At 43.1% G+C, this 277607-nt stretch overlaps 1 protein-coding gene across 4 annotated transcripts; it reads left to right on the top strand.

The window, feature by feature from the left end:
- Positions 1 to 89260: 89260 nt before the first annotated feature.
- PPP2R5C (protein phosphatase 2 regulatory subunit B'gamma) lies at positions 89261 to 277122 on the top strand. 4 transcript variants are annotated; one of them, XM_014571983.3, is made up of 16 exons: positions 89261 to 89437; positions 91962 to 92027; positions 133035 to 133194; positions 195573 to 195772; positions 210360 to 210470; positions 211200 to 211292; positions 211384 to 211514; positions 219736 to 219795; positions 224789 to 224897; positions 231444 to 231497; positions 250172 to 250342; positions 255280 to 255407; positions 259170 to 259271; positions 261922 to 261994; positions 265722 to 265838; positions 274241 to 277122. In XM_014571983.3, the coding sequence occupies exons 1-16, from the start codon at positions 89411 to 89413 to the stop codon at positions 274370 to 274372; spliced, it is 1734 nt and encodes a 577-aa protein (XP_014427469.1). In that variant the 5' UTR covers positions 89261 to 89410; the 3' UTR covers positions 274373 to 277122. The 4 variants fall into 4 exon arrangements, with proteins under 4 accessions (XP_014427469.1, XP_075782673.1, XP_006120054.1 ...); XM_075926558.1 differs by lacking the exon at positions 265722 to 265838 and having other exon boundaries at positions 89262 to 89437; XM_006119992.4 differs by lacking the exons at positions 89261 to 89437; positions 91962 to 92027; positions 133035 to 133194 and adding an exon at positions 157442 to 157618.
- Positions 277123 to 277607: the final 485 nt, after the last annotated feature.

Below are 277607 nucleotides of genomic sequence, written 5' to 3'. Positions count from 1 at the left end.
AAATAACAAGTTTTCCTGTGAGTATGATGTGAAGCTCATCTCACAGATAGCTGGTGGTTTTGCAGATTTCCATTGCATGACAGGACACCTTTAAGCCTCTACGGGCTTTATCCAAAGCACACTGACGTAGACAGGAGCCTTTCCAATGACTTCAGCAGGCTTTGGCTCTAGCTTTCTAGCATGTAAATGTTAAAAATTTGGTGCTTGCTCCAGCACCTGGGTACTTCTTTGAAAAAGAGTAGGGTGTAGCAAACAAATAAGCCTCAGGGAGATTAATCTTTAACCTGAAACTGGAAGAGAGAGTTTGGGACAGGTCCATGTTCTGTCAACAAGGCTAGGCTGACACTGCACATCTCTTGAGGCAGCATGTAGGGTGTGCTACAGTGAAAAAGCAGGTGGCATCCACACTGAGGTGTGTATTTCCATGTAAGTCAAAGGCTCTGGTGGGGGTAAAGGAGAGGCAGTGGTAAAAGGCTCAACAACAGGGAGCTGCTAGAACTTTCCTCACTGTTTCTCCTGCCAGAACCTTTCACTGCTTTGTTTCTCTGATCTTCAGTGCCACATTTGTGAGGTTTAAAGACCAAAGAAATCACCTTTGGCACCAGTGTCCTCTGTGAACTGTGCAATTGGGCAGCCACTCAGGAGAGATTCAGGTGCCATCCAACTGATTAACAGAGCACCCACTGCTTCTACAGCAGGCGTCATGTGTTTCTATTGGTGGTGCACATCTGCACATGCCTTCAGGCACATAACACAAATTATTCTGCACATGAATGGAAAAAAATAGAGGGAACATTGTAATAAATTCCAGTATATAAGGGATGTCACAGGTTGGTTGATCCTTAAGGGTTCAGTCTGTGACAGCTCACTCCCCCACCCCCATGCACAAAGGGCTAATTGCAATCAGCTGGCAATCTAGTTGCTCAAATTAGTTATCAGACCTCTGAAGAAGAGTTGGGGATTTTCATCTGGAGTTGGGTGATGCCAGTTAGAGAGGAGAGAAGGTGGCAAGTACTATCTCTCTATGAAATACTCTAAGAAAAAGGCTAAGTAGGAAGAGGAAAACAAGCAGGCAGACTTCTTGAAGGGTTAACAGGATGCCTGTCTGGAGGCAGGATCTCTGCTGAGCTGCAGCCTGCCTGAACTCCTAATGGGGAGCAGAGTATGTCAGTCAGGCCCACCCTATGCAGAGGTGTGCATGAAAAGGACAGTTGCCCCAGGGCCCAGCAATTCAAAGAGGCCTGGGGCTCCTGGACAATGACACTGCTACTGTAGTAGTAGTGGCGGCCAAAGCTCTGCACCTTTTAAATTGCTGCCAAAGCACTGCATCTTGCTTTCTGGTCAGCTCTGAGGCTGGGGCAGGCACATCGCAGTTTGGGCAGCGCTGAAGGTTGGCTGTCCCTGGCCCTGCCCCTCCCACCCAAGGCCCTGTTCCTTCTGGGAGCACAGCATTGGCCATCCCCAAGCACGTACACACATCTTGCCCGGGGGTCCACACACCTTGCCCCTGGGACTGTGGTACACATAGAACTCTGTGTAGGGAAAGCCTATCACAACTGAGGTGTGGTCTGTGAGGAAAAGGTGGTCTGCTGGGCTAATAGTCTGGCAGTGGTTACATTTTTTGTTAGACATTGATAGAAGCTTTGGTGTGACTGGAAGGCCAAGACACTCCTATTGCCAAAGTACACCAAAAGAAGATGAAGGAAACTCAGCTAATGGTACTGTAATGCTCGGGTGGGTGTGTTTGGACAGCAGTTTTGCTACAAGGGGTTATAAGTAGAATACAAATTTCCTGCTCAGTATATGGGTAATGTGGGTAGAACTATACAATAAAAAGGGGATGCTCATTTATAGGAGGTCATGTAAGAGGAAGTGTATGTATTCTTCCCTCACAGCTTGCTGGAAACTGGAAAAATACATCTGTTGAGTGTTGCCGTGTGTTCGCTGTCATTTTGATCCTGTTTTAGAGTCTTCTTTATCTTAATAAAAGCCAGTCCTGAGGAAAGGGACTTAAAATAAACTCTCCTGCAGTTCTTCTTCTGAACTGGTGTATCTGCCTACTGACCTGGAAGCAATTTCTACTCATTTATTTTAATTCCGTATGTTAAAATTCAAAAACAGGCATTAAATCTGGATACATCTTTTTATAATATTTACTATTGTATCCATCCTGTTGACTGTACCATCACTAGTAAATATAACAACTATGATTTTGGAAAATAAGTCTATGCTCAGACCAGGCTTTTGAGAAAATCAAGAGACAGCTAAGGATACCATTGGGGTCTGCACTTATCTTTTTAATATAGCAAAAATAAACATTACTGGAAGGGACTAGCTGCTGCTTTGATACAGGCAATCAAGGATGACTGCTGATGGTTGTAAATTCACCATGAAGAACACCACTCTGAATTACTTAAAGTATTTTTGTTTTGGTTTGGGTTTTTTGTGTTTGTTTTGGAAGTACGGTATTTAAATCTCATGTAGGACAATAGAGAAGTGCAATATTAACCAATGAGTATTTGGATGGAGCTGTATATCCATAACTGGCTATCCCAGTAAAATGTTTCCAAACTTTGACTTAAACTTACCTGCTACACTGTCCAAGAATGCAAATTATCTTGCTATATTTTAATGACTGATGAAATGTGATATTTGCAATAATTCATTTTCATGGTATGGGGTTTTTTTTTTTTTCAACCTGTCTACAATCTTACCTGTTGATCGGGGAATCTTATATAACCTTGAGTTGCAGATTTTTGACACCAAGTTTGAGTCTGCAAGTGGCCAAATATATGCAGTATGGTTTTTTAAAAAAATCCTACTCTGAGATTCAAAGCAGGATTGGTAATATTAAACTGAATAATTTATGTTAATCACTTACTAAATGCCTCATTTATTATCTACTGACTTGAGTTGGTGCTCAAGATATCTAACAGAATTATTTGTTTAGTCTTTTTTCTGTTCATGTGTCATCCTTGAATTGATATATTTTAAATGTACTCATAACTCTTCACTGACTAACATGTGAACAAACTACAACTTAGCACTTGTAAGTAAATTGTTTCAACTATCTGCTTATTTATGGGATATGATAGGTAATCTCACATCCTATTCTTTTTGTTCTCCCATTAGTTGCCCAAAACTTCTTTAAAAGGAAAATAACAAATAGCTAATGACATTTATTTGGTATGAATAATCATTAATCAAACACTTAAGATTTATGAATATCCAATCGACATTTGGATACTAAAGAACACTTGAAGATAGGATGTAAACATATTTTAGCTTATTCATCTTCTTTTGTAGTATTCATTTAGGTTCCATTCTCAGTACATTGCAGGATAGGGACCAAAACTGCTTTACAAGAGGATACAACATAAAACTTTGTTTCATTATTCTTGCAGAACTCGAAATAGTTAGGTCCCTTTTGTCTGTCTTTTACTGCATCCATGACATTGCATAACAATTTATTGTACAGTCAGAGCTGTAAACAACATTCTAAAAAAAACACATTTACAAAATTGCAGAAATAATATGTGGCAGCTGATAGTTCAAATTGGTCTCTAAAAGGTTGAGAATTATTTTAAATAGTTCTTGTAAGCACTGGGGAATTTTTCAAAAATGTCATCTACAACTAGCTTTTACACTTAGGTTATGTCTACACTATGAGCCTCTTGCAGAAGAACAAATGCAAATGGAGCGCTCATTTGCATAGGTCATTCTCTCATTTTCATTTCCTCTTCCTTTCCCTTTTGTGCAAGAGACTTTTTGGCAAAAAAGTGCTGTGTAGACAGTGCCCTTTTGTGCAAAAAAACCCTTTTGCGCAAGAGCCGTTCTTCCTCTCAAAGGAGGACACCAGGGCCACAAGGAAAGCACATCAAGGGGCAGTGCTCATCCAGGAAACTTTGAGGGAGAGTTTCATCCAGGGCTAGCTATGAGACTCTCCCCTGGGCCTTTCTATAAGGGGTCCCTGCATTGCCCCTGTGTGCCTTTCCTCCCCCACACTTCCCTTCCCACCTTCCCCTGCAATACAAAAGCCTTTTTTTAAAAAAACAAACAAGTCTCTTTATTTAGTGGATATAAAAAAGGGAAGGGACTGGGAAAAGAACCTGGAATGATGGAGCATGCAAGAGAGGGAGGGGGGATCAGGGCTGGGGCTGGGAGTGGCACCCACCTTGGTCAGCTCTGGAGGTTTCAGCTCCCCTGAGGTCCCACCACCCCATGTTCAGAGGACCCTGGGGGGCTAGGAGGGGAAGCCCCAGAGGCAGGGGCAAAGGCAGGGGGTACATGAGGCCAGGCACTCCATCACCAAGATGAGGGAGGAGCACATGGCCTCTCCAGCAGGTGCCAGGCAGCTTTCTATTGCTCCCAGTCAGCCCAATGCTCCTGGTCAATGGCCTGCTCCTGGCATTCATCTCTGAGTCTCTGGTCGAGGGACTGGAGGCAGGCCATCTGCTCCCACAGCAGGTCTTCCCAGGTGTGTTTCCTCCAGAAGATCCCATGGAGTCTGGAGGACAGCGTGGGAGGTGATGGATGAGCCTCGCTCACAGATGGCCCAGCTGTGAAGAAAAGTGACAAGGGCAGTTATCCCAGGAGACACCAGGCACGAAGCCCAGCCCTAATCTCTGAGCTAACACTGAAGGTCTCAGTTCAGATGATGGTGATGTGCTTCAAGCAAGGCTATATGTTGCCTAGAATTTCCTGCAAGGACACAGAAGTCCCAGGGAAGCATCATTACACCCATGGCCCAGGGACAAGCAGGCATGGGAAGGTGCCAGCCAGGCCAGGAGCCTGCAGGTGGGAGGGCAGGGAAGGGGTGGCTCAGTCTCTTCCTTTGTCCTTCACACACTGGGTCCAGCACTGGCGGCATCCCACAGAGAGAGAACTTCTATCTCTGTCTGGGGGGGAGGGTGCTAGAGGAATGTGTGTGAGTGGCAGAGGCCGCTTGCTGGAGAGAGTGCTAATTGGATCCCCTCTTCTTCCTCCCACCAGCAGGCTCTCATGCAGGGTTTCGGTCTCCTCCACATCACCATGCTTGATTGGGAGGAGATGCTGCCCAAGTGCAGGCATGATCCTGTGCCATGTGCGGCACTGCTGTGTGTTTCCATGACCCCAGCCTCCTTAGTGGTGGCTTGTTGTGGGAAGGTGTCTTACCATGGAGGCCAGAATAAGGCAACCCTCTCCAGGAACCTTGTGAGAAGGACCAAGTGATTCCTGTGTGAGAGCATCATGGAACTGAGAGCTCCGGACTGGAGTAAGCCCAGCAAAGAGCTCCCAGCCCTTCGCAGCCCACTGCCTGCCCCCGCGTAAATATAGGGAAAGTTATAAAACTCATCTGAAGTGCCTTCCCCGGGTTTGTCTGTTGCCTGGGAGACATCTTGGGAGGGCGAGACTAGCTCCAGGGTGAGAAGTAGCTCCTGGATAGTGGGCATGGTCACCTGGCTGGCCTGCTCCTCCTCCTTGTCCTCCCCAACCCCACCCTTGTGAAGGCTGAAGTTGGGTGTGTCCTGGCTGGACTCGATGAGGGGGGGAAGGTGACTAGCCCCCCCCCCCCCAGCATGGCATCGAGCTGGTGCTAGTACTGGCACATGTGCGGTGCTGCCCCAGAGCATTGACTCTGCTCCCTAGCCTTACTGTAGACCTGCTGAAGCTCCTTGATTTTCATGTGGACCTGGTTAAGGATCTGCATATATGCCCCTTCTCAGCCAGGCTGGCAGCAGTGTTGTGCTTAGTGGTGCGGAGATCCTGGAGGTTGGTCTCCTCACCCCAGACCCTCAATGAGGTCCAGGATCTCTGCGCCAGACCAGGCTGGTGCTCACTTGTGTCCCTGGCCACTTTCAGCCAAGGGTGCTGCAGAAGTGCTGGCAGCTGTCGGGGGCTCAGAGGGAACACTGGAGTCGGTCATGGCTCTTGGGATTTTGCCTTGTGGCACAGGGCTGGCTAGGCTGACCTTGTGCTACAAGCCCTTTTCCTGTAGCCTGCTGCTTTAAAAGCTCTGCAGGATAAGGGAGCAATGGAGCTGGCAGGTGTGGCCAGAGCGGCCACCAGTGCAGCTGTGAGAACCCTCTGGAGGCCAATTATTTTGAAATAGCAGCAGCTGAGCATCCACACGAATGCTATTTATTTCAAAATAAGCGTTATTCCCCAAGGAAAGCAGGAGTACAGATTTCAAAATCAGCAGCCCATTGTTTCAAAATAACAGGCGGGGTAATGTGGACACTCCAGTTGTTATTTTGAAATGAGGGGAGTTATTTTGAAATAATGGCTTAGTGTATTCTGGGGCTCAGTCTTTAAAAAATTCCATCTATGACCAGAAATTCCTTCCAGAATCAGAGAAACCATATTAATTAATTAAGAAGCTTTGTGGGGTAGCCAAGTTAGTCTGTACAGGTAAACTGAAAAAAACAACAAATAGTCTGGTAGCACTTTATAGACTAACAAAACATGTAGATGGTATCATGAGCTTTTATGGGCTTTATCAAACCAATGCATTCCACATAAAATTTTGGTGTTGATTGACCGGAATTTTTTGAATAAACATTTTTCCTCAAAGTGTTCCTCAGCGGTGGTGGAGTCATTCACTCAGTGATGCAGAGTTAAATTCAGTATATGATGGGCCAACATGCTCATGCATGGCTTCTGCTGAAAAAATGGCAAAGCAGTGGCCAGCATACCTACCTATACAACCACATTCTCAAAAGCGATGAATCTGCCCTCACCAGTGGAATCACATGTCCTCAGTATGAACAATAATCTATACTGTCTGGCCACTTCTCCCAATTTTCTGTGTCTCTTTCTTCCTTTCCAGATATGTTCTTTCTCCATCACCACCACATTCTTGTGTTTTTATTCTGCTGCTCTCCAGGCTACATTCTGGCATTACAGTGAAACTTCCAAGAATTCCCTTCTTTGAAGTGTTATGAATCACTCTGTAGTCTTCAACAATATTTTTAAAGTCACAAAGTTTTTTTCATCACTCCTGAGACCCACAAAATAAGTAAGGATATTATCTTTCTAACTTACAGCCTTGGGATTTTTTTTTTCTTTTGCCACCCACACACACTCATCTCTCTCCAGATGCTCTGCTCTCTTAGTTGAGCAGGCATATGTATGGTACTCAAGCATGCCAGCATCTGACTTCACATTTCAGTTATTTAATTCCTGTAAAAAGCAGAGAGGAATGTTAGGCCTAAGACCATGTGGATAGCGGAGAATAGCTTTTTGGGGGTCTATAACTTTTTAAAAATAAAATCATAATAAATCATGTTGGATATCCCACTTCCAGCAGCGGACTGTGTCTGATGTTTCAGAGGTAGGCCAAAGTGTACTGGTGCTATCGCGTGCACAAAGAGAACGAAATTCCTGCCTGACTCTTGCAGGGATCAGATAAACCCTGAAGCAGATGAGTTATTCTTAATTTAGTAGCATCTATATTTCTAAATTAAAATAATCACAAAACTATATAGCTTTGTCGAGCTGTTTGAAGGCCCTTCCATTTTAAGGAGACAGAGGAGAACCATTCTTAATTTTGGTAAGTTATGGTATATTAATCAGTTACTTCTCATTTTATATTCAGTATCGTCACCTTCCTGTTGGGTTTTAAGGGTACGTCTGCGTGTATTACAGGGGGCTTACCTGCAATTTGTCTGAGATAAAGGTTCCATACATCACTGTTGCAGTTTGCATTACAGCTGCTCATGCAACATACTAAATGGATAAGTCTCAGAGTAAGCATACTTATTTCATGTTTATGAACAGTAAAGTTACAGAGGTCCCTTAAGACAATAGTTATCTGAACAGACCATGATATTTATAAAGAGAGAACTTTGTGCTTGATGCACTCAAGGGTGGTTGAAAGGCCAGGTAAAGTGCCTAGTAAACACTGCAGTGGGATTAGGTAGGATACAAGGATGAGGCTTAGACTCAAAGTAGTTTAACCGTTTGGAAAAACCACACACTTTGTTCTCCAAAAATGACAAAGTCAAATGCAAAATGATTAGTGAACATCCCATGAGTGAGTAACATTGAGGAGGGAGAGAAGAACATTGTTATGATAATGGAGCTTGTCAAGCCAATATGCAGCAACCTCAACAGCAAAATGCAAAGTCCTCAGACCACCATCAAGTGTGGTCAGAGGGCAGTCAGCAGTGAGGTGTGACATTGTCTGTCTGCATGTGGAATCTTCTCATTGGCCCCCAGGGCTAGTAGCAGGACAGGGTGTTGATGGACTCTCACTTCACAGTAATCAGCCTCACGGATCTCATTGACAGTGTCATGGAGATGGTAAGCTATTCTCCTCCGCAGGCTCCATGGCAGAGCTGTTGTATTCACTGTTTCATTACAGGTAATATTCTCATACCACTGTGCCATAGGAGGGGACCATTTCTGCACACAGATAAGCCATGTAAGGGCCAAGATGGAAGCCACAGTCCTGTAGAATCATAGACTACTAGATCTGGAAGGGACCTCAAGAGGTCATCGAGTACAGTCCCCTGCCCTCATGGCAGGACCCAGTACCATCTAGACCATCCCTGATAGATGTCTATCTAACCTGCTCTTAAATATCTCCAGAGATGGAGATTCCACAACCTCCGTAGGCAACTTATTCCAGTGTTTGACTACCCTGACAGTTAGGAACTTTTTCCTAATGTCCAATCTAAACTTCTCTTGCTGCAGTTTAAGCCCATTACTTCTTGTCCAATCCTCAGAGGCTAAGGAGACATTTTTTTCTCCCTCCTCCTTGTGACACCCTTTTAGATAACTGAAAACCACTATCATGTCCCCTCTCAGTCTTCTTTCCAAACTAAACAAACCCAGTTCTTTCAGTCTTCCTTCATAGGTCATGTTCGAGACCTTTAATCATTCTTGTTGATCTTCTCTGGGCCATCTCTAATTTCTCCACATCTTTCTTGAAATGTGGTGCCCAGAACTGGACATAGTGCTCCAACTGAGGCCTAATCAGCGCCGGGTAGAGCGGAAGAATGACTTCTCGTGTCTTGCAACACTCCTGTTAATGCATCCCAGAATCGTGTTTGCTTTTTTTTTTTTTTTCGCAACAGCGTCACACCGTTGACTCATTTAGCTTGTGGTCCACTACGGCCCTTAGATCCCTTTCTGCAGTACTCCTTCCTAGACAGTTGCTTCCCATTCTGCATGTATGAGACTGATTGCTCCTTCCTAAGTGGAGTACTTTGCATTTGTCCTTATTAAACTTCACCCTATTTAACTCATACCATTTGTCCAGATGATTTTGAATTATGACCCTATCCTCAAAAGCAGTTGCAACCCCTCCCAGCTTGGTATCACCTGCAAACTTAAATAAGCGTACTCTCTATGCCAATATCTAAATAGTTGATGAAGATATTGAACAGAACCAGTCCCAAAACAGACCCCTGTGAAACCCTACTTGTTATGCCTTTCCTGCAGGATTGTGAACCATTAATAACTACTCTGAGAACGGTTATCCAGGCAGTGTGCCTCAGTGGTCCAGCTTTGAGTGAAGCTTTTACCTGCCCTTCACAAATGTTATAGAGGATACAGTATGCAGCTATAAACATAGGGATGTTGTCATTGACCAAGTTCAGCTTCCTCTGCAAACATCAGTAACTGGCTTTTAAACAGCCAAAAGCACACTCTATGGTCATTCTGCAACTGCTCAATGCATTGTTGAACTGCTCCTCATTGCTGTCAAGGCTTCTAGTGTATGGCTTCATAAGCCATAGCACTAAAGGGTAGGCAGAGTCTTCTAGGATCACAATGGGCGTTTTGACTTTCCCCATGGTGATTTTCTGGTCTGGGAAGAAAGTCCCCATTTACACCTCCCTGAACAGGCCAGTATTCTAAAAGGTTTGTGTGTCATGCACCTTTCTGGACCAGCCTGTGTTAATATCTCAACATTCCAGGCTTGCATAACAATGTGATCCTACCACTCAGTGTTTGTTTCCCGGGCCTAAAAGTGGCGTTCCCCTGTGGTCAGGACCTCAGTGAATGCAACAAGAAATCTCCTGATGCCTCATCATCACTTTGTAGCTTAAAGAATATCTTGACTGCCATTGGTGATGTGTTAGCCACAAGTGTAGTAGTCATATTACTACACTGGCAGCTGACAGTGGAGACACACAACAGCAGTTTCACTGCTGCACTCTGTGAGCAGCCCTGTAAATGACAGAGCTTTGCATCTGCCAGCATAGACAAAGCCAGAGTTTCTTAAATATCAGCCTTATTTAAGTGACAAGTACCCACAAGTCCAGTGAACATAACCTCAGCTCAAGAACTCATCTCTCATCATGAGTTTTTATAATTAAAGGTCTTGACATAGATTTAAGAGTTTAATGTTAAGCATCCAGGTTTAAACATTCTGGTTTAAGTTTGTGACATAAGAACAGCCATACTGGGTCAGACCAAAGGTCCATCTATCCCTGTAACCTGTCTTCTGACAGTAGACAATGCCAGGTGCTCCAGAGGGAGTGAATAGAACAGGTAATCATCAATAGAGCCATCCCTTGTTGTCCATTTTCAGCTTCTGACAAACAGGCTAGGGCCCTGTCATGGGGTGTCCTGGTGCCCAGGACCCCTCTTGTTGTTCCCCGCAAAATACATCCCCAAATGTCAGGGCTAGTTCAGCCTCTCAAAGGCTTAGTTCCAAATCTGGTTCACCCACTATTAGGGTCAATACAGCCCCTCGGACCTAGTCACAAATCTAATCCCCACCCCTATTAGGGTAAATACAGCCTCTTCGGCTTAGTCACAGACATAGCTCCCCTCCCTCAGGATACAGATGCCCTTGCAGGCCTCACTTGCAGGTAGGCCTCCCGACGAGCCTGGGAGCTGGGTTGCCATGAGGTGGGGCGGAAGGGGGACCTGTGCCCTCCCACTGCACCAGGTCCCAACCCAGAGCCCTGTTGGCAGCGATAGCTTATGCTGCCTGCTCAGCGGGGATTCCACCCGAAGTGTGCTCAGCTCCCGGAGGCCAATCCCCCACCCTGGGCTCCTTCTTACCATCCCTGGGTGTTGTTCCAGTCTTCAGGTGTGGTTCAGCGAGCTGGGGCTGTCTGAGGCGGCTGCAGGGTCTACTGCTCCCAGGGCGGCACCTGCTGCTATGGTGGCTGCTGCAGGGTCTGCTGTTGTGGCTGCGGCTGCGGTTGCTGCAAGGTCGGCTGCTCCTGCAGCTGCTGCAGGGTCAGCTGCTCCTGTGGCGGTAGCTTACCAAGAACTCCTAACCAAGTTCCTTCCCCTCTAGCAGTCCACTCTAACTGCCCCATGTAGCCCTCTTTTATCCCAGCACAGCTGGAGCATGCCCAGTAAGCTACAGAGGTGTGGCCTCCCCTACCCTCAGGGTTAAGTTAATCCTTTCCAGTCTAGTGTGGGAGAGACTCACCTCATCGCAGGTCCCCATCCACAGGGCCGGCTTTAGGAAGCGCGGGGCTCAATTCAAACCGTTTTGGTGGGGCCTCACCACCCAGGATTTTTTGTTGAGCAAAAAAAAAAAAAAACCACCCACGCCCCCACAACGACACACAAATATAACCACCCACACCCTCACAACCACACACAAATATCACATCAGAAGTAGATCTGATCAAAATGTATATCAATATAGTTGAACATTTTCAAAAAAGATGCCATCCTTTATTATGCAAAATTTTACACAAAATTAAATCAGTTGCCTTAAGTGCAGGTCAAATATTTTCAATTTCAAACTATCCAATCTTTTCCATAAAGTTTAAAGTTTGATTTTTAAAAAGTTACCAGAGAGCATTGCAGTTTTCTGTTACATTGATTTACTTTTTAAATAGCAAAAATGGAGTCTTTGTTAAGAAAGTGTCAGTTCTGTGGACAAATTCCAGTCCTTAGTGATTTCAGCACCAATGATTACACTAGGTAATATGGTACCTCACCACCATTGCCTCCTTTGCACTGCCCTTCAACACCTGCATGTTGAGTCCAAGGTCAGTCTACACAAGACTTTATCAATGATTTTTGCTCAAGCGATCACTGAGACAAGACAAGGACTCTCAATTGATTCTAGTCAGCTCTGCCTTTAAACACTGGATGTAAAGTGTCAGATATATTTGAGGACTCCCAAATAGACTCTACACCACCAGAAATAAAATCTGTTTCCATCTTCTGTGACTTTCAGTTAGATGTGACTCACTGTCCTCTGCTTAGTGTTCAAGTTATGGTAGACCCCAGGCCATATTAAGTTAAAGTCTTTTACCTTTTAATCATACAGTATGGATAACAACATTTCATTCTCCCAGCTTCGAGTCTTAAGTGAATTTCAACCCAAAAGAGCCAGAACTGATCACCTTGACACAGCAAGTGTGTCTACTGATCTCTGTGGCAAAGTAGGTATGTCTATATAAATAAGGCCTGCTTCTGAAGCCTTTTCCTACAGTTGATTAACAGATGGCAGTAGATAGCTCATTCAGACCATTGGCTGATAATAGTTAGTCACCCTGACCAGTCACTAACCATAGTCATGGACTCACCCTACTCTCCATTGTCTCTATGATTCTTAGATGACCTGTGACAAAAAAGGAGGGTAGAAAGGGAAACTGAAGGGAGAGACCTCTCTAAATTCACCAATCAAAGAGCAGGATGGCCAACCCAAAAATCACAAGGAACACCTACACAAAGTTATGAGAATGGTCTACAAATCATAAGATTTTTTAAAAATAAAATGTTGGATTTTTATTGGCCTTTTGTTTCTTGAGTACTGTATTTAGGGTTCATGTTTTAAAGCTTTCCTCCTTAACTGTAATACCCAGAAGTAAAGAGAAATTTTTCTAAATGAAAGCTGAGATTCCTACATAATCAATTGACTCCAGGCCTTTAGAAAAACATCAAATGTTTTGAGACTCATGGTAAAACAATGGAGGAATTCTTGTGAGCCCATGATTTGCCCACAGTATACATAAAAAAAACCCAATATCTTCTCCACTAAACATCTTAATGAGATACTGCAAATGGTGAACTGAATTCAACAGCTCCTGATATGAATAGGTATCATCCTAGTTTTTCATATCTGAGATGGGTTACCAGGAATCATACATGACAATATGAAATCTTTCCACTCTCAAGTCAGCATATTCACAAAGCACCTATAATTTTGATCCATGCATTTATTGGATAGTGAAAGAGAAAGGAGGGGAATTAGTGTAGATAAATGTTAAAATTAAAAAAAAAAGCCTGAAGGAATTAGGACTGGGCTCCTACATCTCACCTTCAGAACGGGGTAGGACATTTATGACCAGATTTTCAAAGTTGTGTAAAGATCAGATAGATATCTTTGAACATCCGAGTTGGCAACTGTCTCTTTAGGAGCTTAATTACCTTTGAAAATCTGAGCTTAGATTTCCAAGACCAATTTTCAAAAGTGACTTTAGTCACTCAAGTGCTTTTCAAAATTTTAACTGGGGACCTAAAGAGACAAAAATAGACAAAAGGCAGGAGATATGGTATTCCTTTTTAAAATGTGTGACATCTATTTTTAACTAAATTTTATATTATTTTTCTCTCAGGAGCAACTGACCCCCCCCCCCCCCCGATCTATCATCTTATGCATGTGCAAGATCTGTGAGAGCCATCCCATGAATCTGCAGTTAGTGTCTGTGGCACCTGCTTCTGGGTGGTGTCTCAATGCTTCCACATTCACCTCCAAAGAGGGGGCTTCCCAAAGCAGGCCCTTGCTGCTGACCCCCAAGGCATCCACAGGTCCAAACTCCTTTCAATGGGCCCACTTCCCAGGGCTCATTGATCTTGGATCTGGCTTCCATCCCCTTTCCAACCTTTGCAACTGCCCAGAGGTGCTCACCTTCTGCCTTATCCATTCCCACCTCACCTTCCGCCTTATCCATTCCCACCTCATTCACTCCACAGGGACAGTCTCTGCCTCATTTGTCCTAGGGACTATTCTACAAAGATGTAATACAAAGTTTCCATGTAAAAGGACTCAATACAAAGCTAAAAGCTTCAATGAGAGAATGATTAATACAGAGATGTGTCTACATCTGCTGCAGGGAGACACCTCTGCCTGTCTCCACCCCTCTCCCCCGGAGTCTACAGCCCCATTGCAAAGCAGGGGAGGGGAAGAAAAGAGGCTGAGACCCGTCCAATGGGACTGAAGCAGTCATGAGCAAGCCATGCCCGGGAGCCATTCTCCTGTCCATTGCTGGTGCTGTGTTGCTTCAGGTACACTGAAATGCAGTCACCTCTAGGGTGGGCTGGACAGCTGTTTAGCACCTGCACAAGGTTTCAGGCAGGGGGCAGTGCGGGCTGCCTTCCTGCAGAGCCCCCATCAGAACTACCATGCCCTCCTGACTTAGAAAAAGAATAAACAGGAGGATTGGAAATTAACCTGCCCAGTCTCACGTCCCCTAGACAATGAGCCATCTACATTAGACCCCAGCTGGAGTATCATGTCCAGTTCTGGGCGCCACATTTCAGGAAACATGGAGAAACTGGAGAAAGTTCAGAGAAGATCAACACAAATGATGGAAGGTCTAGAGAACATGAGGTAAGACTGAAGGAATTGGCCTTGTTTACCTTGGAAAAGAGAAGACCGAAAAGGGACCGAAAGCTGAGAGCAGCTTTCAAGTATCTAAAAGAGTATCATAAGGAGGAGGAAGAAAAATTGTTCTCCTTGGCCTCTGAGGTTAGGATGAGAAGCAATGGGCTTAAATTGCAGCAAGGGAGGTTTAGGTTGGACATTAGGAAAAACTTCCTGCCTGTCAGGGTGGTTAAACACTAGAATAAATTGCTTAGGGAGATTGCAGAATCTCCTTATTGGAGATATTTAAGACCAGGTTAGACAGACACCTGTCAGGGATGAGCTAGGGTAACTCAACTTTGGAAGCCCCAGGGACCACACTGATACTTACAGAACATGCTGAGGGCTCAACTTAAGTGTGGTTGCATATGCAAGCAAATATATACAAATAGCTTCTCTTACACTGACAGGCATGAATACAAAGATTAAGGCAAGACTACACAACACACAGGTCCCATTTAAGTCAGTTCTGCTGATATTAATAAAATGCAATATCTACCCAATTTCTACCCAAGTGACAGCACTTTTCATGAGCAATGACAGTCCAAGAATTTAACTACTAAAACACATATCAAAAGAAGATCATTACACTGACTATTTTTTTGTTTTGGCTCCCGTTCGCCGGCCATGTATTGATCCCCACATAAACCCAAACTGCACCGTGGGGCGCAAACAAACTGGCCGTGGGCAGCATACCAAGTTATTAATACATATTTTTAAACCTTTACCTTCTCTCTCTGCTGCCATGTCTCCTCTCCTTGCTCCATCATCTCCCCAGTGCCTGCTGCCCCCCAACTCCTCACCCTCCTCTGCCGTCCTGACTCCTGCCCTTCTCACTGCCCTCAGCCCTCCTGTGACCTGCCCCCCTCCACCAGCCCTTCTCTCCCTCCTGTGCCCCACCTTTCTCATGCCCACCCCTTCTTTCAAGCCTTCTCCCAGCACCTCCCCCACCCCCTCTAGCTCCCAATGCCCTCCCCCTCTCCCAGCATCACCCTGTTCCCCCTCCCACTGACACCTCCCCTCCTGCCCTTTCCCTCATTGTCTGCACTTGGCCCCCCACCATTTGTCTCTTGGTGCCTTCCCCTTTCTTCCCCTCCTCCACTGCACAAGCCCTTCCCCTCCCCCTCCCCTGTTGCACAAGCCCCTTCCCCTTCCCTTTCTCCTTCCCCTTCCCCTCTCCCACTGCACAAGCCCTTTCCCATCCCCCGCTGCACAAGCCCCTTCCCTACCTTCTGCCTTCCACGTTGCAGGGCCGGAGTCTGCACTCAGGCCCCGAAGTCTGAACCCGGAGGCAGCCACGCAGAGTGCCTCCGAGGAGTTTTAAAATCCCGGGTGTGATGTCACACCCGGGTCCCGCCCACCTGCAACAGCGCACACGGCAGCAGCAGGCGGCAAGGGGGAGCCGCGCACAGTAGGGACGGTCCAGGGCTGAGGGGGACGCTCTGGGGGTGGGGTGGGAGAACACGCATGGGAACTGGCAGGGGGGGCCCGGGTCCTGCTCCAGGCAGAGCCAGGGGAGAGACCCAGGTCCACATATTGGTGGAGCAGGGCCCCTGACTCTGAACTGTAACGCTGGATGGCACTTCTGAGTTCAGGGGCGTGGGTCCCCCTTAGGCGCGGGGCCCGATTTGACCGAATCGGTCGAATAGGCCTAAGGCCGGCCCTGCCCATCCATGCCCATCTTTGCTAATAGCCATTGATGGACCTATCCTCCGTGAATTTATCTTGCTCTTTTTTGAACCCTGTTACAGTGCTGGCCTTCTCAACATCCTCTGGCAAGGAATTCCACAGCTTAACTGCACATTGTGAGGAAAAAGTACATCCTTTAATGTGTTTTACACAAACCTGCTGCCTATTAATTTCATTTGGTGTTCCCTAGTTCTTGTGTTCTGGGAAGGAGTAAATAACTCTTTTTTATTCACTTTCTCTACACCACTCATGATTTTATAGACCCCTACCATATCCCCTATTAGTTATGTTTTCCAAACTGAAAAGTCCCAGGCTTATTAATCTCTTCTCATATGGCAGCCATTCCATAGCCCTAAAAATTTTTATTGCCCTTTTCTGAACAGTTTCTAGTGCCAAAATATCTTTTTTGAGATGAGGTGACCACATACACACATTATTCAATAATTTATCTAGAGGTAATAAGATATTCTCTGTCTTATTCTCTATTCTTTTCTTAATGATTCCCAACATTCTGTTTAGGGTTGCTTTTTGGTTTGGTTGGTTGGATTTTTATTTTTGTTTGTTTTTGTTTTTGGAATGCTGCCACACATTGAGTGGATATTTTCAGGAAACTATCCACAGTTACTTCAATATTTCTCTCATGAGTAATAACAGCTATAGTTGGGATTATGTTTTTCAGAATGAATTACTTTGCCTTTATCAACATTTAACTTCAATATTTATCAACACTGAATTTCATCTGCCATTTTGGGGGAGGTTTCAGATCTTTGGTAGTTGGTGTCTGTTACTGGCTCAAAGGATTTTCATTTCTTATTACAGATAGAACCTCTCTAGTCCAGTACTCTTGAGTCCCCAACATCCATTGTCTGGCATGATTTTAGCTAGCTGGATGTCCACTTATCATGTGAGACGAAGTTTCCCACGATCCCATAAAATTTGTTTACAACCACCAGTCCTGTCTCTCAGTGTTCTGTGTTATGTAGCTCTAATTTACCCCAAATGTCTTCTAAGTGCGGAGTAAGCAATGAAAGTGTCGGTAATGCTTCTAGACAATATTGACCTGCCATGGTTTGGCAAATTCTCTGGTTAAGCACTGGTCAGGTCCTGAGGGTACCAGACTAGAGAGGTTCAGCCTGTAGTTGCTTTGACTGAAGGAATATCCAGTTAGATTCAAGAAAAAGATTTCTTCATGGCAGCTATGTGTTCCTTATGCAATGCTGCTTTACACCAAGAAGGACATGTGATGCACCTTCCAATGAGCAGGACTAAAATTCACAAACATCAGCTAGTAATGTCTTTCAGCATTCCTTACTTCTGTAACTTATTTCTGCCATCATACCAACAACAGTGCAAGAAGATTCAATCCTGTTATCATGACCCATACAGAGCTTATATTTGATGCCTCCAGCAGGACAGGGATATTAATACTTCAGTGTAGAGAAAGAACTTTGGTCTGAGCAGAGTACCTCAGGCACAGAGAAAGAAATTAAAATTATTGATAATGAATAACCAAAACTTCTGACTCTTTGTAACTGCTTTCCTGACAGGGCTTCCTCCAACTTCTACATAATAATTAAAAGCAGGTTTTGATGGCACCATTTCAGGGAGTTTAAAGCAAGCAGGAATTTATGCAAGTGAGCTATTGCACTTTTTTAACAGCAAGAAGTGAGAACAGAAGGAGCATTTTTTAATCTCCTGATTTAAAACACACAAGAAAAGAAGAAAATGGAAACAATGACAGAATCAAGCAAGTTAAGATTAATGTAAACTGTGGAAAGAGGTTATTAAGGTGGGGGTCCAATTCAGTCTGTTGCCTGATGTTCATCTCGGCTAGCCTTTCAACTCCATAGCTTAGACTTCTAGCCCCTTTGAATGTACAGCCAAACAAAAATGGTTCACGTTCTCCAGAAGCCACATATACACATTTGGAAAAGAAAGCATATAATGTGATATGAGGGATCATGAATGGACATAAAGGAAACACACACCTTTATTTAGTGAACTAAACAAACACTTATTTCCTGAACCTGAAAAACATCCAAGCGACTTTCCTTTTCTTGCACAAAATTTAGTTCTATATAGCAGCAACTTCTGTGAATTCAAATTTCTGCAGTCACAAACATAAGTGAAATGTATTATTTTATTCCTTCTTTCTGCACGCTATAAAATGCCACTCCAACAGCAATATAATTTTTTATAAATGTTAGCAAACTAATAAAAAAAAATCCAAAACCCCAAAGTGACTTAGATGCCTAAGTTTCATTGAAAGTCAGTGGGACTTAGACTCAATGGCTCTTGAGAATGGACCTTAGCTGCTTTTGAAAATTCTCCTTTTCAAAGTGCTTTATAAATATTGACTAACTCACAGAACACCTTATGAGGTCAGTTACCAGTATATTCTGATCTTCCACGGGCAAAACTGAAGAAGAGTCATCTGTTGACTTGCCCATTAGCTGGTATGAGAAGATCTCAGGAATTCCTAACATCCACTTCTGTATTTTGACCACATCTGTCTAGTAACAAGATGCAAGTGTTGTTCTTTGCTTTAAGTGGATGAAATTTATTTGTATGAAAATAGTTGTAAACAACTCCACAATGTCTAAAACCTGTATAGGGGCTGCATAAGAGACTTGCTGGTCAGGCAGCCATATAGGGGTGTCTTTACTCTATGGAAGAGCCTGTGCACATGTCCTGCCTCAGTAGAGCTAGAAGGCTACACTGAGAGCTGGATCAGGGCAAACTCAAATCAAATATAAACACTTATGCAATACAGTGTCAGCAGCATCCCGCACACCCATCAGAAAACAGCTGTGACCATTATCCCAGCCCTAACTCTGATTTTAGATGGTAGATTTCATCTCCACAATCATTGCATACTCCACTTACATAGAGCTTAGCTGGGATTTTTGCAGGTGGAATAGATATCACTCTGAGGAACTAGCCCTTTTTCTAATGCTTCTCCTTAAGGCCCAGCTCTCTATGTTCTAAATTGATTCTGACTCTGCCTTATATTTCAGTTGTGCATCTGAGCATTCTAGTGGTTGGGTAAGAATTAAAGGGAGAAAGGGCAGAGTAGGAGAATTCTTTGCCCCTCATAGCAGAAGGCAAAGACACACCACAGGGAGTTGATTGATTAATAAAGAAGAGAGACACCTGTGGCATAACTACAAGCCTGCTTTTTTTAAAATGTGTTTAACAAGAAAACTAAAGAAAAGTGGTCTAAGCAACTAGAGAGCTATGGAAATGTTGGTAATATAGCTGTTTATAAATAGCAGGTAAGAAAATACCTAGAGACACTGAATAAATGTCAATCAACAGCTTTGGATGGAAGATGCAAGGAACTTCACTCTTTAACTTTATGAAAAACTGGCAGTTATTTTTGGTATGACAGTGAAAGGCAGGAATTAAGAGTTTGGAAAATAATTGATTTTTCAGTTCTATGATCTTATTCATAGAATCATGAAACGATAGGATTGGAAGGGATCTTGAGAGATCATCTAGTTCTTCCCCATATGCTGAGACAGGACCAAGAATAATTTACACCTTTCAAAGACGGTGTTTGTCCAACCTGTCCTTAAAAACCTCCACTGAGGGGGATTCCGCAGCTTCCCTTGGAAACCTATTCCAGATCTTAATTACTTTTATAGTTTAAAAGATTTTCCTAATCTCTAATCTAAATATCCCTTGCTTCAAATTAATCCCATTACTATTTGTCCTGCTTTGTGCGGGACATGGAGAACAAGTGATCAGTCCTCTTTATAACAGTCCTTAACATATCTGACAATTATCAGGTCCCACCTCAGTCTTAAGACTAAACATGTCCAGGTTTTTTAAAAACTTTTCCTCATAGGTCAGGTTCTCTAAACATTTTATCAATTTAGTTGCTTTCCTCTGGATGCTCTTCAATCTGTCTATGACTTTCTTAAACAATACTCCAGGGCTACGTCTACACTGGCCCCTTTTCCGGAAGGGGCGTGTTAATTTCAGCTATCGTAGTAGGGAAATCCGCGGGGGATTTAAATATCCCCCGCGGCATTTAAATAAAAATGTCCGCCGCTTTTTTCCGGCTTTTAGAAAAGCCGGAAAAGAGCGTCTACACTGGCCCCGATCCTCCGGAAAAAGCGCCCTTTTCCAGAGGCTCTTATTCCTACTTTGAAGTAGGAATAAGAGCCTCCGGAAAAGGGCACTTTTTCCGGAGGATCGGGGCCAGTGTAGACGCTCTTTTCCGGCTTTTCTAAAAGCCGGAAAAAAGCGGCGGACATTTTTATTTAAATGCCGCGGGGGATATTTAAATCCCCCGCGGATTTCCCTACTACGATAGCTGAAATTAACACGCCCCTTCCGGAAAAGGGGCCAGTGTAGACGAGCCCCAGATGAATGTATCAATACCAAGCAGAGTAGGACAACTACCACCTGTGTCTTATTCCAACACTCCTGTTTAATTCACCCCAGAATGATATTAGCCTTTTCTGCAACTGTATCCCATTATGGACTCATATTCAATTTGTGATCCACTATGGTCCTCAGATTGTTGACAGCAGTGGTGGCCCGTCAATACAGGCAAACTAGGCAGTCGCCTAGGGTGCCAAGATAAATGGCCGTTGAGGGCTTTGGAGGCGGGGGTGCCGATTGCGCACCAATTGCGCTCTTTGCCTAGGGCACCAGTTGCCGGTGGCAGCTCATCTAGTGCCGCTCCTGGTTGACAGCAGTATTGCTATCTAATCAGTTATTCCCCCTTTTGTACTGGTGCATTTAATTATTTTTCCTTCCTCAGAGTAATATTTTGTTCTTGTCTTTACTGAATTTATCTTGTTGATTTCAGTCCAATTCTCCATTGTGTCAAGATCACTTTGAATTCTAATCCTGTCTTCCAAAATGCTTGCAACCTCTCTCAGCTTAGTGAAATCTGCAGATTTCATAAGCATGCTCTCTAACTATTGTCTAGTCAATAATGAAAACATTAACTAGTATCATACCCATGACAGACCCCTCCAGGACCCCACTAGATATGTCCTCCCCTATCCTTGAGACTATATTTCCCTAATTTATTTTTGAGCATGTCATGAGGAACTTGTAAAAAATCTTACTAAAAGCAAGATTATGAGATCTGTAGCTTCCACCTTATCCACTTGGTCAGTAACCCAGTCAAAAAAGAAAATTAGGTTGGTTTGTTTGGCGATGATACCTCTAACTTTCCTAAATATCCTTGTGACAGAATTTATCCCTATAGTCGTACATACTATTATAATAATCTCTGTACAAAATATTGATGAGCAGTGTTCCTTGTAAGCTGAGCACTTGGGCAGCCATGTAGGAGAGAATCAAATGCTGCTCAGCTGATTAGCAGAGCGCCTACAGCCAGCAGCATGTGTTTCTAAAGGTGGTACACATTTGCACATGCCTCAGTATACATAACAAAATGTATTCCATACTTAAGTGGAAACAACTATAGGGAACACTGCTTGTAAGGTTTCATTTAAAAACTTATAATTTGCTGGTCATTAAATTTGCTGGTAAAGTATGTGTGGCAATGTTGTATGTAAAGTAATAGAATCTCACTAACACGTTTCAAATGGATGCTGGGAAACAGGCCTTTCTTAAACAAAGGGATGTTTGCTTGGCTTAATTTGCATTTAAGCAATAAATAGTGTCATCAAGCAAGAAGGGGAAACAAAGGAAACTCAAACAGGTGAGGAAAAAGCAGCAGGGAATAGCCTTTCCCACTGGCTTTTTGTCTCTTGATACCTAGTGTGACAGGGTCAGTCCCACTCCTGAGTCCCAGACCTCTGTTCAGTCTAGGTATTGGAGCACAGGTTTTGCTTACCCCTTTCAGCATTTTGTCAGGGGCTGTCAGGACAGATGCTTCTGGTCAGCCTAGGCTAGGTTATCAGTCCTCCCTAGCTACCAGTGGGACTCTGGTTGCTTGGGGGAAGGGAGCCCAAACACTCCCTGTTGGAGCTCCTCATCTTCCCCCTCCTTTGGAAATGCTGCCGTTCTCTTTATCAGTGTCTCTGATTTTAACCTTATCAGTTGTAACTCCTCTCTATCTCACTCAAAGCTTCTCTTCCACTCTCCTCCTGCACAGGGATCAGACAAACCGGGGATCTTTTTTGAGCTGAGGTGACCACATACACACAGTATTCAAGATGTGGGTGTACCATGAACTTATCTAGAGGTAATAAGATATTCTCTGTCTTATTCTCCATCCTTTTCTTAATGATTCCCAACATTCTGTTTAGGGTTGTTTCTAGCCAGGACTGCATTGGGTCTCTGCAGGGGTTCTCCATCTCCCCGGAGGAGGGAGGGCAGGGCCTGACGTGTCTGCGCATGCGAGTCCATATCCTCTGCCTCCAAGCCCTGCAGAGGCTCCTACATGATGCAGGTAATCCATTGTGGAGCACTCTGGCACACACTTTCCGTTGCCACTTCCGAGGGCTCCGGTATGACTGGCAAATCCTTTATTTGAGAGGTCTTCCGTGAGACCTCTCTGAGCTGCCAGCCTTCTACCAGGACCTCCTCCAGACCTGGAAGCTGCTTTCAGCGACCAGGTCCTTGGGAGCCACTGTGGGGGCAGACCTCCTTGCCGAGCCCCTGCTACTCAATCCCCATCTATGTGTGCAGGTGGCGGAGTCCCCCTCAGTGCGCCAGAGGCTGGTCCTGGCAGAAGTCACCAGAATCGGAGACCTCCTGGACTATAACCGGGGAGACTGGGTGGATCCTCGGTTGCTCACCCAGCGCATGGGGCTCTCCACCCTATGTACTCCCCGGCACATGCTTCAGGAGGTGAAAGACGCTTTGACGCCCAATGCTCGGGTTTACCTCGACAAGGTCCTGTGAGAGGGTGCACCCTGCTCACCCCTAGCCCCCGATCTCTCTATTGGCCCCAAGCCCTTCCCAGCCGCCTCCCCCTCATCACCTGAGCCGCACCAAAGAGTCATCTGTACACGCTGGTGCTTCACATGCTCCACTTCCCCAGCCTCATGTCCAGACACCAAGTGATGGGACCTCCTCCCACCAGTAGAGAGTGAGGAGCCCCAGTAGCCCAGTCTCTATTCCACCTTTTTTCTACAGCCCACCGGGGACATCAGCTGGAGACTCCTGCCATGGCACTGTGAGCATGGGTATGGACTTGGCACAGTTCACCCCTGTTCCTGACACTTGCTCCTTCTGTGGCAAGAGGGAAACCCTGGCTCATGTCTACCTCAAGTGCATCAGGTTACACCCCTCTTTCGGCTTCTCCAGAACCTCTTGTTGAGGTTCTGGCTGAACTTCTCCCCTCACCTACTAATCTATGTACACTCCATCCATGGCCCCACAAATTCACGGGACTTCCTGGTCAATCTCTTCCTGGCTATCGCCTAGATGGTAATTTACAAAAGCTGTGTGGTATCATGGGCATGGAAGCAATGTTTATGAACAAACAGTTTTGCTGGATTGGTCATGTTATGAGGATGGATGATACACAGATACCAAAGATGGTCTTCTATGGCCATCTTGCTCATGGAAAGCGCTCTATCGGTGGTCAATGTAAGCGCTATAAAGACATCTTAAAGGCCAATAAGAAGTCATGCAGTGCATCTTCCAGTGATCTGGAAACTCTAGTTCAGGACAGATTGTCCTGGCAACAAACCATTATACAGGCTCTTAATTGCTTTGAGAGTCAGTGTATCCAGGCATTGCAGGAAAAGCGGAGGATCCGAAAAGAACATACAGCGCCTGCAGCTGGCGGCTTTTTATGTGATATCTGTAATCAGCTCTGCCAATCAAGGATTGGTTTAGTTGCTCATCAAAGGCGTCATAGAAGATGAGATCTGTCGATTGACAGCTCCGTCCAAGAAGAATAATTTATAAAACCAGGGAGCAGAGATTGGCCGGGGGAGGGGCCTGCAACTATGGGGCCTATTTCCAATCCTGCATCCACTCTTGCATCTGGGCAGAGTTCCACTGGGCAGTGCCTGCTGGCTCTCTCAAGACCTTCAGGGAGCAATGGGCGCTGTCTGGGGTTCTCTGCGCAGTGTCCCTATCCGGTTCTCTTGTTTTTAGCCCTTTGACCCTCAGACCCGTCCCTGTTTTATCTTTATTTGTCCCAAGTAATTATTTGGTTTTCTGGGCTCTGTGGACCCTGCCCGTAGGCTGGGGGGAGGTCCTTTAGATGTGGACAATAGGCACACTAGCTGCAAATATTTTTAAAGAGCTGAACTGAAAATATAAATGGGAGGGACAAACATCTCAAGGCACACTTCTCCCTGCCTATGACATTCACACACCTGAAGTGAAAAAGGAAGAATTAGCTGGATTCTGGGAGAAGGGGTCTTAATCTAAAAATTTGGACAATAAGATTGCTAAAAGTAAGTGCTGAGAAAACTTTGCTTTGAATTTAACATAGTTTAAGTTAGACACCAGTTGCATTTTATCTTTTTCTTCTAGTTATGATTTTTATGCTATTTATACTTATTTAAAATCTTTTAAAAAATGAATAAACTTGTTAAATGAATAATTCAGTGTGTTTGTTTCAAAGGGTACGTCTACATATCAGGGATAAAATCAAAATAAGCTACGCAACTTCAGCTACATCAAAACTTCAGCTGAAGTCGAAATAGCTTAATTCGGCTTTTGGCACTGTCTACACAGCAGGAAGTCAAAGGAAGAACACTCTTCCTTTGACTTTCCTTACTCCTCATGAAATGAGAGTTATCATGAGTTGCAGTAAGAAGACCTCCAGCTTCACATTATTTCAATATAAAAGCTTGTAGTGTAGATGCGCCTTATGGTACTTCGGAATAATGTCAGTTATTCTGAAATAATGCAGCTGTAGATGTACCCTAAGTGTCTGGCAAACTCCATTTGTAGTGGCAAGTTGTGTGCATAGTATATCTATTAAAGAAATAAAGGAGCTAATATAACACATCTAGGAGATGAATGTGAAGTACAATACATACATTTCTGGGTGGGGGAATCTAAAACTGGCAGTGTGTTGTGGCCTCTCTACAGTATAACGAAGACTCGTGAGAATCAGCATGTAATCCAAGTGTGGCTGCCAGGCTGCAGTTGCATACAAATATTCAGGTGTGGCTTTCATGCTAAAAGTCTGTTTGTGAGCACAGCAGATGGGGCCTCCTTCAGCAAGACATGATAAGGTGCCCAAGATTGTATAGCGTGGGTGGCACAGCAGCTCATTAATCTAGATTTTTCTCAGGTATATCACAGTTCTTTAACTTGTTCTTTCCATTTTCTAATTTGTGTTCCTTCCCCCTTGCTGTCAATATTAATAGTGTTAAGGAACTGATCACACTTATTTTTTTTTTTTTAGCAAAGATTGAAGCATTACACACCTTGACCTTTTTGGTGTTGTCTGTTATCAGCTCTCCTTCCCTGATAAGTAGTGGGATTACATTTTCCTTCATCTTTATCTGACTTCTAACATATTTAAAGAACCTCTTCTTACTGCCTTTTTACACAATTAACTAATTTTGTGCCTGAGCCTTTTTGATTTTTCCTTACATTTTTCTGTTATTCTGCTGTGTTCATCTTAGCAGTTCATCCACGTGTCCATTTTTTGTAGGTCTCATTTTCAGGTCATTAAAGAGCTTCTGATGTGGCCATGTTGGCCCCTTATCATTCTTCCTGTTTTTTCTCATCAGAATAATTTGATGTTCTGCCTTTAATATTGTGTCTGTCAGGGGATTCACACCCCCAGTGCACCTCAATGCCCCCTGACTGTCCTCATATAGCCCCTCTCAGGGCAAGTTACAGTCTGTATGGGTTGCTCATCATAGGCATAGGGGTTGTCTCAACTTACCTGGGCTGTATTAAGGTCCACCTCCAAACCAGGGCTTTGCCTCCAGCCCCTAGCCAGGGGAGTCTTGGTTGGCCCTCTTCCAGTTATAGCTGGCTATCCCCAACTTGTCTCCCTCCAAGGAGCTCCTGCCTCCTCTGCAGTCAGCTCTCCACTGGCTCCGCCCTGCCCTACCCCCCCCCCCCCCCAGCAAACTGTGCTTCTCTCTTTGTAGCTGACAGCTGGGCTCACCTAGCCACCTAGGCTTCCCTGGATCTGACAGCTGGGGTCTCATTAGCCTAACCGCTTCAGCTGGGTTCTTCCAGCCACCCTAAGGCTCAAGGCCTGAGCCTTGGGCTTAAAGGCCCAGTGCAGGGCAGGCGCCCTGTCACACTCTCCCAAACTCTTTTTTCCCTTATATTTTTTTCCTAGAGGACCTTATCTACCAGTTGTCTGAATCTGTTAAATCTTGCTGTTTTGAAGTCCATTGTCCTTAGTCTGCTACTCTCAGTCATTCTTTTTCTTAAAATTGTAAAGCTTATAATTTCACAATCACTTTCATCCAAGTTGTCTTCCACCTTTGTTACCAGATTTGCCCAATACTCTGGGGTATGCTCATTTATCAGGGTTACCCTTATGGGACTGGAGGAAGATTAACAATTCTATCAGTGCGCTGTTGGTGATACTTGTGCTCTCATAGGGAGCTGAATTCTCCCTGCTGCCAATTCCCCCTCCCACTGGAGCTCTCCTGCAGGAACTGGGTTCCTCAGGATGGGATTCTTACCACCTTGGCAACACACACAGACACTCACCCACACTAATCAGAGCACGTCTGAGAGGACTGGGTACTCAGCACTCACAAGCTGATCCCCTCATATGTCCCTGGACTCAGCTGGCTGGGTTTCACAGCAATGCCACACTGCACCCTCATGTGCCTTTGGACTCCATGGGCTGGATTAAACAGCACTTTAAGCTGCCATCCTCATAAGCCCCCACCCCCTATCCCCATTTTCACACCACAGTCATTCACTGGTAAACCACACGATGAGCAAACCCCACAGGATTTTGGGCACTACAGGGATCTTTTGCTTGGGTACAAGAAGCGTTGTTGCAGAGCGAATGGGGAAGCCAAAACAACACTCCTTAAGGAAGAAAGAGCAAAGGAGAAAGAAAGAGAGAGAAGCAACCAGCTCAACAATAAAAGTGATTTATTTCTGAGTAGTGAATAGATATCAAAAAGTTACAATATTAAATCTAACAATTACAATATTAAATCTAAATTGAAACTGATTACAAATGTTAGGTAACCATATAACAGTTTACATAGGGCAGGGTCAGGAGGCTATGCTTAGAGAGATAGTTGATGAGACAGAGAGAGAGAGAGAGGGCAGAGGGCAGGAGACAAGCAGAACAGAGCCCCCAGCACGATCAGACAGGAGATGAAGAAGTCTCAATGGAACTGATGCAGTTTAAGTCCAGGTATCAAAACAGTTTTTCTTGGGGCAAAGATAGGCGTTTTTATAGGGATAGTTCAAAGAGAAAGAGGTGAGACAATAGAGACTGATCACCCCTGGTTATGGGTGATGTTCCTTGAATGGGCTCACAATGCAACTAGGCAGTTTCAGTATTTTAGGTGTCAATAGGATCGTTACTAGAATTGGTCTGATAATGACTAATTTGGGTGTGAGCAGGCCTAGGTTCATTAGCATCTGGAGCAGAGATTTCCCATCAGGCAGTGCTTCTCTGCTGTCGGTGTCCCATAGTTCACTGTGGTTCTTGCCTTGGAAGAGCTGCTCTCCATTCTGTATGCTAATGAGATGCCCCTCTGGTCCATCTTTAATGCAAATGAGGCTGGGGTGTTTCCTTAATTCTATCACCCTTGTCTGAAGCAGTTTAGGTGTGTCTTCCCCGGCCTTTTCATTGCTTTGTCTGATTCCAGCAAAGGCTAAGGGGGGGGGGGGGATGGTTTTCCATTAATGTCACTCCCTGGCTCCCAAAAGCACAGGGCTGGTAGGTAACACCTTCATTTTGGCAATATATTCCTCCCTATTAGTCAGAATTGAGTCTAAAATGGCTACCTCCTGATTGCTTCCTCCACCTTTTGAAAAAAGAAATTGTCCTCAACACATTCCAAGAAGGCATTTTGTGTTTTTCCACATTATTTTTCTAACAGATGTCTGGATATTTAAAGTTCCTTATTACTACTAGGTCTTGCATTTTAGATATTACTGGATTTTGTTCTAGAAATGCCGCTGCTGTCTCCACTGATTTGTTGGTCTGTAGTAGACCCCTTCTATGATGCCATCACTGGTCTTTACCCATAGTCATTCTTTTTATCTTTACCCAGAGACTTCAACTGGTCTTCTTCTGGTGAAATAATTATTGGAGATGTGATAAAGGGGCATTAACATGACAATCATATCAAATAATATTATTGCAATGAATTATTATTCTAGATACAGATTTGTAAAATAACCTTGGGAGAGAATACATTCCACTCAATTTAGGTAGGATTCACAGCAGCCTTATCTCACAGAGTCTCTGTCATTTACCTGCTCTATCTCTTCACAGTATTATGCACAAGAAGCTGTCATACCCAGCTTGTGGATAGGCAGCTGAATCAGGCCATTTGAATCATCACAGGAATTTTAAAATCAACATTGTTACCGTAGCTTTCCATAGAGATATATCCATGAGATCGAAATTGCAAATGAAGCCAAGATTTGGATTTCCCGTGCTCCATTTGCTTAATGGCAGGCACGCATTCTTTCAAAAACAGGTATTTCAAAAGCGAAACCACTGTCTAGATGCGGTTCTTTTGAAAAAAAAACCCCTCAAAGAATAAGGAGTACAGTATATTTCGAAAAAGGGGGGTGTTTTTTGAGAAAAAACTGTGTTTAGAAGCAGTTTCACTTTTGAAATACCGGTTTTCGAAAGAACATGCGGCTGCAAATGCAGCGCGGGAAATTCAAATCCCAGCTTCATTTGCAATTTTGATCTGTCTAATTTACATCCCTCTTTCGAAAGAGGGATGTAGTCTAGACCTAGCCATAACCTTCCAGATGGGAAGTTCCAGGTAGTCTTCAGCGCAGTTAAGCTCTCATGGCTATATCTCTATGGAAAGCTATGGTAACAATGTTGATTTTAAAATTCCTGTGGTGATTCAAATGGCCTGATTCAGCTGCCTATCCATAAGCTGAGTATGAAAGAGGGATGTAGTTTAGACATGCCCTGAGAACAAGATACCCCCTACAATGAATGAAAATGTGAAAACTATAGGGGATCACATGCAATGACCTCATATCTCTGGATCAGGCCAGAGAATGACAGTGTGTCTGGACTTCATCCACCATTCCAAACAAGCACACTATCATGGATCCAAAAAGTTGTCCTCCTGGTTTCAAACTGCCACACAGATAAGGACCACACTGAACCACATCTAAACAAACCGTAGAAGATACAGCTACTTGACACACAAAGTGGAAAATAAAGAATCCCTTTCATGCAGCTATGGTGAGGATCATCAAACCACTAAACACATCATACCACAGAGCCCCAGATATGGATTTGAAGAGAAAATGGATGATATGCACAATGTTACAAAGAAATGTTCCAGTGGCAGTCCAGTGGCAGATTAATTATAAAACCCTGAGTCATTCTGGGAAGTTGTAAGCAGACCCACTGACAAGAGAGGACAAAAAGGGCAATTGCCCCGGGCCCTTTAAATCACCTTGGAGTGACACATAGCCACTCCAGGTGGCTTTAAGACAGAGGTTCCCAACCTTTTTCAGTCCCTGTATCCCCTTGGCTTTTAGTAAACATTCCCGTACCCGCTATTCAATATGAAAGGAAATAAATTCTAGACTCTAGAATCCACAACTTTTTTCACTAACACTACTACTTTTGGAATATTTCAATTAGAATAATCTAGTTATTTACCAAATATTCCCCATACCCCCTTGACAAGCTTCTCGTACTCCCTGGGGGTACGCGTACCCCAGGTTGGGAAACCCTTGCTTTAAGGGCTGGGGGGCCACTGCAATCCAAGCGGTGCTGAGAGATGGCTGCCCTGGCCCTACCCCTTGCACCCTGAGAGCTGCCTCTTCTGGGTGCATGACGCTGGGGCCCACCTACTTTGCCCAGTAGCCCACCATGGCTGTTGGCTCCCCAGGTCATAAGTAAATTGTAGTTCAGGTGGAGATTTAAAAACTTCCTATGATTAGCATTAAAAACAAAAATCTGTACTTTTATTGGAATCTTGGATTGTGGCTGACCTTTCCTGGAAAATGTTGAAAATAATTTTATTTCAAAACACACAGATTTACACTTCATATGTTTTCTGGATCTTTTTTTCCCTTAAAAACTCATCTGTTGTTTCTGATAAATTATTCCCCTACATGACAATGTAATCTTCATAACAGGCCCAATTCTCTCAAGTGCTGAGCACCCAATTTCCATTGAGCTCAGCACCAAGCACAATTTGGCTCTTTGTGCCATAATAATAATTTAAAAGATACCAGTTATGATGTCACAAACTTAGAATAATCATTTCAGGTAGGTAATAAACAGGAGTATGTGGACTGATTAAGAAAGACATTTTCAAAGAAAATATCAATAACAGAAACAGGGAAAGGGAAATATGAATAATATGATTCAGGCAAATTGTTATTAAGTTGTATGCTTTTCGGATTTTTTTGTGAGGCTTCAGAAGCTCTCTTTAGAACGCAGGGCCTCTGCATTTTTCATACACATAGTCTCACTTGATTTTTATCATATGGGTATTGCAAAAATCAGATGTCTTGCCTGAAAGCTCAGGTTTCAATTAATAAGGATATTTTTTCAGATACACAAAAAGAGTGACAGGATTATAGATCCAAATTGTTGGTATTTTAAGAATCTGACAGGCTCAGCACCATGTGCCATTCTAGCCTCCCAGTGTATCCTCCGTGGTTAAAATTCTTAAGCACTTTAAATTCTTTTGGTCAGTATTTTTTTTCTTTCGGGGAAGACAAATAAAAGCACATTCCAATAACCATTTACAGTGTACAGAAAATTACAAGACACTAAAATCACCTCTTTGAAGGTGTTTCCAGTGTTTGGACAGCTAAAAAAAATTGTTCTTTAAAAAAACGGTTTAAATCTAGAATGTAATTATCTGTATTCCAACTTAAATGAAAGATAAATGTATTCCAGTCAGGGTCAGATCCTACAGTGGAAGTTTTGCCTGAGTAAGGATGGCAGGGTCAGGGCATAAATTAAGACAATTTAACATGCCATTCCAATAGAATAAAACATGAATTAATATATAGGAAGTTTATTTCCAGTTTTGCAGAGTAAATCTCTTTAGAATCACAATGGTCTCGATGCCTTACCCAAAAATAATTCAAATGACAATAATCTAAAATTACAATGGACAACTTGCAAATAGCCAGGATAATAAGACTCCCCCCCTCCAGTCTGACTTTGGTACCTGACTGAGATAGGAGACATGAGAGCAATCTGGAGAAGCAGGTCCCTTTCCCAAACCATATCAAATGCCTTGGAAGCTTCATTTCAACAAATTCTTCAGATAATAAATTTTCGGCTAAATCTGACTATCGCTATGTAAAAATCAGTTAAAAAATGGATGCATAAAACCTACAGCATAGCGTGGAAATGCCACAGAATGAATTTTCTGACTATTCATTTTGTTGTTCCATACTAGGAATAATCTGTTCTGAAAACAAATCTGTATTGTACCATTTGTGACCAATTGTATGGATTGTTTGCATTTTTCTTGGGATATGATATTCTTTTTACTGAATTTGCTATTAAGTCAGTTCAACCTCTCAGTTGCTGCTTTTGTCCTCCTTGAACGCTGATTATTATTCAAATTTCTTTTAAATACTAAGAATCCTAACTAATAACTCAGCCCCTTACCTGATTTATTCAGACGAGAGCTGGACCCTTATTTCATGCTACTGAGGGAAGGGAACAAACCTGAGAATAAAGAAATAGAACATTAAAGGGCCAAAATGCATACTAATACTCACATGCGGTTGGGTGCACCTACCTTTTTATTTAGAACATTTCTAAAAATTAGATTGAACAGCCCCTAGCACAATGGGACTCTGATCATGATAGGGGCTTGTAAATGCAACCATAAATAGTAATAATATACTGATTAGTATTAACAACTAACACTATATACAATTGGATACATTCTTCACAGTAACTGCATCAAAAACAAGCACCAAAAATACTTTAAAAATCATAATGTCCATGAACGTGCAAGACACTTCTGAGACACACAAAGAATGAAATCTGAGCTTATTAACAATAAATGAGAGCCTTGCATAATCAGGGGGCTCCAGACTGCTTAAACCCCCAGAGGGACTCAAAAAGAGTCCTTTGAGATATAAAGTTATAGAGTTATTAAGTAGGAAAAGTATATCTGTCTCTATCGGCTTCCCCATAGCATTGAACACAGGCTACAGCTACACTGCCATTTTTTTGCAGAAATGATTTTACTGCTATTTGGCTCCATGTAGACAGGGCCAAATGTCACAAAAAAAGCCCTTTTGCAAGACCCTTTATTCCTCGTAAATCGAGGTTTACAGGGTCTTGCAAAAGAGGGGTTTTTTTAGACATTTGGCCCCATCTACACTGGACCAAATAATGGCAAAACCTCTTCCACAAAAAGAATTGGAAAAAGATATGTAAATGTGAGTGCAATTTGCATATCTTCTTCCATAAAAAATGGCAGTGTAGCTGTAACCAGTCTCCTTCTCCAGAAGAAGAGCTTCCTTTGCTGATTTATGGGAGGCATCAAACCTCATGCTATACAATAAAGAGAAAGCAGCAATGAAATAGATGGCCAAAAAATAGCATAAGCACTAAAAAGTGTCTTTAAAAAAATCATGGTACTTGTTTTCAGCTTCTGGGGTATTGGCAAGATTTCAGGTCACTAGGCCCACTTTTGTGTGCACACTTGAATAATGGGCTTGATTTAACGACAATAATACCCTGAGTTTTTGCTATCCTAATCCACTGAAGTGGAAATGGATATGATGCCAAAATCAAAGAGTTATGCCCAGAGCCAATGGAAAACCACATACATAAAAACATTATGGAATCCTCAGTTTTTTAGATCTTTTGTAATTTTTGCTGCTACCCAACGCATCTGAGCTTCATAATGTAATCAGTGTCCCTCCTCAGCCTTGCCGGAAACTACCTCCTGCCCAACAGCAAAAATGTTGGGCTAAATCTTTCCATGGTGTTATTTCATTAATGTCCCTGGAATTACATAAAATAACCATTTGCTCTGTTAATTCTACCCACCATATACATCGGTTCAGTTATGAGGTATAAAAGGAAGAACACAGACACTGGCTCTGTGGTACGCTAAAGCTGGACTGCTGAGGGTCCCTCCCCCAAACAAAAACAAATATAAATAACGCTGTATGGAGAAGGACTAAGAACATAAGAACATAAGAATGGCCGTACTGGGTAAGACCAAAGGTCCATCTAGCCCAGTAGCTTGTCTGCTGACAGTGGCCAGCACCAGGTGCCCTGGAAAGGCTGGACCGAAGACAACTATCAAGCCATTTGTCTCCTGCTATCTTTCTCCAGCCTATGACAAACAGAGCCCAGGGACACCATTTCTATCCCCTAGCTAATAGCCTTTTATAGACCTAACCTCCAGGAAATTATCTAGCTTCTCTTTAAACTCTGTTATAGTCCTAGCCTTCACAGCCTCCTCTGGCAAGGAGTTCCACAGGTTGACTATGCGCTGTGTGAAGAAGAATTTTCTTTTATTAGTTTTAAACCAGCTACTCATTAACTTCATTTGGTGTCCTCTAGTTCTTCTATTATGGGAACTAATAAATAACTTTTCTTTATTCACTCTCGCCACACCACTCATGATTTTATATACCTCTATCATATCCCCCCTAACTCTCCTCTTTTCTAAACTGAAAAGTCCCAGTCGCTTTGACCTCTCTTCATATGGAACCCATTCCAGACCCCTAATCATTTTAGTTGCCCTTTTCTGAACGCTTTCTAAGGCCAAAATATCTTTTTGAGGTGAGGAGACCACATCTGTACACAGTATTCAAGATGTGGTTGTACTATAGTTTTATACAGGGGCAGTAAGATATTCTGTGTCTTATTTTCTATCCCTTTCTTAATAATTCCTAACATCTTATTTGCCTTTTTGACCGCCGCTGCACACGGTGTGGAAGTTTTCAGAGAACTATCCACGATAACTCCAAGATCTCTTTCCTGATTTGTCGTAGCCAAATTAGCCCCCATTATACTGTACATATAGTTGGGGTTATTTTTTCCAACGTGCATTACTTTACACTTATCCACATTTAAATTCATTTGCCATTTTGTTGCCCAGTCACTCAGTTTGGTGAGATCTTTTTGAAGTTCTTCACAATCTGCTTCTGTCTTGACTATCTTAAACAGTTTAGTATCATCCACAATCTTTACCGCCTTGCTGCTTACCCTGACTTCAGAGTCAGAAAAAAAGAGTTTCTATAAATGCGTTTCCTGTTTCTTGTGTTCTGCTCTCCCAACTGATTACTGTTTTCCAGTAAAGTCAAGGGGAATTGCAGGTGTTTAATACATGTCAGAATTGGTCCTTATATTCAGAAATCCTCCCATCCACCAGTGAAATGCAGCCACCTCTCGAGTGAAACTTATAAATGTTTAACAGAAGTAGGTATGATGGTATTACCAACGCTCACACATAGCCCTTGGTCAGAACCCGGTGGAGGAGGGGGTGGCTAGATTCCCCTCCCTCTCACAGACACACTAGTTGTGAAGTGTGGCTATCGAAGGCTTGCTCTGCCCAGCCCAGAGGCTACAGACTGTTCTGACCTACCCAGAGAGTTAGAACACCCAATGCTATTGCCTGCCCCAGCCAAGAAGCTCAAGGGCCATCAACAATTTTCTCTTTCTCACCCAAGAGTGGTGAACTGATTGTTTGCTTGGCTCCACCAGGGATCCAGAACCTTCCTTACTGTAATTGCCTCAGCCCACAGGCAGTCACCACAATTGCATGACAGGCTGTATCAACCTCACTGGACCTAGGGGGGCAGCTCCACTTGGCATGCAGGATCTCCCATGACAATAGGGCACAAAATAAAGCTGCAAGTAGGCAAATCTGACCAAGACACTGGGGTTAATGCTCCTGCTCTTATGAAAAGACTATACCATCTAGTAACCACGACTTTTATAATTCATCTGAAAGACCATGTAAAACACAAGGAAAATGTGTTGAAGAATGGGAGTCAGGGCTCCTGCTCATCCTAGGGATGCCCAATTCGGACTGGGAGGATTTTTTTCCAATGTGATGTAATGTCATTTTCTTAAAATATCCTATTAAAATTTCCCTGATTGCATGTAAAATAGTCCCTGGCAGATAGATGCTGATTTTGGGAGGCTCCAGGCCAATCCTAGCTCATCATGACTGCAAAGGACATCCTTCCTCCCCACATCTTCCACTACATGGGTCTACTCATTAGACCACATGGCTGGTTTTTTCATCCTCTCTCTCTCTTGGACAAAAGTATCAGGAAGAGAGGGAGATATCTTCAGTCTCTGACTACTCTTGACATTTTTTCCAGAAGACTGGTATTTGCATTGAGCCATCAGGGAGATTCAGTCTCCTCCTTATGTCACTCCCATGATCCATTACACATGGTGACCATGCAAAGATACTTCATAGCTTCTAGATAGGCTTTGCACTAGTTTCACTAGCACTAAATGATGCTGAATGCAGATTAAATAGGACAAATGGAACTTCACTAAACCCTGTGGACTGCTCTGTCCATGTAGCTGAGTTGCTTCCAGCCTAACTCTCCATGTTTACAAATGCCTAGTGTTCACTCTAATAATCCTGATTCAGTTCCACTGATAGTGCTCCCTTAATGGTATAAACAAAGTCTTTAGATTTACAACCTATGTGAGATGCCTATAGACCATTTGTGAGCCAACATTAGCAAAATCTCCTTTTCACTTGGAAAACATGTAAAATTCTCACAGAAACATGGTAAAAATCTCATAGAAAAATGTACCTATGGCAGTAATCTACAACTTTTTGTAATTGTTTGGGTTATTTCTGGTTTGCATTGCAGATGCTGGCATGTGTTGTTCTGTACTTTTTAGTTTTTGTTTTATCATCTTCATTAGGTAACTTTTCCATCTGCATTTCAGAGTGTTATGAAATTATGAGTCTTATGGGAGAGTTACACTTTTTAGTTTTAAAAATTTTGTGGTTGTTCTCATTCTGGTATTTGCTAACTTTTGCCCTTCACTTATTCTTTTGTATTTTCTTAAGGCAGCAAGCCATTTTTGTGGTGCTATGTGAGCTGTCTTGCCAGAAACATTCTTCTTGCATGTTATACTGTATTGAAATTATTTTCACCACCCATTCAGTATTTGTAAAAAGCTAAGCTGACTAGCATTTGTACACAGAGCTAAATTTTGCCCTCAGTTATACCAGTGAGACATCTATTTGTCTTCCCATTTTCCACTGAAAGAACTTAGTTCCGGCTACATAACATAGTAACCACTATAACAGTGAACATATGAAGTACCTACATATAGTACTACTGCTGTATTTACCGCGGTATAGTTTATTATTCAATACAGAGCAATGAGTTCTAACAATATGTTGTTATGTAAGTATATCAACATGTGATTCTCAATCACTGAAAAATGTTCCTGGTAAAGGGGCACAGTTAAGTGGAACCAGATGTTTTGGGTTTTTGGGGGGGGAGTGAGGGAGGGTGTCTTCCCATGATTGTTAAAGAAGTTTTCAAAATCTGATATAAATAGAAAATGTTTTCACACGTCTTTAAAATTTCAATCAAATCCATTCCTATGAAATGTAATCATTCTCCTGCAGTGCTGGAAATTAAAACCCAACAGCCCTGTGACAGAATTCAAGAACTAAAATGTGAAATGGTTTAGAAACAGAATGTGAAACTGACCAGTTTAGTTTAATTACTCAGCCTCAGAGGGGTGAAAAGAGAAATACCACACAACACAAATAGTGAAAAACAACAAGTATTTTAGTTCTAATAACCTTTTGTGGAACAGATACAAAACTCTGACATCAGTGGATAGCCTTCAATGGGCTTTAGATCAGGATCTCTCTCTATTAAACCTTAAACTATATATTTATATATTGAGTCTGTCAGTCTTAGCTACTTTTCAGGGCCTTTATTACCATATCTAAGCACCTTACAATCTTTTATGTATTTATCCTCTCAACATCCATGTGAAAGAGGTAAATATTAATATCCTCTATGTACATAAGGGTAAGTGAGACCCAGAGGATTCAGAGACACAAGGGACTCTAGATATATCTATGTGGCAATAAGGATTGCAGAACCTTATTAATTGATAAACTTAAAAAACAACAAATAGTCTGGTAGCACTTTATAGATTAACAAAACATGTAGATGGTATCATGAGCTTTCATGGGCACAGCCCACTTCTTCAGATGACCGAAAGCTCACGATACCATCTACGTGTTTTGTTAGTCTATAAAGTGCTACCAGACTATTGTTTTTTAAGTTTATCCTGTACAAACTAACTCAGCTACCCCCTGAAGCTTATTAATTGACTCAGGCTTGTGGGGCTTGGGTTGTGACACTAAAAATTGCTGTGCAGATGTTTGGGCTGGAGCCCAAGCTCTGAAACCCACCACCCCACACAGGGTTTCGGAGCCTGAATGTCTATGCTTTAATATTTAGTTCTGCTAGTTCAAGTCAGCTGATACAGACCAGCCCCTACTGTGCTGTGGGTCCTTTAGTGAAGTGTAGATGTATGTTCCTGAGGCGTTCCCATGCTGACAATCACAGTGACTAGAAAATCACAGAAAGAACCTGCAATCCACACAGCCTAAGTAAGGCACCTAGGTTCCTGTACAATAAATGTAGAGGGACAGGCATCTTAGACTGCAATCCACAAAGCCAGCATACACTGGCTGTATGCTAAGTCAATTCTCTCTCTAATATAGACACTTTGTCTCTGCTTGCTACCTCCTTTAAGGCATCCAGGTTCCTATATGGGGCAACAATGCACGTGTCTTGAGGCCTTCTGTGCCAAGCTAGCTTAGGCACCTACAGGATTAGTGACAGCCAGCAAGAGTTTTATGGGCACCACTGCAATCTACAAATGAGGCTGAGTTGCCTAAGTACCTTTATAGATTCCACCCAGAGAGACTAAGTGACTTTCCCAAGATGATTCAGGAAGCCTAGAGCATAGCAGAGCTAACGCAGGTTTCCCAGATAACAGGGTAGCATCCTAGCCTCTTGGTCATTTATCTCTATGCATTTCACCTATCGCCCTTTGGATGCACAGATTTTTTTTAAATCAATCAAATATGTCAATGACATGAGAAGCAGCTCCCCAAGAAATCCATCTGCCTCCACAACAAACTTCTTCCTGTTTTCCATATTATAGTCTCAATCAGTCCTTCCACCCTCCAGAAAACACTTTGAAAAACACATATTTCTTACGGCTGATGAAAGAGTAGTTGAGCCAAACCTAAGCAGTGATGCAATCCGTGAGCCAGATCGCAATGCCTGGAGTGGGGAACTGCATCCAGTCCTCTGAGGTAGGGGTCACCAATATGGAATAGGGCAGGCTTGTTTTCCACCTACGTTCCTGTCACTGCCCATGGCCTTGTACCAGGCCTGCAACTGACCTAGAACCTTCTTGTGTCTTACTAGTGAGTCCCAACCCATCCTTTAGGAAACACGGCACACAGGGATTTGTGTGATAATGAAGAGATGCTGCTGTCATTTAATTCAATGCAAGACAAATTCAAGGCATCCAAACACACAATGCTTTTCCTCCCCTTCTTTACAAGTCATACACATTCTATTTAATTTATTTGGCAAACCATCTCTGGAATCTTTGGTTCTTCCTCAGTATTATGCTTCTAAGACAGCTCTGTCTAGATACTTCATATCTAATGCATACTGACACCTGACTAAATCCTAGCTAAATACTCTGGACCATGTAGACAGTTGTGGTGTTGAACCCAGGAGTTCTCATAAAAGAGGATCAGCTCAGTCTGGAAAAATGCCTGAAAAGTCTTCAGACTAGTAAATGTCAGATTTGCATAAATCTTCCAATGGTGATGAAATTGAACATATCATCAATTGGGTGTGCTGGAACTGTGGCAGCTTAAATGGGGGGTCTTGGGTATAGTTCTTAGCACTACCATACAGCACAGAGAATTTAGAAATTTCACTGCTCTGAAATGATATTAATGTAGATGCATGCTCTGATTCAGCTAAGTGTTTTCTAAGGCTAAGGGTATGTCTACAATACAGCACTAATTCGAACTAACTTAATTCGAATTAGTTAATTCGAACTAAGCTAATTCGAACTAGTGCATCTAGACCTAAAAACTAGTTCGAATTAGCATTTTGCTAATTCAAACTAGCATGTCCACATTGAGTGGACCCTGAACCGAGGTTAAGGATGGCTGGAAGCAGTGCCGGCAGGGCATCAGATTAGGACTTAGAGCGTGGAGCTGCTGCCTCAGGCTAGCCGAGGGCTGTGCTTAAAGGGACCCGACCCCCACCCCGGACAGACAGTTCTCAGGGGTTCCCCACTCACTTGTCTACCTCGATGAGGGTCAGCAAAGCAGTCCTGGCTTGGAGTGCCCTGAATGCCCACACTCAGCACATCACAGCACTCGGCCATCAGCCCGGCTGCACTTGCCGCAGGCTGCCATCCGGGGGGGAGGTTAATCGAGGGGGCTGCAGGAGAGCTTCCACCCCAAGGAGCCCGCAGAGCCACCCCAGTCCTCCCCATCGGGGGTTCGTACCCCATTCCTCCCTCACCTCCTTCCACTTATCCCTCCCTAGCCCTCCTTCCTGATGTATAAAATAAAGGACACGTGTGTTCAAAAATAGCAACTCTCTTTAACAAAACTGGGGGGGGTTAACCTCTGGGGAGACTGGGAAAAGGAGGTGGGAGAGGGGAGAGAGAGGGTGGGAGAGGGGAAGGGGAAACCTGGGAGGAGGGAGCAGGAAGGGGGAAGCCAGGGGAAGAAGGAGGAGGGGAAGTATCAAACTATGGTATGCCATATCTTCAGTACTGTGTACAGATGTGGTCTCCTTACCCCAAAAAGATGTTTTGGCCTTGGAAAAGGTTCAGAAAAGGGCAACTAAAATGATCAGCGGTTTGGAACAGGTCCCATCTGAAGAGAGGCTAAAGAGACTGGGACTTTTCAGCTTAGAAAAGACAAGACTGAGGGGGGATATGATAGAGGTCTATAAAATCATGCAAAATGCAGGACAATGTAGCACTTTAAAGACTAACAAGATGGTTTATTAGATGATGAGCTTTCGTGGGCCAGACCCACTTCCTCAGATCAAATAGTGGAAGAAAATAGTCACAACCATATATACCAAAGGATACAATTAAAAAAATGAACAAATATGAAAAGGACAAATCACAACCCTGGTACCTTCCCTTGCAACAAACCCCGTTGCCAGCTTTGTCCACATATTCATTCTGCTGATACCATTATTGGACCTAACCAAGTGAGTTATAAGATCAAGAACACATATTCCTGCGCATCCAGAAATATAATCTATGCTATCATGTGCCGAAAGTGTCCGTCTGCTATGTACATTGGACAAACATCTCAGACACTTCGCCAAAGGATTAATGCCCACAAAACAGATATCAGACAAGATCACAAAGAGAAAACAGTTTCTTGCCACTTAACCAGAAAGGACACTCTCTAAATGACTTAGCCACCTGCATTCTGCTACAAAGACCTTTTACATCTGCACTTGAAAGGGAATCCTCTGAACTGTCATTCATGTTAAAATTCAACACTTGCCAACAAGGACTTAACAAGAATTTGAACTATCTCACCCATTACCAAGACAGTTTCCCCAATTATCACCTGTAATACCATTAACTCACAAACATCCCACTCTCCCTACCTTTAATATCATCAATTCACAGACACTTACCTTCCTTCCTCCCCCTCCCCCCCCCCGCATCCCCCTTCTGTTCTGCAATGTGATTTGTCCTTTTCATATTTGTTCATTTTTTTAATTTTATCCTTTGGTATATATGGTTGTGACTACTTTCTTCCACTATTTGATCTGAGGAAGTTGGTCTGGCCCACGAAAGCTCATCATCTAATAAACCATCTTGTTAGTCTTTAAAGTGCTACATTGTCCTGCATTTTGCTTCAACTACCCCAGACTAACACGGCTACATATCTATCACTATAAAATCATGAGTGGTGTGGAGAGGGTGCATAAAGAAAAGTTCTTCATTAGTTCCCATAATAGAAGGACTAGAGGACACCAAATGAAATGAATGGGTAGCAGGCTTCAAACTAATAACAGAAAGTTCTTCTTCACAAAGCAAATAGTCAACCTGTGTAACTCTTTGCTGCAGGAGGCTGTGAAGGCTAGAACTAGAACAGAGTTTAAAGAGAAGTTAGATAAAGTCATGGAGGTTGGGTCCATGCAGTGCTATTAGCCAGGGGATATCAATGGTGTCCCTGGCCTCTGTTTGTGGAAGGCTGGAGATGGATGGCACGAGACAAATGGCTTGGTTATTGTCTTTGGTCCATCCCCTCCAGGGTACCTAGTGTGGGCCGCTGTCAGCAGACAGGCTACTGGGCTAGATGAACCTTTGGTCTGACCCACTACGGCCGTTCTTATGTTTTTGTGTTCTAAGCTCAGGGCTCAGGGTCGGGGGTCTCACTGGACCACCTTGATTTTCATGCAAACTTGCTCCTGGGTGGCCAGGCTAGCAGCTATCCTGCCCTAGACGGCCACTTTCCTGTGCCTAGTGCGGAGGTCGTGGATGAGGTCCACGATGTCCACACTAGACCAGGCGGGCACCCGCCTCTTGCGGCCCCGGGCAGGCTCTTGGGAGCCGCCAGCCTGCTCCCGGGAAGAGGCAGAGGGCTGGGTGGCAGCAGGTGGCTGGCTCATGCCGTGCCAGGTGCAGGGTCTGCTGGCTGGGTGCTGGCAGGCTTGCACCTGGCACGGGCACCATAGCCAGACCGTGCCCCTTTAAGGGCTCCCGGGCCAGGAGGGGGGCAGACAAGTTTCCCTGGTGGTGCCCAGAGTGGCCACCAGGGTAAGCTGGGGAGGGCTAGCCTCCCACTAGTTCGAATTAAGTGGCTACACAGCCCTTAATTCGAACTACTTAATTCGAACTAGGCATTAGTCCTCGTAGAATGAGGTTTACCTAGTTCGAATTAAGCGCTCCGCTAGTTCGAATTAAGTTCGAACTAGCAGTTTGCCTGTGTAGCGCCTATTAAAGTTAATTCCAACTAACATCTGTTAGTTCGAATTAACTTTGTAGTGTAGACATACCCTTAGGGTCTAAGGCTTAGGGACTCTTCCTATGCTCTTATAAATGGCCAGTATTATCTAGCCAGCTCATTAATTGTATAGCTCTAAAAATGAAGAGTTTTTCTCTCCTTAAAGAGGGGTAGACTTCTTTTGTTGATTATATGAATTATTAGAAATATCTAATCCAGAGTAGCCATCTTTTAGATCATTTCAGTAGTCTTCTTTAGATGATAGTCCACATGGGAATTAAGTGATAAATCGGTCTGCATATTAGAATCCCATTTTTTGTTTCATGAGAAAGCTAATGCCAAAGAGCCAGTGCTATATTGATTGATAATTGTGGGGCTTTCCCACTATTTTCATTCCCATGCTCAAGAGATATCTCTCCCTCTTTAAGGAACAGTCTCAGATTTTTGTTAGACTCTAAGGCTGTGTATAGACTACATGCCTCTGTCGTCAGAGGCATGTAGATTAGACACATAGGCAAAGGCAAATGAAGCCGCGATTTAAATGATCGCGGCTTCATTTAAATTTACATGGCTGCCGCGCTGAGCCGACAAACAGCTGATCAGCTGTTTGTCCGCTCAGCGCGCTAGTCTGGACGCTCCCCTGTCAACATCAAAGCCCTTTGTCGGCAGCCCTGGTATTCCTCGTGGGATGAGGTTTACCGGGGCTGCCGACAAAGGGCATTGATGTCGACAGGGGAGCGTCCAGACTAGCGTGCTGAGCGGACAAACAGCTGATCAGCTGTTTGTCAGCTCAGCGCAGCAGCAATGTAAATTTAAATGAAGCCGCGATCATTTAAATCGCGGCTTCATTTGCCTTTGCCAAAACAACAAATCTACATGGCTCCGTCGACGGAGCCATGTAGTTTAGACGTACCCTAAGGTGCCACAGGACAACTCATTGTTTAAGGAACAGTCTTTAGAGCAGAATTAGGAAGATTTGGGGCCCTTCTGCCACTAAGCAACAGAAGCCTTTGCAAGAGGAGAGCAGTCATTGCTTACAGAGTATCTGTTTGATCCTCTTCCTACAGGCACCAGCATTCCTTGAGAAAAGAAAGGCAGTATTTAGGGGATGTTGTTTGGAAGTAACTATGTTAGAGAGCAAGTTCCTGGCCCTCTTTCTTGCAGGCCGCAGTGGCCTTTGGGGGAAGGTAAGCAGAACTGAACAGGCAGTATTTGGGGTTACCAGTAGTGAGGGCACAAGCTCATTGATCCAGATCCCAAAACAGATCCAGTTTGGGGGCAACAAGTAGCCTTCGATAGATGGTGATCAGAAATCATAGACACTCCAATCACACAATTATGGATGAAAGGAAGGCTAATGAACATTATTGCCTTCAGGAAGCAGGGCTGAGACATTGGAGCTGCCTCTTCTTCCCCAAGGAGAGCCTCAGTGCTGTTGTGACAGATTTTCTTTGCTGATGCCAGATTTCTCTGGCTGTTGGTACTGGTCTTTTTCCCACGGTGGAAGTTACTGATTATGCCCAACATACTATCACTGTCTGAACAGGTAACAATTGATTTTTTGGTCACATGACCCAGTATCAACCAGTAAGATTTGTTAATTTGTATCTCCATGTACATGCTTAATGTCAAAGTATGTTAAGAATTTTCCATCTGTGTTAAATGGATTATGGGATATTAGTCTCCAGTCTATGAAAAAGGATTTGCGCTAGGACACATCCATTCAACAACAACAACACAAGATTTGATTTTTACCTTTACATTAGCCATTACTATACCTGATCCTTGGTCACAATAAAAACAAAGCCAAAGCTCCCATTGACTTCAGTAGTGAAGAACTGAATCCCTAAATGTGCGGCTAGTATAAGAGGCTATTGTATATTCAATTGAAGGCCATTTGGTCAGTGACAGTACTTTTGCCAAATTATACCCTTAACATGGTTGGGAGGGGCCAGTTGAAAGGATTTCAAATGAAAACAATTTTTATCAGTTCTTCTCTCTTTCATCCCTACCCATCTCATCAGATCTCCTCATACAAACAGTAAATTACTGACACAGCTGCGGCTAGTACTGAGTGGGTTTGGAATAACCATGCCATTCCATGGCTCAGTCAGAAGCATGCTTTGGATGAAAAATTCAGAAGACGTCTCAAATTCCATACATGGAATTTTTTTCCAAAAATAAAACAAAAAACCCATCTCCCACCTTCGTGGAAAAAAAAAGAGCAACACACCAAAGTGGGAAATTAAACTGTTCTAGGGTTTAAGAAAGGGTTAGAAAATATGCACACTACGGCTCTGTGACATTTGACCTGGCCAAAACAGTGAAACGAATAACCCAGTGTCTGTGTGAAACTAGGGCTTGGATTAGGGCTCAGCTGGCTTTGAATTATTCCAAACAACATGAGAACATGTTGGTGGGACAGAGGAAAGTAGCCAGAAGAGTTGGAGGAATTTCTGTCTGTACTTCTGAGTGAAGGAATGTAACCTCCACTTGCAACACCAACATGCAATCTAGGTATGCGAAGCAGTGCACTACCTCTTGAAGTGAAAGACTAGAGCCTATGTCTGGGACAGTGTGGGGTGTAATCATAGCTCCATCCTATGGCTGGGCTATATAAACAGGAAGAGGAATGTTCTAGCTGAACAAGAGAGGAGAGTAGAATGCACACAGGCTACAGAGCGGGTGGTTTCCTCTCTGGCTCTTGGAGACTGGTCTAACTAGAGGGTTTTGGGGAAGCTGAACCAGAGACCTTATGAACTCTGTATTGTAATTTCTCCAGTCCTCAAACCTTATTAAAGATACACCTGCCATTTGTTAACATGAGCTGTTTTCTGCTTACCTTGGGTTGTTAAGTAGAAATAGGGTCACTTTAATTGGGAAAAATTAAGGTGTGTGCATATGCATAGCACCACATCTGGCCACAAGGGAGTCTACACGAATTGCCTGCACTGTTACACATGGTGCCCAAATGGGACTCCTGTCCCGTCCAGGAGGAATGAGAATTCAGCAAGGTGCTTACACAGAAGTTCCAGTCCTAGGCATGGCAAGGTGCACAGCAGCTGTAACAGTGACTGGGGAAGGCCAACATATCACAAATGCTAAAAGGGAAGGAGACCTGCAACTGGCTGTATGGTTTATCCCCAAGAAGGGTCTATCCCAGGGAACCATAGACTACATACACTGCTAGCTGACACTGGACACTGAGATGCTTGTAGAGTCTAGACCAATGATTTTCAAAGCTGGGTCACAGGCTTCCCGGATAAACTGCTAGCAGGCCTATGATACTTTGTTTATCTAAGTGTACATAGCCATGGAGCCTCACAGCTCCCATTGGCTGTGGTTCACCATTTCCAGCCAATGGGAACTTCCAGGGTCCATGGCTACGTACACTTAGATAAACAAAGCATCATGGGCCCGCCAGCAGTTTAGCCATGGAGCCTCACAGCTCCCATTGGCTTTGGTTCACCATTTCCAGCCAATGGGAACTTCCAGGGTCCATGGCTACGTATACTTAGATAAACGAAGCATCATGGGCCTGCCAGCAGTTTACCCAGGTGGGGCTGGGACTCAACTTGAAAAACACTGGTCTAAATTATAAAAAAATAGTAAGCCCTAGAGAGCAGGAACCCAGACAGCTGCGGAAGTTGGACAAAGAACAGAGAGACATCATCTTGAGCCAGGATGAGTGATGCCCCCTGGATAGCTTGTTTTATGTGCCAGGGAAAAGGGCATGTTAGAAGATGCTGCCCTAGAAGAACTTTAGACTGATGGGCTGTCTTACCAGGAAGTGAGAATTGTAGACACAGGAAAATCGGGGGTATCCCACAAGCAGATACTGGGGGCAGGGGGAAGCATCAGGGACCAAGGTAGGCCCTGAGTTTCAGACTTTTCCCCACTTGACTCTGTCCATAGCCTCCCAGCACGAAAGTGTGAGAAGCTTGAATACTCTTGACACAGGAGCCTTAAATAACCCAACTGCTGCTCCAAAAGGCTGCAGGTTTCCAGGACTGGGGGAACCAGGGCAAAAAAAGAGGAGATCAAAGGACTCTGGAGTCCAAGGAGATGGAGATGATAATGTCTCAGGGTATGTCTACACTACAAAGTTAGTTCGAACTAACTTAGTTCGAATTAGTTAATTCGAACTAAGCTAGTTCGAACTAACGCATCTAGAACTAAAAACTAGTTCGAACTAGCGTTTTGCTAGTTCGAACTAGTAAGTCCACATTGAGTGGACTCTGAACAGGGCTTAAGGATGGCCGGAAGCAGTGCTGGCAGGGCATAAAAGGAGGACTTAGAGCATGGAGATGCTGTCTCAGGCTAGCCGAGGGCTGCGCTTAAAGGGTCCCGACCCCCACCCCGGACACACAGTTCTAAGGGGTGCCCCGCTTGCAAAGAAGTTCTGGCTTGGAGTGCCCTGAGTGCCCACACTGGGCACATCACACCACTCGGCCATCAGCCCGGCTGCACTTGCCGCAGGCTGCCATCTGGGGAGAGGGAGTAATTGGGGGGCTGCAGGAGAGCTTCCACCCCCAGAAGCCCGCAGAGCCAGCCCAGTCCTCCCCATCGGGGGCTCGTACCCCATTCCTCCCTCACCTCCTTCCACTTACCCTTCCCTAGCCCCCCTTCTTATTGATGTACAAAATAAAGATAACGTTTCTTCCAACATTGACTCTGTCTTTATTGAACAAAACTGGGGGAGACTGGGAAAAGGAGGTGGGAGAGGGGAAGAGAAAGGCTGGAAGAGGGGAGGGCAACTAACATGATCAGGGGTTGGGAACAGGTCCCAGATGAAGAAAGGCTACAGAGACTGGGACTGTTCAGCTTAGAAAAGAGGAGACGGAGGGGGGACAGGATAGAGGTCTCTAAAAGCAGGGGTTGGGTGGAGAGGGTGCATTCATAAAAGTTCTTCATGAGTTCCCATAAAGAAGGACTAGAGGACACCAAAGGAAAGGAATGGGTAGCAGGCTTGAAACTAGTAAGAGAAAGTTGTTCTTCTTCACAAAGCAAATAGTTAACCTGTGGAACTCCTTGCTGCAGGACGCTGTGAAGGCTAGAACTAGAACAGAGTTTAAAGGGAAGTGAGATAAAGTGATGGAGGTTGGGTCAATGGAGTCCTATTAGCCAGAGGGTAGGAGTGGTGTCCCTGCCCAAAGTTTGTGGAAGGCTGGAGAGGGATGGCACGAGACAAATGGCTTGGTCATTGTCTTCGGTCCATCCCCTCCAGGGTCCCTAGGGTTGGCCGCTGTCGGCAGACAGGCTACTGGGCTAGATGGACCTTTGGTCTGACCCAGTACGGCCATTGTAAGCTCAGGGCTCAGTGTCGGGGGTCTCAGTGGACCCCCTTGATTTTCATGCACACCTGGTCCTGGGTGGCCAGGCTGGCAGCTCTCCTGCCCTAGACGGCCACTTTTCTGTGCCTAGTGCGGAGATCGTGGACGAGGTCCACGATGTCCGCACTAGCCCAGGAAGGTGCCCGCCTCTTGCGGTCCAGGGCAAGCTCCCGGGAGCCGCCAGCCTGGTCCCGGCAAGAGGGGGAGGGCTGGGGGGCATCGGGTGGGTGGCTCTGTGCCGTGCCAGGTGCAGGGTCTGCTAGCTGGGTGCTGGCAGGCTTGCACCTGGCACGGGCACCGTAGCCAGCCTGTGCCCCTTTAAGGGGTCCGGGGCTGGGAGGGGGGCATAGAGTTTCCCTGGTGTTGGCCAGAGTGGCCACCAGGGAAACCTGGGGAGGGCTAGCCTCCCACTAGTTCGAACTAAAGGGCTACACAGCCCTTAGTTCGAACTAGCTAGTTCGAACTAGGCGTTAGTCCTCGTAAAATGAGGTTTACCTAGTTCGAACTAAGCGCTCCGCTAGTTCGATTCAAATTCGAACTAGCGGAGCGCTAGTGTAGCACCTATTAAAGTTAGTTCGAACTAACGTCCGTTAGTTCGAACTAACTTTGTAGTGTAGACATACCCTCAGGGGTTATTGAACAGTGATGTAACTTGCAGATGCAGAGACACAATGAAACTGACTGAGCAAGAGGAACAAATTCAGCAGCTAGAAGATAAGCAGAAAGAGTTGGTTGCAGAAACAGAGAGAAGCTACTTGGTTGTGGCTAAGCTGAGAATGAGTAAAAGAGTCTGGTGCTCTTCAGAGGAAGATCCAGGTTAGCCTCAAAGAAGCTCCAGAACCTGCATGAGGCTGAGATGGTCCAAATGCAAGAGATACTTAAAGCTGTTTAATGTGGTAAGTATCAAGACCTACACAACTGGGATGGCCCAATGACCAGAACTGATAATTCTCAGGATCAAGGAGCACTGACAGAGAAGCAGCAATGGAGGAGGAATAGCAGCAATGACCTAGTGAACAACCAGTTCAAGAAAATAAATCCACTGGTCAGCTAAGTAACTATCGATTTGTTCTTTCCAACTTCTGCAGCTTGGCCTTCAATGTCATCCAAATACCAGTATTCTCTTGCAACCATAGAAACAAGGATAGCCCGACTGGAAAAGCCGACAGGATTTTGAGTCCAAGAAACATCAGGCTGCCTGCCACCAGGAAGCTGTGGTGGGAAAGCAGTTATACAAGGGAAAGTCTACCCAGGAGTTGGAACTGAAAACTGAACAAGCGCTACAGCTTGAGAGTGAGTGACTCTGGAATAAGTTGCAGGACACGAGTTGGTCAGTTAAAACACATCAAAAAGTGCATACTGAAACTTAACTGGTCAATTTAGAGGAAAAGTAACAAGAAATCCAAGCGTTCCCACATTCAGCTTTTGGAAAATTTAAGTCACTGGAAGGACTAAAGAGGATGAGGACAGAGATACACAACAAGGCTGTGTCTACACTGCACCCCTTTTCCGGAAAAGGGATGCAGATTAGACCAGTCGGAATTGCAAATCCGCAGGGGATTTAAATATCCCCCACGGCATTTGCATTTACATGGCTGCCGCTTTTTTCCGGCTTGGTGATAAGCCGGAGAAAAGCGCCAGTCTAGATGTGATTCTCCAGAAAATAAGCCCTTTTCCGGATGATTTCTTATTCCTACTTTCAAGTATGATCTCTTATGTTCAAGGCAGATTCTGCCACAATTATCCACACCAAGAGCAGATTGTTGTAATAAGCCCTACAGGGAGCAATCCCTTGGGGATCATTTGAAGTTAGTGCACAATGCTGTGACTCATTCAACTGGTGGAATTTCACACCAGGAACACATTATAACAAGGATCTGTGCTCTCTGCCAATAAGTGTCTCATTTCAATGTATAAGTGCACTTCAATGCATTGATTTCAAAAGTGAGCAACTCAAAACTAAATGGCCTGGGCCCACCATGCCTGAAACAGATCTTCTCTCCCCAGGCTACATTGACTCAATTGAGATCAGCAGAAGTGTTCAAGCTATATTTCCCTTAATATGAATCAGAAAGAACAGTTGTAAGGGCATCCCCTTGAGCAGGGGCAGGCAATAATTTTTGATGGGGGGGCACTTCAAGATTTTGGAAAGTGGTCAAGAGCCACACTCTTCCATTGTATTAATGGAGGCGTGGGGTCTGGGATGGAGGTTGGCGCAGAAGGGAGCTTGGGGTAAGTGATTTGGGTGCAGGAGGGCCTATGAGATCTGGGAGGGAGTTTGGTTGAAGGAGACAGTTGTGATCTGGGGTACACAATTGGGCTACGTCTACACTGGCATGATTTTCCAGAAATGCTTTTAACAGAAAAGTTTTCCGTTAAAAGCATTTTCAGAAAAGCGCGTCTAGATTGGCAGGACGCTTTTCCGCAAAAGCACTTTTTCCGGAAAAGCGTCCATGGCCAATCTAGACGTGCTTTTCCACAAAAAAGCCCCGATCGCCATTTTTGCGATCAGGGCTTTTTTGCGGAAAACAAATCTCTGCTGTCTACACTGGCCCTTTTGCGCAAAAGTTTTTTGGAAAAAGACTTTTGCCCGAACGGGAGCAGCATAGTATTTCCGCAAAAGCACTGACAATCTTACATGAGATCGTCAGTGCTTTTGCGGAAATTCAAGCGGCCAGTGTAGACAGCTGGCAAGTTTTTCCGCAAAAGCAGATGATTTTGCAGAAAAATTGCCAGTCTAGACATAGCTTTGGTGTGCAGGGGTTTGAGTTGACACCTAGGGAAGGAGGAGGTTTGGACCTAGGGCAAGGGACTGGGGTGCAGGGTCTGGGAGGGAGTATGGGCTCAGGAGAGGGGCAGAGGGTTTTGGTTACATGGGTATGGGGGCAGAGGGCTGGGGAGGAGAGAGGGGCTGGTGTGCCAAAGGCAGGCTCTGGCTGGGAGACTTATCAGTGAGATGATTCCTGGCAGGAGCCTGTCCTGCCCCCTCACAGACTGCAGGGCCATGTGCTCTGTTTATAAGAGCCTGAGGGGAGGGAGGATTGGTGCTTCAAATGCTGTCTCTGCTTGAAACAGGCAACTCCCATTGACCAGAAACCAGGCAATGAGATTGTGCTGGAGACAGGAGCAGCTCGTGAAGCACGATTTGCCCCTCCTACCTCCCTCCTGCTCACAGTTTGTGAAAAACAAATGACCCAGCAGCCACTTTTCTTAGTGGTGTGCGGGGGGTGAGACAAGCAGGGGAGTCAACTGGGGGGATCCCTGTTGTGTCTGCGGGCCAGAGTCAGTGGCTTGGAGGGCTGGATCCAGCCCATGGAGGGTGTTTTGCCCAGGCCTGCTCTATAATCACTCCCTATGCCTGAGTGTGATCAACTCAGCATGGTTTTACTATCTGCCAGATAAAGGGACCGGAATGTGAGACTGGAGAACCAAGAAGAGTTCATGGGGGGAACTCCAGCACTATATTGGAGATATGTGCAAGAGCAGCTTCAGAGCTCTTACAGCAGGGAAAGTGGAGTAAAATTGCATTGAGGGAGTGACATATTTGAACTCTTCATAGGAGTCTTTCTGTACTTTCTGCTGCCATATTCATTGAGAAATATTAATAGTGATGAGGGGGAAAGAGAGATCAAATAAGGATAAAGGGCCCGATCCTGCACAATGCTGAACATCTCCTGTGGGTTGCAAACCGCCCTCAAATCCTATTGACTTCAATTATGCCTATAATGGGAACAGATTGAAGAAATAAGAAGTTAGTGAGTATGTGTGTGACGAGAATCTAAGAACCTCATTTGAACCTGTTTTTGGGTTATGGTCAGATGCTTAGGGTCCAAGAAGTACTTAATACAAAAGAACGAATATAGCCACTTTAGTTTTGATCTTGTTCATGTGATAAGAGTTCTAAGAGCTTCCAATCCCTCTGGCAGGTCTACAGACTTTTCCTAATTATATTTATACAAATTTTGATTCATGTTTCATTATTATTAATGACGGCAAGATCTGAACTTATTAAAGTAAGAAACTGGTGGGATTACTTTGCTCTAGCTTTTATTTGCCATGTGAGCATTTTCCCAGCATTATTCTCTCTTCGTATGTTTTACCTTTGTGGATCAAAGCATACTCAGCTTTCTTTGTTTTATGTGAATCTTACTGACATAGAAGCTCAAAGCCTTTTTCTGCCAAAAAATGTAACTGGAGAAATCACGATTGAGTTCAGCTTGTTAAATCTGTTTACTCAATGTGCTTAAGTCTTTTTGGAATTTTTTAAAAAATAAAATATGGATAAGTTTGGGCAATAGGACATGACAAGCAGTACATTTCTGGGGAATTATTCCTGGGAAATAGTTGAGCTGTATAGGACAAGAAATAAGTCCTCAGAAATACATTGCATGAAATACTATTCTACTTTTATGTAATTAAAATGATGGAAAAATAAAATATTTACCAAAAACTTCAGAGATCGGTTGACCTTTGAGGTGAATTTTTGGTATTTCAAACTTGGATCATATAGTCATATGAACATGCGAAAATAGAAATTGTCATATTGTCTTATCCAGTATCCTGTCTCTGTCAGAAGATAATATCAGATTCTCCTCGGAAAATGTTAGAACCCCACAGCTGGCAGATATAGAATAATTTGCTCCCCACGTTAGCTCTCTTGCTGACATTCAATAGTTAGAAATTGGCTTAAACCTGAAGCACTGATATAATATCCCTTCCACAATGCGTTGAATTTTGATAGCTGTGGATATTCATGACATCCACATAAATATCAGAATCTTGTTAAATTCTTGGCTCCATGATTTCTTGTGGCAGTGAATTCCACAGCTGAATTACATCCGTGGTCACCAACCAGTAGATCAGGATCTACTGGTAGATCTTGTAGCATCTGGCAGGCTTAGCTGGAAGGCTATCAAGTGCCGGCATTTCAGTGGCCCCTCCCCGCACGGCGCTACTGCTCCTGCCCAGAGCCTCAGAGCTGCCCCCTGGGAGCCTCCTGCTTGTTATGCAGGGGGCGCTGATGTCGCTCTGTCCCTCTCCCCCGTACCCTATCTTCCCAGAGTGAGAAGGGCGGGGCCTCAGTGAAGAGGTGGGACAAGGGTATTTGGGTTTGAGGTAGATCCTGGACTGACTTAAATTCATGAAGTGAACTTGTGTTTTAAAAGGTTGGAGTCCACTGAATTACATGTTGTGTGAAAATGTTTCTTTTTATAAGTTTTGAATTGCCCATCTTTGAATTTCATGGACTAACCCCTTGATCTTATGTTATAAGACCAGGGCAATAGAAGCTCATGATCTGCCTGTTCTATATCATTAATTGTTTTATATATTTTTATCCTGTTCTCCTCACCTGTTCATCTCTCTTCTAAGATAAACAGTCCCAATGTTTCTTCATATGACAGTTTATCCATGTCCTTGATCATTCTTGTTCTTCTCTGAACCCTGTCCATTTTTTCAGTATCTTGTTTCAGAAAGCATGACCGATACTGCACACAATGTTCCAGAAGAGGTCACATTGTTGACTTTTATGAAGGTATTATAATGTTTTATATTATTCACCATCCCATTCCTTACGCAGTTTAACATCTAATTAGTTTTTTTGACCATAGCTGCAATATTAAACTGACTATAGTGACCCAACAGGTCCCTTCCTTGGTTTGAGACAGTTAATTTTAGAACCCTGTAAGACACCTACAGTTACAAGTCACTGACATAAACACAGTTTATTTTCCATTCAGTAAAAGTACAAGAAAGGAAATGGGACAACATATGGTGATTTAAGAAAATTAGAAATAAGGGGGCAGATGACAAAAAGAAAGGTAAAACAGTTTTAAAGTCATCCAGTAGTTTATGGAGTCTGTTGCTCCACTGAACTGAGCAAAAATTGTGACACATTTGATGATGAACATTTTGTAATTGAATCTACACATTTGAGGCTATTCAACATTTTTTAAAATGGCAATATTTAATTATTGCATTCATTGCAGGGTTCATATAAGCTCAGCTACTATATCAATATTATGTAAATAGCATTACAGTTACAGAGTAAAGCAAAACACTCCATATTATTTAGTCACTTATTATTTCTTTTGATTTATAAAGATCAGTCTTATTGATTAAAATACACAATACCCAGAACAATTTAAGGGACAGTTAATACAAAAATGCCTGCCAGATCCCTTCAACTCACAGCTTGCCTCTTCCTGGAATCTTGGGCGGGGGGAAGGAGGGGAGGAGGAAGATGGTCTTTGGAGGTCTTTTGCTGGAAGATTTATACATCTAGGCTTTAGTGTAGTGGTTTTCAAATGGGGTATGTGTCTGACAAGGGGTATGCATTTCATTTAGTAGGGCTAGTCATTTTAATCATAAGTATATTATGACCCTCTTTTGGATAGGGATATGTGTTAGATTTACATTATTTGGAAATCGGTACGCATCTTACAATTTTTGAAAACTGTTGTGTTCATGGATCAAAGACATTAGCAAGTATGAAAGCCAATAACTCTAAGGGCAGGCCTGGGCAAAACACCCTCTGTGGGCCACATCCGGCCTGCCAAGCCATCAGATCCTGCCCATGGTCGCAGTAGGGAGCCTCAGGACAACTCCCCTGCTTGCCCCCATCTCTACTTCCCTCTCCCCCCCTCCGCCCCGCCCCCCGCACATCACTCAGAAAAGCAGCTGTGGGGCCATTTGTTTTTCACAAACTGTGAGCAGGGAGGAGAAACGAGTGGTGCATCTCAAGCTGCTCCTGCCCCCAGCACAATCCCATTGGCCGGTTTCTGGCCAATGGGAGTTGCCTGTTTCAAAAGGAGGCAGCATGCAAAGCACCAAATCCCTCCTCCCCTCAGGCTCTTATTCACAGAGCACATGGCCCTGCAGCTTATGTGGGGACAAGTCAGACTCTTGCCTGAGAAATGAGTTGGGCTGCTGGCCAGGAGTATCACTGGAAAGTCTCCCAGCCAGAGCCTGCTTTTCGCACACCTATCCAGAGCCTCCCTCCCCCTTCAGCCTTCTGCTCCCTTGCCCCACATAACCGAAACCCTCATGAGCCCATACCCTCTCCCAGACCCTGTACACCTACCCTACCCAACCCTAGGTCATAATCCCCTTCTGCTATAGGTGACAACTCAAACCCCTGCACTCTAATCTCCTGCCCTGGATCACAACCCAAACCCCTGAACTGCCTCCTGCACCTCAGTCTCTTGCTTTAGGTCAAAACCCCCTTCTGCCCTAGGTCACAGCCCAAACCTTGCACCCTAATCCCCTGCCCTAAGTCACAACTCAAACTCCTAAACACCAATTGCGTGCCCCAGGTCACAACTGCCTCCTTCAACGAAACTTCCTCCCAGATCTCATAGGCCCTCCGGCATTTGAATCCTCTACCCCAAGTTTCCTTGTGCACCCAATCTCTATCTGAGACTCCGCACCTCCTCCATTATCTTGGAGTGGCCCCTATAAAAAATGATTGCCCACCCCTGCTATAGAGCATATTACACACCCAAAGTTACACAGCAAAACATTTACACATTACACTGTATTTGCTACACTTTTGGGATTGGCTTGGTTACTTTGTAGGAACCAATCCATTTATGCATGCATGCACAGTCAATGCATGTCTTACTTTTTAACTCATCTTTGTGTTCCTGACTTATCTGATCTGTTATTTTGTCCATTGTAAATGGTTACCTGAGTATTCCCCCTTATTTTGCTAATATAGACATTCTGTTTCCACCTTTCTGATTCATTTATCTCCCTAATCTTGTTTCCCAATAAATATCCAATTACAAATGTCAAGCTAGTCCTACATATAGCAGCAGCTTAATGTATCCTTTGGTCTCCTTTTTCTAAAGTATTCTATATTTTATATACTGAAGATTGGTGGTTATTTTAAAGCTTGTAAAAGGGACTGAAGGATGCTGGCTGGTAGTTTCACTACATCCAGAAAGAGTTTCTGGTAGATAAAGTAGGATTATGTATGGCCTTGTACAAATTTTCAAACCCGATGGCCTGATTTTTTTTTTTCGAAAGCACTGACCAACTGGAGCTTTCATTGGCTTCTCATTGACAAGATTTGGATCCTTGGGATTTTCTGATAACCAGGTCATGAGTGTCTGTAATTAGTAGAAGTGGCTGGATCTAAATAAGAGTCACTCAAGCTCAGCACCTCTAACAATGAGGTTACTTGTATTTAGCAGACTAAATATGGTTTTACAATCCTTATTTTAGGCATCCAGGTTTGAAAATATTGTCTTTAAGGTTTTGTGTTTCTTTTATAACATACATTAATTTGTATATTTTCTTTCTTCAAATTCCTGTTGAAAATTGAACTGATCAGTATATTGTTTCTGTAATTATACTGAGTCTTTTATTAAACTGGAGTCTGGACTATGAGAGTAACACTGCAGTAAGACTGCTCACTCCTGACTTTAATTATCCAAAATGTTCATAATTTCAAGCAGTCAGGTATAAGAGATAGAATCTCATTGTTTTTGATCTGGGGGTCTCGATTATCCTGATTTGAGAGGGAGGGAGAAAGAAAGTGTTCACTCTAAAATTATATAATTTATGCAGTCTTATGACAGTGGCCAATGCCAGGTGCTTCAGGAAGAATGAATAGAACAGGCAGCCATCAAGTGATCCATCCACTGTCATTCATTCCCAGATTCTGGCAAACAGAGGCTAGGAACATTTCAGATAAGAACAATTACTTTTGTAACCTTCATTTGTCAGGTAGGATCAGTAATTTTAAAAAGTCTGAGATGATATTGCATAATAGACACACTAAATAAGAGTAGAAATATTTTGCCATTTCTTGGGTTAATGTACATCAGCATTTTTATTATTCTGATTTTGAGATGGTAGAGGAACAGATAAGCGGAAGCAAGAATGCCAGGGAAAAGGAGAATTACAAAGCCACCCATGAAAGTGAGATGATGTGGCTTCATAACTGGAAAAATTAGCCTGGAAAATATCCCAAACTTCTTTTTGGAGGAGATTTTACACAGTGATTAAAGCGATTTTACCCTGGCACCCAATACAAAAAGCGAGAGTGGTACATTGAGAAATGATGCACAGTTTCGTTGAAAGAAAGAGGAGGACAAACATTGAGGCTACCCCTCTGAGACTTTTAAACACTGAGGATGTTCAACAGCTATCTTAAAGGGATGCAGAGGAGGAGTTGGATGTAACTGGGTGTCACAACAGAAGGCTGTTTGGGAAATTTTAATTACTCTTGTGTCCTCAGCACCTCGTTACACTGCAGTCTTCAATGCACAGGTCTAACCTACAGGATATGAACCATGCACTCACTGATAATTCAGATCCAGCAACAAGTGATATCTCCCTGACTAAATATAGGACTCAATTGGGCAGATCAATAGAGAAATCAGTATGGGTTGCAGACTACCTAGATTCCTAGGAATTACTGTTTTAAATTTTCATTCGGCTAGAGAGAGGAAAATCATAATGATTAGTACAGACAGCATCCTCCACCAATAGACAGTGTTGTATCTTTATCTTAGTGGTAAGTTCTTGTCTTACCACTGATCTGAGGGCTTAGCAGGAAGCTCAATACTGCCTGGGGTGGAATTGTATTCAATTTTTACGTAATTTAAGAGGGAGAGACCAGACAATCATTTAATTATAGAACATGTTGAGATTCAAAAAGTTAAAGCTTTATAACCGTAAAAGTACAAATTGTTCATCATTATGTCAAAATATACAAAGTAAATAACCTTAAGTCAAACTCATTTTTCTTATTTTGCTTATCTATACATATTGATCATTAATGGAAATATTTTCCATTTTTCCATTCCATTTCAGTTTGTGCATGCATGGTGAAATTGATATTTACTGATTAAAAGATATAATTCTTCCACACCTATCTATAAGCAACTATTAAAATAGCTATGCCAGCAAAAAACCTGTGCAGATACAGTTCTGCCAACAGAGTGTTGCTATCATTATATCTAATGTTATACAGAGAGGCAGTGTTACTCTGATGGCAGAAAAGCTCCTGTCAGCCAAATTCCTGTTAGCATATGCTGTGTCTACACTGGAGAGTTTTGTCCATATGACTATATTGCTATGGCTGTGTTGACAATGCCTGTGTAGTTTAGATTAGCCCTTAAATGGGTAAAGATTGCACTATTAGACTCCTCACCCCAAAATGGCCATAGTCAGCAATTAGAATAGTATTGTATTTTATCTGTCTAATCAAATCAATAGGAATTTTGCCCAAATAAAGGTTGTGTGATCTGGCTGACTATTATTTTTTGGTGGGTGCTCCATCCTGACTCTGTCCTGAGGCCCCACCCTTGCTCCACCTGTTTCCACCCCTAGTACCCGCTTTTTGCTCCCTTCCCTAATATCCCCCCTTTTCTACCACTGGCTCCTCTCTGCCCTGCCCCAAATGCCTCTCACCAATCACTGAATAAATGATTGGAAGCCAGCCTTGGACCACCCAGTAGCTATCTCTGGTGGGTGCTGAGCACCCCTTATTTTTTTCGGTGGGTACTTGAGCCTTGGAGCACCAAAGGAGTCAATGTTTATGATTGGCCTTAATTGGGAGTTTGGTAAAATTAACATGCTGTAACTAATGTTAAGGCCTCTTTATACAAGATTAGAGTCACATTCTCAAATCCTGAGGGGAATTTGGCTTAATGGATCACCCTCTTTGATGCTTTTTGGGATCAGAATGGAAAGTGCTAAAAAACACTTATTTGGCAGGAAAATGACCAGACGCACATCTGAGAGAATGAAAATTTCACCACACTTGGGATCAAACAGAAGAAATAAACTGAAAAGTTACAGAGAAGCTGAAGTGTTGTAACTAATCATATTGATGAGATTGGAGTCAAGTTCTCCAACCCCTATAAGAAATTTAACTCATAACACTTCCCTAGAAGATAATTCTCAAAGTCTCTACTCAAGTTAAATATTTTACAATATTTCTTTTGAATAGCAAAGTGGCAGGATAATGATATCAGCAATAAACACACTATGAATGGGGAAATTGCATTGTTTTTACTTTCAAAAAATCTGGTCAAAGAAACACTGGTGATCGGATGTTTTCTTTTGAGGCTAAGGAAAGCAACAAAAGCAACAATTTAATAGTACAGTAAAACTCCAATAGTCCGGCATCCAATAGTCCGGCACTCTTGATAGTCCAGCATCAAAATGGCAAGAGCCTAGTGAGTGAGCTTCGGCAAAAAAAGAGTCACAAGGTAACAGCGGCAGCAGCTGAACTGAGCAAAAAGGGTAAAAAAGGCTTTAAAAAACTAAAACATTACAGTATATTGTATACAGTATGTACAATAAAAAGGGTTAAGAACACTTTATATACAATATATAATGTATACAGGATATATATAACCTGCTTATAGTACCTCCTGATAGTCTGGCATATCTGATAATCCAGCACCACCTAAGTCCCATAGGTTCCGGATTATCAGAAGTCTACTGTATTGAGTAGTTAAATGTTTTGGAATATAAGCCACGTGACGGAAATGGCTTATGATATTGTACAAGAGGTTACAAAGTTGCATTTTCAAACTCTTGAGGTTGAACATTCATTTTAATGCCCGACTTTCAGGGTATGCCGACAAAGCAAGCAGACAGACACTCATGGCTGACCCATGATACCTGATTCAGACATTCAGGGCTCAGGCAGACCCACCAATGGGGGAAAACAAAGGGTTCAAATGCCCGGGGCCTGGTGATTCAAAAGAGCCTGGGGCTCTGGCTGCCACGGCTGCCGCCACTGTGGCAGTGGTGGCGGCCAGAGCCCAAGGCCCTTAAAATGACTGCTGGAGTGCTGCACAGCATGCTCTGAGTGACTCTGAGGGCTGCTGGGAAGGGGCACATTGCAGCATGCTCTGTGCAGCACTGAGGGCTAGCTCCTCCCAGTCCCTACCCCTTGCAACTGAGACCCCACCCTTTTGCTCAGGCACCTGACAAGTCTGTTAGACCCCCCCAGGTCTTGAGCTGCAGAACTGTATCTTTGCTGTGCAGACATATCGTACTGACATTGCTTGCTGGAGCCTGGGCTCTAGGACCTTGTGAGATGGGAAGAGACTCAGAACTCAGACACCAACCTGGGCCCAGAAGTCTACACAGCAAAGAAGCACCATGAGCCTGTGTCAGCTGGTATGGGCCAACTGCAGGTTTTCCTTAACTGTGTAGACATACCCACAAATACTTTCAATTAATACATCTGATGACAAGAAGGACTAGCATGCTAGTCAGAAAAATTAAGATTTAAAAAGAGATTTTATTATTCTAAAGATTATACAATGCAATTAGCTTTTAATGAATGTTTAAGTTATAGCCACAACATTTTGTAACAGTATCTTGCAGTTTAGGATGGCAGGTATACAGATAAGGGCATTTGCTGAAACGTCAGTTTTGGACAGCACCTAGAACATGCATCAATACTTTCTGTTTCAGGACATCTTGACAGCATCCATCCATTATGAACACATTTTAGCTTTTATAAATTCTAAGAAACATGATTTTGGCTTCATAGCTGCTTGGTCACTTACCAAAATTTTAAACAGCATTCTCGGTAAACAATAATTGCCATGCCAAATCAACCCACTGGTCTGTCCTCAGTTCTCTGTCCTGCTTCCAGCTGTGGCTAGAAACTGCTGCTTCAGAGGAAGACAATAAAAATAACATAATGCACCTGCCAAATGTGCAGTGTAGACAGGAGAGAGAATTCCTGCATGATCCCTGAAGTCTCAGCTTAAAGCATTAACTTTCCTTACAAATAGTTCTCAGGCTCAGATCAGGAGCTCCCTTCTGACACTGGTGAAGAATTATTCAACCAAAATTCATATATTCCAATGCCAGAAAGAACAACTGTGATAGTCTGACCTACTGCATAAGACAGACCATAGATCTGCCCCACAATAATCCCTTGTTGGAAAACGTTCTGTCTTGATTTTAATATTGTCAACGATGGAAATCCAACCAAACCCTTGGTAAATTATTCCAATGGTTAATTACTCCCCAGACTGAAGGACCCGTTATGAGATATTTATCCCCCATGTTGGTATTTATAGACTGTGATCCTCATGTCACTCCTTAACCTTCTCTGTGTTAAGCTAATTAGAGAGACACAAAAAGCTCAATCAGTATAAGGCACATTTTCTAATATAATCATTCTTGTGGGTCTTTTCTGAACCCTCTCCAATTTATCAACATTCTTCTTGAATTGTGGACATCAGAACTGGACACACTATTCTAACACATACAGAGGTAAAATAACTTGTCCTCTGACTCAAGATTCCCCTGTTTATGCATCCAAAGACTCCTTTTGATCACAGTGTCGCAGTGGGAGATCACCTTAAATTGATTATCCACCATCCCCCCAAGCCTTTTTCAGAGTCGCTGTTTCCCAGAAAGGAGTCCCCATTCTGTAAGCATGACCCACATTCTTTGTTCCTAGAGGTACACATTTTCATTTAGTTTTATTAAAATGCTTATTTGTCATGCGCAGCTTACCAAGCAATCAAGTGACCTGTCCTCTGTATCAGTGACCTGTCCTTTTCATCATTTACTATTCCCCAAATTTTTGTCACGTGTAAACTGTATTAGTGATGTTTGTTGTCTTCCAGGTGATTTTTAAAAATGTTAAATAGCATAGAGCCAAGAATGTATCCCTGCAGGATCCCACCGGAAACACCAGTTTGACGATGGGATAATAGTCCCATTGCACTGAATAGGACTATGTGGGCATGTGATTACTGAACAAGGTGAGTTAAAGGTGATCCTTTAGACCTTAGTTTGCATTGTTGCTAAACATACTGTCCAACAATTCCATCGTGTCCCATTCTTCTGATAATAAGTTGATCTTCTGTTCTGTTTTTGTTTTAAGTGAGGACTGACCTGTTTTCCTGATAATACTCATAAATCTGACTGCTTTGGTCAAGTTTTTCTTTAACTCTTATATCCTTCCAGACTTGGGACCTGATCCTGCATCATTATGGGTGCCTGTCTGGAATCTAAAAATTATCTAGCCTTTTTTCCAGTCCGAACCTTAATCCATCAGGAAGCACTATATTAGGAACCATCTCTTCAAAACAATGTGCATGAAATGACTGCATCATTTTAAACTTACTCTGATTTGAATTATTTTTAGTAAAAATCCCTTTGGTTATAGATAATACTTACATTTTCATTTTTACGGTTTAATTTAACCCTTAAAGACTTCTACAAATGTGCTGCATAAATGTTGGTGCTAAGTACTTGGGTACTGTTATTGTTTGTACAGTAAAACATCGCAATCAGGGCAAAGTCAATGAGCATATTTAGTTATGTAAAATGAACCTAAATGTTGATATTTGTATGTACATAACATAACTCTTACATTCTAGATGGTGCTGATGTGTGTACTGGGGTGATGTACCCAAAAATGTCAATAAATAAGTAAACTATGACTTTCCTCTATTTTTAGCATGATAAAATTGGGATGGGAACCAAAGGCAAAAGGAGGAAAACTGGGATTTCTCAGAACCCCACTAAAAATGCAATAAGAATGCAGTATAGTTATCAATGGGCCAAATTTATTTTTGTCATAATTCCACTGATATGTGGAGTTGCACCAGGGATGAATTTGGCCCAATATCGGCGAGGAGTCCTGTAGCACCTTATAGACTAACCGAAGTGTTGGAGCATAAACTTTCGTGGGCAAAGACCCACTTTGTCAGATGCATCCAACACTTCGGTTAGTCTATAAGGTGCCACAGGACTCCTCGCCGCTTTTGCAGATTCATACTAACACGGCTACCTCTCTGATACTTGGCCCAATATGTTTCTGCCCTGTGAAATGGCCCGTTGACTTCAAAAACAAATAACCCATTTACAGAAACATGGTTGTGGATGGCATGGAGGGAGGAAGAGAGTGACAAATAATTAGGAAAAAAATAGAACTTACTGAATAAACTAGTAACACGAATATTTGGGGAAAGATAAAACTAATAGGATGAAGTGATTTAAACTGATATTAATGTTTTAAAAAATAACATCAGGCCAGATACGTGGTAAGAATTTAAATTTCTGAATGAGAGATGCTCTATTAAAAATGATTTTCACAGGACTTGATTGTATGAGATTCGGCTTACACGTAATGAGAAAAGTAACTAACTCTGTGACATTTTTTCCTTCTAATGAATACTTTCTTCCCCTGAAAATACTGATTGGTTCTGTAGCTTCTGTGGTGCTCTTTACTATATTTTGATCATATGTGATCAAAATTGGTTAATTTGCAAATACAACTGGACAGTTTTGTAAAAATACAGCTTAATATGGAAGTGAAATTTAGTTATTAAATCCCCTCTACCAACTTTTCTTGTTAGAAATACGTTTTCATCCAGCTTTTTAGGAATCACAATATACTGAGGTTGAGCAGATAATCATGTCTGACTTGGTAGTGGATTCTGCCCTCTATAGTCCTAAATTATAAGGGTTCTGTTTTATGACTGATTTCATTTTTATCGTATTTTGCATGTGGCTTTTAAATATCCTTTTGTTTTAAATTTGCGTAACCTTTTTGTACAATTAGACTAATTTATGAGATAATACTAAATGATTCCCCAGACAGTAAATCAAGTGAGTCTGCACACAAAGATCCTGGTAACAGTTTATATTTGAATATAATGTATTAATTAATAATAGGCATTACAGATATTAAAAGTCCATCTTCTAAGGTTGCTGTGATATTGCTAGTTTCTAATAAAAATGAATGTGATAGTAACAGAAGTCCATGAACACAGCTTTTTAAGGTTCATTATAGTGGCTCTGCCATGTATTCCCTGTCTGCTTTCTATAACTTGAGATGCCAGAGCCTTTTCTTAAGAACTAATTATTTCCAGGTTTGAAGGTTGCTTTGGGCTGAAAGAAAGAGAAAGAATGCATGGTTGCCACTAGCCCAACTAACACTGAGTGAAAAATAGACTAAAAACTAACTTTTTTTAGTTTGGAAAAAAGAAGATTAAGGGGGGACATGATAGCGGTTTTCAAATATCTAAAAGGGTGTCACAAGGAGGAAGGAGAAAATGTGTTCCTCTTGGTTACTGAGGACAGGACAAGGAGTAATGGGCTTAAAGTGCAGCAGGGGAGGTTTAGATTGGACATTAGGAAAAAATTCCTGTCAGGGTGGTCAAATATTGGAATAAATTGCCAAGGGAGGTGGTGGAATCTCCCTCTCTGGAGATATTTAAGAACAGGTTAGATAGACATCTGTCAGGGATGGTGTAGACGGAGCTTGGTCCTGCCTTGAGGGCGGGGGGCTGGACTCGATGACCTCTCAAAGTCCCTTCCAGTCCTATTATTCTATGATTCTATGATTCTATAACAATCAAGGGACTTCTCAATGTATTTACTTAGTTATTAATTTTTTCCTTGATTATATAATTAATTTCTCTGTCTTTACATCTCATCTGTTTAGCCCCTTGGGATTTTTTAAATTTCCAACTGCAATATGTTGAGTAATACAAGCTGTCTGTTTGCTTGTTGCCTTACTCAGCTCCAGACTGAGATACTCTTACTCACAATGAATAGTATCTTACCCCTTTGACATACCTGGATAGAATCAGACTAATGAGTACCTGCATCACCACTGTCCAGTAAGCAGGAGACCCTTTACAGTTCCTTGCTACTGTGTCCTTCAGCCTGGACTGCTCGCGAACAGTCTCAAGCATGTAAGTCACTCACAGCTGTATCTGTGTAAGTGTTTGTGTATGAGCCAGCCAGCCACACCTTGGCTCTTCCCAGTCTTAGTAATGCTGTAGGGTGATCCCAACACACTATGAATTCTACATTTTCCCCTAGAAATGTATGCCTGTACTACCCAGCCTTCTCCCGGACAGTACTAATTTACTGAGTCAATTACTGCTTAAAGCAATAATATGCTCATAACTTGTTACCCTACATGGAGTTAGAAAGATACTTCAGCTTAACATAGTGTATGAGATAAACAGATTTATTAACTACAAAGAGAGATTTTAAGAATATGAAGAATGAGGCATAAAAGTCACAACTGGTTACAGGAAAAATAAATAAAACACAACTAATGCTTAACTTAATAAACTACATTAGAGTCAAAGCAGTTTTCTCACCACAAACTTTCAATAGTCTTAGGGTTCGTCTACACAGAAACATTATTTCAATATAACTAGCACTATTCCAAGGAGCTGATAGAGGAGGTATCTGAGCCTTTAGCTATCATCTTTGGAAAATCATGGAAGACAGGAGAGATTCCAGAAGACTGGAAAAGGGCAAATATAGTGCCCATCTATAAAAAGAGAAATAAGAACAACCCAGGAAACTATAGACCAGTCAGTTTAACTTCTGTGCCAGGAAAGATAATGGAGCAAGTAATTAAGGAAATCATCTGCAAAACACTTGGAAGACAATAAGGTGATAGGGAACAGCCAGTATGGATTTGTAAAGAACAAATCATGTCAAACTAATCTGATAGCTTTCTTTGATAGGATAATGAGTCTTGTGGATAATGGAGAAGCAGTGAACGTGGTATACCTAGACTTTAATAAGGTATTTGATACGGTCTTGCATGATATTCTTATCAATAAACTAGGCAAATACAACTTAGATGGGGCTACTATAAGGTGGGTGCATAACTGGCTGGATAACCATTCTCAGAGAGTAGTTATTAATGGTTCACAATCCCACTGGAAAGGCGTAACAGGTGGGGTTCTGCAGGGATCTGTTTTGGGATCGGTTCTGTTCAATATCTTCATCAACTATTTAAATATCGGCATAGACAGTATGCTTATTAAGTTTGCAGGTGATACCAAGCTGGGAGGGGTTGCAACTGCTTTGGAGGACAGGGTTATAATTCAAAATGATCTGGACAAATTGGAGAAATGGTCTGAGGTAAACAGGATGAAGTTTAATAAGGACAAATGCAAAGTGCTCCACTTAGGAAGGAACAATCAGTTTCACACATACAGAATGGGAAACGACTATCTAGGAAGGAGTACAGAAGAAAGGGATCTAGAGGTTGTAATGAACAACAAGCTGAATATGAGTCAACGCTGTTGTAAAAAAAGCAAACATGATTCTAGGATGCATTAACAGATGTGTTGTGAGCAAGACGCGAGAAGTCATTCTTCCGCTCTCCTCTATTAGGCCTCAATTGGAGTATTGTGTCCAGTTCTGGGCACCACATTTCAAGAAAGATGTGGAAAAATTGGAGAAAGTCCAGAGAAGAGCAACAAGAATGATTAAAGGTATAGAGAACATGACCTATGAATGAAGACTGAAAGAATTGTGCTTGTTTAGTTTGAAAAAGAGAAGACTGAGAGGGGACATGATAGCAGTTTTCAGGTATCTAAAAGGGTGTCACAAGGAGGAGGGAGAAAAATTGTTCTTCCTGGCCTCTGAAGATAGAGCAAGAAGCAATGGTCTTAAACTGCAGCAAGAGAGGTTTAGTTTGGACATTAGAAAAAAGTTCCTAACTGTCAGGGTAGTCAAACACTGGAATAAATTGGCCAGGGAGGTTGTGGAATCTCCATCTCTGGAGATATTTAAGAGTAGGTTAGACATTTATCTATCAGGGATGGTCTAGACCGGTGGTCACCAACCAGTAGATCGCGATCTACCGGTAGATCTCAGGGGCTCTAAGAGTAGCTCTTGAGCCCTCTCTGAACTGTGCACCTGCGCAGTACATTTACATTAGATTTCCTCATGTAATGTAGGCGGGGCTTCAAGGAAGGGGTGGGGCAGTAGATCTTCGCCTGTTCTGAGACTTAAAAAGTGATCTTGGGTGTAAAAAGGTTGGAGACCACTGGTCTAGACAGTACTGGGTCCTGTCATGAGGGTAGGGACTGGACTTGATGACCTCTTGAGATCCCTTCCAATCCTAGTATTCTATGATTCTATGATTCCAAAATAACTTAGTCCGCGTCTACACAGCAGGCAGTTATTTTGAAATAGTGTCAAAATACTGTCAAGCTGAAGGACTTCTTACTCCTATTCCTGTAACCCTCATTGTACAAGGAATAAGGAAAGTCGGAGGAAGAGTGCTCTATTTCAAAATAAGTGCTGTGTAGACGCTCTCTATTTCAAAATAAGATGCACAATTGACGTAGCTCAATTTGCATAGCTTGTTTCGAGTCAAGCCCTGCAGGTAGACACACCCTTATGGACCAAGCTTTGTAGGGCAGCTGATTCCTTTTTCTCTTCAGGTGTAGTGTATTCAGTGGGCAGGGAGAGTCAAAGGGTGCTTGTCCCTCCTTTTTTTACCATATAATGACTGCTTGGAGATTTTAGTCTACTGTATTTCCTGCAGAGAGGGGACTGTAACAAAACTATCACCATAACTGATGACCTCCAAAGGCTTAAATTAGCAAATAAAACAAACTGTCTTCCAGATGTGAGCTGAGGTAAGGACACTGGCTTTCATGGCTGAAACCTATGTGTGTATCTGTTCTGTACACATAAAAAAAATTTCATGTGGCAGAGCTGTCAATTAAGCATATTTCGCAATGATACGTTCTTTTGCATATGCCTATTTTGAGATCTTCTGCTTTTGGAAAAGCACTGTAAGAGCTAGGTTATATCACATATAAGTAATCTGTATTATCATTGGGGGGTCAACAGAATTGCCAGGTCCCTGGATAATGTGGGAGTGGAATTGGCTGGCTCTGCAACCTCAGGAGGGGCAGGGCCTTGGATGGAAGCAATAAGACTGGGGGCTAGACTCCTCCAGTCAGCCATCAGTGCCACCAAGGGCAAGCCGTGCAGGGCTCTGGAGGCAATTTAAAAGCCCTGGGACAGTTGCCCCTTTTGCCCTTACCCTGCCCCCATCCGCAGGCATCTCCAAGTCCTAGATATTGACCAAGATCCAATGGTATAAAACAAGAGGCAAAAAAAAGAAATAGATAGAGGAGTACCTGGTCAACAGTGAGACACTATTGGTCAGCATGATAGGCAATAGCTCTTCTAATAGCTCTACTACATTTCACCAAAACATGGAGAAAGAAATTATATAGCAGAGTTTCCACTGATGTCCTAACTCACAATCTATCACAGTGTTATGACTCATAATCAAAAGAACTTTACATTCCAGTATTTCAAATAATTTTTATACTCACAGGCTACGTCTACACTGGCATGATTTTCCGGAAATGCTTTTAACAGAAAAGTTTTCCATTAAAAGCATTTTCGGAAAAGCGTGTCTAGATTGGCAGGACGCTTTTCCGGAAAAGCACTTTTTCTGGAAAAGCGTCCATGGCCAATCTAGACGCGCTTTTCCGCAAAAAAGCCCCAATTGTCATTTTCGCGATCGGGGCTTTTTTGCGGAAAACACTACAGTGCAGTCTACACTGGCCCTTTTACAGAATAGTTTTCCGGAAAAAGACTTTTGCCCGAATGGGAGCAGCATAGTTTTTCCGGAAAAGCACTGATGATTTTACATTAGATCGTCAGTGCTTTTGCGGAAATTCAAGCGGCCAGTGTAGACAGCTGGCAAGTTTTTCCGGAAAAGCGGCTGATTTTCTGGAATAACTTGCCAGTGTAGACACAGCCACACAGTTTTATTTAAGACAATATTCTTACCTATGTAATATATAGCTTTGCACATATAAATAATTACCCAATATTTAATCAATTTTATAGTTTGCTATATGCAGCATTTAATCAATTAAAAGTTCAAAATCTACCCTTTCAAGACAAAAAAACCTTCAAGGTAAAGAAAACCACATACCTTTCAACCATTTTAAAACCACAAATAGCAGCACTTTCCGTTACCTTCAGTTAGGCACTGAATGAGGATGCATGTTTTCTTTTTTTGTAATGTGATACCAATTCACTTGTTTACATACAGATCACAAACACTAATAGCAACATTAAAACCCATCTTCTTTTCCCCGTCATTTTATCTTAGTTCTGGTTTATGCAGAGCTTAATGCTGAGTAACCTGGTTGTGCCCTAGGCAGATCAATATTGAAGATAGTTGGACAGATGTGAGTGGGAGTGAAAGGGAATTAGGCCTGCTCCAGGGATCAGTGGTGCATTGATGCTCAAGAGAACAGAGAGCGAGGACAGGTGCATTCTCTGCTTCGCTTCACCTGAACAGCCCAACCTGAGTCTTCACTTGTTCTCTAGGTTACAGGGGTTACTGAAGCCATAAAGGGCATGTCTACACTAGGCAATTATTTCAAAATAATTTATTCAAAATAATAACTCCCAAAATAACTATTTTGAAATAGCATGTTTATTCTACAGAGAAGCCTCAAGATTAGTCTGAGGCAGGTTCCCTTATGTGGATGTGCTACCATGACTTAGAGCCCTAGATAGCACTGGGGAGCAATTACTTTGAATGACTCTGGGGAGTAGTTTTTTTGAAATAGCAGCAGTGGAACATCCACACTACTGCTTTGTAAAGTAGTTTATTCGGCATAGTCAAAGAAGTGAGGATTTAAATAATGAAACGAAGTTTACTGGAGTGGTCGACAAAGGCTTCCCTTATCAACCGCACTGCGTCTAGACTGCTGCGCTGTGCCAAATCAGCGGATTGTCAGCACAGCACAGTGGCCATTTTTATTTTCATGAAGCGGGGATTATTTAAATCCCCGCTTCTTTGACTATGCCAAGTAAACTACTTTACATGGCTCCGTCGACAGAGCCATGTGGTCTAGATGCACCACTGGATAGTACCTGATGTCATTCTCCAATACCTTGACTAGCACAGTGAGGTATATATTTGGATAGTTACGCCCACTGAAACTACTGAGATGCAGCTTGGACCAAGGTATTATTGAAACGTAGGGCAGAACTCAAGAGGTCATCTAGTCCAGCCCTCTCCACTAAGGCAAGACAAATTCTACCCAATCCATGCCCGACAGGTGTTTGTCTTAACCTCTGCTGAATGAGAAACTTTTTTTTAAATTAAAGTTCTTTGCTTATCTATTGAACAGTAGAAGCAGCAGTGAACATTTTCACACTTCCTCAACTCTGGACTGAGAGACAATTCCTAGAGGTGTGAAGGGATAGTTCACACTCCATTTTCTGTTCAAATTTCGATTGCCAACAAAGCTACATTTAGAGGGTATCTACACTGCAGTCCAAGGTGTGATTGCAGCACAGGTAGATATACCTGCAACAATAGTGTTGATGTAGCAGCACAAGTTTCAGCGTGGGCTGTACAAGCATACCAGGGACCTGAAGTACATGCCCATATTGCTAGTCCACGCTGATGGTCATGCTGCCATACCTACACTGCTATTTTTACCTATGCTGGCATAAGTATGTTAACCCAGGCTGCAATCACACCTCAGATTGCTATACAGACATACTGTCCTCTGTAATAGTGAAGTTAGAAAGTTTCTGTTCACTGGGAACTGGACTAATTTCACCAAGTCAGGCCATATAGGCCATTAGATAGATCAAATAATGTTCAGTCACCTTCTACCTGAACTAGAATTAAACAGATAAACTAGAGCTAAGTGGCTCCACATCTTGTTACCAGTTTTTGAAACATCCAGTGAATCTTATATTTTAAAGTGCCAATGTCTCAACTTTTCATATAACATTGTCAAAGTTTTTAACACTGTACAATGTGAAAAGGATCATACTGGATCTTTTTGAGGACTAGTACTGGTCATAGATTCTTTACTGAAACCTTTAGAATACCACCCAGCCTTTCTAAAGGAAAGACATTTCTCAGCTAATTATTGCACCTTTAGCTTTGTTCATGATTTTTAATATTTGATATGATCACACTGGAAGTCATTACAGATAACATTGCTGCAGTAAAATACTGACTGATGAGATTTTGGAAGAAAGACGACAAGTTAATGAGCTCTGTGGTGGCTGCCCATTTAAAAAGCATGTTAGCAGCATATATCAAAAATCCTCTTTGTGCTGTGTGTTGACCTTTACAGGAAATTTTTAATGTCAACAATTCACAATATAATTTAATGATACAAAAATGAAAAACTCCCCTGTTTATACAAAAATTGGTTTTCTTTAACTTAGTTCATACCACAATGTAAGAACATAAGAATGGCCATATAAGAACAGACCAATGGTTCTTCTAGGTCAGAATCCTGGTTTCCAAGACCAGCCAATGCCAGATACTTAAGAGAAAATGAACAGAATCGCAATTATCAAGTGATCCATCCTCCAGTTCTCTAGTCCTAGCTTCTGACAGAACTTAGGGACAAGAAGAACATACAGTTGCATTCTAGATGATCTTGGCTAATAGCCATTGATGGACCTATCCTCCATTAACCTCTCATGCTTTTTTGAACCAATCTTACTTTCAGTCTTCATAACATCCCCTGGCTATAAGTTCCACAAATTGACTATGTTTTGTCAAGTATTTCCTTATGTTTATTTTAAAACTGCTGCCTATTAATTTTATTGGGTGACCCCTGGTTCCTGTGTTATGTGAAAGGGCAAATAACACTTTGTAATTCACTTTCCCTACATCCTTCATGATTTTATAGGCCTCTCTTATATCTCATTTTTCTAAACTAAATAGTGCCAGACTTTTTAATCTCTCCTCATATTCAAGCTGTTCCATACTTCTAATCATTTTAATCGCCATTATCTATATTTTTCCAGTTCTAACATGTCTTTTTTGAGATGGGCAACCAGAATTATGCTCAGTATTCAAGGTGTGGGCATCTGATGAGTTTATATAGTGGCATTATTAAAATTACTGTCTTATTATTTATCCACTTCTTAGGCTATGTCTACACTGCAGAATTTTTGCACAAAAACTCATGGAGCATCCACACCTTAAGTGTGTTTTTGCATGAGAAAATGTACAGTGAATCAACAGAACAGAGGAGGTTTTGCGCCATAAGTATTTCTCTTTCTACGAGGAATAACTCCTTTTTGCGCAAAAGCTCTTGTGCAAAAAGGTGTGTGTGGACAGGAAACGGGGGTTTTGTGCAAAAACAGCCTATCAAAAGAAGCACAGGTGCCCTGGTGGCCATTCTGTGAATGACAATCAGAGCTTTCTTGCAAGAGAGCATCCATGCAGTCTGGACACTCTCTTGCGCAAAAGTGCATCGCTTTTCTGATGCAATTTTTCAGGGTGAACGCACCCTTATGCAAGACGTTTTGGCGGAAGATCTCTTCCACAAAAAGCTTCTTGTGCAAGAAGCCTGCAGTGTAGACGTAGCCTTAGTGGTTCATAACATTCTGTTTCTTTTTTTGACTGCCAATGCACATTGATGTTTTCAGAGAACCAGCCATGATGCTCTCAAAATCTTTTTTGAGTGGTAACAGCTAATTTAAACACCATGTGATGTATAGACCCCACATGGATGAAGAAGCTATCAGAGAGGCCCTGTGTGGGGCTAGCCCTACTCTTCAGCCCTGTCAATCATCTATGGTAGAGATGAAGCCTTCGAAAAGGAGGAAACTCCAGGCAATAGGAGATAAGATCACTCAGAACAGAAAACTACTGAGGTGACACCTGAAGCCACAGGGTAATCTCCCAGTCAGGAGGTCTCCACCCTGACACTATAGAGAGTGCAGCAAATTCCCAGGGTAAGCCTGACAGGGCGAAGCCAATTCAATAGTACAGCCAGAATGACTCTTCAAAAATGACAGTACAGGTGGCCCGTAAACAATGAAGATACAGGTGGCCTTTTCCCCCTGTGAGAAAAGTCCCCTCTAATCTTTTCCATCCATGTGAAGAATACATTTTATGTGCACCACCCATAGAAACAAAACCTAGCTGTGGGTACTCTGCCAGGGGCAGCCCTAGACTAGCTGCCAGCAACTGGCGCCCGAGGCGAACCATGCAATCGGTGCCCCCACCTACAAACCCCTCAATGATATTGCACCACCATTTGGCGTCCCATTTAGCTTGGCGCCCTTGGCGACCGCCTAGCTTGCCTATATGGACGGGCCGCCCCTGTACTCTGCTAATCAACTGGGTGGCAGTAGAATCTCTCCTGAGCACCTACCCAACTTAAGGGAAACACTGCCTGGGAGTGACTCCAGGAAAAAGTTACTCTAGGGCACTTAACTTTCCTTTTGATCTCCCATCAGAAGAGACTTAAGGCTCACAATGGATGAAGTCCACCTTACAAGAATTAAGTAATGGGGGCCTGGGTATAAGCCACACAGTGTAATTATCTGGGCATGGCCAGGATCTTCTGCCTTCTGGTATCTGCCAATTTCACCCATTCACTCTTCAAACCCATTTCCAGATCATTTATAAGTATGTTGACCAGCACAGGCTCAATACAGGTCCTTGGGGGTAGGGACCTGTTATTTACCTCTCTTCATTATGAAAAATGAACATGAACCCCTACCTTTTCCGCCTATCTTTTAATCAGTTATGATCCATGAGTGGCCCTTCCCTCTTACCCTATGACTGCTTAGTTTGCTTAAGAGACTTCAGTGTGGGACCGTATTAAGATTTTCTGCAAGTCAGTACACTATTACAATATAATCATCCGTGTCCACATGCTTAGTGATGCCAAGAAAAGGATTAATAGAAAAATATTTCTAGCAAAGCACTTTTTGTCATTTTATCAGAGGAACTACTGGATTCAGTGAGCACAAATGCATTCAAAAAGCAATGAATATATAAGTAGAGATTAAATGGGTATTCCCTAATGTTAAAACATTTTTCATCATCAATATAATATTACTAAGAATTATTAGGACCATTATATATTCTGATAGATTAAGTGGTATTATACTAAAAATGTCCAGTCCCAGATCTTTATCTCACACAGATAAAGAGGGGAGATGAAGGAGTTTTTAAGCTACCTGTGCACTGCCAATTCTGAACTGGTTGTATTCAGGCTAGTCCCCAAGTATCAAATCAGAGTAGAATCAAGCCATCTCATGAGATTCCCTGCCTGTTCAATCTCCCTGATGCATGAGGAGCACACAAGCTACTAAGGAGTGCACTATAATCTCAACTGTATTGTTGGACAGTTCTACTGGCCAGTGTGATGGTGAGGCCAGTATCATGGTTTTTCCCACTTCCCTCTGTTTCCAACTCCCATTCTACCAACAGGGATGGAAGGCCCATAACTCTCTCCTCCTCAACACGCATCTATGAAATCTGTGAAAGGGTTAGGTAGATTTTAGCCCAAGAACATTCAGAATAGCAAAGATAGAACTTTAAATATGACCTATGTACTTTTTACATAGTTTTTTACATATAAAGACATAAAATTCTGTTCACCCAGCCACCTAGAGAGGTGTATTTTTACTGAGTGAGTAAAACCGTATTTAATTTTCAGGCTTTTCAATTTTTATAGCAAAGGGCAGGCAAGCAGACTAGGCTTCTTTGTTTAAAAAACAATTTTGTAAGACTGGTTCCAAACTTAACTGGGGGGGGGGGGAACGCCACTAGGACCCAGAGTGTAGAAAATTGTATCTGCTGCTGGTGCATATGTATTCTCTCTACTCTAGATGCACAGAGATGGTGGAGTGCTGTGCTGTGCTGTAGGAAGGGGGGCACAAGAGACACAACAGGCAGGCAGGAGAAAAGGTGGCATGGGGGCATCATTTGAGCTCCCTGCCTCAGGTGCCAAAATGTTGTGGGCCGGCCCTGGATCCTACCCCATATTGAAATGAAGTACATGGGAAAGAACTGCCATAGAAATTATCACTATGAAAGCCAAATGACCTGTACCTTGGATGCTTTATGCTGTTTGATAAAAATACAGGTAGAACTGATCATACAAGTGATTTAAGTGTATATTCTGATCAGGTTGTTTGTGTCATTAGGTGAACACAATTCCTATTACTGCCATTAACTGTTGAGACATTGCCAGTATGCTATGTAAAATATTCCCAGAATTCATATCACAAATATGAGTAATTTTCTTTTTTTTAAATATTTTATACCAATACAGAATAATGTAAATTAATTGATTTGTTGCTTTAAAAACAAGAATGGTCCGGTGGCACCTTAAATACTAACCTTAACAAAAATGTACCACTAGAGGGCACTATTGCCATATTACTTTTATCAGAGCAACTCTACATTAAATATGAGAAATTCAAGATACTTGAGTACTAAAATAAAAGAAGTGAGCATTTATATTTCAGATGCATAGCTTTCAGGCATGTCAAACACTGGAGCTTTCTTCTCATATAAGAACAGAAAAATCCCATTGCATAATTGCTCATGATTAATTTGCTATTTGGTAGCTATTCTATTATTCCCATGAAGTGAAATGACCATCTCACACTGGGACAGATATATGGGCTATGTGTTCCCATGAGATTTCTGAAGTGGTAATGAAATATGTGGTTAGCTATGTCAATTTTACTTTTGTTTTGATGCAGAAATGTGACTTCTTGAGATGCCCCTTCTTATTGGTATCAAGGAGTCTCTAAGGACTTGATCCTAAATGTGCTGAGCACAGTAATTATATGTAAATCAATGAAAATTAAAGTTGTTCAGCACCTTATTGGAAACATTTAAGGCCTTGCAAGATGAAGTCTTATAAGGGAGCTTGTTCTGACCAAAAAGTTTTTAGCCCATCAGACTAGGGACAGAAGCGACTAGTCAACTTCCCTTCCCTTGCTGTCTCTATCAAAGAGAGACAGCAAGAGGGGGAGCATGAGCTGGTGGTGTGGTGAGCCAGCTTAAAAGATCCCCCCAGCACCAAGTCCGTGGGGGACAGAGACTCAGCGGAGAAATGACATTGGTTCCGACTGCTGCGCTTCTGCTTTTGAAATGTACAAGACCCTCATGGGGCTCTTGTACATTTCAAAGGTTGAAGTGCTGCAGCAGGAATATGGGGTTAGTGGGGGACTGCTTGAGTCCCTCGCTAGCCCATGCTCCCTGCAGCACTTCTGCTTTTGAAATGTACAAGAGACCTACTGGACTCTTGTACATTTCAAAGGCTGAAGCGCTGCAGTGAGAACAGGGGGAGAGCAAGGGACTGTTTGAGTCTCTCGCTCAACCCATGCTCCCTTCCGCTTTTCAAAGGCTGAAGCCACAGTTCCGCTCTGTTCATCTGCCTTTTAAATATACTAAGAACTGCGGGGGGCTCTTGCTACCGGTACATTTAAAAGGCTGAGTCACGGCTCCCCCTTATCAATTAATCAAATAGTCGATGGAAATTCTATCGACTACTCGATTAGCTGATTAATCAAAATTTAACATCCCTACATCACACCACACATACTGCTTTTACTTTCTTTAATTGTGTGTTGAACACAAAGGCCATGTCTACAGGGAAGGTCCTCCCACTTCTTAGGTCAGTAGCAGGCAATAACCATTCCATGGGCTTTAAATGCAGTTCACCAGGGTTAACCTCTTTTGGGCCATCACCTATGTATTTACCTGCACATTCATTTTACTTACCATGATGCCAGCTACTCTTCTCATCCTGATGAAGTACCAGAGCACTTGGAATCAATTTATCACATCTAAGCAGACGTGATTAATCAATGTCCAGTGGATCAATCAGTGCAGTGTTCATCCCTGGATTAGTAGAGCCAAGCCTCAGATTGATTTACAGCCATCACATTAATTACTGAAGTAGCTGATATCTACACTACCCTCCTTCTGCACATGCTTGCCAGGAGTTGTTTCACCAACTGAAGAGGGGCAGTGTGGGGGACTGAAAGCCAGGGCTCTCAGCTCCATGAAGCTCCCCACCAAGAGCCCAGATATTCTTCAGGGCCTCCCACCTCTCTGCTCCCAGCTGGAAACAAGGGGAAGCTGCCTGAGGTTTCTAGCGAAGGGTGAGTAGATCCACACCCAGAGCCTGGTCAGCTGCTGTTCTCAGGGCTGGAAGATGTGAGCTAGCATACCAGGGGAATATCAGGGCTCCCAGCAGGTGGCAGGAAACCTTGGTGGTAGCACAGGCAAGGATCCTGCATAACAACTCAGCTAGGACTAGAAGTCCAGAAGCAGCCCAGCTGGCTGCTGGTTTTCTTGTCAATTTCACAGTTCCAGGGGGAACCATGAAATTGACAAGAATGACAGCCAAAAGCCAATATAAGGAACACATATGTACACAGACACTGTTGTCCTAACTACACCAACATAAGCCTTACACGTCTTATTGAGGTGATATTTTTATATCGCCATAACAGTGAAGGAGTATTTCAGTGTGTGTACCTCCACTGTTTTGTCTATTAAATTTGACTTTTGTTGACAAAACTATACGGTGTAGACAAGGCCTTAATCCATCCCCAACCATCAGGAGTTGTTTCAAACTGTTTCTATATTTTTAAAAATGCTTATTTTCAAACCATTCTCTACATTTCTTCTACATCATAATACTTTCTTTGTATTCATATCAGAGACGCACATTGTGGCTTTAGCTCTTACATAAGTATCAGCATGAAAAATAGTAGTATTTTGGAAAAGAGAAGCTGTAATATAATTACCCTAGGGCAGACATGTACCATAGCCATAGACAATAGATATCATTTATATATGTATGAATTTACACATACAATATACAAAAGAATAAACTGGAGCTTAGGCATGAGATAGGTGCCCAGACAGAGGTGGCTGTACATATCCTCATTGGTCGAAATCTGTGGGGCTTCAATGGTTGAAATTTACACCCTAGGGAATTGAGGGGCCTATAAGGTTATGTAGCCGTGGAACAAGACTTCTGGGATCTCAGAGGGGCCTAAGGCTACATATACACTACAACACTATTTCGAGATACAATTGCCAATTACAAATGCAGTTTTGGCTGTCAGTCAAATACAAAATGGATAATCATTTTGTTGCAAGCATTTGTCTAGATGACTTTTAGAGAGTTAAGATTATTCTCTAACCATAAACACATGGAAATATGTGTTTATAATATTCTTAAAAATAAATCTGAGAACAGCTTTCCTTTTGAGATGAAATTGTTCATGGTTTTAGTGCAAAGATGAATATTTTTGTGTGTATATGTGTCTGTTTAGTAAAACTGGACAATTCTGAGTTATATTTCACACACTTTATTAGCCATTAAATAACTGAAAAAAATTCTTTGGCCATAGCTTATAGTAAGGACAGGGCTTTTTCTTCTGTTGTATCTATTTTATAGCTTCATAGTTTACTTCATAGTATAGCTTCATGTCATCATAGTTGTCATGCTTTCTAATGAGATCCAGCAGCTCTCTCTCAGTGGGTCTTACAATATGCTGTGCTTTCCACTTTTGGCACCTTGTAGGTATCTTATTGGTGAGCACACTAGTATCAAGATGAATCAGAGGTTCTCAAACTTTTGTACTCATAACCCTTTTCACATAGCAAGCCTCAGAGCGTGACACCCTCTCTATATAAATTAAAAAGACTTTTAATTATTAAAAAAGTATTAAAAAGCATTTAATACCATTATAAATGCTAGAGGCAAAGTGGGGTTTTGAGTGAAGGTTCACAGCTTGTGATACCCCCTGCATGTAGTAACCTCACAACTCTCTTAAGGGGTCCTGACCTCCAGTTTGAGGTCCCTTAAAATAAAACCTTTCTTGTGAACAGAAATTATGTACAGAAATGAAGTAACAAAACTTCCTATTACTGTAACTCTATGCAGACAGAGGCTGCAATTGCCTGTCTCCGGCTTTTTCATTTCTGCCTCAACGGGAAATGTGTCACAGAAAACCAAAGACTGTGTTTTGAGTGTGCACAGGAAGTGTGGCACCTCTATACTACCTTAAAGACTTACTTAATAATACGGGGATAGAAGTAGAGGTGATTCCGATTTCTATTTTTCTTTTAGTACTATTTACTAGTTTAATTGCTTTACTTTTGGTTTTACTTCTGTGTCTTGTGTTTCAATGCTTCATATCTTCTCTTTGTTTCCTCCTGGTTTGATGATTGAAATTTTCTGTTGATATGTAGCAGTTGCCCTGTTTAATGATCAAGCATGTGCTTAGGGATGTCAGCGACTAGTTGACTATCTGATAAACATAAGTTTATCGGATAGCTGACTAGTCCTTCGACTAGTTGCTTCTCCTACCTTGCTGCCTCTATCAGAGGCAGCAAGTGGGGGGCAACAGGAGCCAGTCCTGGGGGGAGCAGGCTTAAAACCCAGCTCTTCTCCCCCCCCCCATCTCTGCAGGGGGTAGTGTGGACCAAGTGTGAGCCGGGAATCATCTGATTCCCAGGTCGCGCCTAGTCCCAGGATGCTGTGCCTCTCCTTTTTAAATATATTGAGAGCCTACTGGTTCTTAATACATTTAAAAGGCAGAGCTGCAGCAGGATTAGCTCCCAGGGCTAACTCCACTGTGGCTCCCCCACTTATCAATAATCGATTAGTCAATGGACACTCCATTGACTTGTCGATGGAAATTCCATAAACTAGTCAATTAGTTGATTAAATTTAACATCCCTATATGTGCCTGACAAAATAGTCACTTCTTACTGCATGCAAAATGTGGTCACTTTTGACACTATGTTTTGTTTTCTAAAGCATGAGAAAGCAGCCAAGACTGTCTTCCTTAAGAGTAGCAGGCTGCAGTCTCTGAATTTCAAGACCCTAGAATAAGGCTAGATACAAAATTTAAACCACAAATCTTTTTATTGGTTACATAACAAGATGGCACCTACAGATTCTGAACATGCAAACTCTGAGTATGCCTGTCTCACATAAGAGACCCCTCACAACTGGAGGAAACTAATTTTAAAGAGAAACTACTTTACTATGCTACAATTGTCCATAGGCGCTACTTTTGACATGTCACAGGAAATCTGGTTTAGTGTTTGTTTGAAAATCACATGCCATACCCACTTTTCAACAATGAACTATGGTTAACAGATCCAGATATGAACATGCATATAAAAGAAATAAAAGTACATGAAATTATTTCAGTTTATAGGAACATAGGAGAACATTTAAATGTATCAGTTCATCATGTTTACTTTGGTCTCATACCCTATAATCAGAAACTCAGTTGATATGTAAATCAGTATGTGTTATGATGTGAAAGATGTTTAATTTCAATTTCCAGTTTCATAAGCAAATAAACATTAGTGTCTTTTGTTTTCGGTTAGGTTTTTCAGTGGAAATGGATTTCATTAATCACACACATTTAAAATCAGATTTTAATTCTTTAAACATTAGGAAAAATACTTCAAGCAGAAAAAAGTTTTATTTAGCAGAAACTATCCCACCCCAAACCTCCAATGGGGAGATACAGATGGGATCATGGCTACTGCCTCCAGCTCTGATTGTAGCTCCAGGTTTCTGACATTCAGTTCCCAACATCTGCTCCTATCACTAGATTTGACACTGGCTCTAATCACTAGGCTAAACTGCCCATGTCCTCGTTGCCTGATGCTGGCAAAAGTAATCAGGGACTTTGGGCTGTTAGAAAGGAGCAGACTTGTATAGCCAGTATAATTGTGAGAAGTAGACACATCCTCAGAATAAGGAATAGCCTACACAGCTGTATAGTAAGCTTGAAGACTAGCAGCTGCAGAGACAAATTTTAGGCTGGAGAGAGAACACTTACAATTGTTCCAAAGTAGAATGAAAACATCTGTGGACTTTGGCTGCCTTAGCAATTTTTTGTCAGTCCTTAAAAAAATCTTTAATGTGCCAAAGAAGAAAATCTCAACACAGCATCAGCAGGAGGTACAATTAATTGGAACTCTTGATAATTCTGCGCTATGGAATAGCTGTGCACAAGTACCAATTTAAAGATGACAGAAAAGTCACAATTCTGGAATCTAACCACCTGTATGATTACCGGTTTGTATCATTTGACATAAAATTAAGCTTTCTTTTGACAGGGGAGGTGATGAAGGCAGTATATCAATACATTTATCTTGCTTGATACAGCAAAAAAACAGGAATTAAATAAAATATTGCAGAAAATCTCACAGAAACATATACTAGTAGTAAGAATATTCAAGTAGTAACAAAAAGCAAAATGAAATAACATGTTAAAAATAAAATCTGCCTTACACCCTCACACAGCTAGGCACATCAGGAGAATTTAAGAAAAAGAATTATTTTATTTAGATTTATTTAACTTCTGCTATCTCCTATCTTCAATATTTTGACTTATTATATTAATAAAAACACAAGCAATTATCAAAAATATATCTAACAAACATGAAAAAAACAGATTTCCTACAAACCATCTTTCCCTCAAAATGCACTCTCTTTCCCATATGCATAGTTTATGTTATGATTTACTTACACTAAATAATTCAGTCAAACTGCATGAAGGAAGGTCTTGTATTTGCCAAATTTTTCAGCTGTTTCATTGAGGCACAATGTCAACTGATGTACCTAAAGTACTACAAATATCCCTAGCTGCTTTATCCATTTGTTATTTGCATACTTCTGACATGTTCCTTCTTATTTATATCCTGTTTAAGGTAAACAACCCCAAACTTTTCAATCTCTTTTCATGGAAAAGTTTTCTCATGATCTTAATACACTTCTTCAAACTCCCTTTTGTTATACAATATCCTTTTTGTAATGGGGGTGACTGGTATTACATACAATATTCCACATAAGAACAAATGACTGATTTACTGGAGTCAGGAGAGGGTGGCTGAAGTTCCATTATAGAAGGCCATATAGGAGTCCAGAAACAAGTTTATTAATCGGCACAGGCAATAGGTAGCTGATAATAATATGATTCCTATACAAGAGAGCATTTAGATAGTACCTCGGATATTCCAATATTGTTCTCAAACAGGATACATGGTTATTACAGCAACATTCGGCACAAATGTGAACTATGATCTTATTTCCAGTTCTATGTTCATCACCACCTATGTGGACCTAGTTATTCAGGGATAGGTGAAAAGCTTAATAGCAAGGGTAAAATATTCCAATAGTTAGACATTCTCTTAAACATTCTGATTACATGAATAATTTACATCATAGTGCTGCAGGGCTTCAAAATACTGTTCAACATTTTCTGTGGGGAAAAAAAGGTACAGTTTTTCAATCTTAATTGAATTTTCATAGTTTAAAAAGGAGGGAGTAAAAGAAAGAAAAGTTTAAGATTGATAAAGACCAGGTCTGAACCACTTCCAAAGAAATCTATAGCATATCAGAAGGATAGTGTCAGTTATTTGTTTTTATATCAAAATTTTAATTTGTTTTAAAAGCTCCTATTTAAATTTTGCATATAAAAAGTAAAATTAGTAATACTTACACACCATTGTCATTGTTGACCAGTCAAAATTGCATTAAAAAAAAGGAGAAAAGATATGCAGTTACTCAATATACCAGGTTTGGCACTGTACCGGTTTTATTCATGATAGTTTGTCCCTATGTATGTGTGATGTATTGATATCATATGTTGATGAAATACTATCCATTCCAACAGTAACTGAGGATGATGTTTAGAGGTAGCTACTAAAGATCAGCATGGCTGGATAACTTACATCTGAGAGTGCGTTTACACTGCACCATTATTTCAAAATAACAATGTGTCTACCGAGCCATTTTGTTATTTTGAAATAATTTTGAAATAACTGACGGCTTATTCTGAAATATGTAAACCTCATTCTATGAGAAATAACACCTATTCCAAAATAGCTATTTTGAAATAAGGCATGTGTACACGCGCCACTATTGCTATTTCAAAATAACCCCTTACCAGGGCCAATCTAAGTTATTCCCCCCAGTGCCTCCTGGGGCTTTAAATCAAGATAGCACATCTACAATTAGGGAAGCCTCCCTCATACTAACTTGGAGGTATAGACATGCTATTTCAAAATAATCTATTTCAGAATAACTATTCCGGAATAGCTTATTTTGAAATAACCGTGCAATATAGATGTACACTGAGAGTTTTAAAGGAGCTGGCCAATAAGTTTTCTTGACTTCTAAGGTTGATTTTCAAGAAGTTTTTTATTACAAGGGAAGCTCCAGAATAATTGAAGAAAGGTAAGCAGAATTATCCAGTTGTGCCAATATTAAAAAGGTAAACAGAATGATCCAGATCATGATAGGCCTTTTAGTCTAACATCAATTCTGGGCAAGATATGAGAATAGCTGATAAGAAATTTGGTGAATACAAAATAAAAGGATGGTAATATAATTAAAGACAATCAGTGTGGACTTCAGAAAATTTGATCTTGTCACACTAACTTGATATCTTTTTTTAAAGAAATTACAACTTTGGCTGATAAAGTGAATAGTGTTAATAATAAGTGAATAGTGTTAATAATAATATACCTAGACTCCAGTGAGGCATTTAACTTGGTACTGCACAATTTCTTTATTAAAAACCTAGAAAAATATACAATTAACATGATACACACTAAATGGATTAAAAGCTAACTGACGGGTCTCAAAATGTAACTGCAAATAGAGAATCATCATCTAGCTCAGGGCTACTCAACATACGGCCCATGCGCAGCCCATCTGTTTGCGGCCTACAGTGTGGTCTGGGTTTATCTGGGGCTTAACAAAAAAGTAGTCAATATAACGGTCTTCTGTTGATATGCATTTTAGTTGTTAAATTCCTGGATTGTCATTGCTCATTAAAAGTGCTGTCATATGGGTGGAAATCGGGTAAATATTGCATTTTATTAATATCAGCAGAACTGACTTAAATGGGGCCTGTGTGTTGTGTAGTCTTGCCTTAATCTTCGTATTCATGCCTGTCAGTGTGAAAGAAGCTATTTGGATATATATTTGCATATATATGCAATCACACTTAAGTTGCGGCCCTCAGCATGTGCTGTGAGTATCATTGTGGCCCCCAGGGCTTCCAAAGTTGAGTAGTCCTGATCTAGCTGGTTTGCCCAACAGATCAGTTTTTGGTTCTATACTATTTAACATTTTTTATCCGCAAAGAAAACATAAAATTAGTTTGATGATGACATAAACACAGAAGCTACGTCTACACTGATGGTTTTGCCGGTGGTGAGTATGCAAATCAGGTGTGGATTAGCATATCAATGCACCTCATTTGCATAATTTAGGAAAGCTGTTTTTTCAGGAAAAAAGTAGTCTGGACAGGTTTTTTTGCACAGAAACCCCGTTTTGTGCAAGATCCTTATGCCCTTTGCGCAAAAATGGCTTGAATAAATTATGCTAATGAGACACTGCAATATGCTAATCCATGTCTCATTTGCATACTCACTGCCAGCAAAACCGGCAGTGTAGCTGAAGCCAGGAAGAATGGTAAATAATGAAGAGGATGGGTTACTGAAACAGAGCAGTCTGGATCACTTGGTAAGATGAGTGCATGCAAATAATATATATTTCAATTTGGCTATTTCTTATGCTAGAAGCCATACTTTCAGACTAGGAGGCTGTATCCTGGGAAACTTATCCTGAAAAAGACTTGGGATCATGGTTGAAAATCAGTTAAATATGAGTTGTTACTGCAATGTTGTGGTCAAGAGGGGTTTATGCAATCATTGGATGAATAAATAGGGGAATATTGAGTAGAAATAGGGAGGTGATGGCTATTGGGCCATTGTGATCATTTCTGGTATAAATACTTCAGAAAGGATGTTGGGTAAATTGGAGAGGGTTTAGAGAAGAGTCACTGGAAAGAAAAGAGGCTTGGAATACATGCCTTCCGTGAGAGACTTAAGGAGCTCAATTTATTTAGCTCATCTAAGAGAAGGTTAAGTAGTGACTGGATTACAATATCTATGTGTGAAATAGAAATTGGATAAGCAGACAAAGGTATAACAAGAACCAATTGCTAGATGTTAAAGCTAGACAATTCAGACTAGAAATAAGAGAAATGATAAAAACTGAGGGTAAATTAATCATTGGAACAACTTAACAAGGGTTGTGGTGAATTCTCCATCAGTAAAAAATTTAAAATCCAGATTAGATGTTTTGCAAAAAGATATACTGTAATTCAGGTCAAGTAGGCTACGTCTACGCAATGGAACTATTCCGAATCTTAAGAGCAAGCGTGTTATATTGAAATATAATGGTTTCGCTGTTTCAACGTCCCTGTAAACCTCATTGCACGAGGGATAAGGGATGTTTCAAAATAGTGCCTTATTTCAAAATTTGGCGCTGTGTAGACAGTGCCACATTTCAAAATAAGCTATTTTGAAATAACATCAAATTAAGCTACACGATCTGCGTAGTGCAAATTGCATAGCTTATTTCGAGGTAAGGGTGCTGTTTAGATGTACCCTATTGAACTTGAAGGAGGAATTAATACAGGGAACAAAATGATTGGGCAACAAAATGGCAAATGAAATTTAATGTGGATAAGTGTAAAGTAATGCACATTGGGAAAAATAACCCCAACTATATGTACAGTATGATGGGGGCTAATTTGGCTACGACAAATCAGGAAAGAGATCTTGGAGTTATCATGGACAGTTCTCTGAAAACTTCCACACAGTGTGCAGCGGCGGTCAAAAAGGCAAATAGGATGCTAGGAATTATTAAGAAAGGGATAGAAAATAAGACACAGAATTTCTTACTACCCTTGTATAAAACTATAGTATGCCCACATCTTGAATACTGTGTACAGACGTGGTCTCCTCACTTCAAAAAAGATATTTTGGCCTTGGAAAGGGTTCAGAAAAGGGCAACTAAAATTATTAGGGGTTTGGAACGGGTCCCATATGAGGAGAGGTTAAAGCGACTGGAACTTTTCAGTTTAGAAAAGAGGAGACTGAGGGGGGATACGATAGAGGTATATAAAATCATGAGTGGTGTGGAGAGGGCCGATAAAGAAAAGTTAATTATTAGTTCCCTAAATAGAAGAACTAGAAGACACCAAATAAAATTAATGGGTAGCAGGTTTAAAACTAATAAAAGAAAGTTCTTCTTCATACAGCGTATAGTCAACCTGTGGAACTCCTTGCCAGAGGAGGCTGTGAAGGCTAGGACTATAACAGAGTTTAAAGAGAAGCTAGATAATTTCCTGGAGGTTAGGTCCATAAAAGGCTATTAGCCAGGGGATAAAATGGTGTCCTTGGCCTCTGTTTGTCAGAGGCTGAAGAGGGATGGCAGGAGACAAATTGCTTGTTCATTGTCTTCGGCCCACCCTCTCTGGGGCACCTGGTGCTGGCCACTGTCGGCAGAGAGGATACTGGGCTAGATGGACCTTTGGTCTGACCCAGTACAGTCGTTCTTATGTTCTTATGAAGTTCTATGGTCTTTTTATGCAGGTGGTCACAATGGTTCCATCTGGTCTTAAAATCTATGAATCTATCTTATCATTTATAACAATCCAGTTGCACTGATATGTTTTATGATTAGTGCAGTTCTGAAATTAGGCTATTGTTGATTTCCTCTAGGAGAGTTTGATTTGTAGATAGCTCTGAATAAATTACTGTTTAACCTTTACAGCACAGCAGACCATGTCAGCAGGACAGAGCCTTACTAGAGAATGGCTATAAATAAGATTTATAAATAGGATTCAGTGGGTGTTGGTACCCAGACATTAATTTAAGGATACACCCGAAGAATTATTGACCTCTAATTTGTTTAAGGGTAGTAAATCCATGCTGTTTGAGATACCTTCCCAAAAGCGGGTCATCTTTTTGGCAAAGTAGGATGATAATTCTTTGTAGTGCATGGTGCTGGGTTTTATTATGGGCTCTAGATGCTCAGCATTGATAAAGTGGTTTAGCACTCTTGATCACTTTTTAGGGACAGGATATGGCAGCTTCAACTGAAGCATAAGTTTAGAGAAATTTTTTGTTCAAAGTATCTGTTTCAGCTTTATATTTTTGGTGATTGAGTTGATCCTTTCTTCATTTGGAACTGCACGATAGAAATCCAAGGAGATCTGAGTGCATGATGAGAGGGAATGGTCGGTTTGAGGTTCAATGTGTGCTAGCATGCAATGATAATTATTCACCAGAACCTCTAATCCTTGATGAGTGGGCGGATTGCTGCTATGATTTTGCATGCACTTACATCACATCTTTACTTAAATCTGTGAAGCTTCTGGGGATAGGCAAGTCCTAAGAAAAGGGATTTAAAAAAAATAATGGAATGCCCAGTAAAGATGGGCAGGACTAGATGAGCAAACTTGCTTCCTCGGTAGCATACTGAACATTCTAGTCCAATATCAACTCATTCTTAAATTTCAGTAATTTATAACAGCTAGATTTTGATGCATTATTTTGCAAGTTTAAACTATTTACTATGTATATTCTAATAAATGGTGTTGTTTGTACTGTTTAGGAAGCATTCAGAATGTGGATTGGAGGTGAAGGCACAAGAGTTAACTGCAGCAACTTGTAATTCAGTAATCCGTTGTGGCTTTCAGAAACATCTAGTTTATACTGGGCATGCTCAGACATTAACATAGCTATACTAGTGTAGTCATATATTAAAATTAAATAAACTTTTTTGCATAGTCACTCCCATACTGATAGCAAAATACTTGCTCTCATAGTGATTTATTAGTACAATTAGAAATAGTTTCATTTTAGATTTATTATTGGATCTGGACTTCTAATAATACTCCGGTCATCTGAAGTGAGCTGTGCTCATGAAAGCTCATGATACCATCTACATGTTTTGTTTGTTAGTCTTTAAGGTGCTAGTAGTCTATTTGTTGTTTTTTAAGTTTTTCATTTTAATGTTATGGTGAATATATAAATCAACTGTTTGGTCTCACAGTTCAGGAAGTCACTAGAACAAATAGAATTTATCTTTTATCAACCACCTCAGCCCACTGATTATTGCACACACACTATACTAGATCTGGAAAAATCGAGTCACTTAACTGTTACTAGTGAATGAGATGCTTTCTATAACAAGTAGAACAAGAGGGAAGATGAGACTTTCCACAAAATAAAGGTTTCTAGCCTGGTGGTCACAAAGACAACCTTCCAAATTTTAATGGATGCTCTGCCATCTTTTTGACTTTGCATGCTACAAAATGTGAAATTGCTATTAGGAATCCCAGCAACTAGAATTGAGGTCTGAGCTTCTGTTGCCTGTGGTACTCAGTCTTTGGGAGTGAGTAAAGGTCTTTAAACCTTTCATACTGCCTCTGGCTTCTAAGCATCTAGTACATTTTACTAACCCTTGATAGCAGTACTATAATGACAGATGAATAAGCACTGTCATTCCAGGTTTACAGACATGTTCTGACATTATTCTGTGGGTTAAACTTTCTTCTACTTTTTCTCAGCCAACAGAACATCTGACAAAATTCTAGTTGGATATTTTACAACACGTTCTTCCCATCCATTCATACAGCTGAAACTTGTTTACATTTTCCTCTTGCATCTTGGTTATTACAACGCTTGTCTCTCTGGCCTTGACTCATTTCCATTCAGTTTTATACTACAAAGACCCTTTTCTTAGCCTCACCCTTTTTTCTCTTAACACCTTAGTACTTTCTCCCATGCTTCTCCATAAATATCTGTAAAGTTACCACGATTCCCCCTCAAAATTGTCCTTCAAATTCTTTTTCTATAAAGCCAACAAAAAAATTTACAACAAGACTGATATGCTTTCTTGTACTCCTTATCTGTACCTGTTGTCTTTGTTTTATGCATTAATTGTAAGCTCATTGGAGAAGGAATCATCTTTTTGTTCTGTAGCTTTAACATATCTCACACAATTAAGTCCAGTCTTTGAGCAGAGCTCCTAAGCACTATGGTAATACAATAATTTTAAGATAAACAAGAAAAGATGTTCACTTGTTGAGGATTTGTATTAAAATTATTTGTTTCTATTTCGTTCGGATGGTTCTTTTATATTTCACTTGGATGGATCAAAAAGTAGTTCATTTTCAAACTATAATCTTTGCAGGGAGGTGGGGCTAACAGAATAATGCACGTTTCATCCAACATAAAAGCTCCACTGAAAGAGAAAAGATAATAAATTTAATAGCTTCAGAGGGGTAGCCAAGTTAGTCTGTAACAGGAAAAACTTAAAAAACAACAAATAGTCTAGTAGTACCTTAGAGATTAACAAAACATGTAGATGGTATCATGAGCTTTTGTGGGCACAACCTACTTTTTCAGGTTGTGCCCACAAAAGCTCATGATACCATCAACATGTTTTGTTAGTCTTTAAGGAGCTACTAGACAATTTGTTTTTTAAGATGTAATACATTTAATATAGGCTATCGCCCATGCAGCGTGCACCTTCTCCTCATGGGTTAACTGTGATCACATGCTGGGGTATCTAAGCCCGAGAGACGCTGAGCATCTTCAGCCTCTATGATGATCAATAGGGGAGCCGGTCTTAGGCCGCCTTCTGCTGAAGTCAATATCCAAGTCTGGAAAAACGGAGCCCACAGCAGCCCTCCCGTGAGCAACTGAATCCTCAGCCTATCTCCAGGCGTTGCGCGAAGCTGGGCGAGCGCGGGCTGTGCTTCTGGCCAAGGGCATTACGTGAGCCCCAAAGACAGGCCCATCGGGCGATGTCTGCGTCCCGGGGAAACGGCTCTGCCTGAGGCGCTGGCTACGGCTTTAGTCCGGGGCTCCCCCTCCTTCCGGGCTGGGCCGGAGAAGCGACTCTGCCCCGGGCCCTGCGAGGGGGGCTGCTCTGTCTGAGCCGCGGGAGCAGGAGAGATGCGGGAAGGCGCGAGGCTGGGGCGACCCCGCTAGGAGGCCGCTCCACAGGCACGACCAACTCCCCCAGCCGCCGCCGGGATAGAGACGACCCCGCCCCCTGGCTCACAGAGGGGAGGGGGGGACGTCGGCCCCACGTGACGGGGGACAGCCAATGCCGAGGCGGCGTCCCGGCTCGGCCGGGCGGAGCTAAGGCTGCTGCCGCCGCCGCCGCCGCTGGGAGCCTGAGAGGGGGAAGCGCCTGAGCGGGGCGGGGGAGTCGGAGCGAGGACCCCAGGAGGCTGCGCCGCTCCCGGCCCGGGCGCCCAACTGACCGGCCATGCCGAATAAAAACAAGAAGGAGAAGGCGAGTCAGCCCGGCTGGGGCGCGGAGGGCCCGGGGCCAGGCCCCTGCGGGAGAGGGGCCGTGGGGAGAGCCGCTGAGGGGCGGCGAGCGCCGGGAGAGCTGGGCAGGTCCTGGCCGCGGGGGAGACAGGCGGGCGCTCAGGCGGCGGGGCGGGCTGCCGAGGGACTCCGGGGTGCTCCCTGTGGGAGGCGGCGAGGAACGGGGAAACTCTCCCCGTGGGTGGGCGGTGGGCCTAGCCCAGCCGCTGCTGCCTCTTTTCGCCCAGTTCCTGGGGCCCGACTCACTCCTATTGGGGAGGGGAGAGACTGGGGTTCGTGGCGGAGAGGCAGAGGGGATTTATTGGGGGCGTGAAAGGGTAATGGCTTGGGGCGAGAGTAACGGGAGGTGGCTTTTATCGAGTGTACGTAGGAGTGAGAGGCGAGCTATTAATTTTGGGTCAAGGTGGGTATCTCTGCTTTGTGTGGGAAGGGGTATTTTTAAAGCGGGGCAGGTCTCTGGGGGAGGGGAGGTTATTCTTAAGGTTGGCATCAGTGCATTTTCCTGAGTCTCTTTACTCTGTTGCTTTAATTTCCATATCCCATTGCTTGAAACTGCATTCATAGATCCATCTCCTCCCCAGTGTGATAAAACTGGTCCCGTTTTACAAACAGGGCAACTGAGGCAAAGATGTAGTGACTTGCTTTACATGGCAAAGCAGCCCAACCAGAGCTTTTACCTCAAAAGGGGAGTTGTTCTCAAGAGTCCATGAAGTCCATTGGAGACTTCGTTGTTGCTGTTGATTTTACATGGAAGCTGCTTACATACTGAGATCAGGACAAGTGGGAGTAGAGGGATATAATAGTCAATTAACTAATAGGCAAAAGCTTATTGGTTAATGCTATCAACTACATGCATTTAAATGCAGAGCCGCAATGAGGGACCTACTCCCACTGCGACTCTGCAGTTTAAATGTAATAAGAGTGGGGTGGGCAAGCAGACAGCCTGGCTCTTAATACATTTAAACTGAAAAGCCATAGTGGGAGTAGGTCCCATACCTGGCGAGAGCAGGGGCTGGGCTGGGCTGTCTGCCCACCTGGCTCTTACTACATTTAAACTGCAGAGCCACAGCAGAAGTAGCTCCCATACCCAGCCTGAGCTGGGAGCTTTAACCTCCCTTATCCGTTAATTGTGTAGTTGATAAAAATTCAATCAACTGCATGATTAGTGAATTACCCGCTTCTGTTTGGTGTTAAAGCCAGGAGTGGAACTGAGCTCTTGACTCCCATTCTGTGCCTGTTCCACTACATAGCTCTCTCTACATCTTTGATTTCAGGCAAACCCTTTAAGCAATTTCACATCAGTTCAGTATCATTTGCTTGTGGATTTATCTGTCTTATGATGTTGTTGTTTTTTGTGCCTTAAAATACAAATGCTGCATTGATCCAAAAAATTGTAGACCATTAATGTTTGTATTCCTTTTATTTCCTTTATCATGTAGTGAGAGAAATAGGAGGTGTTAAATGTAGATAAAGCGTTGGATTAAAAACAACTTAAAGTGCAGTCACAGCAGTGTTTTAAATTGAAAGTGTGGCCATGGCATAAATGCTGGGAGAGCTCTTTTTTAGCGCTCTGTTAACCACCTCTGTGAGAAGAGTAAGCTAACAGTGCAGGGAGCACAGCTCCAGGTGCTGTATCACACTGGTGCATTACAGTGCTCTAACTTGCTGTGCTCAGAGGGGTGTGTGTGTGTGTGGTTTTTTTTTCCTCTCCCCCTCCCCACCTCTGAGACAGAAATTTATAGCACTGTAAAGTGCCAGTGTAGATTTGGTCTCATTCATATTGAGGAGAAACTCTTGGGTTACAGATAGGGATGTGAACAACTAGTTGCTTCTCCCCTCCCCCCATTGCTGCCTCTGTCAGAGTCCCCAGCTGACCCTGGGCTCCGTGCGGTGGTTCCACTTTGAAATGCTGCAGGGAACATGGGCCAGTGGGGGATGGCTAATCGCAATTTGCATCAAATATTCATCAATTATTCGATTTGCCAATTAATCAGAATTTTACATTCCTAGTAATAGACCCAGTTTTAACATTGGGTTTTTAGCTGCTGTTGCAGTTACGTAGATGGAAACATCTGTATAGGCATGGTACAGTGCTGTATACCATGGCTTGGTCTAGAACAGGTTACCCTGGATTCAGAGCTACACTAAAGGCTAAAAATAAAGGGTAGATCAAGGCTGATTTACTGTGCCTTTGTGCATACCGTTTGCACTCTGCCTTAGTTTTCTTAAGCAATTTTCATGAATTAATCTTATGGGTATGTTGTGAGGAATAACTACTGTTTTTAAAGTATTTTGAAGGTGTGAGAATTTGTACAATTTCTAAGACTGAAATTGTAATTGTATAATTACATTTCTAGGCTTTAATCTTCTGTAATGCATATTTTCATGCAGATCTCTGGTCAATCAGTTACTTGACTGAAAAAGTATTTGATTCTGTTTGAAATTAAGCTTGATGCTGGAAAAACTTACAAATGTTTAATTTTCAGGAACCTGCAAAATTGGGCAAAAGTGGAAAAAGTGGTAAAGATGGACAAGATAACCAAGAACATGAGGTAATTATTGTCATAGCATCTGGTCTACTCAACTATTCTCACAAAGAACACTTTTCAAGAGTATAATCTTTCCCACATTGATATAACTTAGATGGTAGCTGTTTGGTTTTTTGGAAACCACTAGGACGACTTTGACAGAGAAAAGATGTTTTAAAAAGGTGCATACAACTTTTGAAAAGTGCTTGCAATGAAATGAAGCCAACTATGGTTGGTCCTTGATGTAGGGATGTAAGTGACTAGTCAACTATCTTGTAAGCATGTGCTTATCCGATAGTCGACTCAACTAGTCGCACCACCAAAGGATGTTAAGGACTTGTTGATTTCCCCCTCCCTCCTCATCTTCTATCAAATGAAAGCAGTAAAGGGGGGAGAGAAGAGGTGGTACTTCTGCTGCGCATGTAGCCCAGGATCAATTAGGTCCCCAACCTTTAGAGGCTCCCGGGGGGCGGGGCCACTCACACGCCGGGCGCCCCGGGGGGCGGGCCTGCGCGTCTGGAGGTATACCAGGGGACGGGGATGCCCTTGCACCGGGCGCCGGCATGTGACCCGGGGCTGGGTCCGTCTGAGCGCCATGGGGCTGGCGCCGCCGCCCGAGCCATGCTCCTGGGGCCGGCACTGGCGCTGCTCGAGCGCTGTGCGCCCGAGCGCCCGCATGTGCCCCGGGGCTGGGGCTGCCCGAGCGCCGCGCACCCGGCGCTGGTGCGTGTTGTGTACCTGGGGCTGGCACCTCCCGTGGGGCGGGACCGGCCCAGGTTGTTGGCGGGGGCCCACAAATGCCCCAGCGGGCGCCATGGCACCCGCAGGCACTGCATTGGGGACCACTGAACTAGGGACTCCCCAGCTGATTCTCGGGTTCCAGTGCAGCATTTCTGCAGAATCTGGGATCAGCTGGGGAGTCTTCAGCTAACCCCAGGTTCTGGAGAAATGCCCTGCAAAACCCATGGTCAGCTGGGGAGTCTCCAGCTGATTCCGGGTTCTGAGAAAATGCTCTGTGCTGTGCTGCCACTTTGAAATGCCATGTTGAGCTGTGGTCAGCTGGGGACTCTTGTACATTTCAAAGTTGGCAAACTGTGTGCAGCCCAGAGTCAGCAGGACTTCCTGCTGGCCCCGGTTGCATGCGTAGTTCTGCATTCCTTCTTTGAAATGTACGAGAGCCCTATGGGGCTCTCGTACATTTCAAAGGAGGAATGTGGAAGTGCCTGTTGAGTAGTTGAGGGAAAGTCCATTGACTACTTGACTAGTAAAATAACTGTTACTTAACATCTTTAGCTCTGCCCCTTTGCTGATTCTATCAGAGAGAGGAAGACAGGGAAGGAGCAGAAACCGGTGCTGTGGGAAGCTTGCTTAAAAACCAACTCTTCCCAGCACCGTCTTGGGAAAGTGGGGAGAGGGAGTAGTGGGGAACTGGTGGCGCTTCTGTTTTCGAAATATAGCAAGAACATTTCAAAAGCAGGCGGGCCGCAGGGAGCAGGGGACTGAAGCAATCCCCTGCTGGCCCCGTGCTCCCTGTAGCGCTTCCACCTTTGAAATGTAGCAAGAGCTGACAGGGCTCCTACTATATTTCAAAAGTGGAGGTGCCCTTATCGACTAATTGAATGTTGCTTGCAAAGTTAAAGTCCCCCACAGATTTCCTTACTTGCCTACAGAAAAATTATTTTCTAATGTGGAAGTATAGGGAAGCACCCCTCCCCAATAGCACAGGCATGTCATTTTAGGCACCTAGAGGAGCCAGCAGAGAGAAATCACTACAGAGGAGGGGCATGGGATTCCCCACCTATGACTTCTACTCTGTGCTGGGCTCTGCTAATAGTCCAAGTTGGGCTGCTGGTGATGGGACTTGTCTTTCCTTTCAAAGAACAGCTGAGACTAGGTTAAACCTGCCTCCTGATAGCTCCTTGACTGCGGGAAGCTCCACGCACACCTACGTGTTGTTTCCTGCTTTCCCGTCCATTGAACCTCAACCCTGCCTTCTGCATCTGGAACTTCCATGCACCCAGACCATACCCTGAAAAACTGCTTCACTGTTCTATGCTTTTCTATGTCCTTGTTTGTAAATATCTTAGTTCAAATATTTGTTTCTTTGCTGTATAAAAAGAATATTTTGCTGACCTCCCATTCCCACCTAAGAACTGCAACACAAAGCAATAGTATGTATTTTTATTTTTACCTTGAAAAATGACTGTTAGATTTCTGGTGAGCTTCACTGAGTCTTCACTTTTGTTATGAACAGAGAGGTACTAAAGATACATATTATCATGGTCAGTTCATTTATAGCTAACCGCTGTGTAACCTAATCATAATGTACTGGTTGATGAATTCATGTTGAATTGTGTTTTGAAGTTTGACAAGGGAAAATAATACTCAGCGTCTATGGCTTCCTCAATATGAGATCAAATCTGTAGCGGATGATGTAAGTCCTATTAATAGTTTGAATTTCCCTTGTAAATTGGTTTGACCCCATATCTTTAACTTAATATGAAGTCATTGAAGAATTGTTACCTTTTGACTGGGGTTGGACTTTATTTATATAAGCAAACATAAAACCTATATCTGTCAATTATTATCTTTGTTGATTTTAGCTTAGTTCACAGGTTCCTAATGTAGGGGTTGGGAGCCCTAAGAGGGTAATGAGGTTAATATGTGGGGGAGGTTATGAGCAGTGTTCCCTCTATGATTTTCCATCCATGAGCAGAGTGAGTTTTGTCTTATGCACCAATATTGAGGTCAAGTGCACTTGTTCAGGTGTGTTCAGAAATAAATAAATGGTTCATCTAGTATGGTATCCTATCTCTGGCAGTGGCTAATTCCAAATGAGTAAGAAAAAGGTAAATTTTTTTCATCATACCTATGATTAAGGAAGGTCCCAATGTGCAAAGGGACCTCAGTATGATTGTGTGAGCATAGACATCTTTGCTAGCAGAATTGGAACTTAAGTATCCTGGCAACAGCCACTAGCCTGCCTGCCATGTGGCCCCAACCCCCGGAGGCAGCAACTCGCCCAACGTGCAGCCCCAGCCATGGTAGAACCATGCCACTCCCCTTCCAGGACCAGCAGGAAGGTGAGTACTGATGCGCAGCCCTATGAAGGAGGTGGCCGGGCTTAGAATTTTTTGTGTACGGCTGCGCAGGCATGCACCTTAGGGTGAACACTGGTCACGAGCTGTCAGCCTCCACCACAAATCCTACTTTGCATCTGGAATTTATTATGGTGTTTGATATTAAAAGGTGTTTAATTTATAAAGGAGGACACATTTAGAGGTTAGCTCTGTGAAAGGGGTCACCAGTACAAAAGTTTGAGAACCACTAGCTTAGTTATCCTTACTGTGGGGTTTCAAGACACTTCTAAGTGACAAATTTTGCTGAGAGTAAAGCTATTACACTGTGTCATTTTCTTATTTAGTACCTTTTACTATGGACAGACTGGATAAATATATGATTTGCTATTTAATTTGATCTGGGTTACTACTTTTACATTTAAAAAAAGTTCCCTGACGTGAATTTTTCAGAGCAAAAACATGCTGCCACTTTTTCAGAGCAAAAACATGCTGCCACTTTTATATGTGGCTCCTCGTGTTACCTATTATGAAGGAGCAATATAGTCACAATTCATTAGTTTGTTTGTTTGTTTGTTTGTTTGTTTGTTTGTTTGTTTGTTTGTTTGTTTGTGGTGGAAGAGGGAGAAAATAGGATGGGGAATGTACATTGACAAGAATTTGGACTGGACGAGAATGTGGCCTGCACATATGATGCACTTAGTATTTTCAGTCTCCAAGGTAAAGCTACAAGAAGAATCTTGGAAACCTGAACTCTTGGTTCTATCAATAAAGCTGTTTTAGTAGCTTGTGTTCTGAATTCTCCCCAAAAGTAGACATTCTGAAGGAGATTTTTCATGTAGGTAATCTAGAATTTAACATAAAAGGAGTGCTTGTTTGAAGTACAACCCTTATTTCAGTACCCATCTTTGGCTAATAGATGTTTCAGATAAAGAGATATTTACATCCTTCTCTATACCACCAACAGATTTAGAAATGTACTGGCATATGTTGTTTTTTCAAGTGAATTTAATGCATGTGAGAAATGCCAGATTGCAGGGACTAGAAACTAGTCCTCTATTCAAAGAACAGGGACAACACAAGCAGCAATGTCCCACAAATATTTTATTTATAGGCATTTCTGTAGCACTTATCTGAACACATGATTTGGACTTTTTATAGCATTTTTTTTCATCTGTGGGTCTCAGTGATTTATGAGTAAGCATTATTCCCATCTTCCAGTTTGTAAAACTGATGTATGGAGGACAAGAGAAGCAATTTTCCTAAGGTTGTGCAAAAATTTTCTATCTGAAGATCAGAATCTAGGTCTTTAGTCTATTAACTTTATGCCTAATCCACAACAACTGTGCCTCCTGAAATGTACTTCAACTTTGACATAGTGAGATGGTACTTGAGTATTCATGCTCATTCAATGCTTAGTCTTACTTTGATTACATGTTGAACTAACGTGCTTCACTTAGACCACCAAGATCATCTGATGGTTACTGTGCTCTTTCTGACAAGCAAAAATATAATCAGTGACACACAGATAAAGTTTTTTACTTTAGAAATACCAGAAATAATCTAGACTCTCTGGCTTTGTTGGTCACCTATGGTTTGACCTTGACTTGCTGTCAGCTACTTGACAGGCACTAACGCATTCCTCCTTTGAAATGTGACTTGGGGTAGGAGACTGAGGTGCAGAAGTTTGGGTTGTAACCTAGGGATTATAATCTGGGGCAGGAGATTAGGGTGCCAGATCTTGGGGGGGGGGTCTGGGTGCAGAAGGGGGGCAGAGGGTTGGGAAAGGGGGGGGGCTGGGGTGCCAGAGGTAGGCTCTGGTTACGAAACTTACCAGCCAGCAGCCCATACTGCCTGCCGAGCTAAATGCTTGTAAATCGTAAAAAGTTTCTCAGCCAGCCTTCCTGCCTGCCTTTTCTGTGTCTACACAAGCTGCACAGCCATGCACTTGTGTGAATAACTGAGCTGAAGGAGTGGGGGCATGGTGTTTTGTGTGCTGCCTGTTGTTCAGACAAGCAGCTCTCATTGGCCAGTTTCTGGCCAGAAGCAGACAAATGGGATTAGCTGGGAGTGGGAGTTACACCTGAAGTCTCCTCCTTCTTCGGGCTCTCAGTTTTTAAAGAGAAATGGCCCTGCAGCAGCTTTTCTGAGTGATGTGAGGGGCTGTAGGGCAAGCAGGGGAGCCTGCCTGGGGCTCTCTGCTGCGTCCACGGGCTGGATCCAGTGGCTTGGAGGTTCGGATGTGGCCCACAGGCCATATTTTGCCCAGGTCTGCTGTACGCTTTGCTTGCAATGCTATCTTTGGCTGATGGCTTTGTTTTAAAAAGGCCGTTCTGAGATTTATCTAGCTGTTAAATGGTAAGTGTGGTATGTTAGTTGGGATTTTTTTCTCACCTTGAACATCAGAGAAGAATGACTATTTTGTGTCAGGCCAATGGTCTATTTAGCTCAGTATCCTGTAGTACCTTAGAGTGCGTCAGTGCAGCAGTGTTATTTCAGAATAATTGACATCATTCTGAAATAACATAGTGCGTGTCTATACTACAAGTACCAAGGGATGGTACTTGGTCCTGCCAAGAGGGCAGGGGACTGGACGCAATGACCTCTCAAGGTCCATTCCAGTTCTATGAGATAGGTATATCTCCATTAAAAAACATACATTCAAAATAATGTTGTGCTGGAAGACTTCTTACTCTCACTCATGGTAACCCTCATTTCACGAGGAGTAAGGGAAGTGTTCTTTCTTCAACTTCCTGCTGTGTAGACAGCGCCAGCAGTCGAATTAAGCTATTTTGAGTTAAGCTACATAATTGATGTAGCTGAAGTTGCATAGCTTAATTAAACTTTAGCTCTGCTGTGTACATACATCCTTTAGAGACTAAAAATATATCTATCTTATCTAATCTATCTAGGATCACGAGCTTTTGTGGGCACTATTGAAGTGTGTTAGATACTGGCCAGCAATCTGTGACACTCGGTCTTGCATTGCCGCTATCTCGTTGATCACTTCTCAGTATATTTGCTATCACATAGAGTAAATTCAAATGCTGAAGTTGTAGGCCATGAAATTTACAGTTGCGGAAAGTTTTACTTTTAAAACTTTCAGGTTCCTGGATGGAGAAGAATAGTAGCACGTTTCTCTCAAGAATATTAGTCCAATTACAAAATTGTGCTTTATTCTCTTGAGGACCAATAAAATAAGACTTCTCCAACATACTAAAAGAACCAAGAAAAAGTTCCCTTCTCTCCCCCCCACCCCCACATATACACACAAAGTGATGAGAAAATACTAATGTTTTTATAGTTTCTGCCTTTTTTGTTTTTTGGCTATGAGCATTCAGTGGTCTTTTTTTTTTTTTTTTTTTTTTTTTAGTGAAAGCTTTAATTGCTATCCCAAAAATGTGGCATGTTTTGTAAATGCTGAAATCTTCATTAAGATTACTGACACAAACGTGTAATCAGACGTCTGTCTTTATTTGTGAGTGAATTTCTTAAAAGTGTATGTTTTTTTTTTTTCTAGTAGTGGAAATTAGTTTCTTACGTGAACTTTGTGGAAGGTAGTCTTTATTTTTAAGAAGACTTAGCAATGTGGACTGCACTGATAAATCATTAATTTTTTTCAGTGGATTTTTTTCATGAGCATACATATGGCAACTTCAGAGTTTTATGAAACATTTTTCTTTATATATAGAAAATGTCTTTAATTTTGAAAATACCTTTAATTCTGTTGCCTTTCAGTGATTTGTGTTTTTTTACCTTAATTGATATAATAGTAATAAGTAAGTCAAGAAATTTACAAGGGTAGGAACTGCTTTTGACTAGGTATATTAGAATAGTGTGTAATTGAATAGTCGCGTAACTGTATCAGATTTTAGCAGTGACGTGGCTATTCCATAGTCCCCAGGGGCAGGGGCATCAGCCATTGGCCCTGCTCCTGGGGAGCCCCCTGCCACCCTTTGCTGATACCTCTGATACAAAGGCAACAGCGTGGAGTGGCAGAGGGTCCAACAGGAGTGGGGCTAGCTGCTGCCCCCACCCTCGGAGTATTTTAGTAACCATGTAACCATTAAAATTTGTGCAGCTACATGATTACTAAAATAAACTTTAAAATCCCTACATGGGAGATTTTTGCCTTAGTGATATTGATAGTCGGCTCCTTTAGTGCCGTGCTAATATGCTGGTATATTAGGCGCTGCTGGCCCTGTGCCCTCTCTGTTCCTTCTTGGTGGTCAGTTGGCGTTCCTTTCCTTGCTTGTCAAGGACTTCAGGATTTTCCTTATCTTGAATTTGTGCCCTTAGGTTTGTACTTAGTTGTCCTTAGCATTAAATACCTGTTAATTGTAGTAGTCAGTGTTAGTTAGGTCCTGGTGGAGCATGCCCTGATCTCCAGTCGTTAAGCCCTGTGATTCCTGTTTAACAGCTCTATGCCTGGTAGCTACATCTAGTGCTTGAGAGAAGCACACATTAAAGAGGGGGCAGACTTATAAGAACTTTCTCTCCCTCTGCTTAAAGAGGCTGAGAGAAATCAGGCTCAAGCTCTCCTTTTGGAATTTTTCTACTTGGCATATTGAGCCAGTCCACCATGAATTGCTTAGCACCTCAGCGTCTACGCAAAGTTTGTTGCCACTACCTAAGAAGTGAGCAAAGAAATATTGCTCCCCAGCCTCAACAAGAAAAGGCCAGTTGACAATGAGCAAAGAGTCTGCCCAAAATTGCCTGACCCCACTGGAGCCCCACAATCAACCATTTCTAGCTAGGGATACAGCCTCCTGTGAGCAGGACTGGCCAGATCTTTCTGCTGACAGCACTGTTGGAGCAAGGCTTAATGTTCACTGAAAACTGTGGCACTGCAAACCGTGGCGCCATGGAAGCACGGGGCTCTGCCCACACTGACAGTGCAACCAGTGTTGCAGCCTTCTACTAAGGCTCCACAAGAGGGCAAGCCAGTCAATAAGGCTACCACTGATCCCTTGAGACAATGGCACAGACTATCCACCTCTGAACTGATGGATGCTGATACCATTGGATAGATTGACTGGGATTTACCATTGGTCTCTGGCTCTGTGGTCATGGTTACTATCCTCTGGATGTGGTTCACCAATGGGAACGTACTGGTCCCCTTATTATTAATGTTGATTGCAATCCCAGACATCTTTGCCTTGGCACTGTTCCTGGTCACCAGCACGTTGGCACTATTTTCTTCCTGCCTCCAATCTTCTTGCTGCCACACTATCAGTACCTGCCCCCTCATGTGGGGCACTTGTCTCTAGTGTCTGTGGTCTTGAGGCAAGCTCAGGCCTCGATAGTCCCTCCAGTCCCTGGAAGGTGGCACCTCTGAAACAAAGGGATGCTTTGGCCTGTTGCTTTGACTTCAGTGATGAGACTGGGCATCTGAGCCAATGGTGGCATCAGGGCAGTGGCCTTCTCAATGATCATGTTTGAACACTTGAAGTTCCAGTCATTGTGGTGTTACCCTTAGCTCACTAGTCAGCCGCCACTGTGGAACAGCACTATTGGCACCAGGCTCGGTATGGGAGCACTGTTGATGTTCAGTACTTAGGAGGTGGCACCTACGCCCAACTCATTCTCCTCCATGGAGAAGCAGCAGCAAGCACCATCAGTTCAGTCTTCCTCCTCATCCCCCATAAGTATGATGACCATGTTTTCTGAACCAAAATTAGGGACACATTAGCCACACCCCATGACCTCTGTTAACCACACTCCTGACCCCACTAACTACGCTCCTGACCCCCATTCGCCCCGTCTCTGCAGGTAACACTCTCGTGATCAAGATGGACACATGACCAGAGTTAAAAGGTGTCATGTGACAGCCCCCCCAAGAACTTTTCCCACCGTCCTCATACCAATAGGGATGCGTTTGGCCCCAACCCAACCCCCCTCATGCAACTATCCTGCAATTGCATTAACCCAATTTGTGTCTCATTACCTCGGGTGGGGGAAGTGTTCTCTCTAAGAGTTTCCTCCCATGCACGGAATGAATTCTGTGTTGTGCACCAGTACTGAGTTCAAGTGGCTTGTTTGGATGAGCCACTGTGGCACCCAAATTATTAATAAATACCTTATAAACCTCTACCTTTTCCCTTTGCTACCCTGTTTCCTCCATCAGCTCCCCTGGTGCCTACTGCCCCCCCACTCCTCATCCTCCTCCTGACTCCTGCCCTTCTCACTGCCCTCAGCTCTCATGGGACCTGCCCCCCCCCCCCCGCACCAGCCCTTCTCTCCCCCCTGTGCCCACTCCTCCTCTAGCTCCCCTCTGATCATGTGAGCGACCCTTCCTCATCCCTTCTCCTAACATCTCCCTTTACACACCTGCCATGCCTCTCTCCTTTGTTTCTAGTCTCCCCCCATACCCTTGCAGGTGTCTGCCTTTCTGCTTCACCCCCAGAATCCCCTGGCACCTGCACCTACCTTTACCCCAGCACTCTCCTGGTGCCTCCTCTTTCCCTCACTGCCCCTGCCCCCTTTGCCCTCTTTTTTCCTGATACCCATCCCCGCACCATCCTCTGCCCTAGTGCCCCCATGCACCTCTATGCCCTCACACATGACTTGCTCCATTCCCACCTCTCTTATGCCCACCCCTTCTTTCTACCATTCTCCCAGCACCACCTCTTGCCCCCAATGTCCCTCCCCTCCCCTCTTCTCTCCTCTCTCAGCATCACCCTGTCCCCTCCACCCTCACACCCCCACTGACACCTCTCCTCCCTCCTCCTGCCCTTTTCCTCATTGTCTGCACTTGGTCCCCTGGCATTTGTCTCTCCTCCACCCTGTCCCTTGGTGCCTTCCCCTTTCTTCTCCTGCCTTGCCCCCCTCCCCTCAGCACAAGCACTTTCCTCTCACAGCCCCCTTCCCCCTAGTTTTTCCCCTGTCCCTCTCCCACCCCCACCTTTTGCCTTCCAGTTTACAGGGCTGGAGTCTGTGATCAGGCCCCAGAAGTCCCCGCTGTCCCATCCCCAGCCCCAGCCACTTCTAGGACAGGGCTGCTTGCCGGGCCTGGAGCTGGGCTGCCCGCAGTGCTAATTTTACTGCAGTCCCTGCACCAGCTTTGGTTCACATTAGCAGGGGCACAGGGGGAAGCCCCCATTCCTCCAGACCCGGCTTGTGGAGCACAGCTGTACGAGCGGGTCTGTGCACTGCTGCTCCTCCAGAGGAGTGTGAAGGGGCGAGGTGAGAGGGCCGTGCACGGAGCACACTGGCAGAGCCCAAACGTACCCCACTCTGCAGCGCTCTGTGTGGTCTGTGCCGGGACTCTGCTGGCAGCTCGGAGGAGCAGCTCATCGGCTCCAACTAGCGCCCCTCCGCCTCAGTCAGCAGCAGCGGCTGCCTGTGGATAGAGGAGGCTGGGCTGGAAGCTGCACGTGGCAGAGGCAGTCCCACAGCAGCAGGGAAGAGACGGGAGGGCATGCCAGACAGCTGCAGGGGAGCTTGGCGTTCCGGACACTGTGTGCCACTGACAGCGGGCCTGGGTACCCATGCGAAGCAGCAAGGGAGCTGCTTATGTGCAAGGTGGAGGCGGGACATTGCTTCTGTGCTGTGTTAGCGCTGGGTGTCTACGAGGGTGTCCCAGAGAGGGGTGGAAATGATGGTGCTATTTGTAGTCGGATCCCACTGGCTTTTTTGGGACATTTGCTGCCTTTATCGGGACACAACCCTTAAGCCCAGGACTGTCCTGGGAAAAAAGGGATGTATGGTCATAAGCCCTCCAGTGCCAACACTCCTGAACACTTCAGTGAACACTAAGCCTTGCTCCGACAGTTGTCTAACAACCTGGGCCTGCAAGTGGAGGAGATGGTAGAGTAAAAGAATGCTCTGTTCAGCATCCTGCCAGCCTCTGCCCCTACATGTATTGTATTACCCATGCACATAGGGGTCCTAAATATTGCCAAGGTCATCTGGCAGACATTTTTCTCCATCCCTGCTATCTCAAAGTGGGGCAAGAAAAATTACTTTGTGCTTACCAGAAGCTTGGAATATCTCCCTACCATCCCTCCCCTCAGCTCATTGGTGGTCTCCACTGCCAATAAAAAGGAGACAGTTCCATCCTACAAAATCAGGAGGCCAAGAGATGCTACTTGTACAGAAGGGAAACTTATTCCACTGCAAGTCTACAATTTCAGTTAGAGGCCCTCCTCAGCCATTTTAACTCTGATTTATGGGACACTCTCCATCAAGGATCCCATGTGCCAACACTGGCCCAGGAGTTGGTCAGTGGTGCAGGAAGGCCCCTTGGCAGCCCACTGTGCCCATTAGATGTTATGGGATGTGGCAGGGTTGGCAATTAGGATGGTGGTATCTGGGATGGTTGTGAGGCACAACTCCTTGCTTCAGATTGCCGGTCTCTCTTTGGAGATGCAGATGTTTATTCAAGACCTTCTTTTTAATGGGAATGATCTGTTCTCGGAGCAAACTGATATGAGATTGCATGGGATGAAGGCCACCAAGGCCATCAACCATTCTCTGGATATCCCACATACTACAATCAGTGTATAAGCTGTTCTGGCTGCCCTTGCCATTGAGGCTGTGGCGGTCTCAGTTCAGACCAGGTTGCGGGGGGGGGGAGGAAGCCTCCTTCAGTCACTGCTACCCTTCTACCTCCTGCTTGCCTGCATAGGCTGGCCATGCCAAGAATTCTGAAGGGCAGGAATGCTTGTTTTGATGACACCTTTGAACGTTGCCTAACCAGTTCTTTGGATTAAGTGCCTTTTTCCCTGCTGCTTGGTCTGGTTGCAGGTTACATCAGGCTGATGGGACTTAGACATAACACTTCCCTGTCCCTTTTCAGGGACCCTTCTCACAAGCAACTCCTTGTTAAGGAGGTCGAGCACCTCCTGTGTCTGGTGGCTGTGGAGGAGATTGCCAGTGCTTCATAATCCCAAAAGATAGCCTTTGACCCATCCTGGGCATGTTCCATGTCAACAAATCTCTCATGAAGTTGAAGTTTCGCATGGTTTGCCTGGCCTCCATTATACCATCCCTGGATCTCTCACAACTTAAGGTTCTTAGTTCTAAATTTCTATATTCGTAAGCCACTGGCACTGCCTCCATTTTGTAGTGGAAAGATGCCATTTCTAGTTTACAACACGACTCTTTGACTCTAAAGCCGTTCACAAAGTGCGTGGCACCGGTGGCTGCTTACCTCAGACATTGCAGGGAGGGGTCCAGCCAGCTGTTTCCATATTTCAATGACTAGCTCATGAAGAGTGAGTCTCTGAATAAGGTGCAGAAGAGCCTCAACTTGGTGCGATGTACTAGCCACGCGTGGGCCTTTTGATAAATACAGAAAAGTCCACATTAAGGCCCATCTAACACAGAGTCATTCGGGGACATTCTTGACTCCACGCAGGCCAAAACTTGCCTTTCAGAAGCATGGCTTTAGGCTACGACAGACCAAATCTACCATTTGGGAAGGCATCTGCTCACTGCAGCCCACACCTGTCTATCTCTACATAACCTTGTCCGTGTTTGAGATCAGTCATGTGTGACTTCATCTTTGGCCACTGCAGGAATGGCTGGCCTTGGTCTATATGCCCAACAGACACTACCTGGACCTAGTGTTCATGGTACTGAGACACATCCTTTTGTGCCTGCGTTGATGACTGGAACCCAAATTGGTGCTCTAATGGGTTCACTTTATGGTCCCATCCCCATCGCTGACCTTGGATTCTGATGCCTCGAATCTGGTAAGGGAACCCACTCGGGCAAGCTCAGTACTCAATGCTGCTGGGAATGGGGCGACCTAGCCCTTCATGTTAATGTCAGGGAACTCAGAACAATTCACCTGGCCTGCCAGGCGTTCTTGTCCCACCTGAGAGGAAAGGTTTTGACAACCAGTACTGCCTTGATGTACTACATCAACAGCCAGGGAAGGTCAGATCCTCAGCCTTTTGTCAAGAGGTGCTCAGCCTGTGGGACTTGTGTGTGGTGCACACAGTTCATCTGATTGAGACCCATATCCCTTACTCCAGGAATGTCTGGGCAGATCACCTCAGCAGGACCTTCTCATTTTGTCACCTCCTTCAGAAGAAGGTAGAGAGTATTTTCTGAAGGTGGGGAACTACTTAGGTAGATAGAACAGGAAGTCCACCCAGGCTTCTCCATCCAGGGTATGGAGAGAGATTCCTTTTGAGACACCTTATGGATGGAGGCACACTCGTGTTTTCCTTTTTGTTGGTGTCATTGATAAATGTGGTCCCAGTGAAGGTCAAGTGGGAGTGTGCAAGAGTCATCCTCTTAGTACTGTCATCCTCTTAGTACTGGTTCATCATGCCATTGCAGTTATCAGCAAGCAGCTGCTCCCCTTCCGCTGCCTCTTACTGGATCTGTCACAGAACCACAGCAGCTTGCTCCATCTGAACCTGGAAGCACTGCACCTGACAGCTTGGCTGTTGAAAAGTTGTGTGGACAGAAGAGCATGCTCAGCCTTCATTCATCAAGTTTGACAGCAGGAAACCCAAGGCAATGTACCTAGCAAAGTGGAAAAGGTTCAAATACTGGGCCTTAGAGCCACACCTTCGGGCCAAGCGAGCCTTGATGGAGGATATCCTGGATTACTTGTTGCATCTGAAACTTCAAGGGTTGCCCTTTTTACTCTATCAAGGTCCTCCTGACTGTTATCTTGGCACTACATCCCCTGATCCAGGGCAGGCCCCTTTTCCAATTCCATGACCAGCGATCCCTCTAAAATGTTCCACCCTGAATGGAATAAATTATGTGCACCAATTTGTGACACATCACCTTCATATTGGTGCACACAACAAAATTCATGTGGTGGGGGGGAAAGAGGTTCTGAGTGTGGAAGGGGACTCAGGTTTGGGGCAGGGTGGAGGTTCAGGGGTGTGAGGGCTGGGGAATTGCAGGCTCTGGGGTGGGGTGGGGATAAGGGGTTCAGTGCACAGGCTGCCTGGGGAGGAGAGAACTCATCACAGCATCTTTCCATGGTTGCTGCAGCTCCAGTGGACAGCTGGTCAGAGTGCCTATCCTCCAGCTGGGGCATGTCCAGGTTAGGCTGCATGGGGGCCATGGAAGGTGCACCTGGTACGGGCACCTCCTCCCTCAGCCCGATCGTGGAGCTGCTGCAGACTGGGGAGGAGGGGTGCCTCCCTGCTAGCCCAGCCAAAGCTGTCACAGCAGCACCATGCTGCAGGCAGAAGTGGTGCTCTGTGCGCTTGCCCTGAGCCCTGCGTGGGGCTTATTGGATATCTGTGCAGCTTAGAGGGAACTGAGCTCATGATTGTGTGTTTTCTGAAAGGGCTGGAGCACTCCTACATGTGCAGGTAGGAGTCAGTCCCCCGCAGGATCCTGGGTCCTCCCTTCAAACCTTTGGCTGCCTGTTCCCTACTCCTGTCCTAGAACATTTCTGGTTGCTGTAATGCAGATCTGCTTCATGGCACAACTTACTCTAGCCTGAGGGGGGTCCAGTGGCTGTCCAGTGTTCCTTCCTGCAGTGCCCAGTCATGCACTACTTCTTGCCCCTCATTCTACGTATGCTGGTGAGGTAACCAGAGCAGGCAGCCATGCTGGGCAGTTAGGCAGCAGCAAAGCAAGCCTCAGAGCTCCTTTACTGCATGGGTGGCCACAATGGAGAGCCATGCTGGGTAGCAGCAGGGCAAGGCCCATTGCTGCTTCCTACAGCATCTAACCCCAGCCAGACAGGGGGGCAGGTAAGGAGGCGCAGGGGGATAGTTGCATGGCTCAGATGGGGAGGAATGGGCAGCCGGGCAACAGTGAGGCACCTCCGAGTCCCTTCCCTGCACAGGGAACCCAGTGGGCAAGGCACTGAGCCCATTCCCTACATTAGGTGCCGGGAACAGGGAGAAATGGGACACTGGTGGTAGCGGTGCAAACCCCAGAGCCTTTCCCTGTAAAGGACACCCGGAGCAGAGAAGAATAGATGACACCGGGGCAAGCCCCAAGCCGCTTTGTGCAGCCTTCAGCGCCAGCTGCATGCTGCTAGTATCCCCTACTCCTACAGACAGGAGAGGAGGTGCGTGGGGAGACTGGGGTGGCCAGGTCCCCTCTGCACCTCTCCCTTTGAAATGTACAAGAGCTGCAGGCAGGTCTTGTACATTTCAAAGGAAGAGAGGCAGTAGTCTGTCCACTTTGTATGTTTCAAAGGCAGCGGGATAGTGAGCGCCTCCCCCCCTTTGATTAAATAACTGATTGAATAGTTGATGGAATTTCCATCGATTACTCAATTGAAATTTAACATCCCCAGTGTGTGTGTGTGTGTGTGTGTGTTAAAAATCTTTTTGTTATAGCATATCGTAAAAATGCTGGCTTTCCTTATTGCAGATGTGTTGATGGTGCAGGCGGATGCTTGAAGATTGTTCCAATACTTTTCAAATTAAAAATGTCTTGTGCAAGTGGAAAAAAAGAAAAGTGACACAATGTCACGTGTCTAATGAAAAAGGAAAAATACCTTTTTTGTGGAGGTGAAATTCAGGCCCATTTGCTTCATTTGTGGAGAAGTAACTTTTGTCTTGGGAAAAAAAATCAAACCTAAGAAGATAAATGCAAAGGTTATCAAATATGAAGAATATCATAAACAGCTACGTGCAGATATAATTAAAGCATCTAAAAATGATTTGAATATGCAGCAAACAATCTTCACAGAAACACAAGGAGATAACTTGTTTCATAACACAGTCCATGTGGTGAGTGAAATTATTGCAGAAAGAATTTGGTTTCATTTAAGAAGGAGAGTTTGTGTGTGTGTGTGTAAAAAAAAAAAAAAAAAAAAAAAAAAAGTGCATTACAGCTGCAAATTTACTGGCACCAGAGAGACTTAAATTATTAGGAGTGTGAGCTTATCTTTCAGGACAGCATCAGCTAGAAGTCAGGATATGGCTCAGGATATTAAAATGTCTCTGAAAGATTCTGCAGCTGATTTGGCATTCTATTCTCTGGCTATTGATGAGACGAGACATTAACAGGTACAACCCAGCTGGCTCTTTTCCTGTGTGGAATCACACCAGGTTTTGAGATTTGAGAGCACTTATTTTCTTTAGTATCCAGGCATGACCTCACACAGGTGAAGACATTTTTGAGAAGATTATATCAGCAGCGCACAGGCTTCAGTTATCATTTGAAAAATTGAGCAGTCTTCTTATTGATGGTGCTTCATCTATGGTTGAACTTGGAAGGGATTAGTTGCCTTAAGAAAGAAAGGGATCGCCTTGGTCTTGATCCAAGTAAGTTGTCTGTTACTGCATCATTCATAAAGAGAATCTGTGTGTGCAGTCCACATTACTGAACAATGTAATGTCGATAGCAGTATCCAGCATTAACTTCATCAAGAGTGAAGGATTAAACAGCTGCCAGTTTAAAGAGCTGTTGAAAGACCTTGAAGTTGAGTGTCATGCGTTAGTTTATTGTGAAGTGTGATGGCTGAGACAAAGGAGTATGCTTATGAAGTTCTATGAATTGAGGAATAAAGTGAAATTTTTCATGGAGGTAAAGGGAAAACCTGTGGCTGAGCTGAGCACCCCCAAATGGCCTTGTGACCTTGCATTCAATATTGATGTTGTTCAGTGCTTGTCTGATCTTGATGTCAAATTGCAAGGGCATAACCAGCTTCTTTCTTCCCTTCTTTCAGAAGTCAGATAATTTGAATCTAAATTTACCAATCCTTCAGGGACAAAAAAGCTTGTATCAACAGTAGAGTATGCCAGGGTATGCACAAATTTACTTCAGAAATTTTGTGATCGATTTCAAGATCTAAGATCAAAGCAATTGGAATTAAATGTTTTTTTCCACATCATTCAATGTACAAGTACTTGTACTGGAAGCCTTTTAACACAAACTTATCAAAATGTAAAGCAACATTGAACTAACTTATGGCTAAATACAACAACCTACCTATGTTAGAATTCTAAAGACTCTTATGTAGGTGCTGATAAATTTCCAAACTCGAGGAAATGCTCTGAAAATTACATTACTTGACACTTCGTACTGCTGTGATCAGTTTTCTGAGACTCTCTTGCAAAGAACCGCCTGTGCACCAGATTATAAGATGCGAACCTGGAAAGCCAGTTGTAAGTATCAATATCTTGAGTTCCAACAGGCATAATGAGGCTCACCAAAGAAAAGCAACCTCAGTCATTTGACTGTAGGGTGCTGTAGACGCACCCTTAACTCAAAATAAGATACGCATTTTGTGCAGTGCAAACTGCATATCTTATCTCTAATCTTTCATATTTTAAATTTGGTGTGCCTACACAGCGCCAAGCTTCAAAATTACATTCTATTTCGAGTCATCCCTTATCCCTCGTGCAACAAGGTTTACCAGGATGGCGGAATAGCACACTCATCATTTCAAAAAATATTTTGAAATAATAGGTGGCTTGTGTTGACATAGGGTAGCTGTTCCAAAATATCTGGGCAATGTAGATGTACCCAAAAATACTACACTTTTTTAAAAAGCATTAAATTAAAAGGGTGGGGTTGGGTTTTTTTGGGGGGGTTGTTGTTTGTTTTTTGCTTCTCTCTTGTGTCTAGACCCAGTGATTCAATCCATGATTTTTCTGTGGCATCGTTGTTCCTCATCTCTGCTAGAACATTATTCCATAAGGTATTGAAGATCAGGGCACTAATTTCAGAAATGCTCTCTATGGTTGCCTTCAAGGAAAAAATTTGGTTGCTACCCAAAATTTTGTCTTAGTGTCATACTGGTGAATATCCTGAGCAGTCTTTTGCTCAAAACTCCATTCTTTTAGATGAAAAATGGAAGCTTTGCATCCTGAATGTCAGGCAGGCCCTGACTTTCTATATAGACAGCATGAAACCTTTCTGTAAGTCAGTGCAGCTGTTCATCGCATGGTATTTAGGATGAAAGGTTGCTCTGTATCTTTGAAGAGGATCTCATCCAGGATCATAGCCTGAATCCATTACTGTTACAAGGTGGCAAAGATACCTCCACCTGCAGTTGTAAGTGCTCACTTAACTAGAGCATAGGGATTGTTAGCAGCCTTCTTGGCACAAGTGCCAATCCCAGAAATCTTTTAAGCTGTGATCTGGTAGTTCTGTAGACAGAACCTTTAGACCAGTGGTCTCCAGCCTTTTTACACCAAGATCACTTTTTAAATCTCAGAACAGGCGAAGATCTACAGCCCCGCCCCTTCCTTGAAGCGCCGCCCTCTCTATTCTCCTCCTGTCCATCTTGCTATCCCCACCCCTTACTTACTCTGATAAACAGTTTATTTTTAAATTATGCGATATATAAAATTAAAATCATGTGTTTATAGTTATGAAATAAATGGTCTGTTTTTTATTCATTCTATTTACATCTAAAATGAAGCATTTATAATTCTACGTTTTGTGGGGACAGAGTTCTGCGGCTGGGGGCAGGGGAGAGGGAACAAGGGTACTGGGAGGGCAGAGGACAGGGTTCTGCAGCTGGGGACAGGGGAGTGGGGAGTGCTGACAGGGGGCGGGGTGCCAGTGGCAGCAGAGAGTATGCTGCATCTGCCTCCTCCCAGGATTCTCTCTCCCCTTCCTCCCTCTCCTCCCCGAGGGAAGCCAGCACATGTGACTCCCCCGGGCCCGACTCCTCCGCCCTCTTCTTCCCCCGCGGCACAGGGAAACCCCACGGGCACCTGCTCTGGGGCCAAACCCCCCTGCCGCCGCATGGACAAACCCCCGCGGGATCTTCCCCAGGCCAAACCCCGGGGCCGACCTCTGCTCCCGCAGCGCAGGGAAATCCCTGTGCTCAACTCACCCCTCCCAGGGAAGCCGCCGGACTCCTTTTCTGGAGCCGACGCCCCCTCCCCCAGCACATGACAGAGCTGTGGGAGGGGAGCAGCCGGCGCACTTCCGGAGCCCCGGGAAGTGATGTGAGCTTCACCCAGAACTTCCGTCCACCCCACGGGAAGCTGGCACTACACTAGAGGTAGGTAGTGGGGCTTCTTGGGGATGGGGAGAAAATAGAGGGTGGGGATGCTTGAATGCCTCGCGGTTGACTGGTCGTGGCCTCGTGATCGATGGGTTGGTGACCACAGCTTTAGACCAACTACCACAGCCTCTGACAGGTGATCCTCACTGGTTTGGCCAAGAGGCCACCAAGTGCCAGCACTTCAGTTACCCTTCCCCTCACTGCTGTGCACCTCCTGCCCTTTGTCTTGGAGCTGCCCCTCCCTCTGCAGAGCCTCCTTTCTGTCCAGGTCAGTGGAGGGAGGGAAGGGGTGCTGATGTCAAGGTGCCCCTTTCCACTCTGTGTCCTTTCTCTACAAAGCAGAGAGGGGGCACAACAGGACTTTGGATGGAGGGAGTTTGCTGCCCACTTTAGGGAGTGATCCAGCGCCAAGGCAGGGGTGAGCCTGCCTTAGCCCCACTGCACCACCAATCAGGAGCCACCTGAGGTAAGCAGTGCCCAGCTGGAGCCCACATCCCAAACTCCTCCTCTAGTCATGAACCCCCTTGTTCACCTCAGGCACCCCTGCATCAAAACACCCAATCCCCTCCTATATCCCTATTGCCCGCCCCAAAAGCAACTCAGAGCTCCCCCTCACACTCCAGATCCCTTAATCCAAGACCACAGCCTGCACCCCAACCCTCTGCCCCAGCAAGGTGAAAGTGAGGGAGGATGGAGTGAGCAGGGGGTGAGGCCTCGGGGAAGGGAAGGGAAGGAGGCGGGGGAAGGGTATTTATATTTGAGGTAGATCTTTGATTGCATTTAAATTCAAAGTGATCTCGTGTTTAAAAAGGTTGGAGACCACTGTGGTAGTCTATCTACAGCTGTGGTCACCAACCAGTCGATCGCGAGGCATTCTGGGCCCCCCATTTCCTCCCACCCCCAAGAAGCCCCACTACCTACCTCAAGCAACAATGGAGGTAGTAGCAGCTTCCTGAGGGGTGGATGGAAGTCCTACAGCTGTGCATCACTTACGGGGGTTCTGGAAACAGCGCTAGCTGTTTCCTTTCCCCAGCTGGGAACTTAGTGGGTAAGTCCCCAAGAGGCTTTCCCTTCTCTGCAGGAGGGGGCAGTCGGACCCGGAGGGAGCACATGTGTGGGCTTCCCTTCTCCGCGTGGGGGAGGGTCGGCCCCGAGAGGTCACATGCGCGGGCTTCTCTGCTCCGCATGGGGTGGAGAGGGTTGGCCCCGAGGGGTTGCGTGTGCTGGCTTCCTTGCTCCACGGGAGGGGGGAGTCAGGCCTGGCAGTGGCGTGCAACAGGGCTTCCTTCCCCCATGGGAGGGGGGGTCGGCCTCGGAGGGAGCGCGCAAAGGAAGCTTTCCTCTGAGGCTGGTATAGGGGACTCCCTGACCCTGTCCCTGCTGCCCGAACCTTGTCCCCCGCCGCAGAACCTTGTCCCCTGCTCCCCCACTGCAGAAACCTGTCCCCCCTGTCCCCCCTCTGCTTTTTTTAGTGGAAGAGAAAACATGCTCTTTTGGTCACCCCTATATTCCTCTTTCTACAAGGAATAAGGGGACTTCCAAAAGAAGGGAGTTTTCTGACATTTGGTCCAGTCTAGACCGGCCAAATGTTGGGGAAACCTCTTCCTATAGAAGAATTGGGGGGGGGGGGGGGAGAGAAAGCAGCAGTATAAGGATTGGGGATAGCAAGTGATGGAGAGGAGGAGAATAGAAAAGGGCAGGGCAGTGGATCTTGGCTTGGTCTGTCATTTAAAAAGTGATCTTGGGTGTAAAAAGGTTGGAGACCACTGATCTACAGGTTTGCATCACATCATGCACTGATCCAGCAAGCTCAAGACGATGCTGGCTTTGGCAGAGCAGTGCTACAATCTGCAAGGTTATGAACACTGAGCTCGCCTCCAAAAAGTCTGTGAGTCACCTCTAATGGAATTGATATGGGCAAGCACTCTAAGAAACAATGGTTATCCATCTTCCATAATTGTTCTTTGAGATGTTGCTAGTCTTCATTCTATCATCTACCTTCCTGTCACAATCATAGAACTGGAAGAGACCTCAGAAGGTCATCAAGTCCAGCCCCCTGCTCTAGGCAGGACCAATTCCAACTAAATCAACCAGACCAGGGCTTTGTCAAGCTGAGACTTAAACACCTCTAGGGATGGAGACTCCACTACTTCCCTAGGTAACCCATTCCAGTGCTTCACCACCCTCCTAGTGAAATAGTTTTTCCTAATATCCAACCTGGACCTCTCCCACCACAACTTGAGACCATTGCTCCTTGTTCTGCCATCTGTCACTACTAAGAACAGCCTCTCTCCATCATCTTTGGAACCTCTCTTCAGGAAGTTGAAGGCTATCAAATCCCCCCTCACTCTTTGCTTCTGCAGACTAAACAGACCCAAATCCCTCAGCCTCTCTTCATCAGTCATATGCTCCAGCCCCCTAATCATTTTGGTTGCCCTCCGCTGGACCCTCTCTAATGTGTCCACATCCTTTTTGTAGTTGGGGGCCCAGAACTGGACACAGTACTCCAGATGTGGCCTCACCAAAGCCGAATAAAGGGGAATAATGACATCTCTGGATCTGCTGGCAATGCTCCTCTTAATGCAACATAATATGCCATTAGCCTTCTTTGCTACAAGGGCACGCTGTTGACTCATATCTAGCTTCTCATCCACTGTAACCCCCAGGTCCCTTTCTGCAGAACTACTACTTAACTGGTTGGTCCCCAGCTTGTAACTATGCTTTGGATTCTTCCGTCCCAAGTGCAGGACTCTACACTTGTCCTTGTTGAACCTCGTCAGATTTCTTGTGGCCCAATCCTCCAATTTGTCTAAGTCACTCTGGACCCTATCTCTGCCCTTAAGCATATCTACCTCTCCCCAGCTTAGTGTCATCCGCAAACTTGCTGAGGGTGCAATCCATTCCCTCATCCAGGTCATTAATAAAGATATTGAACAAAACCGGTCCTAGAACCGAACTTTGGGGCACTCCGCTAGAAACCGTCTGCCATCCTGACATCGAGCCATTGATCACTACCCACTGGGCCCGGCCATCTAGTCATCTTTCTATCCATCTTACCGTCCAATTTATCCAATCCACATTCCCTTAACTTGCTGGCAAGAATATTGTGGGAGATTGTATCAAAAGCCTTGCTAAAGTCAAGGTACATAACATCCACTGACTTTCCCATGTTCACCGAGCCAGTTACCTCATCATAGAAGCTAATCAGATTGGTCAGGCACGACTTGCTCTTTGTGAATCCATGCTGACTAGTCCTAATCACTTTCCTCTCTTCCAAGTGCCTCAAAATGGATTCCTTAAGGATCCCTTCCATGATTTTTTCAGGTACTGAGGTAAGACTGACCAGCCTATAGTTCCCTGGCTCGTCCTTCTTCCCTTTTTTGAAGATGGGCACTACATTTGCCTTTTTCCAATCATCCAGGATTTCTCCCGATCTCCACGACTTTTCAAAGATAATAGCCAAAGGCTCCTCAGTGACATTTGCCAACTCCCTCAGTACCCTCGGATGCACTAAGTCCGGACCCATGGGTTTATGTACGTTTAGCTTTTCTAAATAGTTCCTAACATGTTCTTTACCCACCCCGGGCTGTCCATCTTCATCCCATCTTGCGTCACTTAGCGCAGAAGTCCAGTGACCTTGTCCGTGAATACAGAGGTAAAGAAAGCATTGAGTACTTCAGCTTTCCCCACATCATCTGTCACTAGGTTACCTCCTTCATCCATTAGGGGCCGCACACCCTCTCTGATCACCTTCTTCTTGTTAACATGCCTGTAGAAACCTTTCTTGTTATCCTTCACATCCTTAGCCAGTGGCAATTCCATTTGCGCTTTCGCCTTCCTGATAGCCCCCCGGCATTCTCGAGCTATACATTTAAACACTTCCCTGGTCATTTGTCCAAGTTTCCACTTTTTGTAAGCTTCCTTTTTGTGCTTAAGTTCACCAAGGATTTCCCCTGTAAGCCAATCCGGTCTCCTACCATGTTTGCCTCTCTTGCTACATGTCGGGATGGTTTCTTTCTGTGCCTTCAATAAGGCTTCTTTAAAATACTGCCAGCTGTCCTGGACTCCTTTCCCCTTCATGTTAGCATCCCAGGGGATTCTGTCCATCAGATCTCGGAGGGAGTCAAAATCTGCTTCTTTGAAGTCCAAGATGTGTATTTTACTACTCTTTTCTTCCTTTGGTCAGGATCCTGAAATCTACCATCTCATGATCGCTGCTTCCCAGGTTGTCACCCACCTCCACTTCCCCTATTAGTTCCTCACTGTTTGTGAGCAGAAGGTCAAGCTGCGCACGGCCCCTGGTCGGATCCTTCAGCACTTGTCAAGAAGTTATCCCCAATATTCTCCAAAAACTTCCTGGATTGCCTGTGTACTGCTGTATTGGTTTCCCAACAGATGTCAGGGTGATTCAAGTCCCCCACGAGAACCAGGGCCTGCGATCTGGAAGCTTCGCTCAGTTGTCCGAAGAAAGCCTCATCTACCTCATCCACCTGATTCGGTGACCTGTAGCAGACACCAACCACAGTATCACTGCTGTTTTGTTCCTTTAAAGTTAACCCATAGACTCTCAACAGGTTTTTCTCCCTCTTTATACTGGAGTTCAGAGCAATCGTAGTGCTCTCTTACATATAGTGCAACTCCTCCTTTTCTCCCCTGCTTGTTCTTCCTGAACAGTCTATACCCTTCCATGACAGCGCTCCAGTCATGCGAGTCATCCCACCAAGTCTCTGTTATCCCAATTAAATCATATTTCTTGGACTGGGCCAGGGCCTCCAGTTCTTCCTGTTTGTTGCCCAGGCTTCTCGCATTAGTGTACAAACACTTCAGGTAACCAGTTGATTGCCCTATCTTCTCCATTTGAAACAGGGGTCCTCCTTTCTTGCTCCTTCCTCTCTGCATTTCTTCCTGGTATCCGACTTTCCCACTCCCCTCTGGGTTTTGGTCACCATCCCCTGATGAACCTAGTTTAAAGTCTTCCTCACTAGGTTTGCAAGCCTGCCCGCGAAGATGCTCCTTCCTCTCTTCGTTAGGTGGATCCCATCTCTTCCTAACAATCCTTGTGCCCGGAACAGAGTCCCATGGTCGAAGAAACCAAAGCCGTCTCTGCGACACCACCTGTGCAACCATGCATTTACGTCCTCAATTCGACGATCCTTGTCCAGTCCTTTCCCTTCAACAGGGAGGATGGATGAGAACACCACTTGTGCTCTGAATTCTTGGATCCTTCTTCCCAGCGCTGCATAATCCACAGTAACCCGCTGAAGGTCATTCTTGGCCGTATCATTAGTTCCCACGTGGAGAAGCAGGAAGGGGTAGTGATCTGAAGGTTTGATCAGCTTGGTAAGCCTCTCAGTGACATCCTGAATGCGAGCTCCCAGTAAGCAGCACACCCCTCGAGATTCCAGGTCCGGACGGCAGAGGGATGGCTCAGTCCCTCTTAGGAGGGAGTCCCCGACTACCACCACCCGTTGTTTTCTTTTGGGGGTGGTGGCCGTGGAACCCCTATCCCTAGGACTACGCATCCCATGCCTTCCAGTAGATGGTGTTCCCTTCTGGTTTCTTCCTTGTGAGGTCCCTTCCAAAGCTTTCAGCACTGCAGAGCCTGTGGAGAGAGCTTGAAAGCGATTACTTACCTCTATAACATTGGGGGATTCCTGTGTTGGCCTTTTTCCCCTTCTAGAAGTTACATGCTGCCAGTTCTCTTCTTGGTCACGTACTGCCCTCTCTGGCTCCTCTGCCTGCTGTGCTTGAAGGATTAAACGCTGCCTTCTATCGGAAGTCTTCATCCTCACTGATCGAGTGTAGGGTCGACACTTGGGCCTCCAGTCCTCTAATTTTTTCTTTCAAAATGTTGACCAGCTTGCACTTTGTGCAGATGAAATACGTTCTTTCTTCCGGGAGGAAGACAAACATGGCACACGGGGTGCAGGTAACAGCAGCAGACCCATCACCATCCATCGCTGCTGTCCTGGAGAAGGGATTTAAAAAGAAAGGCAAGAGAACCTCACGCCCTTCCCAACTCCCTCTCTAAACTCCCTGTTAACACTCACCTGTTCACAAGCTCCTTGGTCGCTTGCCCACTACCTTATAAAGCCCTGGGAGTGCCTGAAAGTCCCTCCCCCTACCAAGGCTCAGCCAATCAGCAGAGGCTTCTAGAATTCAAACTTTAATTAGAAGCCAACAGTTTCCACCTGCCAATCACAGTACAAACTCCATCAAGGGGAGGGGGAGGGCAAAGGGGAAGTGGGGGGGCGGGAGTCTCACTCTCCTACACGGGGGGGGGGGAGAGAACAACAAAACACAACACACACCAACCCTCACTCACAAACACAAGCTCAGTACACAGCAAGAAAGCCCCAATAACCCCACACACTTCCCTCAAGAGTCCTGTATCTGCTTCTCCTCTACCTGGAGAACTCCCTCTCTAAGCTCTCTGTTAGCACTCATCTGTTCACAAGCTCCTTGGTCGAAGAAGAAACCAAAAGGTGCAGAAGAATAGCAGCACCTAATATAGCAATATGAGCGTGGTACTCAAAGGGGCAACACAATCGGCTATATCGATACTGCTGGTGCAGAAATCTCCAATTACACTAGTGCGGTGCGGATATGCAGCGAGAACAGGTTTTTTTATTCATTTAATTGAAAAAATCCAAATTAAAAGAGGAGCTATATTAAAAAAATCTAACTAATTAAAGAGTTTAGAAGGGGCCGATTTTGCTAATTTTTCTCTCTGTGCATTGGTGTACTTGGATAATTCTGAGCCTTTTTGGTAAAAATGTCTGCATCAAGTGCTATAATACAGAAAGAAATTAATTTCCTCTTTTTCTTCTTTCTTAATCTGTTGAGATTCCTTTGTCTTAAGAGTGGTGGTGGTGTTTTTAGTGTGCACAGGGTTACACTTCTGTGAATTGATCAATATGTGGAATGTCAGTTGACATAAAACAGATGCTAACATCTTGTCTCCTTTTTTTGTCAAAATGACTAATCTATGCCGCTAAATCTGTCCAAAATATTTTTAGCTGCCTTAATTTCTTGATCAGTAGTTTAAGGTATGAAAGATATTAGACTTTTATAAACCTTTTTTTCTAGTACTTGAAGTGCCTATGACAAATGAGGTGATTGGTATAGGTGACAGGTTGCTACTGCTTTTATTTAGCCAGTGTTTGAAATTAAGTTTGTATTTCACTGAACAAAGTTTAATTTAATAAGACCTCTGTACTGTATTACTAGTGTGATCAGGGAATTTCATTTAAACTATTAACTATCCGAAAGTTGTTTAGCTCTTCATCTTTTGGCTCCTTTCTGCCTGGCTCTCTGATGTTGATTTTCAGGGAAAGCTATCTGAGGTAGCTAACAGTTGGTCCTTTGGATTCTGAGCTCTGGAAATGTTAAATGGTTTTAAATGGACTATACTAGAACTTGGACTCAATGCTGTGAGGTTTGATTTTTTTTTTATTCATTTAATTGCAAAATCAGGGACTGCTAACAGGGAGTTTTGAGAGGGAGCTCTCCAGGAGGCATTTAATAACGTCTGAGGAATCTCTTCAAAGGAAGGCAGGTATGGATAGTGATAGGTCTGCTGTTACCTGCACAGAAAGTGCCATGTTTGTCTTCCTCCCAGACGAAAGAAGGGATTTCATCTGCACTGAGGGCAAGCTGATTGCCATGTTGGAAGAAAAAATTAGAGGACTTGAGGTCCAAGTATCAACCCTACATTTCATCAGAGAGGATGAAGACTTCAATAGAAAGCAGCATTTAATCCTGCAGGCACAGCAGGCTGAACAGCCAGTGAGGGCAGTACAGGTCAAAGAAGAAAACTGGCAGCATGTAACCTCTAGAAGAAAGCGACCAACTCAGATATTCCTCATTCCTGTAGAGATAAGTAACCGCTTTCAGGCTCTCTCCACAGGCACTGTGGTGGAGAATGATTTGACAGGGACCTCTCAGGGAACACCATCTATTGGAAGGCATGGGATGCGTAGTCCTAGGGATGGGGGTTCTATGACCATCACCCCCAAAAGAAGACTGGGTGGTGGTGGTCAGGGACACTCTCTCCCCCCAAGAGGGACTGAGTCATCCATCTGCCAACCAGACTTGGAATCTCAAGAAGTGTGCTTCTTACCAGGAGCTAGAATTCAAGATGTGACTGAGAGGCTTCCCAAACTGATAAAACCTTTGGATTGCTACCCCTTCCTGCTCCTCCACGTAGGAACTAATGATACGGCCAAGAATGACCTTGAGTGGGTCATAGAAGATTATGTAGCTCTGAGAAGAAGAATCAAGGAATTTGAAGCGCAAGTGGTGTTCTCATCCATCCTTCCTGTTGGTCCAGGTAGGGATCGTCGAATTGAGGAAGCAAATGCGTGGCTATTCAGGTGATGTCGGAGAGAGGGCTTTGGTTTCTTCTACCATGGGACTCTGTTCTGGGCACAAGGATTGTTAGGAAGAGATGGGATCCACCTAACCAAGAGAGGAAAGAGCATCTTCACGGGCAGGCTTGCAAACCTAGTGAGGAGGGCTTTTAAACTAGGTTTGTTGGGGGAATGATGACCAAAGCCCTGAGATCAGTGATGGAGTCGGATACCGGGAAGAAACACGAGGAACAAGCAACAAAGGAGGACCCCTGATTCGAATGGAGACGGTAAGGCCATCAACTGCTATCTACGGTGTTCGTACACAAATGTAAGACACCTGGGAAACAAACAGGAAGAATTAGAAGCCCTGGCCCAATGACTCGTAGCACTGTCATGGCAGGGTATAAACTGTTCAGGAAGAACAGGCAGGGGAGAAAAGGAGGAGTTGCATTATATGTAAGAGAGCAGTATGTTTGCTCAGAGCTCCGGTATATAGAGGGAGGAAAGTATGTTGAGAGTCTTTGGGTTAAGTTTAGAGATGGAAGCAACAGGAGTGATGTTGTGGCTGGTGTCTGCTATAGACCACTGAATCAGGTAGATGAGGCTTTCTTCAGACAACTGAGAAAAGCTTCTAGATCACAGGCCCTGGTTCTCATGGGGGACTTTAATCACCCTGACATCTGTTGGGAGACCAGTACAGCAGTACACAGACAATCCAGGAAGTTTTTGGAGAATCTTGGGTACAAGTGCTGAAGGAACTGACCAGGAGCCATGCACAGTTTGACCTGCTGCTCACAAACAGGGAGGAACAAGTAGGGGAAGTGGAGGTGGGTGACAACCTGGGAAGCAGTGATCATGAGATGGTAGATTTCAGGATCCTGACCAAAAGAAGAAAGGAGAGCAGCAAAATACACACCCTGGACTTAAGAAAAGCGGACTTTGACTCCCTCAGAGAACTGATGGGCAGGATTCCCTGGGATGCTTAAGTGAAGGGGAAAGGAGTCCAGGAGAGTTGGCAGTATTTTAAAGAAGCCTTATTAAAGGCACAGGAAGAAACCATCCGAATGCGCAGCAAGAAAAGCAAATATATGGTATCAAGTATCAGAGGGGTAGCCGTGTTAGTCTGAATCTGTAAAAGGGGCGAGGAGTCCTGTGGCACCTTATAGACTAACTGAAGTGCAGGAGCATAAGCTTTCGTGGGCAAAGCTTATGCTCCTGCGCTTCAGTTAGTCTATAAGGTGCCACAGGACTCCTCGCCGCTTTTGCAAATATATGGTAGGTGACTAGATTGGCTTACCAGGGAAATCCTTAGTGAGCTTAAACACAAAAAGGAGGCTTACAAGAAGTGAAAACTTGGACAGATGACTAGGGAGGAGTATAAATATATTGCTTGAGAATGTAGGGGAGTTATCAGGAAGGTGAAAACGCAATTAGAATTGCAACTAGCAAGGGATGTAAAAGGTAACAAGAAGTTTCTACAGGTGTGTTATCAATAAGAGGGTGATCAGAGAGAGTGTGTAGCCCTTACTGGATGAGGGAGATAACTGAGTGACAGATGATGTGGGAAAAGCTGAAGTACTTCTTTCCCTCTGTCTTCACGGACAAGGTCAGCTCTCAGACAAAAAATGCAAAAAATGAACTAGATAACACAGTAGGGGAAGGAGGGGGACAGCCCTTGGTGGGGAAAGAACAAGTTAGGAACTATTTAGAAAAGCTAGACATGCATTAAATCCGGATCCATGGATTTGTGTACCTGAGGGTAGTGAGGGAGTTGGCAAATGTCATTGCGGAGCCTTTGGCCATTATCTTTGAAAACTCGTGGAGATTGAGAGAGATCCTGGATGACTGGAAAAAGGCAAATGTAGTGCCCATCTTTAAAAAGGGAAGGAGGACAATCCAGGGAACTACAGACCAGTCAGTCTTACCTTAGTCCTCGGAAAAATCATGGAGGGGATCCTCAAGGAATCCATTTTGAGGCACTTGGAAGAGGGGAAAGTGATCAGGAATAGTCAACGTGGATTCAAAAAGGGCAAGTCATGCCTGACCAATCTTATTAGCTTTCATGATGAGGTAACTGGCTCTGTGGATGTGAATATACCTTGACTTCAGCAAAGCTTTTGATACGGTCTCCCACAATATTTTTGCCAACAAGTTAAGGGAGTATGGATTGGATAAATGGACTGTAAGATGGATAGAAAGGTGGCTAGACTGTCAGGCCCAACGAGTAGTGATCAAGGGCTCGATGTCAGGTTGGAGGTAGGTTTCTAGCGGAGTGCCCCAAGGATCTGTTCTAGACCTGTTTTGTTCAACATCTTTATTAGTGACCTAGATGAGGGGATGGATTGCAAGTTTGCGGATGACACTAAACTGGGGGAGAGGTAGATACGCTGGATGGCAGGGATAGGGTCCAGAGTGACCTTGACAGATTAGAGGATTAGAAGAAATCTGATGAGGTTCCACAAGGAGAAGTGTAGAGTCCTGCACTTGGGATGGAAGAATCCCAAGCATTGTTACAGGCTGGGGACCAACTGGCTGAGTAGCAGTTCTGCAGAAAAGGACCTAGGAATTACAGTGGATGAGAAGCTGGATATGCATCAACAGTGTGCCCTTATAGCTAAGAAGGCTAATGGCATATTAGGTTTCATTAGGAGGAGAATTGGCAGCAGATCTAGAAAAGTGATTATTCCCCTTTGTTTGGCTCTGGTGAGACCACATATGGAATATTGTCTAATTCTGGGCCTCCCACTATAGAAAGGATGTGGACACATTGGAGAGGGTCCAGTGGAGGGCAACCAAAATGTTTAGGGGGCTGGAGCACATGACCTATGAGGAAAGACTGAGGGATTTGGGTTTGTTTAGTCTGCAGAAGAGAAAAGGGAGGGGGGAATTTGATAGCAGCCTTCAACTTCCTCCAGGGAGGTTCCAAAGAGATTGGAGAAAGGCTGTTCTCAGTAGTGACGGATGGCAGAATGATGAACAATGGGCTCAAGTTACAGTGGGAAAGGTCTAGGTTGGGATATTAGGAAAAACTGTTTCACTAGGAGGATGGTGAAGCACTGGAATGGGTTACTTAGAGTGGTGGTGGAATCTCCATCCCTGGAGGTTTGTCTCGCCTTGAGAAAGCCCTGGCTGGGTTGATTTAGTTGGGATTGGTCCTGTCTTGGGCAGGGGACTGGACTTGATGACCTCGTGAGGTCTCTTCCAGCCCTATGATTCTATGATTCTCTAAACTGAGTACAGAATGATACTCATTTGAGGAAAAAACAAGTTTATAACTTAACTACATGAGGTGTCAGGGTGGATTGATTTAAATCATGTGTTCGTAATTGAAATCAGCAACAAGAAATTTTGTTTTAAATAAATTATTTCTATCTTGTTTTGCATTAATAGTTGTTTCCAATTTTTCTAGGTTGGTGTGTATGGATTTTTATGTGAAATAAAAGCTCGCTCACACCAGCTATATAATCTGCAGCTAAATGTTGCCTTTACACTAAATTTGATATTTTTGTATAAAGATACACTATAATTATACCCATTGAAATTGTGTAATTGAATAAACTTATGTTAAGCAATCTATTTTTATATTTTGTTAAATTATGAATGAAGTATTTTATTAATTACCAAGTGTTTTGTTTTTGCTCCTGATTTGCATAAGGCTATATTTGAATGGACATTTGGAATTCAGTGCACAAAAACAGCATTTTAATATTGTTTTAGTAAAATAATATCTTAAATGTTCTGGAGAAGGCACAAATGTAAGTTTATCAACTTTTTTTATTTAAAATTGACTTACTAATCAAAGGAAATATGTGCGCTTCAGTCAACTGTTTTTGATCATCATCATCTTCAAGATTTTTGCTCTAGTTCACCTTATGCTCTCACATCTTGTTTTTACTCAGAGATTGGGAGAGAAAAACAAGCTTTCTTGCTTTTTCAGCTCTTAATTGTTTTCTCCATTTTCAATTAAACTTAGTAGTCCAAATGAAGAAAATATTCTTTTTGCACCTGTAGTGAAATTGAAATCAAAAGCAGTTAATGAAAAAACATTTTGGTATAACTGAAAGTTCTTCCTTTTGTAATGTGAATATAGTATTTAGATCCATTATAGAGAATTAAAATAATATTGATACTTTCTGTAATACGTGGCATGGTTACACTTGTAATTCTAGTGCATAATATATTGAATTTGGGAAATACTTTAAATAGGGGCAATATGCTAAATGAGTGACAGTATATCTTGAGTGAACAATTTGGCTTTCATGATCAGATTTCTTTACAGCCTAATTTGCTTTTAAATGTAATTGCTTAAATTTACATTTGAATTTGCAAACATCTGTTTTAAGATCATTTAAATAAATTAGGGGAAAATGTTCAGTAGGTTAAGTTACCACCACTTTCCAAAGGTACCTGAGAACTTCAGCTTCAGCACAAATATTATGCATTGCAAAGGCCAAGATAGGGTTCATATATGAAATGTCTCCAGATATTTTGAAAAGTATTCAATCCCTAAGAATCCTGAATCCCAGGCCATTTAGCAATAACTTCTACTATTGTCTTGCCTGAGTTGACCTGGAGCCAATGTCACATTTATTTTCTGATGTCTTCCAAATAATCAATAGCCAAGACAACTTACAATGAGCAGCATCTCTGTGTTGGTGTTACATAGAGGCTGTAAGCTCCCATGATCTCCAAATAGTTTTATGTAGATGTTGAAGAGAAGATAATATGGACTTCTGTGGAACTCTGCAAGTGAGTGTGGGATAAAATCATGCGAAGAAAATACTATTGCAGTCATCAAATGCAGCTATTTAACAGTTTCTGGCAGTTCTGTAGTTCATCACTCTTTCAACTTTGATAACACACATCACAGTATAGATCTGTTAATATCGAGCAGTCAGACCCAGTGAGGTTGGTTAACGTGCTATAGTTTTAGAGTTAATGGATTAAGTCCTTTAAGAGCAAGCAGTTGGTCTTATTTTAGATTGTCTCATGTTAATCCCATCAGACATCCACATGTACTTCTGAAATAGTTTTACTCTTTCTGCATATTACTGTGGCTCACGTGACTACTGAGTCAGTGAACGTTTCAGCTTCTTTAGTAGTGAAAACTTTTAAGTAAAAATAAGGCTGTTAGGGTGCCTTGGAGTTGCTGGCATTTTCTACCTTGGAAGTAGCTGCATTTCAGAAACAGGTGATTAATCCCTAAAATTGCCAAAATAATTTAGGAGCTATCTTCAGGATGATAATTTGATATATTAGTTATATAATAAAAATCAGTATTGCTAAAGGAAATATCATTGTTTAAAGTTGTGTTTTAATTTAGTTCTGGAACTACAGTTTAAAGGTGACTGAAGTTGTCTGTCTTAATAGTATCTTTAGGAGTACTGTAGTCTTGCATTACTGTTTCAGAAATAGTAATTTAAATAAAAAAGGTCACTTACTCCCTTGAACAGGCAAAAACAGAACAAATTCAAGATGGAGAGAATGAACAAACTGCTTTTAGCTAAGTTTCAGGATCTCTAGGATGTTCCTTGTAGGTAAATGTAATTTAAATGAAATTTGACACTTACATTGAACTTTCCTCCAAGTTTATTTAAAGACAGCTGAAAACTGCAGTTTGTATATGTACGCACACCTTTGACAGAGGATAAAAAGCAGTTTTCCAATCAGATGACTACTGGTTCTAATGCCAATGTCAGAGCCAATGAATGCTACGTTTTTCAGGTTAGGAAGAATCTTGAAAACACTAGCTTAATTTTACTAGCACTGATCGAATATATCAATTCAAATAAGCTATTTTGTTGAAGTTCAGTGCATGCAGTTTACTGTGATGTAGTCATTAAGACAAGGAAGCGTTCTTTTGGTAAAAATATGACTACACATGTAATTTTAAGACTATAGCTACATATAAAGCACCAGTTTTTAAAAACAGAACATATATTTTTAAATATTAAAATAAACGTTGAAAATTTTTTCTATAAGAGTAACAGTAATACAAATATCTCATAGGGCCGTGACCAACATATTCTTTAATTGGATTTTCTTCTTCCACAGCCACAAATATTGAAACTGCTTATAATTTTTAAAGTAACAAAATTAATATCTATACTGCGTTTGGCCAAAGAAACACTGGCAATTTCCATTAAGAATTGTCTCACTTCATTTTTTACAGTTTTACATAAAAATAAAGAATCTGAATAATTTACTAACCCAAGCTATCACAATTGCCTAAATAATATCTGGTGGCTCTTTGAGTGATTGCTCATGCACATTCTAGTAGGTGTGTGTTCACGCATGATTGTTGGAATATTTTCCATTAGCAGTACCCATTGAGTTTTCTGTGCAGCCCCTGGAATGGCACCTTCATAGCACAGTACATAAGATGATGCCACCCAACCACCCTTCAATTCTGTCTTAGTATCAGTAATGGTCATTGAAGCTTCTCCATGCTCTTGCTTTGCTAGCGGTATTAGTGATATCTATGGTTAGTGGTACATAGTTTACATTCTATAGTTGTATTAGCCCACAAAAGCTCATGATACCGTCTACATGTTTTGTTAGTCTTTAAAGTGCGACCAGACTGGTTTTTAGTGAGTGTTAGCTTTGGGGAGGCAGGTGGTATCTTCCACGTCTTCCCCTGCTTTAGTTCCCCTGACCAGGGCATGATGTGGTTACAGGGATTTCAATCTTGTGAAAGATGCAGGAAGTCTATGCCCAAGACTTATCCCCACTATTCATGCCTCAGGTACCTCAGAGAAGGCCATCAAACTGATAAGTATCCTATTTGCAAGAGCTTCAGGTCTAGGACACAGAAAGAATGTGACTGCCTAAAGATCTTGATAATTGAGGCAGCATTTTGTCCCCAACAACTGTTGGAGACTGCACCGCTGGCAGTGGTGAGCAGTGCACCAGCCTCACTGTGGAACCCCCTTTATGCTACCAAGTGTCTGCAGAATCACTGTAATAAGGTACGCCCTAAGTGAGCACTTCCAAAGTTGGGACAGAAAATCCTGGTATCGACTCTGGCCTCACTCTGGAACTTGTGTGGTCAAGTGGAATAGCAACAAGCGAATCTGTGAAGATGATTATAAGTGCATTTCAAATAAGGTACCCACATAGCACCCTTATCCAGTGTTTGCTCTTAAACAACTACTCAATGTTCTGTCTAGAGGAAAAGCTTTTGGAAAATGACCTTTCCTACACATGTCACCAGCTGATTGTTGACACATGCTGCAGATGTGCAGACAATTATTACTCATTGAGGAGCATTTTGAGTCCAGTGTCTGAGAATTTTCCCAGCACTTCATGGAAACTCAGCTTTCTAGAATTCCAGATGGAAATCCTGCTACAAGACCAACAGAGTATAAACTTTCTTAGTAATTTCTTGAATCTTTCACTCATGTGAGAAATCAGGCTTTCAAATCAAGAAGGAAAAATGTGAAAGTGGAGTTACGAGTAGGGATGTTGCCGTATAGCCATTTTAAGCCTTGGCTTATTGGCTAATTATTTCAGTTAATCCAAATGACTACACGTACCCTCCTCGCCCCTTCCCCCCTTCTCCCCCCCAGTTGCCTGTGTATCAGAGGCAGCAAGGACAGGGGAGGCGGTGCCCATGGAGAGCCAGCGTTTAAGTTGGCTTCCCACAAGTATTGGTTACCACGGAGTCACCTCCCCTACCTGTTTTCTCCTGTAGAGGCAGCATTGCAGGGGGGTAGACGGGAGCTGGTCCTCATCGGGAGTCAATGCCCCATAAGCACTGAATCCCATGAAGCCGGGGAGGGGTGGATGGGAGAGTAGGCAGGAGCTGATAAAAGCCGGTTCCCTGTGAGTAAGCCAGGTCTCCGTGTGTGCTGGCTCTGCAGAGCCATTTCCCCTCTCCCCTGCTGCCTCCTACAGAGGCAGCGTGGGTGAGGGTTACATAGGAGTTAGTGTCCCCTCCCCCATTGCTGCTGTGTCTGTATCAGAGGCAGCAGTAGGGGAGGGGCAGGTGGGATGCCGGAGCAGCCTCTGTCTGTGGGGAGCTCAGGCCTCACCCTTGTCCCCCTCTCCTTCCCCCCGCCCCCCCCCCCCCCTCCCCCCCAAGGACAGAGGCAGCAGTACAGGATGGCAAGCGGGAGCTGATTTGCTTGTGGAGATGATTTTTAAACCTGCTTTTTCCTCATGAACCACCTCCACCTACCACCCTGTGCTGCTGCCACAGGGGACTGCAGGAGTGGGGTTGGGAGCCAGGATTGTACTCGGTGCCAGCCCCGCCCCCTGAGCAGTATTTTAGTAACCATGCAACCGCTTAAAAATTGTTGTAGCTATACAATTACTAAAATACATGGTATCTAACATTCCTAGTTAAGTGTCACCTTCTTGGACTGTCCCATGGATTTGCCTGGTATCCATCTGAGGGAAAACAAGGTGTGGGGAATCTGATGATCTGAATCCATTTCCAAACTGAAACATCAAGCATTTCTGGGGTTGCTTAACTTCTGCACGTTTTCTTCCCAAAAAAGCAATAGTTCCTGAATATCATCATCATGTTCTTGAAAGGAAATTGACTCACCAGCACACACAAACCTTCTAGAATATCAAGAAGTTAGTGATGGACGATTCTCTTCTTGTCCTCTATGATAAACAGAGGTGGTTGTTACTGGTGCTCGTGGGGAGCGGGTTCAAAACATAGCTGCTAGATATTGTGGTGTACTGTAAGAGAGAACTACTTTTACTTTTGACAAGTTCAAGGACTTTGCCAAAAGCAGTCTCCTTCAAGCTGTTGTCATTGTGTGAAACAAATTGTCAGGCCAAATGGGGGTGATGCAGAAAACTGAAGATGTCATGATGAGGATCATGGAAGGTGACTAGCTGGCAAGACTTGCCAGTTTTCTTATTGTTCCAAATCTCGCTCCTTTCCTGACTACAGGAGTTAGTCCAGCCAACCAACTGATGGGATGATGTCTCAAGATATGTCTCGACCATTTCAACCCCATCCTGTCTAAAGAATTGCAGCACACCAGGACCAAGTTCTGGATTCCTCCTTATCTGCCCTGCTTTCCTTCACACCACAAGAAGGGTATATTCAGGAGAAGTTACAGTGTTAGAGAAAAGTGGGTTCCTTCAGTCATTCTCTGATCCAGTCTCATATGAAGTCCAGGCTGCCATTGAATAGGTTTGTTCTTATTACAAATGAGAAATGCTCCTTTCCAAACAACGTTACTCTAGAGAAGCCTTCAGGTGTGCCTCCTCTAGAGCTAACTGTCAATTCTCTCATTAGCAGTACTGTCTCCACTCCGATACGCTGAGCTCATTGAAATTGCTACTTAAAGGGGACAGTTCACACTGGATCACACTCATGAAGAGCACCTGCTCTGTGGCACATCCTAGACAGACTGCAGTGTAGAGGAGAGCATCACAATGGCTGGATGATCATGTTGCCTGAGAAGAGAGGCGTGTGATCTATGCATATATAAGGGAATGGTACTCACCATGTTGCTGCTATTACCCCAGAGTTGTTCCCAGAGCGAAGGGATTACTCGAGGGTTAGTTCGGTTTCCCTTTTGGTAGCAGACAGTTGATCTGTAGTTTTCCTGTTCGTGACAACACAAGATTTCACTGTTCTTGCTGACTTAAGATTTTTTTCTGTGATGAGCAACTCGTAATGAATTGATGAGCAGAAAATGCTGTGTAGTACATGCAGAAGTGAACAGAAAGTATCATAAAGTTTAGGACAACAGTATTCCAGTGAAAATGCAACTGAATCTGTTTTTTTACGTCTGTAATTTCATGCTGAAATCCTACTTTGCTGACAATTTTGCACTTGATGGTACTAGAAATAGCAAAAGGAGAATGGGCATTGTTTTGTTACACAAAAGTATCAGTTGTATCTGTAGACATGTATACTTCAGTGTAAAAAATGTAAATCTAAGACTTTTCAGTACAGAATTCAAAAAGCATTGAAAAGTTTGCAGTAATGTCTCTAGCTAGATTAATTCTATACTCATAAAATAGCTTACTCTTAGAGCAGTGGTCCTCAAACTTTTTGGCCCATGGACCACCTGGCTCAATGCAAACTTTTCCGCAGACTGCCAGTTGTTAATGGAAATTCATCGCTAATTACATAATTATCCCCAAGCCATTTTGCTAGTGCTGCAGCTAAGGAGAATGTATTCATTTAAATTATTAAACAGATTAAGCATTTAACTTTCTCATGTTAGTTTATCAAACTTCATTTTAAATAAAATTAATATTTTACTTTATGTCCAACACACAAGGTTTCAATGTTTTCTTCATGGTAGAAGTGAGGGGACTTTTTTGAGTCAGGGGGCCACTGACCCACAGAACAATCAGTTGGGTACCTTACAAGTGAGAAGTGGAAAAAAAACTCTTCCAAAACCCGCCAACCCTCACTGATGTAACCCACAACTGACACCTCAATCCTCTGGCACTCCAGCCCCATGGGATGAGGGAAAGGGACAGAGGACTGATGTTCAGGGCTTCCTATAGGCCAGATGTGTTTTTCTGGGGTTCCGAAGTGGATTTTGTGGACCCCCCCTTAAGCTCTGGGATGGGAACAAAAATTGGGGTTTCAGTGTGTGGGATGGCTGCTAGTGAGTGGGGTAGGAATGGGGTTGGGCGGGAGATGGGGTACAGGAGAGGTGAGATTGCGAGGTCTGGGTGGAAGGTAGTTTGCAGAAGCTGGCTTGGGAGTAGGCTGTTTGGCCAGTGGGGAGGGAGCGATAGTAAGGGAGGGTGCAGTCTGTGGACAGGAGGAGGAGTACAGGAGCCAACGGTAGCTGCAGGGACAGGCTTGGGGGAGGGAGTCTGGCCAGGAAGGGAGAGCACAGGAGCGGAATGGGGATAGGGTGTCTGGCCTAGGAGAGGGGTGCCTGAGCTAGCTGAGGGTGTGAGGTCCTGGCAGGGGAGGTGGTGAGGTGAGGGGGATAGGAGTGCAGGGGTCTGGGCATGAGGTGGATGCTTACCTGTCTTTTCATCCCCGTTGCTCCCATTGGCCAGCCCAATGCAGCAGGGAGCCCATGCTGGTTGGAACACCAGCTCCAGCTTCCCACTCACAGGGCATGGTGGGGGGTGGGAAATGAAGAAAGCCCGGACCTTGCCTGCCAGACTCGGCTTGTGGAAAGCAGCAGAGCAAACTGCTCCGTCCTCTCATCCATAAGAAACTACCCCGGTCTCTCAGCCATCCTGCCAGATCCCACCATCCCAGATTGAGGCTGTAGGAGGAGCCGGGAAACTGGTGCACGGCGCGTGTTAGGGCACGTCTAAATGACATGCCTCTTTCTAAAGAGGAATGTAAATGAGGCTGATTGAAAATTCAAATGAATTTACAAATCTCGTTCTTCATTTTAAAAATCACGTGAGTGCTTTTTCGAAAAAGGGTGTTTCATAAAAGAAACCACAGTTTAGATGGGGTTCTTTCAGGGGGAAAAAAACCCAACCCTTTTCCGAAAGAATCCATACTCCTGAAAAAATGAGGTGTATGGGTTCTTCAAAAAAGGTTTTGTTTTTTTGTTCTAAAGAACCCCGTCTAGACTGTAGTTTCTTTTCGAAAAAGCGCTCTCATGCGATTATGCAAATAAAGTGCAAGATTTCTAAATCTGCGCTTCGTTTGAATTTTTGATTGGCCTCATTTACATTCCTCTTTCAAAAGAGGAATGTAGTTTAGACATAGCCTTAGTGTCTTTGGGGATTGGCAAGCTACGTTCTGATCCGGTGAGTCCCAGTGGCAGAGAGGGGTGCCCGGCAGGGTGCGAGCACATTGTGCTGGAGCCAAGGCCAGCCTCCCACACACATCTATGTGGAGCCCATCCACGCATCAGTTGCTGCTTCCATGGCAAGTCTGTGGTAGCCTGGCTGCAGGGGGCCTTGCACTGCAGCCCATGCCACGCTAAAGCTTTACTTGCCTGCTGCTGGGACAAAGTCTCTGGAGGAGGTGCTGCAGGAGCCTGCTGGGAGCCAAGTTCCGCACACAGGCAGCCCCCACAACCTCGGCCGCTCCTGCTGCAGTGGAGACCTGGTGCCCACTGGTTCCCCATATTGGTAAGTGCAGAGTGCTGAGCCTACAATGTCCCCTTCCAGGGTGGGAGCTCTTCCTCTTGCTGTCCCCAGCTCTGCTCAGAGCCATGACTCGCCCTAGCCTCGTGCTGGCCCGGGTGCCCAATCCTACCCCTGCCCCCTACCATCATTGGCCAGGAACTGATAACTGCGCCTACTAGAGGAGCAAGAAGAGTGCGAAATAGACAATCCCAGCCATGACTTGCTGATGCCAATGCTGCTCCAGCCACCTCCCTCCCACTCTGGGAGGTGGACAATGAGCTCAAGCCGTGGACAGCTCTTTGAGAACCACTAGCTTAGAGAAAGTATATCCTTATTAAGGATTCTCTCCTGGAATCAAACACATCGTAATGGTCAGTGTAGATGGCACTGCCTGTTGGTGGAAATGCTTGTCTGTCTTAATGCTGTCTTATGTTGTTGGTGGGTGGGTGGGTGGAAGTGGGAAAATGGGAGGAAATTAAATTCTACTTGTGTGTGCTGGGTGGGTACTTAGAATATTCATATCTATTTGATTTCTCTATAGATATTCTGCGATTGATGACAGTAGCTTTAAGATGGCAAAAGCACTGATTCAGGCTGCAGGGCTAAAAATAGCAATGTAGACATTTAGGCTCTGGCGGGCACTTTCCTGAAGTTTTATAGTACTGCAGCCTGAGCCCTGTGAACCCAAAACAGTTGACCCAGACTAGCAACAGCAGTACCATAGGTCTTTATTACAGTGTAGACATGACTTAAAAACACAAGAACCTTCAGGGGGTAGCTAAGTTGCTCTGTACAGGATAAAGTTAAAAAACAACAAATGGTCTGGTAGCACTTTATTGACCAACAAAACATGTAGATGGTATCATGAGCTTTTGTGGGCATCTGAAGAACTCCCATCTTCTGAAGAAGTGGGCTATGCCCGCAAAAGCTCATGATACCATCTATGTGTTTTGTTAGACTTTAAGGTGCTTCTAGGCTGTTTGTTGTTTTTTAAGTTTTCACTTACAGTAGAGCACCCATAGAGACACTACTTGAAGAAGTAGCAAAATTACACTGTAATTACAATTAAATGTGCATTCTGTGTGGTAGCAAATGGATTAACATACGGATGGCATTGACTTTGTATAATGCTATGCAAGCTTAACAGAAATCTGTCAATGCATAGCTCCATGCTCAGTCAAACACAGTGTGTCATCTTAGGACCACTTCTTCAGATACCCACAAATCTCATGATACCATCTACATGTTTTGTTAGTCTATAAAGTGCTATCAGACCATTTGTTGTTTTTTTAAGTTTAAAAAGGCAAAACCGGCAAAGGCCAGAAGGGGAAAAATAGGATCTGTGACATACAAATGCTATGGAAGTGTCCACACGAGGAGCCGGCAGGGGAGTTAGTGTCAGTTCCAAAGAGTTAGGTAATGTAAGTGACAGTGATATTTCAGATCCGTGGAGAATTGTGGAAAGTCAAGACTAGATGCCTAGAAAGAGTGAGCAGGGAAGTAGACAGCTGTGCAGTGAGAGTTAAGGTAGAGTAAGTCAATTAGAAGTTTATTCTCTTTTTAGCAAAAAGAAAGTTGCCTGTTACCTAATTCTGTTCTTAAAATATTCCGTTTAACAAGCTCAACTACATTTAAATGTTTTTTTTTTTTTAAACAGGCGTCAAACAAAAAAACAAACAGCGCTCCTCCCCCAGCACAACTATCTAAAATCAAAGTACCTGCTCCACAGACTGTACTGAAGAAGGAAAAACGGCAGAGTTCTTCAAGGTTTAATGTTAGCAATAACAGAGAACTCCAAAAACTGCCAGCTTTAAAAGGTATTTTTTTCTTTCTTTTATGATTTTGTTAAAGCTTTGGCATTCTTAGGGGTAAATTAATATACAGTTCAGTTCTCAAAAGTTGGCTTTCTTTGATATAAATGACTTCTATTACAACTGAAATGAAGATTTCCTAATGAGTCCTCTCCCCCACCAAAATAAAAAAATGAAGGTTTGTATGTGTGGTCTCACTTGAGCGCAGTTTGACCAAATGGGTTTTGGGTACAAGAGTAAGCAGGATTGAGAGAGGCTTAGGATTTCACACATCAAATCCCAAAAGCAGGCCATTGTTACCCTTCCTCCATCTCCCCCACTCCCTTTACAGCAATTTTTGAGACACTGTATTTTCATATTCAGTAGCTCTCCTCCTAAGCACATGCCATCCCCTCCATGCAATCCTATTCAGGACCAGCTCTAAACTAACCTTTGTAATTTAGTATACGTGGAGCCCCTTCTGTGAGCCTAATCTGTCTGAATCCCTCTGGAGGGCTAAAGTGGTGTAGACTGAGGACCTTAAGTGAGCCCTCTGAATGTAAGTGAATTTCTCCCTTCTGATTATTTAGAATGAAGTCTTAAGTTTTGAAACCAACTGACCAGTTTTGGTGAAGGGAGAAAGTTTACCCCCCCCCCCTCCCCCCGATAGAATAGTGATAGAAATGTAGCCGTGTTGGTCTGGTGTAGCTGAAACAAAAAACAGGACTATGTAGCACTAAAAACTAACAAGATGGTTTATTAGGTGATGAACTTTCGTGGGCCAGACCCACTTCCTCAGATCAAAGGATCTTGATCTGAGGAAGTGGGTCTGGCCCACGAAAGCTCATCACCTAATAAACCATCTTGTTAGTCTTTAAAGTGCTACATAGTCCTGTTCTTTCTTTTTTTTTTTTTTCATCGTGACACTTATTACACGAATAGGGAGGTAAGGCTCTACTGTCTTGTTTCCATGCAGATGACGATAGTGGTAAACAGAGGAAGAAAGATATTTTGTAGCAACTTATGTGCACTGCATTAGCAGAGCAGTTTCTAAATAGAACATTTCTTCATTTATTTCAAGTGGTTTTAACTGCTTTAAGACTGTTTGTTTATTTTATAGAACCTGTAAATTAAAAAAGTTTTGTGCTATATTCTGTAAATAACATTACCATATGCATCTCTTTATGTGTTCATCTATCCTGAACATTCCACCATAGTTACACAATGACATCTGTCTGTCTGTCTGTCTGTCTGTCTGTCTGTCTGTCTCTGTCTGAGGTGGTGAATTTAGTACTTTTGTTTACAGCCCTGGCATCCTTTCTTTACCCAAAAAAGAGCAGTATTAGTATGGCTTCTCCATATAGTTCTGCCAGTGTAATGAAACATGTTTGAGTGAGTGACGACCTCTGTGATAAGTATTATTTGGTTATTGTGATAGACACTGCAAAAACATGTAGCTGAAAGAAGCTCCCTGCTCAAAGTTTATAATCAAAGAATAAGATGAGAGAACACATAGGGAATGCAGGGCGTCCCCGTAGTAAGTGGCCCCGGTGTACATCCATTCTTCACTAAAGTAGTTGACTTTAGTCCTCCCATTCCCTGCTCTAAGTCATGCGCGCAAAAAAAAAAAAAAAAAAAAAACCACACCAGTTTGTGCAAATGGAAATCAGCCATAGGGAAAAACTTCCCTGCTTTAAGTATTTTTGCTATGTCCGTTTTTTAGAACATATCTTGGACTTATAGCGAGAACAACCTGTAGTTTATTGTCCATGTCAATTCAGATGCTGGCTTTAGCACTTCAACATTGACAGTCTGGTTTAGAGTTTGTCAAAAACAGTTCATTAAATGTTGATAAGAATCAGAGAGGTGAACAATTCTGTCCTACCATCAATTCCTCAAGCTAATTCTTGGATTCTAACCACTGATGTGCACTGTTGAAAACCTAAATGGATTATTCTGTAAGGGTTATGCTGTCTAAAGCACACACTCCTATTCTGTTGAGAAATTAGGCTAAGTTCCAGAATGGTCTGTTGTTAATGTTATGACTTTTGGGAAAGTTTTCTATGATGAAACTGAATTTGCAGGATTTTTTTTAACATAGGAAATGCTGTCTTAATTCTCCAGTAAAAATGTTCAAACAGAAGGATTACTAATTCTTCTTCGAGTGCTTGCTCATGTCCATTCCATTTATGTGTTCACATGCCACATGTCTGGACTGTTGGAGAGTTTTCCCTCAGGGGTACCTGTCTGGCCAGCAGGGGAGCCCCTTAGAGTGGCACCACTATAGCAGTGACACTCTTAAGGGGCTCCCCTGTTGGCCCTCCACCCCCTCATTACCTTCTTACTGCCCATGAATCTTGTTGGTGCTCTTATCTCGCTTGCTTGCAAGTGTGATTTCAGCAGTATTCACACCTAGTTAGCACTTAGTGGTCTACCTTTGTTCTCCAAGTTGCCCTTCCTTTTTGTTTGTTTAGTCTGAGTACTATTCTTTGTTAAAGTTAGTTAGTTAATTAAAGTTTCCCTTGAGTTGGGGTTTGCCCATTATGTCCCCATCCCACCTATGCCATGGCCTCACGGCCCTGTGGGGACCTGCATGATTCATCAGTTTGTGGATGATACCAAACTGTTTAGGATAGTCAAGACAGAAACAGACTGTGAGGGACTTCAAAAAGATCTCACCAAACTGAGTGATTGGGCAACAAAATGGCAAATGAAATTTAATGTGGATAAGTACTGCACATTGGGAAAAATAACCCCAACTATATGTACAGTATGATGAAGGCTAATTTGGCTATGACACAGTATGCAGCGGCGGTCAAAAAGGCAAATAGGATGCTAGGAATTATTAAGAAAGGGATAGAAAATAAGACCCAGAATATCTTACTGCCCCTGTATAAAACTATGGTACGCCCACATCTTGAATACTGTGTACAGATGTGGTCTCCTCACCTCAAAAAAGGTATTTTGGCCTTGGAAAGGGTTCAGAAAAGGGCAACTAAAATGATTAGGGGTTTGGAACGGGTCCCATATGAGGAGAGGCTAAAGAGACTGGGACTTTTCAGTTTAGAAAAGAGGAGACTGAGGGGGGATATGATAGAGGTCTATAAAATCATGAGTGGTGTGGGGAGGGCGGTTAAAGAAAATATATTTATTAGTTCCCATAATAGAATAACTAGAGGACACCAAATGAAATTAATGGGTAGCAGGTTTAAAACTAATAAAAGAAAGTTCTTCTTCACACAGCATATAGTCACCCTGTGGAACTCCTTGCCAGAGGAGGCTGTGAGGGCTAGGACTATAACAGAGTTTAAAAAGAAGCTAGATAATTTCCTGGAGGTTAGGTCCATAAAAGGCTATTAGCCAGGGGATAGAAATGGCCTCTGTCAGAGGCTGGAGAAGGATGGCAGGAGACAAATCGCTTGATCATTGTCTTCGGTCCACCCTCTCTGGGGCACCTGGTGCTGGCCACTGTCGGCAGACAGGCTACTGGGCTAGATGGATCTTTGGTCTGACCTTATGTTCTAAGATCCTACATTGATGTTAGAAGAAATTCCCTTCATGGCCCCAACCTAGTTTAGTGACTCTGGTATCCAATGCCTTGGGGACCATAACTTGGGGAACATACCTTGGTTTCTCTATTTCAGCTACCTTTCAGGTTGAACTTGTTGCCCCAGACATATGGCAGTCTTTTGCACTCCAACACGGCAGCATTGCATCGGATAGTAGTGTTTGGCTGAGGTTCCTGCTGTGTAATAGGAAGCCCTCCATCAGAGTGATTTACCTGGCCAAATGGAAGTGGTTCACCTGATGTATTGTGGACAAAGCTGTCCACCCCAAATGGACTTTTCTGCAGCTTAGTTTTGACTGCCTCCTGCATTTTAAGCTCCAGGACTTGTCTTTTACATCAATGTCCGTTTAGCAGCCATCTTGGCATTCCACTTGCCTTTTGATGGCAGGTCAGTTTTCACTCAGGGTATGATGGCCAGATTCCTTAAGGGATTAGAGCATCTCCACTTGCAAGTCAGGGACCTGTCCCACCAAGGGACTTGAATCTGGTGTTGTCACAGTCATGGTTACTCTCTTCATGCTTATGGCTTTGTGCTTTCTCCTTCTCCTTTCTTGGAGAGTCATATTCTTAGTTCCACTGACATGGGACTCCTGAGTGTCTGAGATTAAGGCGCTCACCTCCAAAGCACCATACACTGTCCTCTACAAGGATAAGGTCTTGCTCAGATTGCACCCAGCTTTTCTTCCCAGTGTAGTCTCTCCATTTCACTTGAGTCAGGACACTTACATTATCTAGCTTTGGGAAGATCAATAAGTAGGAGGAGTGTAGGCTGCATGGCTTGGATGTCTGGAGGATTTTGGCATTCTGTATTGACAGAAATCAGGTTATTCCATAAGTCAATCAGAACAATGCATGTAAATCTTGGCACCTTTGGGACAGCATTATTGTAGTGCTTTCTTGATTGTGGATTAGATAAGAAAGTAGAATAAAGTGGCCAAGATTAAAAAAGGACATAAATTGAAATAACTGCAGTCAGGATTGAGGCATTTTGTAAACAGTAAAATATAGATTTAAAAAAAAATATTTAAAAAATAGATGCCCTTATTTCACATTTGTTCAAGTAACGTTAATGAGTAAGAAAGTCAATTAAGGTTTAATTTAAGATGCCAAAATAAATGAACTCTTTTAAAGGACACTTCTGAATCTTGAAACTTTATAGTGTTAAAATTTTGTACTATCGAATATTTCTTTTCCCTAGCATAGCTTCATCTTAAGGCATATGTTTCTATAGTGACCACTTGCAGCTCTATTCTAGGGTATGCAAATTTAGTTCAAATTCAATACAAGATTTTTTGTTTGCACAGACCGGTTGAAGTGCTTAAACCAGAGTATGCCATCTAGTGGGACAAACAAGTTTAGTTGTGCAGGTGGAATCTCTCTTGTCTGGTATCGTCCATTTTCTGGTATGATTTTGATTAGCTGGATGTCCACTTACAATGGGTGTGGCCAAGTTTCTCAAGGTTCCATAAAGAGTATTTACAGCAATGTTCTGTGCTATTTAGCTCTGTTTTCCCCCTAAATACCTTCTAAGAGCCTGGTAAACAGTGGAAGTGTTGGTAATGATGCTACAATATTGACGTCCCTTGGTTGGGCAAATTCTCTGGTTCGGCACAGGTCAGGTCCCAGTGCTGCTGGATTAGAAAGGTTCAATCTGTACTGACAACAGGGAGCGCAGTATAGAGTGTTAGAGTGCAGTATAGTCTGGTTTCCTGCACTTCTTAGGTAGTAGATAAGAATTCTTAATTCCTTACCTTCCTTCAAGTGTTTTTACTGAGTAACAACAAGTAGTCCTATGGCACCTTATAGACTAACAGATTAATTCGGGCATAAGCTTTCATGAGAAAAAAGCACTTTGTCAGCTGGTTGCATCTGGTGGAGTGATTTTTACTTGGGAAAGCTTATGCCCAAATTGTTAGTTTTTAAGATGCCATAGGGATCATTGTTTGTGCAGGTACACACTAACACAGCTACTCCTCTGAGATTTTTTTTTTTACTGAATGGAATATATTAAAATTTTATACCCAGTCAAATAGGGTTCTTTACCAAGTGTAACTTTTTTCAGTGAATATTCTATGTAAACTTAAGATAATCGTGTGTTTAAAATTGATTAAATATAAAAGGGTGTTCTTTATTTCCCTTGCTCTATTCTAGAGTCTTGCAGGATCTCTTGACCAGTATGTGGTGCTCTTGCATATGTATTACAGGTTGAACCTCTCTAGTCTTCACCTTCGGGACATGACCAGTGCCAAACCAGAGAATTTGCTGGATTGTGGAAGGTCAATATTGTCTAGCACCATTACCAACACTTCCACTGTTTACTGGAGTCTTAGAAGACATTTAGGGGTAATTTAGAGATAAATAATAGCACAAAATACTGAGAACCAGGACTAGTGACTGTAAACAAGTTTTATGGGGCTGCTGGAAACTTGACCACGTCCATGATAAATCATGCTGGACCTCAGATGTTGCTGGACCAGTGTGTGCCAGATTTGATAGGTTCAACCTGCATAATATCTAGTCTGTTTCCCCTATGATGTATTTTTTCAGACACACATTTTGTCTGCATGTGTCAGAGGAAAAGGTGTTTCAAGTCTTGCAGTAGGCTTGTATAATATGTTATGCCTTTTTTAACGAACAGTTTGTCTACACTGAGCTGTGTGCAGACTATGGCACACTGAATTGGAGAGCTCCCCAAAATATTGCAGTCTGCCCCATGTGGATGCTGCTGCTGTGAACTGTGTATCTCCTTCATGTGAGGTGTATATACCTATTAGTTCATGCCAACAGCACTCACATGGGGTAGTTAAATTGCAACACTACAGCATGTGCTGAAATTTACACCATAATTCTTCCTGCAGTGCAGTGTTGAAGTAGCCTAAAAAGGCCATCACCAATAACAAGTTTTTGAAAAGCCAATTGTTGTTCAACTTTTATTTTTAAATACAGTTTACAGTTTTTCCTAGAAGTGTTACTTACCTCTCTAAATTGGACTTCTGGCTTTGAAAAAAATGGATACAACTTGCAGATAAAGGTCTGTTTTAAGGTAGGATGAAATGAGTTAAGTTGAAAGATGTGCCCATAGACTTTGCTGTGAAGCCTATTTTTTATTAGTTTTTAGTGTGTGCAAATACATACTAATTATAGAGTGCTGAGCAGTTGACTGCTGTTTTCTTGATGTAGAATAATTGCATGTGAAATGACTGATTGGAGTCTGTCATCTCATTTTTGCTGAAGATTTTGCTGTGCATGCTTTATCAGCCCTTTCTTGAGTTTTAAGAAATCTGTCATTTGACTGACTTTGTTACTTTTGACGCTAATGCCATAAATTTTAAAAAGCACATTCAATTGCGTATGTGCGCATCTATAAGGATGCTGTGTTTTTGAGCTGAAGACAACTTTAAACTTTTCTTTTTAGCCTGAGACTCTAGGTATATGCCAAAATCAAGCCCACTTTGGTGAAAGACTTTGCAAGAGAAGAGCTCTGAGATGGTGCCTCATCTTGTCTGCAAGACTGGAATAGGGAAACACATAATGAGATAAATCATCATTAAATGTCTTGGATTTATAATGGCTGCATAGCAAATAAGGTAGTTCTGGTAGTTTTCATTTTCTGTCAAAATTAAGTTTGACACAGATGCTGATACCACTAAAAAGAATCTGGAAAATGGCGATTGCCATTGTAGCAATTAAAGAGAATAAAATGTTCCTTGATAAAGTGGATGTTCTGAAAATGAAGAAAGTGGAAAAAGTGAGGCTTTCTGGAGTGCCAAAAAACGGAGGGAGCTTGTGCTATTCTCTAAAGTATAGTAAGCTGTACTACATAAATTATATTGTGTAAAGTGCAACTCCTTTGTTAATCTTGAATTTTCTTTTTTTAAATAAATACCTGACCGTGTATGCTAAAGAGAACATTGCTTTTGTTTGAAACAATGGATGAAAATTTGGTTTTGGAGGTAAAACTGACCTTGGTATGAATGTCTCAAAAACTGTTCCCCTTTTTCTAAAACCAAACAAAAAAGAAACCAACCAAAACCAAACAAACAACCTCGTTTTTCACTGGAACATAATTGAAGTGAATGAATCTCTGGGAAATTGTGTGAGCGTAGTTTGCGAGTCAAATGTCCCTTCCCCCCCACCCTGAGCAGTCGTGTCTTTTCTAAGCACTTGAATATATCAAATAATGCACGTGCTATTAGAGACATCAACAAGAGGGTAGTTTTGGGTGACAGAAACATTTAGATGCAGTACTTTGGCAGTATCTTTTATGTGTGAAGTTTGATAATTGGGTATTCAAATTCAATTGCAGAGTAATAAAATTGTTTGTTAAAATACCAGACTTAAACATGTTATGCTGTTCACATTTAACTGAAGAATGGTATAATAAAAGATTTATTGTGCTAAGGTAGTGATAGATGTTAAATGGGAAAACTGATTAAATTTTAATTGGTCAGTGCTTCAATCTATAAACCATTGCTAAATACAGGCAGTCCCCGGGTTACATTCAAGATAGGGACTGTAGGTTTGTTTTTAAGTTAAATTTGTATGTAAGTCGGAACTGGTACATATTGTAGGGGAAACTCTAGCCAAACATTTCTCCAGAGCTCAGTTTTATTCTCCCACACCTCACTTCCCTCAGGCCTTTATTCTCAAGCTGAGGTGTCTGCTGAGAAAAGCCACTCCGCGTCTCCCTGGTCTGCTGGGGGGAAGCAGCTAGTGCGGGGTTGCCTCAGCCCGTTTGTAAGTAGGGATTCGATGTAAGTCAGATCCATGTAACCTGGGGACTGCCTGTACAGTTATGGGGAACAACTGAAACACTGTCCTTTGCCTGTGATCCATATTGTATTAATTTAGTATATAGTAATTGTTATGCTTCTTGTTTCAGCAATGAAATAATGTTAGAACAAAAATCATGTATAGAGGGTGGTGCTAAAAGTGTCTTTTGCTCTCCAGTACCAAGTACATTGAGCAGCAACAAATGAAACTTTCATTGCATGGAAGAATTAGGGTATCTGAGAGGTTCTTCATCAGTGAGAAGTTACTACTCAGTTGTTCTGAACTTTGTTTTAAAGTACCATCCATAATTAATATATTTTAATTCTCCTATTGAATAAATTGACAAAAACTTAAATGAGATTATCCGATAAACTTGTAAAGCAACACAATGGCAGATTAAATTTAATGTTGATAAATACAAAGTATTGCATATTGGACAAAATAATCAGTCATACATATAAAATAAGAACTAATTAGCTAATAGTGTTCAAGAAAGATCTTGGAGTTACTGTGGATAGTTTTCTGAAAGCATTGGCTCCATGTAGTCAGTCAAAAAGTAACAGAGCTTTGTGAATCATTAAGAAATCAATAGATCCTGGAACATAACATATATTGTGTCTCTAACTTCACGGTATGCCGACATCTTGAATGCTGCATGCAAATGTGGTCTCCCCATCTAAATTAACATATATTGGAATTGAAAAAGATTCAGAAAAGGGCAACAAAAATGATTGAGGTAAGAAACAGCTACTGTGTGAGGAGGGATTAATAAGACTGGGACTTTTTAGATTGTAAGAGACATCAAACGGAGGGGATATGATTAAGCTCTATAATATCATGATTGGTGTGGAGAAAGTAAATAAGGAAGTATTATTTACTCATAATACAAGAACTAGAGGTCACAATGAAATTAATAGGCAGCAGGTTTAAAACAAACAAAAGGGATACAGCATACAGTCAAGCTGTGGCACTCTTTGCCAGAGGATGTTGTGATGGCCAAGATTATAACAGGGTTCAAAAAAGAACTAGGTGAATTCATGGAGGATAGGCCCATCAGTGGTTAGGAGCTAGATGGTGTCCCTGGCCTCTGTTTGCCAGAAGCTGGGAATTGACGACAAAGGAGGGATCATTTGATGATTCTGTTCATTCTTTGTGCGGATCCTTGGCCACTGTAAGAAGACACGATACTGGGCTAGATCAGCCAGTTTTGTGGCCAATGGGAGCTGTCTGAAGCAGAGACAATGCACAAAGTACCTCTTCCCCTCCACTCAAGCTTGTAGCTATTCATGGACACACGTGGCCCCTGCTGCCTGTGTGGGAGTGGGACAGATAGGGAGCCTGCCTAAGAATCCTGCTAGCTCTGTTGGCCAGAAGTCACCAGGTAAATCTCTCAGCCAGAGCCTGCTTCTGGCACCCTGGCCCCTCCCTTCTCTCAGTTCTCTGCCCCTCCCCCCACTCTTGCCTCCCTACTGCACATAACTCATGCCCCCTCCCAGATCCTGTACCCCAATCCCTGCCCTAGGTCATAACTCCTCCTGCCCAGGGTCACAACCTAACCCCTGCATCCCCTCTTGCAACCTAATCCCTTCTGCCAAGAACGCTTCTGCACTCAACCTCCAACCCAGACCCCACACTTCCTCCATTAATATCATGGAAAAATGTGGCCCTTGGCCATTTTCTAAATTCTTGGACTGCCCCCCTCCCATCAAGAATTATTGCCCACCCTTATTTTAAATGGCCATTTCTTGTGTTAGCATATATAATATTAAACACTGTTTTTTAAGAGTTACAGGCAAAGTATTTAAAACAAGAATAACCCCCCTGCACTTTTACATTTTTCCAGCAAACCCCAAGGAGTATATAGTTGTGCTGAAGATTTTAAAGTTTTAGGCAAAACTGAGTAATCTAGCCCTGTAGGTAGCAGATGTTTGGATAGTTGAAGGTATTTATGTAGCTCACAAGTGCACCTGAGCAAGAAGGATGTGTATCCAGTTTAACTCAGTACTTTGCAGTGTTAAATGTAAGCAATAGACTTATACCTGTTCATGATAGTTAATACTCTTTCTTCTGTGCAAGTTTTTCTGGACTCTTAAAGATCTCTCTTTTTTTTTTAAGTTCCTACACAAGGCTATTCAGAACATATATTGTCTAAAATATATTTTTTAAAATCTTAATTTGAGACATAACAGCGATGCAAAATACAAATTTGTACATAGCTTTCCTGTTTGTTTTGTGTTTAACTTTTTTCAGTTCAACTGTCCTTTGATAACTTGTGCTTTTGAATGTTTTCAGGGTGATAAGTTAATTTTTGAGGAATTTGCTGTGTATTTTGGTCTTCAGATGCTCTGCGGCATTATAAATTCCATCAATAGATTTGAAGGACTTTAAGAAATCCATAGGAGCAGCTCTTTTTTAAAACTGTGGAGTTGTTCTAGCAAGCAGGAATCCAGTATTGCCAATTATTGGTAGACTATCACTATCTTCCCTTGAAAACTATTTCTTTAAAGGAAGACAAATTCTGGGATTGACAAATACTCTTGAAGAATTTGATGATTAATCAGCATATAAAATATACTTGATGAGAAATCTTAAGTTTTGAAATGAAAGAAAATGACAGTTACTTTTGGACATTGGGAGCCCTAATTAGGAATATTTTCCCTATCCCAATGAATAGGCGGACCCTTGAGGTACTTGGGGTGCTAAGTAGTTGCTTAGTATGCTCTGCTCATTAGTGAGGCAAAAGTTCCAACTTGAGAGAGCTGCCACAAAGGCTCTACCAGACCACATGGATTTATTTGTAAAAACTAAATCTGTTGAGGTTGGTGGACTCTTGGGTATCAGAGTATTGATACCAGATTCCGCCAAGAAGGAACAGTGGCAATTAAAAATGACAATTAAAAATAAGGAGCCCTGTGTTATGAAGACAGTGCTCTTGGTGTTGGAGTGTATTTTCAGGAGTCTGTAATAAGAGTCCAAAAAACTATAGGTTAATATATTTCTGGAGTCTGACTCTGCCTTAATTGAAGACATTTAGCCTGTCCTGCCTTCCTGCAGATACAGGATGCAACTCAAACTTGTCCATGGGGCTTGGTCACATACTTTCTCCCCTCACTCTGGAATGCCTGCTTCTGAATGTAGCAGCTCAGCATGTGCACGTGCATATATACACTCCCACCCTCCCTTATCAGTTGCTGTCCTGATTTTTAAACATTTTTGGTGTAGCGATTAACTATATTCTCTCTCTGCCCTTCCCTCTCCATCCTTCTGACTGATATTTTGAGGAATGGGATGTCAGTTTACCAACCTTTCTCTTTTGCTTCTTCTACCATTACCCATTATGATTAGATAGAGCACCTCATAGCCTCTTTCTGCTCCATTGGTAAGAAGATCCACAAATGGGCAGTTCTTCTACAGTACCCCCAACTCACAGATCTTCTCTCTGCTAGGGGAAAAGCTTAATCACAATGGCAAGCACCTGTATCAGAGGCAGCAGAGTAGTAGGGGGCTCCCCGGAGTGAGGCCAGGAGCGCACTGGCTGCCAGCCCTGCCCTTGGGGACCATTGAATAATCATGTAACCACTAAGATTTTGTGCGGTTATACGATTGAATTCAACAGTATCTAAAATCCTTACTTTTTGAAGGGAGAGTGGACAGATTTCATTATAGGTAATGGAAGGGGGTGGATGACAAAGTTTGGTCACCATTGATCTTGATTTTCCTTCTTCCTTTGATTCAGTATAAAATATATTGTATTCAAGTGCAGATTATTTCTCTGTTTGAAAGCATTGAGACTCTAAATGCTTTGAGATTTCTCAAAAAATATTATGCTGGGCATTGATTTCCTTTTCCCAACATTACAGAAACCCCTCTCTTTTGCTCTTTGAACATTTTTTTGGAATCTCTGAATCCTATCATTAAATTTATGGGTTAGATTTTACTGAGATTCTTTCCCCTGATTGAGGGGACACATTACTTTTATGAGATTTCCTTCAAAAATACCTCTAGGTCACTGATGCACGTGTGTGAATAAGGAAATTATCAGTCTGAAACAACCCTCTTTTTAGTTAAGACTTATTGGTTGCGCTTTTTTCTTTAAAAAAAAAAAAAAAAAAAAAAAAGATTCCTTTCCTTCAACTGAAATTAGAGGTGATGGTGGAAATCAAATTTCAGGTAGAAGTGTTTTCAGAAAAGCCCATGACTGGACACTTCCTATATTGCACCTTATTCTTCTTTTGAAAGAGCCCAGTATTAGGAATCGTAACTTACAAATATATTCACATGTCTTACAACAAAGCTAACTCTTTATCTTTGTTAATTTGCACAAACTACGGGTTGGGCAATAATTTTTGATGCAGGGGGGCCACTCCAAGAATTTGGTAAGTGGTTGTGGGCCACACTCTTCCATGATATTAAAGGAGGAGGTGCAGGGTCTGGGATAGAGGTTGGGTGCAGAAGGGAGCTTGGGATAAGGGATTGGGATGCAGGAGGGAGTGGGGTTCTGGGAGGGAGTTTGAGTGAAGGAGACAGTTGACCTGGGGCACTGGATTGGAGTGCAGGGGTTTGGGTTGTGATCTAGGGCAGGAAATTGGGATACAGGAGGGGGTGCAGAGGTTTGTGTGGTGAGCTAGGGCAGGAAGGGATTGTGATCTGAGGCAGGCGATTGGGGTGCCAGATCTGGGAGGGGATATAGGTGCAGGAAGGGGGCAGAGGGTTGGGAAAGAGAAGGGTTGGGATACCAGAGGCAGGCTCTGGCCAGGAGGCTTACCTGGGGGTACGTCTAGACTACAGGGTTTTGTCGACAGAAGTTTTGTCGACAGATACTGTTGACAAAGCTTCTGTCGACAAAGAGCGTCTACACTACATTCAGTTCTGTCGACAAAGCAAGCTGCTTTGTCGACATGGCAGTGTAGACGCAAGGACAGTTTACATGCAATAACACCTTCTGTCGACAGAACGCGTTATGCCTCGTAAAATGAGGTTTACCAGCGTCGACAAAACTGCTGAGTTCTGTCGACGTTATGTCGACAGAACTCAGCGGTAGTGTAGACGCAAGTATAGTTTTGTCGACAAAAGTCCACTTTTGTCGACAAAACTCTGTAGTCTAGACACACCTGGGTGGTGGTCTTCAAGTGATGTCCCCATGGGTGCTCCGTTGTAGGCATCAAATCATCCCAGTGCCGCAGATGGGAGTTTTCTTGAGCAGTGAGCTGCCAGACTGCACATGTGCAGCACACGCTCTGCACCATTTGCACCCTTTTGATGATGTCTCGCATGGTCCGGCTCCCAGCAGTTCCTCCTTCGCCTCCCGCGGTCACAGACAGAGCGAGCGTGACTCCTCAGGAAAATCCTGACAGGAATATAGTATATAGTTGTTATTCATAGTTAGTTTCTTAGTTAATATAGTTAAAACAAAACCCAGTTATTATTTTTCTTAAAATAGTTTATAGTTAGCTATGCCGGGTTCCCCCGGTTTTAAGAAATGCACCACATGTTATGATGCCATGCCTGCATTGGACAGGCACACCAAGTACATTAAGTGCCTTGGCGAGGCTCATGTGTCTCAAAATGAGCCCATTGTGCCAAGTTGACAGTCAGAGCGTGTAAGGACAGGGAGATGAGACTAAAGATGTTCCTTTCTGACAAGGTGCTTTAACAGCCAGAACATTCTCCCATTGTCTCCACTCTGCAGTCTCCGAGGGTACGTCTACACTAGCCCCCTAATTCAAGCTAGGGAGGCTAATGAGGGCGACCGAAATTGCTAATGAAGCGCTGGATTTAAATATCTCACGCTTGATTAGTATATTCCCGTCTGGTCGCCATTTTGGAAACTGACTAGCCCGAAGTAACTGCCTGCGTCTATACACGGCAGAGAAGCAGGTTTCCGAGATAAACCCTTAGTTTGAATTAACTGTTACTCCTCGTGGAATGAGAACATCCCCGCGCTTCATTAGCAATTTTGGTCGCCTTCATTCACCTCCCTAGTTCGAACTAGGGGGCTAGTGTAGACGTACCCCGAGAGCAGAGAAAAGAAAGGCTGTTGTCCCACAGTCAGCTCCGGTCCAAAAGAGCACCACCAGCCCGCTCTTTACCGGCAACTCATGTAAGTGTCAGTGATAAGCCCAGCACATCTGGCACTGCGGCCCCCAAGCATGAGTCCCTCTCTGAGCTGAAATACCGACAAATCCAAAACGGCACCATCAGTGGTCATAACGGTCCATCGGTCGGCACCTCCAGCAACAGCACCGATTATTTCGGTACCAACAACATTGGCATCAACAGTGCATGTGCAGACAACATCAGCCAACAACATCGGCACCGACTACATCAGCACAGATTATCCACGTATCGACATTATCGGCACCACAGACCTCGGTGCCGCGCGCTTCAGCACTGTCCATTCATATGACCACTTCTCCAGTGCCAAGGGCTTTGATGCAGACAGCATGTATATCCTAAGCACCATACATCTCATTACACCCCTCCGCACCCAAGAAAACACCTTATCAGTCCATTTCAATACTACCAATGAGCCCCAAATTGCTGACATTTTCACCGGAACTGTCTTTGGCACCGCTGTCTCTATATTCTACTCACCTGCCAGCAGATAACAGGGGCCGTTCCCCTCCTGGGCAAACCAGATGTCACCCATTGAGATACTGTTCATCACCATCCACCTACACAAGATATTCACATCATTCTCCTCCTCCTCCTCCTTCAAGGGGATCACCACAGTCTCCTCATCTTCCGGTACACCACCAGATGCATCACAGAACCAGATACTCATCTTGTTACGCTTCTCTGACACGATTTTACCATAGACCCACTGTGACGTAGTGGGGGTGCTGTCTGCTCTGTAACCCGCGGTCCCCCTGCGCTATGATGGAAAATTCTCACTAGCTCTGCCAAATGTGTATTAACCCAAACACCCAGGCTCAGCCTCCCAGGGGAAAAAAAAAAAAAAAAAGGGCAAAAGCCAACACCCGGCTGGGGGGCAAAGCTAAAAAAAAAGTTTTTAGTTTGTCTGGTATCATGAAAAAAGCAGCCTAAGCAAGGGGCTGGAATTTAGGGGCCCAATCTCCCCCATCTCAAGGGGGGCTAAGGCATCCTAGGCCTGCCCTGTAACCAAATTACATCTATGTTGTGCTGTATCCTAAAAAAGTAATAAACTCTCTCTGTTCTACTGGCTGGAAAAGTCTGTTCATGCCACTATGGGAGTGCAAAAGGCAGAAAAACCCCAATGTGCCACCACACCCACATTCTACTTGTACTATTCTAGACATGACCCACCTCGACATGCTTATTACCTCACCTATGACTATTCTTGCTGTCAGTTACCAGGCTTCCGGTGTTCCCTCAGTTGCCCCTCGATCCTCTCATACCTATGGGGTCATGAGATCATCACTCAGTGCTCCCTCTATGGTGCTCCATTCTGAACTGGAAGAAGGGCACTTATCAGAGGTTGAGGTGGAGTAGCATCCACCAGACGTTTCACCAACTGACCAGTCATCGTCATCCCCTGACAAAGCAGTCATCCCTGGTGACCAATCCCCTACTGATGATCTTAGGCAATTTCAGGAGCTCTTTAAGAGGGTGGCTGTATCTCAGGACATCACTCTAACAGAAGTACCTGAAAAGCAACACAAGTTGCTTAAGAATCTTCAACCATCACAATGGGGAAAAGTTGCAATACCAATTGACAAGGCCATCATGGAAGTAGCTGATTAAATTTGGCAGACTCCAGCATCAGCACCACCAACTAACAGAAGAGCGGACAAAAGATATTTTGTCCCTCCAAAGGGAGCTGACTTCTTATTCTCCCACCCTCATCGGTGATAGACACGGCTCAGCACAGATCCAAACTCCCTCAATACAGAAACATGGCAGAAGAAGATAAATGCATGGACCTTGCTGGCAGAGAACTATTCTTGTTCAACCTTACTCTTGTGTATGGCTGACTTCGCAGCATTGCTTTCTAATCATAATTTGGATAATTACACCAAACTCACGTTTGAACACTTACCTGAATCTAGGAGAACCATTCTAAAGTCCATAGTTCAGGAGGGCTACACTTCTATAACAGCCCTCCAAATAGTGCTGGACACAGCACACACAGCAACCAGGGCTACAGCTATCTCCGTAGCTATGAGGAGAACTTCTTGGCTACAACTGGCGGGGGTCCATCATGAGCTGCAGTCGAAGGTCGAAGATCTTCCTTTTGACAGACAAATTATTTGCTGAAAAGACAGACGAGGTGTTGCATTCTAGTAAAGACTTGTAGGACAACACTACGAACACTCAGGATATAGACTCCCCCATACCATCGAAAGCAATACCCATATCAAAAGCAGCGGGAGTTCTCCTACCCCAGATACCAACAGTGCCCTTTTGACCAATCTAAGGGCAAGCAACATCCGCAGAAGGGATGATCACAGGGTGCTTGTTATACCGGCAACCGGGTGAACAAGTAGCAAGTTTGACCTGTTGGACAAGGGTCTGCAAAATAGTCCCATCTCTCCCGAAGCACCACAGTCTTTTATCATCATTTAAAGTCTTTCTTTCTGCCATCGCTGGGCTGCTACCACAATGGACCTCTGGGTCCTCAAAATTAGAACATCAGGGTATACCATCCCCTTTACCACACTTCCCCCCCCTCCCCATTCCTCTTCAGGGACTCCTCTCTCAAAGACCTACTAAAGCAGGAGGTACAGCAACTGCTAAGCCTAGGATCAGTGGAAATAGTACCCAAGGACTTCAGAGGCAAGGGGTTTTATTCCCATTTTCTCACATTGAAGAAAACAGGAGGATGGAGGCCTATTTTAGACCTCCGCAGACTGAATCGATATTTACGAAAGCAATGATTCAAGATGGTTTCCCTAGCGCCAAGAATTCCAGCGTTAGGGAAGGGAGACTAGTTTGCAGCCCTCGACTTGCAGGATGCCTATTTCCACATAACTATTCACCCCGCGCACACAGTTCCTCTGTTTCGTAGTGGGTACAGATCATTATCAATACTGGGTGCTACCATTCAGCCTTTCCTTGGCTCCCAGAGTATTTTCAAAGACATTAGCTGTTGTCACGGCTTACCTTCGCAGAGAAGTCATGATCATTTTTCCGTCTCTCGACTAGTGCTTAGTGAAAAGCATGTTGGAAGTAGATACTCATCGCATGGTTGCAACGATCAAACAAGCATTCAGCTTGTTGGGCCTTATACTCAACATACAAAAATCAACACTGCAACCTACACAATCTCTAGAATTTATAGATGCGCACCTGGATTCAGTATGTGCAAGGGCATAACTCCCCATGCAGAGATTCCAAGCAATCCAAGAGTTGGTTACCATCAGTCCCACAGTCCCCATACTCGCCTGTCTCCAACTTACGGGTCACATGGCTGCTACAACTTATGTGGTTGACTATGCCCGCTTGCACCTTTGCTGTCTCCAGCATTGGCTTGCGACGGTCTATACTCATCATCACAAGAAGCAACTGTACATGCGGGTCTCTTCTCCGTCTCGCTTTGTACAGTCTCTCACATAGTGGACCAATTCCCACAATTTGTTAGCAGGAGTACCTTTTCATCGAGACCAACCATATGTGCACATAACTACTGATGCATCCCTCCTTGGATGGGGTGCTCATATGAATGCATGCCAATATAAGGATGATAGACCACACGAGACTTCTTTCCATATCAATTTATTAGAGCCCAGAGCTGTATTCAGTGCATGCAAGCATTTTGTAATGCACATTCAGGGAAAGGTTGTTAGAGTATTAACCGACAATATGGCAACGGTATATTACATCAACCGCCAGGGAAGCACCCTGTCCCACATTCTATGCACAGAAGCGGTCCGATTATGGAATTGGTGCATATGAAATATCACCTTTGTAGCTTCATACCTGCCAGGAGTAAATAATACAACAGCAGACACCCTTGGCAGACACTTTGCCCCCTACCATGAATGGGAACTGTACTCTCGTGTCCTACAATCCATCTTCCAATGCTGGGGCATTCCGAAAATAGACCCCTTCTCTTCCTATAAGAACGAGAAGTGTCACTATTACTGCTCAAGAGCAGGGATCGGACCAGGCTCTCTAGGGGATGTTTTTCTTCTCCATTGGAAGGATCCACTTTATATGCTTTCCCTCCTATCCCATTAATCCCCAAGGTGCTGGCGAAGATCACCAGAAACAAGGCGAGAGTCACCCTTATAGAACCCATTTTGGGTGTGTCAGATATGGTTTCCCAATCTCTATCTGATGTCTCCTCTGCCTCCTTACTACCTTCCAATTCAACATGATCTCCTGACTCAGAGCAGAGGAACTTCAACTGCTGCATCTCGCATTATGGTTCATCACTGGTTCTACCAGGAGGAACAACAATGCTCTGACCAGGTGAAGGAAGCGCTTTTGAATAGCGTAAGACAATCTACTAAAACTGCCTATCTGCAGGAATGGCGTAGATTCTCTATATGGTGCACTAACAAAAATCTAGATCCACACAATGCACCATTACATGAAATTTTGGGCTTTATACTGTCCCTCAGAAGGGCTGGTCTAGCTCTGTCTTCCTTAAAGGTACATCTCTCAGCTATCACTGCATTTCACCAGCGAGTAGAGGGATGGTCAGTCTTCGCCCGTCCCATCATGAAGAGGTTCCTAAAAGGCCTTTCCAATCTATATCCACCACACAGGCCGCCACCACCATTGTGGAACTTAGAAATGGTGCTAGACACCCTTACTCGCCCACCGTTTGAACCCTGTACTATGTGCCTGCTGTCAATTATGACGCTAAAAGTAGTCTTCTTACTGGCAATTACCTCTGCCCGTTGAGTTAGCTAGCTAGCAGCCCTAAAGCCTTATGCCATCTTTAACAGAGACAGTGTGACACTGTCCCCATCCTTCATTTATTCCCAAGGTTTGTTCGGACTTTCATGTGAACGAACCTATCGTACTCCCTTTGTTCTACCCTAAGCCACACTCCACAGCAAAGGATAGTACTTCACTTATTGGACGTAAGGAGAGCCCTGGCATTCTATATGACAGGACGAAGCCTTTCCACAAATTGGATCATTTATCTCCATAGTGGAACGCAATAAGGGATGTCCGCTATTGTCATAACACATTTCCAAGATCATAGTGTCATGCATCACACAATGTTACCCGATGAAGAACAAACCACTACCTCAAACCATTAGAGCACACTCTACAAGAGTGACGGCGACTTCTACAATGTTTCTCCATAGGGTTCCCCTCGGAGATAGCTGCAGATTGGCTATGTGGTCCACTAATGATACATTTATTAAGCACTATGCACTTCTGGAGACTCTCTAATGATTGATACTACTGTGGCCTCCATTGTCTTGTCTACTGTTCTCAACCCTTAATCTGAGGCCTACCTACCAGTTAAACTGAGTACTGCTAAGTATTCACCTAGAGTGGAGCACTCACAGGGTCATCACTTGAAGAAAAAGAAGAGGAGGAAGTTACCTTGGTGCAGTAAGGATGGTTCTTCATGATGTGGGTCTGCATGGGTGCTCCACTACTAGCCCTCCTCCCCGCCTTGGATTTCTCATATCTTACAGGGGCATACTCAAGGAACTGATGGGAGCTGGACTGTGAGAGACATCAAAAGGGCATGAATGGCACGGAGCGGGTTCCGCACATGCATGGTCTGGCAGGTCACTGCTCAAGGAAAACTCCAATCTGTGACGCTGGGAGGACCTGACCCTTAGAGTGGAGCACCCGTGGGGGGACACAACTGGAAGAATCTTCGTTACTGCACCAAGGTGAGTAACTTCCTCATTCCTGACCAGCAGCCCAGCACCTTTCAAAATCTGCCTGCCTGCCCGCCCCTCACCTGCACAGGCTACAGCCATGTACTCTGTGAATAACTACAAGCTCTGGAGGGGTGGGGGTGTGGTGCTTCTTGGCTGCCTGTTGTTCAAACAAGCAACTGGCCAGTGGGATTGTTTTGGGGGCGGGAGCAGCACCAAAGCGCCCCCCCCCCCCCCCCCGCATGCTCATTGTTTTCTGAGTGGCATGCGGGGGGGTAGGCAAGTGGGGGGAGCTATCCTGGGACTCCCCGCAGTGTCTGTGGGCCAGATCTGGTGTCTTTAATAATGCGATTTTAAAAAGTTACAATTTCCATTTTAATCACATTGTTAAACAGTGATAAAATACCAATTTAAATTTATAATAAATACTTTCGATATTTTTCTACATTTTCAATTACAGCGCACATAAGTACCTTATAATATTCCTAATCACAAATATTTGCATTGTTGAAGCTCGTTCTTACTTTCAGGTGACAGCATTCTCCTGTAAATGTAAATAAACTTGTTGGCTTAGCAAGTCACTGAACAATAAGCAGGATTCATTGGACTTGAAGGCTGTAAAGTTTTATATTGTTTTAGTTTTCAGTGCACTTTATTAAAAAAAATCTGCATTTCTAAGTTGTATTTTCACGATAAAGAGATTATACTACAGTACATGTAGGGATGTTAGATAGCGTGTGATTGAACAGTCATGTAACCGCATCAAAATTTTAGTGGTTATACAACTTTTCAGTAGTCCCCGGAGGTGGAGCCAGTGCACTCCCACCCCCGGGAAGCCCTCTGCCACCCCACACTGCTACCTCTGATACGGCAGCATGGGGTGGTAGGTGGGAGCCAATCTTCAGGTGGAGCTAGTTTAAAAACTGGCTTCCCGCTGATATGGAGGCAGCAACAGGTAAGGTAGTGGTGGGTGGGTGGGTGGGTGGGTGTGTGTGTGTGTGTGTGTGTGTGTGTGTGTGTGTGTGTGTGTGTGTGTGAGAATGTGTGTAGTTGACAGGATTAATTGATAAGCCCTGGCTTATCGGTTAATTGTGACACCTTGACATCCCTAATTTGTATATGAGAAATTGAAAAATATTATTTTCTTTTTTACAATGCAAATATGTACACACTGTACACTTTGTATTTTGTGTTGTAATTAAAATTAATATATTTGAGTTAGTTGCTTAAGTTAACTGATTAACACTTCTAGTCGGAACCAATGAAACTGCATAGTTAAAATTGCCTTTAGTGATGCATCTTGACGTATTATAAAATGACTACATTTTTTACTTTGGATACACGAAAAGGCAGGACTGACAGAATTCTGCTGTTGAAAAACATTTGTGAAAATAATTAAACCAGTTAAAAATAATTAAACCTAATAATTAAACTTTTTCCTGGGTGTCTGGCTGGTGAGTCTTGCCTACATGCTCAGGCTTCAGCTGATCGCCTTATTTGGGGTTGGGAAGGAATTTTCCTCCGGGATAGATTGGCAAAGGCCCTAGAGGTTTTTCGCCTTCCTCTGTAGCATGGAGGATTCTCTGCATCTTGGGGTTCTTAAACCATTTGAGGACTTCAATATCTGAGAGATAGGTGAGAGGATTATTCTAGGAGAGGATGGGTGAGATTCTGTGGCTTGTAGTGTGCAGGTGGTCAGACTAGATGATCATAATGGTCCCTTCTGACCTTAAAATCTATGAGTCTATGAGCTTTATCACAAAATGTCTCCTCCTTTGCTTCACCAAGATGTGATGATTGTGGTATTTTGTTCTGAGTGCAGACAGCATGTGTGGTGTAGTGAGCTCTAATTTACAGGCAGTAGTGTACGGAGGTAGCAAGTAAGTAAATTGTCAGGTGATTATAGTCCCGTCATTACACAGAGCTGTCATTTTAATTTCTATTTTTGATTTTAAATATTGTTTTGTTACAGGCCTAATCCTGTGGTAGTGTTTGCTGTGTTGGGAGTAAATACTCATCTTGATTAAAATATGCACACATTATTTTCATGTATTCTGAGAAACAGGAATAAGTCTTTAAAATGCTTTCTACAGTTTGTTAATTTTGAAGAATAGGAAACTTGAGTTCTTGTCACCACCTGTTACATAAAAAGTGCAATCCTTTTTTCTCCTCTCTCACATACCCCTTTCCTAGACATATGTTTGATCGGGCTGGTGCTGCTAGACCTTAAATATTTGCATTATATTAGAGACCACTTTTTGGGGAAAATGTAAGTATTATAATGCATTTATTTCTCTGAATTCCACCTTAGTGTGTGGGAAGGATAAGAAGTAATAAGGAGAAATGATCTTTTAAATATTTGTGTTTAAGGGGTACTGTCAACTTACATTTGTTGTAAATAATAGTATATTTTAATGGTCTTATATTGCAGCACAGAGATCTAGACTAAACATTAGGGAAACCTTCCTAACTGTAAGCATTCTAAGCACTGGAACTTATTACCTAAGGAGGTTGTGGAATCTTCATCATTGGAGGATTTTAAGAACAGGTTATACAAACACCTGTTGGGGTTGGTCTAGATCAGGGGTGGAGAACCTCTGGTCCGGGGGCCGGATGTGGCCCCTGACTTGCCTGGATCTAGCCCCTAAAGCTCAGTGCGCTCTCCCCAGCATTGGGGAACCTGCACTGGTGTTCCTTTCCCCCTGTTAGGGTTGCCAGGTGTCCCGTTTTGAATCAGACAGTCCAGTATTTGAGCTTTCTGTTTGGGAAACAAATTGAGAAAATATATATGAGAAAATATAAATGTCTGGTATCTTCTAAATAAGATGTAATGTAGATTGTGATGTAATGTCAAGTGTGACCCAGTATTTTTGTTGAAACCATCTGGCAATCCTACCCCCTATTGCCTACCATGGGATTAGCCATAGCTACACAAAATTTACGAGACTGGGCCCCTCTGGTGTACAAAGAGAATGTGGGGAGTGTCTTTCCTATTCTCAGTCGGGGTTCATGTAACTGAGGGTTTGGTTGTGGGTTGTTTTTTGCTTTGCTTCTTCCTCTTATGTGGCCCCCAACTAATTTTTCTGTGGGTCAGCAACCCTTAACCCAAAAAAGTTTCCTCATTCCCTGGCCTAGATATACTTAGTCCAGATTCAGTGCAGAACACTAGATTTAACAACTTATTGAGGTCCCTTTCAAGCCTATTTTTCTATGATTATATAAAAGTTAAAAGCTTAAATCATTATCCTTGTTGCTATAATGTTTTTTTCTTTGCTTGGACAATCAATTTTGAGTTTCACTTGTTTAGTTTTCATGTAGTTTTCAGGTTCTTAGTAGTGCAATGTTTGGGTTTCAGTATTTTTAAACAAACATGATTATTTGAATTTTGAAAAGTGAAATGATGGAAAGTTGTTTTTATAAAATCTTGATTTTTACAACAGGTTATATTTTAGATTAAATTTAAAGGTGCCTACCTTTCTGCTTAATAAGGATATAAGGAAGAAAAATGAGGTATAAAAGAAGAATTTTATCTTAACAGAAAACTTAGCAAAGTTTTCTATGAAGTGTCCAATTAACTGCTTACTAAAGTTATTTATTCATTTGGTGTGTATTGATTTATTTGGCATGACTAATTAGGAGGTACAGCATTGAAATTTAATCTTTCATGCTAGATTTAATTATTTGAATACAGTAAGGTAAATATATGAGATTCATGGCTTTTGAGAGTGTGACAATTGTTAACAGAAAATGTCTGAACTTTTGTGTTTTCAGCACATGTATGTGCACTATGCTTAACACTTTACACACGTATATGTTGTGCACATTATATGCAATGCTCTAAGTGCCAACAGTAAAATCATCATGGATGAAAGTTTACAGTAATTTGTTCAAGCTCCTTTGTCAAGATAAGTTTGTTTATGCTGCAGGTTTAGCTCATGAGAGTATGCTGAGAAAATGGCTCTCTGCTTAAATTACTGATGAATGGAGGCATAAGAGAAAGCAGAAAAACATACAAGCTTAATGCAGTGACAGCCACACAGAAGCCTTTTTTCATTTGCAGCTTTTTAGTGTCATTTTAAGTTGCTGCTATTAGCCAATCAGATTTCTCCTGACTGCTTACATCACTAACTAGCCAGTTCCCTCCAGCTGCGGAGAGCTTCAGTTTCCTTTTTTTTTAAACTAAAATGGAGGCTGGTTTCTTGCCTTAAGGAGTACATTGCCTTTTCTGCTGAAGCCTAGATGTTGACATGTAATAAAGCTGGCAGCAGGATGGTGGTTGATGCAGCCAATTCCAATGGGCCTTTTCAGCCCGTGGCCCTTTTACATATTAGAGGTGAGTTATTGTGTGTTTCAGTGAATTGAAATTGTGTGTGGCTAGCTAATAAATGGCTATTGTGATTTTCAGATAAGGAAAGCAGGAAGTCCTTTGTAGCAGAATTTATTCGGTTTTGATGCAGCCTCAATGTAATTGTGGAATTTGGAAATCAGTTTTGTATTAAATGCTATTTGGACAATTTAGAGATGCATTGCTTGCATAGTTAAAAGCAGGTTTTACTGCTTTCTACTGTGACTCTCCCATCCCCCGTTCTAGCTGTGCTGATGTCAAAGGATGTGAAGTCACTACTCCAGAAAGGTATTGGGTGGGGGGCAGGGCAGAACTAAGTTACCAGTACGCACAGTTTGTGTAGCATAATGGAAGTGTTCAGAGTGCTGCAGTGCTTTTTCTGTGTGAACAAACTAGAATGCCTCTAAAATCATTATTGACAGTAACTGAACTAAGTTGTTACTGGAAAAATACCCAGAATTTATATTAAATATATCTGATATCTATTAAAAAGCACTTCCTAGAAGTGTTTATGGTTTTGTTATTTTACTGTAACAAACAAGCTGTTGTGCAAAAATTGGCTATTGTAATTTGAATATTAAATATTTTAGTTGTTGGGTATTTAATCTGCGGTACATTCCTATTCTATGAAACGTTAATTTACGTTTCTTAATATTTCTATATCTGAAACAAAAATAGGTATGGTGGGTAGGTAGCAAAAATACATTGTATATCTTACAGTTATTAATGCCTGGCATTGCTACATTTCTGTTTTTTAAAAGTAGCAAATTACCTTAAAATGTTTTTTTTTAAATATCCATTCTTTCATTCACTTTGTTTTCATAACTCTTTTTGTGAGTCCAAAACATTTATTGGATGTGATGAGGACAACTTGAACAATTGCATTCAATCTTTATCAAAGAAACAGCTGAAATAATAGTACATCAGCTAGTCTTTTCAGCTTTTCCTGGCATAAGCTACATTGTTCAGATGCATACTATACGTAGATTTCCTGTATTTAACGCATTTTGCTATAAATGCCAAAGAATTCCTGTTGGAAAACCTGCATCCCCGATTTAATAATGAAAAATTATAATTCCTTGTGATAACTTTTAAACAGTTAGTATCACTCTGCTGCTTGAAATGAGATTTTTGGATGTATTCCAAGAGATAACATTGGATTGTGGAGTGCTCTAAAACAGTGGTTTTTCTTCCAGGGGTATGCAGAGTCCTTGCAGGGAGTATGTCAACTGATCTAGATCAGTGGTTCTCAAACCTTTTGGTTCATGGCCCACCAAACTCAATGCAAGCCTTTCCCCAGACCACCAGCCACCACCCATGATGACATAATGGGTGCAGGAGTGGTGTGGGTGTCTGGGCAGGGGGGAGGGTGCAGGAGCAGGCTGCGGGTGGGGGGGGCGTCTAGAAGGGGAGGGTGCAGGAGTGGGATGAGGGTCTGGGTATGAGTGGGATGGGGGGCGTTTAGTTGCTTCCACACCCCCAACTGCTACCAGGCACTGCCCCCCACTACAATTGGCCAGGATTCCAGCCAATGGGAGCAGCAGGTAAAGCCTCCAGGGGAGGGATTCCTGTAATGCTGTTCCCCCAGGTATGAGGAGCAGCATCACAGAGATCCAGACTATTAGACTCAGGACTCCTCTCTCCCTTCCCCACATCTCCTGTGTAGGAAGCTGGCACTGGTGGTCCAAGCTTGCAGGGTTTGTGTGGAGCTGAAGTGTTAACTCAGCCTCCCCTCTGTTGGGAGGGAGAGACTGAGCTCTAAGTCCGTGGTCCACCTGCAAGATGTTTGGGGACCACTAGTGGTCCACAGACACACTTTAAGAACCACTGATCTAGGCATTTGCCTAGTTTTACAACAGGCTACAGAAAAAGCATTAGTGAAGTCAGTACAAATCAAAATATCATACAATGACTTGTTTATGCTGCTCTACATACTGTACACTTAAATGTAAATGCAGTCTTTATATTCCATTATATCGAACAAGATATAGATGTATTTTATAATTGTGGTAAAATGAGAAATAAGCAGTTTTTCAGTAACAATGTGCTGTGACATTTGTCTGATTAATGTAAGCAAGCAGTTAAGTGAGGTGAAACTTGAAGGTACTCAGGACAAATCAGACTTCTGAAAGGGGTACAGTACAGGTTGGACATCTCTTATCCGGCACCCTTGGGATTTTACTGGTCCCAAACCAGGGAATTTACTGGACTAGAGATGGTTCCATGCCACAGCTCCTAGCCACTGACTCTGCCAGCTGGGGGGAGGAGGGAAGGGGCACAGAGGGACTCCCTTCAGTCCCTGCTGGGTTTCCTACAGAGTTGCTGACCCCACTGCTGCTGCCCCAGCCGGACTGTCTACCAGACTTCAGCGGCCTGCACTACCATAAGCTCCAGTGCCATACTACCACAGTCTGCTGGAGGCTGGCTTCCATGGGCTGTCTGGGACTCGGGCCCCTCGCTGCCTTGTGCTGCTGGGGCTTTCTCGAGACCTGGACCAGTCCCTCTTCCGTGGCCTACCAAGAGTGTGGGCTCCTGCCCCATGACAGCCCACAGACTCTGGCCCTCCTTCTGTGGGCTGCCTGGGGCTCCAGCCTATGTTGCTGGGGGCTGCCATCAACCCCCATTGTTGGTCCCGCTTCCACGGGCTGCCTGGGGCTCTGGCCTCGGCCCTGCGCTGCCACGGTCTGTCGCTGGCATGCCTCCAGCAGCACAGGATCTGCCCTAACCCAGTCCCAGTGCTGCAGACTGTCAAGGGCTGGCACCAGCTCCTGCTCCATCCCTCTGCTTCAACCCAGCCCCTCCTGGATTGCCTGCCTGCCACGAGGCTATCTGGATTCTCTGATCAAGGAACATCCGTGGTCTTGCTGAACCACAGCTGTTGCCAGATCAGAAAATTCCGGTTTTGTGAGGTGCAACTTGTAGTCTGGAAAGACTGAGAACCACTGCTTTATAAGAAGTTTTATCCACTGGTTGAGAACAGGTACTTTTCTCCCATAATCAAAGGAAACAGGCCAAAGTGATGGAAGGCAGGCCATCTCTGTGTCTTCTCTCCCATTCACCTCCTCCAAGGTACACTGTGCCAGGTTTCCCTCATTTTTCCAATATAATATGCTGAATTTTTTTGATTCACTGAAGTTTATAAAATGTCAGGTGACTTTTTAAAAAAGACTTTAGAGGTGATCCTAGCAATTAAAAGCCAGTAATACTGACTTCAGTATCAGGCAAATTGGCTGAAATTCTAATAAAGATCAGAATTATCAGATGAACAAAATATGTTGGGGAAGAGTCAATATGGCTTTCAAAAAGGGAAATCATGCCTCCACAACTGTTAGGTTTTTTTTTTAAGTGTGTCAACAAGTGTATGGACAAGGATTTATCTCCTTGATATAATATGCTTGAACTTTAAGAAAGCCTTCAGTTTGGAACCTTATGGCCCTTAAGCAAAGTAAGTAGTCATGAGAAGGTCCTCTCATGAATCAGTAGCTGGTTGAAAGATAGGAAACAAACAGTAGGAATAAATTATATCCATTGCGAAATTTATTAATCTTAGCCAGAATGATCTGGGACACAATTCCCTGCTCTAGGTATTCCTGTAACTCTGACTGTCACAAGTTGGGAGTGGACATTAAGGGAGGATCATGTGATAATTGCTGATAATTGCACTGTCCTGTTCAGACCCTCTGAAGCATCTGGCGCTGGCCATTGTTAGAAGCCAGGATTCTGGGCTAGATGGACCATTGATTAGGGCATTCGTATGTTCTTAATTCAAAATTGGAGGTTTATTGAATTATATTGTATTAAATTTGTTGCCTGAAGGTGTGTAGGCATTTCCATAGTAAGATTATCGTGATTAGGTCATACTTTTCCTAAACATTGAGTTGTCAGTGTGTTTTATTGACAAGCACTATAGGTTGGGGAGCTTTTTTGGTGTCACAGGTGGAGGTGAGAGGAAGGTACAGATGGCTTTGGCAAGTGGGTAGGGAACAATTAAGATTTTGGCACTCAGGATGAGGTCTGTGGCACTAGGGAGTAGATACATCTTTTCCCCTTGAGGGTAGACACAGAAGGACTTCTGGTTTTGGGGTACTGGTGGTGTTTAATAACTTTGACGGATAATAGCTCCCTGGCCTGGTATCCAGGACTTCCTCAACCATAGATGGCTAAGCACAGAAGCAGCATATTTATACTGAAATCAGTAATAAATGAATAAGCAAATGCTTATCGGATAGTCAGCAGCCTAGTTGACTAGCTGCTCCCTACCTCTCCCCTCCCCCCCTTTTCTGCCTCTATCAAAAAGAGGCAGCAAGGAGGGCGGAGGGGTGAAGAGGAGGCGGTACTAGGGTTGCCAGATGGTCTCCCCAAAAATACCGGACACCCAGTATTTTTTGGTTGCGGGGGGGAGAGAGAATGCAGGATAAGCAGTGATCTCAACCAGTTGGGAAGCGGGGCCACAAACACTGCTGGGAACGTGTGATTGCACAGAAGCCTGGCAGAGGTGCGGGGAGTGGCTGGGATGGAAGCTTCTGACCAGAGGCACCCAGCAGCAACTGCGGCCCCGCCTCCCACCTGGGACTCCCAGCTGGGAGGCAGGGCCACGAACGCCACTGGGAGCCTGTGATTGCACAGAAGCCTGGCGGGGGCGGGGCTGCCTACATCAGGCTTCCGTCCGGTGCCCAAAAATCAGAGTGCATGTGTCCAGTATTGTCTGGGTTTTTTTTTTAAACCGGGCAGAGGGCTCAAATACTGGACTGTCCGGTAGGGTTGCCAGGTGTCTGGTATCCTAGGTGGTACTTCAAAGCAGCAGCGCCACGTGGAGCCTAGGATCAGCTGTGAACGCCCCCCCACTGACTTCGGGATCAGCTGGGGACTCCCCCCACTACTCCAGGCTCTTTGTGTCACTGCTGCTTTGAAATGCTGCATGGAGCCTGACTCTGGGCTCCCCATGGCGTTTCAAAGTGGCAGCACTGCATGGAGTCTGGGGTTGGGTGGGAAGTCCCCAGCTAATCCCGGGCTTCACGGGGCGCTGCCACTTTGAAATGGCGTGAGGAGCCTGACAGCTCCACACATCATTTTCACCTTTGAAGTATAGCAGCTGCCCTAGAGCTATAGCTACACTTCAAAGGCAGAAGTGCCCTATTGACTAATCGAATAGTCGATGTAAAATGAATTGACTATTCAATTATTCAGTTACTTGCAATTTAACATCCCTACTCGGTTAATCTATCTTGCTCTTTTTTGAACCCTGTTAAAATCCTAATCTTCATAAGTCACACCGTAAAGTCAAAAAAATTGAAATTTTCCTCTAGAAGCAGCAGCAAGTTCTGAAAGATTTGGTGATGGATTTTTTTCTCCTAAGTTAATTCAGGTTTTGTGAAAGATGCTGTATTGATATATTTGGGAGTCCTCTTTCTGCAGAAGAGGCACAGTATAGCCAATAGCTGTGCCAACTTTTCTTCTGCATTGACCTGCTATTGTGTCTCACCCCTGACTTGGAGGACCATCTGTAGGTGAAGATAATTCATTCTCTGTGCCTGTTTATTTTTTGGCTTCTCTACAATGCCAAAAAGAATGCCAGGTGTAATTGTGACTTTTGTGATGTAAGTATCTCTGCCTTAGCATTTGGACTGTTGGCATTTTGGTAGCTCCCAGGGGACCCATCGAGATCAGGACTTCATTGTACTAGGGGTATGTACAAACAAGGGTTCAGTTCAGATATGGCACCAAACAGGTCATGTAGTGGTCTCTAAACTTGGGCTGTCTTTGAACTACTTAGTTTGAGGTTGAAGGTTTTCCAATCTCTATAACTACTGCAGGATCTTAAGGAAAATAAATGTGTTCTAGCTGTTATACATAATACATTTATTGTATACTTTCATGTTGTTTTTAATATAGAATGCTAAAAGATCACTCTTGGGTTCCTTTGACAGCAAACAAACATAGGAAGTGTCCTATGCAATAAATTCATTAGATGATAGCCAATTAATATTTCAATCTTAGTATATCTTAATCCTTAAAAGAAAGCTTTACTATTTTTCAATAATTCTTGTAAATGTACTGTAAATGCATGCCTATTCTTAAAATAAATTGACACTTCCAAAAAGGCACAGTTTTATTTAATGAACCTGGAGGCTATTTGCTTAATTGGCAGAGTATGGATGAAGGAAACACACTTCATACTTTGTTTATTGGGAATAATAGTAAATCAAGAGCCAAATTTTAAAAAGCAGTATAGGTGTTCAAAGGAGGTGTCACTCCAGGGTCACTAGAGGCACTCTCCCTTGCCTGTTTCTAAGGGAAGAACTTCCAGCACAAGTGTGGCGAGAACACACACCTACATCACACTTCTAACAACACCAGTTATGGACAGGTAACTGTCCTATCTAGACTCAGAGGGGTAGTCATGTTAGCCTGTAATTTTAAAAACAAGTTGCCCTGTGGCACCTTAAAGACTGACACGTGCATGCGTGCGTGCACCATCTTATAAAGTGAGTTTTACCCACGAAAGCTTATGATATAATATATTTATTAGTCTCTAAGGTGCCATAGGACTGCTCGTCTTATCTAGAGCAGTGGTTCTCAAACTGGTTTGCAGCTGCCTTACAGGTGGTCCACCCCTTGAGCTAAACCCCTTCTCCCCCCACATCCCTCCACAGCGGGGAACCTCCCCTGGTATTCCAGGTTCGCAACTGCCACGAGGCTGAAGCACCAGCTCAGGCTTCCTGCTCTGAGGGCTGTGTGTGCGAAAGAGGAGGTGTGGGTGTGCGTGTGTGCGAAGAAAGCCCCGTCCTTCCCTGCCAGACCGGGCTCACAGAGAGAGACCGAGCAAGCGGCTCCATGCGCTGCTGCTCCCCCGTAGCCTGCTGGGGGAACAGCAATGCAGTGATGTGCTATCTGGAGGCTTTCCCCGCTGTTCCCATTGGCCTGAGTTGTGGCCAATGGGAGGCTGTCTGGGAGCAACACTTGCGCGAAGCCAGGTAAGCACCTCCCTCATGCCCAGATCCTGCACCTCAGTCCCCCTCATTTACCCCAACCCTGCACCTCCAGATTGCTCCTGCGCCCTCCTTCCTTGCCAGAAACCCTGACCCCACCCTGATCCTGCACTGCACCCTTCCTCTTGGTTACACACATACTACACCTTTGCTTGCTCTTGCCCACTCCCCCCGGCCAAACTCCCTACTCTCAGCCTGTTTCTGCATCCTACTTAGCATCTTCATCCCTTTCTGTACCACACCTCTCTCCCAGATCCTGCACCCCCATCCCTATTCCACTCACTGGCAGCCCAATCTCTCCCACTGAACCCCTCTTTTGTCCCTGCCCGAGAACCTCAGAGGGTCCACAAAATCCACTAACCCCAAACCTCAGAAGAGTAAATCTTAACTCATGGGAACCCAGAACATCAGTTCTCCCTGTCCCTTCCCCTCAGCTCATGGGGCTGGAATGCCAAAGGAGTGAGGTGTCTCAGTTGGGGGCCACATCAGTGATGGTTGGGGGTTTTGGAGGGGTTTTTCTGCTTCTCACTTGTGTGATCCCCAACTGATTTTTTTTTTCTGTGGGTCAGTTCCCCACCCCTGCCATAAATAAAGAAAACATTGAAACGTTTTGTATTGACATTAATTCATATTTTACTGTATTTAAAATGAACTTTGATAAACTAACACGAGAAAGTTAAAGTGCTTCATCTGTTTAATAATTTAATATTTCCTTTCTTACTGGTTAAATTAACCCATTCTCCCATTTTGCAGCACTAGCAAAATGGCTCAGGTATAATTATATAAATTAACAGCAAGTGTCCATTAGCAATTGGTGGTCCATGGAAAGTTTTGTATTGAGCCAGGTGGACCATGGGCCAAAAGATTGAGAACCACTGATCTAGATTTTTTTCTTTAGCCTTTTATCCTGACTCATGGTGCAATATGAGATTATTCAGTTAATTTTTGCAAATTCTTTATATAAAATTTTTCTGCTGCGGTCCTTGTATCACACAGAGAAATAAGGTTTTCTAAAATTGTGAAATGTATGTATTGAAAAATATGCCATAAAATAATACTTTATAGCATTATAGAATTGTGGGATTGGAAGCGACTTCAAGTGGTCATCAGTTATCTACACTCATGGCAGGACTAAGTATTATCTAGACCATTTCTGATAGGTGTAACCTGCTCTTAAAAATCTCCAGTGATTGAGATTCCACAACCTCCCTTGGCAATTTATTCCTGTGCTTAACCACCCTGAGAGGAAGCTTTTCCTAATGTCCAACCTGAATTACCCTTGCTACAATTTAAGCCCATTGCCTAGTAAGTTCAGTACATTTACAGTCATCTTCTATATAGGGCCTAATAGATTTTTAAAATTAAAATGAGACTTAGCTTGTTTTTTCCTATTTATTTTGTGTACAATAAAGTACCTTTTTAGTTTTTATTGCACGCACAAATTAAATTTGTGCAAAAGTATGACTGCTTCTAATAGATGTCTTAACACTACATGTGTTACATGTATAGAACATAGATAATTATCATAGCCTTCATGCTGCTGTGTACTACTAAAAAAAAAAGTGTAGAATTTCAGAGTGCAGAATTTAAACCTGTTACCACAATCCCATATCTAATTGTTTTTGGCACTGAAGGAATATTTGTACCAATTCAACTTAATTTTGACATGAATTTTAATTTGTTTACTCATACTAGCTTACCATATTGCAAATAGGGATGATAGATGTCTATTAATTCAATAATAGTGTAATTGCATCAAATTTTAGAGGTTATGTGACTATTCAGTAGTCTCCACTGGGCTGGCAGCCAATGTGCTCTGGCCCCACTCCAGCGAGCCTGAGCCCGTCGCGGACAGAGGTAGGGCAGGGGAAGTCGCTCTGTGGGAGCGGATATGTGTGGGCAGCTGGCTTGAAAGCTGATTTCCCATGTGTACCAGCTCCCGCTTGCTGCCTCCATGCTGCTGCCTCTCTATCAGAGGCAGCCGCCTGGGGGTGGTGGGGTAATATAGAGGTAGTGGGGTTGGGAGAGAGGGGGATGAATGCAGTTGATAGCATTAACCAATAAACCCAGGCTTATTTGTTAATTATTTATTCAACTACAAGACACACACACACTAATGGCAAAAAGATTTTTGTGTGATCAGAGTGTACCAGATGAGGTTTTTCTAATACCTTATGCTATGGCATTAATGCTTCTCTCTCTACTAGAAATGCATTGCCTGATACAGCCTAGGAATCACAATGGTGGTTTATAATTCTGTGTTTAACCAGCACACCCAGGTCTGTCTCCTTCTCTGTCTCTTCTAGCTGCCTCCATTTGTAAGAAGTTATTATTAGACCATTAGTGCATGACCTTGCACTTTGTACATTTCCATCCTATTTCTGTTACTCTGGTCTTCAGGGTCATCCAGATCTTTCTAGATGAATATTACAATCCTCTTCATTGAGACTGCCTCCCAGCTGTATATAATATGCAAACTTCTTTAGCACATGCCTACTTTTTGTGCAAAAATTAATAACAATATTAAGTAAGATTGGTCCCAAGATCAGTTATTGAGAAACTCCACTAGGAACCTCTCCCCAGTCTGATAGTTTACCTTTCAGCACAGCCAATTGCCTTTTCCCCATTAGCAGTTCTTAAGCACCGTACAGTTCTTGTACTGATCCTGATCTTCTCTAATTTAACTAACAGTTTCCCATATGCAGTGTCAGATGCCATGTTTGAAGATCAAGTATATTAGATCTACTGAATTTCCTTTATATAAAATTTAAGTTATATCCTCAGAGGTAGATATCGGATTACTATGGCACAAGCTACTTTTGGTAACCCCATGTAGCTTTGCATCCACTTTTCTGGAATTTATTTATTCTTTGAAAATTTGTTCAAAACCTTGTATGCTCATGAAGTCGGGTTGATATGTTTGTAGTTGTCCGGATCACTTTTTTCCCACCTTTTTAAAATATAGGTATTACATTAGCTATTCTTCAGTCAGATGTTACCACCCCTGAATGTGTAGATTTATTGAAAATCCATGCCTTCAGACTAGCAATCTCACATGCCAGTTTCTTTCAGTATTGTGGGATGGAAATTATGCATTTCCCCCTGATTTCAGAATATTAAACTTTTAAAACTTTTCTTCAGATGTGGTCATTTTCATTTTTGTGCACTCACTTCTGTCAGCCATCCTGCCTTCATGTGTATATTCAATATTAGCATACATATTGAAAACAGCATCAAAGTATTCATTTAGTTTTAGGGCTATACCTATAGTATCTTTAATCTTCTCCCCCATGTTGCAGAAAAATCCATCCGCATCCTTCCCAATTCTCTTATTATTTATTTTAATTTCCTTAAAAGAAACCTGTAATCTGTTGTTGACTTCTTTAGGATTAGACTGTAATATTACCCATTTTCTGATGGTGTTTTTCATTCCTGCTCCTCTTCAAAGCTCTTAATTACTGATTTTTGTCTGCAGCATAAGTAGCTAGTTCTTTCCATAGACTACCAAATGTAGTGCTACTTGTTGAAACTGTGTATTTTAAACCATACAGTCTTAATCATTATGGTTTTTTTAATACAGAGCAGCAGATCCTTCCTCCTGATGAGGAGGTGGTAAAAGGTGACGTAACAAACTAAGATCCATAGATGTGCAAATTTAAACTCTTGAGTCACTGTTGGTTCTTTGGTTTCCTTAGGAAAGCTGCTTAATTCTCATTTCAGGTGGTGTGTGGGGGGAGGTTGTTTTGTTTTTTGAGTATTTGTGTCTACACAGCGGGCAGTTATTTTGAAATAATGTTGAAATACTGTCAAGCTGGAGGACTTCTTACTTTGACTCCTGTAATCCTCATTATATGAGGAGTAAGGGAAGTTAGAGAAAGAGTGCTCTCTTTTGAAATAAGTGCTGTGTAGATGGTCCCAATTTCAAAATAAGCTATTTCAAAATAAGCTACGCATTTGACGTAGCTCAATTTGTGCAATTTATTTTGAGTTAAACCCTTCTGTGTAGATGTACCCTGAGAGAAACTTCCTAACTGTCATAGTGATTAATCACTGGAATAAATTCCCTAGAGACATTGTGGAATCTCTATCATTGGAGATTAAGTGCAGCTTAGACAAACAATAGTCAGGGATGGTCTAGATGGTATTTGGTTGTGCCATAAGAGCAGGGTACTGGACTTGATGACCTCTCAAGGTTCCTTCCTCTTTCATGTTTCTGTGAGTCTGAGTTGGACACTAACTAAAACGTGGGAAAGAGTAACTTTATCTACTCTGAAGAATGGATGGGACAAATTGTGGCCAGCCCTAATGTTTGAGGACAGTCCTGACATCAATAAGGAGTCTGAGTTTGCTGGATTTCAAGTGTCTGAAAACCAGAAAATTATTAGTGAATTAATGGAGTGTTCTGGTAGTACGTCCCACCTTGTAGTGCTTGAGCTTGCAAAGGATTTGGGAGAGAAAAATTTACAAGACTTCATGGAAGTTGATGAAGATGCACCAGTTGCTAATGAAATGATGAAGAAAACAAGATAATGAAGAAGTCAATAATGGTGATGAATACAAAGATGTTGCAGAAGAAAAAATGCTATTGATAAATGCATTCAACTGACAACAAATTTAATAGAAGTACTGGAGCAAAGATATTTCATTTCTGAGCAAGAGAATAGGTTTATCTATATCTGGAATAGGGAAGTTAGGGCCCATGGGCCAGATCTGACCTGCAGCATACCAGATCTAGCACACGGTGAAGCTCTGGGCTTTTGCATGCAGCGGTGTGATCTCTTGCTCATGCTGTAGTCCCACATTTAGTCTCCAAGCAAGTCTCCAAGTCCTGGTGTCCTCTGAAAGCACGAGTGCGAACTTCAGCTGCAGGGGAAGCAGGGCTGAATTATGAAAGAGGTTTTAGGGGCTGCAGCCCAGGGCTTTGGGGAAAGAGGGGTCCCCTTAGCCTGTGGCACTGATATGCAGCCACTAAAGCCTCTGCATACTGTGTTCTGGGGCAGCTCTGCCTGTGGGGGGACAGGAAGCTCTGCACGCTGCCATTTCCCCCTCTCCCAAGGGCTGGAAGCACATTTGATGCTAATAGTGCAGGGAATCTCTTTGTCCCTGCAGGCTTTTTCCCCTGCCATTCCTTTTGGCTGGGAATCATGGCCAATGGGAGCAGTGGGGGTGGTGCTTTCAAGCACAGGGCAGTGTGGAACCGCCTGTTTCTTCCCATCAAACAGGAGCTGCACCAGGTAAGTGCCTCAATCTCCTGCACCCTCTCTTCCACGCAGACTCTGCATCCCACCCCCAACCTGTTCTTGCATCCTCCCTCCCTCCCACATAGACCACACATTCCACCACACTCCTGCACCCTACCTCCCACCCAGACCCTGACCCTGAGCCCACTTCCCAGCAGCCTCGTCCCACACACAGCCTGCTCCTGCAACGTCCCTCCCTTCCGCCTAGACCCTGCACCCCAATCCCACCCTGCTTCAAGCTTTATGCATGGAGAAAAATACTTGTAAGCATGACCTGTCTTCTAAATACAACAGTAAGCTATCACCAGAGATCCCTAGCTAATATAAAGCCAAACAAGCAATATACTTTTTGTAAAGTTGAATGATTAGATGTTAAGATTTAAATCAGTAATACAGTGGTTCCGTCCGCCTCTTTTGTAGTGTGAATGTGTAGCATTATCTTGGTACGAAGCATCATTAGCAATACCTGCTTTTGGTAGCTAAACAATAAACACTTATTTAGAATTCTGTTTCTCTTATTAGAGTTCCTGCTTGAGACAAAAGGCCCCATCTTCTGTCTCTACTGTATAAATTCTTCCTCTCTTTTTAAGGTAAATGGACTATGATGAAGTATTGGGGAGATCGACATATTTATTTTTGCCATTCTCTGATCATTACTGGGCATAGTTAATTCTTTGTATTTATTTCACTCCTGATAAAGTGAACTAGTATGTGTCTAAGTAGGGGTGGGTTCCTGGATGATTATGATGGCGTGTTGCGTGGTCACTGGAAAGAATTTGTTTGAGGCTAGGGGGTTGTCTGTAAGCAAGAATTAGCCTTTCCCCCAAGGCCTTTGAGAGTGAGGCGTCATTTTCTAGGATAGGTTGTAGATTGTTGATAATGTGTTGGAGAGGTGTGGACTATAGGTGATAAGTGGAATTCTGTTGTTTTCTCTTCTGGGCCTGTCTTGAAGTAGTTCATGTCTGGATACATTTTTGGCTCTGTCGAACTGTTTTTTCACTTCACCATGTGGGTATTTCAGTTTTTAAGAATGCTATATATAGATCCTGTAGGTGTTTGCGGGATTGGAGCAAATATGGTTGTATCTTAAACTTGGCTGTATACAATAGATTGGGAAATGTGTCTGGGATGGGAGCTAGAGGCCTGAAGGTAAGTGTAGTGGCCGGTAGGTTTCCGGTATAAATGGTAGAAATTTGTCCATCATTTAGTACTGAAGTGTCAAGGTAGTGGATTTTTTGTGTGGACTGATCAAGGCTGAGGTTGATGGTAGGGTGGAAGTTGTTGAAATCCCTGTGAAATTCTTCAGGGGTTTCTTTCCCATGGGTCCATATGATGATGATGTCACCAATGTATTGTAAATAGAGTAAAGGTGTTGGGAGCCAGAGCTGAGGAAACGTTCAAGGTCAGCCGTAAAGACGTTGGCATATTGTGGGATTATGCATTCCTATGCTTCTGACATATGTGTTCTGTCTATAGGCTAATTCATGCTGCATGGTAAAACCACCCTAACCTATGGCTTGAGATGACTACTTAGCAATCCATTTGCAAATACTTTAGATTCTCTTTTAAAGTCCTTATTTTTAATAGCTTGTGTTTTTGTGCACATTTTGTGAGGTGATGAGGTTCTGTTCTTGTTTATCCTTTGTAATTTTTTTAAAAAAGTAATTGTAATAGCTTTTACTCCTTTTTCCCCCCTTAGGAAAAAAGAGGCATGGTTGGCAACCCCATTTTAAAAGGTGTCTCTTGTACAAGGCAGACAGGCAGAGGGCACACTTCTTCTTCAATAGTTTGAGGGCTTTTTATATGCCTTTCCCCGATTCCCTTTGTTGCTAGAAGTCCTTTGAAAATAGAGAGCAGATTTCATACTGATTGCTCCCACCTGGCTGAGACAAATGTGGTATGTGTACCTATCACAAACCCATGCTGGCTATTCCCTAATAAAGTGATAGGGAATAGCCAGCATGGGTTTGTGAAGAACAAGTCATGCCAAACTAATCTGATAGCTTTCTTTGAAAAGATAACGAGCCTTGTGGATAAGGGAGAAGCGGTGGATGTCATATACCTAGACTTTAGTAAGGCATTTGATACGGTCTCGCATGATATTCTTATTGATAAACTAGGCAAATATAACTTAGATAGGGCCACGATAAGGTGGGTGCATAATTGGCTGGATAACCGTAGTCAGAGAGTTGTTGTTAACGGTTCTAAATCCTGCTGGAAAGGGATAACAAGTGGAGTTCCTCAAGGGTCTGTTTTGGGACCCGTACTATTCAATATCTTCATCAATGATGTAGATATTGGGATAGAGAGTACTCTTATTAAGTTTGCAGATGATACCAAACTGGGTGGGGTTGCAACTTCTTTGGAGGATAGGGACATAATTCAAAATGACCTTAGCAAGTTAGAGAAATGGTCAGAGGTAAACAGGATGAGGTTTAATAAGGAGAAATGCAGAGTGCTCCACTTAGGAAGGAACAATCAGTTCCATACATACAAGATGGGAAGCGACAGTCTAGGAAGGAGCATGGCGGAAAGGGATCTAGGGGTCATAGTGGACCACAAGTTGAATATGAGTCAACAGTGTGATGCTGTTGCAAAAAAAGCAAATATGATTCTAGGTTGTATCAACAGGTGTGTTGTAAGCAAAACTCGTGAAGTCATTCTGCCGCTCTATTCTGCACTAGTTAGGCCTCAGCTGGAGTACTGTGTCCAGTTCTGGGCGCCACATTTCAAGAAAGATGTGGAGAAATTGGAAAGGGTACAGAGAAGAGCGACAAGAATGATTAAAGGTTTAGAGAACATGACCTATGAAGCCAGGCTTCATGAACTGGGCTTGTTTAGTTTGGAAAAAAGAAGATTAAGGGGGGACATGATAGCGGTTTTCAAATATCTAAAAGGGTGTCACAAGGAGGAAGGCGAAAATTTGTTCCTCTTGGTTTCTGAGGACAGGACAAGGAGTAATGGGCTTAAAGTGCAGCAGGGGAGGTTTAGATTGGACATTAGGAAAAAATTCCTAACTGTCAGGGTGGTCAAATATTGGAATAAATTGCCAAGGGAGGTGGTGGAATCTCCCTCTCTGGAGATATTTAAGAACAGGTTAGATAGACATCTGTCAGGGATGGTGTAGACGGAGCTTGATCCTGCCTTGAGGGCGGGGGGCTGGACTCGATGACCTCTCGAGGTCCCTTCCAGTCCTATTATTCTATGATTCTATGATTCTATGATCAGAGCTGATGTGCCTGCCAATTGTTCTTCAACTCACTCCTTACCTTTTGTCACACAACTGGGGTAAGGCTGCAGGTAGGGATGGAGAGACTCCAGCTGCAGGTTTGGCTTTTTCATGGTTTCAACACAATAGGGAGCTTCTGCTTTACAGAAGTACAGGAAGTGCTATTGCCAGTGGTGAAAGTAACTTATAAATCTGGATCCCTGCCAGCTACTTAAATAGCTCTCTGCTGGCTTTTGCTGCAACTCAGATAACTCTTACTGGAGCTGTGCATCCAGCTGCATCTGCTCACTTTCATCTCTGGTTATCGCACAGCAGAAAGTCAACTTGACAAGGTCGGTTTCCTCCTCTTTTGTCTTCTCAGGAATATCCCAATCTCAAAAATCTGCAAAGCGGTTACACGTTTATACGCAGAGTGGGAAGCAACTCCCCGGGATCCAGTGTGTGGGGGGGAGCCAGTTTTTGTGTGTACTGGTTCCTGCAGAGCCTTCTGCCCTCCTTCCCCACGGTTCCATGGGGAGGAAGCTCTGCAGGAGCTGGTACACACGGGAAGCTGTCTTAAAAGCTGGCTCCCACATGCACCAGCTCCTGCCTGTACTACCCCCCAACCTCCTCCATGCTGCTGCCTGAGATAGACGCAGCAGCACAGGAGGGGAGACTGCATGTAACCATATGCATGTTTACACTTTCACATCCCTACTTGCAATGCCATCTTCGGCTCAATGCTGCTGTTGTGCATTGTTGACTCTGAAGCCCCAGCCTCCCATGGGGGATACTGCTCAGGAGTCCCCTACTGTGACGCTCCCATAGGGAACTGCTTGAAAAAGGAGTGACAGTTTCTCACTCTGTGCAGTAACAATGGTTCTTCAACATGTGTTTCCTTATAGCTGCTACACAACCCATTTCCCCCCTTCTTTAGAGTTATTGAAGGGACTCTGTGGTAGAGGCTAGTTTGTCCATGCAGCACTAATTAGCTTTGAGGCAGAACATAAGGAGAGGAAGGGCACCTGTGGAGGCTGTACGGACACTGCTACCAGCAATCTCTGATCAGAAACCTCTGATTGGGCTCCACCTAAACCAGGGTGGAACCAGACTGCTGGCACTAAAAATTAAAAAGGCCGTAGAGCAGTTTTTAAACGAAAAGATGGGGGAAAGCCGATTGGTGCGGAAATGTACGTAAATCGGAGGGAGACTTCTCTTAGAGGAGAATCCATTGATAGAGATTCTCTAAGCTGTAGTCAGAAAGAGGGGAGAGGACAAACCATGGGCCAGAGCAGACAAACAACTGCATACAAAGGAATCAATGCATCAGGGAAGGGCAGACAAATAAGCAGTGGCAAATTTTTTAAAGTGCTTGTACACAAATGCTAGGAGTCTGACTAATAAGATGGGTGAACTAGAGTACCTCGTATTAGAGGAGATTGACATAATAGGCATCACCGAAACCTGGTGGAGTGAGGAAAATCTGTGGGACACAATCATACCGGGATATAAAATATATAGAAGGATAGAACAGGCTGGCTGGGTGGCTGAGTGGCACTGTATGTGAAAGATAATGTAGAATCAAACAAAATAAAAATATTAAGTGAATCCACATGTTCAATAGAATCGCTATGGATAGTAATTCCATGCGCCAATAATAAGAAATTAGCAGTAGGGATATATTACCGACCACCTGACCAGAACAGCGATACTGACATTGAAATGCTAAGGGAGATTAGAGAGGCTACCAAAATAAAGAACTCTGTAATAATGGGGGATTTTACTTACCCCCATATTGACTGGATCCATGTCACCTCAGGAAGAGAAGCGGAGATAAAATTTCTCAGTGGCTTAAATGACTGCTTCTTGGAGCAGCTGGTGCAGGAACCCACAAGGGGAGAGGCAATTCTTGATTTAGTCCTGAATGGAGTGCAGGATCAGGTCCAGGATATAACCGTTACAGGACCACTTGGGAATAGTGACCATAATGTAATAACATTCAAAATTCCTGTGGTGAGAAGAACACCTCAGCAGTCCAGCACCCTGGCATTTAATTTAAAAAGGGGAATTACACAAAAATGAGGAGGTTTGTTAAACAAAAATTAAAAGGCACAGTGACTAGAGCCAAATCCCTGAAAGCTGCATGGACCCTTTTTAAAGACACCATAATAGAGGCCCAACTTAAATGTATACCCCAAATTAAAAAGCATAGCAAGAGACCTAAAAAAGAGTCACCGTGGCTTAACCACCATGTAAAAGAAGCAGTGAGGGACAAAAAGGTATCTTTTAAGAAGTGGAAGTCCAATCCTAGTGAGATAAATAGAAAAGAACATAAACACTGTCAAATCAAGTGTAAAAATGTAATAAGAAAAGCAAAAAAAGATTTTGAGGAACAGCTAGCCAAAAACTCAAAAAGAAATAACAAAATGTTTTTTAAGTACATTAGAAGCAGGAAGCCTGCTAAAAAACCTGTGGGACCCCTAGATGATCGAGTTATAAAAGGAGCAATCAAGGACGATAAAGCCATTGCGGAGAAACTAAATGATTTCTTTGCTTCAGTCTTCACGGCTGAGGAAGTTGGGGAGATTCCTGAATCTGCACCGTCCTTTGTGGGTGATGAATCTGAGGAACTGTCCCAGATTGAAGTGTCATTAGAGGAGGTTTTGGAACAAATAGAAAAACTTAATGTTAACAAATCTCCAGGACCGGATGGCATTCATCCAAGGGTTCTAAAAGAACTCAGATGGGAAATTGCTGAGCTATTATCTGTGGTTTGTAACCTATCCTTTAAATCGGCTTCCATACCTAATGACTGGAAGGTAGCCAATGTGACACCAATATTTAAAAAGGGCTGCAGAGGCGATCCTGGCAATTACAGACCGGTAAGTCTACCTTCAGTACCGGGCAAATTAGTCGAAACAATAGTAAAGAATAAAATTGTGAAGCATGTAGAAGAAAATAATTTGTTGGACAAAAGTCAACATGGTTTCTGTAAAGGGAAATCCTGTCTTACTAATCTATTAGAGTTCTTTGAAGGGGTTAACAGACATGTGGACAAGGGGGATCCAGTAGATATAGTATACTTAGATTTTCAGAAAGCCTTTGACAAGGTCCCTCACCAAAGGCTCTTGTATAAATTACATGGCCATGGGATAAGAGGGAAGGTCCTTTCTTGGATTGAGAACTGGCTAAAAGACAGGAAACAAAGGGTAGGAATAAATGGTAAATTTTCAGAGCGGAGAAGGGTAACTAGTGGTGTACCCCAAGGGTCAGTCCTGGGACCAATCCTTTTCAACTTATTCATAAATGATCTGGAGAAAGGGGTAAGCAGTGAGGTAGTAAAGTTTGCAGATGATACCAAACTGTTTAGGATAGTCAAGACAGAAGCGGACTGTGAGGGACTCCAAAAAGATCTCACCAAAATGAGTGATTGGGCAATAAGATGGCAAATGAAATTTAATGTGGATAAGTGTAAAGTAATGCACATCAGGGAAAAATAACCCCAAGTATACGTACAGTATGATGAAGGCTAATTTGGCTATGACAAATCAGGAAAGAGATCTTGGAGTTATCGTGGGCAGTTCTCTGAAAACTTCCACACAGTGTGCAGCGGCTGTCAAAAAGGCAAATGGGATGCTAGGAATTATTAAGAAAGGGATAGAAAATAAGACACAGAATATCTTACTGCCCTTGTATAAAACTATGGTACACCCACATCTTGAATACTGTGTACAGATGTGGTCTCCTCACCTCAAAAAAGATATTTTGGCCTTGGAAAGGGTTCAGAAAAGGGCAACTAAAATGATTAGGGGTTTGGAACGGGTCCCATATGAGGAGAGGTTAAAGCGACTGGGACTTTTCAGTTTAGAAAAGAGGAGACTGAGGGGGGATATGATAGAGGTCTATAAAATCATGAGTGGTGTGGAGAGGGCGGATAAAGAAAAGTTATTTATTAGTTCCCTAAATAGAAGAACTAGAAGACACCAAATGAAATTAATGGGGAGCAGATTTAAAACTAATAAAAGAAAGTTCTTCTTCACACAGCGTGTAGTCAGCCTGTGGAACTCCTTGCCAGAGGAGGCTGTGAAGGCTAGGACTATAATAGAGTTTAAAGAGAAGCTAGATAATTTCATGGAGGTTAGGTCCATAAAAGGCTATTAGCCAGGGGATAAAATGGTGTCTTTGGCCTCTGTCTGTCAGAGGCTGGAAAGGGATGGCAGGAGACAAATCGCTTGATCGTTGTCTTCAGTCCACCCTCTCTGGGGCACCTGGTGCTGGCCACTGTCGGTAGACAGGATACTGGGCTAGATGGACCTTTGGTCTGACCCAGTACGGCCGTTCTTATGTTCTTATGAAACACAGGAACGTGTCCACCTACAGTGGAGCATCCATAGACACATCTTAAAGAACCTTCATTATTGCACAGGGTGATTAATTTCTCTTTTGCTTTTATTACAAAGATCACTGTCTCTGTGTGTTGTTGGGGTTTTTTTTGTATATATACTTGTGTGGTGGTCGGGGCATAACCTATTACGGACACAAAGAAGCAGGGCGTGATCAAATATATTTGAGAACCATTGCAATATAGAGCAAAAAGACAGTGACTCAAAGAGCTAAGTCTGAACTAAATCAAACATGAGTTAGAATTACACAGAAATGTTTAGCGGAAGGACCAATGTGATAGGGTCACACAGTTCTTCAAATGATATCCCCATGGGTGCTCCACTGTTAGTGTCGGGTTTGTCCCAGCATCACAGATTGGAGACTTTCAAGCAGTGTTCAGTTAGGCTGCGCATGCATGAGCAGTAAGCAGCGTTCCTGTCTTTGAAGTTAGTGTGCACAGCCTGCTTCCCCTCAGTTCCTTCTTCGCTGCCCTCGGCTATGGACGGAGCTCAAATCCTCTCCTCCTCAGCACACTTCTGGAAAGCAAAGAAGAAGAGTTTAGTTAGATAGATAGTCCTGAAATACCCAGGATTTCTTTCTGTATTCAAACTGTTAAATTAAACACCGTGGGTGCTGAGAAGTGAGAGAGCTAGCTCCAGCTGCCCTCCAGTACCTCACACTAAATCCATATCCCCCAGGGTATCAACTGCACCCATGACACCACTGCAGGTACCGGCAGACTCGGCAATGGGACAGAGATCATCATCCCACTGCTGTTCCCGAAGGTGCAAAACACACGCTCCACCAATACATGACAGGAGGACTAGAACTAGATCCTATTCTGAACCTTCGGCATGACACCACTAGCACTCCCCATTATCGGTAAGGGGCTCTCCACCTTCACCATGCTCCCTGCTTTATCATAACTCAGTGCCTACCATGGGATACGAGGAGTATTTTATCCTCACAACACCCTTCTCCAGATAGTGCACATGCATCATACAGAGCATACAGGCTACTGCATTATCAGTATTTCCTGACACACCCCAATTGGCAGTACTATTCCAGGCATAACAGCTAATGGTCCCCCTATCTCTACTGGGCACTATGACACACCTCCACTGCCCCTCTTACACCTGCACAGAGGGCACTTCCCTCTATACATTCAGATTCATTGCATTCCCTATACGAAGGCTCGAGGAAGGGCAAATTGAGGATGATCCAACAATCAGACATGCCACCAAATGAATAACTCCTCCTCTTCTTCTGATGAAGTGGTTACCCAAATGACCCAACACCTAGTGCTAACCTCAAACAATTCCAGAACTTATTCAAAAACATGGCTGTCAGTCAGGTGGTCATCTTATCAGAGGTGCAGGAAAAACACTAGGCTTTTATAGAACCTGCAGCCCTTTGCAAAATCTAAAATTGCCCTACATCTAGATGAAGCAATACTTGAGGCAGCTAATGTAGCATAGCAAACACCAGCCACAAAAGGGCTGATAGAAAGTATTTTGTCTCATCAAAAGGCATGGACTTTCTATACTTACACCCTCAACCCAACTCTTTAGTGGTTGATGCTGCAAATCAAATGTCCAACCTCTCCCCCCCCCCCCCCCCCCAGCACAAAGCATGTACACAGGACAAAGACCACAAACACTTGGATATCTTTGGGAGGCAAATGTACTCCTCCTCAACCCTTCAGCTTCGCATAGCTAACTACACAGCACTACTTGCCAATCATGATTTAGATAATTATGCAGAATTAACAGCGGTTATGCAACATATCACAGAGAACAAGAGATCTATCCTTAAAGCAGTCGTTAGAGGGATATCCTTTAAATTAGTTTTATTTAAAATGAAGTATTTATGAACTATGCTAATAGCTCCCAAAAAACTATTTTTTTTTAGTTCCATCCCACCAGAGCCATCCTGAGGGGGTGCAGGGCCTGAGGTACCCCTCCTCGGACCAGGTACGGGGCCCAACGCAAACTCCCCACCCCTGCCACAGGCCCCGACTTGTCCCTGCTCCATCTCCACCATGCCCCCCAAGCAGCGCAACCCAGAGGATTATGGAGGGTCTGGCACAGTGGCTACAGGGGCTCACCCCTTCCTCTTCCCTCATTGCAGTAACAAGAGGCAGAGCAGCCTGATGGCTTGCTCTGCCTACGGCCTGCTGTGCCCTGCTTCTCCGTTGTGGTGGCAAGCCGAGTGCCTCAGCTTCCCACAACCATGGAACAGTGGGGCATAGCAGGATAGGGAAAGGAGGTGGGGCAGGTTCCTGTGCCACTCCACTGTGAGTCCAGGAGGGGCACTGCACCCAGCCTCAGGTAATCCCTGGATCCTGTCCATAGGATGGTTGGGGTGGCCGCTGTGTGGCCCCCAAAAGCATGGTGTCTGGGATGGCCACTCTGAACCATCCTGGGGACAAGATGGCTCTGTGTTTCACACTACCCATTCCCACCTGCACCCACATTGTTTCTTGAATTTTTATCCTGCTCCCACTGTTAGAGAACCCCTGCATCATCACACAAAATCATCCCCAGTGATAGACAGGGAGAGCCCCTATTTACTTCTGCGCTGCAGCCGACGACAGTTCTGCCTTCTGAGCTGGGCAGCCATGGAGCAGCAGTTGATGGCCAACGTTTTCATGTTTGGGGCGTGGGAGGACCATTTTAAAAAATCCCGCTCTTGTTCCATTCCCACAGTGGTATAAAAATTCAAAAACTACTCCCATTATTATGGGAGCAGGTCCTGCTAGATCCATTATATCCCAGTCCTTCATACCCCAATCTATTATGTAATTACAAGTGTATGTTAAAATCTGTTTCCATTTTGTACTGAATCATCTGAAAATCATGAAAATAAGCTGTTCAATATTTTACACTTTGTTTTAATAAGAAGAGTATTAATTTAATATTTAATCAGAATGACAGCTGGTTTATGTTCTGTGACACTTTGCCCCAGTGTTTCCATTGTGGATGTCCCTTGACAATGGTACTATAGCCTCTAAAGGGAAGCTATTTATTTATTTATTTATTTATTTATTTATTTATTTATTTATTTATTTATTTTATGTGATTAAATTGGTAGGACATATAAAGTTAACTTTTCAAGTGTATTTAAAATTAATGCTTTATTAATGATGACAAATGACTAAGAAATTTCAGGGGATCGTGCGGGGTGAGGGAAGGGAGTGTTTTTTATTTGTGAAAACAAACAATTAGAGAGGTTTTTGTTTGGTAGCTAGACTTACACTTAACCTATATCTCACTGTTCAGATCAGTGTTCCAAACTATCCAGTATTTGAGAATACTGTTAATGTAAATGACAGCAAATTGTTCTTGTCCTACTGTATTACTAGTGTAAGTCCTAAAAAGGCCCTGCTGTTTAAACAATATATATATATGACCTTTATTGAAGCATGATGGAAGTTTATTTTCTTCTTTATTTGAATTCTCATGCAGCCAAAATCACAATGACATCATATATTTAGAAGATGGCTTCCACTAGCAGCAGGCTCAAAGGAACTGCAAATTCCACATGGCATCCGTAGTGAGAAGGTCTTCTTTTCTTTTCAGCTTTCAGGCTACTAGATTGACAGAATGGATACCTCTCCTTTAAATGATACAGAAGTATAATAGTCTGTATTTTCATCATTACTCTTAAATTATCCCAACACTTCAAAATCTGTCTGAAACAAGCAGATAATATATTTTTATCGACTGAGCACTGAAAGTCAGCTCCCTTTAAAAATAATAATTTGACCTCTTAGGCCAAAAATAACCTTTTTAGTTGCAATTTTTACTGATGCAATGATATTTCTGTAATCATATTGAAACTCATTTAATATATTTCTCCATGGTAACTCTTCAAAACTTAATTTCATCTGTGTAATCAGGTATTTTCAGTTTTCTCCTCTCCATTTTTATTCTGTCTCCCCCCTGCTTTCCTAGTCCTGTCCCCTTTCCTGCGTGTTCTTAGGTCTGGTCTATGTTCAAACGCACATTGGTGAAATAATTAAATCAGTCTTATTTTGTACTTTTTAAAATTTTTGAGTAGATACAAACAGACTGGTGAGAAATAGAATTTAGTTAAATGAAGAATAGTACAATTTTTAAATTTCTGGAAAAGCAAACACAGGAGGAACAAATGTTCTTTTACTTTGTAAGTGATTCTACTCTCAGCATTGTGTGATTATTAGATAAGTAGTTTCTCTTTAATGTTACTTTCTGTTTTATTATATTTTTTCTGTACTCCACTTGCTATACTCTTTAGGTGCTTGGTGACTAAATTAAAATGAGCTTTGCCTTTTTTTGACCTTGAGTTTGGCCAGATAAAACATTATACAGTAAAAGCTCTGCTGTCAATCACTGAGTTAACCAGAAAGCTCAATTAACAGGCATTTCTGATATCTACCAATACAATCTTTGGTCTAGTAACAGGAATTAGTGTACTGCCCAGCACGTTATGCAGTTGCATGTTCTGCACTTCACTTTTATGCAAAAGAGACAAAAGACAAGTAAGCAAACTGAAATCAGGGATTTATTCAAAAAAGCAGCATCCAGGGTATGTCATAGCATCAATACAGATTCAGCTCTTCCAACATCTACAATAATAATTGATGTTGATAATGATGACCCATATGTACTGTAAGATTCTGAAGTGCCTTCTGAATCGCCAAAGAAATATTAAATTGTGTTCAATATAGTATGCGTTAAATTTATTTTTAGTGATCTGGATGTATGTCATATGTTGCACATAGTGATATGTAGTGTCATAATATAACCTATTGTATAGAAAACTTTACCTAAATGCTTCAGGAAACTAACCACTGCAGCACAGTGCTACTATTGAATTGGTGAATACTTAATGCCATTTTATACTTTATTCATGGTATTGTGCTCTAATTCTTTGAAAATTGGTATTCCATTGGTTTAGTATAACTGTTAACCAGAATATTCAATTAACTGACATCCCCCCCCCTTTTCCTAGCATGTTGGATAACATCGAATAGACTTGCTGCACCTTAGAGACTAACAAAACATGTAGATGGTATCATGAGCTTTCGTGGGCACAACCCACTTCTTTTCGTGTTTCATGTTTTTTAATCTATAAGGTGTTGCAAGTCTATTAATTGTTTTAAGTTTTTCCAGTTACAAACTAACTTGGCCCTCTGAAGTTGTTGGATAACAGAGCTTTTACTGCATTGTGCTCTCTGCAGTACCCTCTGCCTTTAGTTTACTACTGACTTAGACATAATTACCTGGGAAATAATTATTTTAAAAACCTAGATCACTGCATATTTTTAGATTTTAAAATTATATTTATTGCTAACTAAATGTTCAGAAATCATATCCAACCACAAAAATTCATGACTGGATAGAAAAATAATGAATTTTTTTTAAAAAAAATTTAACATTTTGCAGGATCTGGGAACTTAAGCAGAATTCTGCCATTGTGTTAGGCTCTACAGTGTTGCCAGTTCTCATGTTTTTATTGCATTTATCTGATACTGCAAGTGTAGAAGCACTGCTATTGTGGCATGAAATTGTGGCACTGCTATAGTCTTGCCAGTTTTTTGTTTTTCTTACTATGTGATCACCGTTCTTCCTTTGATGAAATGCTTGCATTGTGTGTGGTGTGTGTTTTTGTTTGTTGTTTTTAGTTTTTTGAGAGGGAGCTGTGGCAAAACATCAAAGGAATTTGTTTTCTGCCTTTATCTCTAGTTAGTCAGTGCTTGAGGCAGATTTGCTATCTGGGTCTTTTGGATGAGATTCCCGATGGAAGGAATTGCTTACCTGCTGTTTGTGACCAAGTCCATGTAGTGCCAGATAACCAAATGACACTAATAATGTACTAGGTAGCAGTGAAAGTAACTTAAAATTTCTTACAGGTACTGTCATTGCAACCCAGGTCTCTGCCAGCTATTTAAATAGCTCCCTGCTGGCTTCTGCTGTAGTTCAGCTAGCTCTTGCCGGAGTTGTGCTCTACAGCGCACCTGCTTTCTTTCCCCTCTGGTCCTCAGCCTCCAACTTACTGATTTCTCCTTTAACAGGGAGCTGATCAGTAAGCAGAATGACCAGTGAGTTCTGACTGACAACCTAAAGCAAGGTCACATAGGGAGTGGGGGTAGGGTTGTCCATACAATTAAATTGTATAGGATCCATTCTCTGCTTGCCAGAAGGGATCCCCTACAATGATGATAATTTTGTTCTAGGCACATAAAATTCCAGTTAAAAAGTTAACCAGTTAAACTGAATGTTTTTACTCATTACCTGTGCTCCTGCAGTGCAAAGGTGCATTTGGCTGTGCTGGAGCACCCCCCTGTCTGTGGTGGGACACGGGTGGGGGGATGCTCCACCCCAGCCAGGTTAGCTTCAATGCTCGCTGTTCCAGCTGGGCAGAGGCCTCTGCACCCACCTCCGACTGGTTAATCAGTTATTCTGGTAGGCATGTGTGATAGATAGGAAGAATGCTGGTATTTTTTTGAACATCCCAGCATTTGGTGACTAAAGGGTTTAACTCAGGTAGCTTGGCAGTGTTGGCAGGGAACCAGGAGAGCCAATGGGAGAAGCTGTTGAAATTTGAATTGGAAGATATACCTCCCTGCTGTTTTTCTACATGTGAGTTTTAAGCTAGGAGTTGGGGGAACAAGATGAATTCAACCAGGCAGAAATACCATGCCTACAAATAAAACTGGACATGGAAATAGACTGGACCTTGAAGCATGGAGTGTAAGTAAATAGATAGGGGAATGTCTAGTTAGTCATGATCAGGGTGGTTGGTTGTTTGTTTACTTGTGGTGGGGTTTTTTGTTTGGTTGGTTGGTTGGGTTTTTTTGGCTTGGTTAAACCTAGCAATCAAGTATGCTTTACTAAGTATATCTTTTTGTTTTGTAATAAAATCACCCTTTTTTAAGGCTACAATTTGATTCTGGTGTCCTGTAAGGTAATAAGTCTGTATATGCATGCCTAAGACTGAAAGGTCAGATATTGGAGACTGCAGTTTGTTTTCTCTTTTTTTTTCCCCCCAAGCTCTCTTGCAATAAAAAAGCATGGGAGTACCCCTCTGGAAGAAGTCCAGGTGCTTTCTTCCTGGGTTCAAGAAGAAAGGAGTTTTTGTTTCACTTGCTGGTGGCAGCCTATCTCACAAGCCCAGGAAATCCATGTCCTTGGGGAGATTTTAAGCAGAAGCCTGTAGAGGCAAGGCATTTTTAAGGTCCCTTGCGGGGCCCTACTTTCTGCACTCAGAGTACCTGAATGGGGAAAAGCATGCTTACTGTGTAACCGGTTAACCCTTTACAACACTTTACATCCCTATTTTGTTCACCACTGTTTTGTTAAATCTGCCGAAGGAACAATTACTCTTTATGAGCATTTTAATATTTAATTATTCTGTGACCTTGCTTTTGTACATGTTGTTTCTTTTGTGCAGTTGATGGTCTGCATATATTCATAAAGTGAAAGGGTTTTTTTACACAGGTGTCAAAGCAAGGTGTTGTAATTGTGCACACATTCTCTGGTGTGTTAGGAAGCAGTAGAGAACCAGTGCCATCAGATAGTCTTGGAGATAAAGACAAGCACTTTACTGTTGGTGAAATGGAGGGGATCAGCAAGGTGGAAGCAAGTACATTTGAGCTTCTGTGTGAGTGTGCACACATTCATGGGGAAGGAATCCTGTCTTCTGTGTGTTTTTTCTTTAAATACTACTACAGCCGCTCTCTAAGTTACGAACAAGTTACGGATCAACACTTGGTCCGTAACTTGAACTGTTTTTAACTCTGATCCCATAGAGTTACATGGTGACCACTCTGTTCGAAAGCGTGGATTACCGTTCGTAACTCGGATCCGCATTTATGACCGCTTTGGTCGTAAGTGCAGATGGTCGTAAGTGGAGGTGGCCGTAAGTCGGGGAGCGGCTGTAATCTAAATCACACTTGAGTTCTGCTTCTAAAATGATATGGTCAGTTCAAGTGATTGAGTACTGTGAAAAGCATCAGCTATCTTTCTTGTCAGGATCTAACCCTAAAAAGCTTTAACTTCTAGATATACTTTAATAATAATAATAATACCAATTATTATTATTATTATTATTATCAGTTTGCTGTGGTATCTGTATGCCAAGATTCACCAGCAAATTGATCATGGTGAGCTGGTCAATCCTGGGGTCTCAGCTAGTCGATTGCAATGTCCTGGCCAGCACAGCAAGGTTCAGACAGGTTGCCTGTGTTCTGATCCCAGAAGTGTTTGGCTACAAGCACGTCTCTTTGCTCCCCTTGTAATGCAGGGGACAGTGTGTGTCTGCAAGCTGGCCACACCTTCAGCTCTTGGTTGGTTCTTGGCCATTGGGAGCTCTGAGGGGCAGCGAGTATCCCATGAAGACATGCTGTCCCTCTCTCCTCCAGAAACAAGTCTGCAGCCATTCACTTCTGGGATCGGCATTGAGCCACAGTAGGCAAGAGCCTGTCTGAATCCTGCTGTGTTATCATCTAAGAACCACTTGTGGTAAGCGCCTCCTCCCAGCTGGTGCCTGCACCTTGCACCCCCTCTTACAGCCCTTCCCTAGTCCTAACTCCCTCCCAGAGTTAGCACCCTGCACCCCTTCCTGCTCCCATATCACTTCACCCCAGCCCAGCGAAAGTGAGTGCAGAAGAAAGAAAGAGAGAAAGTGATGGGGAGAGGAGGGAATGGAGTGGGTGGGGCCTTATAAGGGAGTGGTTGCCCTGAAATTTAAAGTTACCTTGGGCGTAAAAAATTGGAGACTACTATGCTATCCATTTTCTCTTCCCTATTCTCTCTTAATAATAAGCACACAAAACTGGAGCGCACTAAAATGTTGGTCTTTTGTACATTCCTAATCGATCACATGATTAAATTACAGGCTTAAAAAATGTTGTTTAATTGAAGGAACAAATTAAATACGATATAAATGGTGTTGCCTTAAAAACAGTCAGATTTTTAAAGCAGTTTGTGTATTATCTTATTCACTTAAAATGTACTTCAAACTCTTACAACTTATTTTATGGCTATTATATTTTGCAGTAGTTTTTAATAAAACTACTCTTCAATTTAAATGCAAAAAGCAGGAAAGACTTAATTTGTTAAGATTTAACTATGTTGTTAGCTCCTTTTGTTTAGGTAATTAAAATATTTACATGGAAAAATACAGCAAAAGTTAAATGAATGAAATCACAATTATGTATAAATATACACTTCAGAGTTATAAGAAGCCTTTATAAACTTTAGGCAAATACCATCACTCTTTTTCAAAAGGGGTCTCATAATAATTCATACAGCTAAGCCAATCTTTATTCATAAATCCTTTTGTAAGACTATTACTGATAAATAGTTTTCAATACTGGACTTGTTATTAGTTGGTTAAACTACTAAATTCTTCTAAGGATTGACTGTTCCATTTCCACTGATTTTTTATTTTATTTTTTTAAATAAAGTAAAGGCCTTAAATTTGTTGTTTCTTCTGCAAGGTATTTTCTTACAAAATTAACAATACCAACAGTTTATGAAATGTCTCCTTATCTTTTGAGTTAGCATGGACCAGAGAGCCCAGGAAGAGGGAGGTCTGGCAGCAGGGTAGGAGCTCTGTAAGGGGCACTGGTGACTAAGCCAGGAACCCAGAGTGTGTGAAGGGGGCGGGGATGGATGGCATAGCAGGGAGCTCTGGCCCCAGTGGCTGCGAAAATGGAGCTTGGCTGCAGTTGTAAACCTCCAGGCCCGGACAGGGAGCTCAGACTCCAGTGGCAACCAGGGAGCTCTGGCCCCACCCCCGGCTGTGGAGCTCCGGCCGTTCCCTAGCTCCAGTGGCCAGGGAACTCCAGCCCCAGCGGCAGCCAGGGAGCTCTGTCTCCGTTCCTCCACCCCCCGGCCACAGTGCTCCAGCCACAGCCGTGGAGCGAAGCGGCTGCAGATCAGTGCGGCAGCAGGACTCTGCTCCATCTGCACAGCTCTGGCCATGGTGCTCCGGCCCTGGAAGAGCAGGGCAGATGAGAGCCCCGGGAGGCTGAAGCAGCAGTGGGAACAGGCTGGTGGAGTCCTAGCCCGGTGGCAGCACAGCCATGAGGGGAGAGACCTTCCCTGGTCCGGCAAATCCTCTTGTTCAAAACCAGTCAGGTCCCGAGAGTACCGGACCCGCAAGATCCAACCTGTATAAATATTCCTGACTAAAACTTGGGAGGCTGCTGCATGAGGGTGGGAGGAGACTACGGGTGCTGTGGCCTCTGACAGCAGCTGCTCTGGCTGCCCATGGACCACTGCTTGAGCAATGGCTGCTCAGGAAACCACGGGGAACACTTCTTCGGCCAGTATGCCTAGGCCCAGGGCTGCTCCAGCAGCGGTTGGTACAGCTGGCTCCAGGGCTGCCCCAGTGACTGGCTGCAGAGTCACTCCAGCAATGGCTGGTGTGGCTGTCCCGGAGCTACCTGAGCAGGACGACTTTGGGGTGAGCTATACTGGCCACTGCAGTAGTCACTGAGGTGATGGAAAGATACGGAATCTGACTCCCATGACCTCCGTGCCAAACACAGAGCTGTAATCATAACTGGGATTTTTTACCGCTGTAGGATTATAAATTTAATATGGATTCATTCTTTTGCTACACTTACTGCTTTTAGAAATTTGGAAATTTCTTCTGAAATTACATTAGCTTGTGTACCTATATCTATTACACATGAATTAAGTGTACCATTAGTAGATAATGTAACTGTCCAATTCTCCTTGTACTTCATACAGTTATTCGGTTTCAAAATCTGCAGAAATACATTTTCTTCATGTGTAATGTCAATTATGTCATTCCTTCTTTAGTGTCTTCTCTTTCTAAAATGTGTAGTTGGTTAAGTTCAGCAATTTGGCAAATTCACACTCCTTTTTCCAGCTCTGTCTGTCTCTTTCCTACCCTGATATCTTTTATTCCTGTCACAACTTGATATCTTAATATTGAGTAAGATTGTGGAAGTTTTGTCTGACTTCTTATCTTTAAGTCTGTTAAAAATGAAGTCTCTTCCTCCATTGGGTTTCTTGAGTGAAACATTTGAAAGAATTCAGTTTCACTTTTTGCTAAGCAGAATTCCTCAATTGTTTTTCAGACAATACCTAGTTGGTTCATTGTTTAATATTAAGCTCAAATGAATTATAGAATGAAATTGCTTCAATAGCTGCAATATGAAAAAATAACTTTTGTTCATCTGAACAAAAGAGAGTCCTATCTGAAGATTCTTATAATTGAGGTGTCCGTTTGCCCAACACTAACATAGGACCCAGCACCGACAATCCAGAGTACACCTGCTTTGGTACATAAGGCACCTAGCCACTCATGTGCCTCCCTGGCATTGCAGAGACCTCAGCATTGGTCTCAGTCCCTGGTGCCTCAGAAGAAATGGAGATCTAGTAGGGATAGGTCTCTGTCAAGGTACATGTCGGCAGTGTGCCCTCAGGTGGGGCACATGTTACTGTCTTGCTTGACACCCGGATCATCAAGGTTGGGTCGGCACTAGCCCAGCCCACACAGGTTCCCAGTCCATTGGAGAACTTCCTGAAGCCCTTGATGCTGGACACCTTCAAGCTTGCTAGAGACTTTATCGACTTGACATCATCTTCAGGCTTGGCAAGGGAGTGAGACTCTAGAAGGCACTGTGCCGAAGTCACGGTTCTGGGCTCCTTGTCACTGGTCCATAGAAGCATCACTGTGCAGCTCTGACACCCATAACTTCGGCACCACCTCTGTCAATGGCACCGACCCAGGCCATGCGTGCGGCATTGCCATTGGGCTTACCCATGCACGCTGCTCCGTCTCTTGGAGGTCCAACACCAGGCCCTGTCATGCTGCTGCCTCTTCCTCAGCACCGCAGAAAGCCTTAGCCTATGGCCAGATACATTCCGAGCTGCAGCTCGCAGGTTTCCACCACTATGGCACTGGCCTGCTCGGCCTCTGATTATTCCACCAACTTGGAGGCTGAGTCCGTCCTTTCATTCTGGGCCTTCCGGTCTAGGTGGTGGCACCAGTCTTTATCTTAGACCATTAACAATTGTGTAAACTTTGTTTGAAATGCAATCATGCAAATGTTCTCCTAGTGTACACACATTCCCTTCCCCCATCCCTCCAACCCAGCCTAACAGAGAGGACTGTAGCAAGCAGGACACCCCAAACAAACTGTCCCCTGCCTTCACCTTACTGCACAGATGTCTACATCCCCGTTTCCCCCACCTGTCCCATGCAGTCAGCTCCCTACTTTCCCCTTCCCAGTTCAGTAGGGTTGAAGAGACTGCTGGGTTTCTGCCTCTGCCTCTCCCTGTTGTCTCTCTCCTCCAGTAGACAGGACTCTCCAAACTCCCCTCCCCTTTGACTTCCCCAAGCCAATTAATTAATTACTCCCTCCCTCTGCCCAACTGCTTACTGCCTCCTTATCTTGGCTACATATCTTGGCTACTTTTCTGCCCTGGGAGCTCTTCAGTTCAGAGCACAGCAGTGTTTAGCTGCTGTTTACAGACACCCCGCCAGTCTCCCTGCCTACACAGGAGCTTTGAACCTCTGAGCGGGGCTCAGAAAATGTTCATGCAGCAGTGCAGCTTAGAAGGAACCTTGGTTGTAATCATGTACAATATCCACTTGTTTCTTGTCTTAGACTTCAATTTCAAATTGTTCAGGGCAGTGACTGTTTGCTATGTATTCTCCAGTGTCTAGCACATTGATAGCCAAATCCATGCCTGGGTCCCTTAGGGTGCATGTCCACAGCATCCAAAACTTGAAATAAGTTGTGTAGCTTATTTCGGGTCTATTTTGAAATAGCTTATTTTGTCATTTGGTGCACAGTGCCAAATTTTGAAATAAAGCGCTATTTCGAGCCATTCCTTATTCCTCATAGAATGAGGTTTACAGGGATGGTGAAATAGCACGTCTGCTATATTTCAAAATAGCGGATGTGCTCAAAAGACGTGGGGTAGCTATTTCGGGATACCTCTGGTATCCTGAAATAACTTTGCTGTGTAGACATACTCTTAGTTGCAATATCAATACAGATAATAGAATTTAAATAAAGGAGAACGTTTGTAAGTTTGTGCGCTAATAACTTGGACACTATATGAGCTACCACAGCCAAACTTTGCATGGGGTAACCTTTAATCCAGGAGAAGGTTTTACTGTATTTTTGGACCTGATCAGGCCCGAGCTCAAACTGCAAAAAATCAAAAAGTAACCTGCTGCACTGCAGGGGCTGCCCCACCCACCCTCAGTCCCGTGCCTGCTGCCCCGCCCACCCTAGGTCCCAGCCCACCGCCTGCGACCCCCAGTGCCATCTGGGACTCGCTCCCTCCCGCCCACGAAGTTACATAAGCAACCCTCTTTACTTACACACACATACCCTGGCGCTGGTACATAGTGCCCCAGCCCCCACGCGCACAGAGGCTCCCCTGTCCCCCGTGGCACCTGCATCCTCGGGGTGAGCTGGGGTGCCCCTCCCGCATGTAACCTCCCCTCCACCTGGGGTCTCCACGCCCCCCGGGATGACGCGGACCTATATTTTAATCCCTATAGAAATCAGTGCAACTTTTCTACCATTCAAAAAAAACCTACTGTTTTTCTACATTTTGTTCCTCCAGTTTCCCAAGCAATGCTGTGTAACTCCAGCTAGCAGGGTCTAAAGCATTGGTCTCCATACTGTGTGCAGCATGCCCCTTTAAGGGAGTGTAGAGGAACATTCGGGGGGGGGGGGGGGGGTGGCTTGGCCCCAGGAGAGGCCTGGCTTTGCGATTGACTGCAGCTCCTACTTCCAGCCCCAGCGCTGCTCCCAAATGTTTGTCCCATCTCGGTTCCTGCTAATTGCCCAGACTAGCCTCGGGGAAGTGGGGGAAGGGGCTTCACCCAGCTTCTCTCCAGACTCAGCCCCACCCTCAGCAAATGCCCTGATTGTGGCTATTACTCCTAGCTCTGGGCCCCAGCTGTGGCTCTGCTGCTAGCTGACGCCCTGGGGACAGAGTTGTGGATAAATTACATGGGAGGTGGCAACATAAAAATTTGGGGACCACTGATTTAAATAAATACAAAGGGTAATTTTACATTAATACAATAGAATCTAATGAGTACCAATTTTATCAAGCTAATGGGATCATGGAAAATACATAGCAAGGTGTGGGAATTCTCAAAATATGTCTGCAGAATTGGGACCCTCAATCTTAGCAAATATAGAAAGAAAGAAAGAGAAAGAAAGAAAGTTTTAAAACAGCGAGACATCTTATCTTGGAGGCTTCTTCACATAAGATTGTTTGGTTTGCCTTTAATATCATTAGTGTGTTATTCATAACTAGCCAATTAGCCCGTCATAACACGGGATTTTCAGGTCTCTCCTCCATGTTGGTCTTCTCTCCTGAACCTCTAGTCTCTCGCTCCATCTCTCTCTCTCTCTCCTCCTCCTACTGCCTCCCCCCCCCTCTCAGCTCTCCTCTGCCTCCTGCCTCTCTCTCTGTCTCTCTCTTTCTCTTCCTCTTCTCCTCCCCCTCCTGCCTCTCACTTGGGTGACCGCGGAGCCCAAATGTCCATTTGGGCGCTGCACTCCCCGTGCTGCATGAGGGGTGTGGAGCCCAAAAGGTCGCTTGCGCCACTTGCTCCCACACGGCGGCCACGGCAGGAGGTGAAGGAGGGTGGGGCGGTGACATTCATGGCCAGGCGGCAGGGCCTGGAGCCTTTGTCACACTGCACGTCACTGCCCTGCCCCCGTTTGCCTCCCGCCGTGGCTCTCGGCTGACTTCTGCGCCACTCAGCCGGACCGCCGCGAGGGAGCAAGCGGCGCAAGTGGCCGTTTGGGCTCCGCACTCCCCATGCAGCATGGGCCGCCCAGAGGGAACAGCCAGCATTTCAGGCAACAGCGCCCCCCAGAGGGAACAGCAGCTCTTCTCCCCCTCTTTCCTCTCTCTCTCTTTTTCTTTCTCTTCTCCCCCTCCTGCCTCTCGCTCCCTTTCTCTTCTTCTGCCTCTCTCTCCCCTCTGTCTCTCCCATTCCCCTTCGCCCCCCCCCTCCCTCCACTGTGGCACTTGGCTGAGTGCTGCCTGTTCAGCTGGGCTGCCGTGAGTGTGGGGGGCAGGGCGGTGATGTACACGGCTGGGGCCGTGTACATCACTGCTCTCCCTTCCTCTTCCACCCCGGGGGAGCCCAAACAGCCCCTTGCACTGCTGGCTACCCCAGCAGCCCGGCTGAGGGGCGCAGCACTCAGCTGAGTGTCACAGCGGGAGGGGAAGGGGGGCGGTGATGAACACGGCGCTGCCCCCTGGCTGTGTACGTCACCACCCTGCCCCCTTCCTCCGTGGCGGCTCAGCTGAGTGTTGCACGCTCAGCCGGGCTGCCACGGGGGAGGGGAGTGGAACAGTGACGTACACGGCCAGGAGGCGGGGCTGTCTACGTCACCGCCCCTTCCCCTGCGGTGGCCCAGCTGAGGGGCGCACCACTCAGCGCCACGGCGGTAGGAGGAAGAGAGGGTGGTGACGTACATGGCCCCGTCCCCTGGCTGTGTATATCACCTCCCCACCCCGCTTCCTCTCCCACTGGGCCCACCTGAGCTTGCTGCCCCGGGCCCCGCTGACTGCCGCTCGCACCTGGTCCGCCTGAGCAGCGCTCAGCTGGGCCCCGACGGGAGCAAGCGGCGGCAAGCGGCCCTTTGGTTGCCCCAAAGGGCCTCTTGCCGCCGCTTGCTGCCCAACTGGGGCCCGCTGGAAGCGTTGCTCAATTGGGAGCGGTGCAGAACGCCACAGCGTGCCACACAGGGAGGGGAAAGGGACGGGCTGGCCGGAAGGGGGGTGGAAAGCAGAGCTGGGGGGGGATTGAGGGCTGTGGGGCTTAGGAGGATTGGGGGGGTGCTGGAAGAAGAGAGGAGGGAAGCAGCGCTGGCGGGGGGTGGTGTCTGGGGGGCTGTGCGGCCCGAACTGCCATGGAGCTAGGGGAAGGGGGGTGGGGTGCTGACGTACACAGCCAGAGGGCGTGGCTGCGTACGTCAGTGTTACAGACGCACAGACACTGGGCTACTATGTATATGATGTGTTGAAAAGATTGGAGCAATTTAAATCACTTACCGGTAATCTTTTTTAAAAAAAATCTAATTTAAATCAAGTTGAAGATTTATAAACCTAATTAACAAATTTGCACTGTTGCAACTTTAGATTAAAATTCTAGAATGTACTAAATTATAAGCATCATACTTTAAAATGCTGCTACTGGTGGGATGTTTTATTTGAATTTTACAATACTGCTATTGGAGTTATGTATATTGAAAGTTAAAACGATGTCCCTCTAAGTGTTTAAGCAGGAATGAACTTTATTCACGTGAATTGTACCAGTGAGTTCAGGGAGATTATTCATACTTAAAACCAAGCACGTGCAAAATAAGTGTTTGTTTGCATCAGGGTGCTAAAATTATATATTTGTTCCAAAATTAAGAGTATGAAATTTTTCTCTTCAAAACAAAAGAGCTTTAGTGTTCACCATAAAAAGTTTATACTTTCAGTACTTTAGTGTAGTTAACATGTATTGTTTTTATACTCAAAGGCTAATATTTTCCAAAATTGGAGCCTAAATATAAGTTCATAAATTCATATTTAGGAACCTTAGAATGGGATTTTTAAAAGCACCAAATTTATTTAGGAGCACTAATCCCATTGGTTTCAAACTGCAAACCCTAACGAAGGAGTATAAACTGACCAAAGCATTTGAGTTTTCTTGATTTATGGGAATTCTATATATTGGAAGGTGGTGTCAGTCGAAGGAGGAAAATACACAAACTATATGAACAGTGTTATTTATTAAATTTGAACACTAATTCTTAAAAATATCATTTTCAGTATTGATTTCATTGATGGATATTTTGGAGGATATATCAAGGCAAGTGGTGTAGATCTCAGAAAGTGGAAATAAAGAGATTATTATTTGTATTACCTAGTCAGGGGTCAGGATTTTGTCAAACTATGTGTGTGTCTACATATACAAAGCAAAGTTCCTAAATATTCAAACTATGTACTTTTTTTTCCTTCGGTCCACTCAATAAAAATCCTGAGTTACGCAATTTCAGGCTATGCTCTCTAAAGTTTTATGTCCTGCATAAGGTAAATTCTTCCTTCTATTAGTGATGCATGAATTTTCTAAGAGTTTTTATTTAAATATGAATGTGTAAAATATTTAAGGTTGTAACACACAAAAAGGATACCAGAGGTAGGAGTGGTAAGTGTAAAAAGTATTTCTTTCAAACTCAAAGAACGCCACTTCTGAAATGTGCGGCATTTCATAGTGATGTAGGACTAGAAGGGATCTTGAGAATTTCTAGTTCAGTCCCCTGTGCTCGAGACAGAACTAAGCATGATCTAGACCATGGGTTCCCAAACTGGGGGGCGTGCAGAAATTCTAGGGGGGGCGGCGAGGTGACCCGCTCTCCCCCCCGGTCAGCTCCCCCCACAAGAAAGAGCCTGGTCCGTCCATCCATCCGCCAGAACATATGCAGCTTGGGTTGGCTGGGGCAGACTTCAAAATGGCCACCTTAAAAGGGCAATGCCTGCTGTGCTCTTAAAAGGGCTTTTTTTTCCCAAGTTTTGCTGATATTTTTGCGGTGGGGGGGGCGTGAGGGTTTCTCAAAAATCAGAAAGGGGGCTTGATACCAAAAGTTGGGAACCACTGATTTAGACCATCCCTGACAGGTGTTTGTCTAACCTGCCCTTTAAAATCTCTAATGAAAGAGGTTTTACAGCCTCACCAGCAATTTATTCAAGTGCACAAACTAAAGATAAGCATGTTCAATCTGGAGTAGATTGCTCTGTCTCTTACTATAATTTTTACACTAAAATGAGCTCTGGAATTTTGTTTTTGTAAAAGCATTTAATCACGTATTCTGTTTTTCTGCTCAATCATCAGTTATAACAATGCAAGTATACCCCATTGGTACTGCTATGAATGCTTCTTATATTAGAGGATGCTACTGAATCATAAGACTTAAGTGATGTTTAAGATTTAAAATGCCTGCTGGAATTCTTTGACACTCTTTTACAGTATCTAAGAAAAGAGAAGGTGGGAGGAGTGCAAAGTCCTTATAGTAACATAGTTTGTGGATATGTTCATAACCAAATATTTTCACTTTTCAGATGTTCCTCCTGCTGATCAAGAAAAGCTTTTTATTCAGAAGTTGCGACAATGTTGTGTCCTTTTTGACTTTGTTTCGGATCCACTGAGTGACCTAAAGTGGAAGGAAGTAAAGCGAGCTGCTTTAAGTGAAATGGTAGAATACATTACACATAATCGTAATGTGATCACAGAGCCCATTTATCCTGAAGTAGTACATATGGTAAGTGATTTAGCAACCAGAAATATTTTGAAAGTACTTTTCATAGTTCAGAGCTAATTCTATGCCTGTATTCGTTTGAGTAAAGCTTAGATTATCTATTTTGAAGCTTTGTTGTCATCTTTTTTTAATTGATAACTTTCAAAATCATAATGCTGTTGTTGGAAATACTTGGTTCCTATTCTGATTATTCATTAACATGGAAACGGTCACACACAAGTTGAAGAATGTTGGAATTTCAGAAAACAAATTTGCTGTGGAAAAGCTTAATTTCGTCAGTCTTGTGTTTGCAACCTATATATTGCATGCACACGGACTATATAAAAGAACATAATGAGTGGAAAATCAAACACTTGAAAATTAAGAAATGCCAGAATTAAGGCTTCTTGCAATCAAGCTTAAGACCCTTTGTGAGTATGTATTATAAAGCAATCTTTATTTACATATCACATACTAAGCCTATGAGAAAATTGATTTTATACTAGTGGCAGAAAGCCCATGCTGTTGTACAGGAGAAATTCATAAAGTCTTATGTAAAAAAGCTAAAAATAGTCAAGAATATTGGACAATAAAGGCCATTAGATCCCATAGACAGAACCTGATGACATTCTCAACAGAAAGCTTTCAACCATGCTGGTAGCTGCTTCCATGACTTCACATTGACTCAACAGATATTCTAGGCTTCACAGTGGCTATAGCTCAGGGATGGGCAAAATGAGGCCAGTGGGCTGGATCTGGCCCACCAATCTGCCAGATCTAGCTCAGGGGCCACCTTGTCGAGACTTTAAACAGCTGGCTGCTCTCTGCTCTGGATGCCGGGGAAAAAGGGGGTAGCTTTGTGTACTGCCACCTAGCAAAATCCCTTTGCTCCCATTGGACAGTTTCTGGCCAACAGGAGCTGAGAAATTTTGCTAGAAGCAGGAGCAGTATGTGAAGACTCTCCCCCCCCCCCGGCCCGGTCAGAGCAGCGCCACATGGAGCAGCTTGGGGCTGCAGCAGATAGGCAGAGAGTGTGTTTCAGATTGCTGCAGGGTTGCTGGCTGGGTGCCACCTTGGTAAGTGCCTCCCAGGAAGAAGCTCTGACACCCCACCCCGTCTCTCCTGCAAACTTTCTGCCCCAGGCCACCACCTTCTGCTCCAAGTCACCACCCAAACCCTTTGTAACTCCTCTTCCCACCTCCTCCAGGTCACAATTCCCTCCCAGATCATGCATCCCCCTCTCATATCCTTCCCCAGGCCAGAATCTTCTCCTGCATCCAGACCCTGTCCCAGACCCTGCACCTCAAATCCCTGCCCCAGATTACAACCTGCTCCCTTCATGCAAACTCCCTCTCAGACCTCACGCCCTTTTTTGCACCCCAGTCCTCAATCTCCCTTTTGCATCCAGCCAGACCCCACGCCCTTTTTCGCACCCCAGTCCTCTATCTCTCAGTCCCAGACCCTACACTACCTCTGTAGAAGTGCAGCCCTTGACCATTTACCAAATCTTGGAGTAGCCTCCACATTAAAAACTATTGCCTACCCCTGCTGTAGATTTTTTTTTTTTTTTAAGATTTTGGAGATATACTTATCTCATAGAGCTGGAAGAGACCTTGAGGTGTCATTGAGTCCAGTCCCCTGCCCTCATGGCAGGATCAACAAGTACCATCCCTGACAGATATGCCCCAGATCCCTAAATGGCCCCCTCAACAATTGAACTTACAACCCTGGGTTTAGCAGGCCAAGGCTCAAACCACTTAGCTATCTCTCCCTCCAAAGTAGATTCAGAGTAGGGTTTGAATAGCATGAGATGAAAAAGAAACAGTTTTCCTGCTTTCCATTCTGGTACCTGGCCCCCCAGAGGCCCATTGCAGCCAAGAGTAGAAATTTCACAGAAAGGCTTCTTACCCATTTGGTTCTTGGCTGAAGTACTTTCAGTATGGATGGAATCTTTGAAGAATTTAGGAAAAACTTGTTAAGTTGGCAGCTGAGTTTTTTCAAAGGCTTATAAGCAGTTGCAAGTGGCCAGTGAATACATTTATCTTGATAACACCCAGTTTTATCTCCATCTCTGCTAATCTAGCATTAGTGATTGAACACCTGACCTAGTATTTGGTGAAGATTAAGGCACAGATGAGAGCAAGCTGGCTGAGATTCAGATCAGATAAAACTGAGGTAGTGATGGTGAGCTGAGTTAAGCAACTAAATCTATGTTAGAGATTTGTATGTGTCCCTATGATTGAGAGAGTGTTCCTGCCATTTGCAACTAGAGTTCATAACTTATAGGTCTGATTGGACCAATAGCTGTATAGAGATGTCCAAGCAGTAGGGTTGATTGTTTTTCATCTACATTTGATCACGGAGGTACCTACCAACTTTTCTTTCAAATTACTACTGTAATTTGCGCTTTAGTCATTTTGTGATTAGCCTTTTTATTACTGTGCACACTGTATGGGATTACATATTAAGTGTGCTTTGGAGCTGAGGCTCATGCAGAATGAAGAGTGTCTTGCTGGGAACACAACTACTGTACTTTGGGATTGAGTCTATTTGGTGGTTAATTTCCAGGTGAATTTAAAATATTGGATTTAACAAGTAAAATTCTAAATTGCCTGGGATCAGGTTTGCCAGTGGGGAGGGAAGAGGGCAATTGTGCTGAGTCCCAGTTATTCAGACGGGCCCAGGGCTCCAGCTGCTGCCACAGTGGCAGTGACTGGAGCCCTGGACCCTTGCTGATGGGAGTGCCGGGCTCCATGCAGCACCAAGGGCTGGGGGGGCACCATGCTTTGGGCAGCATCTGCCCTCAACCCCGCCTTTTCTGTCCTTGGCCCTGCCCCTTCTTGGAGCGCGAAGCCCCCTTTCGCCCCCACCGAGGAGCCCATAGAGGCTTTGTCTTCTCTGCCTAGGAGCTGTTGATTTGAAACATCTTGCTTCCAGTACAGTACTGCAACAGCGAGAGCATTTGAGTTGATGCTCCTTAGCTATGAAAGAAAGGGAGTTGCTGGTAGAGCATTGAAGCCCTATTGTCTGATATGACACATTTTTCCACTTCCTGTCATGCCACAAGATCCATTTGAGTTTTTTAGGCATTTGGTAAAGGTTGAGAGATGCTCTTATTTTGCAAAGATGGATGAGATACTATGTTATTTATGGTTTGATTGTTGCTGGGTTTTGTTAAGGAATGAAAATCTCTGTGTGTGCTTTGTGTAATGGCAGAGCATCTAGAATTTTTGGATTGTTGTCTTTTATGCTTTTAAATCAATTAATCTTTTTAAAAGAGCTTCCAGGGGGACTTATTTTTCAGGAGAATCAAATGGCAGCTATAATAGATTACTTTAAAATTTTGATTTGGCATTAAATAAATCATATTTGAATAGAGCTGGCTTTGCTCTTTCAATCCAAAACAAAGTTATGAACGCATCCACAAAGTCATACTGTTCAGATGCAACAGCTCCAAATGGCCATATTGGATCAGATCAATGGTCCATCTGGCCCAGTATCCTATCGTCCAACAATGTTTGATACTAGACACTTCAGAGGGAATGAAGTGCAATTTATTGAGTGATCCATCCAGTCTTCCAGTCTTAGAGCTTAGAAACCAGAGGTTTAGGAGCTCCAAAAGCATGGGTTGAATCTCTGACCATCCTGGCTTAATAGCCATTGATGGATCCCCACGGGCACTGGCTCCTGCCTCCCACCCCTGATACAATGGCAGTGGAGGAGGGGGAGAAAATGCATGTAGTCAACAGGATTAATTGATAAGCCCAGGTTTATCAGTTAATTGTGTAGTTGTCTACATGTTGACACCCCTAGTTCTCAGTACCACTCAGTAGAACTCTACCTCCAGAGCATGAATGGCAAATAAACAATGACATTGTCAGAGCCATTCTTCACCACTGGGTTCATCCCAGAATAGACTTGTTTGCCACATGTAACAACAGAAAGTGCAACCTTTTTGGTTCCAGAGTGGGCATAGGCAAGGGATCCGTAGGAGAAACTCTTCTCACCTCCACCCGCTTTACCCTTTCCCACCCATCCCACTCCTCAACAAATCCACAAAGTAAGTCTGGACAAAGCCAAAGTCATACTCATAGATCCTTCATGGCCCAGACAACCCTGCTACCTCTTCTTCACCAAGATTGCAGTTTTCATCTTTTATACCAACCAGAGATAGTAACACAGCACCCCAACCTACCTTTGCTTCATATCAAGGCATGGTACCTCAATGATTCTCTGCTGAAGAACTAGAATGTTCTGAATCAATTCAACTGGTTTTACTTCACAGCAGAGCCCAATCCATGCACAAAATTTATATGCAGAAATGGAAGCAGTTTGCTCAATGAACATCAGAAAGATAAATTATACAATAAGCAACACCTCTGCCTACAATTCTTGAGAGTGCTTTGCAGCTAAAACAATGGAGCCTTTCAGTGAGCTCCATCAAAGTACACCATACAGACATCAATGATAATGCAATATTTGCGCATCCAGTGACTAAAAGATTTTTCAGAGATCTCCAGATCCTCTATCCTGACATCAGACAACCAATTGAGCCTTGGTATCGTCACTTGGTACTTAATTCTCTCACCCGACAACCCTCTGAACCGATGGCTACCTGCTCTTTACTCCACTTATCAATGAAGATGGCTTTCTTGGTGGCCATCACATCAGCCTGACACATTGGAGAGATCACAGCCATTTATTCTGACTCCTCTCTCCCCTTCCTCCCCCATATTCTTTTTTAAAGATGAAGTGACCTTGGTACCCACCCAAAATTTTAACAAATTCTATCACCTTTCCATGTTAATCAGATGAAGCACTTTTCCATTTCCCCCCTCAAGCCTCATGCCAACCACTTTGAATCTACAGTGCATAATTGGATGTCCGCAAAACACTTTCCTTTTATATACATAGGACACAAACTTTTCTTAAATCTCACATAAAATATTTGTATCTATAGCAGACCACAACAAGGACAAGACCATCTCCTCCCAAAGGCTTTCCCATTGGATCTCAGACTGTATCCACCTCTATTGTTAATCCATCTGGCTCAGTGCAAGCCCATTCCATCAGAGCAGTGGCTGCATCTATAGCCTACCTATGCAAGGTTCCCATCACAGATATATGCAGAGCTGCCACATGGGCTTCTAATCAGACCTTTACCAAGCATTACACACTTTCTCAGGGACTACTCTCCACCGCTAATGTGGCCAAGGCATTCGTGCCTGATCTGAAGTCCCTACTTCCATACTGCAGACTGCTTTGCTATGTACTCACAGGTACATACCGCAAAGAAGAAGAGTAAGTTACTCGCTTTGTGCAGTAACTAACATTCTTCAAGATGAGTGTCCCTGTGGATGCTCCACTACTCTCACTTCCTCCCCTCTACTTCGAAGTATCCGGGCTGATTCTCCAGAGAAAGAAGGAACTGAAGGGGATGGGGCACATGTGTGGAGTAAGGATATTGAATTCACGCAGCCCCAGGACACTGCTCTAAAGACTCTGGTCGACGGCGCAGAGGTGCACTAAGGATGTAAAAGAGTAGTCGAATAGTCACCTGCCTAGGCTTATCGAGTAGTCGAGTTGACTACCTGCATCTCCGCTTTGTCCTCTTCTCCCCACACCCCGCTGCCTCTATATCAGAGTTAGTAAGGTGGGGGGAGGATGCATGAGCTGGTGCTTGGGGGAGCTGGCTTAAAAGCCAGTTCCACCCAGCACTGTCTCAATGGAGCAGGGGAGGCAGAGGCACAGCAGTGCTGAAACAGTCTCGGCTCATGCTGGGTACAGACTGCTGCGACTTTGCCTTTTAAATGTAGTAAGAGCTGGGTGATTCTTACTACATTTAAAAGGCAGAGCCACAGCCATCTGAACCCAGTGCAAGCCTGGACATATTACTGCTGTGGCTCTGCAGTTTAAAGGTAGTAGGAGCTGGGCTGCCTGTACTCTCCTCTGTTTCTACATTTAAACTGCAGAGCCACAGCGGCCCCTTATCGACTAATTGTGTACTTGATACAAATTGTATTGAGTACATGATTAGTCGTTTACTCAATACTTAACATCCTTACCACAGACACCTGCTGTGGAGTACCCTCATGGCACTCATCTCAAAGAACATCCGTTACTGCATATGGTGAATATCCTCCTCTTACGTAGGTCTTGTGTTATATGAAGGGGTAAATAACACTTCCCAATTCAATTTTTTCACTCCATGATTTTATAAACCTCTATCATATCTCCTTCTAGTCACTTCTTTTCTAAAATGAATTTACCCGTCTTTTTAAAACTCTCCTCATATGGAAATTGTTCCATATACTTCGTCACTTTTGTTGCCCTTCTTGTTCTTTTTCCAGTTTTCATGTGTCTTTTTTGAGAGAGGCATTAGTAAAACTGCATGCTGTATCTAAAATGTGGGCATACCATGCATTTATATATTGGCATTATGATATTTTCGGTAATTATTTTGCAGTGTGCCATGGGATCTGTCAATCTGCTACATGCTTTCCAAGTGATATTATTGCTGATTTCTTTATATGGTTTGTTGTTATTGTCATTTAGATGTATTATTTTTTAGTTTTTAAATGACTTGCAAAATCAATATGCCACTGCTCACAATACTCAAGGGAAGTGACTTGCCCATGAGACTGTTTTGTCAGATAAATAATTTACCCACTTTTGTGTTAGTTTTTAAAATGTGCCAAAAATAATTTACTAGTATGTGCTCTCCACTGCAGGATGCTCATTTGTAAGATGCATCACGTAAGCATGGTCCATCATGTTTATATGTAGCATTTTAAAAATTAATTACCTTAATAAAGATACTGCATTTGACATCTTCAATGCATTCCGCTAACCCATTCTGTTTATGCCTGTCCCTCTTTGCATCAAGCCTATATTTAGAGAGAACAAATTTAAAAAAACTGTTATGCAGTGAAAACCATGCTGGTTTAATCTTTGAGAATGTAATAATTAATTGGGGTGTTCTGAGAGAGACATGTATTTGCTGACCCAAAAATTGTATAGTCTAAATCAGTGGTCCCCAATCTTTTTTATACTGGAGACCAGTAAACCCATTCACAAGCTTTTGGAGGACTGGTAACATTTATTTGCATATTCATTAAGCAAATGATGAATATGCACATAAATTGTGTCGCTGGCCCTACCTGTCCTGTGGGTTGTTCTTCCCCCCTCCTCCCCCCCCCCCCCCCGGCCCCAATCCCAGCCACTTCATCAGCTAGCGCTGGCTCCCCCAGCTGCGTCCGACACCAGGCATTCTGCGTCGGGGCACCCAGCCTTCTCCCTCGGTGCTAGCGCCCAACTGATCTAGCCCCTGTTGCCACCCTGTCACAAATTAATAGGCTCTCATGCGTGATAATTTTTCTAAGGACTGGTACTTGGCCACAGATCACACTTTGGGAAACGCTGGTCTAAATATAGGCTTAACACAATGAGAGAGAGGCTTAAACAGTGAGATGAGTACTGGGAATTACCATACCAAGATCAGAATAGTGCAGAAAGTCTCAAACTAGGCTTTGGGATCCCTTAAGGGATTACAAAGTACAGTAGACTTCTGATAATCTGGCACCTTTGGGACCTAGGTGGTGCTGGATTATCGGATATGCTGGAATACGAGGAGGTACTATAAGGGGGCATACTCCCAATCCAATCCCCCTCCCCTCCCCGCACCTTATGCTCAGGTCCCGGAGCCGCCGGTACAGCCACGGCTGGCTTTTCAATTAGCTGGCTGGGATGCCGCGCGCAACCCAATCCCCCTCCCCTTTCTTCCCCTTCCCCAGAGCCAAACACCTCCCCTCCCTGCTGTCACCCAATCTCCCTTCTCCCCTAGCCTTATGTCCAGGTCCCGAAGAAACTGCCTGTGCTCAACTACCTGTGCTCAGCTGTGCTAGCATGTGCAGGCTGGACATTTGTGCTGGGGACCGTGAGCGGAACGGCACAAGCCATGAGTGCACATGCGGCTCTCAGCAGCCCGGCCGAGAGAGCAGCTGACCTGAGCAGTTCTGGGTTCCAGTTGATACCGGGCTATCAGGAGTGCCAGACAGCGGGATGCCGGACTACTGGAGTTTTACTGAATTTACCCTCCAGAAGACTGAGGAAGAAGGCTCTGCAGAGAGCACTGCAAAAACAGTAGCAGTCTCCTGCCAGGTTGCTACCCTTGATGACAACCTGTGGTCAGGTGAACACCTATGACACTCTGAGTACCTCTGATGTTGCCTAAGTGAAAGAGACTGAGTAGAAGCACAGCCAAAGACATGCTTCCTCCACAGCACTGAACTCATCCTTAAGGGAATTGGCATTGGTGTCTTCTCAGGCACCATGTCTCTGCCCTCAGTACTGACAGCACAGTTGACTCTAGTGGGGAAAACCAAGTTGGCACTAGCACCAACTAGAACAGATTTGGTGTCACTGATGGTACCAACACCAGCACTTGACAGTCTTTGCTGCCCCAGAGATGCTTGCTGATATCGTCTGCACTGCACCCACCAGTGCTTGGTTCCCACAGCTTCCCGATGGGCTCTGGAGGAGATCCTAGCAACTCTCATGAAATGGTAGTTACCTACTGAAGGTGATGATGAGGTGCAAACAAGTTACTTTCTCACTGCACCATTCCTCACTGAAAGAATGCAGATCACCTTAGAGCCATGTGGAGCCAAGATATCATTACAAGAAGACAGTTCAACCATGGTGCAGACCACCATGTATGTACTCACCAATAGCCTTCTCCATGAAATGGGCACATTGGGAACCATGGGCAACTTACCAAGGTCCATGCTCCAGACCATCCACAGTTCATAGAGGCAAACTACAATTTAACTCAATGTCTCCTACATCATAGGCCACAGAAGCTCAGGACGGTGGGGATGACATGGAAATGGTCACAGAATGTATGTCTCCCGCATACAATTCTTCATCCTCCTCAGATGAGGCGATTATGCCACCAGTGTCAACATCAGCAGATTATTTTAAACAGTTTTAAGAACTATTTGCATGGCGTCTCAAAGCCAGGTTGGAGAAAATGAAGGTGAACCAGCACAAACTGGTGCAAATGTTGCAACTTTCATCTATCTGCAAAATCGCTCTTCCCATCAATGATGCCATCTTGCAAACAGCAGAGACAGTCTTGCAGACACTAGTAATATAGAATTTGGTCTTGATCTTCAAGTTGGTGTTTGGCTTATGCATTTTTTCCCTTGAATCTGCTTCACATTTTCTCCTTTTCAGTAGTTTTTAATTTCCTCTCTTTCTGGTAGGTAAAAGCACCCAATTTATCATCACCTTACATTGTCCACTTACAGAAGTCTTTGCTGCTGCTAACGTTTTTCCTCTGCATTTGGCTTGCAGCAGGATAACTTGGCCACTCAGTAAGGCATGTAAACATATTGGAGGTTCAGTTAAATGATATATTCTTATATAAAATATGATCTTACTTTTGTAGATGATGTGGAAGAAGTAAGTTTTTAAATGGATTTGAATATTAACTAATTTTGCACCTACTGTTAGAAAATGTCGTCTTCAGGAGCTAGTGCACAGATGCACTAGAAAGAATGAATGGTTGTATGGAGTTTTTTGGAGCGTTTGTGTGTGGTTTTTGGTTTGTTTGTTTTTGTTTGTTTTTTGTGGGTTTTTTTGTTTTTGTTTGTTTTACAGCTCTTTTTTAAGGTTTTTTTTTCTTTGGTTTGGTTTGGTTTGGTTTTTTGGAATTTTTGTTCTTGCATATTCCTCCTTCCTTTTTCTGACAGTTCAGTTCCTGTCTTAAAGACTTGTTTGCCTAAATCAATGGGCATACCTATAGCAGAGTATAAATCAATTATATTTCATAGATCAAGGATCTATGGCGTCTATACTGATTTTGAAGTGAAATATTTCAAGATTAAAAAGAATTAATTCCTCTATGCTGATGTAAGAAGGAAAGAATAATCCTAACGTTAATGAACATGTAGCCATTGCTCCTAACTACATAATCTTGGATTCATTACCTTACAGCTAGATGTCTTTATTAGCAGCCAAAATAGTTTAATTGCTGCTGGTATCATATTCTTTATGACTATATTATTTTCAATATATGAAGTGAGGGTGAACGTACACTATGTGAGTGGGTATTCACTCATCTGCTGACTGAGCTATTAGGGCTATATCTACATTTACAACCGTAGTACAGACACCACATACCTAGCAGCAAGGCAAGATGCATCTTAGATGAGTAGAGTACCTTGTATGCCTCCAGTAGAGTACCTTGAACCTCCAGGGCATGTACCCTACAAGGCTGTTTGCACATCCAACCAGTGCCTCCTGTGTCGGCAGTGTTACTTTTAGTACAGGTTGGACCTCCTTGGTCTAGCACCCTGGGGACCTGACCGGTCCCAGATGAGGGATTTTGTCAGACCAAGGGAGGTCCTTTTTGGACCCCTGCCACAGGCCCCCTCTTGCCCGGACTTTGGCCTCCCAGCTGGCTCCCCGCCTCCTGCTGGCCCACTGCTCTGCCAACCCTGCTAGGCAGCAATCACTGCTGTAGCATCAGCATTCCTGGGCAGCCCCACTGCCATGCACTTGGTGGCCCCACAGTCAACTCCCTGCAGGCAGCCCACTGCCCTGCCTGCTCCACAGGGATCCTTACCGCTGGCCCTCCACCCAGACTTTCTGGTCCTGCAATATCCATGCCAGACCATGGATGTTGCCAGACTAGAGAATCCTGGGTTAAGAGAGTTTCAACCTGTAGTGAAGTGTCTAGCATATAGACTATGGGACACTGCACTTTTAAAAATAGCAGAGTAGACATGGGGAAAAACTGACTAGGGTATAAACCATGAGAATTCAGGCATTTTAGGGTACTGTACTCACCCAAGCAGTGTCTCCCTGCTGCTGTGTAAGCCAAAGCTAGCTGAGCAGTGTCTGCATTCTGCTTGTTACCATAATGTAGTCATAGCCTGAGAGCTTAACATACTGAAAGATGTTCACACTGCATTTCACGCAGAGAGCTGTTCATCAGAAAATCAGCACAGCAGAGGAGAGAAGAAAGATGAGGAATGATTTCATTCTCACAATTCCACCAATTTAAAACTTTACTCATAGTTTCAGTTATGTAAAAAAATGGGCCACTAGAAGGCATGGGCATGTGGGCTGCTACTGGAGTAATTGAGGCATGTAGCTGTGAAACATATTTTAGTGTATGGGTTTTAATTGGAGATTAGTGCTCCTTTGCTGCAAAGATATCTAGTATAGAAATGCAGAAATTTGTGATGTCCAACAATTCATATTAATATACTTCTGGCTAGGACTGTCATCCTTGTTTACATTTTGCTGAACTTAGTTATTTGTGCCACATCTCTGTATAGGTTGATCCTCTCTGGTCTGGCAACTAAGGATGTTAAGAAGAGGGTAATTGGATAATCATATAATCAATACAATTTGTATTGACTAGTTGTGTAGTCAACACAAAGGGAAGTTTCTATCCCTGCTGCAGCTCTGTAGTTTAAATATAGTAAGAGTCCGGCACACAGGCAGCCCGGCTCCTCCTACAGTTAAACTGCAGAGCCACAGAGGGGATAGGTCCTGGACCCAGTGCAAGCCAGGACTGAGCTGGACTAGCTCAGTCCCGGTTCGTGCCTGGTCAAGCAACCCCTGTCTGCAGGGGATCCCAGCAGGGAGCTGAGACCCCCTGCAAACAGGAGCTGCTTAGTCGCAGTAGCTCCGGTCTGCTGGGGGTCCTAGCTCCCTGCTGGGGGAGACCCCCTGCAAACAGGGGGTGCTGCCACAGTGGCCTCCCCTGGCCCTCCTGCACTACTACCCCTCAGGGCGTGGGGGAAAGTGGCACCCAAGAGACGAGCTTTTTATCCAGCTCTGGCTTCCCCCCCATGCCTTGCTGCCTCTGATATGGGGGGAGGGGTTAGACTAGATGCTTTTTGCCTAGCCTTATTGGGTAGTCAATGAATTGACTACTCTTTTACATCCCTCCTGGCTAGGGTTGCCAGGTGTCCAGTATTTGCGCTCTTTATCCTGTTAAAAAAAAAAAAAAAAATCGGAGAATACCAGACTTGTGCAATGCTGCTCACAGGATGGAAGCCTGGAGTGGGCGGGGGGAGTGGCTGGAAGGCGGGGCCACGATCAGTGCTAGAAGCCTGTGATTGCGCAGAAGCCTGGTGGGGACTCCAGCCACTCCCCCCGCACTCTTGCCAGGCTTCTGCACAATCACAGGCTCCCAGCGCCATTATTGGCCCCGCCTCCCGGCCTGGGAGTCCCAGCTTGGAGGTGGAGCCGCAAACGCCGTTCTGGGTGCTTCAGAAGCTTAGCCGGGGCGGGGGGAGTGGCTGGGAGTCCGGTATTTTTGGGGAGACCATCTGGCAACCCTACTTCTGGTAACATCTCTGGTCCAACAGTGCCATGGACATTACTGGACCAGATATCCGCAGTGGCTGGCAACAGGAACTGTGAGGCAGGTGGGCCAACAGGCCGGGTGTGGGAAGCCTGGTGGAGCCTGGAGGCTGCCAGAGATGACACTGGACCACGTCATCTCTGGTCCAGTAATGTCCATGGCACTGTTGGACCAGAGATGTTGCCAGGTGGCCAGAGCCTAGTGGCCAGCAGCAAAGGGGTCAGAATTGACCTCTCCTGGTCCAGCAAACTCCATCATTTGGGACCAGTCAGGTCCCTAGGGTGCTGGAGCAAGGAGATCCACCTGTCATACTTTCTTGATTGTTTTTTGTGCTTGCTTTGGAGCTTTAATTTTTATGGTGACTTAGTCATCAGTGACAAAAGCGAATGCAGCAGATAGTTTGGTCTTTATGACTATCCTCTTCTGTATCCAAGAAAAGTCACCAGCTCTGGATACATATGCACACAGATAATCTCTAGAGGATTTTAGTAAGAAGGGAGCTTAATTTTGCAGGGTGGAGGTTCTCCTGTCAGTTTTATAATGTTTTGGCGTTTGGTTATTATTTAAATTGCCTTGATTTAAATCAGTCTACACTGGTTCTCTTCCAGTGTATCCATCACAATCAGACTTTATAGCAATATGGACACAATCTTTCTGGCACTGTTGGATGAATCTTGACAGTCATAACATTAAATGATTACCAGATAACTTTGAAGTAGGAATAAGAGATCCTCCGGAAAAGGGCTTTTTTCCGGAGGATCGGGGCCAGTGTAGACGTTCTTTTCCGGCTTTTCTAAAAGCCGGAAAAAAGCGGCGGACATTTTTATTTAAATGCCGCGGGGGATATTTAAATCCCCCGCGGATTTCCCTATTACGACCTGTGAAATTAGCATGCCCCTTTCGGAAAAGGGGCCAGTGTAGACGTAGCCTACTACTTTGTATTCCAATAATTGTACAATGAGTATGAATTAAGATTCATACTAATCTAGGTGGGCAGGAGATAAAATTTTAGGCGAGAATGTGTAAGACTAACTCAATTTCATGTCTTTCTGATATTTTGAAAATAAGGAAGGTGGCTTAGGATTGCATACTAATTTTGGAGTGAATGTTACGTTGGTTGTTCAGGACAAGAATATTTTTTTAGACTGCTTGACAGCGATTGATAGTACAGGCAGTCCCCGGGTTACGTGGATCCGACTTACATCGGATCCCTACTTACAAACGGGGTGAGGCAACCCCGCACTAGCTGCTTCCCCCCAGCAGACCAGGGAGACGCGAAGCTAGCGCCCGTCCCCCCCCCCCCCCCCCCCCCAAGCAGACCAGGGAGTGGCTTTTCTCAGCAGACACCTCAGCTTGAGAATAAAGGACTGAGGGAAGTTAGATGTGGGAGAATAAAACTGAGCTCTGGAGAAATGTTTGGCTAGAGTTTCCCCTACAATATGTACCAGTTCCGACTTACATACAAATTCAACTTAAGAACAAACCTACAGTCCCTATCTTGTACGTAACCTGGGGACTGCCTGTATAAACAGGAAGGTGACAGAATGCAGTGAATTGTGAAAAATGAATATTTGGACGTGTAGATAGGTAAACATTAACTTTTAATCATAATATGGTAGTTTTGTTATAGTGGGGATGCTTCTTGGAACAGGGTATATATGAGCAAAAATTTCTTTAATATCCATTATTATGGCTTCCATCTAAAATTCATTGTAAACATTTTCTGTGTAACACATTTTCTGTGTAACACATTCTCTATCACAGTGGTTCCCAACCTGTGACCCGTGGACCCCTGGTGGTTCACGATGGTACTGTAGGGGATCTGTGGAAAGTTCAGGAAAGGAAAAGAAAAGTAAAGATCAGGCCCACCGTAGGACTGGGACTTTCTGCCAAGCAGTTCTCATCTGGGGCTCACCATTCAGAACCACTGTTCTAACATCATTAGTTCCCAAATATATCTTTAGTAACAGTATGCTTTCTGCATGTTTAGACTTAAAACAACACAGTGTAGATAAAATATTCTTCAAGCTATAATCTGCAAAGAAGAAAGATTTAATTGAATAGCTAATTATTTTTTAGCAATAGTTGAGTTAACATTTTTAAATGATACATTTGCGGTATTACTTAAAATACTTGTTTTATAAAGAATCCTCACTTCATGATGCATTTTTAAGTCTTCAGATATTCAGTTGTTTCAGAGATTTTAAAAATACATGTGATTTTTAGTTTGCAGTTAACATGTTTCGAACATTACCACCATCTTCTAATCCAACGGGGGCAGAATTTGATCCAGAAGAAGATGAACCAACTCTAGAAGCTGCCTGGCCTCACCTACAGGTAATTAGCAATCTCCTCATTTCATTTGATTAAATTATTTCAAAATAGTACCACACTATATCTTCCTACTATGTATTAAATACACTACTGCAAATGATCTTATTCAGTCAACATTACATTTGTTAATTTTAAGAACTAGACAGTCTTTGCAATTACATTGTGTAATTTGAAATTATTAGTTTTAATCTTTCAAAATGTTAATTTGTAAACAAATTGAAAGGAAATTATGTTGAAAATTAATTGGCATATTTTTATAATAAACATGTCAAACGTGATTTTAAATTTAATAATATCAAAGGGAACATTCGTTTATTATTACTATTGATTAGTTTATTATTGTTACTATTATTTTTATTATTTATCACAAGGTTCTAGCTGTAGATGTTTGAATGTGAGCACAAAAAAGATTTTTCAAAATAGGTGTTACTGAATATCACGCGTGTTAGATTAGTATCTATTCGTATGAAAGAAAATTAATTCAGGAATGTAGTATTGGGAATTCTCTGAAGCGGGTAGCACTGTTAGAAAATGCAGCACCCGATGATGTATGTTCCCTGCACCAAATTGCAATACTACCCTGGCTGTAAAGTGATATAAAAGTCACATATAATACTGCTAAAACGAGGGAGTTTATTTTTGAATAATGTCAGAATTGAATTATAATTGTATTGCTTACAAAAATGTAATGTATTAAAAAACTAATGTTCTTTTTTTGTGGGTTTTTTTCAGCTTGTTTATGAATTTTTCTTAAGATTTTTAGAATCTCCAGATTTCCAACCTAATGTAGCTAAGAAATATATTGATCAGAAGTTTGTATTACAGGTGAGGTAAAATGAATATATCTTCAAGCTTTAAATCCAAATTGATTTAAAGTTCATTAGATTGAGTAAAATGTATCTCTTATTTTTCACAGCTTTTAGAACTCTTTGACAGTGAAGATCCTCGAGAAAGAGATTTTCTTAAAACTACTCTTCACAGAATATATGGGAAATTCTTAGGCCTAAGAGCTTACATCAGGAAACAAATTAATAATATATTTTATAGGTATGTCACAGCTCTGTATTTTGGTACATATGATGAGGTAATTTAGACCTCTTGGTCCCTTATTAGCAAAATCTCTTTCAGTTATTTCTGTTTAAACATGTTTGTGCCTAATAATACTTAATTATCAATTTAATTAAACAATTCTGTGTGATCCAAATGAAAAGAAGTAATAAATTAAGGCATGTGATAAATTGTATAGCTATAGTTTGAGTACATTTGAGATTCAGCATTTAGATCAGTTTTGTGTCAACTTTGTTTTTTATATAGTGCTTTGTTGTTTGAATGATACACTACATTTTGTAACATAGCGCTATCTTAGTGGTGGTGTTGCTTGTAATATCATAGGACATAGCTACATTTGTTTCAAATTTTTCATAATACATATATATCCTGAGGACAGACATGGCAACACAAATGAAAAAATACATGAGCAGAAACTCGCTTCCAAGGGCAAGTTCCATTTCTGAGGGAAGCAAGTACAATTTGAGGATGCATAAGTTAAAGATATCCAATTAGGGATATCCAAAATAATTAATATCCACGCACTGCAATGGTACTATTGCAAAAGTGTAGCTACTCTTGCAAGAAATAGTAATAGCAATGTCTTTGCTGTCAACTTTTCAGTTATGAATCAGGATTATTAATTTTTTTTTTGCATATAGAATCATATATCTAGTATTTATAACTGGATATTTTTAAAGTTCTTCCTGATTGGCGCAAACTGAGCTCTAATTCATACAATCATAAAATACTAGAACTGAAAGGGACCTTGAGAGATCATCCAATCCAGTCCCCTGCCCTCAGGGCAGATCCAAGCACAGTCTACATCATCCCTGATGGATATCTATCCAAACTGCTCTTAAATATCTCCAGTAAAGAAGATTCCACAACTTCCTTAGGCCATTTATTCCCGTGTTTAACCATCCTGACCATTAGAAAGTTTTTCCTAATGCCCAACCTAAACCTTCCTTGCTGCAATTTAAGCCCCATTGCTTCTTGTCCTGTCATCAGAGGACAAGGAGAACAATTTTTCTCACTCCTTTTAGATATTTGAATACCGCTATCATGTCCCCCCTCAGTCTTTTCTTTTCTAAACTAAACAAGTCCAATTCTTTCAGTCTTCCCTCACGGGTCATGTTTTCTAGATCTTTAATCTTTGTTGTTGTTGTTGTTGTTGTGCTCTTCTCTGGACCTTCTCCAATTTCTCCACATGTATCTTGAGATGTGGTGCCCAGAACTGGACACAGTGCTCCAACTGAGGCATAATCAGCGCAGAGTAGAGCAAAAGTACGACTTCTTGTGTCTTGCTCACAACACTCATGTTAATGTATCCCACAAGCATGTTTGCTTTTTTTGCAACAGCATCACACTGTTGACTCATATTTAACTTATGGTTCACTCTAAGTTAGATCCCTTTCTGCAGTACTCCTTCCTTAAACAGTCACTTCCCATTCTGTATGTGTGAAATGGATTGTTCCTTCCTAAATGGAATACTTTGCATTTGTCCTTACTAAACTTCATCCTGTTTACCTCAGACCATTTCTCTAGTTTGTCCAAATCATTTTGGATTATGATCCTATCCTCCAAAGCACTTGCAACCTATCCCAGCTTGGTATTATCTGCAAATTTAATAATTGTACTCTCTATGCCATCATCTAAATCATTGATGATAAATATTGAACAGAACCGGTCCCAAAACAAACCCCTGCAGAACTCCATTTATTATGCCCTTCCAGCATGATTGTGAGCCATTAATAACTACTCTCTGAGAACAGTTATCCAGCCAGTTATGCACCCTTATAGTAGCCCCATCTAGGTTGTATTTCCCTAATTTATTGATGAGGTGGTCATGCGAGACAATGTCACATTCCTTACTAAAATGTGGGTAGTACTTCCTTATCCGCAAGGCTTGTTATCCTATCAAAGAAAGCTATCAGATTGGTTTGATATGATTTGTTCTTTACAGATCCATGACGGTTGTTACCAATCAATTTATTATCTTCCAGTTGTTTGCAGATGAATTCCTTAATTGCTTGCTCCATTAACTTCTTTGGCACAGAAGTTTAACTGTAGTTTCCTGAGTTCTTATTTCCCTTTTTATAGATGGGCACGATATTTTCCCTTTCCAAGATTTTTCAAAGATGATAGCTAAAGGCTCAGATTCCTCCTCTGTAATCATGTCCTGATGACTTGCTCACATCTAATGTTTCTAAGTAATTTTTAACTTCTTTGAGGAGTGTCCCTGTGGGCACTCCACTGTAGATGTCTTGGTGCTCCTGTACTTGGAATTGGAACTTGTTAGCAGCAACTCCCTCCCCCGGATGCTAGCATGTATGTGCATTGTCACCTGTCCGTCAGTTCCTTCTCAACCACTCCCAGTTTGGTCAGAACACAGCAGCTCTCTGCATTATACCTTAGATATTTATTTATAGTGTTAGCTTTTGTTAGTCAGGTTTTTGTTCACATTTTTTCCTCTCCCAAGTTGATAGTTTAAAAAAAAAACTTTTCTTCTGCTCATAGTTTATAGTTTTTAGGATAGAGTAGGCATGCCAGGCTCACCAGGATTTAAATGGTGCCTGACATGCAGAATGTCTGTCTCCATCTCAGACGGGCATGCCCAATGTATTCTGTCCCTGGGCCAGGACCACTCACCGAAGAGCTACCACCATTGTAAGAAGCTCTAATCCAGGTCACTGAAGGTAAAAGAGCTTCAGTTAAAGCTCCTCACCATGGAGATGATAGAGACCAGTCTCAGAACCAGCACTCCAAACCTCCCCTGCCTGGACCTCACCCACAGCCACTTTGGATCAAGGACCTGTCACATTGAGGGAGGCCAAAAGAAAACACTATTCACCCTTGGCAGAAAGGGTATTGAAGAGATCATCTCAGCACAAGCCTCCATCACCTAAGGGGCAGGCAGCTGGGGACACATAGGTACCAGGGAAGTCCAGTACAGACAAATCCCAAAGGGCAATGTGTGCCAAAGACACACACTGTGGTCTCAGTACCCAAACCGAAGAAAGCTGCTACTGTGCTGTCAGTACCGACCTCAGTGGTACTGACAAAAACAGCACCCAAAACCACCTCAGCACAGCGCAGACAAGGGCTCCCTAGAACCACCAGTACAGGCACCAACTAAATTGGTACTGCCCTCAAGTACCGAAGTCTCTCCAGTCCTGAGCATATCTACGGCATGGGCAGACTCTTTAATACAGTGACCAGTGCAATCCTCTGCACCAGCGGTACAGACCTTCGCTCTGCTGAGGCCTCTGACTAGTCCCCAAGATCTAGCAATAGTGTTAGTTCTGGGTACATTGTGTTATTTGGTACCAATGCCACAGCAATGCTAGAGGGACCAAGCAGGCTTATCACGCCATCAAGCCTCCTCCCAACTCCCCATTCTCCAGTCACAGTGATTCTGATGAGATCATCACATTCTCTCCACAACATTCGTCACCAAAGCCAGCCACACAGATACAACAGCAGCAGGCTCAGCCCCAGATGCAGCAACACTTTCCATGGTTCCTTCCCATTCCACTCCCACAACCTTGGCAGGGAAGGGTCCCTTCATTATGCAAAGGCTCAGACACCAGCACCTCCACAGCTGACACCACCCAGACCTCAGACAGTGGCCTACAGATCTCCTACACCCACGAGATCTGATATGCAGGAGCAGATGAAGGATATGGAGGACTCACAGGGAGGAGACACATTGCCTCCTTCACACATCTCATCATCTGATGAGACGATAATGCACCCTCTGCCAGCTGCAGGGGACAACTTTGTCTTTACAAGACTTATACAAGAGAGTGGCTAACACACTCGACATTTCATTGGTCAAGGTTCCTGAGACACAGTACAAATTGACCAGTATACTACAGGCCTCGCCTTCATCAAAAATAGCCCTGCTAGTCAGCGAGGCCATACTGGACCCAGCAAAAATCTTATGACAAACACCAGCTTCTGTCTCACCAACATCAAAAAGAGAAGACCGGAAGTACTACGTTCCTGGCAAAGGTGCTGAATTTTTGTTCACCCACCCAGCACCAAATTCCTTGGTCATTGATGCAGCCAACAATAGGGATAAGCAAATGCAATACAGATCTGCCCCTTACAATAAGGAATGGAAGAGACTGGACATTCTGGGCAGGAAATCATATTCATCTGCATTCCTCCTGATCAGGATAACTAATGTGGCACTGTTAGTGAAGTACACATTCCACTATTTTGGAAAAAAAACCTTACTGAACAGCTACCCGAGGACAGCAAGTCTTCCTTTCAGTCCAACATAAACAAAGGCATCCTCAGAGCTAACACAGCACTACAGGTATCCCTTGGCATAGCTTATACTGACACATGATCATTAGCCACATCAGTAGTCATAGAATCATAGAATCATAGGACTGGAAGGGACCTCAAGAGGTCATCGAGTCCAGCCCCCCGCCCTCAAGGCAGGACCAAGCTCCATCTACACCATGCAGCATGTCTCCTGGCTACACCTCTCTGGATTCACTGCGAGGTACAGAATATCATTGAGAACCTGCCATTTGAAGACCAAAAGCTGTTTTCCACCACGAAAGATGCCTCATTACATTCCCTCTAGGACTCACAAGTGACATTAAAGTTCCTGGGGATGTATGTTCCCCTACCCAAAAAGAAACTGAGCCAGGCTATTCACACTTCGGGGCAGAGCATCCCCGTACTCCTCTCAGAGAAGCTATGACCTACGAAGGAGTCAGAGACAACAAAAGCACAGACAACTTAAGATCAAGCCATCACGTTCCAGTCCACCAACAGGTGGCAAACCTTTTGAATGTTTGGCCGAGGATTTGGCATCATTTCCAAAAACTGCTCATTACCAGTTCAGTCTGCAGCGCTTCTCCCATGCATGGGCCACTATTACAACAGACAGTTTGGTCTTAGAAGTCATACAGAAAGGCCTTCATCACCTTTCCTCCAGCCCAACCCCCTTTCCTGTCCCTCTTCAGGGACCCCACTCACAAGTCCCTGATATAACAGGAGATAAACGGATTACTCCCGATGGGGGCAATAGCGATCATACCAATACAGGGTTTCTACTCAAGATACTTCCTCACTGCAAAAAATCAGGGGGCTGGAGACCCATCCTAGACTTGCAAGAACTGAACAAATGATAAAGTATCTAATAAAGCAATGATTCAGCATGGTAATGCTAGCAAAGATGATTCTGTCCCTAGAACAAAGAAACTAGATGTTGTCTCTCAACCTGCAGGACGCACATTTTCACACAGCAATTCAACCGTCACACAAAATGTTTTTTATATTCACCCTAAAAGATCAACATTATCAGTATCATGTCTTACAATTCGGCCTGTCTTCTGCACCCAGAGTTTTCTCCAAGATCCTAGGTGTGGCAGTGCCACATCCCAGAAAGCGGGGCTAACACCTCAGTCCTATCCCAGGAGTTGAAGTTCATAGGCACCACATTGGATTGCATAAATGCACAGGCACAACTACCACTACAGAGGCAGTGAGACGAACATGCAACTCCTTTCTCCCATTAATCTGGGGCAAGTCAGTGAGAATATTCAGACAACAGTAGCTGTTTCAAACCTTCTGAAATAAAAAATGGAAGTCTGACTTCCAAAGCATTCCAAGAGTTTATTGGATAATCTGTGCCCTGCTGTGTTAGTTTCCCAACATACATCTGGATGGTTGAAGTCTCCCATCACTACCAAACCCTGCTCTTTGGATGATTTTTTTTAGTAGTTTAGAAAAAGCCTCTTTTACCTGGGTAGGTGGTCTGTAGTAGACCCCTAGCATGACATCATCCTTGGTTTTTATCCCTTTTAACCTAACCGAGAGACTGTCTGCACGTTCACCTTTTAGTTGTTGGTAGAAACAATGGATGAACTTTTTTTTAACTTGTCTGTTTCTGTTCTGAAATTTACATAAGGAATGCTGTAATAAAATCTGAATTAAAATACAGATTGAACCTCTTAAATCCGGGACACTCTGGTCCAGCAACATCTGTGGTCTGGCAGGATCACGGATGTTGATGGATCTGTGAACCAGTCAGGGAGTCCAGCGGAGGGGAGCCCAATCCCTGAAGAGCCCCAGTCAGGCAGGGGTGCAGCAGTGGAACCAGCAAGCCCTGTCCCTGTGGAGCCCTGTCCCAGCACCACAGCAGTGGGGCAGTTGTGGAGCCCCATCTCCCGGGAGTGTTGGGCAGGCAGGGAAGCAGTGGGACTGGCAAACCCCATCTCTGTGGAGCCATCTCCCAGCATGGCAGCAATGGGGCAGCTGTGGAGCCCTATTCCAGGGGAACCCTGATGAGGAGCTGCAGCAGCAGGACCACCAGCAGCCAGTGAGCTCCATTCCCAGGAAACCCCAGGCAGGACAGAAGCATGACAGCCACAGAGCCCCATCCCCAAGAAGCCTCGGCCAAGCGGGGCAGAAGTGGGGCCACAGTGGCTGGGAAACTTAGGGTCCCAGGTGGCTGGTGGGTCCCAGGTGGCTGGTGGCAATGTGCCAAGCCAAAGCCCTTTAGCAGCAGGGCTGGAGCCCAATGGCAGTGGGACTGGAGCAAAGCTAGCAGTCCCACTAGCAGGGAGAGGGGCAGTATCCTGGGAGGCCAGTAGCAGGGGATCTCCCCATATCTGACAAATGCCCTCATTCGGGTCTGGTCAGGTCCTGAGGATGCAAGACTAGGGAGGTCCAACCTTTATAGAAAACCTTTTTCAACAAAGTATAAACAAGAAGCCTTCTTTATCTACCAACTGAATTCTCAAGGACTAGAAACTGAAGTCAGTATGCATCTGACTGAAAACAAATATGGATAGAAGTTTTGTATAGTTCTTCTGGGCATAAAATTCTAAGGAGAAAAATAAGTTCACGAACAAGTTCATTCATCTCCTTAAGCCTTAAACTTAACGGATAGTAATATGACCATTTTTAATGTAATGTACACCCCTCTAAAATATTTACTTTGCTCATGTTTGGCCTGATTTTTAGGATCCTCATTGTAACTCCCCGGCCAGATTTAAACAATGTTTCTTTTTTTGCTTCCTGAAATCATAAGCCAAAATTATGTGTTTGTCTACTTAGTGGAATATGGATTTTAAAGTTTTTCCTTGTGTACTTATTATTTTTAAAATATTTTCTTTGTTTTGGTATTTAACAAATGAAATTAATGTTATCAAATAATAAAGGACTTCCCTACTAACATCATTTTTCACTGAAAATTTTGTTATGTGAACTCAGTTACTTTTTCTGGGGGAAATAATATTCAAAGCAAACTGTTTTTAAATCATTCTATAAAAACATTTTAAAATAGGAAACTTTTCTGATTTAAATGCTATTAATAAAAGTCCAAAATATGTTTTCAAAACCTGTTTAAAACATAAAGTGGACAAATGTGAAGCTTTATCATTTTGGAAAACTTCCAAAATATCACCAAATTGTGCCTTTGCACCAAAAGAGAAAAAAATGTAAAGGCTTGATTTGTCCTTTTTATTTCTGAGCATCTTGCAATCAAATGTTCAGTGGGTAGGAAAAAAACTTTTAGATCAGTATCTGGAAATTGTTGGAACACTTTACAAATGGGAGAATAATTTATAGCATTATGCCACGCACTCGTTGTTGTCTTAATGCAGTCAAATGATATTTAAAAATTATTTTTGATGGTTCCTCCTGCATAAAATGTGACAACTGGAAAAGCACAAGGATGCGTGCAGTGGCTAGAGAACAGTAACTGTGCCAGTCCAATACAAATGAATATGCCATTGATAGCATTACCATGCAGGGCATGCATTAGTGCCACAAAACAGATGTTGCAAGGAAACAAAAACAGCATGAGTGTCTTGTAATCCTAAAACCTTTCAGAATCAGTACTATAAATTTTAAAAAGCACCTGAAGTGGCTCATTATTGCTATCAATAGATCATTTGTAGGCACAGCAAAAAAAGAATTTGAAAGTTTTAATTATCCAAAATAATCAAATATATTCCTGCCTTTTGCATATTATGTTTTTAAAAATGGGGTTTTCAGCATGCTGAATACAAGTGTTAGTTCTTCTTATCTGAAGTAATAATTTTCCACTGTATATTTTTCTTTGTAATCTAAATCTCAGATAATGCTGCTGTATGAGCCATCAGACTGATAAAGTTATATCCTGGAGATAGGTGCACATGTCTATATATAGACAATATTGTCTGACTAAACATGTATTTCATTTGTTTAGGTTTATTTATGAAACAGAACATCACAATGGCATAGCAGAATTACTGGAAATATTAGGAAGGTAAGTTACTGGTTTTACACCATAACGCTCATCAAACCTTTAAGAACTTAAAAAGTGAGTGGTGGTTGAAGGATACATTTCAAATAAATGTTCAAATTTTGTATAGATTGTCAGAGCTCTAACTAAGGAGGGAGGATGGTAACCATCTATTAATATATAAAGGGTGTAAACACCAATGAAGGAGAGTATAATTGTTTAGATCTAAAGTGTATGTGGACAAGTTTAGCTATACCAGATTAAATTAAACAAAATAAAATACTTGCAGAATATCAAAATGAAGTCCTAAACAAATAATCTATTTGTTCACAAAGGAAAATCTCAGAGTATAAATATATTACTGGGGAAGATTCTATAGAGTTCTACCTTGCACTGTCAGGGCAATGGACTATATGAACAAATAGGCCCATCAGTGCTTCTTATGTCACATTTGACAATAAGTTGCTAGGATGACAGGTTTTTAAAATAAATAAATGAAGAAACTTCAACAATATTTGAAAGGGGGGCAAAAAAGCAGCTCTGGTTCTCTAATAGTTAATATAAGACACATATATTGACTATGATCTAAAAAATATAAAAGCTATTAGTTAATATTTATGTAGGTATTTATACAGCATTTATTACCTCAGTTTATGCATTGCACACATCAGTGAATAAGTGGCAAGACTTGAGTTCCCATACCAGTGCTCTCCCTCATAGTCAGTGGGAGGGAAATAGCAAAGAATATAACAGAATTCAGAAGGGGTGAGGGAGATTTAAGAGCACATAATGGCAATCATAGAACACTAAAACTGCAGAAGGAACCTTGAGAGGTCATAGAGTCCAGCCCTCTTGCCCCTCTGTCAGAGTTGTCAGCAAAAGGAACTGAGAGCATGTAGGGCCAGTGATGCCTAATATATTGATATATGAGTACAGCACTGCAGGAGGGCCACCACTGCCAACTCCATGGATACCACATTGTGAATTTTATTTTCCATAATTTTTTGAAAAATATTACAAAGATTTAAAAAAAAGCCAAGACACCTGTTTTTTAACTTTTCAGTCATATTATCAGCAATATGTAGTGTCAATATTAACTTTATCCTTCGTGCCCGCCATCGCAAAGCACCTCCAGTTAAAAGAGATTTTTCTTTATGCCTATTAAGGATTTAATGCACTACTAGGAGACTCACTGAAGGAAGAGAAAGTCCTTGTCCTAGGCTGGTTGAAATGAAATCATTCCTTTCCTTCTGTACCATGTCCCTGTATCTTCCATAATGGCATACTGTTAAGTTTTTCCAGAAAATGCAGTTATATTTTTTAAGTTATCTACGAGACATCTAAGATTGTAGTTCTCACACAGTTGTTCAGAAGCATGCGGAGAGCTGGCCAGTGATGTGGCACTGATTCCATTTCTGGCTGCTAAATAGTATTAACTGGAGCTAAAAATACATCACTTTTACTTGTAAGCAACTACTTTAATTGCTATAGGGACATTACATAACCCTGAATGGAAGGGCAGACACTTTTCCTGTTAAGCTGTAATTCACACTGAAGACAGAATCTCCTGCTTTAGAACAGAGGCTTGAAATTTTTCAGCAGGGATATGCCTTTTGCCGTCTTTGTGGAAAATGTACTTAAAATTGGCCAAGTTAAAAGCTTATGAAAAATCTCAGGCACAAGAACTAAAAGCAGGGAAAATGTCTTTCATGTGTTCTCGGTATTCTCCCCCAACTGGTATCCAGGCAGCAGAGTGGTGAAAGATGATGATGCCTGGCTTTAATGCAGTGGGAAGAGTAATGTAAGGCAGGGAGTAGGGCACATAAGAGTAGGAGATTGTAAATGTAGAGGGATGAGTGGGACAGGAACTGGGGGTGAGGAGGGTATAGTCAGGATCAGTGTGGGAGGACACTGTCTTGGGACACAGGAGCAGAAGAGTCTATAACCACTTAAGAACACTTCCCTCCAGAACTTAAGAATCAAGCAAATAGTTGTGGCACCCACTGTCAATGTTTGTTCTTGCCTTCTAGTGGCAAGTCCACAGACAATAACAGGCTATTACTGCTACCAGTTAGTAGAGGTCTGTGCTGTGGATCTAAAGGTTTGAACATTGCTGATGACCCAGGCTGGGGTCAGCAATGTTTCCAGAAAATTACATCCAAAAAAAGTTCAGGTTGCAAAGTCAAGTGTTCAAAAGTTGAGAAATGTCAGAATTTAAGGTTGCTTCTGCCTTTGACATTATTTAATCACATGATTGTATGCTTTTTATTTTCTTCTTCCGGACCCCTGCCTCATCAAAAAAGATGATGCCATAAGAATGAATCAGTATTGTATAGTTATTGAGGCTAGTGCCTGTGGGATCCCTGCTTTTTTGTTGCAGAATTTGGAATGTGTATAAAGAGGCATGGGATTACAGGAAGAGAAAGGAGAGAAGTTGAATGCCACTCTGAAGAACTGGATTCTATCCTTGCCTCTGCCTTATAGTTTCTCTTTGATACTGGGCAAGTAACAAAGAAAAATTGTCATACTTAACTGTTAATTGTGCTCTCCTCTTTTTATGGGTGCCTAATATGAGGCACCAGGTGGCAGAAATGCAGAAGTGCTGAGTGCTCAAAATTGCTATCAGAGTAAATTGTATATTTGAAGCACAACTCCAATACTCCTGGGGAAATTCTGCACTAATGCACATGCGCATATTTAAGGAGCCCCACCGAACTTTTCATGCAGAAACCAGCTTCTGCCTAAATGTTGCTGCATCTGCATACTTTGCCCCCCAGAGTGCACTGTGACAATTGAACAAAAGTGTAGCTCACAGCCAGCTAATGAAGAGAGCCATCTTCTTCTGACCTGGCCACAGGTGCTGTGAAGAACAAGGACGGTGTGATGTTGGGGAGAGGGGAGTCAGGGGCTCATAAGGACTAATGGGAGAGGACATATGGAGACAGGGTCTCAGTGGGAATGATGGGCCATGGATGGGAGGGAGGTGCAGAGACTCATGGGAATAGGGAAGGGATACAGAGCCACATAGGGACATGGAAGTGGTTGGGAGGGGGTCAGACATATATTGCTAAAGTGGCAGATGTCTGACTGAATGGGAGAGACTAGTGGTCAACTAGAGTCTGCATGGGGGAAGCTCTCTACCAATCCCTCCCTGTTCCCCCTTCTTCCCCAAAAAACCCTGTTTCATACTTTTTCCCACTCCTACCCCATAGCCCTTCAAGTTGACATCCAGGCTCCTTCTCAGAAATTTGCTTTTCTCTCCTTCCGCTGTTCCATTTACCCTGACTCCCACAAGCCTTTGCACTGCTTATGATGGGTATAGGAAATGCAGTTCTATATTGTAGTGTAAATGAATTATTATTCATAGTGTTGTATGAATATGCCTAGTAAGGAATCTGTTTGTTAAAAAAATATTTCCTGAATTTTTTTTGTCGCTGTTGTTACAGATGTATTTGCTAACAGGTATTTTGAAATAAATGACCTAAATAATTGAAACTGGTATGATTATATTGTGTTTTTTACAAAGAAATTTGTAGACTTTTAAAATATTGTGCGCAGAATTTTTTGTCGCAGAATTCCACCGGGAGTATTATAAAGTGCTATGAAATGCTAATTACTCTAAATAATCAGTTCCTATGTGTCTTGAGCATTTTTTATGACAGTTTTGCTTAAGCTCTCTCCCTCAATTCCCCAGCTACAAAGTGGTGATAACTAATCTCCTAGGAGCATTAGGAAAATAAATTACTGTTTTAAAACAATCAAATATTCTGATGAGAACACCATGGAAATGTCTGTGAGGAAATCAATAATTTTGAATTCAGTGTGGGGTTTGGATAGTGTGTGTTTAAATAAAGCATGTTGCCACACATTGAGGAGGATAAAAATAAATAATGTATAACTAACTATTCATTCAGTGCCTGAGGCATGGGTCCTGTGGAAAAAACAGTATGTGATAGTGTAATTATAGACTGCATTATAATGTTCGCTATAAGGGGCAGGTGATACAAAAATTTTTAAACTTTTCAGTACTCAATTTTGCAACCTGAATGCTCTTTTAATATAGTATGTTAACATGTAATAGTTTGTCAGTTACTCTTTTGTTTGAGAGAGCCTTGCATGCTAGATAACATGAGATGAAAACACCTTAAAAATAAGAACATGTAATTGTAAATCTGCAAAATTTGACATTGAGACTCCAGTTTTAGAATGTGAAAATATTTTTAATTCCCTTTTTTTTTTAAAGTTGACAGGTTTTCCAAAAGATCAATCCGGATAAAAACATAAAAGGGTACAATGCATTCAATAATGAGTAACACCTCTGGTTACTCACCTGGTGTTAGAAACTGCTTGTGCTGCGATGCTGTCTTGTTCCCTGTTCCAGTGATACAAAACTGCCCATTTCCCAGTAGAGCAGTTCTGTCTCCAATCTATGTACGCTCCTGTATTGGACTCCCAAGTGTTGGGTCCTTGATTTAGAGATGTGCTTATCTGATAGTTGACATCGGCAATTTGATTAGTCAGTTACCCAATGCTTAACATCCTTACCTTGATTCCCTTATTAGGAATGAAATAGCTGTCTTTCAGCATGTGGGAGGGACATTTATTCAGAACTTTCTTTGCAAGGAGGTGGAAAGATTGGAAGCTAAAGGGAGATGGGTTGGGGAGGGAAACTGTGTATTTTATAAAACTTGGAGGATTTTGGCATGTGGGAGGGATGCAAGTTAAAACTTTTGATACAGGGGATGTGAGGATGTTGATTTTACTGTTAGTTGAATTTGTAGTCTGTTCTGTAAATAATTAGACTTAAATTTTAATGTTTTGTTCTATTTTTATTTCATTCAATGACCCCCATCTTCAGTATGGGAAAATGCTATTTTAATGTTCTATGAGAAAAAGCTCAAAGAAAAATAACTTAGTGCAGTTAAAATTAAAAGAAACAATTTTCTTATCCTTAAATTTGGCATTAGTGAACATTTTGAACACGTATTGATTTTTAAAACTTCTGATTTTTTTACAGCATAATTAATGGATTTGCCTTACCATTAAAAGAAGAGCACAAAATTTTCTTATTGAAGGTGTTATTACCTTTGCATAAAGTGAAATCACTCAGTGTCTATCATCCACAGGTAAATTAATTTGTTTATTAAGTGTTACATATTCTATTGCACAGGATAGTCCAGAGAATAAAATACTGAGCTGAAATTGGGATACCTGGGATCTGTTTCCATTTCTGTTATTGGTCTACTGTGTGACCTTGGGCAAATAATTTCACATCTCTGATTCAATTTCTTCATCTGTAAAATGGGGTGAAGATACCTGTAAAAGTGTTCTAAGATCTATGGATAAAAGCACTATATAATATCATAGAAAAACTTACCCTTTAATGAAAATGTCCCTTTAATACATTTTTTCTAAAAGATAAATTATATGTGGTATGGATTTTGGGTTTTTTTTGATAATTTAATATTTTAGTTCAGCTAGTTGTAACTTTTTTTTTTTTTTAGTTCTCTAGCTATTTTGCTAAGTTACTTATTTCTTCAACGTGCATTCATTAGGTGGATGTTACTGAAGAGGTGGAGTAAACAAACCTGAAAAATGACAAAAAAATGTTTGTCGAAACAATCTGTGTAATAATATTACAACAACTCCACTGTTGTTGGTTTCATACTTCTTGATCTTGTGTTAGGCTCACAGTAGAGAGTAAAAGATGGTTCTAGAAGATTTGGAATGGCACTGTGATGTGCTGAAAATCTGTCTAGAAAAAGCTCTTTTTGGATACCTGGCAAATCAGCCCATTCCCAGTCTCTCTTTAGTGAATAAATGCCCCATATGGAAACCACTATGTCTTTTTATGTAAAATTGGTAAATATAGTTGTATTAAATTTAAATAATTTTTTATGTGAAAGCTCTTTTCTAGTAATTGCTTTGACCCGTTTTTAAATTAATGTTGTAATTTCACTTTATTAGAATAAATCAAATATTAAGAAATAGTATTTGATTCTTAATCAGCGACTTCATCTGAAATATCTGTGAGGAAGTGATTGTTCTAAATAAATGAATAATTTCAGAATTGGGACCTCAATAAGCCTGGGATGAAATAATCAAATGGCCAGTTAAGAACAGCCATGGTAGAAATCAGAGGGAGGGAGAGGGGAGCTGTCAACAATCCATAGAATTAGTCTAAAGATTATTCTGCAACATGCCCTCCACCATAGTTCTTTGGATCTTCAAAAGATTGTGAGGTTTGTGAAAATTCACTGATGCTGTGTCACTAGGATTTCTGAAGATATGCATGTCCAACAGTTCTGTGTGCCACAGTATACTGATTCTTTTCCAGAGTGATTCTTTTCATTGAACTTTTGGAGAACTTATTTGTTGTTCTGGGCACATGAGGGGAGTCTAAAATTAGAGCAGCAGTATGGCCTCCAGAGAAAGACAGTCCCACCTCAGAAGAGAACTTCCTTCCAAAAGATTCCCTAGCCCATAAGACTGATGACACACTTCACAACAATTTCGAAGACTCAGCTATAGCCTTTCAAACCAGATTTTTTTTCATATATTTAGTAAAGATGTTAGCGCATAGTCGTTTACACAATTAACTGATAAGCCTGGGCTTCTCGGTAAAGCCTAACTATTAAATGCACCATCACCCATGCTGCTTCTATATCTGAAGTAGCAAGGGAGGATAAGAGGTGGGAGCTGGTGTTCAGGGGAGAACCAGCTTTTAAGTCAATGTGTGCCAGCTTCTGCAGGTCTGCCTCCCCCCTTCCCCACCCCAGTTGCCTCCCACTGAGACAGCAGTGCAAAGGGCAGGAGGGAGCCAGTGCTTGGGAGGGCAGGGGACAGGCAGGAGCTCCCTGCTCGCACGAGCGCCCTGCTAGCACCAGCTTCTGCCTGCTCCCCTCCCCCACCCCCGTGTAAATAGGTAACTGCTAAAAAAAAATCCAGCAGTTACATGTTTACACAAATACACATTAGTTAACATCTCTAATGTTTGGTAAGGCATACCTACTTTATGGCAAAAAAGTAACTCATAGTTTAGTGGTATGATCCTTGCTTAAAGTGAGACGTCTCGTGTTCTGTCTTGGTCATCATAAGATTTGTGATGTGCAATTGATTCTCTCTTGAAGGCTCTACAGGGAAGTCTTGTTGTGCGCATCAATAGTCATCACTCTTCCTAAATATCTTTTGCATATAATCTTGCAAGTGAAGAGCTATTGAGGGAAATATAGAAAAATTAGTAGATAAGATTGCAGAGGCTTTAACTCTCACTGGAAGCCAGCATAGCAATCCATTGGTTGCTGCTAACACAGGGTATCCATTTAGGGACAGAGGGTGAAATCTGGAAGAGAAGCTTCTGGAAAAATAGAGATAAATTTACCTTCAGTGTGATGCTGTTGCAAAAAAAGCAAATATGATTCTAGGTTGTATCAACAGGTGTGTTGTAAGCAAAACTCGTGAAGTCATTCTGCCGCTCTACTCTGCTCTAGTTAGGCCTCAGCTGGAGTACTGTGTCCAGTTCTGGGCGCCACATTTCAAGAAAGATGTGGAGAAATTGGAAAGGGTACAGAGAAGAGCGACAAGAATGATTAAAGGTTTAGAGAACATGACCTATGAAGCCAGGCTTCATGAACTGGGCTTGTTTAGTTTGGAAAAAAGAAGATTAAGGGGGGACATGATAGCGGTTTTCAAATATCTAAAAGGGTGTCACAAGGAGGAAGGCGAAAATTTGTTTCTCTTGGTTTCTGAGGACAGGACAAGGAGTAATGGGCTTAAAGTGCAGCAGGGGAGGTTTAGACTGGACATTAGGAAAAAATTCAGGGTGGTCAAATATTGGAATAAATTGCCAAGGGAGGTGGTGGAATCTCCCTCTCTGGAGATATTTAAGAACAGGTTAGATAGACATCTATCAGGGATGGTGTAGACGGAGCTTGATCCTGCCTTGAGGGCGGGGGGCTGGACTCGATGACCTCTCGAGGTCCCTTCCAGTCCTATTATTCTATGATTCTATGATTCACATGAACAAAATATTCAGCATAACAAAGACAAAGAAGCATTTATAGCAGCTCACAATTTCTGTGCTAGAGTCTTCCTTTATATCCCTTCTATGCACCCAGAATCTTGAGTGACTGGTAAGTACTCACAGCCAGGCACAGGTCACATGTTGCATACTCATACCCATGCATAGTTAACATGTCACTCAGTATCCCGTCCACAAAAACAGACTCCTTCATAAAAGAAGTGCTGCTGGGAAGAATTCAAGAAGAGTGTATGAATGCAGAGCAGAGAATTGTTTACCCAGATGTCAAACAGACATGGCTCTGTCTGTAATTTTACCATAATATTAAAAATTTGCAAAAGATCCAAAACTTCATTGCTGCATGTAGCACTTTAAAGACTAACAAGATGGTTTTTTAGGTGATGAGCTTTTGTGGGCCAGACCCACTTCCTCAGATCAATATGTGGAAGAAAATGAGCACAACCATATACAGGCAGTCCCCGACTTACGCGGATCCGACTTATGTCGGATCCGCACTTACGAACGGGGCTTTCTCGCCCCGGAGATCGAGGTGGCAGATTGCTACCTGCGAGCTCCGGGGCGAGAGAGCCCCGTTCGTAAGCTGCTCCGGTGCCCCTGGTCTGCTGGAGACCGTCTCCAGCAGACCAGGGGCACCGGGCGGGTTCCCGTGCTTCTGAGGCTTTGCCAGAGCAAAGCCTCAGAAGCGCGGGGAACCGCCGCTGCTGCCGCTTCAGTCCCGGTGCCTGTGGTCTGCTGGGGACCGTCCCCAGCAGACCACAGGCACCGGGACTGAAGCTGCAGCCGCGGCGGGGTCCCGCGCCTCTGAGACTTTGCCAGAGCAAAGCCTCAGAGGCGCGGCACCCCGCTGCCGCTGCGGCTCTGCTCGCCGTGTCCCTGGTCTGCTGGGGGGGGGGCAGCTAGTGTGCCCCCCCCCCAGCAGACCAGGCTTTTGTTTTGGACCCTGGGGCAGAGCAGCTGGGGCACTGCCGATTGGTCCTGCAGCGCCGCTCTGGGCACTACTGGACCAACCCGGCAGCACCCCAGCTGCTCTGCCCCAGGTCCTGATTCAGCCGCTGCTGGTCAGTTTCAGCAGCGGCTGAATCAGGACGCCTGGGGCAGAGCAGATGGGGTGCTGCTGGGTTGGTCCAGTAGCACCGAGGAGCGGCGCTACTGGAGCAACCCAGCAGCACCCCAGCTGCTCTGCCCCAGGCGTCCCCAAGTCAGCTTCTGCTGAAACTGACCAGTGCGGACTACAGGAAGCCCGAGGCAGAGTTGCTGTGCCCCGAGCTTCCTTGAATCAGCTGCTGATCAGTTTCAGCAGCAGCTTACTTTGGAACGCCTGGGGTTCTTAAGTTGATTCTGTATGTAAGTCAGAACTGGCGGTCAGTTTCAGCAGCGGCTGAATCTGGACGCCAGTTCCGACTTACATACAGATTCAACTTAAGAACAAACCAACAGTCCCTATCTTGTACGTAACCCGGGGACTGCCTGTATACCAAAGTGATACAATCAAAAAAATGAACGCATGTGAAATTTACAAATCAAATTTTAGAACAGAGTCGGGATGAGGGAGGAAGGTTAGTGTCTGTGAGGTAATGACATAGGGGTGATAATAGGGGAAGTTTCTGTGAGGTAATGACATAGGGGTGATAATAAGGGAAGTTTCTGTGAGGTAATTACATTAGGGGTGATAATTGGGGAAGCTATCTTTGTAATGGGTGAGATAATTAGAGTCTTTGTTTAAACCCATAAATAAAGTGTCAAATTTAAGCATGAATGACAATTTTGAAGTCTGGAGTTAGTCTCTTTGAAGCAATATGCATGTTTTAAGGACATTGAGGGAATGGTCAGTCTGGCTGTATTTGGAATTCAATTTTTTCAAGATCTTTGCAGTAATTTCAAGATCAAGACATTTTGAAAGCATGTGTAGACTGATATGGGCTCTTGGAGGGGGTGGGCATCACAATGGCCAGGACCTGCCTCAGGTTGTTGGGGCATATGGTTTCCTTCATCCACGTTCCCTTTGCTTCACCTCCATCCACTACGGATGTCGCTTGCAAGTGTGTGCAAGCTGTCTTGCTGCTGTTTGGACCAGGTGCTGACCGCCCCACTGTTGGTGATAGATGTCCTTCAGTGGTGTCTGGGCCCTTTGAACGTGTGCTCAGAGGCTTCATGTACGGTGCAACAGGACGCGCTAAAAGTTTGATTCTGCTTTCAGAAGCATTCGACTTTTGCATTGGATAAAAATGACAGAAAGCGTCACTGTCCAGCCTTTAAAACTGTTTTTCATCAGTCGATTGTAACCAGTCAATTGTTTCCCCAGGTTGTGTTAATCCCTGTGGGTTTTGACTGCTGCGATCTCTTGTGTCCTCCTCCTTGATTAAAGCACCCTTTTAGTTGGTAAAGTTACTAGGAGAGTTGAGGAATTCATCTTTGAGCCTCTTTATGTAATGTTTTTCTAGAGGTTGGGTACTTGTTCTTAACCTAACTCAGAGGTGAATATTAAAAATAAGCTTTTTTCCCCCATAAACCTTGTGAAAGCAGAAACGTCATGCTTTGGACACTTTCAGAATTTTTATTTTCAGTACACTAAAAGTTTCAGAGTTCAACATTTTTATATTTCAAGGGCCCTAACAAAGGAAAGAGGCCTCTAATATTTCAATACTAGAAGCTGGCTTTGGAATAATATTTTCTAACAGGGCAATGGAGCAGAGGCCTACAATGTATCTTGAGAAAAAGGCTAAGGCATTTGTCCAAAAATCTGCAGAGCTGCTTCCTGGTCTACAGTACTTATAATATTGGGTGTTGTTATAAAGTCAGTGTTGCCCAGAAGAAGAGGCCACATATAGAAAGAACATTTTTAGGTGATAACATGATATAAGCCTTCTCTTACCCTCTTTCTAAGTTGACACTAGTTGCCATATTGGTGCATTCTGATTCATTGTATGATAGAGGAAAGAAGACTTAAGCAAGATAATTATTTGTTGGCATCTTTGTTTTCACTTCTCGCATCTTGGTATTACCCTCCTCCCCTTATATTTTAGATTTGTATGTTTTAGTGGAAAGAACTATGATGGTTGTATGGGAGAGGTGCTGGCTCCTCTGAGAGACCTGGTATTTTTACCTCATGTTTCCACTTATCAGAAAATTTTAAGCACATTCAGTTACAGATCCACTGTGGTTAGGGGAAGAAGAAATTATAATAAAGATAATTACAGCAAAGTTCTGTCTGAGATGATAAATGTTGGAGACTATAAAGGTGTTGTGACTTTTTTCAAGAAATTACATTAGTTTAATTTTTGGAACAGTCATGTGACTGCGTATGTTCATAAGTCAGCAGAAAAAAATGAAAATAGTGAAATGTTAGTCAGTAAAATACTGTCAAAACCTTGTCAAAGATCTATTGTAACTCAGAAAATACTGATACTTTGTATAATGTGCCGTTGCTGTTTTAAATTTTCTGAAAAATACAGAAATAAAAATTATTCATATATATTTTACTACATGTAATAGTTGAAGACGTTTTTCCCTGAATTTGGAAATATTCTCAAATTTTAATGTTAACAGAATTTGTATGTGGCATATACTTACATTGAAATACTTTTGTTTATCAATGAATAATAATATACACTTTTTCTTTTTTTCTATTTAGTTGGCTTACTGTGTAGTGCAATTTTTAGAAAAGGATAGCACACTCACAGAACCAGTAAGTTCATTTTACTATTTATCACATTGATGCATTTTCAAGCATTAATAACTTTTTGATTTGCACTGTGTATGTTTTACACCTAAAAATCATTCCATATTAACAGACTGATGTTTATTAATAAGATCAAAGTTCTTTAAACTTCTAATTAATAAAATTTATTTTTTAAAATTGTTTGGATGATCCCTGGAACGAACTGCTCACTAAGATGATACTGGTTTTTTTCCCCAGTAATGGTACAGTGAGTAATATGTACTTCCCTGAGCTAGTGTCCATTAGGTAAAATTAGCATAACTGATTAATAAAAATAAATATATCTGACAAGAATGCATATTCATTTTAGAATTTTGATCACCTCACATGATTGATATGTGCTAAATGAACATTATTTTCTTCTTGCTTGCTCGCTCACTGAAAATAATTTCCTACAGTTATAATCATGGTGAAAGAAGGTTAGTAGATTCTTCAAGTGATTCTTCATAGTAGATTCTTCTTTGAGTGATTCTTCATGCTGATTACAAGCAGGTGTGTGTGTGCTGCATGCACAAGCACCAGAAGGCTTTTGCCATAGCAGTACCATCGAGTTGGCTGTGGAGCCCCCCAGACTTACACCTTCATGGTGTTGCATATAGGTCCCTGCCAACCTGACACCTCTTTGGTTCCTTCTTACTGCCAGTGATGGTCATTGGAGAAGCTTCTCTCTTGCGAATAGCAAGTGTTTCCCTAATTGACTTTTGTTCAGTTTATCTGTAAATAGTTACATTTTATAGTGTAATTAGATCAATTTCAGTTGAGGGGGTCTTAGGCCCCACCCCAACCACCAGGGCATGCCTCAATCTCAGTGTTTCAAGCCATGTGGGTCTTGTCTGAAGTCTATGCCAAAAGGAAACACACACAATCTCTCCCTATAGTTAGCGCTCTGTCCGCAGCTGGCCCAGTCAGCATCTGAGCCTAGCACTTAGTGCAAAGCACACCAGCCTCCGTAGAGGAGACCACAACACCAAGGAAGTACTCAGACTGCAGGGACCCTCAGCACTGCCTTTCCCTGGTGCCAAAAGCCTGTTGCAGTGCAAGCACCTGGCACCGCTTCCATTTTGCCAGTGCTGCACAAGAAGACAATGGATAGGGGGCACTCTCACACTAAAGTAATGGAGTGAGCAAGCACCAGTGGAGTTTTTGTCCCATGTTGGGGCACCTTGCTCCAGCTCTGCCGGCACTATTTACTTAAGACTTGACCCAGAGGTCTGTAAAGTCCAGTTTTCTAGGACTCTCTGGTACAGGAATATCATAAGCAGACGCCATTGAAGCCACTAGAGGCCTGATTGCAATGGTGGCACAGTCCCACACACTGGCACCAGTGCTATAGAGAAGCACCGTGCCCTTGAGAGGCAAATCAACACCACTCCCCAGCACCATACTGTTTTGCACTGTCTTGGTCAATGACACCAGTCTACTCATTAGACTCAGAAATGGAATTGTATGCCTCTAGGTGAAGCCAGCATTGTTCCCAGCACTACTAGAGGCAGAAAAGAGGGCAACTGTTGTTCATGATGTCCTGGGCCACACAGTGGTCATAGCCAGCTGAATAGCTATTCTGGACACTGTGGTCCTACCACCAAGTCCAAGGGCTAGGATCTAGATCCCTGTCAGTGGCTTTAGAGGTACTTCCATCAGTGACCTTGTTAGCCCAAGACCCCCCACATAGGCAGGTAGTTTGGCACTGGGACCGAGGCAGGAACAGGCACAATCATTTATGACCCCTGGCACTGCACAAAGCGTCTTGACACAGGAGGGTCCCCATGAGCTAAGGAGCAGAAAGATTCATTGTTCTCAAGTGCCTCGTCCCCATTGTCCACAGATGAATCAGTGGTGAGCACTTCCAGGACATTGCCTGCCATGGACATCATTGTACATCAGGAGTTGCTCGGGAGGGTGGCTCAAAACATTAATATGCAGGTGAAGGAGGTCTTGGAGAAGACTTAGCCTATAGTGGACATTCTGGTCCCTGTGGGCCTTTTGAGGGTTGCTTTGTCCCTTTTTAAAACTATTCAAAATTCTACTAAAATGCTGCGGCACACCATTGTTCCCTGTAAGCTGAGCTCTTGGGCAGCCACCCAGAAGAGATTCAAATCCAGCCCAGCTGATTAACAGAGTGCCCACACCTAGCAGCATGTTTGTCTACTCGTTCTGCACATGTGTACGTATCTTGGTGCGCATAACATTTATTTCACACACGGATGGAAAAAATTAGAAGGAGCACTGTGGGGCACATCCTCCTGTCTGATGGTGAAAGGTGTAGACCAGGTGGGAACCTAAGACTTGGGGGCCAGATGTGGTCCCTGGACCCCAAGGCTCAGGCTCCTCCTGAGCATTGAGGAGCCCACATTGGTGCTCTAGCCCTCCCACCATCCCACCGTGGTGTTGGAGAACACAAAATTTACTAGCCTAGGCCAACCTAGGTCTGATATGTGAGGCGAATGTTGGGAGTGTCTTTCTGCTTCTCGGTTGGGGGCCATAGAAGTGAAGGTTTGGTTTTTCTTTTTTGCTTCTCTTATGTGCAGCCCCCAACTGATTTTTCTGTGGCTCAGCGGTCCCTGGCCCAAAAAAGTTTCTCCTCCCCTGGGGTAGAGCAGAAATACTTACTGCCATCCAAGGGGTATGAGCGCCTGTTTACCTGCTCTCCACTGTATACGCTGGTGGTGGAGGCAGCAAACCAGAAAAAGACAGGGAGCGGCAGGGCTGACCCTTAAGTTCAAAGAAGTGAAGAAGCTGGAAGGTATGATCTACCATAGCCAAGCAGCAGGTGGTCCTGAACCATTATAGCTACAGTTTCCTGGAACATATGTTCTAACCAAACCACAAAATAAAGAAAATTACTTCTAATTTTCTCTTTGTTCGTTGTCTCCCATGCCCTGAATTCCTTGGAGACATGGCAGTCCTTCCTTTGTTTAAATCATTCTCTTTGTCTCAACTCTTGGTTTCTCTCTCCCACACACAGAAAGCTGGCAGGGAACCTATATCCAATTCAAATTTCAACTCTTTGTCGATTGGTTCTCCTGGCCAATACCTTTGCTAGCTACCTGAATGTACCCCTTAGTCACCGGGTGCTGGTCAGCACTCCTCGAGTATGTCTACCCAGCAAAGTTATTTCAGGATACCACTATCAGGAAAGTGAAATAATATTTCACATTTTTCAGAGGTCAAGGAGAACAATTTTTCTCTTCTTTTTGATAGAGGCAGCAAGAGGGGGAAGTTGACTATCTGATATGTATTTCCTTATCGGATAATCGATTAGATGATTAGTCTCTCACATCCCTAGTCACAGTATGTCAGAGTCTACACAGACAACATAGCCAGCATGTTTTATATAGACAGACAAGGTGTTATCCGTTCCCATCACTTTCTGTGGAACTGGTGCCTCAAATACAGCATAACAATATCTGCTTTTCACCTTCCAGGAGTTCTCTCTACTAGAGATGTGATAGTGTATATGTTTAAACGATTAACCAGTGACCCCGGGCTCATCAATTAACCTTCACAGTTACCCTCAAATCCCCTACCCTCGCTGCTGCCTCTGTATCAGAGCCAGCAGTGTAGGGGTAAGGTAGGAGCCGATACATGCAGACAGCCGTCTTTTAAGCTGGTTGTCCGCGTGCACCAGCTCCCATGCTGTCACCACCTCTTCCCCTCATGTGTAACCACTTAAAATTTCAGCACTTACACATTTACCAAAAAAGTTTTCTCGCATCCCTACTCAGTACTATCACAGAAGCTGTCAACAGAGCTCTTTCTACAGCACACGAATAGAAGATAAGTGGTGATGTTTTCAGTTCGATCTCTGACCTATGGTGTCACCCCAGGATTGACCTTTTTGGTACTCGCAGCAACAAGTAGTGCCTAGACTTCTGCTCCAGAGCAGGGATGGGCACGTGGTCGCTGGGATGATCTGCTGATGAAATGGGATTGCAACCTACTATACGCATTCCCACCCATATCTCTCTTCAGCAGTGTGGTGCATTAATGGAGGGACAGAGCTATTGTCATACTCCTAGCTCTCTCATGGCCCAGACAACCCTTCCTCACCACAATGTCTGTTTTTTCAACAACCACCTTCCAACAACCCACAGTCTTCGATCACAACCAGGAATACACACATGGCACTCCTACCTTCATATGCTGCATCTCAAGGCTAGGGATGTCAGAGTTTCCATAGGCCAGGGATGTCCTAGTGTAACCTTCACCGTTACACACTGGGCCCCCCAACTGCAGCAGCACACAAGGGTAGTTGCCTCCCCTTACTTCCTCCCACATTTAAACACTTACCTGATGAAAATTTCAGTGGGTATACATTTACCAAAATAAACACATTTTAACATCCCTACTCAAGGCATGGTAACTCAATGGTTCTTTGCTCAGGAGCTAGAATGTTCAGAACTTGTCCAGCTAGTGTTACTCCATAGAAGAGCTCAGACCACTCGAAAGACCTATATGCAGAAATGGAAAAGATTCTCCCATTAGTACTCTAATAGATTAATTAAACCAGCTGCCACATCCCTCCACACAATTCTTGATTATCTTTTACACCTTAAGCAATTGGCTACAAGGGCACACGGTTGACTCCTATCCAGCTTCTCATCCACTGTAATCCCCAAGTCCTTTTCTGCAGAACCATTCGGTCCCTAGCCTGTAACAATGCTTGGGATTCTTCCGTCCCAAGTGCAGGACTCTACATTTGTCCTTGTTACACCTCATCATATTTCTTTTGGCCCAATCCTCTAATCTGTCTAGGTCTCTCTGGACCCTATCCCTGCCTTCCAGTATATCTACCTGTCCCCCTAGCTTAGTGTCATCCGCAAACTTGCTGAGGGTGCAATCCATCCCCTCATCTAGGTCATTAATAAAAATGTTGGACAAAACCAGCCCTAGAACCTATTCTTGGGGCACTCCGCTAGAAACCGACCGCCAACCTGACATCAAGCTGTTGATCACTACCCGTTGGGCCTGACAGTCTAGCCAGCTTTCTATCCATCTTACAGTCCATTTATCCAATCCATACTCCCTTAACTTACTGTCAGGAATATTGTGGGAGACCGTATCAAAAGCTTTGCTGAAGTCAAGGTTTATCCACATCCATAAAGCCAGTTACCTCATCATGGAAGCTAATCACACTGGTCAGGCACAACTTGCCCTTCCTGAATCCATGTTGACTATTCCTGATCACTTCCCCTCTTCCAAGTGCCTCAAAATGGATTCCTTGAGGATCCCCTCCATGATTTTTCCGGGGGCTAAGGTAAGGCTGACCGGTCTGTAGTTCCCTGGATTGTCCTTCTTCCCTTTTTAAAGATGGGCACTACATTTGCCTTTTTCCAATCACCTGGGATCTCTCCCGATCTCCTTGAGTATTCAAAGATAATGGCCAAAGGCTCTGCAATGACATTTGCCAACTCCCTCACTACCCTCGGATGCATTAAATCCGGACCAATGGATTTGTGTATGTCTAGCTTTTCTACATAGTTCCTTGTCCTTTCCCCACCAAGGGCTGTCCCCCTTCTTCCCCTGCTGTGTTGTCTAGTGCATTTGTCTGGGAGCTGACCTTGTCTGTGAAGACACAGGCAAAGAACGCATTGAGTACTTCAGCTTTTCCCACATCATCTGTCACTAAGTTACTTCCCTCATCCAGTAAGGGCCCCACACACTCTCTGATCACCCTCTTATTGCTAACATGCCTATAGAAACCGTTCTTGTTACCTTTTACATCCCTTGCTAGCTGCAATTCCAAGTGCGCTTTCGCCTTCCTGATTACTCCTCTACATTCTCGAGCAATATATTTAAACTCTTCCCTCGTCATCTGTTCAAGTTTCCAGTTCTTGTAAGCTTCCTTTTTGAGTTTAAGCTCACCAAGCATGTCCCCGGTAAGCCAATCTTGTCACCTAATATATTTGCTTTTCTTGCTGCGCATCAGGATGGTTTCTTCCTGTGCCTTCAGTAAGGCTTCTTTAAAATACTGCCAGCTCTCCTGGACTCCTTTCCCCTTCATTTAAGCATCCCAGGGAATCCTGCCCATCAGTTCTTTGAGGGAGTCAAAGTCTGCTTTTCTGAAGTCCAGGGTGTGTATTTTGCTACTCTCCTTTCTTCTTTTGGTCAGGATCCTGAAATCTACCATCTCGTGATCACTGCTTCCCAGGTTGTCACCCACCTTCACTTCCCCTGCTTGTTCCTCCCTGTTTGTGAGCAGCAGGTTAAGCTGCGCATGACCCCTGGTTGGTTCCTTCAGGATTTGTACCAAGCAGTTATCCCCAACATTCTTCATAAACTTCCTATACACCAAAAACTTCCTAGTTACCTGTGCAGTTACTGATGTTATTTGAGATGAGTGGATGCTCCACTACCCACCTCTTCCCCTCTACTTCAGAGTTTTGGTGTAGTCTCTGTTGTAGAGAAGGAACTAAGAAGGGCACCCACACATGCGTAAGGTCAGGGCACCAAAGGCATCTGTTCCTGGCAGTGCACCTGTGCAGCCCACGAGGACACTTGACAGTGCAGGGATGCATAGACACCTACTGTAGAGAACCCACAGGGATGCTAATCTCAAGTATCAGTTACTGCACAAATGAGTAACCTCCTCTGTTTCTGTCATGTATGCCCTTTTTGAAAGAAGATATTACTCCAGTCACTCTAATAGAAATATTCCAAATGTATATAATACTAACAATCCATGGTGCATACACGGTCTTCCTAGTGAATGTTTAACCACTTAAAAAATCTTTAGGGAATAGGCTTAGCTGTTAGACCTCTCTGGAGCAGAGCCTACCCTCTTTTTAACTTTTGTTTGAAATAAACAATTTGTTGGCAAATGCTTAGTCTTTAAATACAGTATAAACTAGAAGATTTACCTGGCGTTGCTTGGATCCTTAACTCAAATAAGTTTTGTTTTTCTTCACTTAAATTGTTTGTTCTGGGGAGGGGTTGGGTACAAGAGGTTCAGTATGCAGGCTGCCCTACAGAGCGAGGACTGTCTCAGCCCTTTCTCACTGCAGTAGCTTAGGGCCAGGTGAGAAGCACCTCTCCATGGCCACTGCAGCTGCAGTTGGCACAGCCCAGGGAGAGTGACAAGACAGACATATATAGACAAACTCTCTGAAAAATGTAGCAGATGGCTGTCTCTTTCTCCTCCCCTGCTGGCTCAATGGGGTTATATCCATCCCGATACCCATCTCTGGCCCCTTGCTGCCCCCTCCCCCCCGTGGTCATTCTAAAGTGTAATTCCCTCCTACCACACCCCTCCCTTTTTCCCTTTCTGAGAAACAGTCAAATTCTAGGCACATCCCTTTGTCTTGGCACAACTCAAACCCTTACTTTGCTTTAAGTTATGATGAGAGGAAGCTGCATGCCAAATTTGGTGGTCTTAGTTCTTACTTTTTAGGAGTTGGGGGGGAGGGAAGGGGGTTCCCTAGAGCCCTATGGATTTTTGGCAATGCATATTCAGTGCACATTAAGGCTACGTCTACACTTCAAGGTTTTTGTGCAAAAACTAGTGGAACGTCCACACCTCAATCACATTTTTGCACAAGAAAATTTACAGTAAAACGGCATAACAAAGGGCTTTTTTGGGTAGAGTTGTTATTCTCCCCACGAGGAATAACTCCTTTTTGCGCTACAGCTCTTGCGCAAAAAGGCATGTGTGGATTCTCCGCGGAAGTTTCTTGCGTAAAAAGAGCCCATCAGAAAAAAGCACAGGTACTCTGATGGCCATCCTGTTAATGGCAATAAGAGCTTTCTTGCGTAAGAGTGTCTATGCAGTGTGGGTGCTCTCTTATGCAAAAGTACATTGCTTTTGCTCAAGAAGATTTTGTGGAAGATCTCTTCCGCAGAAAGCTTCTTGCACAAAAACCCTGCAGTGTAAACAAAGCCTAATAGTTTTCTTAACATTCAGAAAAAGGAGGTTTTAATTTGAGATATTTCCCAGGAGAGAAGTATTGAGCATTTTTATCCTTACACAGAACACTTCCATATGGTGTTTGCTACCATTATCTGATTGTGGCAGGAACTGCAGAGGAATCCACCACAATCAGACAACTACACACAAAATGGGAAGGAGAGTTGAAATTGGAGGGAACCATGATGCAGAAAGAAAGAGGGAGAAACACAGGGTAAAAATAATCTTTTGAAGAAATGAAGTTAAAATGTATATTGATAAATCTAAATGCAGTGCAAAATAATATATACTATAGTGCAGTAGTGTCCAAACGTTTTCAGCACTAGATCGCTTTTTTAATTTAAGTGCAATCCACAAGCTACCCCTAAGAAAATGTAGAACAAACAGTCTATTTTTAATTTATGCTATATACATTTAAAATGAAGTATATATCATTATACATTTTGTCCTCTACTCACCAAGTCTGTGACACCTGTGACTGCACATTATCTGCCAGAAAAAATGTTAACTGTATTTATAAATAGGTTCAGATACTTGTCCTTTAAATATTGTTGAAATGAGAACTAAGATGTTCTTATTTATATATCTTGTTACAATGCTAGAGGTTTTATATTTTGAAACATACCTCTCTCTAGTCGTGTTACAATGGAGGTTTCACAGTGGTAACAAATGATGATAGGGCATTAATCATCCATAAAGGTTTGCTGCCTCTGAACTTTCTCATGCTGTGTTCTCGGGCTGAGCAAAGATGTGGAAGAGAAGGTAGTGCATCTCCAACAGTGGTGGTAGAAGCAATGTTTCTCCTGACTCTCACCAGCACAAGCCCTGGGCCCATCAGGAGCACTGGGGAGTCAGGGTTACCCTCCCCAGTACAGAATAGGTGTAGCAGCTAGCACTTCACCCAGCCACGCAGCTGCTTGCCACAGCCTCTGGAAGCAGGAGTCCACCCACTTGCCACCTGGCTATAAACTCCAGCGGTAGCAACCAGCCTGCCCACCATGTGGCCACAAACTCCAGCAGCAGCAACCTGCCTGCGGCCCCAACCCCTGGTACCAGCACCCACCCCACCACATGGCCCCACCCCTTGGGAGTATTTGCTGTTTTTTTCTAGGGGATAAAAAAATCAAAATCTGCAGAATGGAATAAAGGGGAAGGGGAAAGAAAGCAAGTTTTTAAATGACATACAGGTGTGTTTGTCATTGACATTTGTAGATACTAGAGAGGTTAAATGTATATTTGTATAAATGCATTTTTTAGTGGTTACACATTTACATGCGGGGGAGGGAGGAAGGACAGGCATGCTCCCCTTTCCTCCTGAGCATCAACTCCTGCCTGCCTCTGTGGGGGTCAGGAGGAGCAAGTGGCTCCACAGGAGTTGGCACCCATGCAGAGAGGGGGACAGCAGAGGAGGGGGAGCCAGCTCCCCAAAGGCACTGGCTCAACCTCCCTTCCTTGCTGAGGCGGGGGTGGGGAGGTGCATGTAACCATTAGGATTAACCAATGAGCTTATGTTTGTTGGTTAATCGTGTAAACAGGTACATGCTAACATCACTAGTAGATATGCATTGCACAGACTGAAAATGACAGGAAGCTGTGTTGCTGCAAGATCCCTGTCAATGTTTCAGTCCTTCAGTGCAGATTCATTGATCAACAGCTGGAAATAATGAATTGGCACAGAGGCACCAAAACAGTGACACTACCCCACTCCCAGATTGGGGGTGATGAAGAAGTAGTTTCTAGGGAGCTATCCTGTGTTAAAACCCACTCACTCTTGCCACTGTTGGAGTTCCACAAACAGTTTTCAGACCTTTTTGCTGGTAACACACCTGGTGCAGTTTATTTACAATATTATTTCCACCACCTTTATGCACTAAATAGCCTCAACACTGCAGTCTTAGTAGAGTCCTGTGCACCTGACGCAAGCAGGTGAGAGCAATTTCTTTTCCTCTTTCTTTTCCCACCTCTTTTCTATGCCTTTTGAATTATCTATATGATGGCGTAATTAGTCTTAGTTCTCCCCAGTCCATCAGTTAGGCATAGCTCTTAATAAGGTCTGTTCTAGAATTAGCTTTGCAGTGATGACAGTAGTGGCATTCCCAAATTGATTCTTACATTTGAGGTTGAAGAATTATTCCAGTCATGTAGAAATTACACATTAGTTGAAATTCTTAGCTAGTGTGAAGAAAATAATTTGACACCAAACTTAATACATTATTCATTGACACTGCCACAGACTTAAAAATTCTGTTTGCATAACTATATAACACACAAATCTGAACTGTGTCTTTATTGATGACTGGAGAAAAACATCTGAAAAAAATTGACATTCATAATAAAAGCATTCATCTCATTTTGTAATCAAAACCACTAGAAGGCATTTAATAGTCAAAATGGCCTCAGCAAACTGTCCTACGTCATGCCATTTCTATGTGAAGCAACAGCATGAAAAAAGCCATCCTTTGTATTCTTTGAAACTTTATTTAAGTTTTAAGGGTACTTGTAACTGTTATAAGAACTGATACAATTGATGTGGTGTTATACAAGTATTAACAATTCACTATTTATGCGTATAACTCCCCCAGGAAAAATATTTTCCAAATTTTAAGGTCTTTATACATACAAAATGATGGTGACTAAATTAGCAATTACCACTCAAAAGAGAGATCTTGGAATCACTGTGGATATTTCTCTGAAAACATCCACTCAATGTTAGGAATAATTTTAAAAGGCATAGAAAATAAGACAGAGAATATCTTATTGCCTCTATATAAATCCATGGTATACCCACATCTTGAATAATGTATGCAGATATGGTCACCTCCTCAAAAAAGATATCCTAGCATTGGGAAAAAATCAGTAAAGGGCAATTAAAAGGGTTAGGAGTTTAGAACAGCTGTGATATAAGGCAAGATTAAAAGACTGGGACTTCTCATCTTAGAAAAGAGGAAACAAAGGGGGCATATTCCAGAGGTCTGTAAAATCATGACTAGCATGGAAAATGTAAATAAGGAAAAGTTATTTACTTATTCCCATAACATAAGAACTAGTGGTTACCAAATTAAATTAATAGGTAGCAGGTTTATAACAAACAAAAGGAAGTATTTCTTCATGCAACACACAGTCAATCTGTGGAACTCCTTGCCAGAGAATGTTTGAAGACTAGGACTTTAGCGGGGTTCAGAAAAGAGCTAGATAAATTCATGGAGGATAGGTCCATCAATGGCTACTAGGTAGGGTATCGTGTCACTACTGACTATTTGTGAGAAACTGGGAATGGATGATAGGAGAGGGATCAGTTGATGATTACTTGTTCTGTTCATTCCCTTTGGGGCACCTGGCATTGGCCACTGTCGAAGAACAAGATACTGGGCTAGGCGGATGTTTGGTCTGACTCAGTATGATCATTCTTATGTTCTTAGCCTGCCTAAACCTTTGGAAAGTATAGCGAAACGAAGATATGAGATATAACTGTATTATTATCATCACTATCAGTTTTGGCATTGAAAAGTCACATATATATTCACAGCAGTCATCTGTGAATTTCTTATGTCTTTTATCCAAAAATAACCTTTTACAATTTAGAAGCCTGATCTTGCAAACCTGGAATTGCATGTGTTAGGGTTTTCAGGATCAGATCTTAAGTAAAAAAGCGACATAAGAAAAAATTCTTGGTGTCCAGTGTTCCTTCTAACATTTTCCTATCCTTCAGCGGATTGAAATCTCTTATGTGCACCTCCAGTATTGAGATTGTGTGTGTGGATGTGCACCACCAATACAAACAAAACACAGACACAGATAATTTTAAGCAGTCCATATATGTAGAAGAAAATATATTAAAACAAGGAATATTTAACAGGGAGCAATTCTTAATGATATTTAATTTGAAATAAAAGAATAACACTACCCTTTGAGTGCATGTATCAACCTTTCTAACAGCTCAAGCTAGTATTTGCTACTTCTGGCTCGTAAGAGCCACAGCTCTACCAAATAGCAAAGATCTGGTCCTAATGCAATACATGTATTTATTAGTAACACAGATTTTTCAAAAAGCATTAAGTTCAGAGTTTTAGATATCTGCAATACTCCAAAAATATTCTGTTAAAAGAATCTTTTTCTTTCTTTTCTTAAGCCATTAATGCCTCTGTAAACTTTGTTTAAAATGTAATTTCCTGGCACACACACTTCCCTTGCAGCCTGCTCCCCCCCCCTCAACCCAGTCAGACAGCAAGGACTGCAGTTAGTCAGACACTCCAAACAAACTGCCCCTTGCCTCTATCTCACTGAACAGATGCCAGCACCCATCCACCCTCTTTCCCCCCCCTATTCCATGCAGCCTGTCCCTTGTCTCCCCCTTTCCAGAAGGCTTGAGAGCACTGAGTTTCTGTCTCTCCTACAGAGGACATTTTAACACCAGACTTGAAAGAGAATCCTCTGAACTGTCATTCATGCTTATATTTGACACTTTACGCCAGGGTCTCAACAAAGATGCTAATTATCTTACCCATTACAAAGATAGCTTCTCCAATTATCGCCTCTAATATCATTAGCTCACAGACATTTACCCTCCCCCCCCATCCCTCCTCTGTTCTGAAATTTGATTTGCCCTTTTCATATGTGTTCACTTTTTTTTATTGTATCCCTTTGGGATATATGGTCATGCCAATTTTCTTCCACAATTTGATCTGAGGAAGTGGGTCTGGCCCACAAAAGCTCATCACCTAATAAACCATCTTGTTAGTCTTTAAAGTGCTGCATAGTCCTGTTTTTTGTTTCTCCTACAGAGGGACACTCTAAATTCCCCTTCCCTCTTACTTCTTATCAGCCAGTTACTTACTCACTCATTCCCCATCCCCCCAGCTACTAATTGTCTCCATCTCCCTTTCTACTGGGTCTGGGAGCTCCTCAGTTCAAGCAAGGAGCTAGCTCCATTTAGCTGCTTGCTCAGTGAGCATCTCTTCCACCCTTTCCCCCCATCCCACGCCCGCTAATCAGTTGTGCTGTCTGCCTATGTAGGATTTATGCAAAGCTCAGAAAACTGCTTTACAGGCGCACATCTTACTGGGAACCTTCTTGGTGTCCCTTAGGACCTGAGTTGTGTTAATGTTGCACAGACAGAAATTTCAAGCCTATATGTAAGTTAATGACATTATTTGGCATCGGAATTCCTTGCATTACTCTTAAATAATGACTTTCATACATTTATTTTAAATGTCTGTAACTGTTCATATTTGGACTAGCACTTTTTAACATTCTCAGTTCAATAACAAGTGTTAGTCTGGGAATAGTAATTTCCATGCCAAAGCAACATGCTTGATCACTGATTGAGGACAAGAATCCTTTGGTTTTTCTTTCAAATGATGTATCTCTATATCTAGGCCGCTCAATGTGTACATATGGTCTGTGTTCCAGAGATTTTTTTTTACTAGCAGTGTCTGTTGGTCCATACCTGCACCCTTGTGCTCTAAACTGAGTTTATTTGAGGATGTGTGGAATGACCACTACAAGCTGAACCTTTCAACTCCTGCAACATCGATGGCCCAGCATGATTTTAGTAAGCTGGCATGGGATATATGGTTATGCTTCCCACTGTCATAATAAGGCTTGTTTACAGCCACCAGTCCTGGCTCTCAGTGTTCTGTGCTGTTGTTTAGCATTTATTTACTCCTAAATGTCTTCTAAGACTCCACTAAGCAGTGGAAGTGTTAGTAATGCTGCTAGATAATATTGACCTCCCGTGGTTCAGCAATTTCTCTGGGTTGGCACCAGTCAGGTCCTGAGGGTGCTGGACTAGAGAAGTTCAGCCTGTAGTCCAGTACCTTTCTGCCACGCATGATCTGAGATGGAACTCTTCAGCATCCACAGCTTTAGTTAGATTTTTGTACTTGTTCTCAGATAAGTTTAATAATCAAGAGTTAAAGGGCCCAGGCGCTTGAAGTGCCCCCTCACCATTATATGGGATGCCTAGTATGCCCCAGAATTCAAGTTCTGTGTGGCCTACTTACTCCTGGGCCTTCTTGGTAAGAAATGAGCATGATACTCACTTGTATTGTCCCAGGAACCCTCATATCCCCTCCGAAGGTAATATTTGTCAGTCTTCTTACCAAGCTTATTAATCCACCAGAGTGCAGTTGTAGAAGATTCCTGATTGATTGTTCAATGAATCCATAGTCTGAACCCAAACAGTCAGTACCCCCTCGCTCTGCCCTCCTCCCCATACTTCAGGCAGTGTGGCAGAATGACTTGCCAACTACTATGCCACCTTCTAGTCCAGAATCCCCTTCTCTATTGGGAACCTCTGTTTCCAGGGAGCTTATATTTCCCACAAGAGACTTAGCTGCAGGATGGAACCTTTTACTCTGCCGCCTCCTCTCTGTACACTTCTTACACCTCTCCAGTGGCACTAGTGGTATCACAACTGGAACCCAAGTCAGACTTTTCCCACCGAGATTCAGAATCATCAGTGGAATTGCTACTCCCATAGTAATCTTACCCATTTTCCAGGAGATCTGCATTGCCGTGAGACCAATCATTGCTTCATTCAGCTTGGGGTAACTGGTACTCAATGCCTTGCAAACCCCCCAACCACCTGACAACCCATCCATCCTTCAGAATCTATCCAATCCTCCAAAGAGTCAATACCTGCTTTCTCTCCAAGGAACCATCAAAATTATCCCCCATCCAGTTAAAGAACAGAAGCACTACACCTTGGTTCCAACAGTTCCACTGGAACTGGCCAGACTATCATCTTCATTGCCAGATGAAATGGTGACTTTGGCATCTCCTCCTCTTCCCCCTCCCACCAGTAACTTCAGGCTGTTCTCAGCCCTTCTCCCAGAGTTTCCAGAGAACTTTTCTGTTAAAATTCTACAAGAATAGTCCTCCCCGCAAATGAGGCCTCACTGAAGCTGGCTAGAACCATATGGCACACCTCTGCCACCAGCACTCCTATCAAAAAAGGGGTAGAGAGATGTCCTGGCTAAGGGTTAAGAATTCTTATTCTTTCACCTAGCTCCTAACTCATTGGTGGTTCAGGCCACTTTGGAAATGTCCAGGCAACAACACCCCTAGATCTGTTCCTATAGTCAAGGATGATAAATGTTTAGATCTATTTGGGAGGAAAGTTTTCTCATCTCCAGTCTTCAGTTAGCCACTACTGCTTGATAGTTGGCTTAAATATGATTTCCCAAACTATGCTAAATTTGAGAAATTGCCCACAGCCCCCCACAACATGGTTATTGTAATTTCCAAGCTCCAACAGAGGAAGGAAAGTTAACAACCAATAGTTGATGTGGCCGATAGTTCCTCAGAGCCATGTGTATCGCTGTTATGTAAAGGGAGTCCCGGTGCCTCAAAATTCTCCAGGAAGGTCCAGAGTACCATTGAGGACCTCCCCCTCAATGAATCTCACTTCTCCAACCAGTTTCCAAGGGGATAGCCATGTTAGTCTGTATCTTCACAAACAACACAGGGTCGTGTGGTACCTTAAAGACTAACAGATTTATTAGGACATAAGTGTTCATAGGTAACCCACTTCATGTTAATCAAGCTAATCAAGTCAGGGTGGATGTGTCTCATTTGCAGCATGTGATGTGGAGATGTAAATATCAAAAGAGGGGAAATTGCCTTTGTAGTGCATTAACCAGTTAAGATCCTCTTTCAGTCCTAAACTGATTGTATTGAATTCCCAAATTAACTCCAGTTCAGCTGTCTCCCTTTGTAATAAGGTTTTAAAGTTATTTTGTAGAAGTATGGCTACTTTTAAATCCATCTCTGAATGTCCAGGGAAGCTAAAGTGTTCTACAGGTTTATGTGCATTTGTATGTTATCTTTCCTGATATCTGATTTGTGCCCATTTATCCTTTGGTGCTTGAGAGTCATGACTCACTGAGCACACCACCTCCCAAACTCAGTACTCCATTTGGAGATCACCTAGAACTCTTTTTAAACACCTTGAGTGTGATAGTGATGGACATATGGGTGCTGAACATCTTCCACAATGGCTATATGATCAAGTTTGCAACGCTGCCTCTTCCAAAACTGCCCAGTCCAGCTCCCTTTGGGGACCATATTCATGACAGTGTTCTTGCTCAAGATGTGAATTCCTTACAGCAATGAGCAATAGAACATGTTCCACCACAGTATCAGGTTATAGGTTTTTACTCAAACTACTTTCTCATATCTAAGAAGAAGGCTGGATGAAAACCAATCCCTGACCTCTGCCATCTCAGCCACTTCATTCACAAACTTACACTTCACAATAATGTTGGTAATAATAATTCCTTCTCGGGGGGGGGGGGGGAGTGTGGTCTGCAGCTATCTGTGAAGGAAGCTTTCTGTCACATTGATATTTATCCTTCTCTGAGACAATTTCTTAGATCTAGGGATGCTCTGACCATTTCCAGTACAAAGTGTTATCCTTCAGAATATCTACCACCACTCTAGTTTTTACCAAGATGTTTTCACTGGTAGCAACTCATGTGAGATGTCATGGCCTCCTCAATTTCCCATACCTTGATAATTGGCTCCTCATTACCAAATCTCAGCCTATATGTCCATGTCTATGATGGTCCGCCTCCTTTCCTCACTGGGAGTTAGTATAGATATCAAAAAAAATCTGGTTTTCTTACTCCCATCTTTAAGAATACCCTTTCTATTGGCCAGATGGCGCTCCAGACACATGTTTGCAAGGCATTACACTCTAGTACATGACTCAGCAGCTGATGCCTTCTGTGGGACAGTGTTTCTCTGTTCAACCCTACTTCTTCATCCTCAGGCCCTCCTCATACTTAGATACTACTTGTTAGTCACCCAAAGTGGGATTCAGCAGGTACCATTAGTTGAACAAGAAGTAAACTTTCCTCTAGCTGGAGGTTCTTCGTGTTTGCTCCCAGTGTGTTTTCCACTACAGGCAGTCCCCGGGTTACGTACAAGATAGGGACTATAGGTTTGTTCTTAAGTTGAATTTTTACGTAACTCGGAACTGGCTCCAGATTCAGCCGCTGCTGCTGAAACTGACCAGGGGCTGACTACAGGAAGCCCGAGGCACAGTTGCTCTGCCCCCAGCTTCCTGGAATCAGCCACTGATCAGTTTCAGCAGTGGCTAAATCTGGAGCCTGGGACAGAACAGCTGGGGCGCTGCCGGGTAGGTCCCCCCAGGACCAACCCGGCAGCACCCCAGCTGCTCTACCCCAGGCGTCCACAACAAAAGCCTGGTCTGCTAGGGGGGGTCCCCAGCAGACCAGGGACACCCGGAGCAAAGCCGCAGAGGCGGCGGGGTCACGCGCCTCCAAGGCTTTGCTCCGGAGCAAAGCCGCAGAGGCGCGGGACCCCGCCGCCTCCGCGGCTTTGCTCCGGGTGTCCCTGGTCTGCTGGGAGGGATCCCCAGCAGACCAGGGACACCCCGAGCAAAGCCTTGGAGGCGCGGGACCCCGCCGCCTCTGTAGCTTTGCTCGGGGTGTCTTTGGTCTGCTGGGGACCCCCCCAGCAGACCAGGGACACCCGGAGCAGCTTTTCTCGCCCCAGAGGACGCGGTGGCGAGACCACTGCGCGTCTGGGTGGTCCCGCCGCCCGCGAGTTCCGGGGCGAGAAAAGCCCCGTTCTTAAGTCGGATCCGCGTAACTCGGGGACTGCCTGTACCTGCCTTCCTTCCCTTCAGCTTTAAATCTTGTCTGGTTTGAATTGAAGAGGTGGTTGGTCTGCCCTTTATCTCCTTGGTCAGAGGCATGAAGCAAGCCAGGGCATTTGTATAGATCAGACAACATATACATTCTCTATCTCTGGGTAAATGGTACACATGCATAACCCACAATGGTATACAGATAGGGACCATCCATCTCAAAGAACCTCCATTTACATGCAAGTAAGCTTTTTTGCCATGTGACTCAGCTGTGAGGCTAAGTCACCTTCAGTCTCTCACAGTCCGGAGTTTTCACCAAGAAGTCCCAGCATCTCACACAAAGTCTGTAGGCCTGGTCCAGGCCTGATGGGCTTTCTCTCCACTTGTGTTCAGGGTCTTCCTCTAGTCTTTCTGGGAACCCAGAAGGGAACCCAGTGTCTCTCTCTGCTCTTGAGTTCCACTCAACTTCAAAGTGTTCCCCTTTTGTTCTGTAGTGTGGCAATGTGGAGCTCAGTGCATATCTTTGTGAGACATTACACCCTGGTACACACTTCTACAACATATGCATCCTTGTAGCAGAGCAGTTCTGTTCTGTAATACAGCAGGGTTCCTCACACAATCCTTACGAGTCACCTTGAGTGGAGTACATAGAAGGACCATCACTCAAAGAAGAATGTGATTGTACAGTAACTGGAGTTATCCAAGATGTGCCATCCCTGCTCTCTCTCCCCTCTGTTTTGGATTGTTATCCAGAGTGAAAGAATTAGAGGCAGTTTACATCACCCCTTACATCCTTGGTTTGGAGCAAGTGGAGGACAAGGGTGCAGTCATGGACAAGTAGATACTGCTAGCAAAAAAACCCTCTCATGGTCTCAGGTGCATGGTGCACATGCACATCTTGAATGGAATATACATAGGGATCGAACATCTCAAAGAACTCCAGTTACTGTACAAGGTAAGTAACCAGACTTCTTATACTTTGGTAATACAGTAACAGAAGTACTAGTTTATGATGACAGTTCTTGTAAGAAATCCACTTTACTGCAAAAATGGAAGATAAATATTTAAAAATACTGCTATGAAAACTGTATTAATTTTAACCTGCAAACTTTCTTTTTACAGGTGGTGATGGCACTGCTCAAATATTGGCCAAAGACTCACAGTCCAAAAGAAGTCATGTTCTTAAATGAACTTGAGGAAATTTTAGATGTCATTGAACCATCTGAATTTGTAAAGGTTATGGAGCCTCTTTTCAGACAGCTAGCCAAATGTGTGTCCAGTCCACACTTCCAGGTCTGTACTTCTAGGAAATCCATAAAACCAGATCTTCAGTTTAGGATTTGTACATTGTTAGAAAATTGACTATTTTAGATATATATGCACAAAACTTCTTTAAAATAGCTGATTTTATTCTGTTAAAAATGCTGGAAAAAATAGTACATAGTTGGGTGCCTAGCTTTAGTGAGCCCATGATAGGAAGTTCAGAGGGCCAAGTGACTTAGTGGTTATTGCACCCAACTTTCTGCCATTTGCCACTCTTTCAGAGCAGTAGAGGTACCTGTTCATGACCATAAGCTGTGGATCTTCGGCTTTCCACCCATATCTTGATCTAGGCCTTCGGAGGAGATGCAGCAGAGGGACCTGCACCTTGCTTCTCCACCAGTTTCCGTAGGCCGGAGCTGGGCAAGATGCAGCCCAGGGGCCAGATCCAGCCCACCTAACCCTTTGATTCAGCCCGCAGACTGCATGTGTTCACTTTCTATTTATAGCACATTTCCAGGCAGCAGGATCTATTTGAATGACACATGGCTCCCAGTCACGAAGCTACACCAGCAGGGGTCGGAGCTGTGAGCCTTTTAAGTAGCTGCAGCAGTCCCAGGTGGCTGCCAGGCTGGGTAGTGACTGACCTCGGAGTCCTTTGCTAGGTTTTTAATTCAAAGCCTCTGGCCACAGACAATTCTGGGGAAGGGAGGAGCTAGTCCCTAGCCCCACACCCTTCTTAAGTGTAGAACTGGCCAGTAAGTGGCTCCCCTGCAAAAATTATTGCGCTCCCCTTCCCTAGGCTATGTGGGAAATGACACCAGCAAAGTCCTCCCCCCAGAGTGAATAGAAGTTGCTTCCTTGAGCTACTACAGTAAAACTCCGATGGTCCGGCATCTGACGGTCCGGCACTCCTAATGGTCCGGCACCATCAGGAACCCGGAAGTGCTCCGGGCGGCCGGACCATTGGAGCTGCTCTGCCCCCAGCTTTCCCTATTCAGCCGCTGCTAAAACTGACAAGCGGCTGACTCCAGAAAGTCCGAGCTGCTCTGCCCCAGGCTTCAGTGGCTGATTCCAGGATCAGTTTCAGCAGCAGCTGACTTGGGGACACCTGGGGTAGAGCAGCTGGGGTGCTGCCAGGTTGGTCCCCGCAGTGCCGAGGTGTGGCGCCGCTGCGGGGACCAACCCGGCAGCGCCCCAGCTGCTTTGTCCCAGGCGTCCAGATTCAGCCGCTGTTGAAACTGACCAGCGGCTGACTCCAGGAAGCCCGTGGCAGAGCAGCTCTGCCTCGGGCTTCCTGGAGTCAGCCGCTGATCAGTATCAGCAGCGTCTGACTTGGGGACACCTGGGGCAGAGCAGCTGGGGTGCTGCGGGTTGGTCCCGTAGCGCCGAGGAGCGGCGCTGCGGGACCAACCCAACAGCACCCCAGCTGCTCTGCCCCAGGCGTCCCCAAGATCGGCTGGGGTGCTGCCGGGTTGGTCTCGCCGCGCCAAGGGTCGGCGCTACCGAACCAGCCCGGCAGCACTCCAGCTGCTCTGTCCCAGGCGTCTCCGATTCAACCGCTGCTGGTCAGTTTCAGCAGCGGCTGAATCAGGGACGCCTGGGGCAGAGCTAGACTATCGGAAGGGGGGGCTATGAGGGGTCTGGGGTGGCATCTCCCCCCACCCCAGACCCCTCATAGCCCCCCCTTCCGATAGTCCGGCATATCTGATAATCTGGCACCCCCTGGGTCCCAAAGATGCCGGATTATCAGAAGTTTACTGTACCTACTTATAGATCCCTTCATTTGGGACATAGCCCTATAGTCTTAGTCAGGAGCAGGCAATAATTTTCACAGGGGGGTCATTTCATGAATTTTGGTACGTGGTCACAGGCTGGCTCCATTCCCTCCCCCTGAAAAATGGGTGGGGCCTTAGGTGGAAAGGGTGGGGCTGCAGCTACAGAGAGAGTGTGTGTGAATGTGAGAGAGAGACTGTATGTGAGAGACAGACTTTGTGAAGCTGTGTGGTACAGAGGCAGTGTTTCACAGATGGGTGTGTGAGACAGTGACACAATGTGTGAGAGCTGGCTGCTGTTGGGTAAGTTTGAGAGAAGCCATGCTCTGTCTCTTTAAGACCGGGAAACCTGACCGTCTCTGTCTCTCCCTTCCCTCAGTCTGCAGAGTTGAAGTATGGGGGGTGAGAGAATGAGAACGAGCACTGGAATTTTAGAAACAGTGCACTGCCTCTCAAGACAGGAACGCCTTTGAGTCGTCATTCATGCTTCAGATTGGAGCAGCTGCATTGTGTATCTCCTTCTCCATGACCTCTGCTTTGCAGAGATGGGGTACAGGGGCAGGACCAGACCCAGACTTTAGCACTCCCCTTTCCCTTCCACCTCCATCCCCTGCTCTGTAAGGCTAGCAGGAGAATCCTAGGTGCATCTCGACTGCAGGCTGGAGCAAGGTGGAGGAGGGGCAGCTGAACACACACTGTGGCTGTAAGTTTGCATGCTCTGCTAATCAACTGGGTGAACCAGAGAGAAAAGCTTCTTGATCCAGATCCTGGGCCTGATTTTGCCCACCTCTGGTGTAGGCAGCCAGTCGCAACAATAATAGAGTCCAAAGGAGCAGAGCCCTACTAGACCTGTAAGTTCTGAAAGTGTGTAGTGGTTGAAGAATGCACTTCCTATGGAACATGCCCACTGAGTAGTCCCCTCTCAAAGTCACTCTTCTCTCTTGTTGTCTGGAGTATTCCACTCTCCTGCAGCCTGTTCACTAATCTTTGCCTGGGCTTCCTAGGTCATTTTAATACACTTTTGAAGTCAGAGCATGCTCTGCGGGTCTGGAGTAGAGATGTAAGCAACAAGCATATGCTTATCAGGTAGTCGAGTAGTGACCCAACTAGTAGCTTCCTTCCCCCCCTCCCCGTTGCTGCCTCTTAAAAGCTGGTTCCCCCCTTACTGTCTCCAAGGGGGGCAAAAGAGGCAGAGGCGTAGCGGGGACCTGGCACAAGCCCCTTAAATGTATTAAGAGCCACCTGGTAGCTGTTAATACTTTTTAAAAGCAGATGCACAGCAGGATGGGGGGGACCGGGCGCAAGCCGGGAATCAGCTGATTCTTGTCTTACACCCGGTCCCCAGCTACTCCTCTGCCTTTTAAATATATTAAGATCCTGGTGGCTCTTAATACATTTAAAAGATAGAGCTACAGCGGGGTTAGCTCCCAGGTGTCCCTCTGGAGTGCTCAGCCCATGATCCACCAGTCACAGGCGAGAAGTCGAGTCTGAGCTGAAGAGAGGACAGACACAGCAGATGCTATCCCAAGAGTCAAGGTGTGTCACTCAGATAGTGCCCCTCCAAGCCATCACTCCAATCCCCAAGGTAAGAGGATGCTGCAATGGGCGGGAGTCACTTGCTATTCCCCTTCTTGATGGTGGCTGTGGGTGACGTCTCCATTGCAGACAGCCAGAGCTGGAATTCCTTCAGCTCCAAGAAGGATCCTGAGACTGAGTCCAGGCTCCCTGTTGAGCTCTGGCAGGGTCCTCAGCAAGTAGACCAACCAAATTCATGAATGGTAAAACCAATGAGTAGTTTTGAAAAACAACACTCTTAAGTTACTACACATCTGAAGATGAAATAGAGTATGACTACAGGGGCTCAGTTTGTCCGAGCAAGGCTGTTATTACGCCCAGTGATTTTGATGATAGTGTAAATTGTCATATTTGGTACCCACAAACTCAGGATCCTGATAATAGACGACAATGGATAGATGCAATAGAACAACACAAGACTGAATCTGGATATGGATAGAGCCAACACTATGGCTCCATGGAGTCTCTTGGTATAAGTTTATGATCAAAGAACAGAGATTCAAGTGATAGAGAATGAGAATATTGAAGAGAAATGGTTACCGGTAAAACAAAATCATAACACTTTTTCTGGAGATTAAATTTAGCTAGCCAGTTCTTTGAGTGCTTGCTTATGTCCATTTAGAAGCACGTGTACTGTCACCAGTGAATTTTCCCTCTTTGGTATCTGGTCCAGCTGTAGCACCCTCTGGTACCATATGCTCACAGTATAAGGGACATGGCTAGCTGTGCATACTCTGTTCCTTTTCTGCCCATGTTGCTAGAACAGCTCCTCTTGCTTCAGCAAGGCATTTGTTCAGTGATTATACTCCAATTTAGTTATATTTAGCCTTACTTTTAACAGAGAGATAGTATTCATGTATATAATTAGACAACCCTCCCCCTTTAGTTAACAAGGGCTTCCTTCACTTGTAGGGTTGGGCGTACCCCCGTATCTGGGCTTCAAACCTTTTGCCTCCTGCAGCAAGCTTATTCTGGTGAGCAACTCACACTCAAGTTGTCTGGAGTGTCTGGGAGATGTTCTTGTATAAGAATGTTGCCAAATCTGTCAGGATTTCAAGCCTCATACAAAGAACCAAGGACTATCCTAATAGAAGCAGCACTTGGACTAGCATGAGAGCTTAGCCAATTGGATGTGGCTCTGAGCACCTCAGCTTCAGTGCAGAGCACCCCTCTGGCACCACATGTTTCTTGGCACAATTTCTCCATCTCTGGTATTGAGAAATAAACATAAAAAGCAATGGCTGAGGGGATGCTATCCAGTACCATGGAAAGACAAACAAGGCGAGGGCAGCAGAGTATGTCTTGTTTTGGGCCAGTCCTTCACCCCAAGTCTGCTAGCAGCACCATCAATTCTGCCCTGCTTGTGAGTACTGTTGAGTCCAATTTAGGACAGGGTAATCATTTAACCAGTTAACTGTTTTAACTGGTATGTTCATCCATAGTTCTAATCCAGATTGAAAAGTAAACCATAACTTTGAATGTCTTGATGGTGATTTTTAAAATAGTTTGGTACTTAAGTTATTTTATTTCCTAATTTTAGTTCTGTTTAGCAAACTTTATGGTATGTAAATGCTAACTGCAAGGTAGATAAAGTAGTGTGCTTATCTTCATGTCTTTCAGGTGGCAGAACGAGCGCTATACTACTGGAATAATGAGTATATTATGAGTCTAATCAGTGACAATGCAGCAAAGATTTTGCCCATTATGTTTCCATCCTTGTACAGAAATTCAAAGACACATTGGAACAAGTAAGAGACTCTTGTACAAATAATATCTTGGTTAATATATTTAACGGACTTTCTAAATGTTCTTATTGTTACTTATCTGACAGTACTGAACTTTAATTTCAGTTAGGATTAAAATGCTTTGTGTTTGTGAATTGCGCATTGTAGCTTTAGTAAAATCATTCATAGTAGCACTATTTCTCCCAAGATCTTAACAGTGTGAATGGAGATGAGGAAGGTCAAGTGTCACACCACTGTCAGAGAACCCAGGAAATGAATTTGAGAGATTGGTCTTGTTCCTGTAAAAAGTCTGTTTTAGATTTTCTCCTTTTATTTTTGATTACTTATATTAAATAAATTTATATTGTGTAATAGTCTAGTGGTTACTTGACACATATTTGTTAGTTGACCTCTAAACTTTGACTCATTTTTCCACTGATAATTATTCATATTAAAATCCTCTTATTCTTCCTTTTTTCTTCGTCCCTTTCTCTGCATTTGTCTCCTGTTTTCTTTCTGTCTACATATCTCCTTTGATTTTCCCTTTCCAGCTACACAATAGCATTGTACTCAAAGTACTCCTAATTAGCTCCATTCTGCAGCTGCTTCAGCTATACAATAACTTTGTTTGAGCTACTATGCCAAGAGCTGGTGATATGGTTGTTCCATAGCTCATTGCTATGGAGTGACAGCTATTGATTGGTTGGCCAGTGATGCCAGATCAATCTGCTAGAAACTGCAGTGAAAGATATTCTGAGGGAAATGTATTCAGTAATTGGATACAGGTACTGATATGTTGATTTTAAAAATACAATGTGGATTACTTTGAAAAGAAAAACTAATCCTAAAAAAGATTTATGTTGTGAATAGTAAATATGGGTTACTTTCAGTTGTTTTTTCCTCACTTTTTATGGCCATCCATTCATTCTATCCTGAGCATGAGTAAAGTTATGAAATCTAGTAATCTCAGGCTCACTGTGTAGCCCACATGCATAATGCAAATTAACTCTGTAACTGATTTTGTTTCTGATCTGGTGATCAGTAACTATAATAGATTACTTTAATACAGTAAACTTTAATTCTCCAAGTGCTTACTCACGTCGATTTCATTGTAGATGTGCACACTAGGGATGTTAAATTTCAATTTAATCAGCTAATCAAGTAGTCGATGGAATTCCCATCAATTAATTGATAAGGGAGCCTCTCACTGTCCCGCTGCACTTCTCCTTTTGAAATGTACAAGAGCCATCCGTGGGCAGCTCTTGTACATTTCAAAGAGAGAGGAACAGCAGTCAGGACCCCGCGTGAGTGGGACTGCTTCCGTCCCTGCTTGTGCTATTTCCCCTGCTGTGCCTCTGCCTTCCGTATTCCCTCATGGAGACGGTGTTGGGGGGGAAACTGGCTTTTAAGACAGCTCCCCCCAGCATCAACTCCTGTCCCCCCCCCCCCTTGGTACCTCTGATACAGAGGCAGAAATTGGGGGGAGCGACTAGTCGAGTACTGACTATGCTTATCAGGTAATTAACTAGTCACTTACATCCCTAGTGCACACACACACATTCTTGGCCATCTGGAGATTTTTGCCTTAGTGGTATTCATAGGACCAGCTGTGTTGCCCCCTTTGAGTGCTGTGCTCATGTGCTGGTATAGCAGACATGCCGGCCCTCTCAATTTCTTCTTACCATCTGTGGTGCTCAATTGAGTGCTTTTCCTTGCTTGTCAAGGGCTAGCAGTTTCTCATCTTCGACTGTGTTCCTTAAGGCCTTGTATATAGTTATCCTTAGTAGTTTATTAATTGTTAGTAGTTAAGAGCCCAGCAGGGACTCTGCCACCAGTGGTGTCAGTGCTGTTCTCAAACCTAGCAAATCCTGTAACAGGCCTTTCCCTGTTAGTGACCCCCTACAGCAGCTGTCTCAAGTGCCTGGGGAGGTGCACATTAAAGAGAGATTTCAGAGGTAGCCATGTTAGTCTTTTTGATTCAGCAAAAACAACAAGGCACCTTAGAAACTATTTTTTTATGGCATAAGCTTTTGTGAGTTGATGTTACAGGTGCATGAAGTGAAAGAAACTAACGGGGATACAGAGAGCAGAGTGTTACATCAGAGTTAATTAAGTCAGGGTGGGTGTGGATAAGAAGGGGAGAATACCTAAAGTGTAAAATTACTTATTTTAATGAGAGCTCCCAGCTGTGGAGAACCTGCCTCTCTTCAGAGCCTAGCCATGAGGTACTCGGCAGCCCAGACCCCAGCACCCACAAAGCCTTAACTGCCCCCTTCCTCTTTACTATTATGCAGTGGAACATGATGTGGTGCAGCCCTGTCCATTCTGACTTTTTGTCAGAGCTGAGCTTCCCAGGCCCTCTCCTGTGCCTGGGAAAATAGGATCAAGCAGAGTGTGCAGGCTCTAGCCCAAAGAGACTAGGTGCTCTTCTCTCTGAGCTTGAACAAAATGCAGGACAATGTAGTGCTACATTGTCCTGCATTTTTTGCTTCAGCTACCCCAGACTAACACCGCTACATTTCTATCTCTGAGCTTGGGCTTTTTAGAGTCCAGTGGCCCCTACTGGTGGCCAGTAGCTCTGCAGTCCCAATTCTGCATTATGCATTAGCTCAGAATTCCCTCAGGCATAGTTTTAAAGAGCCCTGCTGTTATTGTGATTTGTTATTTTATTTATTTCTACCACTGTGTACATTTGTGGTTATGTTTTCAGAATTGTTTTACATTATGCTGGCATCTCTATATTCATATAGAAATATTTCCAGAATTTCAGTTAACAGTATAAATTTATGTTTATAGTGAGATCTATAATCGTTTTATTTTTTTCTAATAATGCTATTTGTTTAAAATTGTATCAATTTTTAAATTTCTAAAACAATCCTATATTGATACACAATGTTATATAAAGGAGAATTAGAACCTCTAAAGAACATTTTGCAGTAACAAGTGGCACATACTGCTCTAGAGTAAGTAAACTATATTTGAAGCTGCTTAAAACATTTAATGATTTTGAATTTGCATTAACCATACTTGTAGCTAAAATAAAACTTCATTAACTAGTTTTGTCTTCATGTATTATAAAATAACTAGCCAATTAGCCCATCATATGACATGATTTTAAGGTCTCTCCTCCACGTCGGTCTTCTCTCCTGAGCCTCCGGTCTCTCACTCCGTGTTTCTCTCTCGCCTCCTCTCTCTCTCTCTTCTCCTCCCCCTCCTGCCTCTTACTTGAGGGACCGCAGAGCCCAAACGGCTGTTTGGGCACCGCGCTTCCAGTGCTGCATGGGGAGCATGGAGCCCAAATGGTCGCTTGTGCCACTTGCTCCCACGCGGCAGCCCGGCTGAGTGGTGCAGAAGTCAACCAAGCCCCACTGCGGGAGGCGAAGGGGGGTGGGGCGGTGATGTTCACAGCCAGGGGCGGGGCCTAGTACCGCTGTCATGCCGCACGTCACCGCCCTGCCCCTTCACCTCCTGCCATGGCACTCGGCTGATTTCTGTGCCGCTCAGCCAGGCTTCCACAGGGGAGCAAGCAGAGCAAGCAGCCGTTTGGGCTCCCCCACGGCGGCCTGGCTGAGCAGCGCAGAAGTCAGCTGAAGGCCATGGCGGGAGGTGAAGGACATGACTCGGGCAACAGCGCCGCCCAGAGGGAACAGCCAGCATTTCAGCGTTAGTCAGACATTGGGCTACTATATATATGATGTAATTTTCCAGTTGTGTAAGTTATTGGCTTATGTTGACCTGAGCAAAGTTTAAAGTACTGTGAGTTTAAATCTGAAGTTTTCCTTATAGGACAATACATGGCTTGATATACAATGCTCTGAAACTCTTCATGGAGATGAACCAAAAACTGTTTGATGACTGCACACAACAATTTAAAGCAGAAAAACTGAAGTAAGTTTCATATTAAAGTTTCATATTAAACTTTCTACAACAACCTGTTCAGAGAATTTTCATTGTTTACTTTGAAAAGTTACTCTTACTTCAAAAAAAGTTATGCCTGTTTTATTCAACACACAAATCTGAAAATTCACATGGTGAGACTCTTTTGCGTCTCAGTATGTATGAACTATGAAATGTGTTTTAAAATTAAATGTTTAAAATAGTAGTTCTAACCTAATACTGCTGCTGGCATCAATCTTTTGGCAAAATCATTGTTGTGACACTACCAGTCTCATAGTCCAATGGAAGAAAATAACTAGTTTAAATCTTGCTTTTATTTTAGACAACATTATTTTCTATCTGTCCCCTGTATCCCACACGCAAATATTTTTTCAGAATCTTCCAGCATTGTTTTGTGGAGCATGTGCATATATGTAAAAGACATTATTGTATTTTGTCATAAACGCAATGATGAATGTGATATGATTGTTTTAATATGTTGTAGCACACTCTTTGCAACCAAGGAGAAAGCAAGAGATTCCTTTATTTGATAGACTGAGCAGTACTGGGAACTTATTAAATAAATTATTGATAAATAGAAAGAAATATAGCATGGTCAGATAAACAGAGCAGAGATTTGGAAACTTGAACTTTTCAAAGTTTTGTTCCCAAATGTACAACTGACTTGTATGGTGTTTGAATCACTTCTCTCTACTTTAACTTCCACATTTATTTAAATGGGTATAGTAAGTGTACCCAGGTTGACAGGGTGATGGTTTGAGGCATAAATAATTGCTTGTAACGTGGCTCAGAACCTGATTAAAAGAACTGTAGAAATAAATACTATTGTTGGTTGTTCTGTTTCAACATAGGAATATTTATGGGTTTGAGCAGATGTTGACTGGAATCATGGTTTTTAGTTTCAAAGTGAAATGACCACAATTTCTTCCTGTAGCAGTCTTTAAGAACCGGCCAACATACAGTTTTGTAGTGGTTTAACTGTATTTGTTTGAGATCAGTGCAGCACACACTGTAGGATATATGAGCAGCCGAGTGAGTGGGCTGCATGACCCAGTGGTGGGCAGTCCGTGTACCACGGGGATTCCACCTGCAGCTAGTGCACCATCTGTTTGCCACACCTCCCCCATGAGCCTCTGGCTCACTGGGGCATTGAAGCCCTACACTTCCTGCTCTTCCACCTCCCTCACAGTACTTTCAAAGCACAATGAATCTGCTGATTCACACTCTGCCCTGCTCCTCATCCTCCTTCCAAGAGCTTGAATAGCTACCAGCCACATATATAGGTGCTTATGCTGGTGTATATACATTATTCCTGTAAATGTAAGTGAAAGTGAGCTAGAACATGTAGTATGAAATAAATTTAAAAGTATTCTAGCAAAGTGATGAAAATATTCATTTTTAGCGTCTATGATATATGAAAAGGACTGAGGTTTTTATATGCTATTTTTTGTTTAAAAAAATGTTATTTGTATATTAGAAAATAGTGTATTTGGGTTTTTTTCCTTTAGTGCAGCAGAAATCCTGAGCAACTGAAGGAGAGATTTTTGCTCATTAATTACAAGTAATTGGAGGATGGAGGTATTGATCTAACACAACTACTTGAGAGGACACACTCTTAAATATTTAAAGCTCCCACTCTTAAATATTTAAAACCATATGAAGGCTGAGAGACCTCCCACTGCAGAGTTGAAAACTTGGCCCCACTAAAGTCAACTGAAATGTTGCCATTGACTTCAGCAGAGCCAGAATTTTACACCAATTTTTTGACCTCGGATCTGTTCATCTAATCCTGATTTTTTCTGAGGTAGAAGAGAAGCTGAAAAAAGTTTCCCTTTTCAAAGATCATTTTGGCCTTTTTTACACCACAAGAAAGTCATAAAAGTACAAACTTATTCCCTCCCCCCATGGTTTGCAAGTCTCCTTGAAAGGTACATATCTCAAACAAGTTTAGACAACTTGTTTCCCTTGAGTTGTAATGTCAGTCAGTTTATTGTACAGGCTTAACCTTCCTGGTACAGCACCCTTTGGACTGAATGGTGCTGCATGAGGGATTTTGCCAGACCAGGGGAGGTAATTTCTGGGCCCCCTGCTGCCACCCCCCTGCCCATCCTGCCCCCAGCCCTCCTCCTTCCCCCCCCCCCCCCGGCCCCCCTCCTCAGGCCTCCTGGCTCCTCCCGCAGCCCAGCTCAGCTGTGCAGCAGGCTTTCCTGGCTCTTGGCCCCCCTCCACTGTACTGCATTGGGGTCCAGCCCCTCACGCCCTCCACCATGCCGGGACATGTTGGCCAGACCAACAAATTCCAGTTTATAGGGGGTGCAACCTGTAATTAAGTGTCCTTATTTTTGTGAGATGCTTCTCTCTCTCTCTCTCTCTCTCTCTCTCTCTCTTATTGTTGCCCTGAAATCACAACTTTTTTTTTTCTCTCCCCCCCCCCCCCCCCCAGTTTTGGTCTCAAACACCTAGCAGTGTGTATGGTTTACATATGTATAGGGACAAGCCGTCCATCAAAAACTGGTACTTTGAACTGTTTGAAGATGTATCTAAATAGGTGAACTAGCCTGTTTAAGAATAGTAAATGAGTTACTTATAAATTCACCTAGTTTATTGTAACCTCTGTTGTTTTTCAATTTTCTTTTTTCAGAGAGAAGCTAAAATCGAAGGAAAGAGAAGAAGCATGGGTTAAAATAGAAAATCTAGCCAAATCAAATCCCCAGGTATTTAGAAAAGATTAACATAGTCATGTTAAAACTTCTAGGTTTTTGTTAAATATCAGTGGAGGAACCGACATCTCTCTTATCCTGGAAATAAAACAGTTTCTCTAATACTGTATATGGAAAATCTGCAATAAAATGCTTTTAAAATTTGTAACCTTTCTCTCGTGCAAGTGCTTATTTTGCAAACAAGAATTTCAGACAAGCCTGATCTAGAGTACCTTTTCCTTTCTCTTTTTTATATAAAATATTTCTGTAGAATTGTGTTCTGAAAAGTCATTGTTCAGAGTTGCATAAACAGAGTTTAATGTCGGTTTCTATTGAAAATCTTTATATTGTAAACAAAAGCTTAAACTAAAAAAGGAATGCTGGGAATTGGGAGTGTTCTCTACTAAAAGTAGAATGTCTGTCTAGCAGGAACTTGTGATGTCAGATTTTTTTATTCTGCCATGCTGAGTGAATTAAAGCACTGTTGCATGTCCCTGTCTGTTGTATCCACCTAGCGCTTAGTTTGTGCAGTGGATGTTGTGGGTGAACATGCACATCAAGATGAGCTTTCAGCTAAAAGGAAAACCACCAGTATATGTTTTTCTGAAAGAACAAAAACATTATCTTAAGAATTAACAGGTTATTCTGAAACGGATTTATTCGTGTTCTATGCTTTGTGGTGTTCCTATACTGATATTAGTTCCATTTATTAAAAGTCAAATTTCTGGATTTCAATCATGCCAAGGTTTGCTATTGGCAAAAATAAAAAATCTTTATAGATAAAGTTTTTATAAACTCTAAAGGTTTATGGCTGAGTTCAAATGTCTGAGTGTTCTAATGGCTGCACTGTGTGACCAGTTTAATAGTAAAATATGCAGCTATCTCTTTCTAACCAAAAGACATTTTAGAATTACTTTTTCTGATTGACTTCTTGGGAGTGTGGGTGTTACAGAGGAATCTTACCTAACATGGTTATAGAAAATATTTAGTCATTTAAATTGGACATTTTATCAATAGGTCAACTGAGTGAAACTAAATGCATTGTAACTTTACATAAAAGATGTATGTTGAAAGTAGAAAAATTTAAAACTGTGCAACAAAACATACATTATTTAAGTAAACAGATTTTTACTGAATGTACTTTTTGATTAGTGCCATAGGCAATTTTGATTAATATTTGCAAATAATATTTGCAACAGTATATTCTTGTTCAAAATATGTTCATTCTTTCGTACAAATGATAAGCAGTAGTGCCTTGCTAAATAACCATTCTGATTTATTCATATTGATATAGTAAAATAATGTAGTAATACAAATGTGAATCTAAGTTTTCCTATTCTTCAAAAATCATTGTGTAACTATGTACATTTTCTAAAACTGAATAACATTAACCTACAGTACTTTACATAGTCTCAGAGGGGTAGCCATGTTAGTCTGTAACTTCAAAGAAATGAGTAATCCTGTAGCACCTTAGAGATTAACAAAAATATATAGCATCATGAGCTCTCGTGAACAAAACCCACTTTATTCTGCTCATCTGAGGAAGTGGGTTTTGCCCATGAAAAGCTCATGATACTAACTATATATATAGTTAGTATCTAAGGTACTATCGGACTACTCTTTAACGTTTGCTTCAGTGATTAAAAAAGAATATAACCAATAAGTTAAATTTAAAAACACAAATTAATTTTGATACTTAAGAAACTATATACAGCATGTCTGCATGCTCTAAGTGCCTTTTGGGGAGATGTCCAAAATTTCTTTCAACATCTATATCTAGTTATCAGTCTTCTAGTATTTGTTTTTACATTCCTAATTTTTAATACTAATTGTTGACAAATATTTCTAATTCTGCTCCTTATGTAAAAATAAAAAAGTGGAACATATTTTTAATTGTAATCATTGTGACTACAACAATTACATTTTTATACTTTTTTTTTAATTTTTCTGCTTTGTATCAAGTTTGAAATCAGCTACATATGTTAAGTTACCATTACATGCAATTACTAAAATAACTGTAGAAAATTGTGGAAAAATCTTACTAGGTTTTAAAATTGTGTATACAGGCAGTCCCCGGGTTACGTACAAGATAGGGACTGTAGGTTTGTTCTTAAGTTGAATCTGTATGTAAGTCGGAACTGGCGTCCAGATTCAGACACTGCTGAAACTGACCGCCAGTTCTGACTTACATACAGAATCAACTTAAGAACCCCAGGCGTCCCCAAGTCAGCTGCTGCTGAAACTGATCAGCAGCTGATTCTAGGAAGCCTGGGGCAGAGCAACTCTGCCTGGGGCTTCCTGTAGTCAGCGCTGGTCAGTTTTAGCAGAAGCTGACTTGGGGACGCCTGGGGCAGAGCAGCTGGGGTGCTACTGGACCAACCCAGCAGCACCCCATCTGCTCTGCCCCAGGCGTCCTGATTCAGCCGCTGCTGAAATTGACCAGCAGCGGCTGAATCAGGACCTGGGGCAGAGCAGCTGGGGTGCTGCCGGGTTGGTCCAGTAGTGCCCACGGGCGCTGCAGGACCAATCGGCAGCGCCCCAGCTGCTCTGCCCCAGAGTCCAAAACAAAAGCCTGGTCTGCTGGGGGGGGGGGGAGCACACTAGCTGCGCCCCCCCCCCCCAGCAGACCAGGGACACGGGGAGCAGAGCCGCAGCGGCAGCAGGGTGCCGCGCCTCTGAGGCTTTGCTCTGGCAAAGCCTCAGAGGTGCAGGACCCCCCCGCGGCTGCGGCTTCAGTCCGGGTGCCTGTGGTCTGCTGGGGACCGTCCCCAGCAGACCACAGGCACCGGGTCTCAAGGGGCAGCAGCAGCGGTTCCCGCGCTTCTGAGGCTTTGCTCTGGCAAAGCCTCAGAAGCGCGGGAACCCGCCCGGTGCCCCTGGTCTGCTGGAGACGGTCTCCAGCAGACCAGGGGCACCGGAGCAGCTTACGAACGGGGCTTTCTCGCCCCGACTTCCGGGGCAGAAAGCTCCGTTCGTAAGTGCGGATCCGACATAAGTCGGATCCGCGTAAGTCGGGGACTGCCTGTATCTATGCCTCTCTCTCAGCAATTTTTTTCTTTGTTGATCTTAACAATATTTCTAGATCATCCAATTAAAGATAAAAAGTGTAATGATCAGGATCTCTGCAAACTAGTGCTCTATGTTAAAGTTTAGGTTCTGTAAAGTTTAATTTGACAGGTTTTTTTAGTCAGCAAAGGTGCTGTATTTCTTGTTTTATATTTTTGAAAGAGAAGTACTTATACTTGTCCTTGTATTGTGAAATTATACCATTGGAAAATGTAGTCTCTTTTTAATATTGAGTTTTGTCTTTACAAATACAAACTTGCTCCTCCAACCAAAACCATTATATATTTCTATTGTACTGATCAGAAAACATTTGACAGTGTGTCTAATGCAATTTAAATTAAATTTAGCAGAAAAAATTAAATTAAATGAGCACTGGCAATTTAGAATTTTATCCTTCCATTTTTAGAATTTAGGTTCACCCATGTTCCTTTTATTTTAGTTAAATTGTATATTTAAATATTGTTTTTCTGCCAAAACTAAAGTAATGAAAACTCAGTTTTTATCTTTCCATCATACTTCAGTTCTGGGAGTATAATTAATTTATTTTTTGACCATTAAAACAAATTATACTGAAGCTAGTCTAAAATTAAGTCTTGCCAACTAAATTCTCTGATTTACTCTTACTATATAGTTATTGCTAACAATGACTATATTTTAATAATTTGCATTTTATTAGTATTCAACATGTAGTGACACCAGTGTGCTGAATAGTCCTGTTGCAATGGAAACAGATGGACCTTTAATTGAAGATTTACAGATGCTAAAAAAAACAGTGAAAGAAGAGGCGTGTCAGGTAAAAACATATGAAAAAAATAAACTTGTTCTCTACAAACTTAATTACAAATCCCTAAATATTAAGCCATTTACCTTTTCTAAAAACAGCACTACCTGTTAACCCTAGGGTTGCCAGATGTCCGGTTTTTGAACCGGACAGTCCAGTATTTGAGTTTTCTGTCCAGGAAACAAATTGAGAAAATACCGGACATATAAATGTCCAGTATTTTCCAATTAGTAAGTTTTATTATTATCATGAGTATCAGTACATAGTTGTGTACTGCCTGGCTGGTAGACACGCTCACACTGCGTGAGCGAGTCTACCAGCCAGGCAGTACGCAACTACACAGTAGAGGAGGAGGCGGGGCCGGGGCGGGATGGAATCCCCAGGGCCAGTCTCATCCATGCGCCCCGCCGGGATCATGCATGGGACAGGCAGCGCCCCGGGATCTGCGTGCGCCCAGGCCATCCCCGCTTCCTGCCACTTCTCCCCACCCCGGCCAGCCCCGCTCCCCCCAACTCCCTTCCAGCCAGCCCTGCTTCCCGCCGGCTGGCTCCTTCCCCCAATCTCCCCCAGCCAGCCCTGCTCCCCCCCCAATCCCCTCCCAGCCAGCCCTGCTCCCCTCCCAGCTGGGTTCCCCCCACCCCTGATCTGAGATCAAGCGTGTCTGGTATTTTTTTCAAACCATCTGGTAACCCTAGTTAACCCTAGAAATCATTTTCAGTAGTATTTTCATATTTTTTTTATCCATGCTCTCCTGCAATACTCAGCAAAAAAATAGTAGCCAGAAATATAAAAATTCGAACTCTTAATGCCTGCTTTCTACTGCGTGTTTTGTGATATCTTCTACAAAAGGTTTATATTTCTGTTTGTACAGTGAGTAAAAGGATGGCCAGGGTATGACAAGTTTTTCCCTCTACCTCAGCTTTTTTGCACAAAGGAGATGTAAGAAGTCTAGTCAGACTTAGTGATTACCTACATAATTGTAATATCCTTCTATGAAGTACACTTCCTTAAGTTTGTTCATATCACTCAGCTTAATTTAATCTTTTGCTGCTGTTGCAAATTCTAATATTGGCAGTTTGGCTAATCATCTACTTTTGTGTCCCATTTCACATTTTTGCAGAAGACTATTTCAGGGTAACTGGCAGTTTCTTGATTTCTGAGTCTGCCTATAGATGTGGATATGGGGGAGACACTGCTCTAGTTTTGATATCCTACTTATAGATGAGTATATGTTGTCTGTGTTGATTCTTTTACATGTCAGTTGGCTGCGAGATTTTGTTGAATCATTTGCGCATTACTGGTGAAGATGGATGGGTCTGCACTTGTCAGGGTCACCTCTTGTGTACATTGTATATTTGAGGCTGTTAAGAAACTTAGTGAGGAGACATGTTCAGTTTCATGGGACTTCCACCAGGCAAGCTAATTCAAACTGGCTTCAAGGAACTAGGTTTGCGGATCTATAGATCTTATCCACTTCACAAGTATATGTAAGGCATTACACACAGCAAATATTTTTTTCCATTTTGTAGGCAGGCATGTCAAAGACAGGGCTAGGCCAGGAGATGCCTCATTCCTTCTTCATTGTGGAAGAGAGCTCTATGGTTACTTTCATTGTCACACCTAGAAACCCCATGCAGGGTTGTAGCTCTATTGTGTTCAGCTCTGAACAAACAGCAAAAGTCAAAATTCAAATTCCAAAGAGGCAGCAGTGAACCCTATACATCATAACTCACCAGCCCTTCTGTCCACCTTCCTCATATCTTCAGCTGCTTTTATACTTCCCTCCTGCCCCCTTTTAAATACAGAATGTGGGATTTGCAGGGAAAGTTGCCAGACAGGTAAAGCTGGTCAGTATGCTACAGGAGACACTTCTCCCTCTGACAAAGCTCCTATGGCTTACCAGAGAGGAGGCCTGATCTGATTAATCTTACCATGTTTGCCAACTTGGATTATCACTGTAACCCAGGCCTGGGCAAAATACGGCTGCGGGCAACATCCGGCCCACCAAGCCACCAGATCCAGCCCATGGAGGCAGCAGGGATCCCCAGGCAGGCTCCCCAGCTTGCCCTACATGCCAGGCAGAAACACAGCTTCAGGGCTCCCTTTCTGTTTTAAAACTGGAAGGGAGGGGGGAAGTTTTAGGAGCCGTCCCACCCCCAGCACATTCCCATTGGCCGGTTTCTGGCAGAAACCAGCCAATGCGAGCTGCTTGTTGGAGTAAGAGCCAGCCAAGAAGATCCACGCCCCCTGTCCTCCACTCAGTTATTCATGAAGCACGTGGCCAGGCAGGCTGGGAAACATTTTAAGTCTGCAGGCAGGCTGGCTAGTTTAATAGCTGGCAAGTAAGTCTCTTGGCCACAGCCTTCTTCTGGCACCTCAGCCCTTTCCTGCCCTAACTCTCTGCCCTTCCCCCCCCCCCCCCACTCAACATACCCAAACTCTCTGTCCCCCATCTTACACCTGTACCCCCTCCCAGATCTGGGAACCCAATCTCCTGCCCCAAATCACAATCCCCTCCTACCCTAGGTCACATCCCAAAACCCTGCACTCCAGTCCCCTGCCCTAGGTCACAACAGCCTGCTTCATCCCAACTCTCTCCCAGATCCCAGTCTTCTTCCCTTACCCCCAAGCTCCCTTCTGCACCTAACCCCCGTCCCAGACCTCGCATCTCCTCCATTAATATCATGGAAGAGTGCGGCCCTCAACCACTTTCCAAAATCTTAGAGTGCTCCCCCATCAAAAATTATTGCCCACTCCTGCTATAAACCTTTAACATGTAAGAGAAAGTTGGAGGGTGGCATAAAGGCAGTTAAGTTGATGGGCTGCCAACAGCTTTTTTTGAGAACCAGGGAAGCAGTCAGATCAATAGGATAAGTGAGTCATGGAGAGAAGATGATGAAGGCTGGGGAGTGAGTCTGAGTGACAGAATCAGGGAGGAGAAGTTGTGAAGCAGAAATAATTGGTGGACATATCAAATGTTGTCTTGTATTTTCGCTCACAAATTACCATCTTTAATGTTTCAGTAGGTCGGTGCCCTGTGAAAAATGTTTGTGACTTTGGAACTGTTAGAGGGGGCTGAAAAAGCAGTAGTGATTTTAAAACAGTTGCCTTCTCGTTGGTGTTTAGAACAGAGTGAGATGGTCTTGTTGTTAAGCCTCTGGACTGAGACTCAGAGAAGATCTCATGATGGAAAGCAATCTAGTTGGGAATTATTTTCTGGCTGACCTAGAGGAAGAGCGTCATTCTTCAAATTTTGGAAGTTGAAGACAGGCTGTGATAATAAAGTATTTGATTTCTATAAATTGAGAAATCTGTTCAGTGTCTGTCTTATAGGATATGAAAGTGACAAAAGTCTTAGGACATCTAGACAGGCTTCTAGGGAGTGCTGGGGAGCAATCTGTGGTTATGGTACATATTAGTACCAGTAATCCAAGGAGGTCTTGGAAGTCTAAATTTAGATTGCTAAGAAGAAAGCTTCAGGTCCAGAGCTTCCGTGATAGCTTTCTCTGAAATGCTTCCATTTCCATATGTGAAGCTAGCTGGACAAGGGAATTTCAATGTCTCAATAAATGGATAAAACAAGGATTTAAAGTAGAGGTGGGGAACCTTTTTTGGGCTGCTGACCCACAGAAAAATCAGTCATGAGCTACACACAAGTGAGAACCAAAAATAAAAAGCCCTCCCTGACATGGCCACTAAGTAAGAAGGAGAAAGACACTCCCTACATTCCCCTTGCACACCAGATCCTATGCAGGCCAGTCTAGTAGATTTTGTGTGTTCCAGCTCCATGGTGGGGCAGTGGGGAGCCTGAAGCATCAGTGCAGACTCCCCAATGCTGGGGGGGGGGGAAGCCCTGAGTCCCATGGATTGGATATAGGCAAGTTGGGGGCTGCATCCGGCCCCTTGGCCTTAGGTTCCCCACCAATAATTTAAAGAGGAGAGTTTCAGGAATTCAGGGTACATTGAGTACCTATTTTAAAAAGGCACGGAGAGATTTAATTAAACTAACTTTACTAAAGTAGAACCGAACCTCTGGTGCACACAATGAATAAAGTTTTGGAGACTTGTTTATACTAGGAGCTTAGGAAAAGCTGATCGCTGCCACGGACATCTGTTAGGAATATCCGTAATACAAATGTATCTAGCAAAGGTTAGGGCAGAGAGAACAATCAACCTACAGCAAGGACAGGTTGAGATCACAGAAGTAAATTCTGTTCAAATCAACAAGGACTTAGACTAGGGATTCTAATAAAAATAGGCATATGATCAATAATTTTCTATAAGCATGTGTATATATAATAAATGCAAGAAGCTTAAAATAAAATACATGAAATAGAATGCCTGGCAGTAGAAAAAAGCCTTAACACTTCAGATAACCATTTATATGTGGAATGACAGAAAATTAACAGGAAACTGTCATACCTGATTTTAAACTATATAAAAAATATAAATCAGGTTAAAGAGGTGGGGGAAGTTGCATTATATCCAAATCTGGGGATATATTTGGTTTTGAGGGAACTGCATTGTAATATCTGTACAGATAAAAATTCCAAATCTTAAGAATACAAATATTTTAGTAGGGTTATGCTGTACACGCACAAGGGGGAAAAACACAGTCTAAATATAAAGCAAGAGACAGAAGATGGAAGTGGATGGAAAGCTACAAGGAGATAAACTATTGCTCAGTATGTCAAGCAGTGGTATCAGCACACCAGCAACTTAACTGTTGTCAGGCTTTTCGTGGGCATGGCACAGGAGAGTTGTAATGACAGATTTTGAAGGAAAACAATAATATGGCTTTGCAGATGTTTTCAAGGAGTTCTTCACAAGCATGAGGGGCAGCACAAGAGAAAGCATGATTGTGCTTGTCTAAAAATGTGTAAGTGAGCATTGAAGAATCATGGACCAACTGGAAGTAGGCCTTGCAATATCAATAGTGAATGCAAAATGGTAGTTAGAGTGGAGATAAGTCATTAAATGCCTTGAAAGTGAAAACAAATTGCTTATGTTTGAGCTCATAGAGAAATGGGAGCTAATGTAGAGATGCAATGAGAGAGATGAGGTAGTCAAAGTCATGGACCAGGAAAATTATCTTTGCAGCAGCATTCCAAATGGATACAGGTAGGGAAAGGCTGTATTTGTCAAGATCAGAAAAAAAGATGTTGCCTTAATTGAGATATGAGATAATGAGATCCTGGACTACAGTTTTAGTTGTGTGGATGAATAGGATGGGCCATGTCTTAGAGTTGTTCTGCAGAAAGACTGTAAGATTTAGATGTAGCTTCAATGTGAAAATTTAGAGAGATTAGTGTCAAAGGTGAAGCCTCACTTATGGTCTTGAGTGATGGATAGAATGAGAGCCATATTCACAGTGATCAAGAAAAGTAGTAGGAGAATGGGTTTGTGGAGGAAAGAGAGAAGAATAATGAAAGGAATGAATGAATGCAAAGAAAATCAGGAGATGTGGGTTTAATGAGTCAAATGGAAAGGTTTGTGATGGAGAGCAGATGAGAAAATTGTGTGTCTATGAGAGGAAAGAGTTGTAAGAGGGAAAGGAGGATGAGAAAGCAAGATGGGGTAGAGAGAAGATCACATTGTATTTTGTCATTTTCACTTGGAAAAAATTGGTGAAATTATGTAAGGAGAGAGAGGTAGAGGTAGGAAATATGGAAACATTTGAGGAGTGAGTAAAATATGGTAAAAACATGGCTTGGATTGCATGGGTTCCAGTAAATTTTGAGAAGTAGATTTGTAACAAGAATGGTGGTAGAACTGAATGAAAAGAAAATAAATTTATTGTAGAGGAATTCAGCCTAATTACAGGATTAGGCTCCACAGGTTGATAGCAGGAGAGGAAGAAGTGGATGTTGGGCTGTAGAGTTGGGTTCTGCAAATGAAAAGTATGATCTGCTGATCTACTAGAATTCTTTGAACAAGCCAGTGCAGTAGTCGATGAACAAGACTCAGTCGACATAACTTATTCTGGCTTTCAAAAAGTCTTTGACTAAATACTTAGTAAAAAACTATTGAAAAAACTAAGTACAGGCAGTCCCCGAGTTACGCGGATCCGACTTATGTCGGATCCGCAGTTACAAACGGGGCCCTTCCTCTCCCTGGTCTCCAGCAGACCAGGGAGAGGAAGCAAAGCGGCGGAACACGCGGGCAGCGGACAGGGCTGTCCGCTGCCCACACGCTCCGCGGCTTGGCTCTGCTTTGCCCCCCCGTCCCCCTGGTCTGCAGACCGGGGGGGGGGGGGGGGGGGCAAAGCAGAGCCAAGCCGCGGAGCGCGCGGCCAGCTGACAGCCCAGACCAGAGGGACAGGGAGCAAAGCAGAGCAAAGCCACAGAGCCCAAGGGCAGCAGGACAGCCACGGCGCGTCTGGGCTGTCCCGCTGCCCCCGTGCTCCACGGCTTTGCTCCGGACACCTGTGGTACAGCAGCTGGGGCGCTGCCAGTTGGTCCCGTAGCGCCGCTCTGGGCGCTACTGGACCAACCGGGCAGCACCCCAGCTGCTCTGCCCCAGGCGTCCTGATTCAGCCACTGCTGGTCAGTTTCAGCAGCGGCTGAATCAGGACACCTGGGGCAGAGCAGCTTGGGTTCTGCTGGGTTGGTCCAGTAGCGCCGAGGAGCGGTGGCGCTACTGGACCAACCCAGCAGCACCCCAGCTGCTCTGCCCCAGGCATCCCCAAGTCAGCCGCTGCTGAAACTGACCAGTGGCTGACTACAGGAAGCCCCTGCCCCGGGCTTCCTGGAATCAGCCGCTGATCAGTTTCAGCAGCAGCTGACTTGGGGATGCCTGGGGTTTTTAAGTTGAATCTGTATGTAAGTCAGAACTGGCATCCAGATTCAGCCGCTGTTGAAACTGATCAGTTTCAGCAGCGGCTGAATCTGGACACCAGTTCCGACTTACATACAGATTCAACTTAAGAACAAACCTACAGTCCCTATCTTGTACGTAACCCGGGGACTGCCTGTAGTTTGAGAGGCAAACCATTATCATGGATCAGAATTGCTGGTACAAACAATAGAAAGTTGGAATAAATGGTCAATTTTTATCATGACAGTGTTAACTGCAGAGTGCTTAAGGCTCTGGGCTATGTCTGGTGATGGTCATTTGATTTATTAATTGAGGAATGGGGTGAGCAGTGATTGTGAGATGGCAAAATTTGCATATGGCAGTTTAGTTAAGTAAGACTGAGAAGCTATAGCACAGACTTAGGTAAAGGATTCAAAATTGACAAATTTAAAGTGAAGGAATACTTTTAACTATTCTCATACCTTACTATATTCTGGGTAGCTGTAACAAATCAGGAAAAAACAGCATTTTTGAGGACAGCTCAAGGAAAACCTTTGTTCAATATCCCACCATTTGTCAAAAAATCAAACAAAATACAGGATGCATAAGGAATGGTGGAATGGAGATTATAATAATGCTGTTCTACAAATCAAAAACATTCCCTTATCTAAAATATTGTATTCAGCTCTTTAAAAATGAGTGGTCCTGTGGCACCTTAGAGACTAACAATACACTATATCATGAGCTTTCATGGGTAAAACCCACCTCATCAAATGATAGAAATGTAGCCGTGTTAGTCTTGGGTAGCTGAAGCAAAATGCAGGACAATGTAGCACTTTAAAGACTAACAAGATGGTTTGGCCCACGAAAGCTCATCATCTAATAAACCATCTTGTTAGTCTTTAAAGTGCTACATTCTCATCAAATGAGTTACAGAATCCAGAGTATGTATAACAGCAAAAGTAGTTACCTGTCAATTGTAACACCAGTGTTAATTATGCTAATTGAGTCAGGCTGGATGTGTCCCATTCATAGCTTTTGATGTGTAAATGTGAATATCAGAAGCGGGGGAAATTGCCTTTGTAGTGTGTTAACAAAATAGTATCTTTATTCAAGCCCAAATTGATAGTGTTGAACTTGCAGAACTTGTCTTTAAAAGGACACATCAGAATTAGCAAAGGTTCAGAGATGTGCAATGAAAATTATTAGAAGCATGGAAAAACTCTCATGAAGACAGATTGAGACAGTGTTCTGTGGGGAGAAGACTTAAGGATATACAAAATAAATGATATGGAGAAGGTAGATCAGCAACTGTATCATACAGAAGCAAAGGAAATAATTTGATAAGATAATCAGATTTTACTAATAAAGCTTTAAATATTTTATATGGACTTGTTACAAAGCTATATTTGATCTTCTCTTTTTTGCTTAACAAAGTAGTCTCAAGTCTGAAAACAATGTGTGGGTAGTTGACATAGGGAGGAAATATGGCAAACAATAATGCAAATTTTAATCTTCTTCCTAAAGTAAATGTACGTAGGAACACAAAGATTCTTGAATAATAGTTTGTATTTTGCAAATTACTTCTTTTGGCCAACTGTTTTGCATTTTTATTTCAGGCACCAAGAGATCAGAAAAAGGATCGTCCTCTTATGCGACGCAAGTCAGAACTGCCTCAGGATATATACACCATGAAAGCCTTGGAATCCCATTGCAGAGCTGATGAGCTAATATCACACGATGGGCATTAGACTATTACAGTGTAATATTATTTTGGAGGAAAACTTTTTTCTGGACTCAGTTCCTCAGTAGAGAACTTACTTTTTTGTGCCATACCAATCAGTTACACAAAAAGTCTAAACTTTCTTCAACCCAGTTCTGTAGGCAATAACTTAATACAGTATGCAGCTCAAGATTAGTAGTTCAAACAATGGTAAATTACTTGATTCCATATGCAGAACCATGGGTTGACTAGTATTAGATGGCCACATTTTTCTGGTGGTAGTGATGTCATAGTACCAGCTAGTTGGTAACATGCATCCTTTTATAGAAGTACTTGGGAAAATAACATTCTGTAAGTTATTTTCACCAAAATTGAAGTCAATTCAATGACTACTAGTTGATACTATGGTAACACTGTTTTCAAAAGCAAAATGCTTCAGATTTAAGTATTACATGGTTTTTCTAAGACTTCTCAACTTTGAAATTATTTCCATGTTGTCTTGTAATATACCAGCAGTTTTGAAAATACACAATTCTTTATTTTCCTGTTATAAAATACAACTTACAAAATGGTAACTTCATGACAATCCTCAATCACAATTGCTTTCTAAGAGTTCTGTAAATTGTTTTTTTCCTTAGGATAAAGACATATATTTACCATGTCCTAGTACTTTACATGTATTTAAAGCCATATTTTCCAGTCTTTCATATGTAATACAGCACCAGTATTCCAGAAGTCAACTGGTAGAAGAATTGTTTCCTAAAATGAAAATTTATCTACCTTGACTGGGAATAAACTGAATATAAAAACATTTATATTTCAATTTTCATTCCTTGTTTTCAGTTTAGCAAAACACTGTTTCTCTCTTATCTGAGCTTTTAATACTCAGCATTTTTTTCTTGGGCTCTGAGAGTTCAATATTCTGTGGCAGATATCATGATACCTTTTAAGTTGCATTAGTCTTTTCCGACAAACATTGTTGCCTTTCAGTGAAACACAACACCAATAGCTTGTATTATAAAGTAAAACAGGTAAAAGATATGAGTTTAAGAGCTGATAAATCAACAGTGACTTAGTTTTATGTGAATATATTTTTTTGTGTTGTAAAGAGCACATATATTACAAATACACCTCAGAAGTAAAATGAAAATCTGAGTTGCTGATGATCTTCAAATGCTGCTATATAGTCCACAAGATTACTTGCATGTAATGAGCTTTTTGTTGTAGATGGAAAAGCACGGGAGGAAAATCTTTAAACATATAGTGCTTTGTCTTCAATATTTGATTTCTCTCAGGGTGGCCAGTATTTTGACTTTCTTATCCTGCTTAAGAGCTGTTTGAGATGTGTTCTGCTATTCTAAATGGGTAACTAGTTTCTTTTGTCTCTGGCAGTAACATAATATTACAATGTTTAATGTCTTGCATAAAATGATAAAAATGTGGCTTCTTTAAAATAGTTTGTTTTATTTTTTAAAGAAGAGGTCTCCTGCATCCATAAAAATATTGTGCAAAGCAGACATTCACAGTAACATTGTGCAGCTATCATTCCTGCTGTCTGTTGGTAGCATTGAAAATATGATTTCTAATATTTATTACATTGTGTATTGGGAAAAAAAGTTAATTTTGATGGATCGAAATTATTGGTAAAACAAAACAAAAATAAATAAATTGAAAGACCACCTGGAGCTTCAAGTGGAAAAATCCACTGTGTGAGAGAACACTTCCTGTTAAACTTGAAAGAATATGCTTTACCATTATGATAAACTATATTAAAACAGTTTAAAGATGCCTTCCCCTTTTGAGGGGAAAAAGGGTGCTTTTTTAATTGTATAAAGCAATGTCTATGTATTTTGATATACCATTGTTTGAACTTCCATCTTTAGCTGGTAGATTATCAAATAATTTGATTTTGGGTGTTGAGTATGTTTGTGGAAGAGATTTCTGGAAAGGAGTACTCTTATTTTACCCTAGGAAAAAAACTTGTATATCAATGTTTGATTGTGTAATGCTCAACGTATAAGAACATCTTTTACTGTCCAGATTTTATTTCTGTTCTTTATTGAAGATAAACACTCACCAAAAAAGCGGGAAATACATTTTTTTTAATAAAAGTTTGTCAGAAATTCACATTTGAGGTTTTGGGCCATAGAATATTTGCCTAGACAGTATTCCAAAAATTATCAGCACTGATTGCTTGGCTTGTTTGTTACAATTTATATATTTTGTATAGTCATGTACTAAACTACTCTAAAACTTCTACATCCAAAATAAAAAGAAAAAATAAAGTAGAATTTTGGTGGCTGTTGTTCTTCATAAAGTTCTGTGTTTGACACCTTTCCGTGTTCTCCAAAATTACATCTGTACATCAGGAATGTCAAAAGTAATATTACAAGTGTCTTTTAGTGTGGCTTTAGTATGGCTTTATTTTAATATTGTATATACATTGTACTTTGTTTTATGGTAATAAGTAATAAAAATGTAGACTTCATATTTTGTACAGAATGGTTCTATGTACAGAATAAAAAGTTCCTAAAAACAGCAAAAATAGGTAAGTGGCACAATTATTTTTCTTTAGACAATATCTGTACCTTTGTTTTAGTGACATGTTAAGTTCAAATGTACCTACATGTTTTTAACATATTGTAATTCAGATTTTTTGTTCTGACATTGTTTATGAAGAACAACTTCATACACCTGCCATTTATTATGCTCTTATCTAATTTTAAAATCCTAAAAATGGTGTATTATATGGACTAAATAAAGAACATGTGAATTTTACTTTCTTATCATGAAACTAAATTAAGCACAGAATCTTCTGGTGAGTGTGCAGATTACCACTGGTTTAAGTCAGCCAAAACTTTAAGAAAATAGAACGTTTCAAAGAATAATATTGCAATACAGTGTTGGTGCCTTTGTGAAAGTTACAAGTAAACTTTTGATAAGTCTTAGAAATAAATCAGTATCATGTTATGATTATTCTCTATCATAAATAACCTTAACTTGTAGTACAGCTATCAAGTACTGCATTAACACAAAATATTTTGAAGAATACTTCAAACCATCCTACAAATACCAAAGAAAACATGTTATCTTCCACGTTTAAAAAAAAAACCCTTGAAATATGTATCTTTTGGAAGGATTTCCAGCAAAGCAGCAGCAGCAAAATGTAAGGCTTCCCAGCAAGACAGAAATGGAGAGAACAGCATCAGATCACATTCTCCAGGCATCCTCCAATCAAATGTTTATAGTTATGTAAACAAAAA

Source organism: Pelodiscus sinensis, chromosome 4 (genome assembly GCF_049634645.1).
Source record: "Pelodiscus sinensis isolate JC-2024 chromosome 4, ASM4963464v1, whole genome shotgun sequence".
Taxonomy (NCBI): domain Eukaryota; kingdom Metazoa; phylum Chordata; order Testudines; family Trionychidae; genus Pelodiscus; species Pelodiscus sinensis.
The sequence above is the reverse complement of the archived record's forward strand: the minus strand, read 5'-3'. Positions and strand labels throughout refer to the sequence as shown.

Coding starts and splice junctions, on each gene's coding strand:
- PPP2R5C (XM_014571983.3), top strand. CDS start 89,411: ATGCCGAATAAAAACAAGAAGGAGAAG. Junction 133,195..195,572: donor AAAACTGCCAGCTTTAAAAG/GTATTTTTTTCT, acceptor TTCACTTTTCAG/ATGTTCCTCCTGCTGATCAA. Junction 261,995..265,721: donor TAGCCAAATCAAATCCCCAG/GTATTTAGAAAA, acceptor GCATTTTATTAG/TATTCAACATGTAGTGACAC.